The sequence below is a fragment of the Lutra lutra genome, chromosome 2 (genome assembly GCF_902655055.1).
Source record: "Lutra lutra chromosome 2, mLutLut1.2, whole genome shotgun sequence".
Lineage (NCBI taxonomy): Eukaryota > Metazoa > Chordata > Mammalia > Carnivora > Mustelidae > Lutra > Lutra lutra.
Window position 1 is genome coordinate 97830727 of NC_062279.1, and position 288358 is coordinate 98119084.

Below are 288358 nucleotides of genomic sequence, written 5' to 3' on the forward strand. Positions count from 1 at the left end.
AAATGACATTGATTGCAGTATCAGAAATCAGAATGCTTCTGAAACAGCCAAACAAGTTGGATGTGACTCCCAGGGACTCTCAATGCCATAGCAGCTAGGCTAAAACTAAATTTGCATTTGGCATAGTCTAACTTCACATGAGCCACAGTAAATAAATCCGTCAAGATCCCTCAGAAGTACATTTTACAGCTCATGAGCTCAAAATGAGGCAGTGCTACTCACAATCATATGTTCTGGAGAAGTCAATAGAGATTTCACCTTTTCCAAAAATGATCTCAGCTGGAGCTCTATGGTGCAGATCTCCTTGAGACTAAATCCTGGTTGGCAGATGAATAGCCTGCTTGCTCCCTTATCCACGGCAAATTTCACTAATAAGTCACAACCATTTTTGCCACAGAGTAGAGACACTACCTCAAAATTCTTCTCAAGTTAGAATACTGGGCAGTCAGTATTAACCTAACTGAGATGGCTTTTAAGATAAAATAAAGAAATGTCTTTAGTCAATGGGGATTAAAAGTTTTTTTTTTAATTGATTCTATCTATAGGTACCCTACTGTTCACCTCCATGTGGACAAAAGATGATCCTCCAAGTGGGCAAGAATAGAATTCAACTCCTTAATTTCCATAACAGAATGTAAACTTGCTGCCAGACCATCTGGTATCTCTTCAATCATCAACATAGATTTGTGTGTGCCAGGTATTAGCCCCAGAGCTCAGTCTTGCAATGGTTATTATTTAGCTCTAGGCAAAACATGGTTGAGGCAAATGCTTCTCATCACTATGGATCTAAAAGACATGGTACCAATTCATTTCTTTAGATGGGTTCAAGTTACAGCACTAGAAAGCAATGTACTTGGCTTTATTCTCCTTAGCATTGATTTGTTGCAATTCATTTTCTCAACAGCTTTCCAATTTTATCAATATAGGTAATAGCTAAATGATGACCCTTCCCACATTCTCTGCAGGAATTAAATACCTTGTTATTCGGTATTTTTATGCATGATAAATTATTTCTAAAGCTAAAAACTAGAAAATGTTTGTTTCCCTTAAAAGCTAATTCTTTTCCTTTTAGATGACAAGAAAACATGTTATTTCAGCTTGCCTTGGCAGCCACAAATTTCAAACTTTAGGTTTCACCAAAAATCTCCTTCACATTTTTGTGATTTAACTCTCACCTCTCCTGCTGGCTACACACACACACACACACACACACACACACACACACACACACATTTTTTCTTTAAAGATTTTATTTATTTATGAGAAAGAGAGAGAAAGAGCATGAGCCAAAGAGCATGTATGAGGGGAGGGGCAGAGGGAGAAGCAGACTCCTACTGAGTGGGAAGCCCATGCAGGACTTGATTCCAAGATCCTGGATCATGACCTGAACTAAAGGCAGCTGCTTACCCAACTGAGCCACCCAAGTGCCCCTTGTCTATATTGATTATTTTTTTCAGGTATTGTATGAAAAATGTGAGTTTTATTTTAGATATTCATTCCAAACCCATTTTTTAAAAAATATTTTATTTTTTATTATAGAAATTTTATTTTATTAAATATATTATATTTATCAATATATATTACATATAATATATTATATATAATATTTTATATTTAACATAGAAAGATTTTATTTGTTTATTGTAGAAAGAGAGAGAGAGACAGACAGGGAACACAAGCAGGGGGAGTGGAAGAGGGAGCCTGAGCAGGGAGCCTGATGCGGGGCTCTATCCCAGGATATTGGGATCATGACCTGAGCCGAAGGCAGAAGCTTCAGGACTGAGCCACCCAGGAGCCCCCCAAAACCCATTTTTATATTTCTACTCAGGAATGACATCAGAGGGCCCTAGTCACCTAGCATCAGGATTGGTTCAATTTTCTCACCTTTATCATTTCTGTGCTCCTACCTCTCCAGACGTCCAGCTTCATGTAACTTGAAACTCCAGGCAGCTTCTGAAAGATTTTTCTCTCTCTCTCTCTTTCTACTTCTGTCTCTCTTCTAATTTTTTTTTCTTTTTTTCCCAGACTCCTTTAATAAGTGGAAGAACCTACACATATCCTGGTTTCAAGCACAAAGTCTTGCTTTGGTCCTTTTATCTAGCATGGGACAATCTCATTTCCTTTACCTCAGCATGAACTAGGACCCAGTAAACCCAGAACTTCAGACTTGCTCACTACTTGAGATTTATGTTTCGGTATATGCAAATATTTCTCTTCTCTTTGAGTTCAGGGATATCTTTTTAAATTTCTATTTTTACAATTTTCCTATTATTGGTAAGCCTTGGAGTAGGACATGAAAGAACAGGAAAATCATACATTTATAATACTATCTTGAACTTACATGATTTTGATACCTGTTTCTCAGTTTATAAGTCATAAATACACGTATTTTTTAATACACCTACAATTATATTATTCTTTAGGTGACTGTAATTGACCTGCATATGAATATACCATTTTTATTTAAACAACTCACTATTTATCAATATCTATTTCTTTCCACATTTTTGCCAGTATAAAACACTGAAGTGAAGACTTTCTAATATACATCTTTTATACATTTGTTCTATTATTTTTTAAAGACAAACTCTTAAAGGCAGAATTTGTCAATTATAGGGGCATCCTTTTGAGGGCACCTGGGGGTTCAGTCCTCTGAGCATCAGACCCTTGGTTTCAGCTCAGGTCATGATCTCAGGGTCCTAGGATATAGCCTGTATGGGTTCAGCAGGGAGTCTGCTTGATATTCTCTCTCTCCTTTTCCCTCTGCCCCTCCCTTTACTTGCTCTCTCTCTCTATCTCTGTAAAAGGAATAAATAAATCTTAAAAAAAATAAAGATGCATATCTTTGATATTGGAAAATAAAATGTAGAAAAAAGTTTCATAAACATTATTTTATCTTCAAAACTGGGAAATAAAATTTAGAGAAACTCATTTCCATGTAACTAAATCATTATTTGGAATTCAATCTCAGAAAAAAATTAAACTGCTGTTATCACAATCAATTAAGGAATTAATAGCAAGTTTTCGTTCAACACTACCTTATATGTTATGCATAAGAAAATAGTTTTGAAATTTCTGGTTTTCCTAGGATTTCTTTATGTTCTCAAAAGTAATGAGAGCACCAAAGTACCGTTTTTAATGTGGACAGTATCCACCAATATTTATCATATTCAAAATGAAAACTGAGAGGCTTTAAAAGTATTTACATATTAATTCATTTCAAAATAAAATTAACAGTTGCATTGCATGTTAATATAAATAACATTTTCTTAATGTAAAATTTCTATTTTCCAAAACAAAAAATAATTAACATTAAGAGCATCTTTGCTTTACAATTATCTAAAATCTCTAACACCTAAGTTAATAGAAATACATCTGGATTCTTCTCATAACTGCTTCTGCATTGTCTGTTGTGAAATTTTGGTTGAAAAATGTGAAGAAATCCAGCCTTTCATAATATATACTTTAAAAAGGAAAATATGTTTCTAGCTCTTACAAATTAAATGTAGGTAAGCTATTGCTATACTAAATTCAACATGTGATGGTTTCTTGAGAGCTTGTTTGGAGGTTCTAGCAGGGGAGCGCAGCTACTTGTATACCCTTGACCGAAGAACGGTCCTCTCCTCTATCCGGGAAGGTCGTCCTCTTCAACCGAGCGCGCAGCTTCGGGAGGGACGCACAGGGAGCGGTGAGGGAGGAAGGGGACACCCGCCTAGCCAGCCAGATCAGCCGAATCAACCCTGGCCATCAATGGGGTGACAGATGTCGCAGCCAGATCGCCCTCACATCCTCAACATGTGATAGTTTCTTAAATATAAGTTGCAGTTTGAAATCTGAAACCATATGAAATAATTTGTCATACTTTGCATTGTTAAATCTACTGTATTATCTAAACTTTGAACAGATCTTGGAATATCACACATTGGCCATTTGAGGAAAAGTGTATATCTTGCAAATGTTGACATATTGCATACTATGATAACAACAAAAAAATCATATTTGTTACTATCACACCAATCTCATCAGAAATAGCTTTAGTATCAGAAAGCTGTCAAATTCACATTCCTAGATACAAGTGCTCCAAAATTATAATTTTTACTCCAAATTTCAAATTTTGGCAAAATTTTGAGAAACAAAAAATCATTGATGAAAAAAGTACCATCACTTGTTCATCATAGACTGATGGGTTCATTTAAAAAAAAAAAAGTTAAATATCCAAGTTTGAGTAGCTGTAATTAACCAGTTCCTTCAAATAAAAATGTAACCCCCTAAAGGTGGCTAGGTTAGCTTACAGCTCCAACAATTGCATGTGTGCTTTTCCTTGAGAAAACCAATGTACTTTGATAATGCAGAAGTGCTTTTTATGTACTCTCCCTTTCATCATACAGCTTGAAAGATACTCGATCAGCAGAGAAGTACAGAGTGTACCAAGGAACAGTCATAAGACCTTCTTGGGAAAACCAGTTAGAAAGCTGTTATTGTGATCTAGGCAGAACATGATGATAGCTTTGAGCAGGAGAAAGGGACAGCTTTGAGAGACCTTCAGTAGTTAAACTTGTAAAGACTTGGGTGATTGGCTGTGCAGTATGGGAGAAGGCCATGTCAAGGATGATTTTCTCATTTCTGGCTTTGGCAGCTGGGTGGGTGGTGGTGCTGCTGAGATAAAAAATGCAGGAAAGGGAGTGAGTTTGCGGGGGAAGGAGACAAGGAAGATGTGATGAGTTTCTAGGGAAGAAAAAATTTTCCTCAACCCTCTTATGTTTTCTGGCTGGGTCTGAAAATCAAATAAAGGAAATTTTTATTTCCTTCAGATAAAGACCCAAAGAAACAGAACTATGAACTTTTTAAAAAGATTGATTGATTTATTGATTGATTGATTGATTGATTGAAGTAAGAGAGCCCAAGCAGGGAGAGCAGCAGGCAGAGGGAGGAGCAGACTCCCCACTGAGCAGGAGCCCAATGTGGGATTCAATCCCCTGGGATCCTGGGATCATGACCAGAGCCAAAGACAGATGCTTAACCAACTGAGCCACCCAGGAGTCTCAGTGACTACAGCTTGTTAGGCTACATTGGTTTGCAAACACCAGAAACATACCCTGTTTTATTTAGTCTTAAAAAAAATAAATTTATTGGAAAGATATTTGCTAAAATAGTAAAAGGTGAATGTATTATGATGTTTACAAGATATATGTTTCCTCTTAAGTCAAAATTCTGATAATTTAAAATTCTATTCCTAATACATAATGTAGAAGATTGGGTACAATTTTATTAGTTGTTATCTGATCTGCCTCCTTGATGTTAATCTATTCTTGGGGCAGTCTACATTGTTACTTCTTTTCCACAATAACTGTTAGAACACATATTTTTAAAAACAACTGACAAAACAAACCAGCTAATGATTGAGTACGTTGTCATTTCAACTATTCGATGCTTTGTGATTCTGGCATTATGAAACCATCCCACTATTCATAAGTTCGTCATTATCTCCACACTATAAGTAAAGATGTAGAGTTCAATTTAATAAGCATTAATTGACTAAATTCTTTGCCCAAGGTGCAGTGCCAGAAACTGAGGGAATACAGTTCCTGGGAAAATGCATTTCTAACTTCCGTTAGAGAGAGGGGTGTACAAAGCAAGCTCTAATGCTATATTTTGTGACAAACACCATGATATGTAAAAATGTTGATGGGTGGTCAGAGGAAGAAAGAATTATCTCTGACTGGGAAGAGCAGCTGAATTCTTCATATAATTGCTACACTTTGAGGAAGGACTGTACTTTGACAGTAGAAAATGATGAGGTAAACATTGCAAGCACAAGACAAACCTAAGTAGCTACCAGCATCTGCTCATGTGGTCATATTTTGAAAATACACAGCAGCCTGGGGATATTGGAGCATGGGTCTTGCAAAGGCATTAGGAAATGGTGTGAAGAACAAAATCAGTAACAACAAAAAGGGAGGAGCACATTCAAATGAATTCTAAAGTTTTTTCCTCCATTTCTGTCTTTCTTCTCAGAGTCTCAAGTCGAAGTAAATTGCTCTTTCTCCATAGATCTGAAACAGATTCTGGAGAGATAAAATTTGGTTGGTCCATTGACAGGATCTTTCTCAATGGAAAAGAGTGCAGTAGCTAAAAGGGGGAATGGGGCTAACTAACTATCTGGGTTTTCACTTGTTTTAAGTTTCAAAAAACATTGATTATTTAATATGAGCCAGGCACTGAGTTGCGTGCTCAGGGTATGATGGTAAGGAAAATAGAAATGATTCTTGTCCATGCTGAACACACAGTTCATTTGAAGAAATAGACATTAAATAACCATAGCAATATTTAATTATAAATTGTGATAAATACTCTGAAAAAGAACTTAAGAGTATGACTAATGGCAATTTCAGATATTCCTGATTTATATCAGAAGTCAAGTTTGTATAGCATTTGCCTTTCTCTTAAATGTGAATATGAATTTTTATTTTTTTTTAGATTTTATTTCTTTATTTGACAGAAAGAGATCACAAGTAGGCAGAGAAGCAGGCAGAGAGAGGGGGGGCTCCCTGCTTATCAGAAAGCCCGATGCAGGGCTCAATCCCAGGACCCTGGGATCATGACCTGAGCTGAAGGCAGAGGCTGAGCCCCCCAGGCACTCCATGAATATAAATTTTTAGATTAAGTTATTGTGTGTATATATAATTTATCTCTCCTAACAGCAATGTGATGTTCAAGAAAGAGTGAACTTTGAAATATGTATTTTGTTTAAAATTCTGCCTCAGTTAATTATTACCTTATTATATTTATCTGATTCTGCTTTTCTGTAGAGACAATAATTTCCATCTTATAAGCCTATTTGAAAAAAATTATAATTAGTATATAAATTTCAAGACATGAAATTTCTTATATTAATAATAAAAAAATCACCACCACCACCACAACTAAGGACTTGCAATGGATTTTTAAAATAATACAGGTTACCTTCTAGAAAACACACCTAAAATTGCTATCAGCTAAAATATTTATGAGCTAATAATGGATTGTTGACAATGTTAGTGTTTAAGGTTGTTATTCAATCAAATACCCTCTCTGCTGCCCTGTCTCCATCCCCTACAATTGATAACTAGTTGAAAAATAAACAGAATAGTGTACCTCTAAATATCAGCTGTATTTCTAGAAGTGCGGGAATGGAGAACATGACTAGAATCTAGAGCCAATTGATTCCCAGTTATTACCTGCACCTTAGTCCCCTAGTCCAGACACTGGAGTGATTCATCTGAGGGGATGTTTGGATCTGTAAAGTAGGCAAACACTACCTAAACAGTGATAAGCATCATCATTCTATCTTGTCTTTGAAGTCAGATAGGAGGGACCTAGTGAAAAATGTCTCCAGTCATTAGAACTATTTGACCAAAGTGTATTTCTCAAATAGAAATAGACATCAGTGGTAGGCACCTACCTGTGCAAAGGTGATGCTTCTCTTAAAGATGGACAGGATAAGACTGAGATACACATGTTCAGTTCCCTCTTCCAAGTCAGAAGTGTCACCATGCTAAACATCTCCTAGGCAGCTGATGACAGACAAATAGAGTTGCCCAAAAGGTCCATCATGTGCAATAAGAATGAGGGCAATCTAGACGAAGATGATTAAATTATCTGGGCTGAAAGGTGAATAAGAAATAGGACACCAAGGACAGATTTTACCAACTTTACACTCTAACTTAATGCCACCCTTCACTGTGCTATTTTAAAATAAGTATTCTTGGGGCACCTGGTTGGCGCAGTCAGTTGAGTGTGGACTATTGATTTCAGCTCAGGTCATGATCTCAGGTTTGTGGGTTTAGGCCCCAGTGTTGGGCTCCACGCTCAGCATGGAGTCTGCTTGAAACTTTCTTTCCCTCTCCCTCTTCCTCTCCCCAACCAAATACACAGATAAATCTTTTAAACAGATAAATAAAATAAATAAATACAAAAGAAAGATGGTGTTCTTGACACTTTGGCTAATAACCTGTTAATCTCCAGTCTGTGCCAAGGGTTTTTTTTTTTTTTTTTTCTTATTAAGCACATTTGCACTCTGCTTTGCCTATGAGGTTATGTCTAGTTACAGAGCCATTTACTAAGACTGTGATAGATTTATTTAATTAATTTGAAAAATTGTGAAAATAGTGTTCTTAATACAAAAATTTCAGAAATAAATAAATCATAATTTTGACAACTATATAGTTATTAATTTAGTATTTTGACCTCTTGACATCTAAGCATAGAAAGATAGTCCTCAATAAGTACAGAAACTTTATTTCATTTTATCTGAATATCATGTATTTCAGTACATAGTTATATTTACCCTTATTTAATTGGAAATAAACATACTAATGGCAGGTAAATTGAGAAAGAGAAAGAATGTGTGTGTGTGTGTGTGTGTGTGTGTGTGTGTGTAATGAAGATAGACATCGAATAAACACCTTAGTTAAGGGCGGAAAATTGAATGGTTGAATAATAGATATTAGAAAAGTAGAAAAGATTGCCTTTAGGTTTTTTTTGTTTTGTTTTGTTTTGTTTTGTTTTTAGATGAGGCAATTGTGATCCAGAAAAAAACAATAGCACTAGATCCCAGACAACTCAACTCCCAATCCTGGGATTTATCCATGTAACCCCACACATCCCTATTTCTCTGGCTCCTGCCATGTCTCCCAAATCCCTTTCACAGAGCTTGAGATTACCTTGCTGATTTCCTCCATTAAAATATGGCATTGAAGCATCTTGTTGAAATTCAAATATTGAATACAAAAAACGCTTCAAAATGATTTTATAAAATTATATATGTATACTCTTTGAAGAATGAATTTAGGAGGGAATGGATCTCAAGTACATCCCAATGATGACAGAATGATGGAGAGACTTAGATATAGAGATGTTCCAAAGAATTTCAGCTTCTGTTCAGAAATGAAAGGGGTAAGAACTACTGAGCTTTATGTGGTTATAGAGAGGATATGAGGGTATTGAAGACATAATTCATATACTTAACAATTTCATTATAAAATCAGATTTCCTCAGACTTCATACTTAGTGTCTGAATCATAAAATCTTGATCCTATAATTTACCATGTAAGTCTCGCCCTTCCGATTGGCTTAGCAATTGCACCTAGAATAGGAACTTGTTTTCTACGTTTGCAGCTGATATGAATCCCAGCCCGCCAACTCAAGAGTACAAACCATTCTTGCCTTTCTTTATCTAAATCAGATATAGAATTGACTCTTCCTAAGATCTCACAAAATTAGTGAGAAAAACTTTAATCTCAAAAAATTGTAATTATTCTCTTTTCTGTTTTCACACTAAATTCAGGAGTCTAGCAGTGTTAGAAAATAGATGAAATGTCTCTAATCACAAGGCCATTTTGTTCATCTCTCAGCAAATCTCTCATCTCAAGGCTTCTAAATCAACACTTCCTCCCAGTCCCTGAACTGCTGCTTTTTAATCTCAGGAACACTGTCTCTTCACTACCTTTTAGCATTCCTTAAAGTCTCTAACTCTTTCTCACTGTGTCTTTTAAAGGTATATCCCTTTACAGATACTTGGGCTTTTCCTTCAAAGACTTTAGAATCTAGGAATGAAATGAAAAGCCTGTTGTCTTTAACAACTTCTGATTTCCATTTACCGAAGTATCTCTAAGTCAAGGGCATATCTGTTGAACTAGGAAGACATGAAACACCTGTGGAGAGCATATCTAAAATTTTTACTTTCATCATGCACATTGCAAATTCCATCCCTCTGCTACTTCGTGTTTTCAGTGCTACTTAGATATTTAATCTAAGTTTATATGTATAAATATAATGTTTGTAGGAAAGAAGAACACAGTATAATGGGCACTGTGGTCCTCTAGACTACAAAGCATAAAACTGCCCTGTGTGAAATCTATTTTAGGTTTTGCCATTTATAGAGAAGTTAGCGTGCACTTCTGGTGAGGGTTCTTTGAGGTCTCAAGGATCTCTATCTTTCTTTTAACTAGACTAACTAGTACCATGCCACTAGCATTTTCAAACCCATTTTGTATCTAGTGGTAGTGTCTGTGTGTAAGGTTGTTAGCTCTAACTCCGGTGTTTTTGACACATCAAGTTATAAAGCAACACAATTCTTTACTAGAAACCTCTGGTTCATTTTACCTCAGTGACTGTTTTTCCTGTGCAGGCATCAATTTCTTTTTTACCTCCCATCTCCCATGAAACCAGCTGATTTAATTAGATTTTCCTGGTCTGTCCAGTCTTCGTGAGACCTACAACCAGTAATAGGAACTAAACATTAATAGGGTAGGTAGGATATAATCTGCAATAGGGGCTCCCTTCTTTCTGGAACATCTCCTATTCAGCATTTATATTAATGCATAATTAAATAGCTGTCTCTTTAAAGCCTTTACTTATATCAAAGCTATATCTCCAGTACACCTCATTTTCCCTGAGAGAGAGAGAGAGTGAGTCCCTACAGTATTCACTTTTTAATGTAACTATTAAAAATGCAACACAGGAATTGAAAATGTGCCTAAATCGTTTAGTAACCTCTTTTGACATTTTCATTACGTCTCCTATTACTGGAATCAAAATGAGAATAAGATTATTTCAGAAGTCTAAAGGAAGCCCTCCATGGCAGTTCATGCATTGTGACATGCAGTGTAGAATTTCATATTGTTGAATATACAGTGGTTTTTAAAAAGCAGGATACAATACAGGCAACTTTGCATTTTTCTTCCCTGTGGATCTATCTCCTGAATATATATGGGAATAAGCTTCTCACCAGTGTCTATGGGAATTGAGCACCATTTGCTGAGGATGTTGTTGAGAGGATTCAAATATGAAGTGGGAAGCTAGACTTAGTATTATTAAGGCCCTTTTTAATTTTAATATCTTATAATTGACCAATGGCTACATAAGTAGCAGGTAGCATTTTGGAAGTTTTCCTCTTCCACCTGTCCTTATGAAATAGATGAGTAACTCACAGAATGAGTGTAAAGCAAGGAGATCCTAAAATGTTCTGCCTTTCCTACCACCAGCCAAATGATATTTCTCTCCAAGATATTAGGAGAGGCTCACTGTTGTGGCCATGAGGCTCTACCATTGGTGGCCAACACTCAAATAGTGACTGTTTACACAACACTTATTATGTGGCAGACATAGCATTCAGTGTTTTACTTGTATTCTCTAACTTAAATCTCAAAATAATCCTGTGATTTGAATGCTATTAGTATCTCTTCTGACAAAAGCAAAAGCAAAATCCTCACTTACCCTATTTCTGGCTAAGGTCAGTGTAGAACTAGTTCCTGTTGGAGGGGTGCATAGTACCTTCTTAACTTGTGGGCAAGTGCACGGAGTAGGTAGTCTGTGGTTAGCTGGTAAGTCATTCAGTCATTTGTACTTTTATTCATTTGTGTATTCATTCATTCACCGATATTTAATCAATGTCTTCCAAGCGCTAGGCATCGTGCTAATTGATAGAGATAACAAAGAATAAGACAGATGTAGACTGTGCCAGGTGAAGTGTAAAAAGTAAACGAGAAACAGAGATCTCCTCTAAATTAATAACGGGGAGTTGGGCACTAGGAGGGAGTAGCTTTGGAAAGCCTAGTCAGAGACCATATCATAATAATTATTATTACATTTACTTGTTAGGAACTTCTTGGGGTTATTTAGCAAATAATTGATGTCAGAAACACAGCTCTTGATACTGTGGGGAAAATCTAATCCTTTTATGATGTGACTCCTGGGCCCTGCCCAAATCATCTGGCTAAGGCTCTTCCCTTCCCAGATAGCACGGTTGCTTAGGGAGTGGCTGACAGGATACCTTTAGCCCAGTGGGCTACATCTCTTCTCCATATGTCAGTTTTGTAATGAAGCTGTCAGCTAGGGTGATTTATCTTTGTATCATGTGGTCTTTTAAGAATTTCTTTCTTGGATAATTGAATGTCACTCATCCAAGGAAGCTCCTACTTCCTGCATTAGTATGTCAGGGGATACACGGCAATCAAGAGCAGGATGGCCACATATGGCATTGCACTATACATTACAGGAATGGCTCTGCATGGCTGATTCTCTTGCAGGGAGGAGTGGAGCAGCCGACCAGTTGGAGACCCCAGAGGACTGCGGAACTTGATGAAAACTTCTGATACTCTTCCTCACTAACTATAAATGCAAAATTATAAAGCTAAATGTTGAGACATGCCAGAAGAGCTACTTTTACAGTAGTCTTGCTGCTTTGACATGCCTTAGGCTCAATGGACTGCAAAAAAAGTAGGACTTTGAAAGGAAAACAGATCTTGCACTAGTGACACTATACTAATCATTAATCCTATTTTGTTTGACATGCTTTGGTGTCTCCTAATACTCAAAGTACTCTTCTGAAATTAAGTCCATGCGATGCATGTGAATCAGTATTTTATTCAAAAGAAAGCTTCTGGGAGGAGAGTGAGTTAACAGTGATAATCGTTGGATGGTGGGATTATGGTAGCTTTAATGTTCTTCGTCAGTGTCTCTATAGTTTTAACTCTTTAAAAATATGTATGAGATGGGGTGCCTGGGTGGCTCAGTGGGTTAAGCCTCTGCCTTCGTCTCCAGTCATGATCCCAGGGTTCTGGGATCGAGCCCCGCATCAGGCTCTCTGCTCAGTGTGGAGCCTGCTTCCCCCTCTCTGTCTGCCTCTCTCTCTGCCTACTTGTGATCTCTGTCTGTCAAATAAATAAATAAAATCTTAAAAAAAAGGTATGAGCTACTTTTGTAACATAAGCAAAATTAGTTTAAATTTTTGAAGATTTACTCTTTGTCATCCAAAAAAATTGAAAAGAAAGCATGTTATGTAAATTAAATAACTAATGTCATAAGTTTCCCAAAGTTGGGGTAAATATTTAAATATTCTAACTATGGAATATGTCATATTAACTAATATTAATTAGTTACATTTTTCATTTATCTTTAGACTACAAGTTGGAAAAAATACAATGCTATATCAAAAGTAGCATAAACTGATTTTTTAAAAAACCATACAGTTCTAAGTAACGCACTTGTTCCCTGTTTTGGCATTTCCTCTTATAACATACCTCTGCTTGTTCACATTTTCAAGTTCTTCTTTTTGTGGAATAAATTTGGTATGCAAATTCTGGGGTGTCTATTCATTAACATCCTCCTGCTGTTCACATTTTATTAATGAAACAACCCATCACCCCCCTACCAGCAGACACTTAATTCCTTCCCAGAATCCATCTGCCTTTCATGGGCTTCAGAATCCAAATTTCTTGGTAAAATCAACTCTTGAAAAGCTTTAATTCCATGGGTCAATTAAATAATAGAGACTGTTAGCTATTTCCCAGCATTGGAAGCTCTGAAAGTATGTTTTCACTGTGATTATTATTCACATGCTTGCGGGGATGGGTGATTAATTAATTCAGGTGCTCCTTGTCAACTTAGCCATTCAGGTTCTAAATCTATACCAGGCAATTGTGGTTGCTTTCATCTAGCCATTTTACTGTCTTTTCTTCTCTCTTGCCTTCTTTCCTCTTAATGAAAATACAAGCATCTTTATTAGCCCATTTTTAAGTTAGCTGTATCAACATCAGGCAGCTTTTGTTAATCAAGCTCAATCCAAAGAAATTTCAAAAAGGATCATTTATAGATATTACATAGAAAGGATTTCAATATTATTAATTTTGAGAATCTAGAATTCTGAGAAAATATAAACCTGTACTCAGATGAAAATTTTTTAAATCTCATGATATCTGTGTGTGTATATATATAGTGTGTGTATATATATATATATATAGATAGATAGATACACATACACACATATTATATATGTATATATATACATATATTATATATATAAGATGCATATACATAATATATGTATATACATATATGTACATATATAAGTACATCTGTATGTACATGTATACACACATGTACACATAATATGCATAACTGTATATATACATATACATAGCATGTGTGTGTGTGTGTGTGTAAGCATTGTCTACATTTGTAAATGTCAAAGGATAATAAAAAGAACAGTTTAGCTCCTGCTTCTTCACATTTTTCCTACTTTTCATGTGTAACACTTAACCTTTATTCTCTAGCAAAATGAAAAAATGCTCAACTATCAACTCTGGCTTAATCCTAGAATTCTTCCTTTTCTTTCTCCAGTTACTACTTTGGTTATTTCATCCACTCTCATACCTTTAGATACTAATGGTACAGTGATGATCTCAGACTTATAGCTATAGTGTGGCTCTCTTTTCTGAACTCCAAACTCACCAAATACAACCACCAAATTGACATCTCCATTTAGTTGTCAGTAGGTGCCAAACTTACCTTGTCCAAAGCTATCTCCATCCATATTCCCCTTCTACTCTTCTTGTCTTCTCAATTAACAGCAAATCCATACTTCTGGTTATTCATGTAAATATCTTTGATGTCATTCTGGTTTCTCTTTGGTCTTTTTGTATTTTGTTTTTTTAAACCCTGTATCTAATTACCAAGAAATTCCATTGATCAGACTCAAAATATTTCAGAATCTGATTATATATGAACTCCATCATTCTCACCTGATTTAAGGAACAATGATAATCTTTCACTACTATTATTGTAAAAACTTGAGACTGTATTCCCCATTTCCAGCCTTGCTTTCCTACTGTCTATAGTCTATTTTTGCCCTAGCAGCCACAGTGATCCTCTTAAAATAAGACATGCAGAGCATGTCATTTCTGCTCAAATCTCATTCTTAGTTCCCTATCTCCCTCAGAATTAAAGTAAAATGTTTATGTGATCTATGACCCCACTACCTCTCAGACCTTGCCCCCTATGAACCCTCCTTTGACAGCAAGCTACAACAGCCATCCTGAATTCCTGACTGTTTTTTAAACTTTAGGCCCTTGTTTCTTTTCTATGTCTAAAATGCATTTCCAAAAAAAAAAATAAAAATAAAATAAAATAAAATGCATTTCCTCCATATACGTATATGGCTGCCCTCCTCTTCCTTATCTTCTTTGTGTCTTTGTTTAAAGAAGAGAGGCTAAGAGCCATAATGGTGAAGGGCATGGAGTGCAGGCAACCCACCTGCACTTAAGTGATGGCTCTGCTACTTTCCAGCTTTGTGGATCTTGGGCAAGTTATTAACCTTTCCTTTGGCTTCATTTTCTATGGGTTGGGGTTAATAATAGTGCCAATTTTGTAGAATTATCATGGAGATTAAATGAGTTAATATTTGAAAAATACTTAGCCTGTAAGGTAGTGTTATAAAAGTGTTTTTTGTAAACAATAAAAATATCATCTTCTTAATGAGGCATTCCCTGATCCTCTGTAGAAAATTTTAAACCATCTTTAACTCTATCTTTTGCCATCTCTCTTTTTGTTTTTGTTTACTCTTTTCTATCTACTAATATACCTATACTAATATGCCTTCTACACCTACTAATACTTTTATACCTACTAATAATTAACTCATTTACTTTATTCCTTTAATAGACTCCAAACTCCATGAAAATGCTGAATTTCACTGTTAATTATCTAAACTAGTGAATGGAATATAGTAGATGCTCAATAGTTATTTGTTGAAAAATATGAAATCAGTGATGATGTTAACTTTAAATTGACCTAGAAAGTCAGTTGATGCATGAATTCTTCACTTTGGATTTTGAGAGTCCTTTAGGATACATCATGGTGTAATTTGAAATACAGCCAGTTATATTGTTTGGGTTTTTATCCTATCAGAACTGGGTCATTGGTTCTCTCTCCAGAGTAGCATATTGTGTGATGTCACCTTAACTATGAAACCTTGCTAGAGATAAATTGGTAATATAACTTGCAGGCAGAGAAGTCAGATTAATGCTATTTGGCTACATTCTAAATGTCATTGTTTTTATTTCAAAAGGTCAGGTAATAACATTTAAAATATTTGTATTACCATTATTCAGTCTCAATACATTTAGCAAAAAAAAAAAAAAAAACAGAATCTGAACCATCTCTATCAGGCTTTTACCATTTTAGCAATAGAGGCTTTATAGAGATAAAGTATCTTTTGGCACTTAGTAGGTCTTTGTTTAAAATATTTAGTGAGAAAACAACCCTTGAGTAAATCTTGTGACTTATAAAAATCCACTTTTTCCCGTAGAAAGGAGAATCAACATGATTCCTAAGCACTGTGATAAGATAAATAAATAATACAGATACGTGAATAAGATAAATGAATAAATGATAAATTTATTTATCATAAAGGTATTTGAATTCCTTTAGATATTCAAAATGAATGAATAAATACAAGTGTGAATATAAGTATATAAGTTCTACTGTCTTTGTCTCCCTGAAAAAGGATTAAAATTACTAACCAATTAGGGATTAATGATTAATTAATAACATTCATTTTCTTTCCATCAAAAACTCATCGAGTTAGCATGTGTGATTATACACAATGGGGAAATATTTTTTCTTAAATTTAATTTTCAATATTTTATTAATGAAATTAAACATATTAATGAAATGAAACATTTTGAGTAGTTCAAGAAATCAGACTAGGAACTGGCAGCATCTTTTGCAGAGAACTCATTCAATAAATATTTATATCTGATATGTTTCAAAGAACTTCTCATGAAGATTATACTTTACATGTTTATTTTAGAAGAAACATTAACCTGTAAAGGGATTAGGAAGATTTAGATACTTGAATAGTTAGCATAATTGATGAATTATGTAATCAAAACAGAGAGAAGCATTGTAATCATTGTTATTTTACAAATAATGTTTATTGTTAAATTGATGTCATGAGCCTTTTAGTTATGAATTTTTTAAAAAAATCTGGGCATAAATGTATAGTTAAAAGGTTAATACTTCAAGAGAAAAAAAAAGACAGCACTAAGGAAAATGTTGCAAATCATATATCTGATGAAAAACTTTTATTTAGATATATAAAGGACTTTCACAGACAACCGAATGAAAAATTTGGCCATCGATTTAAACACTTGTTGAAAGAGAATACAAAGGGAGAAAATAAGCACATGGAAAAAAGTCTTAGTATCATTAATCATTAGAAAAATGCAAGCTCAAATCCCCAATTAAAAATTGCCTTCCACATATTAGAATGTCTATGATTCAAAGACTGACCATCCCAAGTACTGCAGTGTTTGAATCAACTGGAAGGCTCATAAACTTCCAGGTGGTGTATAAAACATACCACTTGGAAAATAGTTTTGCAACATCTTAGAAAGTTAATATATACCAACCACATGCTTAGTCATTTCACTAAGTATTTAACAAAGATAAGTGAAAGCATATTTTCATAAAAAGAATTTTATGTGAATGCTCAGAGAAGCTTTATTCATATTACCCCAAGCTGGAAACAACCCAAGTGTTCATCTAGATAACCAAGTTATGTATATCTACACATCAAATTCCTGCTCAGAAATAAAAACAATGAACTACTGATACATCAAACAACATAGATAAATTTCAAATAATGTTGCTGAGTAAAAGAAACCCAAAAACAAAACTATATATGGCACAGTTCCATTTTTATGAAATCCTATAAATTGGAAACTTATTGCTAGAGACAGAAAACAAATGACTTGTTGCTTGGGATCTGAGAGAGTAGGGAAAGGATGGAGTGAAGGGAATAAAGGGCCACAAGGATACCTTCGGGTAGGGATGGATATTTGCTGTCTTGATCATGCTGATCGTCTTACAGGTGTATACAAATGTCAGAACTTATTAAATTGTACACTTCAAACACACTTTGTTAGATGCCAGTTATATTGCTGTATAGCTGTTTAAACACACACACACACACACACACACACACACACACATTGAGAAGAAAGAATTAAGTGGATTGTTCCTATGACCATCATAGACAAATCTATGCTTCAATGAGTCTGCATCACCAACTCTGCAATCAAAACTGTACAAGCTCAGCAAGAGACAGAAGACTCAGATCATGCCCTGGAGAAGGGCATCTCTTACAAGATGTGTCCTAAGGTATCAGAAAATCCTATGAGAGATTATTTTTTGGGTTTGGGAACACTAAAAAATTTTTCCATATAAATTAATGGTAAGTGCCCCTTTGCTGTACACCATTTTGGCTTTGAAAGTTTTAATAGAAAGCCTCTATTTTTAGATAGCAGGAGAAACCTGTATTGGTTATCAACTATCTGGGCAGTGGGAAAAGTCATGTTTTCTGTAATACTTTTTCTATACGGGTATATTGTCCACTAAAACAAACAAACAAACAAACAAAGTAGTTACAATATTTATAGACAATTTTTTTTTGGTAATCTTAGGAACAAGGTAAGAAATAGAGATAATTATAATTTTCTTAGCATCCCCTAGTCCTGAAGGTACAATATTAAATTAAAATATGCTAGATATTATAATATGAATTGTAGTTTAAAAAAGCAAAGCAGATATCCTATAAGCTTTAACTCTATATGAGAATCAAATCTAAATATTCTTAGATCTTTTCCCAAGCTTTGATTTTTATTTATAAATCTAAACCAAGACAAACATTTTTTTTTGATAAGTAGGAGAAAGTGAACATTTTCAATACATATACTTATTCTACTATTACATTTTCACCTTAAATTTACAGAGTGCAAACTAGTAAGAGAGTGTAGAATTCCTAGGGGCTGAAATCTCACAGAACTTCAAAACTACCACAGGTTTTACCCGGTCTACCACAGGTTTTGCCAGGTCTTCACAATGAATACTCAGGAAAGATCCTCTCATGTTTCTGGCAGCAGGTAGTGAAGAGTACTCATTGTGGAAATATACCCACAGAGTTCTCTATAACAAATGTCTATTCTCCAGGGGAACAGGCTGTGCCAGATCCTTCTGCTAGATGAACTAAAGACATTCTCCCCATTCCATATCCCTGTAGCTTTTCTGTCTCACCTAAAGTGTGGTGAAGAAGAAAGTCTATACCACTAGAGAAAAACTTGTGGGAATCACAGACCAGAGACACAGGCTCACTACTCCAATTAACAATAATGGATCAATAATTGATCATTATCTGTAACAAATATATCATATTAAGTAAGATGTTAATAGTAAGAGAAAACTGGGAATTGTCTGGAATACTTCACAGTGATACTGTAAATCTAAAATTGTTCTAATATAAAAATCTTATTAAAAGCATGTATGATAGAAATATATAGTTTACACATCACCTCTCTCATTTTTATTGAGACATAATTAGCATATATTATATTTGTCTCAGGTATACAACATAATAATTCACTCCATATCTTTATATATTGTGAAATGATCACCACAGTAATTTTAGTTAACAGTAATTTTAGTTAACATCCATAACGGTACATAGTTACAATTGTGTTCCTGTGATAAGAACTTGAGGGTGTACTTTCTTTGTGATTTTCAAATATATAATACAGTATTATTAACTATAGTCACTACACTGTACCTTACGATCTATTTTATAACTGTAAATTTGTACATTTTGACCACCTTTACCCATTTTTCCCACTTGCACCCTCCACCTCTGGCCACGACCAATCTGTTCACTGTATGAGTTCATTTTGTTCCTTTGTTTACTGTTTTTATTTTTAGATTCTACATGTAAGTAGGAGCATACAGTATTTGTCATTGTCTGACTTATGTTAGTTGGCATAATGCCTTCTAGGTCCATCTATATTGTTTCAAGAGCAAGAGTTCTTTCAATTTATGAATGAATAATATTCCATTGTGTGTGTATATGAGTGAGTGTTTTATATGTATATTTAAATATAAAATATATCACATTTTTATTGGAAAGAATGTATTTTCTTTTTAATTTTTTTTATTTTTTCAGTGTTCCAAGATCCATTGTTTTTGTTCCACACCCGGTGCTTCATGCAATACATGCCCTCCTTAATACCCACCTCCAGGCTTACCCATCCCCCTCTTCTTCCCCTCTGAAACCCTCAGTTTGTTTCTAAAAGTCCACAGTCTTTCATAGTTCTATGTTTCATAGTTCTGATTTCTCCCAATTCACTTTTCCTTTCCTTCTCCTAATGTCCTCCATATTATTCCTTATGTTCTATAAGTAAGTGAAGCCATACAATAATTGACATTCTCTGCCTGACTTATTTCACTTAGCATAATCTCCTCCAGTCCCATCCATGTTGGTACAAAAGTTAGGTATTCATCCTTTCTAGTGGCTGAGTAATATTCCATTGCATATATGGACCATATCTTCTTTGTCCATTCGTCTTTTGAAAGGCACCTTAGCTCTTTCCACAGTTTGGCAATTATGACCACTGTTACTATGAACATTGGGGTACATATGGCCCGTCTTTTCACTACATCAGTATCTTTGGGATGAATACGCAATAGTAAAATTGCAGGGTCATAGGGAAGCTGTATTTTTAATTTCTTAAGGAATCACCACCATCTTTGCCATTCTAATGGGTGTAAGGTGGTATCTCAATGTGGTTTTGATTTGAATTTCCCTTATGGCTAACGATGATGAACATTTTCTCATGTGTCTGCTAGCCATTTGTATGTCTCCATTTGAGAAGTGTCTGTTCATGTCTTCTGCCCATTTTCTGATACTGTTATCTGTTTTTTTGGGTGTTGAGTTTGAGGAGTTCTTTATAGATCTTGGATATAAGGCCTTTGTCTGTAGTGTCATTTGCGAATATCTTCTCCCTTCCTGTGGGTTGTCTCTTTGTTTTGTTGACTGTTCCCTTTGCTGTGCAGAAGCTTTTGATCTTGATGAGGTCCCAAAAGTTTATTTTCACTTTTGATTCCTTTGCCTTTGGAGACATGTCTTGAAAGAAGTTGCCATGGCCAATGTCGAAGAGGTCACTGCCTATGTTCTCCTCTAGAATTTTGATGGATTCCTGTCTCATGTTGAGGTCTTTCATCCATTTTGAGTTTATCTTTCTGCATGGTGTAAAAGAATGGTCAACTTTCATTCTTCCACACATAGCTGTCCAATATTTCCTAGCACCATTTATTGAAGAGGCTGTCATTTTTCCACTGGATATTTTTTCCCGCTTTTTCAAAGATTATTTGGCCATACAGTTGAGGGTCCATATCTGGGCACTCTACTCTGTTCCACTGGTCTGTGTGCCTGTTTTTGTGCCAGTACCATTCTGTCTTGATGATCACAGCTTTGTAATAAAGCTTGAAATCAGACAACCTGATGTCCCCAACTTTATTTTTCTTTTTCCATTCATCAATTGATAGACACTAAAGTTGTTTCCATATCTTGGAATTTTCAGCTCTTGTAAATAATGCAGGGATAAAATGGAGATCCATCTTTTTGAGTTAGTGTTTTCATTTTCTTTTTTGGGGGGCTGGGGGGAGGGTCTGAGGGCAAGAGAGAGAAAATCCTAAGCTCCAAGCCCAGGGGATCCCAAGTTGGGGATCATCTCACAACCCTGAGCCAAAATCAAGAGTCAGACACATAACTAACTGAGCCACCAGGTGCCCCTATTTTCTTTTAATAAATGCCCAGAAGTGAAATTGCTGGATAATATGGTAATTTTATCTTTAACTTTCTGAGGAACCTCCATACTGTTTGTGATTCTATGAAACTATAACACAGAAAATTATTCTACTCTATGCTAGTCAACCAAATGTCTCCTTTTAATGGTAATTTTCTACCCCTTGTCACCACTGATTAAGGAAAATGTTTAATTCCTAATAAAAAATTAGAAATAAATTATTTGTTTCCTTCTGATTGGAATAAACACAGGAATCTTGTGACCTCATTATATGACTCAAGATAATTATTGGCAGTAGAAAACTATAGTGACCAGTTACGATACCTTTGAGAGCCTGATTGAGTTTATTTCAGTAGTGGTAGGTCCCAGTGAAGGATTTTGAAGTATCAGAAATGATCTGTCTTTACCTGAATTAGCTTCTTAAATGTGTTTCTATGTTTCCCACCTAATGTCTCAGGTGCACTCCAGTTTTGGGGCTCATCCCACCAAAATCAAAATCAAAAAGTGTGTCAATGACTTATTCCTCTCTCTATGATTTAGAGTTAAATCATCATCCTAGACCCAATGCCTTTCAGCTTTATCACTGAATTCTTATGGAACCTAAGTCATATTTCTGTCCTTCTTCAAACCTCTAATATTAACTCTGTTCATGTGAGAGGTTTCTATTTTAGTTTATTCTCTCATAACTTTAATTCATAATTTAATAATGATACACTCATAATTAATTTAATTTAATGTTTCATAATTTAATTTAATTGGTAAACTTCTTAGGACAAATAACCCCACTCTAGAAAGGTGTCCTGCTCTCAAAGTTAGATCACCATCTTAGAATCTTTCTTTGCCTGTCTATTATTAGTGTTTTCCCACAGTACAGAAAGCTGATGCAGGCATATAGTATAGACATATCTGTGAATAAGTCTAGATTCTGTTTCCTTTATTTGGGATCATCTCAACTTCAAAATTGTGTTATAAAGTATCCATTTTTTAATTTTTACTATATCCCAGAAATTCTTTTCCACAATTTAATCTAAGAAAATTATATTTATATGCAATACACATATATTTAAAAAGTCATGTTTTATATATCTATAAATCTATAAATAAAATAAAAAATTATTTATATATAAAATGCATGTATTTTAATGTTTTAATTCAGCAGAACCAATAGTATAAACTTATAATAGGATGACATGGCATTTAGTATATGTTGGCACTGTTGGGTATTTTTGGCAGTAAGAAAAGAAAAATTAGAAAAGGCAGCAAGGAAAAGGAGATGGTGCATTAAAATTACAAAATATGTTTTAGGAATAAGTGTTGGATTCACCCTCTGGAAAATTTTGAAAATATTTTTATCTCTTTAGGAATAGATATCTTTCATATACCATCTTCATTTTTCAAAATGTCTTTTCATAGAACTTGTTAAAGATCTTTTGTCAGCTTAAATACTATCACACTATTCAAGAAAAATAAGTCAATTTTTATCTTGATTATTTTTCATGCTTTTAGATTTGCTAAAAATTCAATAGTATTTGGATAATACAACTTTTTTACTAGCTTTTCTCTCCAAATCTCAATATAGACCCAGGATAATACATTTAGTTCAAAGCTGAAAGCAGACTAAACTACTTGAATAGGTAACATTTAAAATAATTCACTAAGATCTTGCCTTATTTAGTTTTCAGTCCTGGGCCAATAAGGCCATATTATAAATAGTATGGCCTATTGAATTTTTTCAGACTCACATCACTTCATCATATATTTGGTGTCTCTGCAGTTCCAGAAGTGGTACATCTATCTTTAAATGTTGATAAGTTGATGATATGATATGTTATTATTTAGGAAATTAATTGAGTCTTCATTTCTTGAGTTATGAATATGAATTTAATGTGTTTTTATCATTTAGCTAGTGATATAGCTACCACATAGCTAAAGAACAATAAATCAACAATATTGACCATTAGTAATATTGACCATTAGTAATATTGCCCAAAAGCAGCCATTGAAATATCTATATCAATACATGTGAAGGGAAGAAAAATGATACAAAACTGCTTATATTGAAAGATCTCAAATATAATAAAAATGTACAGGAAATGGCTATATATTTCCTAGTTGTATAATTTTTTTAAATATTAGAAGTATAGATGGCAATTTTCTTCTTTGTATTTATTTATACTTTATTTTATCTTTCCTTTTTGTAAGAAAGATACACTGTTTTGGTGAGCAGAAATTAGTTGAAAAATAAAACTTCATTAAATAAAAATAAATTAAATACAAAATGTCATTGCAAATACCATTCTGCAAAGGGATATGCAAATCCCAGCCTCTCTGTCTGGTGCCCATCCACCTATTATCCTTTTCTGTATATTTACATACATTATCTCAGGTTAACCATCATAACAAACTTGATTGGTTAAACAGAGATTATTCTCCCAATTTATAACAAGGAGTAAAGAGATCAGTTAAGTAAGAAGACTCACCCAAGTTGTCACAATTAGAAAGTGGTAAAATTGAGAAAATTCCAGTCTTTCAGACTTCTACTCAGTTGCTTGCCATTGTACCATATTACCCTGTTTTGGCTCTTGAAACTTATTTTTTGTTGACTATTTTATTTATTTATTTGTTTGTTTGTTTGTCAGAGAGAGAGAGAGTGAGTGAGATAGAGTGCACAAGCAGAGGGAGAGGCAGTCTCCCTACTGATCAAAGAGCCTGATGGGGAACTCAATCCCAGGACACTGGGATCATGACCTGAACCGATGTTTAACTGACTGAACCACCCAGGTGCCTGACACTTGAACATTATTACATAAGTAGAGCAATGTCTGAGGACAACATTTTTAGAAGAAGTGCTTCTAAATGTATATGTATTCTTCAGACACTGGATGTAATTACTGGTTTCTGAACTAACAAGGCACTTTATCTGGACCTTCCTTTTGTTCTTAGTCTATCTTAGACTACTGAACAATAAGCTCTATATGAATAGATTATCTGTCATTCTTTCTTTTTATTCATCCATCCATTACATATTGAACATCTAATATTGTTTCATGCATTTTTAGATGGAGGGAAGTGCTGAATGAGACAGAAAAGCTCACTGCTTTTGTTTTATGCACAAAAGAAGTTAATTTTAGAGAGCAAAAATTTCTGGAATAAAGAGTATTGTATGAAAAAAAAAGCAGCTTGAGTAAATAAAGTAATTTATTTGAGTAGCAAGGGAAGGTGAGGAAGTGGCATTAAGATTGAGAGCTGAAGGGTGAGCGTGCTACACAAAGAGCCAAGTAAAAAAAAGAATGCTGAGATAGAGCAGAGCTTGGCAACTGAATGAAAAGATAGGAAGCAAATGTTTCTGGAGTACACTGAGAATGGAAGGAGCAGTCCAAGAAATATGTAAGATTGTACCATCAGTGCTGACAATGAGTTTGCAAAATCATTGTACCATTTTATGCAGGGAAATAGCATGAACAGAAACACGCTTTATAATGGTAACTGTGTGAAGACTAGGTCTTAGGATATAAAAGTAGAAACAGGGGGACCAATTAAGAAGTTAGGAAAATCATCTTAAAACAAGGTGATGGTGCGGCACCTGGGTGGCTCAGTTGGTTAAGCATCTACTTTGACTCAGGTATTGACTCAGGGTCCTGGGATCGAGCCCCATATCCAGATCTCCATTCAGCCAGAAGTCTGCTTCTCCCTTTCTCTCTTCTTCTGTGTTCTCCCTCTTTGTCTCTCAAATAAATAAATAAATCTTGAAAAAAGGGGGGTGATGGTGTCTTGAATTAGAGTTATAAAGCAGAGGAAAAGAAAGGAGCACATAAAAATACTTATCAAAGGACTTGCTGATAAAGTCAACAACACAAGAAACAAGTGTTGGAGAGGATGTGGGGAAAGGGGAACCCTCCTGCATTGTTGGCGGGAATGCAAACTGGTGTAGCCACACTGGAAAACATTATGGAGTTTCCTCAAAAAGTTAAAAATAAAACTATACTAGAATCCAGCAATCACACTACTAGGTATTTACACAAAGAATTCAAAAATACTAATTCAAAGGGATACATGTACCCCCAATGTTTATAACATCATTATCTACAATAGCCAAAGTATGGAAAATGCCCAAGTGTCCCTCAACTGATGAATGATGAATTATACATATCATATTGCTCAGTTGCAAAAAAGAATGAAATCTTGCAATTTGCAATGACATGGATGGAGCCAGAGAGTGTAATGCTAAGTGAAGTAAATCAGTCAGAGAAAGACAACTACCATATGATTTCACTCATGTGAAATTTAAGAAACAAAACAAATGAGAAAAGGTAAAAAAGAGAATGAAACAAACCAAGAAACAGACCTGAGCTATGGAGGACAAACTGATGGTTACCAGAGGGGAGTTGTTTGGGTGGATGGGTGAGATGGTGAGGATTAAGGAGGGAGGAGGACACTTGTGATGAGCACTGGGTTATGTATGGAAGTGTTGAATTACTATCTAGTATACCTAAACAAATATGACATTATGTGGTATCTAATCAGAATTAAAATTAAAACTTAAAAAAAAGGACTTGCTGATAACCTGAAATGTTGGGAATAAAGGAAAGGAAGAAATCAAGAAAGACTTTGGGGATTTTATTTGAATAATTGGGTATATGATTTGCTATTCTATGAGATGGAGAAGACTAATGAAGAGATAGTTTGGGAAAGGAATGAGGAATCAAGACTTTATTTCTAGATATATTCTGTTTTAGAAGACTAGTACATCTACTGGTGTGAAGATATAAATTTTGTAGTTGAATAAAAAGTTTGGGGTTTAGAAAAGCATTAAAATATTTATAGAAATTCCTGTCTTGAGGACATGGGTCATATTTAAAGCCAAAGCCTTGGATGGATCAGCCATGGAGTAGGTGGAAAGACAGAAGACAAAAGCCCTGAGTTCAGCTATATTTAGCAATTGAAGAATACTGAAACCTGGCCCATATGCTATGAGAAAAGTCAGAAGAAGGAAGAAGAAGACAACTGTATAAAATATTGTTGAGAATCTGAATGAGATGAAGATAGAAGAGTATGGACAGAAACAACATTGGAGTGATTTAGATAGTGGATGGAAGACTTTTTGATTAAAATTGGCACATTGAGTAAAAGATATCATACATGTATTCCTTGAGGTAATATTATAGAAAAATAATTTTAATGATATAAAACCATAGTAATCATGAGGGAATGAAAAGATCATCAGTGGAGGGGAAATTCAATGAATTTTTGGATGCTTATTAGCTAAAGAAGATGTTTGCTAATTATGCAGAACATAGTCTTCCAAGCTGGATGAAATGAGAAACGAGTAGCAGGAGTTGACCTGTCTGACAAGATCAGTGGAGAGAATTTGTGTATGGACAGCACAGATATAATGAAGGGAAGGACAGAGAGGAAAGGCAACCACCAAATTACTAATTACTAGTAATTACTAATTACCAAATTACAACTAATTACTGACATATAGAAGAACAGAATTCTCTACCTCCCCCTCTGATACACAATTTGTTGATCCAATTTTACTTTTACTTTTTTTCCTGATAGAAACGAAGAATTGTAGGTGTAAAAGGAAAGTGAACTTATACACAAGAACCGTGCTTCTCAAACTTCAAATGAAGGAAAATCACACAGGGGTCTTGTAAAAATGCAGATTCTGATTCACTAGGTCTATAATGTAGCTGGAAATTCTGCATTTCTACTAGGATTCCAGGTTTTGCTGATGCTGTGGTCCAAGCCATACACTTGGAGTACCAAGGCACAAGGTAGTGATTAAAAGAGAAATCTGAACCACATGCTGTTAAAGCCACAATACTAAAGAGAGTGAAAAAAAGAAGGCATTTCAATGTTGAACCATAGCAGAGCTCTGAACAGTGGGTGAGCACTTCAAAATGCTTGATAAACTGTTGAAATTATCAATGAGAATGTCAAAAGTGAGGTGAGTCAATCAAAGCAACAATTGATGACATCATTTGTAGCCATTGGGAGAATGTGGGGAAATGGTGCCCAACAGAGGAAGAGTTCCAGTGTCAATGAAACTCTCATTTCATTAAATAAAGGTGTTTTCTGATATCACTTATTAATGTTCTCAAGTATTTACCTTGAGTAACCAACATTCTAATTACTGTCTTCCAACTGGGTTGTGGAAATAAATGCACTTGTAATATATAGAAAATATGCTAAAATGTCTCTGGCTAGATGAATAGGTCACATTTTTCAATGTTGGCAAAAAAATACAAGGTCAAAACAATAAACCTGGGATCACAAATTAGCAGAAATCTTTGAGCCCCTGACCTATTTCCTACAGGTAATTGTAAATTAGAATGAAATATTGTATTTACATTTGATGCATTTGAAGGTTCCTATTCTTTTTACTGTATTTTCTTATTTAATATGAACAGAAAGAAAAACCAGCTATTCCTCTAATATGCAAATTTTAATAGCGTATTCTCTGTTAGAGTCTTAAGATTTATGATTCCTTGGTAATTATTTTTAAAACTTACTTTTAAATCTAATTTAATATAGGATATCAGATAGGCTGTACCAAAGAAAAAGGCAACACCGTATGAGCAAAGTTATACCATTAGCCAAAGTGAATATGCACTTTGTTGTCTATACTTTTCTTTTCATAGTGGAAATAGATAACTGCTATTTTTTTTCATAAATAAATGGAGACAAGGTTTTTTTTTTCTATTTCCTGTGAAATTCAGAGCAATGGAAACATTAAAGAATGACTTGAGATCTTTACTTTACATTTTATTTATCTAATTTTCATTGAGAAGTTAACACCTATGAACTTGTTTGCTCTTTTTAACCTGTAATTTTTTATTTAATTGTGAATTACATATTGTGGATCTGGATGAAAGTTTAAAAAGATTTTCTCTTTCCTAGAATTAGATTGCTTATATTAGTGTATAAGCAAAATAATGCCCATGCTTGGACAAGACTATTCTGAATTATAGTTTGGTCTAATCACCAGAATTATATAAAATTGTCAAATGGGAATAATGAGGTACCTCGCAAAGATTTTCTCAAACAACTGAACCGAACTAAAATTTCTCTTCATAAATGGGCCCTGATGACCCACATTTAGATATTTCCAGTATCTGTGGTCACTGAAATTTCTTTTTTCTGTTCTTGGATCATATTCACAAAGGTGGGCAAGGCCAAGTGGTTATGAGAAGACTGGCAGCTGGAAACAGAGTGAAGCTCTGTAAGCTTGAATTGAGAAAAAGTTAAGGAAATCTCAGTTGAATTTGTATATTTATCCTCCAAAGCCCTGAAACAGCTCAATTTCAAATATCAAATAAATACCCTTACGTTATATTTCCCATGTGCTTGAAGGTTGAAAATAGTGCTCCATATCAGGAGTCTGATTTCCATGTCACCCTGTCAAATAGTTGTTGCCTTCAGCTATAAAAGTGCTTGCAGTCCTGGGAGCGCCATGCCTAAGTTTAATTGACTTCAAAGGAGATCCATTGAATGAAATGAAATCCTGTGTTGGAAGGAGATTCTCCCAGGGCTAATCAATAAGGTCATTTTGGGGGCTCTACGTTTGAGAAGGAGTTTCTTCTAGTACATTCTATCATATGCACCCAAAAGCTTTTCACTATCTGTGAAGTCTAAGTCCAAATTCATGACTTTCTTTCTTTGTGTGGCTATAATTGAGGTGGATTATTCAAGGATATTGTTGGCTCAAGTTAAGTGAGATCTACCAAAATCTGCTTTAAGTAGGAATTTCTTTTAAATGATTGATTTCCATAATGTTTATATGGTGATAACAGCGATGTGAGTTCTTAATAAGGTTGGGGTAAGTCATTATAAAATGCTGATTCGCTTCTCCCCCATCTTAGGCTATATTTTCTAAAAAAAAAAAAATCTCATATTAATATATTTTCAATTTACATCATGGCAAAATCTGCTATGCTTGATTTCTCATTCTGATGGAGCTTTAAATATTTAAATAGTTGTATATAAATCAATGGTTCAAACTATTTGGATGCAAAAAAGGCATAAATTCTTAGGTATAAAGTTAGATATGAAGTGACGTGGAGAATACAAAGTTTAGCAGTTGGCATAAACTCATTAAGAACTATACAGTGCTAGTGGTGATTACTCTCTAAATACAACATATCCTTATTCAGGAGATATTTATTGATATGTACTATTTCAACAAGAGCCCTTATCATATGGTCATCATATCTATTTATGATATTTGAAGAAAGAAAACCTTCAAGTCATTCTCAAACGTCCTTGCAGTTCCTCAAAGACAAATTATTCCTCTAAGATAGTGAGACTTCTTTAAAGGAATGTTACAATGAAATGTGTTCCTTGCAGTGAGAATGGTACTTTCTACTTCAGATAGAGTGTTTTGTCCTTGAAGCTTGGGTCTTAGTTGTAAAATAATGACAAGCTTGGCAGTGAGGATATGTTTCTGGTACCACTTGAGTTTTCCCCTGCTTTTGTTTCATGCTCGATTTCTTTAAACAAATGAATTACTGCAAGATCGCTATATTAAATATATGAGAGTTGTTGTGGTCCCTGATGAGTTACAATTCTCATGGTTCTTTTTTATTTATTATTTTTATTTTTATTTTAGAGAGAGGTGGAGGGAGAGACAGAGAGAGAACACAAGTTGGGTGGAACAGAGGGACAAGCTGAGCTGATTCCCTCCTGAACAGGCAGCCCAGCGCAGGGGTGGATCCCAGGACCCTGAGATCATGACCTGAACTGAAGTCAGACAATTAACTGACTGAGCCACCCAGATGCCCCCATATCTCATGGGTTTTTAAATATTTGATTGTTGGCTTTGTGGAGAAGTCTTTGTCATTGCCTACATGATTGGATATAAGAAATAGTTTCTTTTAGCAATCGTATCAGATTTGGGTTTGTCTTCTAAAAATAACAACTCAGGGATGCCTGGATGGCTTGGTCAGTTAAGTTTCTGCCTTCAGCTCAGATCATGATCCTGGGGTCCAGGGACTGAGTCCCTTATGAGGTTCATTGCTCAGTGGGGAGCCTGCTTCTCCCTCAGCCTGCTGCTTGCTCTCTCTCTCTGACAAATATTTTTTAAAAAAGAAAAAAATATACAAATAACAATTTAGATGAGCACTAATTAATGATTTATTTAAAATTGTATCAAACTTAAAGAGGAAAGGCCACCTCTGTACCTCCTCATAAAATGTCCATTGTCATCAAGGTGGGATGAGTCTCTTCTTACAAAGGAAGTTGTGATCTTTGTTCCATCCATTTGATTCCCACACAGCTCACTAAATCTCTCATTTTCCCAACCTTGTGAGCTAATACATGCCTGTGTCTATTCAGTCCATCTCTGTCTCCCATAATCAGGTCAATGGCTCTCTTGTGCACAAGGCATAGAGAGGGTGCTTGTTTCCTAGAGTTGCCATAACAAAGTACCACAAACTAGGTAGCTTAAAAACAACAGAAACTTAGTGTGTCATAGTTCTAGGGGCTAGAAGTCTAAAATCAAGGTGTTGGCAGGACTCCCTCTGAAACTCTGGGTAGAATCCTTCCTTGCCTCTTCCTGACTTCTAGTGGTGCCTGACAATCATTGGTGTTCCTTGGCTCACAGCTACATTAGTCCAATCTCTACTTGTCCTTACATGGTCATCTTTACACTATCTTCCCTCTGTAGTGTACCTGTCTAATTTCCCATTTGTTTGTTTGTTTGTTTATTTTATAAGGATACCACCTGTGTTAGATTAGGGTTCACCCTAATTACCTCATCTTAACTTGTTTAAATCTGCAAAGACGATATTTCCATGTAAGGTCACATTTTGACTTATTGGAGAGTAGGACTAAAATATATCTTCTTGTGCAAGATACAGTTCAACCCATAACAGAGAATATCATTTTAGTTATTTGAAAAAATTTTCAGAGATGACGAATATATTCCCAGTCATAAATAGCTGACAGAAGAATTTTCAGTTTGTCGGATTGTTTACTTGTTTTGTTTGGTAGTGACACTGTGGTGCACTATTTACATTCTTTTAACTCCACATTATTTATTTAGTATATGGCCTGGCAAATAATGAGAATTCTAGTCATTGTCTTAAGATACACTGTGGATTATCGAATTTCAAGTACAACATATGTCATGAAATCAACAAAACACCTGCTAGTTTCTCCATCTCTGGGGACATTTAAACAGGACTGCTAATCAAAAACAGTCGGGCTTTGAGATTTCATTCCACATCTTTTTTTGGTATATACCTCAAACACTCCATCTTTAGAGTATGTTTCTTCCTTAGCCATTTCACCTCTGCCTTCTGTGCTCCCTTTTACCCAGTCCCAGAGCTTTGAATTGTGGTGATTCCTTCCTGGAAACAACAAAAAGCATTTTACTGTACAACAGCATTTCTCAAAAAGAGGCTGTGTTGTTTTTCCTTCCATTGGTCCATCACTGCTTCGCTGATATCTGAACATATTTTGCTGTTATCAAATAGTACCCTGTGCACAGAGGAATGTTTTCACGTGCCATAAAAGTCATTTTACCAGAAAGTGTCATTGATTTACTTGTGGCAATATAGGATTCCTTGATTAAGAGTTTGACAAATCCCCATTGAAGCTGCATAATAAATCAATCTTTTACTGGAAAAGCCTGGGGGGCGGGGTAAGTGAAGATGCTATACATTAATACCTGGAGGAGAGTTACTAACCTCTATTCTCTGGTGATCAATCACTTTGGCTGGGTTGCGCTGACAATGTCTGGAGGTCATCTGGTTAATGAGACAGCACTGGGAGAGTCCTTCCCAGGATTACATTTTATCAGTCAATCATTAACACCCATATTGGACACCAAGATCCATTTGCTACTTTTAAGAGAAAATCTTGTGAAATATATCCAGAGCAGATTAATGATTATAAATGGATTGCGTAAAAATGGTTAAGAAAGATATGCCATTGCTCTTAAAGTGTCTCCATTAAGAAAAATTAACACAAATGAGCAATAAATTGTTTTTTTAATCCAAGAATTATTCTTGAATACACGTTTTTATTGTGCCATAGCACAAGAAAATGACAATTAAGAATTTATATCACTTAAAAAAAATGGATCAATGGTGGAGATATCAACATTTTATCGAGATTGTACACATCCTTGCTCAAGTGTTGGTATCTGAAACATGGATGTTTGGAAATTACCATCACAGGAACATGTGCACTAATGAAACATGAAAAATGAACTTAAAAATTATTCATGTTTCAAGAATCATAATTTTGGTTATTAGCTACAGTGATGAATCAAAATGTGTTGTGTTTTTTTTTTTTTTTTCTTTTGAGGAAACAAAGGAAAGGAGAACTTGAGCCCAAGGCTCATTTAGATTTTGTTTTTAACCTCTGATAAACATAGCAAATTACTTGTTTTAATTTCTGTCATATAAACAGCAGACATCTTTCATCTTTATATCCTCAGCAACTAGTAAGTAGACACTCAAAAAGTTTTTTTCTTTTTTAATAGTTTGGTTTTATCACAATTTCAATCTCATACAAAGTTGATTTTCAGTACAGGCCTTTCTGAAGAAGAAAAAAACAATCTTTTCCCAATATCATCCATTTTTGTTTGATACTGAAATATAAGTACATATCCTATATAAATGCACAGTTTATATATATCTGACTTAGGCTAATGAAAAGCATTGAGCTACCATAGACTTCTTTAACTATTAATATGTGAGCTTTTGTCATAGTTGTCTGCTAATTTTAATTTTTTTTCCTTCTCAAAGTACTTAGATGGCATTTCTAATTAAAGAAATTCTTGTTCTGTATCATGTTTATTTGTTTATAAATCTACTCCCCACCCCAACATTATTTAAATTTCCAGAGAGTATTGATACTATCACATTCATTTAAACAAAAAAGTGATTTGGAAAAATAATTCATAATATATGGTAATACTTATTGTGTATCAAAATGGCTTATATAATTTTGGCAAACTTTACTATACTTAAAAATATTTTTAGATATGCTTTTGTTTTAGTAATATTATTTACTTAATTAATGTAATGAATAAAACTTAAACTGCTTAACTCTGAGATCTTAAGAGAAGCCTTGTTGAAGATTTTATGTATTTATTTATTTGTTTGAGAGAGAGAGAGAGAGCAAGAGAGAGCAGGAGCAGGGAGAGGGGGAGGGACAGACAGAGAGGGAGAAGCAGACACCCTCACAGAGCTGGAACCCCTACCTAGGGGCAAAATCCCAGGACCCTGGGATCATGACCTGAGTAGAGGCAGATGCTTAATTGACTGAGCCACCCAGGCACATGGAGAAGGCTTTTAAAAATATTTTCTACTTGTAGATGAAGAGTGAATCCTTTTACATTTATTATGCTTGTTATTTATATGCTTACTTTAAATTTCTGTGGACAGAAGCTTATAATTCTATATGTCATACGATCCCTGTAGAAGGTTCTATTTGTTCAAAGATGGCTGCACCAATATCAACAATCACACAGATTCTTCTGCCATCTGACTTTGGCAGTCCACCATCAACTAGTAGATTTAAATGAACTTTGTCTTGCATCTGGTACGGCCTTCCTAACTCACTTGTTATCAGTAGAATGCGGAGAAAATTATAGTGTATGCTTTCCAAGTCTAGGTCAGGGAAACCCTTGCGGCTCCCGCCTCAATCTATTGGACCCCTAATTTCCCACATATTCCGTCTTGGAATGCTCCATGTCAGAATCCACTTGGCATGCTTTGAGAACCCTCAATGACCTGGAAGGGTATAGGTATTACTTTCAACAGTCTTAGATGAGCCGATCTCCATGTCATCCCAGCTAAGACATCAGACATGTGGGTGAAGAAGACTCCCAATGACACTGGTCCCATTATCTGAGACACTCCCAGGTGTTTTGTGTTTTGGTCTGCAGCTAAGGTCCCAAAAACTGTAGATCAGAGATGGACCAACTAACTGAGACTTTCCTGAACTCTTGACTCACAAAATCCATTTTTGTGTGACACCACTAATTTTGGGTGGTTCATTATACATTATTAGAGAGTTGGAATATTCTCTCAATAAATATAAACTGAAATTCTCAGATATCTACTTCTGTAAAACATTAAATTCAACTTAACAGACTATTTCTATAGACACATTTGAAATTTCTTAATGTATTAAAAACAAAATGTTGGCGACAAACTATTGTTTGTATTAGAAACATATAAAAAAACTTAAAATGGAAAATATAGTGCCATATCATTTATGACCATACTAAATAAAATAAATTGTAATTAGATGAACTAATTCTCCAGTCAGAATATATAACTTTGTTCTTTATGAAAAATTATACTAAATATGCAATCGAAAGTCATTTAAAACCTTAAACCCTCCTATCTAACCAAATGAGTAGCATATTTTTTTTATTGAAAGTAACAGCATTATATTTATTTACATGTTGTCTTTTGATTTTTCTATATTTATTATCTAGTTTATCCACTGAGGTACATAAAGACTGATGTACTTAATGCATTATTGAGGTTTTCTCAAATAAGTGAAAGCTTCTCTGCCAACTGCATTTCAGTGGTGTTTCCTTTAATTTAGAGAAACACTTCAGCAGTGCAGATTATTGGCCAGGCATCTTTCCAAGCATTTCACAATCTTTACAAGGTATGTTTAAAAAGGGAGATACTATAATTTTGTTCTCATTTTTACAGAGGAGGAAACTGAGGCATACGTTGCTTCAGTTCACTCAGCCAGTAAGCGTTGGAGCTGGGATTTAAAAATAAGCCAGCTGGCTCTAGAGACTATGCTTTTACTCCATTGACTCCATTGAAGTAGAAAAACAAAGAATGAGTAGGTTAGAATTTAATGATTATCCCAGCTAAAATGCATTTAGAATGTTTGTACATTCTCTCTTGCAATCATTTTAGCTGTTAGATTATGCCATACCTTAAAAATTCAACCATTTAATAGATTTAAGGTAAAAAAACAAAAACAAAACAAAACGAAAGTAAAAACAAACTGAAGCCAGTGGGCATTTTATTTATATAAAAGAAAACACAGAAATTCCCTTTTGTATTTCTGACTTTATATAAACCTTATTTAATATAGTAGAGAATAGAATTAATGTTACATTACAAGGGACAAAGCAGCTCAGGAGAAAGAGGCATCCATGTCAGTATGTATCCAAATGAGGGGCAGCTGTGCTTTGAAAACCTGTGCATGCAGCACCATGACCTGCTTGATAGGCACCAATTCAATGTCTGAGAGTGTGCGCACCTGAACTTCTTTCTAACTGGTCCCACTCCATGGGCACTTCACCTTGTACACATAGCTTCAATAATTACTGCTTTGTCAACATGTAAAATGTCCATGAAAAGGCTTAAAATAATTGCAATCTGTTAATAGGACTTCTCTACATCTTTTCATTGCCTATGCCAATAGCATTTCTTTATGGTTAATCTTATATCTTTAATGGACAGTATAAAATGCTATATTCAGAAAAATGACCATTTTTACTCTGCATTTTTTAAACCCTGAATTTGCAGCTAATTCCCGCAACTTCAGAAAAAAGGAAATGACTAATGCCATTAAATCAAAGCCCTATCTTTAAAGCTAATTACGTGAAGCCAAGGTATGAATATCATTATTAATATCATCACTCCATCAATCTGGTCGAATATTTTAAAAAATTTATTTGATGATCACAGATTTCTGTCTCTACATTTCTCAGCCCTCCCCCAATTTCTGCAATTTCTTCCAGCATCCTCCCATACCACCAGCTCCTAATTTCCTGAAAATCTCTCTTTGTAGGAAATAACATTCAGTAAGATTTGATTAGGTCATTTCAGTAATGTTTTGATTTCCAGAAGTCAGAATTGACTCCTGAATTTATTAAAGACATCAGACCTCCAAAAGTGGACATGATGTCCAGCAGTGTAGTATTTGCTTCAAGCTTAAGTACGTGTTTCCTCCTTACTCCTCTCCCTCTCCTCTTCCACTAAGAGTGCCAATGGGGCATAAAATAAGTTAGCTTAACTTCTTTCGCCTCTTCCAGATTCTGATGTGCTATTCTTGAAGTGTCACATGCACAAACTTCAATCAATTGTAAGAAACTTAAATATCTTTCTTTCTTCTTAATTTTTCATGTCTTTTTTGTTTTGCTGTTGTTGTTGTTGTTTACCATTGTTATTTTAGCCCAGTCTGCATTGAAACAGAAAAGGCACTTGATAGATAGTCGAGTAAGATGATGACTCTATATCACTGCCAATGCTGGAGAGACTTTTATTTGTTAGCAGAGATGCTGTGGGAGGAGGTTATGTTAAATAAAGTCATCTAAGGCTTGGCCCCCTGGAACACTAAATCTGGAGACACATCCAGAGAATAAGACTAATAGGAGAGCAGAAATAGGGTAGAAGAGGAGTGTTTGGAGAGAATGATGAGCACTGGAGTTGGAGCTCTCACTGTACTTTTTGGTTATTTAAGGTGGGAAATTTTATAAATTAGATACATAGTTGGGAATTGAGTATTATTCTCAATTTCCTATAGCAATAAATACTGTCTTTGAAGGAAAAAGCACTCAGTGCTTAGTGCTAAAAGGAAGAGAGGAATAGGTAATTACATCTTATTGGTAGAACTATAAAATATACCTGTGATGCATATTTCAACAATGATTTACTAATTTAGTTTCAACTTACTCTAGAAAGAATCTGAATAAATTAAAGCTCAAAATGCATATAATTAGAAAGCTAAAAAATAAATATTTGAAGAATAACATAAATAGTATAATAATAAAGGCAAGATAAAAGATAAACACACTAAAATTAATAGACTTAGGACCTCCCACTTGGCAACAAAATTTGGCTCTAAATTCTCAAAATGTCAAGGCAAAGCAAGAAAGAGATTCAATTTACATTCTTAGATTTCTGGATAAATACCTTTGTTCCTGATAATATATGGGCAATTTCTCCTCTGGATTAAAAGCACTTTGAGGACATCTATGACACCATGAATAATGTTCCCAAGATAGACACAATGTCAAAGTTCAAGGCACAACCCAGGAAACAGATGTAGGAAACCGCTATGCGTAACTTCTGTACTGGATTTTTAGATCTGTCTGTGCTCTCTAACAACCCTAAGCCATTTGCTAGAGTTTTCACAATGTGATCATCATTACTTCTTCAAACCTTTACAGAAATTTACAATATTGTCTTAAACCAAAAAGAGTTCTGCAGATTTTGGCTTAAGTGCTGATCTTGTGTTAGGTAACAAATATAAGGGGAGAGATTCAGGCATGACTTCTGCCCAGGCCCTACTTTTGTTTATTTACCTGTTTTCTGTCTCACTTACATTTCCTGACCTGTGTTATCTGACCTACTGTCACTTAAGTATTTGTTGATCCCCATTTCTACTTTAGGCCCCTGTCTCATATATATATATGATCTTTTTTGGTCCCAAGTTCATAACTTACATCTGCACTTTGCTGCATCTGTGCAGAATCCTGGCATTTCCTAACCTCTCTGACATTTGATGATTGCTAAAGTGTGGAAGCAGAAATAAGGAATAAAGGAATAGAAACAGGAAATAAACAAAGGAAGTCTGAGGTAAAGTGGGTACAGGAGGAAAGTAGAAGAGCGCTTTTGTCACTCAATTAGTTCACCCCATCCTAGCTAACCTGGGAGCCTAAAGGAGGAGATTTAGATTGTCATGCTCAATTCATATCAGTTACTTTAGAAGCTGAATTAACCTTGTTCATCTCTGAAAATCTATCACAAATGCATATTAGTTTTTATTAAGCTCATATGATTTCCAGAATTAATTTTACTACTTTTCTTTTTTTTTAAGATTTTATTTACTTATTTGACAGCTAGAGATCACAAGTAGGCAAAGAGGCAGACAGAGAGAGGGGGGGAGAAGCAGGCTCCCTGCTGAGCAGAGAGCCCAATGGAGGGGCAGCTCCATCCCAGGACCTTGGGATCATGACCTGAGCTGAAGGCAGAGGCTTTAACCCATGAGCCACCCAGGTGCCCCCTACTTTTATTTCTTAATAAATTTTGGTTAAATTCTGTAAATTATTCTAACTAAGCAATTACACTTAATGATAAAATTCTATTCATAAGAATTTGCTTAAAGGGAAAAACAGTGACAAAAATAAAACAAATAGACTACCACTATAACACCAAAAATGATGGACTGAGGAGATATGGGATTTTCATAAAGCGGCCAGAAATAACTTTTTCTCAATGTGCTGATCAGACTGTGCATTCCCTCTGGATCTGCATCTTTGATGATTCTCTTTCATTAACTTCCCAAATCAAATGCATCAGGAAATTATCTTAGTTATACCCTCAGGATGCATCCTGACTATGACCTCTTCTTACATATCCTCCTTGATTTCCTGAGTTCAAACCACCATTTTCTCTTGCCTAAAATATGGCAGTAATCTCTGAAATGAGCTCCCTCCTTCTGTATTTGACTCCAGATAGTCTATACTCCACACAACAGTCTGGGAGATTATTTTAAAATACAGTGTTATCAAGCATCTCCTCTATCCTACAGCTCCTGTAACATCTGTCCCCCCCATCCATATCCCTCCGAACTCACTTTCTACAACCCCTTCTGTTGATCACATAACTCCAGCCATGCTGACCTACGTGGTGTTTCTTGAAGACACCAAACATGTCTCAACTCAGGAAAATTTCAGCTGTTCTTCCTTTGGCTAGATTATCACTTTCCCCAGAGAGCCACAGTTTTCCCCCAAATTCCCTAAGATACATGCTTAATGTCACCTTATCAGGGAGGACTTTGTTGCCCCTTCTCATCCCATCACTGTCCTTCCTCCTTACTGTATTTCTTTCTGTTCTGTTTTTTCTATATTTTTTAACTGCAAACATCCAACGTATCAAAGAATATAAAGGTATATATGTAGAGTTTAAAGAGGCAAATAAAATAAATACCATGTACCCACTGCCCAACAGAAGAGATAGAAGCTTATCAACACCTGTGAAGCACTGATGTACCCTTCACAGACTGCATCTGCTCCATACCACATACTCTTCCCTGACATCCCCAATAGACTACCTAGTATTCTGATTTTACTTCTTGCTTTTTATTTTAAATAGATTTAACCCAAATGTATGTATATCTTACCTAAATGATAAAGTATCTACTCTATTTTCTGTGAAAGAAATAATATTTTATGTAACCTGTGTTTTTTGGCTCAATAAAGTGCTTTTATGATTCATCTATCTTGATGCATATGGCTAAAGTAGATTAAATTATATTACTTATTCCATTATATAAATATCATGAATTCTGAAAAGTCTGTGATTTTATCCCACTTGTATGCTAACCAGCTTCTTGTCACTGGTGCATGAATCCTACTAGAAGACACAAAACTCTTGGATCAGAGACAAAGAACTTTATTACACATGCACAATAAGAAACAGGAACATCAGCATATTCCCCAGTACCCTGAGCCTCAATTTCCACAAAATGACAAGAAGAGGGCCAGGTGACACAGACATGGATAGTAGATTGTGTTGCAGGGAAGAAGTCCTAAGATTATGAAACACAAATCTTTTATAATGGATAATTAACTATACAGGGAGATATCATTTTTCTGACAGTAAGCAGGCCTGACTTTTCTTCTGGAGGGAGGCACCATGTCTTTCTTCCATGGCTGTAACCACAGCTGTCCTCTGTTCCAGAATGAAGCATTGTATATTCCAAGGTCTCTGGCTATATCAGCATTCTTGAAAAGAAAGTCCAAAACAAAGAGTAGTCAGTGATTCCCTCACAAAATGTACAGAAACATAAAAAAACTCTCAAAAATCCTCTCCCACGAATAAACATAGCACAGTTATTTATTCTATACTTGCTAGATGTTTGATTGGTTTCCAGATTTTTGTACTATAAACAAGACTGGTACAGACATTTTTATAATGTGTGCTGGTTCATATATGCAAGTTTTCAAAGATATATTCCTTAGAGGGAGTTGCTGGGATATGTCTTTATCAGTAGTGCATAATCATTTTCATTGTATTTCATCCTCAATAATTCTTTACAGTGCCACACTTCTAATTTTAGCAATCCCCTGGGTATAAAATCATATCTTAATTTATTTTTAGTTTTTAATCTCATTTTTGAAAATTTTATTTTATTTTATTTTTCAGTGTTCCAAGATTCATTGTTTATGCACCACACCCAGTGCTTGTGCAATACATGCCCTCCTTAATACCCACCACCAATCTCACCAAACACCCACCCTCCTCCCCTCCAAAATCCTCAGTTTGTTTCTCATAGTCCACAGTCTCCTGTGGTTCGTCTCCCCCTCCGATTTTCCCAATTCACTTCTCCTCTCCATCTCCCAATGTCTTCCGTGTTATTCCTTATGCTCCATAAGTAAATGAAACCAAGTGATAATTGAGTCTCTCTGCTTGACTCTTTTCACTCAGCATAATCTCCCCCTGTCCTATCCACGTTGATACAAAAGTTGGGTATTCATCCTTTCTGATGGAGGCATAATACTCCATTATCTTAATAATAATTAAGTTGACCATCTTTTTTGTTTTTGTTTCTAAGAAAATCCTATCCACTATTTGACCTATGTTTCTATTTAGATATCTTTTTCTTATTCATTAATAAGTATTCTTTATGTGTTGTGGATACTACTCATTAATTTTATGTGTGCAGAGGGCTTCCAGTTTGGGTAGTCTTTTCAATATCATTATGATATATTTTGAAAAACATAGTCTTATGGATTTATTTTAAATATAATTAAAAATTTTATTTTCCTTCATAATGTTTTATAATACACTTCAAAATCCTACTTCTATTGAGGTCATAAAAATTCATATTGATGATTTTATTGTTTTGGTTTCTTTCCTCTTCTACTTAGGATAAATTAAGTTCTGGAATCTGGGAATTTGTGCCTTTTATTCTAGTAAAAATCTGAGTCATTATTACTTTGATTACTGCTTCGCTCTCCTCCTTTCTACTTCTTTATTTAGGTACTCAGCAACTATTAACTAAATACCTATTTTCCAACCTCAAGTAGATGCTAACTCTTCTTTTTCCCTCAGAACTTAAGCTCGTTTTGGTATTTGTCATCTCTATTTGAGTTACATTCGAGTTAATTTATTCAGTTCTACCCATTCACTCATTTTCTCTTCATGTGCATGTAATATGCCTCCTACACTGTCCATCGAGTCCTCAATGAACTTTTTATTTAAGATTTAAATGTTTGATTTGAACCTTTTTATTTGACATTATTTATTTTTATTTATTTAAGCATTTTAACAGTGGATAGTTTTACCTAAATCTTAGTTCAAAACATTTGATTTCATTGTTTTGTGAACTTCATTCTGTAATTTACTGACTTTTTAGGTTTTTTTTCTTTTCTTTCTTTCTTTCTTTCTTTCTTTTTTTTTTTTTTTTTGTTTGTTTCCTCTTTGTCTTGTAATTGTAGTGTGAACTCTTTCCTATTGCACTTTATCTGTAGGAACTATTTGTCATCTGTCTGCCAAGTGCCTTTTCCTTGGATTTCTATGCTTCTACACAACACCTGGGAGAAAAAAAAAATCCTCAAAGTCTGCATGGGGAAGTCAAAGGCTGGTGTAGGCAGAAAGACAGAAACTGATTTTATTAGGACCCATGGATGGAGTGGTTTGGGGTTCCTGGGTGAAGACTGGATATGTCAATTCAAACCAGGAAGACCAGGGTTTTGCTAAGCAGCACAAGGGGCTTATCTAAAGGGCTTATAAGGAGAAAGCTCTGGGAGGTGCGGAAAGTTGTTGATCTTAAGAGCCACTGGGGAAGTCATATAAAGAACTTACATTTGCCTGTGATGATGGGACTGTTATCTAGGGGATGAACTTAAATTAGCAGCTAGTGTCAATTTAGGGTCCACCCAGGTCCCTTGACCAGAGAAAATGGATGCTGAGGCAGCAAACCATGGAGTACCTTAGCTAAACTTTTGGTAATCCTTCCTATGATGCCCAGAATCAGGAATAGCATTCATTTGGATAGCAGGTATGTTAAAGGACATAGGTATTGTTTTCTGAAGCCATTAGAAAGAACATTCAACCAAGGGAATAATGACAAAGTTGATGATGAATAGAGTCACTCTATGTTTGAAATTTGGTTCTTAACCCTTTTCCCCTCTGGATATGGAGAACCATGAGAATAACTCAAGAACCTCAGGAATTGTGAGAATTTGTTGAAATATTTTAGTTAAATCATGCATGATCTGTGTATCTTGAAATAACTTCTGGAAGTCAGCTTGTACCTGCCTTGAGTTATTATTGTAAATGCAGTAAGAGGTGCCCTGTAAAGAACAGATACCATCCCATTCAGCCAATAGGAAATATGATGCCAATTGATTATCCATCACCATCTGTGCTAGTGAGTCATACTGTTGCTGCATCAAATAGAGAGCATGGTACAGCATCTGCATGTGGTTGGTTCTGATGGCTGAAAATTTCTGCGTGGTTTTTAATAATTCATCTTGTTGGCCTAGAGGGTAGCACCTGTGCTTTTGCATGCCAGACCAGTGGTAATAGGAAGTCCCAAGAGGATGAGGATAAGAATGGCTCTTTTGGTAGGTGAGCAGTACATCTTACCACAGAAGTGACAGGAGGATAAAGGATGGCTTTATTAAAGGTAATGATGTTGCAATAATGGGGGTTATCTCTGTGGATGGCTTACATACTGGGCAGGGTCAAGCAGATGTGTTCTTAGCCCCTCGAGTCAGGTCCACAGTGGAATCTGAATGAGGTTTTATTTATCAATTAAGGGACAGTGAGCATACAGGGTGTGTTTGTGTGTTTGTGTTTGTGTTCAAGTGTAATTGGTAGCAGGCTAATAGAAACATAGGGCTGTAGGTCTGGCCCTGTGTGGTGACAGATTACATTGTCTTACCTGAAAAACCTGGGCTGCTATTTTGACGGTCCGTATGAATATGTTTGTCATGTTGGTCTGGCCCACTCAGTTGTAGTATGGGGCAGGACTAGAGCATACAATGGGGAAGGTTTATGGTACCTGTGTACCCAACCTGCACTGTTGGGTACACAGGAGGTGTTGGCAATGGTGGTGGAAATAACAAGTGTAATAGTCTGTTTTGGATATGATGGGTGAAAAGCAAAGGCTATAATCTAGTACACTGAGCAATGAACACAACAGCTAGAGGTCTTTAACCATGGGGGCTAAGCAGGTCAAATTAGGGGTGTTTTGAGGAAGTGTCTTATTGTGGCTAGATGTGGTTTAGAATTCATTGTTTGGCTTGCCATCAAGGTAAAATATGTCTAGTGGTGCCAGGCAGTTAACAGGGGACTTACTCAGAGTTTTATAAGTGTTTTGATAAAAGCAAGTCTTACAAGCAAATAATAATATTTTATAGGGTCATCAGGGCCTATCACTAGGGGCAAACTTCTCTCCTAGAATGTAGGAGACTCTAGGGACAGTTATAATGTCCAAGAAGGTTGGGGTGTATTTTCTCCTTTGTTGCTCTCTTGTGTTGGGGCTCAGTCATGTCCAGTGATGACTTCCCGGGCTGAGGTGATATTGTTTGAGCACTTGGTATGTTTGAGGTTGTAGAGACCAGCCCGGGGGTGGTGGTCTTCCTTGGAGAAAACCTATGAAGGGTAGGACTGGCTGACTGGTGTTAAATTCTGAGTATAAATGCTAGAAGCCTGGCTTAGGATGGAATTACAAATATGGGATCTACTTCTAGTTGAACAGATCTCAGTGAGCTCCATGGGATCATCAGGGGTATACCTTGCAAAGGAAGTCACAATGTCCATGACCAAGTTATTTTTTAAGGACTCCATCCATGATGTATATCAATTTTAGGGACATTGATAGACTAATTATAGGTCATTTATGGATGGCATCTTTATAATCCAGAGATTGTCGTACTAAAACTATAGTAACATCATTAGAGCACAAACCTGCTAGCTAGATGAGTCTGATCTGGTTTTATGGAAAGGAAACCATTCTGTCTGGGATACAATTTAAGGCATGGTATAAAGAGGGAGTGACTAGTTTAAACATCACTTCCATTAGTACCATTTAATACAGAGGGAGGTGAACTCTGGGTCAGAATTCACATCCAAAGGCATCTGGCTGAGACACTTCTTCAAGGTCTGCCAGCATCAGGCACTCAACCATCCTATGGTGAAACTGTGCATCTGGCTGATTTTGTTCCAGCACGTCTCCTGAAACAAGGTTAGTCCTGAGGGGACTAGCAACCCCATCATCCCAGGGTACTTAGTAAGAGTCCTAACTACAACAAAGGAGAGATTACATTTGACAGCCCTGGTAAGCAATCTGGAATACTGACCAAGGATAAAATGAAGATGATTTGGAGCAAGAGGCAATTTACCTTTTCATCTACGGTGGGGTGGGAAACAGGCCCATTCTTGCCTTTGTGTTTGTGATCCCATTCATGCCTTTCTCTCTAAAAGGGCCTGTAGGCTACCAAAATTTGGCCTGCAGGTGGCATGTACCAGACTGCTGTCTAAGGTAGGCATTGCTCCAGAACCTTATGGGCAGCCAGGTAGAGTCATGCTTAGTTGGGAGAGTCCATGAGACTAAATCAGGCATCTCCAGTATTTTCAGTGGGAAGTCTGAGTCCAGAAAGGCAGGCCCCTCTCTCCCATATGGTTTGCTGAGCCAGCCTCAGGCTGGTGAGGTACTTGGTGAAGTACTCCCCAGTGGAAAGAAACCTATTGGCCTGCAATGACATTAATAGATCCTAAGTAGAATGGATACATGTGCACTGTGTTGCTGTAAAAAGTGAAGTAATCTAATATGTGCTTGTTGGAATCTAGTGTCAGGCTTGATTGCGAGGAGGTGAATAGTGAGAGAAATTTTGCAGTTCTCTGCTGACCATACTATGCCAGGTACCTTGACAGAAGTACTGGTCTCTGGATCTTATGCAGGGCAGTGGCCCATTCTCTCTGCTGAAAATGTTATGTGGTTAAGCGTCAGTCTTTCCAGATGGCATTCTCAGAGGGTTTCCATAGCAGAAGTTCATCTATCTCATGCCAAAGGCAGCAGTGGCTTAGCTGGCATGAATTCAGATCTTGTCAGCATAGGGTATGTGCAGTAGCATGGGCAGCCTAGCAAAGACAGACTGGATGCCCTTGAAATTGAAAATAAATTGAGGGTTTGAGGCTTCAGTTATTGGAAATGAGTAAAAGAAATTGCCTAAATCTAGGACAGCAAAGTAGAGGCCCTGAGCCTTTTGGATATCATCTGTCATCTGTAATACTGGGAATGGGAACCTTAATGGTGGGAAACTGTGTGTTTTCATTTTGATAGTCAATTGTTAATCTCTATTCATTGGTGGCTAGTTTTAACACTGGTTATATAAGGCCTGATGACCCTGATGTCAAACATGTCTCTAAAGATGGGCTGAAAGCTCTCTGTACCTTGCTTCAGCAGATACTGTGGTATTATTATTCTTTTTAATAAACAGAACAGTTGAACAGGTTCCCATTTGGCATCTGCCCTGAGAAAATCCAGGAATTTGGATTTATTTTACTAGACACATAACAAGTAAGGGAGAGAACCAGGAGAGTTACCAACACTGGCAACAGTGCTAGAAATATGGCACCAATAGACACATCTAACTTAATTTGTACTTCCTTTACAGTTTTACCTGCTATGTCTTGTAGACCGTAAACTATTTGATGCTTCCTTACAGATTTAGAGGGGTTCTCTGGGATTACCATTACTTGGACTCCTATGTCTAATAGAGTCAGGAATGTTGTCTTTGTTGCAGAGGACCTCTAGAGTTGTAAATGGGTGATTATCCCTGGAAGGTAGGACAAGCTCTGGGGAGCTTCCATGTCCCTAGAGTAATCCTCTGGAGGCTACCTACCTGTGTAAGTCATTAAAACATTTTTTTCTGAAGCTTTTTAAGTTGTGGGGTACCTGGGTGGCTCAGTAGGTTGAGCATCTGACTTTTGATTTTGGCTCAGGTCATGGTCTCAGCGTACTGAGATGGAGTAGGGCTCCCAGATCAGCAGGAGTCCACTGCTCTCCCTCCCTTTCTCCTTCTCTCTCTGTCCCTCTGCCCCCGACCCATGCTTGAGCAAGCTCTCTCTCTCTCTCTCTTTCTTTCTAAAATAAATAAATACATCTTTAAAAGAAGAGTTGTTTAAGTTTTCCTGTACTGAGAGGAGCTTCTGTGAATATTGAATGGAAGCTCTTAATTTTTTCTCTGTAACATGGAAGTGACCTGACATTGTATTTGCTTATGTTTTATACTACTGGACCATATTATAAGCTTTACAAGAGTATATTTGTGTTGATCTGTGTCCATATGTATGTTTCTGAGAACAATTTCTGTCACATGGTAGTTGTTCAGTCAGTATTTGTTTAGTTGATAAACGCATCTTTCCTTCACCAATCTTTTAATTTTCAGCAGCCTTCAACAGAGATTTGACCTGCTAAGATTTTCTTCCACACAATTTTCAGAGTGATCTTCTGAAAATATACATGTATTTATGTCTTAACGTTAATAAAACTTTTCATGCATCTATTACCCACAGGATAACTTCCAAATTCCTGAGCTTATTATAGAATGTCTCTTAAGATTTAGTCCGTACTACCCTTTTAATTGTGAGACTCTCCTTGGCCTTCAATTTATCCACTATCCGATAGAAATAGCTATGCTTCACAATAAGATTTCACCTCACGCCTGTTAGAATGGCTAAAATAAAAAACAGAGGAAACATACACACACACACACACACGCACACGCACACAGGAAACAGCAAGTTTCGGCTTGGATGTGGAGAAAAAGGAACCCTATTTCACTTGGTAGGAATGCAAATTAGTGCAGCCATTGTGGAAAACAATATGGAGGTGCCCCCCAAAATTAAAAATAGACCTACCCTGCAATCCAGAAATCCAGGAATCCCACCACTGGATATTTATATTTATTATATACATTTATATATATAATAGAATGTTATTCAGCCATAAAATAACCAAAATACTATCATTTGCAACAACATGGATAGAGCTCGATAGTATAATGTTGAGCAAAATAAACCCATCAGAGAAAGACAAATACCATATGATCTCACTCATATGTGGTATTTAAGATACAAAACAAATGAACAAAGACAAAAAAAAAAAAAGAGAGAGAGAGAAAGACAAACCAAGAAACAGACTCTTTATAGAGAACAAACTGATGGTTACTAGAGTGGAGGTGAGGGGAGGAGTGGGGGAAATAGGAGAAGGGGATTAAGGAGTGCACTTGTCATGATGAAATAAAATAAGAAGGGTAGTTCTATCACATGATGCTGTTCTCCTGTCCCATTTGTTCTCCACTTTATTTTAGCCCCTCTTCCCTATTTACCAAATTCCTCATTTTTCTTCATTTCCAACTTCATAAGTGAACTTACTATATGTATTTTTTTAGACAGCTTTTTCCTTTTAAGTACTTTTGTTCTTCTTGCTGCTAGTACTTAGCCTTATAAGACTGTTTTTAAGTCTATCATCCTAAATGGTATTTAGCATCTTTATTATCAGAAATATCTTTGTCTTTACATCCCACTAGTATTTATTTAATAGTGGTGTTCTCTTTTCAATTTTTTTTTTTTTTTTTAGTTTATACACCTTTCTCTTCTCATGTCTCATCATTTGCACTTCCTTTCAAAGTACCTGCAGAGTATACACTATGTTTTGGTTAAATAATCAATAGATATGTTGTTCCTGCTTTGACAGCCTACGTTTTGCCTTTTCTCCTCACCTAAAGGACTGTAGAAATTGTCCTTTTTAAGGATAATACATTATTACCTGACTTGCAAATCCACTGGAGAGTCTGCATCTCCTTAATCTCCCCTAGTGCTTGTCACTGAGCACCAACCCCCTGCATTAATCATGTGTTTCTGATATTTTGACATCTCAAGTCTGGCTGACCCTGGAGGGACTTTCCTTGGAGGAGAGTGCCTTTCATATGCAAACTACTCAATCAGGAGCCCTTATTCCCCAATAGCTTCCTTTTTTAGGTTAGTTTTGTAGGTCAGCCTCCTTTTCTGGCGACTAATCATCCCAGGGCCAGATACCAGTCAGCGAGGAGAAGCCTCAAACCCTAGAGCTGAAATTATTAAAACTAGGAAAATCTAAGCCTACCTCTTGGCCTCACCCATTCCTTCCCACAGGAATCACAATAGGGTTGTAACCCTGTTTCCTCCTCACTCCCTCCTTCTCCAGACCAAGCCTGTTGCCCCCTTGTGGCCCTGCCTAGTGTGGCATGGCCCCTTGGGAACAGAGAGCTAAATACAACCTTTTCTTTTCCACTTTTTTTTTCTCCTGCCAATTTTTTAAAAAATTTAATTTAATTTTTTTTCAGTGTTCCAAAATTCATCGTTTATGCATCACACCCAGTGCTGCATGCAATACGTGCCCTCCTTAACACCCACCACCAGGCTCACCCAACCCCCTACCTCCTTCCCCTCCAAAACCCTCAAGTCTGTTTCTCAGAGTCCACAGTCTCTCATGGATTGTCTCCCTCTCCGATTTTCCCCAGCTCACTTCTCTCCATCTCCCAAAGTCCTCCATTAAACACAGCCTTTTCAATGGCAATTGTCTATTGATCTGTTGGCCTCACTTCATCTGAATAATAATAAACTTACATTTTGGCTTCTGTGGCAAAGGTGCCTCCTGATTTTTTCCCTTTTACTGAACTTGAGACTCACAAAATGAAAATGCATGGCCCCTGTTTCAGAGAGGAAAATGTATCATTAAAGGTCTACAATGTAAAGCTTTTTCTCTTAAAATAGTTTACTACTTATCAAACATATTAGGAGTAATAATGATGCATAAGTAACAATGCAAACATAAAAACTACAAGAATATCTTATTTTCATGACTATACACAATAAAAATGCTTTGTTAATGTAATGCCTTAGATTTAATAATTTCTAACTGACTCACAGTTTTTTGCAAATTCATTTATTAGGTCATCAAAAGGTATACTTTCAGTGAGTTCTTTTCTTAACTGATATAACTAGAAAGTTTTTCCTGGCAAAGGTAAGGTTGTTGGGTCCCCAATGTTGGGTCCCCCAATAATGGGTTGTGATTAAAGGAGCGAGACTGATACAAAGTAAAGGTCAAGCAAAGCTTTATTTTGCACCAAGCATGGAGAATCAAACCGACCATTCGGGGCCCCGCCTCTTACAGAGAGGTCGACCTCTTTCTGTTTCACAGACTAGCTTTTAAGGGCAAAGGCCATGTGGTTGGGCCTGGCCACGCACAGGTGGCCAATAAAATTGTAACACACAGAGAAAGCTGCACAGTCATGTTAGGTCATATAAGTGACCAATTGAATTACAATTTACCCTAGTAGACATTTGAACCAGCCTATCACCTTGGTCAGAATTGGTGACCAAAAGGTGCCCAAAGGACGGGGCCCACACTCCTTAGTAACTAGGGAGACAGTATGCACCCCCCCACCCCCACTGACTGGATGTCTCCACCTGGCCTGACCCACCCTTGTATTTGGGCTTTGTTACCTGGGACTGGTTTTCGGGACTTGTTTTTAAGTAAGTTCCTCTGGGGAGTGGGGGGACAGGGTCAATTTAAGTTTTACTGTATAAACAACAAAATGGCAGTTCAACCAGGGTGGGTTGCTGAATAGGCCCTTACAAGGTCTCAATGTTTCAATGTTAAATATCAAGATATTGAAGAACGTTTAACACTTTCTAATTTGGGGAAAGATCTCTTCTGTTACTGGGGCCATTAAATCTATTTTGTGGGCCATTGTAACAGGGATAATTTCTGATAAATTATTTCAAAATACAAATTTCAGTATATCTAGGTTGATAATTCAAACAGAACAATTTTTCTATAAGAAATTTAACTCCATATAAATCTGTTTTGTTTAAGTATGAATTTAATTTTACATGAAATTAATAAAGTGGGTTATGTTTCTTCTATTTCCTGTCACTTGTGGAGGTTATATAAAAAGCCAAAAGTGACTTGAAGATTTGTATACAATTCAAGACACCTAATTATTCATTCTATCACTGCATTTTCCCATTATGAGAAAAAAATTACAATTGGCATCCTTTATAATCATTTGCTCATTTGAAGCTTCATATTCAGTTTTCTTTTCCATTAAAATAAAACATTTCCACTAAAATGTGGTAAATCTTTAAATTTAATTTCTATTTCTAAGCCCGTGGATATTTGCTTTGCAATGTTGCTGTAGTTTTCAGAATCACAGTCTCTAAACAATTTGAGAAATTGTAGTATCACCCTAATATGCCTTACCACAATGACAATGTATGCACTTTCTTTTAAAATAATGTACTGACAAAGTGTGCAGCCTGAGCATCACCACTTCCTGTTCTAGGGCTCAGGCCAGCAAGTTGAAAGTTGTGAAAATACCAAGGGATGGAGTCCCAGATTGACAGACAAGCCAGCCTCCCAGGGCCACTAGAGCCGTCCCTGTCTTCAGTGAGGGCCTCTGCTGCTGTTCCTGTTGTTGCTCTCTCTCTGGGTGCACGTCCCTGAATTGCAGCTTTGGCCTTAAAAGGTTTTTTTGTTTGTTTGTTTGTTTTTTCAGTCTGCCAGACAATTGCTCAGCACCCCTCAGCCATCCATGTTTGCTGGCCCTGAGCTCACCCTTGTGTGCACCAGAGTTAGACGCATCTCCCCTGTTCGTGCACATGCTGTTTTCTTATCAGATTTGTTACAAAACACAAGTTCAAAGATGGGGGGGGAAGAAGAAGAATTTCAAACTCAGGGTATCAGAGCATTAAAATCATCACAGGCTCCTTCTGCAAGTGGGCTTCTTTATTCCCACACAGATCTCTCTGTCTCTGTCTCTCTTTCTATCTCTCTCTCTCTCTCTCTCTCACACACACACACACACACACACACACCAGTCCTGACTGCATGATCTCTATGTCATTTAACTGATTCTTGTTTACTTGCCTCCCATTTTGTGTGAACACTTCTAAGAATGTAGTTGTTTACCCTCAGCTCTTACTCCCCAGCAGAAATCAGTCATCCTAAAAAGAAATTTTAATAATTACTTATAATTTTTAACTTCTAACTTTGGTCTCTCTCTCAATATCTCCACGGCCTCTGTGGCTGATAGTATACTTCAACTCAGATGGCTCACTCCAGAAACTTCCATGGCTCTATATGCTTTTAAAAGTCATTATCTTCCCAGAAAAATTGGCTCCTTTTTCTGTCTCTCTAAATCCTATAAATAATGTTGCTATTCTCTAAGTGATCCAAGCTCCAAACTGAGTGTCAACTCTTACTTTCTCTTTATATACCATCACTTCCTTCTGTGTCATTCCTTACTATGTTTGGCATTCATCGTCTCCCCTCTATATTACAATAGCTTTCCAAGTGATCTCCCTGCTCTGGGAGTCCTTCCTTCAATCCATTCCACATAGGAGCAACCGAACAAGCTGCCTAAGATGTTCTTTTGATGGAGTTACTTTTCTTACTACCACCTCAAACCTACATTTAAAGTCCATAATCCAAAATGAAATATAAGCTTCCCTATCACAGTGCTCACCATGATCTAGGTGGTTAAGCTATCATTTAAACTTCACAACAAAAACTATTATTCTTAGATAGAATAACTTATTATTCTCATTATCTGTAATTCTGCATCACCTCTCCTCAATTACCTACGCTCGCACACACACGACTATGCGGCAATATTTTCTATTTTACATTAACTTTATCTATTGTGCCTGTTGCTCTGGCAACAAAGAAAACTTTGACTATTGACACCAACCACCATCTCCTCCTTTCCTTTTTTTGGTATGTCTTGTCTTTCCGGCTAGATAAGAACTAAAATTAATGACATTTGGTGGAGTTTAGTAGCACTTTTCCTTAGAGATTCTCCTTGTTGCAAATGTTATAGAATGATCAGGTATAATTAAAATAAGAACGTAAAAATATGGTCTATAAGCTCAGTTGAAAGGAGGCTGCTAACGATCTGCAGCTGGGGATCAGGAAGAGACAGATAGCTCTAAAAACTTAGGCACCCATAACAGAAAGCCGGAGTTAAAGGGAAGAAGCCCAGGACTCTGGAGCTCCAGTATGGTAAAAGCCTGACACAAGCCAGAGCAAGAGGGGAGGGGAGGGACAGGGGGTGGGGCTAGATCGCTGCATCACTGTGAAACTACCACGGTAACCCTCCTCACACCAACCCTTCGCACCTGTGCTCTGTCCACACTCTCCTAGAATAATTGTACACCTGGAAAAAGAGGATGATTGGAAAAAAAATATATATATCCAGGCAGCTCCTGGCACAGCTTCTCACAAAACTGCACACAGGAATAGGGTTGTGGTTTTAGTTAAAAAATAAAAGAGGGGGGCGCCTGGGTGGCTCAGTGGGTTAAGCCGCTGCCTTCGGCTCAGGTCATGATCTCGGGGTCCTGGGATCGAGTCCCGCATCGGGCTCTCTGCTCGGCGGGGAGCCTGCTTCCCTCTCTCTCTCTCTCTGCCTGCCTCTCTGTCTACTTGTGATCTCTCTCTGTCAAATAAATAAATAATAAAATCTTAAAAAAAAAAAATAAAAGAGGAAACAAAACAGGACTCCAGGTTAGGTTAAGTTTAAATTTCGGGTAAACAGTGAATGCTTATTTTTAGGGTATGTTCCAAATATTGTGTATGCATATACATCCATATGCATACATAATATAAATATGTATTATGTACATATGTGTATGCAACATGTGTTACAGTGTGTCTATATATATGTATAATATGTATATAATATTTTGTTTCCGCTGTGATTACTCTGAACAGTCAGATAAACAATGCCACAGGTCTGTGTATAACTGTATTTCAAATGTAGCATGAGTTGTATCTATAGTAAAAACAATTTACTATTTATTTGACGTTCAGATTGAACTGGCCTCTGGTGTTTTAGTTGTCCTCATGGCCCGGAAGCAGTGGTGTTTCCCTGCTGGTGGAAGAGAGAGAATGACAACTGGTTGTGATGCAGGGGGTCATCCGCTGCAAGCCACCCAGCAGAGCCACCAGAGAGACAGGCAACAGAGCAGGGAGATCACAGAACTTCAGAAGAAGCTGTAATTACATGTGAGTAACATCTTGTGGTACCTACTCAGATTCCATACATGGTGAGGGCAGAGGGATTACAAAAAACAGCCAAGGGCTTCTGATACCTGCCTCCTTCCCCACCACTGATATTCCTCTTCTGGAAGTCAAAAATGAAACCACAGGGTTAATTTCTCCTTTGAGTAAAGGGATACCTTCTTGTCAAAGAGAAGCACCCAAATTAGAGCAAATAGTGGTGCTTTAATCACAACTTGCAAAAGAAAGGGAGTTAGCCACAATCACTTGCTTTTGGGAGAGCAAAAACCAGTGCAGAGTTGGGAGGGCTTTATTTGAAAAAAATGGAAGGCTTCAGAGCTGCTCTGATGGGAAGCTTTCATATGGGGGAGCTGGAGGCAGACTAACTAGAAGCAGGGCATTTATGTGATTACTTTGGGGAGATTGTATTATTTCCTCTGATTGGTCCTGACTTGGAAACAGTGCCTAAAAATAGAAAGCTTGACGTCATGGACCAAGTCCTTATTGTTCTAAGCCAATTGCTACAGGAATTGTGTGGCCTTCTAGACTGGTGGCAGCTGAGTTTATAGGTCAGAGTTCTTTTGGACAGGGGGTCTGATCATTGTCTCATTGTTGATTTAGTCTCTTCAACGTGTATGTCTTATAAATAAAATTAGACAATTTATTTCAAGTTCTTGGGCAGTGTCCAGCATAGCATAGCACTCCGTAAAGCATTACTATAATCAGTACTGATATTAGTAGCTACTATATTAGGTTTATATTCTCTCTTTTTTAAAAGATTTTATTTATTTATTTGAGAAAAGAAAAAGCATGAGTGGGAGTAGGAGGGTCAGAGGAAGAGGGAGAGGCAGGCTCCCCACTGAACAGGGAGCCCCAGATGGGGTTTGATCCCAGGACCTTGATCCCAGGACCCTGGGTCAAGACCTGAGCTGAAGGCAGATGTTTAACCTGGTGAGCCACCCAGGTGTCCCTGTTAGGTTTATATTCTGAACATACTGAGAAAGAACACTATGAAACCTAGAAATAGCAGGTCTGGAAAATTTTCTTTCCCTCATCTTGATGAGAGAGTATGTCAAATGAGGCTTGTATTGACTCATAGGAAATAGTCTTTTTTATAAGTCAATAATGTTTAAATATTTACAATTTTGATGGATCCACTACCAAATATTAAACATTATTTAGCTGATTATGTATGTGTGTGTGTGTGTGTGTGTGTGTATGTGGATATAAACTTAGATGATAGCCCATACATTTACCTTAGAATCTTTATCACTAATATTCCTCCTTTTATATAGCCAAAGCTCATTATTACATTCAATGAAATTGTCAAAATTTTAAAAGCAAGATATGCATAATTACAGAGGAGGTAATAATTACATGGACTGATTATCACAGAACAATTGTTTTAAAAGGGAATAAATCAATAAATATAAGTAAAGGATATTTATATCACCTTAATGCTCCCAAAACTTAGAACATTTGTAAAGAGCAAAATGTTTGAAATCAATCACTTGACTGCAGTGGTATTTTGCAGAGTATATTTAGAGAGAAGTGTTGCATGAAAGAATTAAGTATTTGGAACTTTGAGAGTGTGCATTCATATGCTTCCTAAGCTCAAGGTTTGCTCACAGAACTCTCCCTTCCATATTTAGCCTCCTTGCTTTCTTTAATATCCTAATATGAAGTGAGCTCAGTGATAGCCTACTTAATGATTTGAATATAATCACTCATTTTTGGTAATGTTGCTTTTAAATCTATTTTTATGCAAATGAGGAATATGGCAAAACCATTCTACAATGAGCCTAATGGCATTGTTCAGGTTGTATGTCTAATTGTTTTATTTTCCACTCTGCCTTTTCATAATAGGTAAATTGGGTGAGGTGTAGAGCTGCACATTTCATTTTAAAAAGTTATGTCTATGTTAGTTGAGAGATGATATGGAACCATTAGCAAGTCATGATTTCTATCACACTGTCCAGGTGAATCAAACATGAAAACTGAGTTTATTGGCTCTGAAGTGAAAGAAGCATTATAGGTTCCTCTTGCCAGACATCATCACATCATCATTCCCTGTATTAATGATGAGAATTGCCAGAAGGGATCAATTCAATCCATCGTCTTTTTTTTTTTTAAGATTTTATTTATTTATTTGACAGAGATCACAAGTAGGCAGAGAGGAAGGCAGAGAGAGAGGAGGAAGCAGGCTCCCTGCTGAGCAGAGAGCCTGATGCGGGCCTAGATCCCAGAATCCTGGGATCATGACCTGAGCCGAAGGCAGAGGCTTTAACCCACTGAGCCACCCAGGCACCCCTCAATCCATCGTCTTAACACACAGGTAACATGTAGTGAACACTCGAACTGTTTTGTCACTCATCTTTGTAAGAAAACGTTTCCTTTCTACCAGCTTTAAACAGGTACATTAATAGTGACTAAACCTGAATTAAAGTGGTGCTGTATTTTAAAACTATAAATGAAAATATCATGAGATAATACATTTCCATGTGTGCAAATACTTCAGAAATTTCTTTTCCATAATTAAGTTTTGTTATTTTAAAAATGAGGGCATATTTTGCATCTGGTAAGGCCACTCTTAGTCTCTGTGTTTCCATATGTAAAGAGAATTATAAACTTTCCCACACCAATTCCTCAAAGACGTTTCTTAAAGACTACTGGCTTAAGAGAATTATTTGGCATGAGTACAAATATTATTGAGCTTTTATTAAAGTGTCTTTTACACTGCAGGATTTTTATGTTATCAGGAAAGAAGCCAACACATATAGACTAATAAATAACTTAATGTCTTACAATGGATATCTGCTGTGGTTGCACATAATCAGAATTATTGTCTGGCCAGCAGATGGGTGCTTAGCCAGTTGGATAAAACCTCTATTTGAACAGCCTTTGGGGAAAAAAAAAATGCCTGAATATCAGAGAACATTTTTTTTTCTTTCGTCATCTATTTCCCATGAAATAACTGAAATAAGTTGGTATGTACTTACAAAGATTCAAATTCACTTAAGGCAAACTAATTAAGGAGTAGTTATAATACCTTTTATCTCTTTCCGTTTACTCTTCCTCAATTTTACAATTACAAAAATAACACTGAATGCAGTGAATATAAAACTAACTGCAGAACTTCTCAGGATAATCTTCTAGGCATTTAGCAGCCTTTAGCCATATGGGTTTTACATGTGCAGATCCAAAATGGCTCTTATCCATATACATTTATGGAGAATTTTTTTTTAAAGGAAAATATATTTGGGTGATATTGAGGACAAGTGTTAGCAACTATGAAACTGAGTTTGTCATAGGCCAGATATCATCTGTGTGTAAACCATTTAGCATAGGCTGGCCTTTTTTGTGATCAGCTTGTATTAGTTCTTGTTTATCAGCAGCAGTTCTAAATACCAACAAAACTGAGTTTTTAATTTTTGGGTTTGTGTCTTAAATTCCAACACGCTATAGAATAGTTTTAGGACAATCATGGTCTCTTGTTAAAATCATTTAGCTGACAGCACAGTGGCCCTGCCAGAGCTGCTGGGATCCTCCTTGAAGCAGCCGGACCTGTGAACCCATTCCCAGGGTCTGAGTGCCCCGTGGCCTTTAGAAGAGGGCCTACATGCTGGAAGTTGCCATGCATGCTCAGAGAGAGGTAAGTACCTGGGAGTTCGCTTTCCACCGATGCAAGTGGGCGAGAAAGCAATGACTGATTGACCCTTGTACAATGAATGTGCAATGAATTCTTACTAATTTAAGTAAAGTGAATAAAAAAGAAACCCTTGACACAGAGATTTAAGTAAATTTGGTCATTTTGACTCTTTTCTTTCTTTCTTGAGAGAATGAGTTGTTACTATTTATGATGCTAATTTCTTAGAAACCATAAAACCTACCAGCTGATGCTCAGAGGTGAGTTTTAAATGGGGAGGAGCGTGAGGTACATAGTGAAATTTTATCACATTAGACAAATCTTTGTTTCTATCATTCTACTGTTGCACAGTAGTTGCTCATGTTCTCTGTGACTGAATGTAATAATCATAGAAAAATCTCTTGGGATAGATGATAATACAAAAACTAACTTGAATAGCTCAATGACAAAGGGGAGGAGAATGACAAAAAGATGGTCTATAAGACCTCAAATAATGGCAATGCAGATAACAAATATAAAAATATTAAAATTACGTATTTTCAGTTTTAAAGGTTTTTTTTTTAAGATTTTATTTATTTATTTGACAGAGATCACAAGTAGGCAGAGAGGCAGGCAGAGAGAGAGAGAGAGGAGGAAGCAGGCTCCCCACGGAGCAGAGATCCCGATTCAGGACTTGATCCCAGGACCCTGGAATCATGACCTGAGCCGAAGGCAGAGGCTTTACCCCACTGAGCCACCCAGGTGCCCCCAATTTTAAAGTTTTAATTTCAATTTCAGGTGACACATATTTGTACTGAAGCTATTTCATCTGCTATTATAATGAGCCCTGACTCTTTTATACTGCATAATTACATTCAGGTTCGTATGAGGATCTAAGAATTTATAATAAAACACAACGAAGCGCAGACATAACTGTAGTACTAAGAACTTGGCAATCCTGTGTATATGGTTATTCATTTGTGCATGAGAAGTAGAATATTTGACAATTCTTTCTAAGAATGTATTTCATTTTAAAAGACAACAACACGTCCGAATAACAGTGCTTAAGGTTTTCAACGATTAAATGGTCTGTCATAATTCTCTACTCTACTCAGTAAGATACAATAATTAATGAATAAGTTAGTTGCTCTAATGCTCCACAGTTTAGTGATATACAACTTACAGTGTTTCAGAATCTTTTAGAGTTATGCCTAGATGAGCAGGCATCTGATATATTGCTTCTTTGGTAAGAGTATAATAGCCAAAGAACAATTACTAGCTTTGTGAGGATGGCATTTTATCAATGGAACTTCCATTAAGTTAGCCTTCCATCTTGTTAATGTCATGCTCTTTTTTCAGGACCTTGACATCATTATAATGTGTCACTATACAGGGAAAAATGTACTTTTTAAGTGCCATAGATATAAATGTGTATTCCTATCTCTGGTAAATTAGCATTCAAAGCTTTCTTGTGACAGTCATTTTAAGGACTACACGGGATTAATATAGATATAAAAAGTGTACCACCTCTACAAGAAAAAAATACAAGTTGCCCAACTGCTTGTTAACATTCACTCTTTACATATGGCATCACCCAAAAGGTCATTTATAAAGGGGTTTTCATGATATAGTCAGCATTCTGCTTCACTTGCCTTAATGGGAAAGCTTAAGTTGAATTAAGTTGAATATTCATAAAAGTGGCATTTAAATATCTCTTCCCTCTATACAGAATCATCTTACTGGTTAGAAATTAAATGCTTGAAAACGATGAAATGCTCGGTCCTGTTAGGTGATTTGACTGCTGTTATATCTTGTGGGGAAAGAGCATATCAGGAAGTGCGAATATAGTAAAATTAACTGTTATCTTGAATACATAGGAAATATTATTGAAAGTGATTATACTTGCATAATGCCCAAAGGAAACATTAAAAATTGAAAAATTCAGGCAAACAGCCAGAATTTTGATTGATTAGACTACAAGTAACTTATCTGATTGATTAATTTTTCTTCCCAGTAACTGCCCAGTTGTTAGATGAACCTGAACAAATCTGTCACCTCTGTAGGTGGCATCTTATTGAATTAGGATAATATCAATGCCTTCTCAATAAATCTGAGTATAAAACTCTTTACTGACTAATCTCATATACTGTAACTTTGATCCTAGGGTGACTACTTCTTGATGTGTTCAAAACAGTTAAAAATATACTTCTACCCATGTGGAGATAAAAATTACAGAAGAAAAATGTATTTGCCACTTAAAAACCAAAACTTGTCACTTGTATTCAACATATTCCTTTTAAGTTTTTTACTAGTGACTTCTTTAGTTGTCAATAAATATATTAGTTCTTCCTATACTCATAGTTGTTCTCAGATTTTCTATTAACTTTTAATGTACCAGATCAAATCCAGGCATTCCAAAGTGATGAAGGAAGGATTTTTTCACACGGAGGAGAGCTATATAGATTTCAGAGTCCCAACTATTGTTCCTAAGCTTCCTCTCCCTTTGAGGGCTCTCTTAGATATTAACTACCGCTGGGTAGGCCTGTTGGAGGAAAGGGGACCAGGAGGTTAATCTCTGGGATGCTGGACACACTAAACCAGTGGAGTAATGATCCTCTGATGTTTTAACTCAAGCAAAACACAGAGCCCTTCTCTTAATTGCATGTTGCACAGCTAAGACCAAATTAGAAGATGCAAGCACAAGTTTAGTACCAATTCATATATTACTGAAAAGAAATACAAAGGTAAAGGGTTTACTTTTCAGATTTAATAATTCTAAGGACTCCAACTAGAATGTCCACTCTTTACCACCTCTTCTACTCTGTTCACTGTATCACCCAGAACCACTATCAAGCATACCTAGATTTTGAATTTCTGAATGCAAAGATTGAATTGAATTGAATTGAACAGCAACAACAACAATAGTATTTCCCACCTATTTCTTCCAAAGGTTGGCTTTACTGGTATTCCTTTAATTAAAAAAAAAAAAAGACTAACATTTGAATACAAAGGAAAATATGTAACATCTTCACAAGAGATAGGCACATATACCTCTAGGGAAGTTTTGTTTTAAAGCTCTTCTAATCCTTTTGAGTGCATTTTCTTCTTTTCTCCTTTCCTATTGTGACTGACTTCTCCAAAGAATAGTTTTTGTTGCTAATTTCTCTGCCTTATACATCGGGACTGTTTGCAACCAGTTGTCTACTACTGCATAACCTGAACGTGACCGTCGAATCACAAAATCAAGTGACTCTTTCTCTTTCCAATACTTTATTGATCGATCTGTGACTACCCACACAGCTGACTGTCTTCTTAAAACTGTGCCATGCCTGGAGTCTAATGAGCACACACGGTTCTTTATGCACAGCCTGCTCTTCTCTTTAATTCTTTTTTTTTTTTTAATTATTTATTTATTTATTTAACAGAGAGAGAGAGAGATCACAAGTATGCAGAGAGGCAGGCAGAGAGAGAGGGGGAAGCAGGCTCCCAGCTGAGCAGAGAGCCCGATGTGGGACTCAATCCCAGGACCCTGAGATTGTGATCTGAGCGGAAGGCAGAGGCTTAACCCACTGAGCCACCCAGGCGCCCCTTCTCTTTCATTCTTCATTGACTCTCCCTGCTCCTCCATTGCCCACGCAGAGTTGCTACAAAAGTTGGGGCCATGCTGCTTCCATCTCTACTCTTCTCTCTTCTTTGGCTGTCCCACAGTTACAGCCTTCCGGCCTTTTGAGTATTTCTGAAATCTGAACCTTGATATCTCTTGACTGATCTCGTCTACAGCTTTTACTGTCCATTTTGCTATCTAACGGGACATCTTAAGAGATTCCTCATACATGGTGTTGTTTCAAAAACATTCACTTTATTCTTCAAAACAATTTTTTTCTAATTTCTTCTTTTATTTGGCTTATGATAATCCTATTTTTCCCAATTGTCTCATCTCCACATGCTTTAATAACATTTTATTTCCTCAACTCTTCACTTTCTATATTTAATCACTTTCCAAAGCAGTTTTGTCTCTGAATAGTATTTTGATACTGTCCTTTTCTACCAATTCCCTTATTCTCTATTCAACTTGCTTTTGTTTTCATATCTGGCCCGCACTTACTCTTTTTTTAGGCTATCAAAAAAATTTTCTTTTTAAAGATTTTATTTATTTATTTGACAGAGAGAGATCACAAGTAGACAGAGAGGCAGGCAGAGAGAGAGAGAGAGGGAAGCAGGCTCCCTGCAGAGCAGAGAGCCCGATGTAGGACTCGATCCCAGGACCCTGAGATCATGACCCGAGCTGAAGGCAGCGGCTTAACCCACTCAGCCACCCAGGCGCCCAAATTTTTTATTCATAGTAAAAAAATAAACTGCAATGAAATTTGAAATTCTCTTCCAATTCAAATATGCCATTCCCTCTTTACCACAATTTTATGTGTGTCATTACAAAGTCATCATTTATCTCCAAAGTAGTTGAAACAACATACTCTCTAGCAATGCATGAAGTTATGATTTCACCACATTCTCCTAAGCCTTGTGTATTCCTTAATATTTGCCAATCTGTTCTCTTATTATTGTTTTATTTTACATTTTATTATTAATGAATAAGATTGAGCATCTATTCATATACTTATAAGTAATTTGTATTTCTTTTTCTGTGAAATGTGTGTAACATACTGCCTTTTATTTTTTTCCTTCTTGTCTCACTGCTTTAAGTCTCTCTTGGCTTCTAGGATGATCACAAATTGTTTCTAGATTAATTTTACTAATTCACATCTCTAGAATAACTCCCAACTAAAATACTTTAAATTATTGTTGATTTTCAACTGTGTAGAATTTAAATCCCTTAGTCTAGTGTGCTAGTCAAGGTTTTTAGGTACAAGTATTACAAACCAGAAATTTAAATGATTTTTGCAGAAATGCATTTTATTAGAAGGATACTGAGAAACTCACAATCTATGGCAGGACTCGAGAACCATAACTACAGGTCATGAATTTCAGAAAAGAAAATACTTAAAATTATGCTACCGAACTGTTTCATCAAAGATACCAGTAATATCTGACATTGCTCTGATATCACCAATACTAAAAAATAGATACAGTCAATGGAGCTATGCTCATGGCCAATATTGGAAAATAAGTGAAGTTGACCCTATTACTACTGTATCTAGGTGGCCCTCTACTTTAGATTAAGAAACTGGGATGTGCACATCCGATTGCCCTACATCCTGTGCTAACCCCTAAGTGCAAGAGAGATGTAGAAAGCAACTATCTGGTATTTTCTGCTTCTATAGTTGAATATGTGATTCACTTCACAAGCAAGTGGATTTCCTAAGCATAGGGAGGGGTTCAAAAGCTGAACACAATGAAGACTATCAGATGTCTACCAAAGTAACTGTTAATTTCCTCTGATTTTTCCTCAAATTTTTTAAAACTTTTTAAAAATTTTTTATTTTTATTAAGTACACTCCATGCCCAGTGTGGAACCCAATGTGGGGCTTGAACTCATGACCTGAAATCAAGACCTGTGCCAAGATCAAGGGTTAGCGCTTAGCCAACTGAGCCACTCACATACCTCTCCCTCAGTTTTAAAAACCTATTTGTTTTATTCTTAACCTAACCTGTGATCAGGTCATCTAAACATATCATTGCTAACATACACTCTGAATTTCTTACATTTCTCCTTTTTGCTTATTCTACTCTTCCCACCTGATGTTTTACCCTTTTAAAAATTTCTACTTCAAACATCTTTTTTTTTTTTTTCTGCTCCCCTACTAATTGCTTTTCTTCTGAACTGTCATACAATTTGGTTTCTCTAAGCAATAAGATACATTGCATTCTGTCTTTTCTGGAAGGTATTCAGTATATGCCATCTTATCCATCCCTATATAAGCACCAGTCTTTATAGAGACAATGTCTTTTCATTTTTCAATGCATTAAACTATTTTGTAGATTTAAATACCAACTTAAAAAATTCACCCAAGTAAATTTCTAATTGCCTGCTATTCATTCATCCATTCAGCAAACCTGTATTGGATACCTATTGTCTATGCCAACATTTTTCTCAGAGTTACAGATACAATGATGAATCACACTGACTCAATGTTTTATAGATTTTAAAAACCAAAAACCAGACTACAACAACAAAGCAAACAAAATACAAGTACACAAAACTTCAATAAAACAATTTTAATGTTTGAAATATGATATGAAATCAAAATCAATTTGTATGTAAAAAGCAATTTAGAGGAACACAACAAGGGAAGTAGTTGAATCAGTTAGAAGGCTTAATCAGCATGTAACTGCATGGGTAAAGATCTTAGCAGTGGAGTTGGAAAGAATTAAAAAGGATTCGAAATAGATGCTGAGAAAGAATTCACAGGACCTGATAGGGATTTGGGGGGAAAAAAAAATCCAAGGACTAAAGCCTTCTATATTTTGCAGGAACTATTTTTTCCAGCAACACTTCCATCATCCTGACCTTCCATAGCATCTATCTGACTCAACTTTCTCCATGTTGCACAATCTTTCGTCTCCCTAGTTATCATATATTACAAGAGATCATGGTACTGGGAACACTACAAATCCATAATTTTCAATTTCACTTGATCCTCTTAACAGTAGAGATCTATTAGGAGAAGGAAACCATGATTTGGGCAGGGAGAGTGAAATATAAAGAATTATTAACTATGACTTGGGAGCAAATATAAAGAATAAGAAGCACTCTAGAGACTCTCCTAAGACTGAAGCAGCACAATCAAGGTAAGAACATATTTGGGAATCCCCACCACAGGCTGGAGATTTGGACCTCACTGGAGAAGGTGTGGATGCAGCATGCTGGATGGTAGAGAATTGTGCTGGATTGCCCCAGGCCTGCATGTGCCCACAGTTACTGTGCATGAAGGAAATATCTTTTATGGTATGGAGACTAAAGGTGGTGCATCTCTCCAGATTACGAGTAGGCCGAGAATGGGACAGTTGTGAGGGATACAGTTGTGCAGGAAATAGCAGCTGGGACAGGCAAGCAGGAGCCAACTTTCCACAGTGCAGATGGGATGAGACTGGCAGACTAATGTGCACAGGGATTCTCCACCCTGATAGCTCTTACACGGCCAGATGGCTCAAGTTTGGTCTGGTTCACTGTCTGCACGAGTGGCCCACTGTGAGTTGGTCCCCAGGCTACTCACTGGAGCTGAGGACTCAAGCTTGACACACTGTACACTCTGGCACAGCCAGAGTCAACATCACTGGAGGTTCCTCTCCCATGCTAACGTAACCATGCAAGAGAACAGATGGAAGAAAAAGAAAGAAAACCATAACTGGAAAGAAAAACTCTTTCTTCTTGCAGTGTCTCTGGAGTGACCCCCACAATCAACTTTTAAAGTTGTACTTGCAGCAAAAAATAAATGCATACGAGTACAAGCTCCATTATCACCATGCAGGCAATGCGGGTGGATTAGGAGCTGAAAAGAAGGACATGGATAACTGCAAGGGTCCACTTCTTTGATTACCTGATTTCCATATACATCGGCTGTATACATTTGAACTTCTGCGTGACAATAAAACAATCCTGTCTTACCACTTGACAAGAGAGAGTTGTCCTTCTTATGGATGAAATTTTCACCATTTCCCCACATACTATACTCCCTAGTCATTGGCACTATCACATTTCATCCCAGAAGCTCTGAAAAATTTCCATTACCTGAAGAGTAGACGTAAAAGTTATTCTCCTACAACTTGTACGTAAAATACAACTAAAGGGGAAGAAGGAAAGAGAAAAAGAACATGGTTACTATATACAATTAAACAGACATACATTACAAGCAAAGAAAAAATGTACAAACTATAGTCTCTCTTTCTGTAATTGATCGTAAGGCTGTAATAGTTCTGGTTTCCTTCTTCTAGCCCCAATTTCCCTTTGGCCCCCAGCCAAAACTTCAGCTAGTGCAGAATGCAGGAATAGCCCCCACCCTCAGAAAATCTGTTGGGTTTCAGATGCAGTTTTCTTTGTCCTATTGTATAACAGCAACCCAATTTCCTCTTGATAATTGAAAACAGTTACTCCAACTGGGGAGTATTTTCCCGTGTGTGTGTCCAATGGTTGAGTGGTAAAGGGTGCTCAGAATGGTCAGGGGCAGTCCATTCTTCCAGTCGAATGGGTGTATTACTTTCAATTTTCCTGGAAGTACTACAAGCAGCCACTACCATTTTGGCTACAGATGCAGGAGATCCCATGGCATCTGAGTATCCGTGTAGAAAAACATCTTGTGTTGAGTCTGTGATAAGTCACCATAGAAGACTCACAGTAAAGACCTTCAGGATTCTAGAGCAAGTCCACTCCATGTGTAGCAGAGACTGTTGTTCGAAAAAAAAAAAAGCTCTTGGTAAGTTATTGGATCTTAGTAGGGACCAGGCAGATGACAATGGGAATCAATAGGGACTCTAGTAAAACTGCCCATCATGGGCTGCCCTGTGTAAAACTCACCAAATTGGAAAGTCGGGTGGATCCAGCAGGAATATGTTTTAAAATGGAATTGATACATCCGAGATCAGCCTTGTAGGCGCAAACAGCGCAGAGATTTTCCAAACCTCAATGACAACCCCCTCTCCCCAGTGCATTAATGCCACCCCCTAACTCACATCTATGGTTTCAAAGTAGAGCAGAGTAGAACAAGTCATTGACGTACAAGGCGTGGAAATGAAGAAACTGAAAAAACATAGGATGGCTGGAATGAAAAGTGCGAGCAAGTAGTTAACAAGACGTGAGGCTGGAAAGAGAAATGTCAATCATGATGGGCCTTGTAAATTATGTTAAAATATTTTAAACTTAATCCTAAGGAACACTATTAGAGAATTTTAGTCAGATTCAATGGTGAACAATACCATGTTTTAGGACTCATTATGGCTTTAGCAGAATCAATGGTAAGAGTGTGGGAAGCAAGAGAGAGAAGAGATACTTTCTGAGAGGTTATTGCACAGATTAAGCACATACTGAGGATAGTCTTCATAACATCTCATCATGTTTTTTTGTTTGTTTGTTTGTTTTAAGATTTATTTATTTTTTTTTGACAGAGAGAGAGAGAGAGAGACAGCGAGAGAGGGAACACAAGCCAGGGGAGTGGGAGAGGGAGAAGCAGGCTTCCCGCCCAGCAGGGAGCCCAATGTGGGGATCTATCCCAGGACTCTGGGATCATGATTTGAGCCAAAGACAAATGCTTAATGACTGAACCACCCAGGTGCCCCTCATCATGCTTTGCTGAAAGCCTTCTACCAAAACATCTATGTATGCATTATAAGTATTATAATACACCAACACTTATAAAAGTAAGCACTTCAGAGAAACAGGTTTCTTAGCTCAAGAACTTATCTTCCACATGTAAATAACTAATAGGTCACAGAACTGGGGTTTAAAACCTTGTATGATTTCAAGGCAGATTTCTTTCAAAAACATCCATGAGGAAAATAGATAGGTACATTAATAAATTAAAATGCAGCATAGATGAGAATTCCTAACAATGGCTGAACAAAATGTGGAATCATCGTAGATAGCAACTTAGTCCACAGACAGAGATTACAGTACCATAAAATCTTGAGAAATAGAATTTTGTTAAAACTAATTTGGACATTTTTCACTACCACATATTGCTATTTATATGGAACCCAGGATTTGGAAGACTCCCAATTATTTAAAAAAAAAATCATTGTTTTGTCTGTGCTCTTCTGCTTAAGTGAAAAATAGTACATATGTATATCTACTTTTGTCCTAAGGATAAGATTTTGCTGCATACTCTTCATTCCTGAATTTGTCGAAGAATATTTGCTCATTATGTGAAAAATTGGCTTTTAAAAATAGGTGAATTTATTACTGTCTTTCGTCTATATTTTTGTCTTGACTTTTGTTATTTAAAAAACAGTGCAAATTCATTTAATAAAAATTACAGACTATACAGAATTATAGTCCGTATATAGTTAAAGAATTTTTAAGTTTGTGTGTATCTGTTCAAACAATTTCTTTGCCAAATATGTGAGAGTCCATCATAATCACTATATTTGTAAATTGTTTAAATCTTGTAAGATTAAGATAATTACAGATTTCACACACTACTAGAGGGAATATATAATATGACAACTACTTTGGAAAATTGGTAGAGGTTATCTAGTTAAGCATATGCATACTCTATAACTCTATGGTAACTCAACTCTTAGCATATATCCTCTGGAAATTCTTATAAGTATTTATCAGGCAACATCAATCTATCTATCTAGTTTATTCTTTAAGCATAGTTTTATTAGAAAATAAAATCAAACTATTGTCTACAAAAATTTAAAGACAAGCTAAAGAGTGGGAGAAAATATTTGAAAATCCTATATATTACAATGACTTCCATCCTGAATATATAAAGAATTCTCAAAGTGATATTAGGAAAATAAAATATCAATTAAAAATATGCAAAAATAATTGATCTGACACTTCACCAAAGAGTATATATGTATAGTAAATAAGATTGTGAGAATATGTTCATTATCATTAGTCATTAGAGAAATACAGATTAAATCTATGGAAAAAAATCACTATACAGGGACACCTGAGTGGCTCAGTCAGTTGGGCATCTGCTTTTGGCTCAGTTCATGATCCCAGGTTCTGGAACCTAGCCCCATGGGGCTCCCTGCTCAGTGGGGAGTCTGGTTCTCCTTCTGACGCTCCCCTCTCCCATGTTCTCTCTCTCTCACTCACTTTCTCAAAGAAATAAATAAAATCTTTTTAAAAAATCATATATACCCATAAGAAGATTGAAGTTAAAGTTATGATGACGCTGACACTACAAAGGGCTGGTGAGGATGTAGAACACCTGGAATTCTCATGTGTTGGTGAAAGGCAAAATTTGAGAAGTTTGGCAGTTTCTTCTGTAGTCAAGCGAATACCTGCTTTATGACTCTGTAAACCTACTCCAGGTATCACCCTAGAGAAATTTCCTAGAGAAATTGACTTTTTTTTTTTTTACATAAAATCTTGTACATCAATGTTTATAGAAGCTCTTTTTTTTAAAATATTTTATTTATTTATTTATTTATTTGAGAGACAGTGAGAGAGAGCATGAGGGCAGAAGTTCAGAAGGAGACGCAGATTCCCCATGGAGCTGGAACCCTGATGCAGGACTCGATTCCATGACTTCAGGACCATGACCTGAGCGAAAGAAAGTTGCTTAACCAACTGAGCCACCCAGGTGCCTCAGTGTGGTAGCACTTTTTATAATCCCTAAAAACTGGCAACAAACCAACTATCTTTTAACAGATAAATGGATAAACAAAATGTAATACATCATCAAATAAAATAGTACTTGGTAACAAAAAGAAACAATGTTTTCCAGGTTTAGGAAGACGGTGTGATTACAAAGGTATAGCATGAAGATTTTGGGAGGTAATGAAATTGTTCTATATCCTGATTTTTGAAGTGGGTATCTGAATGAATACTAGTATTAAAATTCATAAAACTTTATACCACCTGTCAGTTTTACTGTATAATAATATGAAAATTTTAGACATAAAATATTTTCACGGACTAATTCCCTAAACCCTACTCATTTCTTCTCCTACTTGACTTCTCAACAAAAATGCTGTTATTGACAAATCCATTTTCATACCTTCTATTCCCTTGGATTACAATAGCACATTGTTGAGGTTTTCCTCTCATCTCTTCTTGAAATATAGTTGGTAGATTCATGCTCCACTTCTCCAACATGAAATGCCAGAGTTTTTCAGAGTTCAGTATTATGTTTATTTTCCTGTCATATTCTTCCGTGCCTTTGTATAATATCAAAAACAGCAGTGAATTCTTTGTATAGACATATGCTTTCATTTATTCTAGGTAAAGAACAAGAATAAAATGGCTGTTTCATTTGACAGATTTACATTTTTAAGAAACAAAATAGCTGTTTCCCTCCCTCAGTTGCTGGAACCACTGTTCTCTCTGTCTCTCTAAAGTTGACTATTCTAGGTATCTAATATAATGGACTCATACAATATTTGTCTTTTTGTGCCTGGCTTATTTAAATATATCTACTCATTCTAAAGCTTAACCAAAATGTCCATTTTTTTTTTCAGGGAATTTTTCCTGACATATCACTCATAAGATATGAAACATGGACAAATGCTAGCAGGGCTGCCTCTTACTCTCTTCATATGGTTTATCTTGCTTTCCATGACACATTCATGTGATTAATTATTATATTTTCCCCTTTTGTATCATAAATTTCAGAAGAACAAAAGCCACAATGGTATTTGGTTTTTTGTCTTTTTGTTTGTTTGTTTGTTTTTGCAATAATTTCAGAGTCTAGAATAGTATAAGGCACATAATAGTCATTGAGCCAACTTAATCAAATATCCCATTTTTTCCAGTCATGAGACAACTACTGTGTGGAAAGACTGATTTCCCCATTTCTATTTCAATCTGAAGTTAGTTGTGTAAGAGACTCCTATCTTTATCCCTCCTAACTTCCTCATTTGGAGAAAGTCACTGCAACATCTTAACACTGCTCCCTTTTTTCTAATCTCTGACTTGGCAGGTTTTCTTTGTTGTGTTTTGGGGTCTGCTGCATTTAGGGGGTTTTCACTACTGACTCAATAATTGTATGCCTTAGGTCCAAGTCCAACATCTCTGAGTCTGGCATACTGTTTGGTTTGAGCTGGAATGGACTTCTTCATGTGTGGAACTCTCGATGTGATTGGCCCTTCTCTAATTCACTTCTCATTTGTATTTTTTTTTTTTTCTTGTGAAGAGTTCTCCGGGTTTTTGGCATGTATGTGGAGGGTACCACCACTCATTTTAAGTATCAATGTATGTTTGTTCCTGTTTTCATGTTTCTAGGATGAGGAGCTAAAGCATGATCTCTTCTTGCCATCTGGAACCAGGAGTTCAGTCTTATGCATGTGTATTTACGAAGAGTGTGAGTGTATATAGGGGATGGAGTATTACTGTGTCATTCACTTGTTAGAAGTTAAATGCCAAGGAATTGGAGTATGAAAATATCATTCTCAACTTAGTAGTTCTTAAATATTTTTGCTCTTGTACTTACTTGAGTATCTCGTAAGTCACAAGAGCTTCTCGTGATAGTGAAGGACAAAGTAGGAAGGAGTGTCCTTTCCATTCCACAGCCCTTCAGGATTGAAACCTGAGTGTGTTGGGTGCTTTTAAAAAGCCCTAATACCAGGAACATGGATGGCCCTTCCTCCTTCAAAATCTGTTTTCTAATTCAGAGGCATCCTTCTCGTCATTCCAATAATCCAAATGCATAGTGATATCTTATTAATCTTCAGTAAACATGTTACTTTCTTGCTTGGATACTATGTCTCTGAATCAGTGACTCCCCATTGACTAGAAAAATAATTCCTAGAGTCTTGATATGTTGGTATATAACCTCTCCTCTCTTGCCAAAACTTAACATTCATTAGCCACAAAATACTACAATTGATTTGGGCTCTGATTCAGATTTCCTCTTACCACACCCTCTCTGGGGCTGACCATTGCTGCCTACTGATAACTGTTACATGCTCTTAGAACCAATGTCCTAAATTTTCTCAAGATCCCAGTATAAAGTAATGTTTCTGTCTTCTGAATGCCTACCGTGTTCACCATATTTTTGCAATTAATCACTTATTTTTGGTTGTTTCCTCTCCTAATGGTGCCTTCACTCTCATTTTAATCTGTGACTGATATTTAAGTTTTGTACTTATGTCTTGAGTTTCCAAATGAATGGATCTTCAGAATTTTAAGAACAGGAATTGCTTCTGTTTCTTTTTTATCCTCAAATATATCCACTACAGTGCCTTTTCTATTGTGTGTGCTCATAAATATTTTTATTTGATTTGATTTTTACTGAAATTGTTCCAAGCTATGCAACTGTGTTCTGCACAATAATTGCTGCTTTTTCAAAATAAGCCATGTCATCTTTTGAGCACAGTATGAAAAGCAATAACTGAATTGAGGCATTAGACAATTATGGCAGAAAGATAAGACAAGTAATAGCTGGGTGGGGGGCAGGATGAGTGAATATAGAACAAAAGGGAAAAAATAAGACAGAAAGTCAAAATAGACTATTTATTTTATCATCATTTCTTGTCAATCAAAGTAAAGACTGTTCTGGCTTGAAGAAGCCATAAATGATGATAGAAGGGAGTCAAATTTTCTGATGTTAAGGGAAGAAGTAAAAGAAAAGAATATGGAGGCATGGTTTTTGTTATTAAGGTTTGATTCTGAATTTTCATCATTAATGATATCATGGGTTTCTTGGACCAATTTCTAAATTGAAGCTAGTACTGAGGATGTCATCAATCTATCTGTTACTAGCAAATTCAACACAAATGAGAAATAAGACAGACATCCTCTCAAAAGTTAAAGTGAATAATAAAACTCAGAACTTTGTAGAATAAGACTCAAGGAAAAAAACTGAGTTTTCTATTAATATGTTCTCTCTATTTTTTTTGACATATAATCCATTTCTACATCTCTTATGTCTTTGTCCTGTAACTAATAAAAGAAACATTATGCAATTTCATTCAAAAATTATATGTTTCCATTCTCAAGGAAACAAAATGCTATATTTTAAAGTCAGTCCTTCCAATAGCTTACTGCTTTAAAGAAACAAAAACAAAACAAACAACAATGGGACCAATACGAGGAGTAGCCAGCACACAGTATATACAATATAATGTATAGGGTTAAAAACAACATGTTTCAGTATGACAAATTTAAAATACTCCAATCTATTCTTTTACATTTTCAGTCACAATGTTCTTTTTCAGTTACAATAATTTAATCTTTTTAAACATGTTTTTTCCCTTTCCTTTGATTCATTGTAGCTGAATGAATTGAGATTAGTTTCAATTGTAGGATAGAATATTAAATGGATATGTTAGCAGCTGATTAAAAATAGTAGATTTCTTCAATCAAAGTAAAACAGAATAGCTGAAAAATTTAAAGTTGTGATCATTTTGAATTATGAAGATTGTACTATTTTAATGATGAACATCACAAAGAGTCCTCCTATCTGAAGGCAAAGGGAAGCCAAAAGACCTTATGTTTTCTTCCTTTGATGTTTCGCATTACTTCTCTTTTGTGTACTTTACTCAGTTTTCTATGAACAACCCCTTCAACACACACACACACACACTCCCACCACCTAATCCTTACCATTTACTTTCTCAGTTTGAAAACAGTATCTGAAGCAAACCCCTTTCTTTAGGGTCTATGGGTGGCTATGAGGCATGACAAAGAACATGAAGAACATGTGTTAATCCACGTGCACTACTCCCTTCAGCCTCAGAGCCAATGGTATGTTTCTAATTTTCTGAAAAGGAACAGTGTGTCCAGTATGCATTGATTCTTCATAGCCATATTTCTGCAGCAGACCCTTGACCACTGTCCTGGTTCTCTATGAACAGCAGACATCTGGGTAAGATGAACTGTGCCTACATACGGCCTGAAGACAGCCGTGGAAAATAAATGCAGAGAAGGCAGCAGAGAGATGCTAAGGGGCCCATCAACCCCATCAGCGCTGAGAACCATTATTTTGCCCTAGGGTTTCCCAGGATATAATTATAGAGTAAGTATGACCCATAAAGTCTTATTGATCATCACATTGCTTTCTTGTGAGCTCTGATTATCTCTGATGAAAGTGCAGTCAGCAGTCAAACTCCCCAGAGACACTGGGTAGTATTTTTGAATCTAAAACTTCAAGGACACTTAACTGAAATTTTTATTTCCCTAGTTTCTATTTGTTCAGCTATCACTACCTATGTCACATAAATGGAACATGACCAATCTTATTAAGTCACTGGGTTTTTATTTTCTTGACCCTTTTCCTTGTCTCTCTTATCTCCTATGGTTTTTTCTTTTAAAAGTCTACATTATACAGAAATGACAACAACATTCCCTAAACCTTTCCCACCCCTCTAATGCAGAATGATAAAACTGCAGATGAAAATATAAACAATATAGGATTGTGGTCTTTCCATTATTCTGGAAGTGAAATGTTAATTTGAGCATTTCTGAAGACTGGAAACACTCAATATTAATCCAGGTATGAGACACATAGTATCAAACTCAGAAAAAGAAATATTCTTTCTGCTTCAAATAAAATTTAGATATTATTAAACTATAAAATTTCCAATCTCTTGAATGATGACTGGTGAAAAAAATTATTTTGTAGTCAAAAATCATTTGAATTTATTATAGTCTGTATAGAAGTTTATATATTCTTAAAGAAAGAAGGTTTATTTCAGGACCTGATCTTGAGAGCCGTACCTACAAATCAAGTCCCAGACAAAATAATCATCTTCAGCTAATGTTAGACAACCACTGACCTTCTTTTAAACCAACCTTTCTCTAGGTAATACTTGTCAGGCTACTTGAGCTTGCACTTGACTCTCCATCCTCTTCCTATTGATTATATCTGGGATATTCTTTATTCTCCATTCTTTCTTGTTATCTGTATATCGCTGATCATTTTTAAAAATTTGTGTATGGAAACACAAAAAGGGCACTCAAATCGATGGATACTTTTTGGAGTGTCCCATTGGTAAAATTTGGGGATGCAAATGATAACTATACATGGTCCTTTCCTTGAGAAACTCATAGTTTGATGGAAGAGTTGGGGGAAAAAAAAAAGCTTTTTCAGTACATTGTGCTTTATGAATTAATAGAGACATTCACAGGATTCTGTGAAAGCTCAGAAGAAAGGCCTCTAAGGCAGCCTGAAGGAGGTATAACAAAAAGGTTCTTCTGGGGTCTGTTTTGAATAACAATTCAGAATTAAACATGGGAAAGACAAAATAGTGTTTGTTGTGGCCATAGAAAATGACTTAAGCACCAATGATCAGAGAGGCAAGAAAGCACTACAGCTTGTAGGAAACCACAAGTAGCTACAGCAATTCTTAGAGGGCAGTCCCTGGACCTACACCATCAGCATCCTGAGAAATTGTTAGAAATGTAGATTCTTTGGCTGCCTCTCACTCCCATGACTGGGCCCTAACCATCTGTGTTTGAACGAGCCCTTTGGGGACTTTGATATGCACTAAGGTTGAACAACTGAGATAGAAATCAAGCAATATCCAAAATGCGGCTTGATTCTGTTTGTCATCAGGGGCCATCAATGTGACATTATGTGACATCAATGGGTGTCACATAACTAGATTTGAGGTTTCAGAAGACAAATGTGGCAATGCAAAAAAATGTTATCATTTGCAGATTATTTTTAGTGTGACCTTATAATAAAGGTCCGTTCCTTTGAATATGAATTTGCCATTCACCTGGCTCAAATGAATATCCAGTTTGAGCCCCAAGACAGAAAGCTATGGCTTAAATATCACACAATATTCTGGTACTGCTTAGCACGTTATGAGAAAAATTCAAAGAGCAAATGAGCATAAAATAAAACTTTTTCCAAAATATTTATGTGTTAACAATATACTTTAAAGAATTTATCTGCCATTAAAAATATGTAGACTTTACTTGAACTAGTGAGACGGAACATGAGGCACTGTTGTATAAATTTAATATAATATATTGTCACCGAGGTGATTTTGAAGAATATAATTCCTGAAATGATTTTCTACATGGCAGAGTGTTGTTGTTTTGCAACAGTTTATAATATTCAAATGTGGTCAGTATCAATTTCTGGGAGTTCACAGAGAAAAACAGTAACTCATAGTATAAGGCAACAATGGGAGAAAAAAACATTTTGTGCTACATCCAAATTAAAGAAATAATTTTTGTCATTTTCTTTACAAATAAAATGAAGCATATTTAGTATGAAAGCATTATTTATTAAGTCAATTTTAATCCTTTGTTAGTATTCAATGAATATTTCTTAATTTTCCCTTCACAGTTTATTTTTAAGAATATTCTTCCTATTTATCCTAAATATAAATATATCTTTGACTTATATAAATAAGATTTTGGTTTCTATTAATCTGTGTTTCAATGCCAGTAATTACTTAGTCAGCTCTTTCTGTCACCTAAATTTTTGCTGCTGTGTTAGAAATCAGCCACACTGGTAAATACAAATGAGTAAAAACTGGAATCAAGCTAGCTCTGCCAGTTTTTGTATAATTTTATTTGCTTTTCCAAGTCATTTTCAGATACGCGTTTGTTACAAGTAACAAAATGATTCCCACTCGGGCGCCTGTTCTGAACCTATCCTTAGTCTTCAGTCTCACTCGTCGAGGTACCTGGTGTGCCATTCTTAATTCAGCTTCAACCATTTAACAACAAATGATTTATAAATTGACTTCTTAGTACAACTGAATTTTCCTTTTTAGTCTTTGGTTATTTAATATATACAATAAGCCAAATAATATTTATTAGACATTCCTATAATTAAAGTATCAGTGAGTTTTCACAAAAGTTGTAACTATGTAGGCAGTATTTCTCTGAAAAACAATTATTCATATTTATTTTTTCAATTACTCAACTTTCTTCACTATGATTCACAATAAGAAGTTATATTGGGGCGCCTGGGTGGCTCAGTGGGTTAAAGCCTCTGCCTTCGGCTCAGGTCATGATCCCAGGGTCCTGGGATCGAGCCCCACATCGGGCTCTCTGCTCAGTGGGGAGCCTGCTTCCCTTCCTCTATCTCTGCCTGCCTCTCTGCCTACTTATGATCTCTGTCTGTCAAATAAATAAATAAAATCTTTTTAAAAAAAGTTATATTAAATATCTGTTCATAGAATGGAATCATAGCAATAGAAAATTATAGTGCAATATTGTCTTATGTTTTAAACAGCACAATGATAATAAGGTATAGCGGAAGGCTAGTAGAGTGGGTATAAACATGATTTCATTTAATCCTCACAATCATGTTGAGAATGAAATATTGCACTATTTTGTAAAAGAAATTACTGTGACTGATAATCTAGTCAGCTTGCTCCAAGTCAGACTTAAGTCTCAGTTGTCACTTTTCTAGGCCAGTAGCCACTTCATCCTGCCAGGACTGAGTGTGGTATAGTGCAAATGTTGTACCTTTCTACTGTATTTAAAGTCAAATTTAACAAACTTTCAAACAGAAGTTTCCAACACAACAGCATGTTTGTAAGGTTTTTCCACAGAGGTATCAGCGTGGTATTATAGTGATGGAATGCCATTTATTAGAGAGCTCTACATTTACAAGAACAATTCCGGACATGAAAGCCATTACTTAGAGAACTTCTAGTCTCACACTTGCATCTAATTGCTAAAAGATGAATATATATCGTGAGGACATATTCCTTAATTCTCAGGGTATAGAAACTCCTACAGCTGCATCAAATACAATATGCATAGAAGTCAACAAAATCCTATAGAAAAAATAATCCGTGACCTCTCACTTAATCTATAATTTTCTATCACTATTAAACAATTTCCCAACCTCATCTCATCTTCAGGTAATGACAATTTATTATCTCTCTCTCTCTCTTTCTCTAAATATCTATCTATCTATATGCATATATATACACATACATAATACATACATACATATCTCTCTATATACATATATACACACACACATAATCCATGCATACAATACTCTCTGTATACTCTCTGTATACATATATACACATAATAATATATAATACATACATACATACATACATATACATACACATACATAATACATTTCTCTGTAGACTGTTGTGATAGCATGACATTCACTGCATACCTGTAAATAAAATTTATTCACTTAGTCCTAGAGCATTTTTGTTTATTTCTGCTTAGGAAAAAGCAACAAAAGTTTTATAGTCAGAGAACTCTGGGATAAATCCCAAGCTCTTATAATCATACTGATAATATTTTGGGGGCACAACAGGATGGTCCTCAGTTTATTCACTTAGAAAGCCAAGGCATTGATGCCCATGTGCGGTATTGTGAAAGTTGGAAAAATATGCGTGAGCATAGATGCGAAGTGAACAGAGTGCCTATTAAGCGGTAAGTGAACAATCGGTGTCGGTCCTAAGAAAGCAGCTACTGTTAGTTTATTGTCATAAGCAGATCATTATTTGACATCACTTTTGAAGATTAATTTCTTTTTTCTATGGAGCTAATGTGACTTTGTGTTGCCCTTGTCACATACTGTGCACCTGTTCTTCCTCTGGTCATGCCCTGTGAAAGGCTGTGTTCATGTTCCAGTTTTCTAAACAAGCTCATTTACAAAGTGGGCTGCAGCAGGAGGGGCAGAGCGACGGGGAGGAGACAAAGCACAGATTTATACCTGCAGTGCCAGCACCTTAGGGGAATCCGAAGGAGCATTTCTACTGATTCGAGAATGTGCAGCTGGCATGGTGATCTGAGAAGTCAGTGCATGAGATTTGTCAGAGAGGGAAAGAGGCCCAAAATTAGCAGGTCAAGGTTTCTCAGCATAATTTCAAAAAAGGGTAGAGAAGAGAGGAGATGTCTATGCCTACTTGCCTTGTCCAAACAGGGACTTAACTCTTACATGGTACGGCTGGTATAACAGAATAGCAGATAACAACAGCAACAACAACAACAACAACAAATGGTGTTGCTTAACAGAGGGTGCTACATCACAGCAATTAAAGTTGAAGCCAAAAGCCCCCATGGCAGAAGAGCTCTTATCAATTACTGACTCATAAGTCAGGCACAGGGTCAGGCATAGCATCTCCTTCCTCACACTCCTAAAAGTGTGAGGAGGGAGACAAAGAAACAGTGATTTGCAATAAGGTGGACAGTAGCAAAGTTCAAAAATAACACTACAAATGATGGAGCTATGGAGAGTTTCTTTTTGGGGGAAAGGCTCTGATGTGCTAACAATGGACTTGCCATAAACAACCACAACATTCCCTGGACTCTAGTCCTTTTCATCTCAGGGCAGAGCTCCTGGGTGGCTCAGGAGTTTTATGGCCAGTCGCTTCAACTTCACAGGAAGGAAAATTGGTAAATTCCCAGAGGATTCCTATATGATTCCCAAAGGATTCTCTTTCTCAGTAGCCACAGGTATACAAGGGGCCATTCAGGACAGACAATGACTTACTTCTTTGGTTTTAGGTGGGAAAAAAGGGAGCAATATAAGTTTCACAGAATACAAAGACAATAGAAATTGTCCATAGACTATACATTATCTTAGAAAGCATTTGCTATATTTCTGGTTTACATCTTGAACACTCTTTCTAATACCTCATTCTGTTTCCCCCTCAGTAACGAAGTAATTCTATCTGCCAGCTAGCTCAGAACACATTACAAAACCATCAGAATAGGGTTTTCCACTGGGATTATACTGCAGTCCACTTGTCTATATCGTGAGAGAAATTGGTACCTGGACAGTTTCTTACAGTCTCAGGATTATAAGCAAACTTATTCACTCGTACATCTCTTGTTCCTGGGGAACAAAGAAAACACTGTTTTTCTCTGCCCTCCAACCTGCCAATGCCCTTCGGCACACTTGATGTAACTGTGATTCTTTTCTATAGACTGTTGTGACCGCACGACTTTCTCTGTGCACCTGTGTCCTGCTTCCCTGCTCCAGGCAGTTTTCTGGAAAAGCCATAACAGTAGGACACCATTTCTTCACTATTAATAACACTTCCTCATGCATCATCTCATTTGATCTATAAGGTAAATGTGTGATGTGGGCAGGGCAGCTATCTATCTCTCCATTTGGAGCATAAGAACATACAATTTTATGGAGCAAAACTAATTTGCTCAAGATTACACAGCCTGGAAGTGATGGAATTAAAGTTAAAACTTTTCCTTTTCTATCCCAGCTTCTTCTTTTGTGTTTTATTGCCATCCCCAACTGTGCTACTTTCACACAACATACAAAGTAAAAGTAGAATATTTCACTTAGAGTCCTAACTAGTTTCAAAGTTACAGTAAAACCATAGAAAATAAATATGTAAATTTGAGGTGATAATTGTGTAATTTAGTTAGCACAGGCACAAAGAGCTAGGGAAAAGAGAAATTTAAGTGTCGTATTTCAATAAATGTGTGTTGTAGAATTATTAAGATGCCATTATATTTGGGACGCCTGGGTGGCTCAGTTGGTTAAGTGTCTGCCTTCAGCCCAGGTCATGATCCTGGGGTCCTGGTATGGAGTTACCTATTGGGGGGGCGGTCCTTGCTCAGCAGGGAGTCTGTTTCTCCTTCTGCCTGCTGCCCCCCTGCTTGTGCTCTCTCTTTCTCATAAATAAATAAGCTATATATATATATATACATATATATATGTATATATATGGTTATATATAAAATGTACATGAGGTTATATTTTATATATACATATACACATATACATATGATGTTATATTTTACAAAGTCTTATAAAATAAGAAAGAAAATTGAAACAAAGAGAAGCAAAAGAAGGAGGAAATAAAGGAAATGAAATAATAAAGGAAGAGAGAGAAAGAAAGAAAGAAAAAAAAAAGAAAGAAAGAAAGAAAATTAAGAATTGCCAAGTATTTACTATGACATGTACTCTCACATACTGCATCACATCTATAGGTAGGGTTACCTTAGAAAAGGACTGGTTTAAGTCAAGAGGTAAGGGGGCATCCCAGCCAAGTCAATTACTTTTGTCCTGGCATAGGTTGCTGTGAATGTGAAATGTGCAGAGTTCATTAAGGCGCTTCACTGCAACAGGAGATTCAGCAGAGTAATTATTAGGACACAAGGTTGCATTAATTAGTAAAAAGCTATACTTGTGGGTAAGTTCCTCAAAATTTAGAAAAAAAAAAAAGTTTTGCGCCAGAGAGAGATATATTCCTCCTTTCTTCTTCTACCAGCATCTTATTTAAAGAGAGGGCAATATCTCCGTTCTCACACTCTCACCATGTGTTACAGTAAAGTTGACGATATTCCCCATTCTGCTCCAAGGTCTGGATGTGTTACTTGTATATGGCCAGGGAGAATATTCCATGGCCCAGAATTTTTAAAAATTATTTTTATTTTATTTTTTAAAATATTTTATTTCTTTATTTGACAGAGAGCACAAGCAGGGGGAGCAGCAGGCAGAGGGAGAAGCAGGCTTCCCGATGAGCAGAGAGCCTGATGCGGGGCTTGATCCCAGGACTCTGGGTTCATGACCTGAGCCAAAGGTAGCCGCTTAACCAACTGAGCCACCGAGGTGCCCTAAGGTCCAGAATTCTTTTAAGGATGATTTCATGTTGCAAGCTATTTAAATCAAAGTCAATTTTGAGACTTTTCCTTAATGAACTGTTAAAAAGAGTGAGTCCTTCTCACAAGGGCTATTAAATTCATAGAATGTTAGGGATTAATTCTGAATATATTTATCATCTCATGGTGAAATCTTTCCTTAGAAAGAAGCTGGAACAGAAGAAAGCCAAAACCAGACGTGAGAAGACAGTTTCCTGATGACATGTTTTGAGCACGTGGGCCATGCTATATATATTTAAGACATGTACCAGCCTCCTTAGTTCTATGAATTAATGAATCTTCAATTTTCACTTTAAAGAAAAAGCAAAGAAACTGAGTTTCAATGTGTAACCAAAGGTTTTAGAATAATATAAATTCAAACTTTATATTCTAGGTCCGTGAAGAAAGGCAAGTTTTTATGGGTTGGAGAAACTGATGAAAATGTTGTAGTGTGTCTTTTTATCAGAAGCAGATTAAAAAAAAAAGTTTACTATTTTTGAAATGCTTTATACTTGATCTGATGAAGACTTAGATATCTGGAATAAAACTGAAGTAGTAAGTTTGAATTTGAGCAACGTTTGAAGATGAACTGCCTATAAAGCTAAAGAGAGAAAGAGAGCGTGAAGATTTCTATACAAGAAATTTGGAAGAACTGGGGTTACTGGGTGGCTCAGTCGGTTAAGCATCCAGACTGTTGATTTCAGCTCAGGTCATGATCTGAGTGTCATGAGAGTGAACCCTGAATTGGGTTCTGTACTGGGCATAGAGCCTGCTTGGGATTCTTCTCTCTAAAAAATAAAAATTGAAAAAACACATATGAAGAAAGAAATTTGGAAGAATAAGTTTATACTGAAAAATGAGGGAAAATTTTGAAATAAAATGAAATAATTTTGATAAATTATTGCTTTAAATTCATTTAAATTGCTTTAAATCCCTCCAAGTTTTGTAAATGCCCCTTAGAAACTGATATTTCACCCATTACTTGTAAATTTTCACATCTAGGATTTAAAATATTTCATTCATTGCTTAACTCTTTGCATTGTCCAATTTTATGCTGCTTGTAAAACAAAATAGGTCAGATGACTCAATTATCATTGTCTTCTTCTCCCTTTTTATTTTGTAAAAGTGTGTATAGCATTTTCCATGAGATGATATACAAGTTACAGGTAATTTTTGAATCACAACAAAAAACAACCATTGAACTTGATAAACAGACCCTTCCCAGTCTCCTAGCAACATATTGCATTTCCCTCCCTGGTCCTCTTCCTTTTTTGTCCCTATCCTCCACCCACATAACCACTATCGGCAGCTTCACCATACATTCTGGACCTCCGATATGCTTGCTGGGTCATTCCCTACTTCTTGGAGTACATCATTTAGAAGTTGTTTTAGGAAGCATAGTAAATTATCTCAGTTTTTGTTTATCTGAAAATTTCTTATTTAACCCTTGTACTTGAAATATCTTTGGGTGTTTGATTCCTACCTGACAATTAATCTTGTTCTAGAAATTTGAACATATTTTGCTATACCTGTCTAGTTTACTTTGCTTTTAATATAGAGCTCACAGTCAATCTAAATTTCCTTCACTTATTTGTAGGGACTCTTTTTTACCCCGACTGCATTATAAAATCCTATATTCTCTCAATTTTAGTTTTACCCAGCTTTTAATTCTGTTTGCAATTTTATTTGATTTTTTAATAAATTACCTCACTGATTTTTCTCTAAATTAGCTAAGTTAATAAAGCTAATTTTTAATCCTTCTCTGAAAGATGTTCACCTTCTCCTGTCCTATTTCCCACTCTCCAAAATGTTAATAGTCTAATTTTGTTTACCTAAATATATACATGTGTATGTATGTACGCATGTAATTTATTTGCTTTATTCATCAAATTCTTATACTATGGTATGTTTAATCAGCACATATTTTAATTTATCCCATTATTCATTCAATATTAAAATTTTTCTATTTCTATATTTTACATTATTTTAATTCATATATCCATTAGTTGAAGTTTTTCTTAGAGGGCTACTTTCAAGAAAGATAGGCATATTTTCCTGTGCTTTCACCCATTAGTTTCAACTTACTTGAGTACTGGGATTTTTGTCAAGAATTTTCTTTCCTGAAGATGCCAATAGTGTTCAATTACTTTCTGAATTTCTGAAGCAGAGTAGAAGTTTGAGCCTGTGGTTTATGGATAAACTTTTATTTCTGCATGGATGAATATGAATTTTTATTCTTGAAATTGGGATGAAAAAATGTAAGATTGTCAAACACTTAGGAAAAGAAACTATGTAGAGGTTAGATCATGGAGAATCTTGACATATGAAGATATGGGAGTTTATCCTTTAGTGATGGGGTGTTATTATTTTAAGCCTTGTTAGTACCATCAGTAGGATTGTTATTATTATCAGAATACCAGGTTTATGGGGGAAATTCTTTAATTTAGCATCCTATCTGTATCCATTAGCTATTGCCATATAACAAACCACATTAGAGACTAAAACACACACACATTTCTTTAGCTCATGAATCTGCAGTTCAGAAATTTGTGTGTTGTTGTTTTGGTTTGCTCTGATCTGGAATTGACTAACCTCACCTTCACTCATTCTTCTATCTGTGGTCAGCAGGTAGGTCTGCAAAGGCTGGATAATTTATAACGGCCTCAGATGCGACCACAGGGACAACAGGGCCTTCTCTCCAGGTGGATTGTTACTGTTCAGGCTAGCTGGAGCTTGTCCACATAGTGACAGGGTTCCAAGAGAAGCAACAGGGCAAGATCTAATTTACAAGCACTTTTTATCTGTTGGCAACATTTTTACTACTGTTCTTATATCAAAAGAAATCACAAGACTGAGCCCAGAGTCAGAGTGCGAAAAGCACGTTTAGAGAATCTAGTTACAGGGAATCATGAATGAGCTGGGGATGTTACTACATCGATCCACTACATTTGCCTACATGGGCTCTGAAATCCTGGGAGGACACCTGCACACGTCACTGATGAATTCCTCCAGCGAGGGTAGATATTCGCAGCCAGTGTTCATTTAAGCTATTCTGGTGCTCTGCTTCCACCTTTGGCCTCAGGAAGTCCCCCTTTCAAAAAATAAAAAAAATCTATGTTATCTTTTTCTTTTAAATTTATTCATTTTTTGGAGAGAGAGAGAGAAAGAAAGAGAGTGGGGTGAGGGGGAGAAGGGGAGAATTTTCTCTTCTGGCTGAGCACAGAGCCCTAAGCAGGGCTCAATTTCACAACCCTGAGATCAAGACCGGAGCCTAAAGGGAGAGTCAGATGCTCAACCGACTGAGCCACCCAGGCGTTACTGTCTTAAAACGTCATTATATATGTAGAATTGTTAACACTGAGGCACTGAAAGGAGAAGTCTCAATGAGAAATTGTAATAAAAGTAATAATCATTTCAGCCTGATTCCTATATGTCCCACATGCTGCTGAGCTTCCCACAACCCTCCTCCTTCATCAGGAAACTAAATGAGGCATCAGCTTGCACAATTTAAGATGCCAGGTTTTGCAATAGAAGTAAATATTTATGGAACATATTATTTAATTAAATGTTAACACTTAATTGATGATAATGCATATTTAATTATAATCTTAAAGTTTCTATTGTTTGCATTAGTCTGATGTTTCTGTTGTTCAATATTAGGGAATAAAGCATTCCTTCTCTTAAAAAAAAATTATTATTTATTTATTTGAGAGACAGCACACAGGGAGAGGGGCAGAGGGAGAGTCTTAAGCAGATACCGGACTGAGTGCAGAACCGGATGTGGGGCTTGATCTCAGGACCCTGAGATTATGACCTGAGCCGAAATCAAGAGTCTGACACTTAACCAACTGTGCCACCCAGCTGGCCCCAAACATTATTTTTCTTAAATAAATTTAGATGGGGAAGATCTAATTTAACTTTCAGAAAAGATGGTATCATTCCTTAATTACATGTGTTACACCTTACTTATTTTTTAAATACATTTGGTGACCTTAAGAATGGTTTATTTGTATCCCTTTCCCCACACACACCCCTGCCCCACTGGTGAGTGTTCCTCAATCTTGATTTAAAAGTTAGTCTTTTATTAAATTTTAAAAAAAAAAAGGTCGTTTATAACTGACTGATTTCTGTTGAAATGACTTACTTTCAAAAAGATCTGTGCAAAACTGAAATTCGTTCTCCAGGTGTTTTAAATGAAACGAAATTAGCCTAATGAGTAAGAATTAGTATGAGAAGTTTCAGAACATTTGTAGTACTCTGTAGCAACGGGCTCTGCCTGGCACCAGCTCCTCCGGCGGTTGCTCTGGGGCAGAAAACTGTTCTCTCTTTATTATCTTTTGCATGGATTACCTCAGGGGTTTTTAGCATTCCGCCTTTCTCCTTCCTTTTCCCTTGTGTTCCGAATAATTTGCTGTGGATATTTTCAGCACGACACACAGCTGCTGCTGTTGATAATGAGAACCATTCAGCTACTTTCTCCCTGCCATGCACCGTGAATGAACTGTCTAGAGTTGGGTACACGGCGGGAAACCCGACCAGGAGGCTGAGTGGAAGAATGATGACATAGGAAAAAGCCTGGGTAAACGAGGCAGGAGCAAAAAGGTGATTAGCGCAGCGTGTTATCGGTCCCACCTCAGGGAAGATGTTTCTTCGCTCTCTGCTCGCTCTGCTGCCTTGGACCAGGTGGCTGCTGTTTCTGCCTCACCTCCAGCACGGGTCCAGGGGTCCCAGAAGCACACCTTCATTAGTTATCGCTGACTGGCTCAAACGGGCTGGAAGGTTAGATCAGGCCTCCTCCTTCCTATTTTGTGTTTTACATTGGAGACAGAATGGATTATAATGTTTAAATGGAATTTCCCAGGGCCCCTGTGAACACCAAGAGTCTCTTGAATTTGCTCTTGTCAACCAAATTGGAAATTAATTAACTTAATTAGCAACAAGAGTTTAAGAAATGTCTGCATTTAAAGATTATGGGATGACTTTGTTCCATAGTATGTGTCGAACACTTCCTGTGACCAGAGCAACAAAGCACTGTGAGGAGATTTCCAGGCAAATAGAAGACAAATTCCTTCTCTTCAAGGTATGCTGGTCCATGTCAGACAGTCTTCAAGGAACATTTTCTGTGGTACAAGGTACAGGCTGGACATTACGAGGAAAGACTTTTATAACTGCAAAAATAGTGAGATCAAAACACAGCAAAACATCACAACTTCTTGAGGCTACACACATCTACATCTTTGAGTTAGATTATACTTTACAAATAAGTCACTTTCTAGTTCACGACTGAACAGTTTTGATCAGAATAGTGAACATAAGATTCATGAAGATGATAATTGTAATAGAAGTAATTTCTTTCATAAGTTTAACCCTAACAAGTACTTAAAAACTTATTTTTTTTCCTTATTGATCTACTTGCTTCTCATTTTACTCATTTTCTTTAATAATATCCCTAATAATAGATTGTCTAAACCAGGAACCCTACGATTATATTTGATCTCTCCTTTTCCCGTCTATCCTATGTCAGTCAGAAACAATGTTAGCACTCCAGCCACGTCTGTACCTTCAAACTTCCCTGGCAACCGCCTCCTCCCCTCCATTCCCATTGTCTTATTTTCAGCCTCTTCACTGGGTACGTGGACAATCGGTATGGCCTTGCTGGATCTGACCTCTTGTTGTTGCAGTCCATATTCTACTCTGTTGTGATGATGATCTTAAAAGAAAAAAAAAATTCTGATGAATTTCCATTGCTTATAGAAAGAGGCCTATGCTTTAGTCATGGCGAATGAGGGCCTTCAGCAACTTAACATTTATAGTGGCTCTGTACTAGGACAATAGTCAGAGACAGACATTGTTAAATGATTTATTCAAGATTAGAAAAACTACCTTGCCAAAAGACACACTGTAAATAAGAGAAGAGTTGATGTTTGTGTAGTTCCATCTACCAGACTGCAAAGCAAGGCTCTGACCTACCTTCACTGCCTCACCCCTCTTGTCCTCCACTGGTATCACATTGGAATCTTACTGCCTCTCCTGGATGGTGGATGCTTCCTGAAACTCTGTCCCATCACTTCCTATCTCTCAAAATTGAAATCGAATGCATCTTCAGTTCTTCAGTTTCCCCTGAAACTCTCCCCTGACAGAAGACTATTTAATTAGGTGTTTACATTCCCATAGCATTTCATATATCCCTCTCTTGACCAATTTTCAGATTCTATCAGTTATTTGCTTATTTACTCACCTCAACCATTAGACTACATGTCCTTTGAGATCTGAGACCATATGTTGCTCTTTTCTAATACCCATGGTAGCTACCATAATTTATATTTTGTTGTAAGATTTCCATAAATACATGTTGAATTAAAGTGATATTGCAAAGAATTATAGGATGATCACATTGATAATGTTTTATGTAAGAAGCTTAACAAAGACATTTCCTGTGAATTGCATGTAGTGATTTTGTTTTTTTTATTTGCAGAATCTTTAGTACATAGCAAATGCAGATCTAAATATATTTATTATCTATGCAGAAATACATAAATACTCCTACTTATATGTACTCATGGATATGTTAAAATACATTATAAAATATATAATATAGTTGTGCATTAATGCATATCTATTTTTTTAAAGATTTATTTATTTTAGAGAGAGAGAGAGAGAGAGAGAGAGGATGTATACTACCCTCAGAGCACAAGCTCAATGCAGGCCTAGATCCCAGGACCCTGAGATCACAACCTGAGCTGAAAGCAGGAATCAGACGTTCAACCGACAGAGATACCCTGGTACCCCAATGTGTATCTATTTTTATTCCAGATAATTTATCAAGTAGACTATAGTTGACTTAAACAACTGCATTCCTGTTTTGCATCCTTTCCTTAATCTGGGATATTAATTTTAAGAGCCATTCCAAAGAAATTTATAATAATTCACTTTGTCAAAAGAAAGAAAATCCAAGGCTTGGAAAAAAATTAAAAAAAATCCTATGTGTATGATAAAGCTTGACTTACTTATATACCTTTGTTTGACCTGCTTACTGTTGACCAAAATCTACATTATACAAAGTTATATATTTATAAATATTGATATATAGCAAATAATTTCCATTTATTAAAAATTCAAATAAATTTCATCCAGTAGAAGAGATAAATCTAGATCTTACAATTTTATTCCCTATACTACATTAACCTGTTTTACATCTTATTTGTGGAAATTTTTTCCAGCATTTTTTTTTCCCATAGATTTTGTAGGAGTCTCCCTATTTCATTCTGAATTGTGGTATTTGACTTATTAAAGAGTGAAAAGGTGCTCAATATCAGTAATCATGAGGGAGGTGAACATCAAATCCAAAATGAGATATCATCCCATACCTGTTAGAGTGGCTATTAACAAAAAGACAAGAAATAAGTGTTGGCAATGATGTGGAAAAAATGGAACCTTTTGTGCACCCTTAGTGGGAATGTAAATTGGTGCAGCCACTATGGAAAAGAGTATAAAGGTTTCTCAAAACACTTAAAAATACAACTACCATATAATCCAGTGACTCCACTTCTGGGTATTCATGTGAAGAAAACGAAAACACTAACTTGAAAAGATATTTACACCCCTATGTTAATCACAACATTAGCATTATTTATAAGAGCCAAGATATGGAAACAACTTAAGTCAAATGGACAACTTAAGTATCCATTGATGGATGAATGCATAAAGAAAATGTGATAGATAGATAGATATAGATATATTCATGAAGTTGTATATGCACAGACACACACTCAACACACTGAAATATTTTTATTTTAAAGATTTTATTTATTTATTTTAACAGACCAAGATCACAAGTAGGCAGAGAGGCGGTCAGAGAGAGAGGAGGAAGCAGGTTCCCCGCTGAGCAGAGAGCCCGATGTGGGGCTTGATCCCAGGACCCTGAGATCATGACCTGAGCCAAAGGCAGAGACTTAACCCACTGAGCCATCAAGGTGCTCCAATACACTGGAATATTGTTCTGCCATAAAAAGAATGAAATCTTGCCATTTGCAACAACATGGATAGAAATTAAGGGCATTATGCTAAGTGAAATAAGTCAAACAGAGAAAGACAAATACCTTATGATCTCACTTATATATGAAATCTAAAAAAAGAAAAGGAAAACAAAAAGAAATAAGCTAATAAATACAGAGAACAGATCCCTGGTTGTCAGAAGTGTGGGATGGTTCATATTAATTTGTAATTTGTGAATATGTTAAAAGTAATTTGTAATTTGTGAATATGTTACCTTACATGACAAAAGAGAGTTTGTTGCTGCTTTTAAAATTACGGAATTTGAGAAGGGAAGATTATCCTGGATTATCTAGGCAGGCCCAACCATGTGACTCCTAAAATAGAGACCTCTTCCTGGCTGTGGTCAGTTAGATTCGACAACAGAATGTGGCAGAGAAATATCGCAGTCCAAGTCCTCAATGCCTATCGATGGTTCTGAGATAAAGGGTTATAAGCAATCAAAAAGAGAAACCTCTTGGTGTTAAGAGTGGTCCCCAGCTGACAGTCAGCAACAGGAACTCAAATAGGAACCTCGGTCCTGTAACCACAAGAAACTGAATTCCGCCAACAATCTAAATAAGCAGGAAATGAATTCTCCCGTAGAGCCTTCAAAAAGGAGCACAGCCCTGCTTGCAATGCTGGACTTCTGTTCTAACAGAAATATAAGATCTTTAATTTGCATTGCTTTAAACCATGAAATTAATGGTAATTTTTTATAGCAGCAAGAGAAAACTTGTACAATCATTTAAAAACTTTTTGCTATCCAGCCTATACCAGTGTGAGAGTTATATTTTTAACTTTTTGAAAATTATATTTTGACAATTTTATGAGGTCTCCTTGAGTGTTCATGCCTACTTTGAAACTGGCTTAAGCAAGGCGCTGAATTATGAATTAAGAAATACTATTTCTTCTTCTTTATCTGACTTAGAAAGTAATGATCTCTTCAGAAATGATCCTTCTACTAAAGGCCTTTCTTTGTATCTCTTCCAGAAAGGAACTTATTCCTGAGAACTGGCTGGTGAGAAGTGTGGAGTCTCCTTAGAACCTGCCAAATATTTCTTAAACATCACCATTTTGTATATGTTGAGAAAAAGAGAGGGAATCCCCTTGTTAGAGCCTTTAGTCTGATAAGACAATATATCCATTAAATAAAAAAATGAAAAAAATTTTCTAATATGAGAGAAATTAAGTAAATTGCCAAAGATTCATTAATAAAAAAGATTGAAGAATGCTGTTTCTGAGATAGAAGGATGATGACAGCATTGGAGAATGTTAGAAGTTTTGAGACAATTCTAAAAGAGAGTGGGAATGATCTTATCTGATTTCATCCTCCACTCTATGGGGAAACATTTTAGTATTTTACATAAGTACCTGGATATAAGTTACAGAGGATAAGAATTCCTGTGTCTTAAACCATAAGAGACTCTTCATCTCACAAAACAAACTGAGGGTTGCTGGAGGGGAGAGGATAGGGAGAGTGTGGTTGGGTTATGGACATTGGGGAGGGTATGTGCTATGGTGAGTGCTGTGAAGTGTGTAAACCTGGAGATTCACAGACCTGTATGCCTGGGGCTAATAATACATTATATGTTAATAAAAAATAAAAAAATAAAAAAAAAAGAATTCCTTGTGTCTTATTTTAATAGGCTGATAAAAAAATCATGAATATTAGCCAATGTTTTTAAAAAACTTTATTGATTAAAAGTGCATAATTTCAAGCATATTTTGATCTTTAGGATGGAGAATACTTTTAGAATATTTGTATTTGTATTTGTATTTGTATTTTAGAATATTTGTACTGTAGAATATTTGTTGTAAAATTCAACAGAAGTTAGGTAACTATCTCTACCATATTACTCAATTTACTCTCTTTCAAAAAAATGTGCTGAAACTTCAATAAGAAATTTATTTTGCCTAAAAGAGTTGTCAATTAAGTAAGTTATAAATATTTATCCCTTTTTCTTTTATATACTTGGGAAAAAATCCTTTTATCCAATATCTTATTTTCCAAAAATGTCTTTTCTCAAGTGTTTACATTTTCCTAAGGAGAGACAATACACACATGCGTATACACACCTTAATCTACATTACCTAGTGCCAGAAATAATGCAGTTTGCATTAATAAAGAAAATACCAGCTGTTTATACATGTGGGCTACTACATATCATACTTCATAATGAAGAAATGTATAAGAACATGATTATATAAATGCATATCATAGTTTCACAACTAATTAAATTTGTAAATTGTTTGAGCATTACTTTACAAGTTATCTACGATATTCTTTTATTTTAAGCCATTTGGAAAAAGGAATTCATCATTGCTGGAAAAGAAAGAGAAAAAAGAAAAAGAAAATTATTTTACTTTAACAAAGTATGAAAATTTTTACAAAGAGATCCTAACCTCATGACTTGTATTTCTTAGAGATGTACCAGGATCTATTCTGGCCAGTATAAATTAGTTATTGATCTAATACTCACAAAGGCAGTTTTTAGTTCCATTTCTGACAATATCCACATGCAATGCTTATCTTTGCATTCATTTTGCCAAAGTAAAACATGATCCTATTCTAAGGGGAAAATTAAAAAGTATCAAGTGTCTATATACTTCAACTAATTGAAGTTTCCCTTTAGGAAATCCATTAATTGAAAAAAAAAAAAACTTCAAAATTTCTGCCCTTAGTTAACGTATGTTTGTTTAAATGGAAACACTAGCTTGCCTGTGATTTGGTGCTTCATTTTACAACTTTTACAGCTTGTGGTGATGAAGTTTTATAGATCAGTTTAATAAGAGGAAGACCCTGATTTAATATTATTGAAGGTTCAGCCAATTGTATCCTCTCTTCCCCACTTCCTGCCAATCATATTTTCCCTAACACGGAAGAATCTCTCTTTCCTTTGCCTCGGAGTGTACTGATGATTTAAAGGCATTAATGAGAGTTACCAAGAGAGTAAGAGCTGTGTGAGAATGAGAGAGGGAGAGGTTGAGGGAGAGAAAGGGAAAGGGAGAGGAAAGTGTAGGGAGGGAGAGGGAGAGAGGATCCTTAAGAGAGCACAACTATGTTTGACCTTCACAATTTCCCTCTTGGATTTGAAGACAGCAAGAATAACTTTTACTGTTTATTGATTAGTTCTAAAGCAATAATTGTGAATCTGAAATTCACATGAATGTGATTGAAAATTAGCACTAGAAGAAAATTTGTCTACTCTGTAGGACATAGGATAGAAGAAAGAAATTATTTTTAAATTAATAAGAAGACTTAAAAAATAAAATGCTCCCTGGAAATACTTTTTTTCCATACAGAAACCTTTAAATTATATACCCTCAGCAGAGAGACAGGCATTATATAAAATTCAATTGATGCTAGCAAATGACTGAACATCATTTACTTTTTTTTAAATAATATAATCCTAAGAAAGGACAGATTCATGTTCTCTTCTGTTTTATAATTGGTTTGGTCTGAGTTCATTTATAGCATCATTTACTAAACACACGTACATAAAAAAAATAGCTATTAGTTCTCAAGAAAATACTTCAATAGATTGTGTATTGTGCCATTAATGGAAGGTGTATTTCTCCAGACATAGGAAGATGCCTTCATGCAATTCAGTCAGGCACAAATCTATCTAGTCATATGAATGAGGGAACAGGATTGGTGTGTCAGCATTTTGGATATAATTGAAAAGCTTCAGATTGCCATTACCTCTATGCTAAATAACATACTTACATTCCTCCTAGATTACAGACAACCATACACATAATTATTTTATTTTTGGCATGCATTATAGAAGAACTCTTCCTTGAATAATAGAATGAGAGGGAATGTTTTTCTGTGTTTTATCACCCTTTCCTGACCTGCTTGAAAATCATTAATAATGATAATAATAATAATAATTCTCCTGAAAAACATGAATGAGATTGACCATGGGATGATATCTTGAAGGTCTTTGAATGTCCTATGAGGGGGTTTGGATTTCATCACTGCCTTTGAAAGAGATTCATCAAACAGCTCATATATTCTTTCAAGTTCTGATCTCAAAAATCAGTCTGTAATGTAACCTAAAATGATGGGGAGATTTATTCAATTTTTAAGATTTTTTTTTTTTTTTTTGACAGACAGATCACAAGTAGGTAGAGAGGCAGGCAGAGAAAGACAGGAGGAGGAGGCAGTCTCCCTGCTGAGCAGAGAGCCCGATGCGGGAACTCGATCCCAGGACCCTGAGATCATGACCTGAGCCGAAGGCAGAGGCTTTAACCACTGAGCCACCCAGGCGCCCCTATTCAATTTTTATATGAGAGCTGTGGTGTTGAAAATCACAAGAGATCTATAACATTAAGTGAGACTGTCTATTCCTTGTCAGAGATCCATAGATGTTCAGACTGCAGTAATGCAGTGGCATTTCGTCTCAAACTCCAGCCATCAAAAAGAAATATTTCCTTTTGTTGAAAAGCTAAATTATTATGTTTTCCCGTGTAAATACCCATTGCAGAGATAGTTACAGGCATCTCTCAAACCAGCCTATTTTCTCCCTTAGATGTGGTTCACTTAAATAAATGGTATGAGGAATAGGAAATAAAGTGAAATTTTTTGCCAATTATTCTATAGCTTGAAATGCCAATAATTAGTGACTGTGATAGACTATACTAAAACTTTTAAAAAATAAACTTTATGCTAAGTATTCTCTATGTGATGAAACAATGTTTACTTTATAAATGATGTTTATAAGGAAAAGATAAACATGTTTATAATATATTTAGTGAAAAGGTTACAAAAGTGTGCTGATAGCATACCCTACAAAATATTAAAAAAAAAAAAGGAAAGAAAACTCTTGAAGGACTTCTGGTAATATATTAACATTCTGTCTGAATTATTGGGTTTTACTCCTATTTCTATGTTCAATGTTACTTTCCTAATTTTAAGACATCAATCCAACCGATTCCAAAAAAGCTTTTAGTATATTCTCCATAAAAATACATTTCCATGTTTTGAAGACATTCATCAGGGTGTCCTTTACTCCATCAAATCACCCTCTCTATCCCAAAGTCTCTAAAAAACAGATTATATACAGGTATTATATATTTAAGACTTTGTCCCTTTTCCTTCTACCATTTAAGAAATGTGAGATGTTCTCTCATACTAAACTTAAATAGTCCTCTATATCCCTCGTCACCCAGATAAGACCCAGATGCACATAGCACTACCTACTACCTTGATGTGGTGTAAATGTAATATAGGGTTTACTGAGGGAAAACTTACAGGCAGAGAACTATCAGACCACAATATCTATAAGATCTAGGGCCAGAGGAGATTGAGATCAGCTATGGCAGGACTGGGTGCATCACAGAAAAATCTCCAGGTGAGGGCACTTCCTAACAAAACAAAACAAAACAAAACAGACAGACAAGCAGAAAACCAGCAGGCAGAGAACATCACAACTAAGGTGCATAAGAACTTTCTCGGTAGGAGAAAAAAGGTTCTGATGAAAAGGCTGTGCCCGGAGAGTGGAGTTATCTGTTATCAGCCGGTTCTTCAGTGAGATGCCTGAGACCTACGGAAGGGCTTCTTACCATCTTGCTCATTATCAAAAGTGGAGGAATGGGGCCTCTAAGGTTACTGAATTCCTCTCTTGTCATTTGTTTAATGTAGTTTGGTCAAATCCCATTCTACATAGCTGAATAGCTAAGTAATTAGTATAGTTAAGTGATGTAACATCTGATAGTTCAAATAGGAAAAACAGCTCAATGATGATTTAGTAGTAAGACAGAAACTGGGATGGGGTTGAGAGTGGGTAGCATATAAATAGTATTACCTATTATTTTGGCTTAAATGAGCTTATAGTTTCACTGTCATTTGATAGGTGAAATAAACGTATGTGAAAACATTTCAATAATCGCGATGCTCCAAAATCCAACATGAGTTGTAGAAATAATAATTATTATGCCTTTGTTCCTTTAGCAATTTTACAATGCAGTTGTATGACAAAATACATCTTGGACTCTCTAGTCCAATAAAATGATAAAGCTTGACTTTTTATGATTTTAGCAAGGTTCATAGGAAGTCTGTTGAATGTCACTTGAAATTTGTTTTTTTAATTTTTCCTCTTTTTCTTTGTTCAATATCAAATTTAAAACAAAGAAGATATAATTAACATCGAGGAGTATGAGAGATGGATTTTCTTTTTCAAAACGTGATCAGAGTTTTAACAGTTTTATTCAGAAATTAGCTTTCTAATTACTATTTCTATTTTAATTTTTTCATAAGGCAACATATACTCACCTTACAAGCAATGGGTGATGATTAGACTAAGATTTTTTTGATACATTATTGAGTAATTAGTCATTCATGTAGATATTCCCCTTTTACTTTTAGGTTCCAACCCTTGACATGATGTTATAAATGTAGAATAAAAAGGGCTATTTGGAAAAATCCCAAAATGATCATAATAATTCAGCAAGTTAATATTTATCTTGGAATTGTCAATTATCTACATAATCATTAATATCTTAAACCTCTACATTCAGATTAAGAAGGGTATATCCCATGCTCAAGAGTACAATGATTTTTTTTGGAATCTCAACAGGTAAATTTTTGACATTCTACATGAAAAATCAAACGATATTATATGTGCTTCAAACACAGCATACATTCAATAAAAATTGTTTCTTAAAATTTGGGGCTATTAATTTAATATTAAACAAACAAACAGATGGAAATTTTGGCAGACCATTTCCTGAAGCATTTTTAAGTGTTTGAATAATTATATAACTACATTATTTCCTTTAATTTCATGAAACTCGATTATTTTCTTCATTTTATTCCTGTATTTTTCCTTACAGACATTTAACATTTATTGCATATTGATAATCTTCCAAATACTTAAATATTATTTTAATTGATAATGATAAAATCAAGCATGATCTGTTGTTCTTACCCCAAATTGTAGACACAGAAACTAGTTAAGAAGTTTCAGTAACTTCTCCAGAGTCACACAGCTGTAGTTAGGAGCCCATGACCATTCTTTTCTTTTCTTTTTCTTTCTTTCTTTTTTTTTTTTTTTTTTTTTTTTTAGGAGCCCATTCTTAATCCCATTCCATTTATCTTAGGAGAAAATGTGATATTGAGTGAGGGTTGAAATTATATTATTATTGACATTTTCTTTTAATTGACTTGTATGGTTTTAATTAAGTCTAGACTTTTTTCTAAGCCTTTTTTTTTTTTTTAACAGAAGCTTTAGGTTCACTGCAAAACTGAAAGTTACAGAGATATTTCATATACACTTGCATAAACTGCCCAATTATCAACATCTGCCCTCAGAGTGGTACATTATTTACAACTGATGGACCTATGTTCACATATCATTACCATCTAAAAATCATAGTTTCTTTGTTTGATTATTTATTGTTTTGTATAGCAATCTTTTTTATTATTTTTTAGAAGCAACTGACGGGTTTATTTATTTTTTTTATTATTATGAGTATGTTGAATTAACCAGTGTATAGTATCTAGAATTTTGTTTGAGAAAAAAAATACATAATCCTAGCCTTTCAACTACGAGTTGTCCTTTACAGTTATAGAACAACTTTAATAACTCAGTTTCCCTTATAGGCACCTTTCTCATCATTTAGATAAATAATAGAAACTTTATTATCTTTTCAATGTATCATTTCCCCCAGGTGCTAGAAACTTTGAAGCCATAGAGAGAAGCATTTGAAGTTGTTTATGTTCAGACAAAGTCCATCTGATTATTTGCAGTTAGTCACATGGTAAGCGGGATACCAAGGGAAAAAACAAAGCAAAAAAGCAGACTACTGAATTTCATAAAAGAGAAATTTTGAATTTTATCAATTAATAAGCAACAATTTTAAAACTAGAGCTCTTTAGGGCGCTTGGGTGGCTCAGTGGGTTAAGCCGCTGCCTTCGGCTCAGGTCATGATCTCAGGGTCCAAGGATCGAGTCCCGCATCGGGCTCTCTGCTCAGCGGGGAGCCTGCTTCCCTCTCTCTCTCTGCCTGCCTCTCTGCCTGCCTCTCTGCCTGCCTCTCTGTCTACTCGTGATCTCTCTCTGTCAAATAAATTAATAAAATCTTAAAAAAAAAAAAAAACTAGAGCTCTTTATTATTTGGCTGTATGTTAATTAGAGCCCCATTGACTGACCAGTAATAAGAAGAATGAATCTGCGGAAGAGTGAACAAACCTAGATTTACAAAACCCACACTCAATTTTATGAGCATGCTTTGCATGCTCTAGCAAGAGGGGTAAGGGTAGAGATGAAGAAGAGAAATAAAAGATATTGACCAGCATTTATTAAATCTTCACTTGCCCTGTCTAATTTAGTCTTCCAACAACTCTTATTAGTAATCCCCTCAAGAAATGAAAGGTTGGAAGCTAATAGAAGTTAAGTAAATAACTCAAGGTCAGTTACATGAATGTGAGCAGAGAAATTTAAATTGACAGAATAAAAAAGCAGTAATAATAAGGTGAGATAGATAGATTGCAGATTGGCTGGTTGCTTTTGCTTTGATTTGTTCTACTTTCTCTGATACTTTTAAGCTTAGCAATTCTTTATTAGATATCTTAGTGCTCGAGTAAAGAGTAAATATCTGTTGTAAACATTTCTGAAGTAATCAACTCATTTATTTCCACTTCAACCTTCTTGATTCCACACTTTGCAAATTAAAACAGAAATTCTAATAAGTGAGGATTTACAAATATGTTGGTAACTGAGAGGTTAAACTGTTACAAATGTAAATCCATAAAGTGAGACCCATTGTGTTTACATAATTTGCAAATTTAACAAAACGTGAAATAGGAGTCTTGAAAGCTAAGAGTAAGTGGTGATAGGAAAAGATTCAATATATCCAATTTTTAAAAATTTCATGAAGAAGGTAGTAGTTCATAGATTATTCATTAAAAGTAGCACTTAGGGGCTCCTGGGTGGCTCAGTGGGTTAAAGCCTCTGCCTTCTGCTCAGGTCATGATCCCAGGATCTTGGGATCAAGTCCCGCATCCCATCGGGCTCTCTGCTCAGCAGGAAGCCTGCTTCGCTTCCTCTTTCTCTGCCTGCCTATCTGCCTACTTGTAACCTCTGTCTATCAAATAAATGAAATCTTTAAAAAAAAAAAAAAGTAGCACTTAATCCACAGGAGGGTTTTCCGGAGTTTCGTACTTCCGTGAATGAAGACTTATGGTTGGGTAAGAAGACAATGAGTTGGCAATTAAGATTTAGATGATAATTATTAAAAGATGAGTAAGGATGAGTATGATTTTTTTTTTTAATATGTGAATGAATAACAAGCTGATTTTTGCCCATTTGGTTCTCTGGGAATTATTGTTTTGGGAACAGATTTTCAGTTTCAGTATATCGTTTCTGGGAATTAGTCCCAGAATGATATATGACCAGACCTGGCATCTTTAGCTTTCTGTTTTTTCCTTAGATAAATATAAACTTCTTTCTGTAATATAAGGTATATAAACAAACAACAAAGAAAGTCATGTACTGAAACGTGCATGTAGATTTGAGGAGGGCTCAGCTTCTATTTGCGGGCTACACATGGTTTGCTGGCACTGCCGACCAACCACATGGACAGAATCCCGGGTCCCCTGTGGGATAAACTGGAGTGCAGCATAGGTTGTTGATAATCATGCCTGACATGTGCTTCCAGGTATTTGGCAACTCAAAGTATTATGTGCATTTGTCAGCTAGCCAGTCACACTAGGATTCAGTGTGGATGTGGAAGGAAGAAACTAAGATTAGGAAAAGTTTTAAACTTCAAGAAATTACCTGATATTTACATCTTTAGCAAAGTCAGATTTTTCTTTAAATTAATCACCACCCCATCCCTTTTATTGGCTTTGTTTTATTTCGTTTCTAAGGAAACTAAAGCATTGGTACTCTTTATCTGCTGCCAAGATCTGTACTCTGAAGATTAGGTAGCAATTCTGAGTGACAGGTTGTAAGTTTCTGATCCTGTAATTGAGGTTTTTTTTTTTTTTTAAAGATTTTTATTTATTTATTTGACAGAGAGAGAGATCACAAGTAGGCAGAAGGGCAGGCAGAGAGAGAGGGTGAAGCAGGGTTCCTGCTGAGCAGAGAGCCTGATGCAAGGCTGGATTCCAGGACCCTGAGATCATGACCTGAGTCTGAGGCAGAGGCTTAACCCACTGAGCCACCCAGGTGCCCCGAGTTGTTGTTGTTTTTGTTTTTGTTTTTTAAACTGGCAGGAGTTTGCCAGGGCTAAGTAAATGAATGAATGAAGAGATGAATGAATGAATAAAGGAAATAACAAGTGAAGCAAGCAAATAACATATCATGTCAACTAGCACTTTCTGAGGTGCATGCTGGGAAGTTTTATTATTTCACATATACTAATCATAAATGGATTTCTTCTCCTTTTTGTGTTTCAAGGTAAAATCATTTATTTTAATGACATTCTCTGTCATTAACTTTCAAGCAAGCTACAATTTTCTTCTCTATAAACAACTAATGTGAAGTATACTTTTGACTGTATGAAGTATTAATTGCCTTTTCAAAGTATTCTAGCCATGTGATGTAAGTATGCTTAGGTTCTTAGTACTAGACACACCACAAAATTTTTCCGTAAGCAATAAAACTATTTCTTGTAAAACAATATTCTCTTACAGTATTGAAAAGAATATATGAAAAATTCAGGAGTTAATCATCAAAGATGTATGTCTATAAGTTTAAAAAAGAGTAGTTCAAATATTCTTGAAAATCATTGCTCATTCTGCCATTTAAAAAAAAGGGTATCTTATTGAGCACCATAGGCTACATAATAGGGGTTGTTTTTATTAGTCTCAGCTAAAGGCTTTATCAGGTTTGTGCTTTTCTAGATTGCTAAATGTAATGTTTGAGGGGTATTTTTATTGCTTCAAGACGTGTAGTTGGTCAATAATTTTTCATTACCATCTTAGGCTAATAATGTGGACAATATCTCCTAGAGAGTTTTACATTTAGTACTTTTAAAAACTGAAGACTTCTGTGAAAAGCTTTGCTCTCACACAGAAATAAGACAAATTTTGCTGGATGTCCCTCATTTATATATAAAAAAAGTCTTATTTAGAAGTTTAACTTTACAAGATCACTTTGTAGAGTAGAAATTGGTGTCCTATACAATTTGTAGGAGTTTTTAAGATTTACGATTAATTTTTTTCTCAAAAAAATCCTGTTTCTCTGAAAACATCCAGAGAGCAATATAATCAAATGAAAAGGATAAAATTATCCATACAGCTACATTCTGAAATATCCAATCTTTTTCTTTAAGATTTTATTTATTTATTTGAGAGAGAGAAAGGGAGGGAGAGAGAGAGAGAGCTAGCTTGCATTAGTGGGAGCAGGGGAAAAGGGTATAGGGAGAGGGAGAAATGGACTCCCTGCTGAGCAGGGAGCCCAACATGGGGCTTGATCCCGGGACCCTGGGATCATGACCTGAGCTGAAGCATGAGCTGAAGGCAGATGCTTAACCGACTGAACCACCCAGGCACCCATTGCGATATCCAATCTCAACATTATGTTTGCACCATCAGAATTTTTAGGATATCTGTATGAATTTATTTTAAAATTTAATAAAATAATAGTTCATATATAGTCTTTATCTAATTGATCTCATGTAAAACCAGTATATTTCATATAAATAAATGCATTTCTATTATGCCATTTTACATGGCTGTATGAAGTTCCATCTTAAAGATCTAGCTTAATCATTCAAACCCCAATCTTATTTTGTGACAATTATTAATATTTTCCCTCTATATCAAGTATTGTTAGACTAAATATCCTTGCAGCAACATGTTTGTGTACGTCCTTTATCATTTTCTAGGTTTCTTACTAAAAGTAGAGTTGCTGAATATTAATAGTTAATACCCATATGTCCAAGGTACTCTTTAAATATTTTCCATGTATTATTTCCAATTATTATTATTATTATTATTTTATTTTATTTATTTTATTTTATTAGTATTATTTTTATATATAAAATATGAGGTCACTAAGGCATATTGAGTTTTAGTAACTTGGTCAAGTCTATAAATGGCTCCAGACTGTGGTCTGCAGCACATCAAAGAGTGTATATATACTTTTACTCAAATAGTTGATATTATGAAATTGTGCTCCAGTTACAACAGGACAGTTTATCTTAATTACCAATGGATGAATATTAACTTTTTATGAAGTTTTCATTGATTCATTAAGAATTCACAAAATACAATATGCTATTATTCTAATATGGTTCTATTAACTGAATAGGGATGAATTTGACTATTTGATAACCTACCATTTTAAAGTATGTTAGACTTAACTGTCCATCAGCATCTGGGTCACCTGCATGGCTCAGTCAGTTAAGCGACTGACTCTTGATTTTGGCTCTGGTCATGATCTCAGGGTTGTAAGATTGAGCCCCACATCTGCTTCAGTGCTGGGCATGGAGCCTGCTTAAGAGTCTATCTTTCTCAAATAAAAACAAACAAACAAAAACAATCCATCAGCACCCGTTGCATTTCCATTTCAATTAAGAACTGAAGTCAAGGTTTAGATGGATGAGTGCTTTCTTGGTGTTACTGAAAGGCTGTAAAGATGGCCAAAATTAGCAAGACAGGAAACAAAGTGTGCTGGAGAGGATGTGGAGAAAGGGGAACCCTCTTACACTGTTGGTGGGAATGCAAGCTGGTGCAGCCACTTTGGAGAACAGTGTGGAGATTCCTCAAGAAATTAAAAATAGAGCTTCCCTATGACCCTGCCATTGCACTACTGGGTATTTACCCCAAAGATACAGATGTAGTGAAAAGAAGGGCCATCTGTACCCCAATGTTTATTAGAAATGGCCACGGTCGCCAAACTGTGGAAAGAACCAAGTTGCCCTTCAACAGATGAATGGATAAGGAAGATGTGGTCCATATACACTATGGAGTATTATGCCTCCATCAGAAAGGATGAATACCCAACTTTTGTAGCAACATGGACAGGACTGGAAGAGATTATGCTGAGTGAAATAAGTCAAGCAGAGAGAGTCAATTATCATATGGTTTCATTTATTTGTGAAACATAACAAATAACATGGAGGACATAGGGAGATGGAGAGGAGAAGGGAGTTGAGGGAGATTGGAAGGGGAGGTGAACCATGAGAGACTATGGACTCTGAAAAACAATCTGAGGGTTTTGAAGAGGCGGAGGATGGGAGGTTAGGGGAGCCAGGTCGTGGGTATTAAGGAGGGGCATGTATTACATGAAGCACTGGGTGTGGTGAAAAAACAATGAATTCTGTTATGCTAAAAAGAAATAAAAAAAAAAAAAAAGAAAAAGAAACAGGAAAAAAAAGACTATAGCGTAGTTAGGTTCATATGATTCTGCCAGAAATCTTCCTTCTAAACTGCTCTTATAATTTCACATCGACTGAGCCCAAGGATGTGCACACATGCATCACACTGTGTACTTTCACCTGCCTAATATATTCAATTACTTAACTAAAGTGAAATGAATGCCCAAAAGAAGGGTATTATAATGAGCTTCCTCCATTCACCTTGAGTTTCTGGCCTAATTTTTTGGAATTTTTGGAAAGAAAGTGGAAAGAAACACATCAGTCTAACTTCATATGACTTGTAATCAATATTAGAGATTCCTGGGTAGAATAAATACCCAGGTGCCAAGGAAAAACTGGATTGATATTAATATATACACTTGTTGTCTGCTTGGAGAAAGATCTAAAAGCACAAGCTCATTCACTAGCCTGTTGTGATTTGAAATAACTCCAGAATCTATCACTTATAATAGCCAGTAATTTCGTATTCTGGTATCATCAGGTCAGAGTACTTGACACCACTAACATTTTCAAATACTATAGGCAAAAACCCTATTCTAGTAATTTGAGAAGTAGAACAAAGAAAATTCCAAATATTTTATAAGTAGAAAGAAAAGGAAATATTTAAAAACTCAATATTTTGAGTTAAAAACTCATATTAAAAAAATGATATGGGGTTAGTTTTAAGAAAACAAAACAAAACAAAAAATCTTCTCCCTGAAGCAAAATTATACTTCTTAATATATATGTACTTGAAACACTATCCCTGGATTATTTTAAAAGGAGTTCTCTACCTTTTTGTTAGAATTAATTCAATTTTATTCTGAGGATTTTGTATGTGGATAAATCCAGATTCATGTACCATTAAAGGATTGTGATATTTTAGAATGGTAGTTTTAACTTACAGAAACTATGAAACTCATCGTTTCATAAATAATTTGGTAGATTCTTTTAGGTGTAATTAAATTTCAGTTACTGTCATACTTTATTCCTTTTTGAGCCATTAGACTATTTTTTAAGTTTTTTTAATCTCCTGAATGAAATTGAAAAAATGAAAAAGTAGATCATTTTGCATTTTCTTTTCCTGTATAAAAATTAAACAGTGTTGCAATGCATTTTATGAGAGTTCTTTAGAAGAACAAAAAATAACAACAGGAACAAAATGTTCACATTTTATATTTTCAGTCTATTGAGTATTCAAATTATAAAACAAAACAGTTGAAACAGGTGTAAAAATGTTGATTCAATTAGTACAGAAAGCCCTTTGATTTTTATCCATAAATTGTAAAACAAATGTTTTTCTATCTTTCTTTTTTGCTGGTCAATTTCCATGCTACACCATAATTCAAATCATCCCTCACTTTGGTAAGCCAGCTGTACATCAGTTACACAGATCCCCGTTTTAATTGGAATGGGTGCTATGTTTAATCTTTGCCAATATGCATTGGAGGTAGGCAGATCTGAAGGGTGAATCTCAATTGACCTGTGCGGCTAGCTCTGCTTTTGGCCTTCTTGGATCTCTTTTGGGAGCTGATGCACCCAATTTCTGTCTCCCTGAGTGCTGGCTGCTAGTAACTCACAGCTGCCCCTTCCCCTGAATTTTGCCCTCCACTAATGGGAACTGCTTGACACGGAAATAGGAAATTATGTTCCCCTACTACCACCCAGGGAGCCTGTGACCAATGACTTACTCACAAGGGTCAAAAACTGGCTGAGACTTTGTTTCAAAGTGTAACAACTGAGTGATACCATTCCCACTCCAGGATTCCCTGTGAAGTGAACCTGAGACCAGACCTCACCTGCACTGACATCTGCACCTAGGTTTTCCCTGACCTGGGCTACTTTCCTCACTTGCTACAGGTGTCATCAAAATACTTGTCCAATGCTGACTTACACAAGAATCTTTCTCAAATTCTGCTTGTAGTGAATTTGATATAAGACAATCTGGTATACTTACTGGGAAAAAAAAAAAAATCAGTGTCAGTTGACATTGAAATGATATTTTGTAAGTGTATATTGAGAAGGTTCCAGATGATTCTAATTTTGTGCATTCATTTAAAATGAGAATTTTTTAAAAAACTGGATTCAGAGTATTGGTTTATTTCTTAGTCCTAGTCTGTTTGCGTTTAAAATCAAGGTTGTTGCCAATTGAAATTAAAATGAAATTGCTTTCATAATATACTTTCACAAAAATTGTCTTATTTTTACCTTTAAAACAAGGTTTATTCTTTTCCCACCATAAGAGTGAGGGAATTTAATAATACCAAAAAAAAATTGTAAACTTTTTTTTTTTTAAAGATTTTATTTATTTATTTGAGAGAGAGACAGTGAGAGAGAGCATGAGCGAGGAGAAGGTCAGAGAGAGAAGTGGACTCCCCGCAGAGCCGGGAGCCAATGCGGGACTCGATCCCGGGACTCCAGGATCATGACCTGAGCCGAAGGCAGTCGTCCAACCAACTGAGCCACCCAGGCGTCCCAAATTGTAAACTTTTTGTAGAACATGTGTAGTTTAGTAGATAGAATCAACAATGAACATGAAGAAAACCCAAATCTTTCCATAAGCATGCTGGGTTTCGCAGCATTTTTCTCCACTTAAATGATATTGACAGTTGTCCTTATTGAAGAGGAAATAAGTATGTGCTTGGAGCCTCGCAGACAACCATTCATCATTGTCTCATGCAAAAGACAGAACCCCTGTGCCAGCACACAGAATCCAATGGCAGCTACAGTAGCAGAAAATCAATAGACTGTATTAGAAAACTCAGAGGCTAATCAGAGCTCAATCTCCAGGCATGATGTACTCCAAGAGAAGCATTGCTTTAGGACATAACTCAATTCTCTGAACATCGCAGACTGTAGCTTAATTCAAGCATTTAGGGAGAAAATGAGGGTCTTTAAAATATACATTTTGTTCTTTATTGCCTCCCAGAGAAGCTTCAGTGCAGTACTGTAATGAATAATGATAACATGCATTCTTAAAAACTGATGTTAGCTTAGTCATTATGCCCAAATAGAATGAGAGCCCATGCTGTGTGAAGCAATGAGATGTCATTAGTAAGCAGCATTTCTGCTAAAAGGAGGACGCATATTGTTACTTGTTAAACACACTATTAATACCTGTAAAGGTAAGTGACAATTGGTTCTTTACTTTCCTAAGCAGTTGCATATTTTAACTGATGCTAGACTCTAAGTGAAGCTACATACCCAAACCAAAATTTATTGTGTGACAAATTTCAAGTGAGTTGAAACTGACACTGTAAAATAAAAATACATGTAGGTTAAGTTATTCAAAAATACCAGGCTCTCAACAATATCTGAATAATTTGTGCTGGTACAGTCTTTTCCTCCTTGGGAACTCAAATCACTTTGGAATAATACATTGTATGGCAATTTTTCTAAATTTTCTCTAGAATAAGTAGAATATATTGTTAATTTGGGGTATTTTTAATTTTTTACCATCATGGAAATATAGATTTATGCAAGATTGTACCATTGATAAAGTTTCATTATATAATATATAGGTAGTTTTTATATTTTTAAGTCATCAAAAGTCTCCATAAGAATAGATTTGCTTTTTTTGATAAATTTATCATATCTCCACATGATTCTGAATTGTATAGAACAAATTCCTGTTTCAGTATGAAAGGGACATTTATGTTTTTAATAAGCCTCTGATTTTATCTTAGTTAGGCTAACAACTTGAATTAAATATTGTATAAATATATGCATTTATTGTAATAGATGAAATGTCAAAGTCAATTTAAGTCTAATAATCCCAGCAAGAGGAAATAACATGATGAAAAATTAAGTCCTGCTTGGAAACAAAAGCTAATTAAGAGTTTTTTAATGCCCCAGAGAGAGAAGTGTATAGAGAGTAGTCATAGTTGGTTTAAGATTGGCAACTCTGTCTGATGTGACAGCACATTCAGCTTGTCCCATGTAGGCACAATCAGTCATCTGGGATAATAATTATTAGACTTCAGAACACTTCTTGGAAACTGTCCATGTATAAGAATGTTTACAAAAACAGGCCTTCTGGAATTACCATAGTTTTATCAAAAGTAATAAATATTTTTTCGATATTTATTTTTTACTTTACCTCTGAGTTATAGCTATTTTTGACATGCAAAAGAAGAGTTCTACAGATTTAAAGAAATACTTTTACATAATATAAGTCCTTTTGCCTTCCTTTTAGAAACAACTCTTAGCATTTACAATGTCAATTAAAATTCCAAATATACTATTTATGTTGAATAATACTTGTGAATAAGTTATCATAAATAAAATGAATGAAAGAATCTAATTTTAGTTCAAGCTTAAAGTATTTTACCATTTTTTACTAGTTAGCAATTTTGAGATGACTGATTTTTAAAGGCTTTTAAATAAATGTTCATACATTTATTTATATATATAGTATATATACAGACACACACACATATATATATATATATATATATACACACACACACATATATATGACCCTTGTACAATATTCACTTAAAAAGGTTATTTGCTAAGTATATTTTAGGTGAACAAGAAAAGAATAATTTGAAGTTTCAATGGAGAGTCTCTGGATAGACTGAATATATACTGAAAATGGTTGAGTCTGTGTTCTTTTCTGAGAGTTAATGTGATTTATTTATTGATCCATAGAACAGGTCCTGCCACTCTGTAACCTTGAGTAAGTCACCTCAGTGTGTTCATGTAAAATCTTAAGACATTTTATTGACTGTAAACAATTTACCTGACATAAGCCTGACAGAATAAAACACAGTTTTACAAACACATTTATAGGCTACAATATGAAGATATTTTCTCAAACTTTCATCCAACACTATTCTCCCAAATCCCATAAAATCCTTGTCCCACTGGGGTGCCTGGGTGGCTCAGCTGTTTAAGTGTCTGCCTTCAGCTCGACTGAGCTCCACATCGAGCCCCACACTGGGCTCCCCACTCACTGGGGAGCCTGCTTCTTCCTTTGCTGCTTCCCCTAGTTCTGCTCTCTCTCTGTCAAATAAATAAATAAAGTCTTTAAAAGAAAAAAAAAATCCTTGTCCCATAGTTTTTAACAAAGACACAGTCTTATTTTAGTCTCTCAGTTGTTTTAAGTTCTAGAAGTCTTCAAATATAGCCAATATATTTTTGAAAAATCTTTTAGATATAAGTAATGGAAACCAAATTTAAACATAACAAAAAATTGGCTGGTTTGTCTAACTGGGAAATCTATAGTCTATAGGTTGGGCACTACTGGATTCATAAAATTGATGATATCAAAGTCATTTTTCTTTCATGCTCAAATATGCCACTCTTATTGTTGATGAAAAGCCTGATGGCAGAACTAGACTCACATCCTAATTACTTATTAGTGTCAGTGTGAATGGGACATTCCATTGCAATGAGACGGTGTCCCTGGAAAAACTTCAGTCTAATTTTGTCACAAATATTTGTTGAGTAAATGAAACTTCTTTCCTTCCCTGTATCAGTTATGATAGCATAGGGTTACTAAACTCTGATTTTTCCACACCGGCATTGTGGCCCCAAAAGCATGAATGGGGAGTGACAGGGTCAGTTCATTTGAAGACAAGGAAAAATTCCAAGATGAATGGTTTTGCCATCTCTCCTTGTTTCTAGATCTATAATTAGAATAGACTAGCCTAGACTGTGCCTATAACTACACTCAATCATTAGAAGGCCCCAAAGGGTAAGGTACAAAGTGTGACCTATGGAAAGAACAGCATAAAATCCAGGGAATATTTATGGGGTTAATGATGTAGGGTAATGGTGGAAAGAACATAAAGTTAGATCAGGCCACATGTATTGATACTGTCCCACTAAGTAGAGATGCTAGATTAAGTGTTTGAAGATGTTAGAAAAGATTCTAACAATTGTTTTGCTTCATTATCTGAAACATGGATTCTAATGTGCTTATCCTACATAAAGATGAAATTTCAGAATTTTCTTAGTATACTACAGAGGAGGATGCCCAAAGGCTTAGAGAGATTATAAGGTCAGACTGTATTTAACAGGATAAGACTGGCTCAGTCGTGATAGAAGGGTCCATAGGACATACCTTTCATGATAAATATGATGAATAAATTTGTGAGAGGACCCCCAGCATCCCTAAAGAGTTTGATGGTCATTTTTCTATGCAGGTCAGAAATTACAGTGGGGAATGCTGCCATCAAACTGGGGTCCCTAATTGCACAGGGGTCATGGAGTACCAGGAAGGTAGGGGCCAAGTGGTAGCACTTAGTTACAAAGAAAAGGTAATTATGGTTAGAAAAAAAATTCTCCATGAATAACTGATTTTTCTGCATATTGCTAATTTACTTAGCAAAGTCATTTACAACAAAGTTAAGAATATTTCCAGAAGAAAATAGTTCATGGTAGTAAACTTAGAGGCCTCTGTGTCTCCAGAGATATTTCAAGGTAATAAAAATAAAAATCCTTCCTCTCCTCACTAGAGACATTTGTTTACATTTCAGAATAAGAATAATGTCATTCTCTCTCTGGAAGGTAGGACAGTCAGGTCATCAACAGACCTAGTAAGTTCAGAGTGTCCTAATTGTTACGTTTCTCTTCTATGATTTAGGCTGCTGTATGTGCAGGTAATATATTCTCCACATTTGTGTCACCCTGTAAAGATAGAGATTTGAGTAATCAGGGTTAAAATACTGTTTTAAGTCTTTCTTTTACTCTTTGCCTCTGATCCATGGATCTTATAACTTCTTATTTCTTCTCCTAATGTGTGTGTGTGTGTGTAAAATCGGGCTGGCTAACTTGTTAGCTTATAAGTAGAGTAAAAGCTCAGATCCTTCACAGGGTCTGACTTATCATTTGATACACGTAATACATTTTAATGAGGGAAACTATTTTTATAAATATAAAATACAAAAGGGAAAAAACACAATGAAATATTTTTGCTAGTGAAAAGGATTTTTTTATTTTAAAATTATTATTTTTATTAACAAATAATGTATTGTTTGCCCCAGGGCTACAGATGTGTGAATTGCCAGGCTTACACATTTTTAAGGGAATTGTGGGTAACCTTCCTAAATAAGTAAATCAGAATCCCTGAGAAATGGGATATGATGCTTATATTCATCAGAATAAGGTATTGGTTTACAAAATTTGGCAAAACGGTTTGCTATGTGTTGGTTACTCAATTTACATGAATTAATTAATGATAATTTCTTGTGCATACATTGTGTGCTTAAAGACATAGTGTGACAACATGATATTTATCTCCAAGGAATCTTTAGTAGTCGTAAAGAGCTAAAACTATCTCCTAGGAACAACAGCAGCTAATACATCTAAACTGCAAGTTTTGGTGCATGTATGCAGATTTTGGAATTTCAGAAAAATAGTGATTACTGTGGGATGGAGTAGGAGAGAAAAAACTTCATAAAGCAAAGAGATTTACTGATATTTAAAGATTTTAAGATTCAGGTTTTTTTTTTTTAAGATTTTATTTATTTATTTGATAGAGAGAGATCACAAGTAGACGGAGAGGCAGGCAGAGAGAGAGAGAGAGAGGGAAGCAGGCTCCCTGCTGAGCAGAGAGCCCGATGCGGGCCTCGATCCCAGGACCCTGAGATCATGACCTGAGCCGAAGGCAGCGGCTTAACCCACTGAGCCACCCAGGCGCCCGGTTTTTTTTTTTTTTTTAAGATTTTTATTTATTTATTTGACAGACAGTGATCACAAGTAGGCAGAGAGGCAGGCAGAGAGAGAGGAAGGGAAGCAGGCTCCCCGCTGAGCAGAGAGCCCAATGCAGGGTTCGATCCCAGGACCCTGGGATCATGTACTGAGCCGAAGGCAGAGGCCTTAACCCACTGAGCCACCCAGGCGCCCCTAAGATTCAGTTTTAACTGAATTAAATTTTAACTTCTCTGTAGCTAAATATTTTACAATTACTTTTTTAAAGATTTTATTTATTTATTTGTCAGAGAGCAAGAGTGAGCACAGGCAGACAGAATGTCAAGCAGAGGCAGAGGGAGAAGCAGGTTCTCTGCCGAGCAAGGAGCCCGATGTGGGACTCGATCCCAGGACGCTGGGATCATGACCTGAGCCCAAGGCAGCTGCTTAACCAACTGAGCCACCCAGGCGTCCCTACAATTACTTTTATTAGCAAGTTAACATCTCTCTGTTAGCATTATCTCACTTCACAGTTATTTTTTTTTTACTTTTGAGATTTTATTTATTCACTTGAAAGAGAGTGAGAGAGAAGCATGAGGAGAAGGGAGAGACAGAGGGAGAAGCAGGCTCCCTGCCCAGCAGGGAGCCTGACATGGGGCTTGATCCCAGGACCCTAGGATCATGACCTGAGTGGAAAACAGATGCTTAACAAACTGAGTCACCTAGGCACCCCTTCACATAGTTATTTCTAACTTGACCCTACAGAAATATGCTATCGAGTAGCCGGTAGATTTTATGTGCATTTTCAACACCATATATGAGACTTCAAACAAGTTTGGTCTTGAGCAGGGCTGAGTTAGACCCTGGAAGATACAGGTTTTTCGAGATAGAGGTAGTCTTTGCTAAAAAATTTCAATATATTTAATATTAAATCCAAGCACCTTAACAAAATCTGCAGGGCATCTGTTAGATTTGTCCCCTACTTATTTTTCCAATCTCATCTAATGCAATTCTCATATTGCTCATTAAGTTTCAGCCAAACTAGGCTTTGGACTATTCCAAGACAATGTTAAACTTTCTCACTTCAACATATCTGCATTTGCTGTTCTTTTTGGCTAGGAAGCTCTTTCTCCAGCTTCCATAAGGATAGATTTCCTTCATTCATTAGTCTCCAACTGCACTTTCGCTGATACCTCAAACTGTAGACATAATTTCACCAATTTTGGAACATTTTCAGAGATATTATCTTAAATATCGTGTCTTTCATATTTTTTCTTTAATTATTTTCTGCTGCAACTGTGGAAGATAATTTCATCTTATCCATACTGTATTTTCCATTTATGTCTCTGGGAATTTGGGGTAATTTTCCCTGTTCCTTGTTTGATAAGTTATATCTAAACTGTTCTTTATGTTTCCATTGACTTTTAAAAATTTTAATAATTATTTGAATTTCTATTTCTTTCCAAATATCCATGTTTGTGGGGCTGCCTGGGTGGCTCAGTGGGTTAAGCCTCTGCCTTCAGCTCAGGTCATGATCTCAGGGTCCTGGGATCAAGTTCCGCATCGGGCTCTCTGCTAGGTGGGGAGCCTGCTTCCTCCTCTCTCTCTCTCTCTCTCTGCTTGCCTCTCTGCCTACGTGTGATCTCTCTCTGTCAAATAAATACAAATCTTAAAAAAAAATCTATGTTTGTGGTAGTCTGTTCTGTCATTATGATTTTTAGTTTTCTTTTACTTTTTAAATAATTATACACATATTTTATAATTCATTTCTGTGTAGTCTATTAACTAAACTACTTTAGAGGGAATCTCATTTTTTGGTACCTGCTGACTCACTCATGTTTTAAATTGTTTCAAAGCTTTGGTTCCAGTGTTTGGATTGTGAGTTTATTAACAACTTGCATCTTGTTTAAGCCCCACATTGGGAGCACTGGGCACTGTTAGCCATAGAAATATTCTACAGAGAAGCTTTGTATTTACTTCTTCAGATTCAGCATATGACAGAGTGCAAATTTGCTTTCTACTTGAAATCAGAGCTTAGGATCTGTGTCTGAATTTTTCTTAGGAAATCTTTTTTTTTTTTTTTTCCATAAGCAGAGCCACAAACAGGCAAGTTTTCTTGTTACTTCCTTGAGTCAATGGATAGATTTTTCCAGTCTCCTTTCTGCAGAAAGGGCTGATTTAGTAGAGTCCCAACATAAAGTATAAAACCCAAGTTTCTCTTCTAGCTCACCACTTCACATGAGCCCATAACCATGTTGCTTGTCATCTTTTGGACATTAGCACTGCTTTGCCAGCAAGTTCTAGTTCCAGCCCTTAGTTCTCTGGGCAGCCAAATTATTAGCTCATGAGTCTAATATCCTGGCTATAGTTTCCACTATTGCTTACTGGATTTATTAGTGGAAAGGTCCCATATTAGCATATTCACCCAAGTTCTAGAGTCAGGAGCTGCAACCCTCTCAATATTCCCTATTTTCTTTCTTTTCTTTTCTGTTTTTAAATATGTTATTTATTTATTTATTTGAGAGAGAGACTGTGTGTGAGTGGTGGGGAGGGGGAGATGGAGAGGGAGAGAGAGAATCCCAAGCAGATTTCCTGCTGAGCGCAGCAAAGGTCGATCTGAGAACCTTGAGATCGTGACCTGAGCTAACATCAAGTCAGATGCTGAACCAACTGAGCCACCCACATGCCCCACTATTTTTTCTCTTAACAACATATAATTCTTTCTCTAGAACATAGCATTTTCTACAGTTTATAATTACAGTTTTTATTTCTTTCTTATATATCTTGAATAGAGAGAAAAAATAGTATACATATTATACACTGTTGGGAGCTTGGTGTCTAGAGTATAGCTTAAACACAAAGCAAAGGCTTACTAAATATATGATCATAATTACCAGACATACATAACAAAGATTAGCACATAACTCCAAAGTAAGACAAAATTCTACAACAGAAGTTCTCCCTCTGGGATGGCCAGGTAAGCATCTAATAGGCTGATCATCCCACAAATAAAAACTATAAGCTTTGGACAATAATCTCTGGTACAGTTAAAAAAAAACCATTCATACTATAGAGGGAATTTTGATATGGAAGAACAGAACATTTAGATGAGTTTCTGACGTTTAGAGCCCTTAGCCTGAGAGTGGACTATGGTCAACATTGCTTAGAGCATCTAAAACTCCAGTAGAAAATATCTATAACCTTCCAGGTCTGAATAGCCATTGAACAGAGCATACGGCAACCACAGACCCTAAAAATTGGTTGTGGGGTCCTAGAAAAGAAAGATCCAGAGTGGAACCTCATATTCTATATAAATTCTTCACAAATCTCTAGCTGCTCCCCAAAGCATGCATGCCTGTCCATTACAGACTTAAAGGAGCCCTGCTAAGGGACAATTAAGGGTATGAACTGAGTTTTGAGTTGCTGACTAAGAGAAAGAGTTTTACTTTGAGTCCAGCCAAGCTAGTTGTCTGCTAAAATAAGAACATCAAAATTCTTCATGGGAATATAATAGAATGCATAACCTCTTTAACATAACATTCATCATATCTAGCCCAAAATAAAAATTAGTTGATATATGAAGAATGAAAAAAAAAATGATGTATTCTTTAGAGGAGGGAAAAAGGATAATCAATAAGTCTAATCCCAGAATATTAGAAATAACAATAATGATCTAACAGCAGATAATCTAATTAAAATAAATTAGGTTAAAAAAATGTGAATTTGATTAAATGAACAATGAAAACTTCACCAGTGAATTAAAACTACGAAAAGAACTACATAGCAATGAAGGAACTGAAAAATATGATATCTGGGGGTGGCCTGGGTGGCTCAGTCATTAAGCATCTGCCTTTGGCTCAAGTCATGATCCCAGGTCCTGGGATTGAGTCCCACATTGGGCTCCTTGCTCAGCAGGGAGCTGCTTCTCCCCCTGCCTCTACCCCTGTTTGTGTTCTGTCTCTCTCTTTCTCCAATAAATAAATAAAAATCTTTAATATATATATATATATATATATGTATAATATCTGAAAAAATCAATCAAATGGACTTTGAGATGAATAAGAAAAGAGTTCATGGTCTTGAAAATAGATTAATAAAAATTATCTGATTTGAGGACTATATAGAATAAAAAGACGGGGAAAATTAGAAAGCTTAAGATTAAATAATGTAAAGAAACACTAACATATATATGATTGGAAACTAAAAAAGAGAAAGAAGAAATATAATGAAGCAGGAAAAACAGTTTGAAGACATAATGGATGAAATTTTTCACATCTGGGTGAAAGTTACATATTTGAAAAGACAAAAAGACTAAAAATCCCAAACTAGATAAAGACTACCAGGCCTAGGTACATCATAGTGAAACTATTTAACACCAACAATAAATAAAAAATCTTGATGGCATCCAGAGATAAATCATGCATTACATCCAGGGGAAAAATGATTACAATGGTAGTTTCCTTTTCAAGAGAAACCACAGAAGCCAAGAGAGAAATCCATAACAATTTTAAATGCCAAATGGAAAGAAAAAATACTAATCCAGAATTCTAAATCCATTGATAATATCCTTCAAGAATAATGGCTGATGATATTTTTAGATGAAAGTAACTAAAAGAAATAATTATCAGCATATGGCACTACTAAAGTATTAAATGAAGCCATAAAACTTAACACAACAAAAGACGAAACAGGTCTATAACTACTAAATAAATTGATTTTATTTTCAAAAATCAACCCACAAAGAAAAACCCATGCCCAGAAGATTCTGTTGTGAATTATTTTTTAAAAATCAATTTTATATTAAAAAAAACTTTCATAAAATAGAGGAAGAAAGAACAGTTCCTAGTTAGTTTATAAAACCAGCATAACTTTCATGCCAACTCCTGTTAATTATATCATGCAAAAGAAAAATACAGACAATATCACTTATGAACATAGAAGCGAAGATCTCGGGGCGCCTGGGTGGCTCAGTCGGTTAAGCCTCTGCCTTCGGCTCAGGTCATGATCCCAGGGTCCTGGGATTGAGCCCCACATCAGGCTCTCTGCTCAGCGGGAAGCCTGCTTCCTCCTCTCTCTCTCTGCCTGCCTCTCTGCCTACTTATGATCTCTCTCTCTGTCAAGTAAATAAATAAAATCTTTAAAAAAAAAAAAGAAGCGAAGATCTCTATAAAACATTAGCAAATTGGATCCATTACTATATACAAAACATAGTATACTATGACCAAATAGGGTTTATCTGTGGAATGCATGATTGCTTTAATATACAAGCACCAAACAATGCAATTCATCATAACAGAATAAAGAAGAAAAACTCTACAGTCATTTTAATAGAAGCAGAATAAATTTTGACAAAATGCAATTCCTACTCATAAACAAAACACTCAGCAAAACTAAAAAATAGATGGTAACTCTTTAATTCAATAAAGGGCATCAGTGAAAAATCTACCATTAACATCATACTTAATTGAATATATTTCCTTTAAGATTGGAAAGAAAGAAATGCTATTCCATTATTTTCTTTTGTTCTATTTCTTGATGTTGAATAACTTGTACTTTGAATAGGAGCATTATTCATTGTACCAAAAACTTGAAAGAACCCATGTGTCATTCAAAAGGTGAATAGATAAACAAACTAAGGAGTATTCTTACAAACAAATATTATGAGCAATAAAAATTAATGAATTAATGATGCACACAATGACATGAATGATTCTCAAAACCATAATACTGAATGAAAGGGGCCTTACACAAAGAGTAGATACTGTATAATTCTACTTATAAGTTCTTAGAAGATTCAAATCTTAGCTATAATATATAAAATCAAAACAGTGAAGTCCTCAGAAGAGAGTAAATAGAAATTGTGAAGTGATATAAAAGAATTTTCTATAGTGATAAGAATGTTCTACATGAGAAAATTTTGAAGTATATACATTTGTCAAAATTCTGCTAATATGTAAGAGAAATGTGTATATTTCACTGTATGTAAGTTTTATATGCAATGAAAATATCTGTAAAAATATTTAACTAGTCAGTGATATTCAGACTAAACTGTTTAGGGAGAGCATACAGATGTCTACAATTTATTTTAAAGTACATCAAAAGAAAAAAAGATTCTATTTTGTCTGAATAGAGCCAGAAATACATGAACAAACACCTGATAAAATGAGAATAGTGAATGTTACTGAAGTCAGAATCTAGGTGATGGAAATACCGGTATTCACTGTAAAATTTTTTCAACTTTTATATATATTTGAAATTTTTATAATTTAATGTTAGTGGAAATACAACCTACTCAGAACTCCTCTTTCCTTACCCATATATTACAAAAACAAACAAGCAAAAAAACCCACAAGAAAACAGAAACAAAGATGAAATCCATGGCCTATAAACTTCATGAAGTGTCCTTTTTACTGATACCATGTAAGTGGTACTCACGAAAACATAAAGAGTATTTGTTCAGTGAATAAATACATAAATTCACTTCCCCTACCATTAAGTTAATTTCTTTTTTTTTTTTAAAGATTTTATTTATTTATTTGACAGAGAGAAATCACAAGTAGGCAGAGAGGCAGGCAGAGAGAGAGGAGGAAGCAGGCTCCCTGCTGAGCAGAAAGCCCGATGTGGGGCTCGAACCCAGGACCTGGGATCATGACCTGAGCTGAAGGCAGCGGCTCAACCCACTGAGCCACCCAGGCGCCCCCCATTAAGTTAATTTCTTATTAGTCTTTTATACATACTCTATAACAAATTAAAAAGTAATATACATACCAGTCTGTAGGAATCCCTGATGTCACAGATCATTTGATAAATGCCTAAAATGTATAATTAGGTTCAGAAAAAAAAAAACAAAACAAAATAAACAAAACAAAACAAACAAACAAACAAACAAAACAACATTTCTCACAATTAAGTATTGTATGTTTAGACTGCATATCCTGGCATTCATTTGAGGAATTTAGAACCTATACCAAAAAGTTCAGCAGAAATTAGAGTCCATGTAGTTTGGAACTAATTGCCTAAATAAAAGGGAACTGAAGATTAAGGAGGGGTAAAGCAGAAGTATTATGAACTAAGAAAAGCCCTCTTTACACTTAAGGCTGATGGGATAAAAGACAGAGGTGGAGGGGAAAAAAAAAGACAGAGGTGATAGTACATCCACGACCCCAGGCTGCCTGCTTAGAATCTTAGAGAAGGGTTCACTCAGCAGGAGAGGGAGCCATCCAGGCAGCTTCCTATCAGAAGCAGGGACCAAAGAGGAAGATATTTCCCCCCAAAGGAAATGGAACCATGAAGAAGGATCAGCCACCACCATATTGCACTATACTCCACTCAAGCCAAAAGCAGAATGAATACCAAAGATCTTCTCTTCTCTTGTCCTCCCATGTCCTGTGAGTGCTTCCTATAGGCCTGTTTCAAGGTAGCTTCAAAAATGTAATCTTTACCGGTTAGTTTTCTGTGATACAAGAAAGGCAGAAAAGATGGATTTGAGAAGAAACAGGCAAATGATTGGTTCACCTATTGTAACACATTTGAGTATTTCTCAACTGTAATAATAGTTGCTAAAATATATAACACCACCTGATAGACGTCAGAAAAATATAAATTGCTTACTCAAATACCTAGCATATTGTAAGCCTAGGGGAAAATGCTTATTCTTCTATTTCCTCATTTCTACCTTGGCCAAAAAGAGAAGAAGCTACTTCCGTATCTTTCTTTCTTTCTTTCTTTCTTTTTTTTTAAAATATTTTATTTATTTATTTGACACAGAGAGAGAGATCACAAGTAGGCAGAGCAGCAGGTGGAGTCGGGGAGACTCCCCGCTGAGCAGAGAGCCCAATGTGGGGCTTGATCCCAGGACCCTGAGATCATGACCTGAACCGAAGGCAGAGGCTTAACCCACTAAGCCACCCAGTCACCCCTTCCATATCTTTCTTGAAGTATACTTATTTGTTCATCCCTGAGGCAGCAGATGTACTAATCTGAGTCTGAATTTGATATTCTTTGGACTGAATGTTACATGTAAGTGAACTGTTCTGTCTCAAACATCTTCATTTTTTTATTGCTTAAATAAAAAATATGATAAACTGATGGTTACAGAAGGGGGGAGGGAAGGATGGGATAATCGGGTGAAATTATATGAAATTAGAGTCCATGAAGGCATAGACTTAAGGTATTAAGGAAGTATTAAGGAAGGCATGTGTTGGGATGAACCTGAGTGTTATATGCAACTTATGAATTGTTGAACACTGGCTATGCCAGCTTACTGAACATAATAATAATTAAAAAAAAGCATCCTGGAATTCTTCCTCCCCAATTATATACATACCTGAATGGGGTTCAGTCTTGCAATTCTCTCCCTTGTTGCAACGTGGTCCTCTTTAGACCCAGCTTTCCCTGAGGCACACCCGAGTAAAGAAGATTCAAAGGTGAAGGTTGGCTTATGATGGAGGAGATGCCATTTCAGACCCTAATTTAAGCTCTCTCTTGTTTTTCAATACTGCATGTGAAAGAAAGCCTTACATGTGGCATTTTAAGTTACTTGCACAAATTAATAAAATCACTACTTGATTTTCATTTGGCTAGAAATCTTCATGTGTAGATTCCTTAAGCCAGAACCCTGGTGTGGAAGAGAAAAGAATGCTTGGCCCTGAATCCCAAATAGTAAGCTCTAATTAAATGGGAGCTGTTTTTGTTGTTGTTGGAGCAACATATTATAACAGGTTTTGAACAGGGAGAGTAAAATGAAGATAATGCATGTAATTCTTATATTTTTTTCCAAATTTCCAAATTTTATAGATTCATTTAAACCGTGTATGCAAAGGGAATATCTGCAACATTGTCATTAAACAAAATAACTTAGGAGTAATGACACCAGTTCAATGTTTAAGACTAAAATCTTCTGATATTATCTTGGATTAGGAATTTTGTTTGCTCTGTGATACTTCTTGAAGAGAAGGAGTGGAGGTTATTTTGAGAAACAAAATTAATGGCAGAGGATACCATAGAAACTGCACATAGCAACAAGGGAAAATGGTGACTGAACAATGCTGAAAAATAAAGAGATGAAAGCAAAGATCATGCATAAAGGACATTTACACAATTCTATTGTCAAAGCGAGGTTATGAACATGAGAAACTAACATGAAGTGATTAAAAGACAAATTTGATTTAATTCAGAGTAAAAGATAGAGGCACAGGAAAAACTGCTAACTTCCACCCCAATACTAGTGAGTATTTTTGTCCCTCACAAGGTGGGAGGAATTGCTGGTAAAATTGTTTAGAGATCAAAGCCACCCACCAAGTCATATTTTCCTACTAAGAAGCTGATCTACCCTCTTCAATTCTCTCCATGTGACCAGGGCTCCAAGAAGTTGACCTTGCCAAGCATTATTTTACCTTTCTATTTCTTCTCTGCATGCAGCAGAGTGAATCAGTTGAGCCAGAATCTATTACAACTAAGTTCTCCTGTTAGTCTCTAAATATCAAACAATAATTTAGGCAGACCCCCAACTCCCTGAAATTGTTTTGATTTCTTTTGGTACACACATTTCGGATACTCCGATGCTTTCATTTTTGCTGCTTTCTGGCAATGTTTCAGTCATGTGTGCATAAACATTCTTCTGAGTTGGATTTAAGTCAATCTTTTTAATCCTGTAAATCTCTGCATCTGATATGAAGGATTAACTAATAATGTATTTGTGTCACATCAAAATTACTTTTAATTGTGGAAAAGTAATTTGAAATTAATTCTGTACCACAGTTAGTGGATCTACTCAAAGCACACAGAAAAACTCAACATGAAATTAAATATATATTTTAAATATTTTTTTCTAGATATATGTTTTTAAAAAGCCTAAATTCAGAACTCACTTATCTAAGTTGAATGTGTGAGAGACTGTCAAACTGGCTACTCAGAAACCAGTTTCTCTTCTATATGCAGAACTAGACTACATTTCCCAGCTTCTTTTACAGTTAGAGGTACCATGTGCCCATATGGTAGACAAGAGAACATGGGTAAAATGATGTGTGCCACTTATAATTCTGCCCTTAAAGCCCTCCCACGTATGAGCTATATGAGATTATTCCCTTTTAAGATGGCTAGAAGACCACTCCCATGGCAAACTTGGGTGCCTTGTGTTAAAATATTAGAGACATAATGTGGAATAAGCTAGAATTCTTGTGCTCTTACATGATGAAGAGTTACTCATTTATCAGGAGCTACCATTTTAAACTTTGTCATACCAACAGATACATTTTATGTAATTGCCATGATACACTACTGGATTTGGAAGCTTATTTGTCATCACAGCATTACTTTAATGAAGGTAATATAATAAAAGTAAAATAAATTAAAAAGTGTTTTAATAAGTTCCCTGTAATGTTAAAGTCCTTATGTATCTTAAGGGAAAGAGCTCAACTAGTTGTCATTCCAATTGATGTCCTCTTTGGGAGGCCATTCTCCTTGGCGTTTGTGCATATGTAGTATCAGATTCTGTTATGCACTCCTTTTTTCAAGTATATTTACATATTAAACAGCCTTAGAAGATATAGGATCTTTCTCTAGGGCTGAGGACAAATTGGTTTGCTGTCCAGGATCATAAAAATAATGTCTCTATCTGAGGCAAAGAGTTGGCAGTTCCTTTGTAAGATTAGGGATGGCCTAATTCTGGATTTCCCAGGTGGGAAAAAAGCTACTTATGTATAATACCCAAAAAGGCCCACATCCTTCTTTCTGGTGTGGGGCTTGGAGAACAAGGGGAACCGATAAGGGCATGAAGCCCCTGCTGTCTGCTGTACCATAAGATTCTTCATCTCTGACCTGGGAGTCTGCTGGCACCTATGAAACATGACATGCTAACTCATTAGCTTGCAAGTGCAATAAAAATCTCACAGTCTTACCAGTTGGAGATGGCTGGAACACCATCTTGACATCCCTTTCTAGATGTGTGTGTGGTGTGTGTTTAAGTACATTTAGGTGCTGTTTCTGTATTTATCTAGACTAAATCATACTTTTTGCTTTCTTGCTTCTTCCTGTTTACTCCACTAACTGCTTTCTCTTGCTCCTGCCACAAGTACATACAGATTTATTGAGTTTCTTTTCAAGAAGTGTGGTAGAAACAAATATTAGGAACAATAATCACATGTACTTAATCAGATTAGAAACAAACAAACAAAATAATGATGATAGCTTTGATAAGTAAAAATTAGAAGACTTTGTACATGATAGCCATTTTAAATACTTTTCATATTTTAACTCATTAAATATTTATAACATTACTACAGGTAGGTACTACTGTTATCCCCTCGTAAGTTGCCTGTAAACTGTTATTTCTGGGTTTTTATGAAATTGTGTACAATAGTTATGTTACAGTGCAGTGTCTTAATCCATTTAGGCTGCTATAACAAAACACCACAGAGTGGCTTATAAATGACAGAAATTTATTTCTTACAGTTTTGTAGGCTGGAAGTTCGAGATCGAGATACCAGCATGGTTTGTATTCTGGTGAGAGCCCTCTCCCTGGTTCATAGATAGCACCCTCTTTCTGTGTTGTCCCATGGTTGGAAGGGTGAGGAATCTCTGTGGAGCCTCTTTTATAAGAGTACTAACCCCATTCATGAGGGCAGAGCCCCCCAAAGACCCTATCTCCTATCACCATCACCTTTCAGAGTTAGGACTGAATCCATGAATTTTAGGGGCACACATTCAGACCATGTCAACCAGCTTAGTTGCATTGAGCAGCGCCAAACACTACCACAGGCCAGGCATTCAGATGCCATGACTTACCACAGCTGCTAAACAACTTCAGAACTTAGATATCATCCCCAAAAAAAGAAGGGGATAAGAAAAGGCAATTTACATTGATGTGCTTTTAGAATGTAGTCATCTGAAACGACTGGGAAATCATAGAATTAGAAAGAAAATAGGAAGCTCTAAAACTTATTTTTTTTTTTAAGAAATGAGAGCTTGTGATAAAGTGCAGTTATCAAGACTTACAATGGTTATTAACAAAAATAGAATAAGGACTGAAACTGCAATATGGTTCCTAAATACAAGATCTTACAAGAGACAGGATGATCAAGAGTATTGATTTTATAGTCAAAAAGGAAGCCTACTTTCTATGTGGCTCAATATAGGTAAGACAAGAGAGGTAATTGTTTTAATCAATTTGTTAAATCTTCTCCATATTTTATTTGAAAAGACACAGATATTGAGTGCTACAGAATTTTGTTTTACCAGTTAAAATTTCATAGCTTGGCAAATTCCAGAAGACATACAAGTTAGTATTTTTCCCTCTGTATCCAACAGCCTTTTAACTCAAGTCTTAGGATTCCTAGAAAGTGGCAGGCCTGCATACTTCCTCTGAGGTTGTTTTCTATCTCTCAACCACCCACAGTAGGATCAATCATGTAGTGATGATTTCGATCAGAAGGGTCCTGGGGCTTTCTCTTCAATATTGTACCCCATAACTGTGTCTTTCTAAATAAAATATGGAGAAGACAGATTGCTTAAAATAATTGCCTCCCTACCCTTACCTAGAGTGAGCCACTAGAAAGTAAGCTTTCTTCTTTACTGATTATCTATACTTCTGGTCTTCCTGTGTTTTATAGACCTGCTATTCAAAAAGTTTACAATAGTGTCTATTTTTACTATGATTCTCATAATAATGATGACAAGTCAAATTATTGAGAGTTTAAGTTATCACTGATTTTCAGACAAATGATTTCAGCTTGATTTATAAAATTTCTTACTAATTAGATTTCAAATTACAGAGCCTACATGATTCAGATTCCCAAAATGTGGTTCAACCCAAAAGTTTAAATTTTTTTAGGTTCAGATTTCTGATTTCCATTTAATCTAAATGAAACATGATACACATTCCACCGGAACTGTTATAATGAAGATAATGGTACATTGTCTTGAGTTCATACTTTCTAAGGGATGAAGGAGAGGAGGATACTCTCCTTTTCATTGAATTGTTATGTTAAACAATTAAACATTTAGGAATATTCAAGCCCTGAGAAAAGAATACTTTCAAAGATAATCAGAGCATTAATCAGAACACTACCTTTTAAAGGAGAAGAATTACCATGTAAATTGCATTATAAATACTTGAGAATGTTGCATGGTTGATCAGATTCTTACTTTGCTATTGAGAAAGAATGGAGATCCATAGACATAAAAGTTCTGTGGCTGTGAACATGTGTGTAGTATATATCTGTATTTTAACTTACATAGGTCATTGAAATGATTTCTTAGAATACCACCTGTTCTATTTGAGCAGCTGCTGGGGTAAAGGAAAAGATTCAGGAGATGGGGCTTCACCTGTCCCCTTAATGTAGGCTCATCTAGATTATGCAAACAGTCTAAATTTGTTTTTTTTTTTTAAATATGCCCCGAATCCTAGAAATAGATCCACATAAATATAGTCAACTGATCTTTTTCATAGCAGCTAGGTCAGCACAGTGGAGTAAAGACAGCTCTTCAACAAATGGAACTGGAACATTTGGACATTCACATGTAAAAAAACAATAAATCTAGACATAGACCTTATACTCTTCACAAAAATTACCCCCAAATGGAACACAGACCAAATATAAAATGCAAAACTATAAAACTCCTAGAAAATAACAAAATAGAAAAATCTAGATGACTTAAGGATTTTTGGAGCAGTGAAAATATTCTGAATTATGCTATAATGGTAGACACATATCATTATACATTTGTCAAAATACATAGAATGCACAGCATTAAGGGTAAACTCCAATGTAGACTACATACCTGGGTGATAATGGTGTGTTAATGTATTTTCATGAATTATAACAAATACCATACTGGTGAGGGATGTTGATAATGGGAGAGGTTGTATATGTATATGTTTAATTTTTCTGTGGAACCCAGAAGTAATCTAAAATATAAAGTCTGTTAAAAATATATATATATACCTTGGGGGCACCTGGGTGGCTCAGTGGGTAAAGTATCTGCCTTCAGGTCAGGTCATGATCTCAGTGTCCTGGGATTGAGCCCCATATTGGGCTCCCTGCTCAGTGGGGAGGCTGCTTCTCCCTCTCCATCTGGCTGTCATTCCCTATGCTCTCTCTTTCTGTCAAATGAATAAATAAGAAAATCTAAAAAAAAGAGAGAGAAAGAGAGGAAAAGTATATGTCGTACTGAAGGGAAATCTGGGGAAAGTAGTTTTTGTAGTTAAACCTCTGCAACAAGGGTCATGCAAATCTAATTGTATATGCTATGTTCCATCAAAGGTTTGTTCACTTCAAACATAATTCTTAAGGCTACAAAGCCCCTCACACTACAGAGACTATGTCTGTCAATTTGCTAGAATGCCTTTTGATTTAGAGCTTACAAATCAAAGTTAGAGAATGCAACAAATTTCTTGAATAATGTCATAGGATCTTCAGAAATCTAAAGAGCTGCTAAAGAAAAAAATAGCAACAAAATTCTATCACATTCTAGCCCTCACATTAGTGATTTTGTGGGATGAGTCAGACAATGCCTCAAGAAAAAGGGAGGGTATTCAAGGGAAAATGTTACAGTCAATTCCCGTGCAAAAAACCAAATTTGGTTTGGAGGCGGGGGGACATCTGATGGAAGTAACTATCCACAGTAAAATAAACAGAGACAAAAAGATGCAGTTTCTACAAAAATTGAACAGTAGATAAATACCTTGTAGGTAGCCACAGAAGTGATGGAAAGGAGAGGAAAAAAAGGAATAAAGGTAGAACATACAAACACAGCATGCAAAAAAGTTGAAAAAAATTCCAGTCTGGAAGAAGACATATCTTAAAAGATAAAATTTCCAGAAAGTAATAATTTATTATCTCTTGGAAATTAAAGATAACATGCAATTTAAAAAATAAGTGATTAAAAAGTCAAGTATTAAGAGCACAGAATGATGGGGTGCCTGGATGGCTCAGTGGGTTAAGCCTCTACCTTTGGCTCAGGTCAAGATCTCAGGGTCCTGGGATCGAGCCCCGCATTGGGCTCTCTGTGCAGTGGGGTGCCCGCTTCCCCCTCTCTCTCTGCCTGCCTCTCTGCCTATTTGTGATCTCTCTGTCAAATAAATAAAATCTTAAAAAAAAAAGCACAGAATGAACTGACAAAACATTTGATTAAAGGAAAATACTTGCATAGAAGATATATAGCTACCAAAGAAGAAGAAGAGGAGGAGGAGGAGGAGGAAGGAAAGGAAAGGAAAAAGAAATATATAGCTACTGAAAAATCAAAAGTTAAAACAGTGATGTTGTATACAACAGTGATGTGGCCTGTAGGCAATGTAGCCCAGTTTGCAGAGAGAAGAGGATATTTTAGTGCACGAAGTTAGCGGAGTAATGTTTAAAGAGTATGATGGACAATACCGTGAATTCTAAATTGCATACCCAGGATGCTATGCTTCATATATAAAGACATCAGGACTATCTATTCAGGATGCACTAATTCAGGAAATACATTTCTCATTAATATTACAGATATTCACAAGATGAATCAAAAGAAGTAGCTCATCTATGCAGAGAACAGTATTTAGGGGGTTTTTGATACAGTTCTCAACATTTAAAAACCCACATAATCAGTCTAAGCTAGACATGCTCATTCTAGTTTTCCTCCCAGTAAAATTTCAAAAGTAGGAACACTGGAGGGAATGTATGTTAATGGAATCTATGAAAAGTTTCTCTGTACCTAAGAGAGAATCAAGAGAGAAACTTCTTCTTCTTCACTTAGCTGTTTTCTTCTCCTTTTCAGCTCATTGTCTTGGATGTAACGGAGGTATCTGTAATTTCTCCAGCTCTTGCCCTCAGCCCGAAGTTAGAGGTAACACTAGTTTTTGATAACATTACCGAGACTGATGTCCACTGCAATATTCTTGGATCCTGCGCCATCTGTAGGCTTCTAATTATGGAGGGCATATTTGCTAAATTTGTAAGGTAATGTAAGTGGGATTTTTAAAAATTCCACTTCTAAAATCATCTTACCTGGTATCATATGGTGTGAAAGGACTGATAGAGATAAAGACATTCACTATAATATAGGCTTAACTAAATTGTGATGATTATCCTGAGAAATGGATAATATGGTTTATTTTCTGAAAAGACAAGTTAATTAATGTAAAAGATAATAAGTGCTATTAGCTGTCTTTAGTGATTGTGAGGAAAATCCCTGAATATTTTAGTTGCATTAAGTGTGAGGGAAGAGGGGTGGAAGAAAGTATTCATTAATTTATCAATTTTAGCATCTTCTACACCAGAGAATTAGTAGATGTCTTTTTTCCTCCTGAAATTAATAAAATAGGAAAGATAGATATGTTATGGTTTCAGTCAGAACAAAAATTACTTCTGAGAGAATAAAAGCAGTTTCTAACTTCTACAAGGCAACAGATCATATAGCAAAAAAACAAAAACAAACAAAACAAACAGGAAAAAAGGGAAATAAAATAAGGAAGTATCAACAAAATATTTGCTAAAGTGACAGAAATAAGACTGAACAGATCCTCTATAGAAGGCAAATGTCTCTGACCTGCTTGCTCCTTACATGGTCTTGAGCAAAGCATTTAACCTTACTCAGCCTCAGTTTACCATTTGTAAAGTGGAAATAATAGCAAAAGTAGCTACCTTATATTGTGCTGGGGGCTAAATGCGTTAAGGCATATTCCATTGGCAATGGCTCACGACCCATAGTAAGCTTTAGACAAAAGTTAGTTTTATTGTTGTGGTTGTTCTTCACAAAAAGCAAATAATGATTATGATTTGTCTTAGATGACAAGTCTCAATATTATAAAGGTGCCCATTTTCACTAAACTTTAATTTAATACAATTATAATCGAAGTTTTGACACACTTTATTTTTTGTATTTGGTAAGTCTTAGATCTATTTCTGGTTTCTATACATAAGTCTGTGTCAAACTATCTTAGTTATTATAGTAATTCTACCCTGTGAAAGGAAAGAAAGCATTAACTATCAATAGAATAAATGTGTTTTGTTTTTTTTTTTTTTTTCAACAAAAGCAGTTGGTCACTGGTTAGCCATTTGAAAAAATTATTCTCTTACCTGGATTGTAACAATACCTCCTAACTGGTCTCCCTATTTCCACCCCACTGGCCTTTGGCTTATTCTTAACAGAGGCAGATCACATCTCTCTTTCCCAAACTCTCCATTGTCACTCTGTCTCATTCAGAGTATATACCCTATAGAAATCTATGATTCAGTCCCTCTTTCTTCTGTGCATTATCCTGCCCTTGCTACTCAGCGCCTGCTCACTGATTTCCTGGCTGTACTTCAAACACCTTAGGTCCACCATCAGGGCCCTTACACTTACTCTGTCTGCTTGAAAAAGCTTCTTTCAAAATCCAAAGCAGCTATACCCACACCTCTTTCTGGTCCTGCACACTCTTCCTGAGTGTGCTCAAGGAAAAACTTACCTCTATAATTGCTGCTGTCTCAGCAATTCAAATTAATTAAAAAACTAAAATAAATGTAAGAAATTGATTTTAGCTTAGTCTTTGGTAGTTTGTTTATTTATTTATTTATTTTTAAGATCTTATTTATTTATTTGACAGAGAGAAACAGTGAGAGAGGAACACAAGCAGGGAGAGGGGGAGAGGGAGAAGCAGGCTCCCTACTGAGCAGGGAGCCCTATGCAGAGCTTGATCCCTGGATCCTGGGATCATGACCTGAGCCTAAGGCAGATGCTTAAGGATTGAACCACCCAGGCGCCCCATGGTAGAATGTTTATTTGATATAGGAAGTTGGTTTTGACTATTTGAAGGGCATTGATGTGGCAGCCTAGTTAACTCAGGAGAGTATTTTTTCTTATCTTCTGGAGGTTCTCTTTGAAGCACTACTTGTAGTAAACTTGATGTTTGCATATAAAACTGACATCTCAGTTTTTCAGTGGCCTTGATATACAGAGATAAGAAAGTCAACTAAAACAAAAGCATAACTTAATAATGATGATATTTACATTTAGAAATAGATGACGTATTTTTCTCCTGATAGGATATCCTACAATTTAAATATGTATAAACAAATATATTTATGTTTCCATATACAATATATATATATGTAAAATTTCAAAACACAATTTCAAAGCAAAAACTGTACATGTGAGAATATAATTAATGAAGATAATTAATATTTGGGGTTTTATGAGGTATAAGTGATACACAGCATTACATTAGTGTCAGGTGTACAACATAATGATTTGTGTATATTGCAAATGATCCCCACAATAACTCTAGTTACCATCTGCTACCATACAAAGGTACAAAAGATTTTTTCTTGTGCTGAGAACAGTGAGGATTTAATTTCTTAGCAACTTCCAAATTTGCAATAAAATATTATTGACTATAGTCACCATGCTGTACATTATATCCCTATTATTTCCTTATCTTATAACTGGAAGTTTGTACCTCCTGATCCCCTTCACCCATTTTGTCCAGCCTCCATACTAGCTGAGCAAGGGGCCCAATGCTGTGCTTGATTCCAGGACCCTGAGATCATGACCTGAGCTGAAGGCAGACACTTAACCAACTGAGCCACCCAGGCACCACCCTCCCAGAGTTGTTTCTATATTTTGACTATTATAAATAATGCTGCAGTGAACACAAGGATGCATAGTATTTCCATTTTCTTCAGAAAAATATCTGGGTTGGAATTGTTGGTAATTCTATTTTTAATTTTTTGAAGAATCTCCATACTATATTTTAAAAATGTTATTTATTTATTTGTTTGTTTGTTTGTTTGTTTGTTTATTCAAGAAAGAGAAAGCAAGCAGGGGAAGGAGAAGAGGGAGAGGGACAAGCAGACTCTGTGCTGAGTGCAGAGCCCAACATGGGACTCCATCTCACAACCCTGAGGTCTTGACCTGAGCTGAAATCAAGAGTCAGACGCTTAATCAAGGGAGCCAACCAGGTGTCCCCTCTATTCTATTTTCAATAGTGGTTGCACTAATTTCCATTCCCACTAAGTGTATACAAGTGTTCCCTTTTCTCCACACTCTTGTGAACACTTGTTATTTCTGGTTCTTTTGTTAATAGACATTCTGACAGGTGTGAGATGGTATCTGATTGTATTTTGATTTGCATTTCCCTGATGTTCCATGATATTGAGCACCTTTTCATGTGCCTGCTGATCATCTGTATGTTTTCTTTGGAAAAATGTCTACTAAGAGTCTATGCCCATTTGTTCATTGGGTTGTTTGTTTATCATTGTTGTTATTGAGCTGTATGAGTTCTTTTCTTTTTTTTAAATATTTTATTTATTTATTTATTTGACACAGAGAGAGAGAGTAGCAGAGGGAGGAGGGAGAAGAAGACTCTCCACTGAACAGAGAGCTTCATGTGGGACTCAATTCCCGGACCCCAGGGTCATGACCTGAGCCAAAAGCAAGACACTTAAATGACCAGGCCACCCACATGCTCCTGAGTTCTTTATGCATTTTGCATATTCATATCTAAGCAGATTTATGATTTATAAATCCCAGTCAGTAGGTTTCTTTTTTACTTTGTTGGCAGTTTCCTCCACTGTGCAAAAGATTTTAGTTTAATGGAGTCCCATTTGATTATTTTTGCGTTTGTTTCCATTGACTTTGGAGTAAGATCTAAAAAGATGCTTTAATAGCAATCATTTTAAAATTTAAGTAGCAATACAACTATCTGATAATTTTGCTACTACTTACAATTTTGGTGTGATAAAAGACTAGATTCTCCATTAAATTTGCTTTGTGAGTGTTTGACTTTTGCTCATTTCTGACAATGATGTTTTTTTAGTGCTTCAGACCCAGTGTTTATCATATTTTCAAAATACAGAGAATGATGCAAAGAATTACATGGCTAGGTGTATAAGGAAAGACAAAATTGTAAAATTAGTATATTTCTTTTCTCAGCTGCTTTCCGGTAAGTTTACGTGTAGAAGAGAATGTGTATAGTTCACTACTATATATGAAATTCCTTAGGATCCCTTCAGTGCTTTCAGGGGAAATTTTAATGGAAAGAGTAGTTTGAAGCTAAAATGTTAAGACATTCTAAAATACAAAATTATTTATAAAATATGTTGGAAATGGAAGAGGTTTTGTTAACAGATTCACTGTGCTTTTAGCACCATCTTTGCTTTAACTTTTTGTGTAATGAGCCAGCTTCATGACATCTTCACGGAGGCCTGATTGGACAACGGATGCTTCCATCCATGTGCGACTCATATCACAGTGTAGATAAAACACAGTTAACTGTAAACCCAGTTCTCTCCAGACAGCCTTCACAAAGGTTTCGTTTTGCTGGCTTAGTTGAGATCTTTGCATTTTTCTGATGTTTTGACCTCACCAAAACCTGATAACTTGTACATATCCAAAGCAAAAACTCAGAAGCCAAACAGGGATTCTTTTTTGTACATGGTCTTAAGCAGTGCAGTTCAGTAGGAACGTGGGCCAGGTTAAAGCATGATCATTTCCTCTAGGATCTGAAAAGTTGGCTTGCATTAAGTTCGGTGAATTCATCAATTGATTTGTTTTTGTTGTTGTTGTTGTTTTATTGTTTTGTTTTGTTTTTTGAGCACCTACTAGTTGCCCTGATGATGTAGAGGTTAACAAAACTAAGAAGGCCCTGCCCTCTAGTGGAAAGACATACTATAAGCAAGAAATAAGATAAATGCAAATTATGTTAAGTACTAACTTTTTTTTTTTAAGATTTTATTTATTTATTTGACAGAGAGAGAGATCACAAGTAGACAGAGAGGCAGGCAGAGAGAGGGGAAGGGAAGCAGGCTCCCTGCTGAGCAGAGAGCCCGATGCGGGAGTCAATCCCAGGACCCTGAGATCATGACCTGAGCCGAAGGCAGCGGCTTAACCCACTGAGCCACCCAGGCGCCCAAGTACTAACTTTCTGATGAAGGTTCCAGGCTAGAATTTTTCAAGGATACATTCTAGAAAAACAAGGCTTCCTCTCTTGTATATTTTCTTAAAGAGACTTGAGTATTAATAAATGTTCTTTAAATACTTAATCTAGAACACATCATTGGCTATTCAGTGTTCCACACAGCTATCAATTAAAAAAAAAAAGTTAAATAGGTTGACAGTCAAATATAGAATAACTAGATATTTTATTTCTTTCAAAACACAAAGAAGTTTTTGAAGCTGACCCTCGCATGTAAAGTGGTACTAAATAAATTAAATTTAATTTAGTTAATTAAAAATTAACTAAATTAAATCAATGAATTAATTTAGAAAACATTTATTAGATAATGTTTGTTCCCAGCTCTGAAAGAATAATTCAACCAATGCCAATTGGGCTTTAAATTTTACATGATGAAGAGAGTTTTCTTATCCAGAATGAAAACTTGAAGAAGCCCCATATTTTACTGAAACTAGCAGTTGTATTCATATTCATCATCATCATCATTCATCATCCTCATAGCACATTTAAAAGGAACAGTATTTGAACACTTTGAGTTCAAAATGTTTATGATTTGTGATACTTAGTTTTACTTGAGAGATATACTTATATACAATGTAATAAATTATATTAATCCAATTTTCCTCAGGTGTAAATACCAATGAGTGCACATACTCTCTTTTAACAAATTGAAAACTCTCCCTATAACCACACTGTCCAACTTTGAATTTCCACAAAAAAATCATGTGTTTCATTAAAGCTATATAAAAAAATACGTGATGCATAAATAATGGATGTGACCACTAATAGCATTCTCCCATTATTTGGTATAAATTTATATTCCCACTAAATAATTTATAAGGCTTATATTTTTATTTTGAAAAATTGGAAGAATGTTATAGAGCAAGAAATGTCATAGAGTGGGATTCATAATAATAGAAAATTTAAAGAGGTATGTTTCTAACTTGCCACTTATATGAAAATGTGAGTGATTTTCCTTTCAAGGAAATAGTACATTTTAGAGGTATATATTTTTATTTTGCTTCAGATGTTCTTTACCAGTTATAGTCTGTATCCATGTTTTAGAAGAAATGTATAGCTTGATTTGGGCAATAAGTGGCAAGTAGAAGTCTGCCAGATTTAATTATTCATTGTTTGGACCTTCTTGGAGAGCTCAATTGCTTAAACAACCTAATACGAGATATAGACATGAAACAGTAGAATAATTTTTATCCTTTTTTTTCTCATCCAGAAAAGGGGAAAAAGGATACTCTCACTTTCAATCCACTGCTTATATGTCTTAAGGCTTGGAGCTGGGGGAGAGGATTGAGAGACTCCAACAAAAAGAAATTCATTTGAGCTTTGGGGTAGAAGTGGTTACTTTGGAATGAAGAAAAAAATTAGATTCTCCTAGACATTCTTCCTGATGTAACCATGTAGTAAACTTGCAGTTCTCAGGCTAACACCCAAGTCATACTGTTCACTTCTACTTTCTTTAGCCAGGGATTTATTAATTCATCTGCTTCCCTTTCAGCTGCCATCACCTCCAGCTTGCTTTCTTCTTTCCTTTTCCTTCCTTCCCCTTCCTTCCTTCTGTCCATACGTCCATCTGTCCCTTCCTTTTTTCTTTCTTCCTTTTAAAGGTTATATTTTTAAGTAATCTGTGCACTCCACCTGGGGCTTGAATTTACAGCCCTGAGATCAAGAATCACAAGCATTACTGACTAAGTCAGCCAGGTACCCTCATCTGCAGCTCTACTTGTGATTCTTTTGGTCTGGTCTTCTGGGGAAGAAAATAAAATCCTTAATTTGAATCAAGTCTCCTACTACAAAGCCCACAGCTTTTGTTGAGGTCACCATATGCAGTAAACTCTCTCTTACATGGTCTAAACTTACACATGCATGCACTCACAATAAAAACAAACATACAAACAAAAAGCTATATTGTTCAGAAAGGTTCACAATTATTAAATCTTGTTTTTATTACAGAGGAGTTAGCTCTGCAGACAAGGACAAAGAAGGGCATAGAAATGGGAGAAGCTGAATGGAAGTCAGTGGGTTTGCAGACCACTGCCTCAAAGCTTCGTCTGAGAATGTGAGAGAACTGGATTTAAAGATATCCAAAACCACTAGTTGCAAAGTACTTGTAAAATTGTCTCAATGCTTGGTAGAGTTAATAATTTCCATACATTTAAAGATTAAGATTGATTGAGACACATTTTTGCTATGATAGAGCAATAAACAGTATTTATAATAAAATTCAGCAAACTTTAGATGGCTTCTTAAGATAGATTCTTAGTTGTAGACTTATTAGGTCAGAGGGTTTCATTTGTTTATGCCACTTGATGGATATGTGCTACAAAAATATTTTCCAAAAAATTTATCATATATTATGTAAGCAAGCTTTGAACTTACTCAATTTACAGCATTCTCAGCATGGTGATTATTTTAAAGTAGAAGTATTTCCATTAACTTGGTAAACAAAATTAGCTAACAGTCCTCCACCCTTTACACATACACACTCAATATCCTAGAATGGTTCCAGAGAAATGTGTGGAGTTTTATTTCATAGTTTTAAAGCAAAATTTTAAAACATAATAGTAACTTTGCCTTCCTAAATAAAACATTGTCTAAGTTAATGAAAGGATTTGGATAGAGTAGCTATCCATACTTGGTTTCCTTAGTTACTTGTATTAAACAGTAGGTTCTTTAACAGAAAAGCATGCCATTTATGCTGTAGTACCCATTAAATAACCCTTAATAGATTCCTAATTCTCAACTATATAAACAGTGTCCAGAAAACAAAACAAAACAAAACAAAACATTGTAATCCTTTTGCTAAGTTATGTTGATAGTTCTGTGTATGGGTGTGTGTATTTGATTTTTTTTTTTTTTTAACAAGCTAGCCCCGAGCCCTGTTATCATGTTTTTCCCTGGATAAAAATGCTTCCTTGGTCTTAAAATATGAGGTGAACATTTTAAACCCTTTTCACTGCTAGATGTATTAGTCTTTTTGTTGCCTAACATATTGCCAAAAATTTAGCAGCTGAAAACATATATCCATTATCTTGGTTTTCAAGTCAGGGGTTCAGATCCTCTGCTCATGGTCTCACAAGATGGAAATCTAGGTGTCAGCCAGGCTGATATCCTTTCTGGAATTTTGCATCCTTTTCCAGACACACATGGCTATTGACAGAATTCCTGTTAGGTTGACTGAGGTCTCCACATTCTTGCTGGCTGTTAACTAGGAGCTGTTCTTAGCTCCTACAGGCCCACTTACTCTGAGGTCCACCCATTCAACTCAGATGGGGATCTTATATAATCTACCTGGAACAAGAGGGAAATATCTCAACGTTTTGGTCATATTCTATTTGCTAAAAACAAGTGTCAGCTTTTCTCGGACTGACTGAAAAGAGAGCGGATTACAAAAGAGTGTGCATGTTTGATTGAAGGTCATTTCAGCATTGTGCCTGCCACACTAGACAATAATATGACTGTGTTTAACTGCCCTGTGGTCTATCAAGCTAACTGTTGAGTACTCCCCCATGCCCGAGTCATGAGCTGATTCTCTTACCACTCTCCTACAACTGTCTTACCAGAACTAAGGATCTGGTCAGCATATGTACACTGACTTTCTAAATATAATTTTTTTAAATAAACTAGTTTTCTTAATTAAAAATAATTATCCAAACTATACAAAGTATTTTCTAATTTATAAAGCATTTCTATATAATTATTTTAGTTCATCTAAGAATTGAGTAAAGTTTTAGTGGTATCAATTCATAAATAAGGATACTTTTGCTCAGAAGCTAAGCAGTCTATCTGCCTGATTTAGTATAGCTTTGACTGAAGTCTTGTGATTTTGACCTGATGATTTTTGGACTACTCTCAAATTAGAATATGAGACATTGGTCTCCATAATTTCTTTTGTTGGCTCAGGTCATGAGTTTGGTTATTTCTTATTTTGATTCTATTTGTCAAGTGCAAAAGGTAAAATTGGACTTGTGAGAACTGTGAGAGTTTACAGGCATGCATCTGACTTAAACTAAAAAAAAAAGGACTATTTGAGGAAAGGTATAAAATAGAGATTATATGATTGACAAGAAAAAAGTAGCAGGTGAACAAAAACCAAAAGTCAGGATATAAAAGTTAAATAAGTAAGAAAACTACACTAGAAACAAATGTCAGCAAGAAAAGAGGGAGAAGGAAAAAAGTTTTACTTAAATTTGGAAAAAAAAATTGCTGACTTCATTTCAAGATTATATCAACTTGAAATTTGCTGGTTGTGAATTATAAATACTGGAAGCCACATTTTTAAAATTATAAATTATGCGAAGAAATGCTCCCTTCCTTGCCTGAAGGTCTGAGACTATTGTTAGCTCACATTTACCCTTCACCACTACATTTTTAAAAACCTTCATTTAAAAAGGAAAGCATTTAATTACAAAGGCTGAGTTGTATTATTTTATACTGAAATATATCATTTAAACTGAATTATTCTCTTTTTCATATTAAGGAAAACATCTTAGTAATGTAATAATTATTGCAATGGAAAAATGTATAATCTACCTTATTATTTACATGAAACATATAAGACTATTCACAGGAAAAGGGTTGAGAAATTAGAGGTAAGTAGAAATGAATAAAACTAGGGCGCCTGGGTGGCTCAGTGGGTAAAGCTGCTGCCTTCGGCTCAGGTCATGATCTCAGGGTCCTGGGATTGAGTCCCGCATTGGGTTCTCTGCTCGGCAGAGATCCTGCTTCCCTCTCTCTCTCTCTGCCTGCCTCTCCATCTACTTGTGATCTCTCTCTGTCAAATAAATAAATAAAATCTTAAAAAAAAAGAAATGAATAAAACTAATTTAATAAATTATAATTATGAAACACAACTCTGTATTCATTCCTGCACTTATTTATTAAAGTTGTCATTAGAATAAAGAAAACTATACACTTAACTAAAGTGCTCAGCACTGAACAGGATTTCAACATTAAATGCCCCACCATATAATAACATCCTTTTTTGAATTTCACAAAGCAAAGACTTAATTTTGCTCATTAACTAAATGACTGAAATATGAAATTGCTCAAGATGCCAACCCTTATAACTTTAAATCAAAGAAATCATAAGTGAATATCATCTAAGCGTCTATTTAGTTATCTGTGATTCCTTTTTCTACCATGTGCAGCTTATGGATATAGCTGATAGTTTAACAAATGAATTGTGCTATGTTCTATTTTGCTGGAATAGGCAGATATCCATCCCTGTAATAAAGATGGGATGAGTAATGTATTTGTCTTACAGCTGTTAACAATTTCCCAAATATTTTCTCAACATCTGAATAGTCCACCCACTTGAGAAAAGTTTTGCCAACCCATCTCCAAAGATTAGAATGTGGGAAAAGCCAAGATGCCCTTCAACAGACAAATGGATATTATGCCTCCATCAGAAAGGATGAATACCCAATTTTTGTATCAATGTGGACAGGACTGGAAGAGATTATGCTGAGTGAAATAAGTCAAGCAGAGAGACTCAATTATCATATGGTTTCACTTACTTGTGGAGCATAAGGAATAACACAGAGGACATTAGGAGAAGGAAAGGAAAAGTGAATTGGGGGAAATCGGAGGGGGAGATGAAGCATGAGAGATTATGGACTCTGAGAAACAAACTGAGGGTTTTGGAGGGGAGGGGAGGTGAGCCTGGTGGTGGATATTAAGGAGGGCACGTATTGCATGGAGCACTGGGTATATTGCATAAACAATGAATCTTGGAACGCTGAAAAAAACAAAATTAAATAAAAAAGAAATTATCAAAACTAACTCCTAACAGTAAGGTCTAAATGACAAGCTTAGGGGACAGCTGAGCCTCTTACCCTTTAAAAACTTTTCCAAAAGCCCACCCAGTTGACATCTACATTCTTTCTACTGCCAAGAAGTGTATCGCATTATGCTCCTGTCTGAAAGGAAAGTAATCATAGTAAGTATTTTAACAGGGTGCACTGACAATCGCCCCCACCCCTCAACCTAAAAAAATGGTTTCTATTTGCAAGGTAGAAAAAAATGAATATTGGATGAGTGACTAACAATGTCTGCCACTCCTAGGGATGTGCACATATGTTTCTTAGGACTGTATGACTGGAGATAAATGGGCAAAGAAATACAGCAATCTGCTAAGATTGATTACACCACAGGGGTGGGAATGGAGGTTAGAAGAGATTGTTAACTTTTTACACCATTTGTGTACTGTTCCACTTATTACAATAAGAACACATGTTCTTTTTATTTCAAACAAAATGAAGAGAAATAAATGAAAAAAAACTGGTTGAAAATATGTCACCAAAAAATTGAAAAACAATAAGTAATTTACTTTAATTTGCATTGAATCCTACAGTAAAATAATCTATTCAACCTAAAGTTCTATTAAAAATGTTACACAGGTCATAATCACCAGACTAAAAATAGATATAATAAACTGGGAAGGTTTTGGGGGAATGGATAACGAGCAGAAAGGGAGAAATGAGGAATATTAATTCCATTTAATACGCTTGCAAACATTTCAAAAATCACATATGTATGATTTTTATATCATATATATATATATGATCAATTTATATAAATTTACTATACAAATAATGAAGACGAAACTCGGACACTTTCAGGAAAATGAGTACGAAGGAAGAAACCGAGTATGAGCAGCTCTGAAAGGGTAAGCCATATTTGGAGATGGTGAGTAGTTCAGACTGACAGCCTTGCAGGGAACATACAATGAAGATGTGGGAGATTAGCTGCAGGAAAGTAATTGGCAACTCATTACGGAGAAATGTCCGATGACACAGGTACAGGAGTTTCAGTTGATCTTGTAGTTGGCAGAGATTTATGTTAAAATTGAGATAGAAGAGATAGGGCTGGAATAATAAAAGTTCAATCTTAGGGAAAACAACTGGAGAAAAGGAGCAAGAAGCAGAAGCAGATAGTGAGGTGATAATTTAATCATATTATGGTAGAAAAAATGGCCAGATGTTTAGTGTGATGCCACTGTATTTATTGACATGCTGTCCTTGAAAGTGATATTTATATTTTATTTTGTTTTGTTTTTTGAAAGTGATATTTTTAACATAAGTGATGTGGTAAACAAAGTTTCAGAAGACTAAAAAAATCTTGGGTATCCATCTTTTCTGATAGCTGAATAATATTCCACTGTGTATATGGACTACATCTTTTTTATCCATTCATCTGTTGAAGGTCATCTCGGCTCTTTCCATATACACAATGGAATATTATTCAGCCATCAGAAAAGATAAATACCCAACTTCTGCATCAACATGGATGGGACTGGAAGAGATTATGCTAAATGAAATAAGTACAGCAGAGAAAGTTAATTATCATATGGTTTCACTTATTTGTGGAACAAAGAATAGCATGGAGGACATTAGGAGAAGGAAAAATGAAGGAGGGAAAATGGAGGGAGAGGAACATGAGAGACTATGGACTCTGAGATACAAACTGAGGGTTTTAGAAGGGAAGGGGGTGAGGAGATGGGTTAGTCCAGTGATGGGTATTAAGGACGGCATGGATTGTATGGAGCACTGGGTGTTATACGCAAGCAATGGATCATGGAACGCTAAATCAAAAACTAATGATGTATTGTATGTTGACTAAAATAACATGATTAAAAATAAAAAATAAATAAAAACAAAAAATCTTGGCTTCCTATGACAGCTGCAACTATCTCAGTATGGTTGGATGTACAATGTCAGAAGAAAGAAGGCCACACTCAGGTAGAACACACCTACTATGCTACTTGGTAGCAAGGTCACATAGTTGTGCAGAAGACGGTGGATTCCATTCTAGAGGCAAAAAGAAGCCACTGAAATTCTTTAAGAGGAGCTTTTTATTTAACAAAATTTGCTCTCAAAACACGTAAAGATTAGGTTCGAAGTAATACAATAGACCAATGTAGCAACTCTCTTAAGAGTCCCAGAGGAAGATGGTCAGAACCTGGACTAAACAGGTGACTGTAGTACTAGAGAGAAAGAAGATATGATTTGTGTAAAGGAAACACAATCAAGAGACTATCCTTGTTATCTAGCTTGAAAAATTACTGATGTTGATCGTTTCATCTGACAGAGAAAAATAATGTGTATTAATAGTGAGTTTTTACTTAATTTAAAATAGCCACTTTTTTTTCCAGTTTTGTAAACTATATTTAGGTGTCATGAAACAAATGTGTGAAGAAATCTGTATTACAAGCAATGAACATATTGAATAACACATTTCACCATAAACACATTGTACTTAAAAACATCATTTCCATAAAACTGATCAATATGCTATTTCAAGATAAAGCTTTAACTCAAAAGAACTTCTAAACTTTCTGAATAATGCATCATTAAGTGACTCTATTGTACGGACATGTATAGGGAGTGCATATGTTGGTGTTGAATGCTTTATTTGACCTCATGTTAAACTGTTAAGTATAATATCAGTTCTTCAGGCTTTTCAAAACACCATAAGTCATTGTGTTAGCCAGATTCAGTCTAGAATATCCTTTAGTGACACCAACCATGAATTTCAATTGTTTAAAACATGGAAAAAAAATTAACTATATTTCTAAGGCTATAAATTCATCTCAGGTTTTCCTCACAATGAGACCCAGGTAAACGGAACTTCCTCTATCTAGAATATGGATGGTCACCATCGCAGAAGGAAGGCTGTGTACTATACATTGTTTCTTAATGGCCTTTACCTGAAAGTTACATATGTTCTTTGCAGCATATTTCACTTGTAAAAGCAAGAAGTGAGGACTTTTAACATACGTACAGGGATATATAATCCTGCCATGTTCTCAGGAAAAAAAATTGGAGTTAAAGGTCAACCAAACTAATATATACCACCATAACACATTAATTTTCCTTTCAATGAGAAGAGATTTTGATAAGTAAAAGAAGAAAAGAAAGTCCTGGTTGAACAAAGTTTCCATCTATGTACTTAACATTCGCACATTTAGGATAAGTACACTCAGTAGCTGAGATTTGAATGAACATTACATGTAATGTCACCTTGGCTTTATACAAATTTTAATTAAGGTAGAAATATGGAAGAGAATAGAACTTATATCTCATCTCAAAAGTCTTTTAAAACACGCTTTAGTCCTAGTTGCTAAAAAATTTTATTACAATGTCTGAAAACCAGAAAATCTAGTGTACGTACCTGCCCTAATTATGCTCTAACAGACCACCCAAAGTTTTCCTGTGTTCCTTCTGTACAAGTTACTTGGCTTCCAGTTTTTGATGTTAAGTCTGATCTTAATGACTTTGGGCCTCTCAAACAAGCCATTTGTACGTTTTATGTAATGGGCAAGCATATATCACATTTTAATATCTTTATAAGTTGTAAAGAGAAAACTTTCCCCCAAAAGATTAAATTTAAAATAGAATCTGAACAAAGGTCTTTATATATTATTATCTGAAATAGTTATTTTTGAAGTTTTAGTTACTATGCTATCAAGAATCTCTGGAAGTAGAATGATTGGTGAGAAACAAAACTTTACATAATGTGCTGTAGTATACCAATAGGCATCTGCCTAATTTTATTTTATTCAGGCCATACCACAAGTAAAGAAAATCACAAAGAAAATAAAAATAGGCACTATCTTCTCTTTTCAGCTAATGTGCATCTTCTTCCAAAAGACAGATGCATTTGTTAGTGTCAAGACATTTAAAACATTTAAAATTAAGACATCATTATGTAATGATATTAATAATTCCAACCATATACTGAGTATTTTCTGGCTACCAGGCATGATATAATAGGTATTTTACATATGTATGTTATTTAAAATGTGTATGAACACCCCAGGGTTAAATGTCACATTTTAGGTTTCTGTAACTGCTTCTATACATATATAAACACACACAAATATGTATCCATCCTTCAAAATGTGCAATTCAGCGTTTTTTAGTGTTTTGACAAAGTTATGCAACCATCATCACTACTTTTCAACCATTATCATCACACCCCAAAGAAACTTCATACCCATTACATGAATAATATACTCTATTTTGTGCCTATAATATTAATTTATGCATTCATCAATGATGGACATGTGGACTGGTTCCACTTTTCACTTATCTTTAATGATGCTGATATGAACATTTGTGTTTAAATTTTTGTGTCAACATATGTTCCTGATTTTCTTCATATATACCTATGAATGGAATTTCTAGATGGTTTGGTAACACTGAATTTAATTTTTTGAGGAATGGCTAAATTGTTTTCTATGTTGGCAACACTAATTTATATAACCATCAGTAATGTATGAGTTTTATCATGTCTCCACAATCCCCTCAATACTTGTTAATGTCTGTCCTATTGATTATAGCCATCCTAATAGAAATGAATCAGTATCTCATTGTCATTTGAGTTACATTTCAGAAATTAATGTATTTTCATCTGCTTATTGGCCATTTACATATTTTATTTGGATAAAAGTCTATTCAATTTCTTTAGCTATTGAGTTGTCTTTTTATTGTTGCGTTATAAATGTTCTTTACATATTTTGGATACAAGTTCTTTATATTTGTAATTTGCAAAAAAAATTCTTGTCTATTTGTGGGTCATATTTTTTATTGATGGTATTCTTTGAAACCCCAATTTTTCATTTTAATAGAGTTCAATTTATTTATTTTTTTTCTTATGCTTTTGCTGCCATATCTAAGAAACCATTGCCTAATTCAAGGCAAAGAAGATTCACTCCTATGTTTCTTCTAAGAGTATAATAGTTTTAGCTTTTACATTTAAATCTATGAACACTTTGAATTGATTTTTATATATGGTCATGAGTTAGGGGTCCAGTACATTTCCCTTGCATGTGTATGTACAGTTTTCCTGGCACCATTTGTAGAAAATACTACTCTTCCAGGGTGCCTGGCTGGCTCAGGTAGTAGGTAGAGCATGAGACTCTTGATCTCAGGGTCAGGAGTTCAAGCCCCACATTGGGGACAGAGTTCAATAAAAAAAAAAAAAAAAAAAAGACTATTCTTTCCCCATTTAACTGTCATGGCACTGTTCCAAGATCACCTTCCACTTTTACATATGAGCAAATGGAGACTAAGAGAATTAAATATAATGTCAAGAATGTCTTGTGGGATGCCTGGGTGGCTTAGTCAGCTAAGCATCTGTGTTTGGCTAATGTCATGATCTCAGGGTCCTGGGATTGAGTCCCACATGGGGACTCTTTGCTCAGTGAGTCTGCTTCTCCCTCTCCCTCTGTGATCTCTCTTGCTTTCACTCTCTCTCAAATAAATAAAATATTTTAAAAAAATGTCTTCTAATTGATAGAGACATATTTTCAACCCTGAACTCTGGCTCCAAAGCCTTTCCATTAGAAGCTCCTGGGCTCTGGATGCTAGGGCTAGGGGTGGCCACAGTACACTCCGAGTTATTAGATATCTCTGAATCTTTGCTCAGTGAGTCTGCTTCTCCCTCTCCCTCTGTGATCTCTCTTGCTTTCACTCTCTCTCAAATAAATAAAATATTAAAAAAAAATGTCTTCTAATTGATAGAGACATATTTTCAACCCTGAACTCTGGCTCTAAAGTCTTTCCATTAGAAGCTCCTGGGCTCTGGATGCTAGGTCTAGGGGTGGCCACAGTACACTCCGAGTTATTAGATATCTCTGAATCTACCTACCATTTGAGATCTGTATCCTGAGTGTTTTTAAGAGTTCAACTACCATAATATAAGGAATTCATGATTGTTTTTGACATTCAAGGGGTAACTATACATATATGTATATTCATGTATTCATATATGGATACATATATAGTTTATATTTTGTAGCTTAAAGTATACATATGAGACATACATGGACACATGCATAACTTATGTGTGTGAAAAATACTTACATGTAGTGCTATGCTATATATATTTTTATTTTTTTAAACAATATTTAAGGATTTCAGGAAATTGAATTTTATAGAAGGACACATTTGCCACTTACCATATATATTCCTGACAACATTACTATAGTTCACAGTACTGCCAACAGAGGAGAGCATGTTGGGAGACCTTACATAATCATGCGTTTTAATAAAGTATTGTAAATGCTCTCATATTTGAGTGCATAAATAAATGGATATTTACTGGAATTTGAAAGAACAATAACTGACATTTTCATTATAAACATTTTTTTTTTACTTGAGAGATGACTAATTCCTTCAAAATATCCAAAAGTCATTTAATTCAGGAACATATTGGTATATATTTGAGTAATTAATGTAAGGTACATGATTCAGGGAATCCTTAAACTCAAACTTTGAGAAAAAGAACATTACAAATTATCATGCTTTCTGGTAGAAAGTCAAACTCTTGGGATAAAACTCTGAGAAATGTGTTAAAAATAAAAATATCAATATATTTTAGTGAGGTTTGAAAAAATATTTAAATGAAAATTAACACAAAAATGGTTTCTGTATTGTGGTATGAAGTGTAAAGAATAGAAGAAAAAGTTACTGATATATATATATATATATGTGTGTGTGTATATATATATATACATATATGTATATGATTAGTTTTTTCTTGTTATAAATATTTCTTCTCCATTATATGGAGCATGAGAAGAATGGCATTTAGAAAGCAAGCTCCCCGCCCACCCCGCCATGGTCCAATTGATTTTTCCATTCTCTGGTTTTGTGTTTTTTTGTCTTGTTTTGTTTTGTTTTTACATCTGAGTTTAAAGTGGTGCTTTCCCACCCCCACACTGCCCCCCCTTCTCTCTCACTGTTCTCTTTCTCTCCCTCGGTCTTAGATCAACTCTCTATACCCCCTTCGAACCTCACACTCCCAGGTGTAAATGTACAATAATATTCCTAACTCAGCATTGTGAATATCAACATGATTAATATAAAAGAAAATGATTAAAAAACCCTGCATAGCTATACAAATGAAATTTTTATAACATCTATGACTATCTGAAAGTGCCTGGTCCACATGTTTCTGAATTACATTTTTCTCCACCTTGTTTGTCGAGTTCACTGCTATCCAATTGCTTTTAACAGTGACTTGCTCTGAGTATGGATTTGACAAATGAGAGAAGTCTATGGGTAATATTTCTGTTGTTACTGGAGTTCTTAGTATTACTAGATAAAAACATGCAAATGATCAGTTATGCATATACTTTTGAGCCACTTATATTATCTTATATTTTGATGTCAGCATATTGACATTTTAAACTTTACAAAAATGAAAAAATAAATGTAGGAAAAAGTAAGATTTTTGTGGATTATCTTAATGAAGTAGCTCTTCATGAACCCAAGTACCAAACACTATACTCATAATAGATCCATTCAGAATTTGAATGTTTGGTTATATTTGTTAAATCATCTGGCGGAATGCTCCGTTACCACTTTGTTTTCATCATTGATTTCAGGAGCGATAAATCAACTTAACAATACTCATTTTTACCCACTTGGAGATTATCCTAGCTCCTGAATCAGCAAGTGACCCATAAATTTAAGAGTCTCATTAGACATAATCAATAAAACTTCAGAGCCTTTACTAGCTCAAGAGTCTCAATATTCAATGTCTCTGAAAGAATCCAGATTATTAATTTCATTTAAACTATATTTACTGGTAGATTATATGTTTTATCTTAATGTAAAAACAGATTTTATTCCAGGCATTTAAACCATATTAAAGGTATCATTCTTAACTGATTTCACAACTTATTTAGCTATTTATATTATGCAAATGGATATAGGATATGGAAAATGAGAGCTATTAATTTTATAATTTAAAGATATCTTCTAATATGAAATTCCATAAGCCACAAACAAAAATAATAAATGGTGAACAATGACGCTTAACCAACTGAGCTACCCAGGCGCACCTCTAAATGGTGAATAATGAAAGTAATTTCTCCTAACTCTTCTAAATATTAAAATGTGTCAAAACAACTAAAGAAAATCCTGGCTTTGATCATTAACATCAACTAAATACATTAAATGAAATAAAATGCATACACAAAAGCTAAAATAATATATTAATGTAAAAAATGAGAGCCCTAAGAAAACCTCAGAACAATGGCTGATGTAACAGTTTATATGAACTGACAGAAAAAGCCAAAGGCATTGGCTTCATTAAACTTGTACTTTGGAAATATTTAACTCATGTTAGATTCTATAAGATATTATGATAAAATTTCTGAGTAAGAGTATGGAGCCCTTTAAGCTACCAATTAAAAAATAATTACCACAAATGAATAATAATCAGGTGGCTCCAGTGTTAAAACTGTCCCTGTCTAGCAGGGCAGAATGAAAAACTTAACATCTGATAGAGAACTACTTCTGTCCTGGTCTTTCTGCAGTTTCAAATTGTGTCACCTTAGTTTTTTATCATATGCTTATTTTTGTCTGATACTCATTCTTTATCAAATTTAGCAATCACTTTTCTCATACAAGGAAATTTATGCACATTTTTTACATAAAATTTGACATTAAATCCCCTCTGCCTGAGTTTGCAAATGCATCAGACATTAAGAGTTTTCATCAGCTAGGGAATAATAATAAGAAATTAGGAAAACCTTTTTCTGTTATTTGAAATAATCCTTCTGTGTAGAAGTAATTGATGCTATATATTTAGTGCATAGCTCCAGCAAATAGGGTTGCCGTTGAAATTTATATTAGAGTGCTAAAACTGTGGCACTCTGTGAAGACATTATAGCACACAATACTGATACTTTTTCATATTGGTTTAGTCTTTTCAATGTATTTTTCCTCAGAGAATCTTTGAAAGCTAATTATAAAATATGCTATTCTAATGTTTACACACTTTATTTTAATATTTACTGTATAATGTCAGTAGTTTTTCCTGCTGTGTTAGGTGATAGTATTTAAATTATATTAGCACTATAAGATGCATTATAAGTTTTCGTAATTTTATGTTTGGGGCTAATTTAAATAACAACTGAATTCTCACTTTGTTAAAGGTTAATTAGAGCTTAACTCTAAAACTACCTGAAATTCTTGCAATTTTAAATAGTCTAATTTTATTTTTGACCCTTTCACAGTTTTTGATGTGTTCTACTTCTTAATGGGTCAATTTTGATACACTAGTTTTATAAAACATTACAGATTTCCTTGGAATTTTGAAGTTTATTGTAATCATATTTTTATAATCACTTTCAATTTTGGTTCTATTTTCTGTCCCATCACCAATTATACTTTTATTGTGTCTTTTGATTTTAATCAAGGCAGCTGAGAGTTTGTTTCTTTTATTGCACTTCTCAAATAAACAGTATTTTATATATTTTTTTTCATTTTTATCTTTTATTAATTTTCTTTTGATTAAATGCAATGGGGCAACTGTTGAACAAATTGTGTCATAATCATTTAGAACGTGCTGTTTTTAAAGATATTGAGTTAAATTTATAATTGTTGATATGTATATGTATATATGCATGTGTATGTCTATAATTTATTATTATTTCAATAAAGATTTTATATTACTTTATTTTTTTAAGATTTTATTTATTTATTTGACAGACAGAGATCACAAGTAGGCGGAGAGGCAGTCAGAGAGAGAAAAGGGAGCAGGCTCCCTGCTGAGCAGAGAGCCTGATGCAGGGCTCGGTCCCAGGACCCTGGGATAATGACCTGAGCCGAAGGCAGAGGCTTCAACCCACTGAGGCACCCAGGCATCCCTTTATTTATTTATTCATGAGAGACAGAGGGAGAAAGAGGTAGAGGGAGAAGCAGGCTCCCCATTGAGCAAGGAGCATAATCCAGGACTTTGATCCCAGGACTCTGGGTTCATGACCTGACCAAAGGCAGGCACTTAACCTACTGAACCACTCAGGCATCCTCCATAATGTATTATTAAATGACAAAAGTAAGAGAAGAATGCTGAGTAAAAAGAAGGCTGTTGATGAATGACTTTTGAATAACTTTGAAAATCTTGATTACCTTTTGAATATATATATATGAAGATTATTAACTTTGTCCATTTACTTTCATATCTTATAATAGTCCCATAACACTTTTACCACAAAACATATGTGAGAAACTTTTACCAATATGTAAAGTTTTGTTGTTCTTAACAATCTCAATCTCAAATAAAACTAGAAGGGATGAAAAAAAAAAAAAAAGAACAATCTTAAGGACTCTTTGGCTTTTGAAGCAGTAGATAGATAATCCTCAGCTGAATGGGTACCAGATTCTGGGAGATAAGGAAACTCTCACCTCCACCTCTCAGAGCCATGTGGTCCTTCTACAGCCACATCTTTTTGGATGCTCTTTCCCTTGACAGACACGCTCTTAACTTTAATGTGCTCTCATGTCCTAGATCTTACTTTCATAATATGATTTTGAGGGGCTGGTTTATTCATCAAATAGCATGGTTTCTTAGTTTTTTAGATTTGAATCAATTGGTCTGCATGTCATAAATCACTAAACAGCTTATGGATTGTTTCTTCTATGTTCCAGGGTCAACTGCTTGACAGGCCATCTGTGCTGAGGGTATTAATTTCTTGTTCATTCCAAAGAAGCAGTGGGCAAAGATTTCCCCAGAATTGTGCTTCCCAGATAACTGGTATGAATTTGTAGCTCCAATAAATGGCTTATTATAAACACTCTGCAAATAACTAAGTGACAAAATGAAGTTAAAGTAGTGTTTAAGGACTTAAAACCAATTTTGGTCATGAAATTGGAGAGGGTATACATTTGGGAAGAGAATTATGTTAGGAGCCATTGCTTAAATTAACGTTCTAAGTTACCCCAAATTTTCAAGAAGCAAGAGAAAATAGGACTTCTTTTTCAAAACATACAAAGTTCAACAATATTCTTGGTGATTTAGGTCTCCTTTCGGAGAGAAAAAAAAATGTGCTGTCCTTTCCAAGACTTAACCTGTCCTAAGACCAAAGCCTCTCTATTTGAGCTGTGACATGACTTGAGTCATTGGATACATGTTTTGTGGATTGTTTTAATTAGTCTTAAGATTTTAGGTCATTAATGACTTTGGGTAAGATCCTTGGCTTTAGTTTACCTTAAGTTTACAAAAATATTTAATTATTTTTGTTGCAAAAATACCTACTCAACATCCACAATACCCAAAAATTTACCCATCAAAGCAAACAAATTATTCAAGCCATGACTTTATAGCAAAGAAAAAAAATGATGCATGCTCCCTACCCACTCTTTCATATGCTTGTTTTCATAATTTGAAACTCTCAAGTTCTTCTCATCATAATTTGGGGAGAACGAGCAGTATAAATAAAGTTGTTAAGGCTCTGGATATAAGTCTCTAGAATTGCCTCCTGATTCTCCATTAAGTAACCATGTGAGCTTGAGCAACTCTCTGTGGCCTTCATTGCCTCAGTTTTCTCAACCATACAACGCAAATAATAGTACCTAACCCTAGGGTTGCAATACATTTTAAATGAATTCTTTAAAGTAAAATTTATAGACTGTTTTGAAATCAATAAAAAGCTCAGTAAAAATCCAATGCCTTATGATAGCAGAAACCTTTTTAAATCTGATTTGCTTTTCTCTGACCTATGCCTGAAATTTTGAGGTTTCTTTTCCTTTTTAGTTTTATTTTAATTCCAATGTAGTTAACATACAGTGTTATATTAGTTTCAGGTGTACAATAGGGTGATTCAACACTTCCATACATAATTCGGTGCTCATCATAAGTGTTCTCTTAATACCCTTCACCTACCTATTTCACCCATCCCTCTACTCACCTCCTGCCCAGTGATCATCAGTTTGTTCACTAATAGCTAAAAGTCTTTCTCTTTTCTTCTCTCCTTTTTTGTTTTTTTGTTTGTCTTTTTTTTTTCTTTATTCATTTGTTTCCTCTTAAATTCCATGTACGAGGGGGCCTGGGTGGCTCTGTCAGTTGGGTATCTGCCTTCGGCTCAAGTTGTGGTCCCAAGGTCCTGTGATCAAGCCCTGCATCAGGTTCCTGATTTTGCAGGGAGCTTACTTCTTCCTCTCTCCCTCTTCTTGTGTCCTCTCTCTTGCTCTCTTTCTCAGAAAAATAAAATCTTAAAAAAAAATCCACGTGTGAATGAAATTATATGATAATGACAGTAAAGGATAATTTTTATTGGTATACTTGCTATGTATAAGCTTAAAAATGTAAACTGCTCATCATATCACTTGGTCCTATTCTATTATAGTTTCTGGATTTCATGTTCTTTCCCTTTAGCCTATTAAACCATCTAAGATTCAATTGTGTTTATGATGTCAGAAATATGATTTAAATTTAATTTTTCCCAAGTGGATAACAAATTGCTGAGGTTCTTGCTCTAAAAATATTTGAAATACAGAGTCAGATCTCAAGAAGTCATTAAAAACACACACAACCACACACATACCCCTCCCTGCACACACACACACTTGTGGATACATGTGCAAAAGCAGAACTTAATACACCAAACTGGAAGACAATCCATGAACATGAATACATGTTTTTATAATTGTTTCTATTTAAACATGATAACTAAATTGTATAATTTCTCTTAAAGAAGAAAAAGAGTCATATTTTAGAAGGGGAAATACATATTCCAATCAAAAAGATTATCCACTTTCTTCATTAAAAATTAGATTTCTAATTTAAGTATTGTTAATAATAAAATAGGTTTTGAGGCACCTGGGTGGCTCAGTGGGTTAAGCCTCTGCCTTTGGCTCAGGTCATGATCTCAGGGTCCTGGGATTGAGCCCCGCATTGGGATCTCCACTCAGCAGGGAGCCGGCTTTCCCCTCTCTCTCTGGCTGCCTCTTTGCCTACTTGTAATCTTAGTCTGTCAAATAAATAAATAAACATCTTTAAAAAAATAAAATAGGTTTCAATTCTTTTTTTTCCCAAGGAGGAAAATGTCATAACAATAGTCTTTAAAACTTCTGCTTATAAATACACATGTGAGGAAATTAAATCATGAAATATTTGACAGTTATAACCACCAGTAAGTTTTGAGTCCCCCACGTTAAACAATAATAAATGATCTTGACCAAGAGAAGAAACCAGATGAAGGTACCTAGCCACAAGCAGACACCCATAAATCAAAGCTATAAAGTAGGTAGATAAATGAGAGAAAACTGGATAAGGGACAAGAAAGAACACTACAACAGCAGACCTCTGTATTGCTCAAAGATTGCAAACTTAGAAGGCAGTTGTCCTCATGGTTTTTCTAAATGTGAGAATCCCCTGGTATTGCTGTGAAGGTGGTTGACTCACTACCTTCTCTTTATGTATGTAGGCCTTTACTTTGGCTTTTCTTTCTAAAAAGAAAGCCCTCCCCCTTAACAACCCCCAATTCTTCCCATCATCCAAGGCCAATGCCTCTGTTAAAATTTTCATAATAATTAATACTTTCTTATTCTAAATTCCAATAATAGATTACCTATGCCAATTATGGAATATCCTTATCTATCTTCCAGTTTCTTTTATCTATGGTTTATCCCCCTTACAGACATTGCAAAATTAAGAACAGAATATTATTTTCGTATGTTCAAAAGCACAGTGCTTTATATGTAATTGTTATATAAAGAGGGAATAAAAGCAAAAGAGATGAATATGGACTGTCTATCAATAATACTTAACATATATTATCATTACCACAAGAAGTATATAAGATTATGCACAACTATAAAAATTTTTGAGTGTAATTGGGTCCAAAGAGGTTAAATATGTTGATTAAATATATTAGCAAAATAAGAATTTAAACTTAGGCCTATTTGGTGAAACTTCCTTCTCAGTTGAGTAGATATATGGTAGCTAAATAAATTTACACAAAAAGGGCAGATTAATGAATTAATGTCAATTTAGATAGGCTTCCCTAGTAAAATAATGTGGCTTCTACTCCCTTCCTTTTGATGTTCCATTTCTCTTTATTGGAGAGATGAAATACAGTTGAGAAAGCATGCACATAAAATTTTTACATGGCACAGTATTGTTGTTTCTTGCCTCCTCGCCTCTGTGCATGCTATTCATTCTGTCTAGAATGTCATTCTTTCCCTTGTATAGCTGATAAACACCCACTCATTATTCAATATCCACCTCTGAATTCAATTCTTCTGAACTACAATCCCCATTGGCTTTGCGTTCACTAATAATCAAAAGAAAAAATCCCACTTTCCCTTTTGAGTTACTACTGCACCTGTGATTAACCTGGTCTCCAAGGCCCCTAAACTCTAATGGCTTCCCAGGCTCATGCATCCCCACCTGCCATTCTCATTCACAAGACCTAGCCTAGATGGTCTTCTATAGTTCCACAAAGTGCTGAGTCCATTCCCAGCTTAGTGCTCTACTTTGACCTATTCTGTTTACCTGGAATACTCCCCAGGATCCTTGTCTTCCCTTCCCTAATGAGTTCTTCATACTTTGGTTTCCACTGAATGCTACTTTCTCAGAGAACCATTTCAAACTAGCCAGTTGAGTCCCTTCCTGTCATTCACTTCTGCGTGTTTTTTCATCAGAGCACTTTCAAATATCTGTAATTATTTTTGTGTGTATCTATTTGTTTAAAATTCATCTCTTCTATGGATGGTAAGATCCAAAAGAGAAAGATTATATCTATGCTGTTTGTTAAACTATGAACAAGAAATATTTATCATACATTTTTCTTTGGTCACTGTAACAATTTATTATTGGTGTTGCAGCACTCACTGTAAGTTCAAATGGGAAGCTGAATTCAATTGATTATCATAATTTTTGAAATGCATCTAGTACTTACATGGTATTTGATATTCACTCAGAAGTTGGTTATTATCTGGATTAAACAAGTGATTAATCTTCTTCACCACCATCTACCACATTCCAGCAATAGGCCACACCCTTGGAAATAAGGACCAACCTGGAAGATGCCTGAGTTGACTGCACCTCCTCTAACATTGATTTGGACAGTTTACCAAACCCTGAATGGGCTAATATTTCAATCTGGTTATCTCCCAAACTACTCCCAGAGTCCTCCCTTGCCCCACCAGATTGCTATAGAAGCCTAGAGTGCCTCATGGCCAAAGTGTTGAAATTTCTTTTCTAGTATTCACTGGTTTTGTACAGCTATCTTTTTTCTTTCACAATTGTAGTAGTCTTACAGATGTGTGCATTTGGACAGAAGTATTAAAAATGAAACAAAATAAAATAGACACTCGGCCTACTCCTCAATACTACCTGGAAAACTATTTGCATTATTTTCAGTAAATATCAAGTACTAATAAACAAACAGACAAGCAAACAAATAATCAAACAATAAATGATCATTAATAAAGAATTGTATTAGATGGAATAATTGCTCCTGGAAGATAACCATTTCTTAATATCTTAATCTCTGGAGCCTGTGAATATGTCATGTTACATGAGGAAATGGCAATGTTTAAAGACGTAAGGTCAGGGAGATTATTTGGATTATCTTGGTGTATTTATTCTAGTCACCTGAGTTCTTAACAACAGAAACCCTTTTCTGGCTGTGGCCAGAGTGTTGAGACACCAGAAGAATCTGAGAGATGTACCATTCTGGCTTTCAAAATGGAAGGAGGTATTAAAAGATAAACTGAGGCATATTAAAATTTTCAAGAGTTTATTTAAGAATACATTGATTTAAACTGGGCAGTGCCAACTGCAAAGTGGCTAGGCATGCTCCAACAGCAGGAGCTAGGGTACAAGTTTTTAAAGAGAAGACACAGAAACAAAGCAAGAAAATCATTTGATTGCTGGGGCGCCTGGGTGGCTCAGTTGGTTTAGCCACTGCCTTCAGCTCAGGTCATGATCCCAGGGTCCTGGGATCGAGTCCCGCATCGGGCTCCTTGCTCAGGGGGGAGCCTGCTTCTCTCTCTGCCTCTGCCTGCAGCTTTGCTTGCTTGTGCTCTCTTTCTCTCTGACAAATAAATAAATAAAATCTAAAAAAAAAATTTAAAAAAAATTAAAAAAAAGAAAATCATTTGATTGCCTATAATTTAGGTGGTCACTCTATCTTAGAAAGCGTAGTTAACTGTGATTTATTATTTCTAAATTTTCTTTCCTACTTGAATTTAAGTATATTGACTCTGGCTTGGATTTTGGGTTATTTACACAGGCTACCAAAATATTAGAGACACCACGGTCTAATGTCCTCGCTATTAAATTTCTTTAATAGGAGTCATGAGCAAAGTAGTGTGAGTAACCTGTGGAAACTGGAAAATGCAAGGAAATGTATTCTCCTCTAGAGTCTCCAGAAAAGAACACAGCCCTGAAAGCATTTTGATTTTACCTTAGTGAGACACATGTCCAACTTCTGAAATACATAAGTATAAGATAATTTTTTTGTGGTTTTGAGGCATTAAAATATGGTAAGTTTTCATAGCAGCAGCAGAAAATGATTACAAAATACATAATGCATAAGTAGGACAACAGAAGTCAGATAGAGAAAATTTTCAATTGTTCAAAAAAATGGGCTGAAATGAATAGAGGTTAATTAACCATAAATCAATACAAAACCTTAAATTTAACCAAAATTTAACAGGATCAGAGGTATCTAATTTAGCAATGGTTCGTGTACAAAAGATTTTGGATTTCTGACTTTACTGTGATCATCCTGGGAGTAAGAATTGTGAAAACGCTCCCAAAGCAGCTAACGGATTCTAGATTACACCAGTTAAAATCTAGTAAGATTAGAGGTAATCGGGCTTCTCTCTTCCACAGTCTTCACATGACATCACATCTGTTGTACTTTACACCATTGTGATATGTCTTATTTATTTGTTTAGTTATTGGGGAGAGAGGAGTGAGAGAGCATGAGCAGCGGGGAGGACCAGGCTCCCTGCTGACCAGGGATCTTAATGTGGGGCTCGAACCCTGAGATCGTGACCTGAGCCTAAGACAACTGACTGAGCCTCCCGGTCATCCCCATGGCAATATGTCATACTGAAAAACTGCTACACAGGCTGGAGAAAACTTGTGAATTAATATCATACAAAAATATATTTAAGGAAATGAGTTAAAACATGCAAGATTCAAGTGATTATAAATATAATTATCTACAAATATTTATCTGCTTGTCTTTCAAGAAGGTGGAAAATTATATTTAATATATGTAAGAAAAAAAGTAGGAGGAAGGTCAGTGAATGACAGCGAGTGACACTGAAATGGATTCTATACTCTGTTTGTGTAAGGATAGGGTCTATGTCAAAGAGGAGGTGCTAATTTTCTATGCAAAATTTTCCCAGTTTTGTAACTATTTGAAAGTTTACCAATGAATTATTATCAATATATATTTTTTCTTGCCACCAATATATGGAATTTTTTTTTCCTGAGTGAAAATCCACTATTCTTTTTAGTTATTTACTTTTTAGATTTTATTTATTTGAGAGAGAGAGCAGAGCGAGAGAGAGCATGAGCAGAGGTGAGAGACAGAGGGAGAAGGACAAGCAGGCTCCTCACCGAGCAGGGAGCCTGATGGGGGGCTTCATCTCAGATCCCTGGGATCACGATCCAAGCAAAAGGCAGACACTTAACTGGCTGAGGTATCCAGGTGCCCACCCCCACTATTCTCTTTTTAATAATAAGTGCACATAGCTACACAGATTTTTTTTGTTTATAGTCTAACTTGAGACTTCTACCATTCAGTGAAATGCACATACTCATTGAATAAATAAACCAAGAGTTAAAAGTTTACATAAACAATATTCTTTAAGAATAAATTGTGATAAGAAACACCCTATGGTAGGGGCGCCTGGGTGGCTCAGTGGGTTAAAGCTTCTGCCTTCGGCTCAGGTCATGATCCCAGGGTCCTGGGATCAAGCCCCACATGGAGCTCTCTGCTCAGCGGGGAGCCTGCTTCCTCCTTTCTCTCTGTCTGCCTCTCTGCCTACTTGTGATCTCTGTCTGTCAAATAAATAAATAAAATCTTAAAAAAAAAAAAAAGTTCCAGAGTTCCATGTCATCTTAAAAAAAAACAAAAAACAAAAACAAGAACAAAGAAACACCCTATGGTAAATATGAAATGTGTTTAATATCATGACTAAGAAAAACATACTAACAGTTTCTCATCATCCCACTCAGTTACATTTGTGTGCAGTAAAAGAAAAAAAAAGATTGGGATAAAAAATAATAAAGAAGGTAAAATATTTAGCTTATATTATTGACAGGCTAGATTATTTTGATAAATGTTCTTACTAAAAACAAAACAAAATCCTAGTTGATTTAAAAAAAAACACATTTGGTGCGCCTGGGTGGCTCAGTGGGTTAAGCCACTGCCTTCGGCTCAGGTCATGATCTCAGAGTCCTGGGATCGAGCCCCAAATCGGGCTCTCTGCTCAGCAGGGAGCCTGCTTCCTCCTCTCTCTCTGCCTGCCTCTCTGCCTGCTTGTGATTTCTCTGTCAAATAAATAAATAAAATCTTTAAAAAAAAATAAAAAAAAACACATTTAAATATAGTATAGAGTTCCAAGACCAACTTTGGGATGAAAGCCTATAACTAAAGATAAAATTGTGATACAGAAGCACCAAATCAGCTACTCCTTGAAAACATTTGATACCACCATGCCCTGGGCTGTGGTTCTGAGACTTTAATAGTATTAGAGCAGAAGTTAATACTTGGGCTTATTTGAGGTTTAGTTTCAGTTAGTTCTCCTTCCCAACTCTAAAGTATGATTTATCCCAAAGTGTGATGTATTTAATACAAATAGGAAGATTTACATATGAACCTCTGCTTTCCCAGCACCACAACATTAAAGGCAAACAAACCTCATTGGCTCTGTTCAAATAAAGGGAAAAAACAAAAAAGGGAAAAGGAAGAAAACAATCCATGAGAGGTAACAGCCATAATCTAAAACCTGATAGATTTTGTATCCAGTGTTTTTCTGAGCTTGGATGGACTAAGGACTCCATAATTGGGAATTTTGTTTGAGATGGTTCTGAATGATAGAGCTCTTAGGCATTTTCAGAACAGAATGCATCACCTCCCTAGAAGGGGCCATATCAGTTCTAGCTTTGGAACCCGTATTCTCTGTCAAAATTTTTAGTGGCAATACCCACAAAGCAGTCAAAGATAATTAGAAAGAAAAAGAGGCAACTTGAATAAAATCCAATCGAAACAGAAGAAACAGATGGATACCTAGGGTATAACCATTCTTAAAATGTTTAACAAAATAAACATTGGAAATGGCTGTAAGGATTAGAATTTTTTAGAGTGATTTAATTAATTTAAAAACAGACCACGTAAACTTGTAAGGCAGGAAAATAAATAGTTAAAATTAAAAGCACGTTGTACACATTTGGCAACAGGTAAGCCATAACAAAAAGTTATTGAACTGAAAAACGCATCAGAAGAAATTATCTAAAACATACCCTATATAGAGAACAAGAAGGAAAATAGAGATACAAGCATAATAGGTATAGAGAATATAGTTAGAGAGCCAATGTATATTTGAACAGAGTCCCAGGGAGATGAGATGACAGAGGCATATGATGTATGTGAAGATGTAATTGCTTACTATTTTCTAGAACTAACAAAGATATCAATCCTCAGATTCAAAATGCTCAGTTAATCAGCAAGATAAATTAAATGCATCTTCTCCTAGACACAATATTAAAAAAAAAAAAAAAGCAAAGATAATAGGGGATTTTAAAAATGATCCAAAAGACAAAATATAGCAACAGTTGACTTATGGAACTTATAGTTGACACACACATGACTTAGAAGACTTTGAAAATCAACAATAGAAACAATAAAATGTTAAGATATTTGCAATATACTAAGAAATAATAATAATAATAATAGCCAACCTAGCTATTCTTCTAAACTGGTGAAGTATTTTTTTCCCAAAATTAAAGGTGTGGGGTGCCTGAGTGGCTCAGTCATTTAAGCAGCTGCCTCTGGCTCAGGTCATGATCCTGGAGTCCTGGGATCAAGTCTAACATCGGATTCCCTGCTCAGCAGGGTGTCTGTTTCTCCCTCTGTTCCTCCTCCCTGCTCATGCTCTCTCTCTCTCTCTCAAATAAATAAATAAAAGTTAAAAAAAAAAACTTAAAGGTGAAATAAAAATACTTACATACACTCATAAGCTTAGAGAATTTATCAACAGGAGATCTGGATGAAAGGAAACTATAAAGGGTGTACTTTAGTCAGAGGGATTTGCCAGGAGATGAAATTTCTGAGAGGAAAAAGAAGAAAAAGCAAAAAAAAAAAAAAAAAGGTTGATTAATAGAAGGGCAAATGTAAATAAAACATTATGTTAATGGTATAAAACAGATGGAGGTGGAAAAATAAAATGCTGTTTTTTTAAAGATTTTATTCATTTACTTGAGAGAGAGAGAGAGAACATGAGTGGGAAGGAGGAGCAGAGGGAGAGGGAGAAACAGACACTCTGCTGAGCAGGAAGCCCTACTCAGGGCTGGATCCCAGTACCACAGGATCATGAACTGAGCCAAATCTAGGCACTTAACCAACTAAGCCACCCAGGCACCTCTAAAATAATATTATTTAAAATACTTTCCAAGAGTATTATAGAAGTCATGAAGAAAGTAAATGAGGTTAAAGTTTTCTAAATCCACCTGTTACCTTGGAAAAGAGTAAAAGTGGAAAATCAAGATGGCAACAGGCCATAATCCATCCAAAACTTGTAGGGGAAACTTTCCTTAACTTTTTCTGGCTTCTGGTATTTTGTGGACAATCTTTCATGTTCCTTAGTTTAGAGCTGCATCAGTTCAGTCTCTGCAATTCATCATCACTTGTGTTCTTCCTGTGCATCTCCATCTTCATAGGGCCATCTTCTTATAAAAACACAATCATATTAGAGTAGGAATCCACCTCCTCCAGCATATCCTCATCTTAGCTAATTGCATATGCAACAAGCCTATTTCCAAATAAGGCCACATTCTGAGTTTCTGAGGGTTAGCACTTCAATATATCTTTTTGTGAAGGGGGGGCATAATTCATTACAGAATACTCATCATGAGAATATAAACAAGGTATGTAACTTCCAAAGGAGTGAAGAGAATAAATATTTCTTTTCTTTAAAGACTTTATTTATTTGAGAGAGAGTGAGAAAAAAAGAGATAGATAGAGAGAGAGAGAGAGAACACAAGTCCGGTGAAGGACAGAGGGAGAAGGAGGTTCTCCACTGAGCAGGGACCCTGATATGGGGCTTGATCCCAAGACTCAGGAATCAAGACCTGAGCTGAAAGCAGATGCTTAACCAACTGAGCCACCCAGGTGCCCCAAGAGAATAAATATTTCTTAAACAGTATCCCTAGAAACCAAAAAAAGAAGAATGAGAAATAAAAAGCAGGTCAGAAAGATTAAAAGCTCACAACAAAATAGTAGAAATAAACTGAACAGTAATTACATGGAATGCAAAATAATAAATTTTATTAAAGCTACAGTTAAAAGGCAAAGATTGTCAGACTAGAGGAAATAACAAATTCAATTGTATGCAATTATGAGAGATTCACCTATAATATAAAACTATAGAAATGTTGAAAGTACAAGAATGAGGTGTACCATAAAAATAAAAAGGAAAACTTACTAGGTAGTATAGTATAACATTAGCAGACCTTTATTTTACCTTTATTTTAAGGTAAAATATCAATAAATCACTTCAACATGATAAATGCTTAAATTCATCTACAGTTTGTAACATTTTATAAGTTCTATGATCTGTTAGCATAGCACAAAAATATATCAACCAAAATTTTTCAAGTACAAAGTGAAATAAACAAATCAGAAATGGGGGTTTTAAATGCAACATTCTAAATAATAGAATAGGCAGAGAAGTATTAGTAAGTCCATAGGAGATTTGAAAAGTGTTTTGAAAAATACTTGACATAAAGTATTTACAATGCCTGATCAAAGGAAGCTAGTGGAGGAGCAGGGGAGCCTCCTTTCATCTGGTCCCTTGAATTCAGCTAGCTAGCTATCAAATCATCCTGAACACCTGTGACCTCAACTAAAGATCATAGAAAAGAATTGCTGCAATTCTGCAAATAGAAAAGCGACCACTTTTTGCAAAGGAGGAGGTGCAAAGAAGTGGATCTGAGGCAATATATTGGAAGATAAACTGTGGATGGTGATCCTCCATAAGCTGGCTACCAGAACACAAAATCCTAACTTTTAGAAGTCAGTTCTGGTGAGGGATGTCATTGCCTGAAAGGCACTCAAATAGCAAAATGGGAACAGAATCACAAGTGGGACAGTGCGGTCCCAGGATCCCCAAGGTTAGTGAAAGAACAGATGTGCCTGAGTACAGCAGTTCCCAGGCACTGGAGTGGGGAAACTGGTTGCAATCAGCAAACCCAGGAGTGGGCTTTCAGCTTGGTTTTGCCATAAACTGCAAACTGGGGAAAGATAGGGCAACTACTATCCAAGCATGGGCCCAGCAAGTGGCAGAATCACAGAGTGACTCTCCTCCTTCTCCTGAGAAGATCAGCACAGGTGTGCATCATGGGAATCTGCAGGGTTTGGGGACTCAGGTGGCAGGGGATCTGCTGCAGGATTCTATAGGTTGGAGACTTGAAAAGGAGTTGGGTGTCTGAGATAAAAGTGCTTGGTCATAGGCTGGATGAACAGAATTTGTAAGGAGACCAGGGAAACAAAAGTGATTGACAGCTTTTCCCTGAAGGTCCACTGAAGAGTGGAAGGCTCAGTTTTCCAGCTCTGGGGCTGGAGATTAAGGGCACTGCCATTTTTTAATTTTTATCCTCTAAAGGGGTGCAGAAATCTTTCAGGTAACAAAAGCCACATAGAGCAATCCAGAGCAACTTACAGGGAGTGCAGCCCCCTGGCAAGGGGTTTGTAACTCTACCAGGGCAAAGACACCTGAGAATCAGATGAACTGGCTCCTCCCCCAGAAGACTAGCAGGAACATCTGGCTAAGAGTGAGTTTGCCTATCACACAGAACTGCCAAACCCAAGTGCTAGGGAAAAATAGTATATAGACTTCGAGGGTTTTTTCTCATAAATTTTTAGTCTTTCAGTTTTAAATTTCCTTTTTCTTTGTTTTCCTTTCAACTGGATTTTATTTTATGAACTCTCTTTTTAAAATTTTCATGTTTACATTTATATTTTATACCTATCTATCTATATATTTACATTCTTCATTTTTGGCTGCCTTTCACTGTATTCAATTTTATTTTTGTATGTATATAAGTTTTTCTTTCTTAACAATTTTGGGATGCAGTGTCTTCTAACAAAAAGACCAAAATATACTCTGGATCTAATGTATCACCCTGTTCTGTCCACCTGCTTGATTATATTCTCTTTTCCTTTTTGTTCTTTTTTGGTTCCTTATTTCTTCTGATTTGTCTAGTGTATTTATCACTGGGATAGTGCTTGATATTTTTGTATTTGTTCTATCATTCATCTATTCTTCTCTGGACAAAATGACAAGACAGAAAAAATTATCCCAATAAAAAGAATAAGAGGTAATACTAATTGCCAGAGACTTAATAAATATTGATATTAGTAAAATGTCAGAGCTAGAATTCCAAATAATGACTATAAAGATACTAGCTGGACTTGAAAAAAGCATAGAAGACACTAGAGAATTCCTTTCTGGAGAAATAAAAGAACTAAAGTATAATCAATTTGAAATCCAAAAGGTATTGTTGAGATGCAATCAACAAAAACACACAAACTTCTAGGAAAAATGAGGGAAAAAAGAGAATCAGTGACATAAATGATAAAATGATGGAGAATAAAGAAACTGAGGAAAAGAGAGATAAAGGACTACTGGATCACCAGGGAAGGATTGAAGAGATGAATAATACCATAAAATGAAACAATATTAGAATAATTGGGGTCCCAGAAGAAGAGGAAAGAGAGGGGCAGAAAGTATATTTGAGCAAATTTTAACTGAGAACTTCCCTAATCTGGGGAAGGAAAAGGCATTCAAGTTCAGGAGGCACAAAGAATGCCCCTCAAAATCAATGAACATACATCAACACCTTGATGTAATAGTGAAGCTTGCAAATTTCAGAGACAAAGAAAAATTCCTGAAAGTGGCTCAGGACAAGAAGCCCTTAACCTATACAGGTAAAAACATAAGGCTGGCCACAGACCTATCTACAGAGACCTGGTAGGCCAGAAAGGACTGGCATGATATATTCAGGGTGCTAAAGGAGAAAAATGCAGCCAAGAGTACTTTATCCAGCAAAGCTTTCATTTGGAATAGAAGAGGAGATAATGAGCTTCTAGGCCAAACAGAAACTAAAACAGAAAAGAATTTGTGATATTTGTGATCACTAACAGCCCTGCAATAAATATTAAAGCGGGTCCTTTAAGCAAAGAGAAAGCTCAAAAGTAACATAGATCAGAAAGGAATGGACACAATATACAGAAACGGTGACTTTGCAGGTAATACAATTGCACTTAATTCATATCTTTAATAGTTACTCTGAACATAAATGGGCTAAATGAGCCAATCAAAAGACACAGGGTATCAGATTGGATTAAAAACAAAAAACAAGAACCAAAAAAACAAGACCCATTGATATGCTGTCTACAGGAGACTCATTTTAGAACCAAAGGCACCTCCAGTTTGAAAGTGAGGAAATGGAAAACAATTTATCATGCTAGTGAACCTCAAAAGAAAGCTGGGGTAGCAAACCTTATGTCAGACAAATTAGATTCTAAACCAAAGACTATAATAAGAGATGAAAAGGGGCACTATGTAATATTTAAAGTCTATCCAATAAGAAGAAGGTTTATGTAATTGGCTGCTCCCAAGTTAGAAGCATAAATTTTTACAATTGTTAGGTCTTATTTTTTAAGAACATAAGGATCACATATGAAAGTTGTCCATATCATATGGTGTAAAGCAACTCTAAATCTTTTGAAATATTGAAACCATAGAGAATGTACGCTCTGTCCACACTGCAATTTATATTTGGATGCATTTTAATGAATGAATGAATGAATGAGTAAATTTAAGCCATTCAAGTCTGGAAGTAAGGGACATACTTCTAATTAACCTATGGGGAAGAAAAATCATAGTATGCATTTAAAATTATTTTGACTAATAATAAACATAAGTCAGAACTATAGGATGTAGAGAAAACTGACAGACAAATGTCTGTGTTAGAAATGAATAAAATTAAAATTAATTCATCTCAATAAATTAAAGAAAGCAATGATAGATAGGGATAAGAGATTAAGAAATTAGAAGGAAATAATTGGGGCACCTGTGTGGCTCAGTCAGTTAAGCATCTACCTTTAGCTTAGGTCAGTATCCTGGGGTCCTGGGATCAAGCCCCATGTCAGTCTCCCAAGTCTGCTTCTCCCTCTGCCCTCCTACTGCTCTTGCTCCCTCTCAAATAAATAAATAAAATCTTAGAAAAAAAGAAATTAGAAGGAAATAATAAAAATAATAAAATTAATGGAACAGAGAAAAGTAACATAACTGAGAAGAGCAAGAAAGACTAAAGTTGGCACATTATGAAAACAAATAAAATAAAAATATATGATGATAGTGATAAATTAAAAGGGAATGAAGTTATAAATATTCTATGTCAAGAATGAAAAAGGACTATCACTTTAAAAAGAAAATAATATAATTATGAAAACATTGGCCTAAACATTTGACAATTAAGGACAAATTAAGCAATACCTCAAAAAAATATAAATTAACAAAACCAAATCAATAGAAAACCTGAACAACCATTTACACATTTAAAAAATGTATTACTAGTGAAAATATAGCCCAATAGAAAAGATTAGGTCAGCTTAACTGGAGAGCTTAACTGGTGAGACTTAACGAATAAAGAAGACAAAATCCAAAACTAATCCAATTCCTCCAAACTAACTTTTTGAATCTAGAGAAATCCTAATATTCAAACCTTATAAAAACAGTACTAAAATGAAAATTACAAATAATCTGACTCATAAATATGGTCATGAATATTTTAAACACTAATACACTAATACACTGAATTAGCAATACATAAAGAATATTCATGGAGGTTAATTTAACATATTACACACCCCATTTACATATTATATATTATATTAACAAATTAAACGAGAAATATAACACATTCAAAGGGCCTTTTAATAAGCAACTCACTAGATTTACAAAAAAGCCTTTAATGAATTTCAGAATGCATTCATTTCAATATTTATGTAAAATTTTAGTCAAGTAGGAATATAGGGGAATTTCCTCTGGTTGATAATTTATAGCTACATAATTCCTATAGTAAACAATTTATTTGTGCTGAAATGCTTAAATCTTTCCTTTTAGAAGCTGTAAAAGACCAAAAATAAATAAATAAATAAATAACCCAACAACAACAATACTCTACTAACTGCACAAATACTCAAGATTGTTATTGAACAATTTGATGTCTATTTCATAAAACAGGACACCAAAATGACTAACAAACATATGAAATGTCATTCTGGTTCATAAATTATCAGACAGATGTAAATTAAAACCACAATTATGTTTCAAAACAAATCTACTGGTTGGGAAAATGAAAAGTGTGATAATGAGAAGTATTGCCAAGAATGTGGAGCATTGTACATTTTCATATACTCCTGTTAATTGTACAACCATTTTATTTTATTTTTAAAGATTTTATTTATTTATTTGACAGGCAGAGATCACAAGTAGGCAGAGAGGCAAGCAGAGAGAGGAGGAAGCAGGCTCCATGCTGAGCAGAGAACCTGATGCGGGGTTCAATCCCAGGACCCTGGGATCATGACCTGAGCTGAAGGCAAAGGTTTTAACCCACTGAACCACCCAGGCGCCCCTGTACAACTATTTTAGAAAACATCAGGCATCATCTTGTACATTTGCAATATACATAACTAAGCAATTCAAATCCTAGATGTATATTCAATATATATAAATGGTTATGTGTTCATGGATCACTGGTTTGTGTGCAATAATGTACTTAGAAATACCTCCAGATCCACATAATAGAATGGATATATTCATGCTAGGGATTACTACACTGCAATGAAACAAAACAAAACAAACTGGAGCTACACACAACAATAAAGGTGAATTTTACCTACATAATGTTGGATTAATTATAAAAAACATAAAAGAAAACATGCAGTTTGATTCCACGTATACAAATTTAAAGCAGACAAAACTAAGCAACAATGTTAAAGATTCCTACGTGGGTGGCAAATAAAAATAAAAGGAAGGAGTAAACTTCAGTTTCAGAAGAGGCTTTGGAATTAGGAGGGGCTGAGGTGGACTCCTGGGATACTGATGAATGATGATTTTTGACCTGCCTAGTAGTCAAAGAGCTACATATGTATATGCCATTTTGTGAATATATATCATGCAATAAAATGTCAAAAAAACTTTAAAATTTTTATAAAGATAAGGAAAAACACAAATTTTTATATAAGAAACAATTTTATACAGTTCTTACTGTAAATTATGTTTCAGTTGGTTTATAAAAATTATTTCTAAGCAGCCTACACATTTTACACAAATTGGACACTTAAACTAACTACATAAAGGAAAAGAGTTATATTGGGAAGAATGAAGAATGTATGAAAAAAATTGTAAATAAATGAGCTACCACTCATGGGAAAGCAGAATTTTTTTTCTCTTTCTGATCCTGGTAAAGGTTTTGACACACTCACATCCCCCACAATGTGTGTGTGTGTGTACGTGTGTGTGTGCGTGTGTGTGTACGTGAATAAATGTTACAGAAAGAAATTAGGAATGGGGAAAATGGATTATGCTTCAACATAATATATGAAAAATCAGATCAGATGTGTGCTAACTGTCCATCCACTAAGGATACAATTCATGATAAAGAGCTGCAAACCTTCAGCCCCATACATGCACACACACACACACCTCTCTTCTACAGAAGTATCTTGGTAGTTCCATCCATCTCAAGTCTTGCATATTAGAACTCGTCTCTGTCTCATTGTCTTCTTTCTTTCTTAAACATCTTAGCAGTATGGTGAGATGGCAAGGGCAAGGGACATAGCTTAAAATAGTTATTGGCTCAGCTGCTCTATTTTAAAAAGAGGGAGAGAGAAGATTGTAACATAATTGACCTCTACTGAGTCCCTCTAGTGTGCTCAGGACTGATCTAAGGGCCTTTTGTGTATTAGCTCACTTTAATCCTCTCAGCAACTCTCTGACTTATATTATGATGCTTATGATGCTCAGTTTATAGATTATAGATGCAGAAGTAAAAGCACAAACTATTTAGGTATATTGGTCAAAGTTATACAGCTAGCAAATGGTAAAACTCGAAATCAAACACAGGCAGTCCCGCTCCAGACAATACATTCTCTTTTTTTTTTTCTTTTTTTAAGATTTCATTTATTTATTTGACAGACAGAGATCACAGTAGGCAGAGAAGCAGGCAGAGAGAGAGGAGGAAGCAGGCTCCCTGCTGAGCAGAGAGCCTGATGCAGGGCTGGATCCCAGAACCCTGAAGACAGAGGCTTTAACCCACTGAACCACCCAGGCACCCCCAGACAACACATTCTCTTAACTGCATTTCTTCTCAATCATTAAAATAATCAAATTTTTTTTTCTAACTTTGTCATACTTACCAAAATAATGCCATTTGTAATGAATGTTTAAAACAAAATGAATTTAATGGTGAACTTAACCATGGTTATTATGGTTTTTTTTCCCGTTTTTCTCCTTTTCTCTTTTTCCACAGAAATAAAAACATAACGCTCAGTAAAAAAATTGAAAGTTATTTCTGTGATCCTTCTTAAATACTGCTTTACTTGCTTTTTAATGATGGTGATATATTTTGGTTTGGCTTTGGTTAAGCTGACATTATATAGTAATATAATTTAGCCTGTCATCTTCTAATAAGCAGGCTTGTATAACAAAGATTTGACCAGATTTTGCTGGTCAAATATAATTTTTTAATAATCCTATGTTAGTCATTAACACTATAAACTAAATATTTCTAAATATTTCTAGTTCTATCCCCTGGCACTTGGTAAATGACAATCCCTTTGATCTTAAAGTGAGGTGTACCCATATGACTTGCTTTTTTCATTGTGTGTTACACATTGGAAGAGCTTTATGAGTGAGTATAATTCACTACCTTCTCTTTCTCTCTACCACAGTCAACAGTTTTAGTGGGCAAGTGTTCTGTTAGCATGGGTCCACGATTGAGGACAACATGCAGCAGGATGCTATTCAACACTGATGGACAGGGAAAATGGAAAAGAAATAAACTTTTGTTGAGATTTTTGGATTGTTTTTTATCACAACATACCTTAGATTATCCTGTTAGATATTCATTCTATTGGTAAAGCAGATACATACATTCTCAAAAGAAAATATTTGCTTTTACAAAGGTACTTTCTCAGTGACACGCTGCCTCAGAATGAATATATTGTGTTGTTTTAAAAACCCTATATGCTAACAAAATAAGTATTTTAGGATTTATGTAATATGGTTTGTGATATAAAATCATACATATAAACTTAGTATTTGTTTATAAGCAGGGAGCAAATTATTCCTATAAATTGTTATGAGGATTTTGTGACAGTATAGAATTCCCATTTTCTATGACTTCTTTATTTTATATTGTAATGCAATACTGATAGCATATTGACTTGTTATATAGAAATATGCAGTTTAGGGGCACCTGGGTGGCTTAGCAGGTTAAAGCCTCTGCCTTTAGCTCAGGTCATGATCCCAGGATCCTGAGATCCAGCCTCACATTGTGCTCTCTGCTCAGCAGGGAGCCTGCTTCCCTTCTCTTTCTCTCTGCCTGTCTCTCTGCCTACTTGTGATCTCTGTCTGTCAAATAAATAGATAAAATTAAAAAAAAAAAGAAATATGCAGTTTAGAAATGTCCAATATTGTTCTATTTTTTTATTTACTTTTTTCTTCTTTAATAAAGATAGCTTTTCCTGAAATGTCTTTGTTTCATGTCATTTTCTGTCCCATTTAAGAGATTCCTGATAAAAATTTATGCTTAAGGAAGATTTTTATATATTTCCCAGATGCAGTATTATGTTAATTGTTTTCATAATAAGAAAACTTTCTTATCACCTTGCTACTTGTTAAAGAAGAAAAGCTCAGAGAAATCATTGACTCAGAAGATAGTAGTCCATAGATGACAAAATTCAAAGTAGTTCAACTTGTCCATGCCTTTACAAATAAAAACCTGAGCTTTCATTTAGTAAAAAAAATGTATCGGATCATTCTTTAAAACTTTGAGTAACCATTGAATTATAATTGCTTCTTTTTTGTTCTGCCAGAAAACTTGACTCTAATGTAAGCTCACTGAAGTGGAATTCAAATTTGCATATTCAAATTCATTGCAGCAATTCCTGCTTCACTATAAGTGAAAAATGACTATATCTCTATTTTCTACAAGTGGCTCTTACAGTATATGGATAATGTTAATGCCACAAAATTATATAATATGCAACATTGTTCTACTTACAACACATTAAGATCTTCTATACTAATCATTTGTCAGCTAAGATCTCAAATTACTCAGTGGTCACTGTTTCAAAACCTATCATTAAAAAAAAATAGATGTTTTTACATACAAGCAGAAAAGAAATGGTCCTATAGCTCAGCATGATAGCTATCATATAGTCTCTTAGTGTTATCTGTGGAATATTATACAAAGAATGGATGGCAATTTATTTATACACATCTTCAGTTTTCCATCCATATTTTATTTCTAACCATGCTTGTAATTGACATTGTGACTGTGTCTGAATTTGATACTTTCTAATGGCTGTAATGGCATCAAATTCAGTCTTGCAAAAGCACTGAGGTCTATTAAGTACTGAAAGCACTAAGTAAAAGAATGAAATTGGGGATGAAAAAAAGATCTAGAATATCTGCTAAGAGAATTATAGACTATCAGATGACTTCAAAAGTTAAAAAAAGTTCCCAGAAGCATCAACATAGGGAAAGAATAATGAGGTGCTTTAGCACAGATTTATAGTAATAACTGTCATACCCATGGTTGAATATGAATCCGTAAGAAATTTTGCTTCAGTACAGAGAAGAATAACAAATATTAAAACTGTATCTACCAAGCATTTTACATAGATAATTACTTTTCATTGATTCATCAGAGTAATTTTGACTAAATAGAGTAGTTATGTAATTTATCTAAAAAAAGTGATAAATTTTGCTAAATCAATTATCTTCTCAGTTTTAAGTGCAATAACCAAGGGACTGCAATTTGACAACTACTTTGATGAGTTTGCACACAAATCTCTAATATTTGACATTATAATTCAACCAAGTCTTTCTAATCTGAATTTTCATGTAAGAGGTATGTGAGATCGGCAGCAACACTATCCTAGTAAAACATAGGACAAAGAAAAATAGATTTATTTGAACACATATGTTTGTATCTCCTCATTCATGTGTTTATTTCCTTTCTTGCTCTACTATTAGGTCTCTAAACAGCTTAACATCAGTATCTTAGATTATTTCCATATCAATTTTCTGAAAAACACCAAGATTTCAGAAAGAAAAGACATAGAAATAGCATTTATTTCTTTAAGTACTAATTAATTCAATTCGGTACTCAGTGATATAAAGTAGAATACATATTATTCATATGTATTTATAAATATATGCATGAATGTTATAAATATTATAAGACTATTGCTGAAACTCAACAGTGAGGTCCAAAAAAGATAAGAAACACTTATTAATAAGTAGCAATTATGCTGCTGAAACACTGAAATTCACATCCTGTATTTATTGCTTTTCTCTCCTCCTACTAAATTTTGCCAATTAGATACAGAAGGTCATAGGAAGACTCAAAGCACATTTATAGGGGTAATTGTACTGAGAGTAATCCAATTATGTTTAAATGCTTCCGTGATGTTATCATTCTTATGGAAACCTCTGTTATACCAGCTTCATTTAGGAGACAGAGCAGATGCTACTTTCCATTTGTCTATTTCCCTTCACCCTACTAAGTCCGGAATGTGGTCCAGTCAGGATATTAGTCAGGACAGAATGTCTTGATACCAATCTCATTAAGTTAAATTCATTGGCTATATATAGATGTCCAGGATTAATGTATAAGGGATTGGAAAATGATGAGCTATTTCAAATATTTTCTACATCATTAACATGAGTAATCTATATATAACTAAAGGGCTCCAAATATTTTTTCTTTTTTAAAAATATTTTATTTAAAAAAAGATTTTATTTATTTATTTGAAAGAGAAAGAGAGAGTGTGAGAGAGCATGAGAAGGGAAAAGATCAGAGGGAGAAGCAAACTCCCCATGGAGCTGGGAGCCCAATGTGGGGCTCGATCCTGGGACTCTGGAATCATGACCTGAGCTGAAGTCAGTTGCTTAACCAACTGAGCCAACCAGGCACCCCAAATATTCTTTCATGTGGAACAAAATCAAGCATATGGTTAAGACTTATTAAGTTTATGGCAGACAATTATTCTAGTCTAGACCTCCTTTTTGTTTGTTTGTTTTGTTTTTGTTTTTTTTTTCTCAGTGCCATGTGTTCTAAGTTATCAAAAAGAGTCATAAGAACCTAAGTGTTAGTAGCAGTCCAAGATGATGGTGTAGAAAGATCCTGAACTCACTTCCTGACATAGGCATCCAAGACTCCATCTACATATGGAAGAGTTCACTCTGTAGAAGAACTGAAAACTAACTGAACAGCTCTTCTAGAACAAAACATAAAAGGGCCACATCAAGATTGTAGGAGAAGCAGAAATGTGGTCTCACCAAAACCCACCCCCAATATGATGACCCACAATAGGGAGGGATTTCCTAAGTCTGCAGCTTCTCCCTCAAAAGTGAGGGGTGTGGTCCCTTGTTAGATCCCACTACTCTTGGGACCTGGACCAGAGAGACAAACCCCCAAAACATCTGGCTTTGAAACCAATGGACTAATGTCCAAGAGACCAAAGGGCTGTAGGGAACAGAGATAAACCTTTTAAAGGGCTCATGTTCAGACTCATTTGTCTAGGACTTGGTGCAAAGATAGCAGTTTGCCTAGACTATACATGAAGTAGGTTAATTTGCTAATCTGAAAGCACCTGCCAAAGGGTCAGGGAGCAGTTGGAAGTCTCTCCAGGGATGGAGGGACTGGCAGATGCCATTTTTGCTATCTCCCTCTACCTGGCTAGTGCAGGCATTCATGTGCAGACACAGCACCCTTCTGCTGCCTTGCTAAAGCATGAGGGTCACAAGAAGTCACTGCATTTTCTTGTTGTCTTGCTAAAGCTGGGGGAAATGTGCAGCCACAGCATTCTCCCACAGCCATACTAAAGCCAGTGGATGGGTATGCACAATCATAGCATTCTCCTGCTTCCCTGCTAAAGCTGATGAGGTACTCAGGCACCGCACTCTCTCATTGCCTTGTTAGTATTAGTGGACACAAACAGTCAAAGCAATTTCTTGCTGCCTTTTTAAAGCCAAAAAGTATGCCCTGTCCCCAGTATTCTTCCACTACCTACCTAAAACTGGTAGATGCTTGCAGTCTACAGAGGGATGCCTCTTGAACACCTAACCATAGTGGCTGGGGTATTGCACACTTGGAAGCCAGGGCACTATAAAAATCATAAAGATAGTTCTCAGCAGGCTACCACCTCCAGTGCATTGCATAGACAGGAAACGTAGATGGGGAACATGATTACGGGAGAGTGTATCCATCTCTTAGATCACAGGGCAGCTGTGGGCTAAGAAAGCTTCAGGCAAGGTGACTCCTTGCAGCATTCCAAAGGCAGAGTGGTTATGCTGGCGTCCACATTTCAAAGGCCTATGCCCTTCTCCAAAACCTTTCCTGGCCCTCCGGGGCCTCTGTGTTACATTTTGGCAAGCCAGTTATTAGGGCTGATTTCATGCTCCACCTTAACCCCAACAAATAAAAAACTAAATAAAGAAGAAAGTGAATCAGTAATCTAGAAAACAGGGTATTGGAACTCACCCAGAGCAGCAAAAATTTTTAAAAATTAAAAAAAAGGGGGGGATTTTAAAAAGTAAAGAGAGCTTTAAGGGGCTTGTGGGATAACATCAAGCAGAATAATATTTGCATTTTAGGGATCCCAGCAGGAAAAGAGAGAAAAAAAAATAGATAATGTATTTAAAAAATGGTTAAAAATTTCCCTACCCTGGGGCAGGAAACATACATCCAGGTATAGGAAGCATAGAGAGTTCCAAATAAGATGAATCCAAAAAGATCCTCACCAAGACACATTATAATTAAAGCATTAAATTTTAAAGATAAACAGAATTTTTAAAGTAATAAGAGCAAGACAACTTGTGGTGTACAAAGGAACCCTCATAATCTCAGTAAATTTTTCAGCAGAAACTTTGCAGGTCAGGAGAGAGGGGGTATGATATATTCAAAGTCTTGAGAGGAAAAAACTTCCAACCAAAAATACTCTATCCATCAAAATTATCATTCAGGGGGTGCCTGGGTGGCTCAGTGGATTAAGCCTCTGTCTTTAGCTCAGGTCATGATCTCAGGGTCCTGGGATCGAGTCCCACATCAGGCTCTCTGCTCGGCGGGGAGCCTGCTTCCCCTCTCTCTCTGCCTACTTGTGATCTCTCTCTCTCTGTCAAATAAATAAATAAAATTTTTAAAAATCTTAAAAAAAATTATCATTCAGAATTGAAGAAGAGATAGAGATAAGCAAAAGCTTAAAATACAAAAGTTAAAAGGTTAAAATACAAAAGTCATAAAGTTAACTGTAACTACAGTAATTATTTAAGGTATAAAAATAAAAAGTTGTAAAATATGACAACAACAACATAAAATATGGGGTGACAGGGAGTAAAAATAAGCAGTTTTACAATACATTCAAACTTAAGTTGCTATCAACTTAAAGTAGATTGCTTTATGTATGTATAGTCTCTTACATGTGAACCTCATAATAATTAAAAATCAAAAACATTGTAGATAGACAAAAAAGATAATGGTATCTAACATAACAGTAAAGAAAGTCTCAAATTATAAGAGATCGAAAAAAAATAAAAGAACTACAAAAAGAGCCAGAAAAAATTTTTAAAATGGCAAGAAATACATACATATTAATAATTACTTTAAATGTAAATGAACTAAATTCTCCAACAAAAGACATAGAGTGCCTAAATGGATTAAAAGGAAAAGACTTATCTTTATGCTGCTTACAAAAGACTCACTTCAGATGTAAGTGGACAGACTGAAAGTAAAGAGACAGAAAAAGACATTCCGTGCAAATGCGAATGAAAAGAAATGTGGTATAGCTATACTTATACCAGACAAAATAGACTTAAAAAAAAAAGATTATGATAAAAGACAAATAAGAGTATTACATAATGGTAAAAGGGTCAGTCCAACAGAGGATCTAACATTTACAAATATTTATGAACATAACATAGGAGCACCTCAATATACAAGCAAATATTAACAGACAAACATTAATAATATGAAAGCAATGCAGTAATAGTAGAGGATGTTAACACCCCACCTGTATCAATGAATAGATCATCCAGACCAAAAATTTAATAAAGATACATTGGCCTTAAATGACACATTAGACCAAAGGATTTAATAGATATGTACAGAATATTCCACCAAAAAGCAGCAGAATTCACATACTTTTCCAAGTGCACATGGGACATTCTCTAGGATAGATCACAAGTTAGGCCACAAAATGAAATCTCAAATACTTCAAGAAGATTGAAATCCTGTCAAGCATCTTTTCTGATCACAGTGGTATGAAAGAAATTACAAGAAGAAAGCTGGAAACATCACAAATACATGGAGATTAAACAACATACTACTGAACAACCAATGGATCAATGAAAAAATTTTAAAAAACTTATTAAAATAAAAATACAATATAACAAAATCTATTGAATGCAGCAAAAGTAGTTCTAAGAGGATAGTTCATGAAGAGATAGACTTACCTCAAGAAACAAGAAAGATCTCAAATAAAGAATCTAACTTTACATCAAAAGTAACAAAAAAAGAAGAAGAAATGAAGCCCAATGTTATTAGAAGGAAAGAAATTAAGAAGATCAGAGAAGAAATAAATGAACTAGAGATTTAAGAGACAGTAGAAAAAAAAAAATCAATGAAACTAAGAACTTGTTCTTTGAAAAGATTACAATTACACCTTTAGCTAGACTCACCAAGAAAAAGGAAAAGAGCTCAAATAAGTAAACTCAGAAATGAAACAGGTAAAGTTACAACTGATACTACAGAAATACAAAAGATCATTAAAACCACTGTGTAAAATTGTATGCCAACAACTTGGGCAAGCTAGAATAAATGAACAAATTCCTAGAAAATACAATCTTTCAGGAATTAATTATGAATAAATAGAAAGTCTGAGAAGACCAGTTACTATTAAGGAAACTGAATGAGTAATCAAATAACTCCCAACAAAAAGAATTTCTAGGACAATATAGTTTTACTGATGAATTTTACCAAGTAGTCAAAGATTTAATACCTATCCTTCTCAGACTCCTCCAAAACATTAAAGAGGAAGAAATACCTCCACACTCATTATGCAAGATTAGAATTACCCTGAAACCAAGGCCAGAAGAAGACAGTATGACCACAACACAAAATTATATGCCAAGATCGCTGATAAACATATATGCAAAAAATCCTCAACAAAAGATTAACAAACCTGGGATGCCTGGGTGGCTCAGTTGTTTAAGCATCTGATTTTGGCTTAGGTCATGATCCCAAGTTCTGGGATCAAGTCTCTCATCACTCTCCTTGCTCAGCAGGGAGCCTGCTTTTCCCTCTGCCTGCCATTCCCCCACTTATGTTCTCTCTCTCTCTCTCTGACAAAAAAATAAATAAAATCTTTTTTTTTTAAGATTTTATTTATTTATTTGACAGACAGAGAGAGAGGAGGAAGCAGGCTCACTGCTGGGCGGAAAGCCCGATGCGGGGCTTGATCCCAGGACCCTGAGATCATGACCTGAGCTGAAGACAGAGACTTTAATCAACTGAGCCACCCAGGATCCCCCAAAAGACATTATTTTTAAAATTACCACAAAACTTTACACTTGGACTTAACATTAAGCACATGAAAAGGTGCTCAGCGTCATAATCATCAGGGAAATGCAAATCAAAACTGCAATGAGATATTACCTTCTCAGAATAGCTACACAAAAAGACAAGAAATAACAACTGTTGAAATAACAAGTGTTGGTGAGAATATGGAGAAAAGGTTACCCTGGTGTACTATTAATGAGAGTGTGAACTGGTACAGCCACTATGTGGAAAACATTATGGATGTTCTTAAAAACAAAACAAAACAAAAAAAGAACTACCAGATGCCAGGGATTCCACTATTAGGCATTTATCAAATAAAACAGAATGCACTAATTCAGAGACATATGTACCCCTTATGTTCATTATAACATTATTCATATTAACCAAGATATGGAAACAGCCTAAGTGTCCATCAGTGGATGAGTGGATAAGAGAATTTAGTATATGTGTGTGTGTGTGTGTGTGTGTGTGTACACATACACATGCATACTAAATTCTCATGCATACTAAATTCTCATATATATATATATATATATATATATATATACATACATATACACCCACACCCACACACACACACGCATACTAAATTCTCTTATCCATATATGGATAAGAGAATTATATATATATATATTTATGTATATTATATATATTTATATTTATATCCATATATATATGGATAAGAGAATTTTATATATTATAAGGTATATATATATGTATATACACATATATATATACACATATATATACACATATATACACATATATATATATATATACACACCTTATCCATAAAAAGGAGGATCTTGGCCATTTGCAACAACATGGATGAACTTTGAGGTTCTATGTTGAACAAGTGAAATAAGTGATATAAAGACAAATACTATGTGATTTTACTTATACATGAAATCTTTACACAAAACAAAATTCATAAATTCAGAGATTAAATTGATGGTTGCCAGAGGGAAAGGGAGTTTAGGGTTAGGAGAAATGTGTTATGGGGTCAAGAGATTAAAACATCTAGAAAAAAAGTAAGTCAGAGATATAATCTACTACATGAGAACCATAATCAAAAATACTTTATAGCATATTTGAAAGTAGCTGAAAGTGAATCTTAAAAGTCATCATAAGAAAAAGATGTATGGTTTGTATGGTCACAGATGACAACTAGATTTATTATGGCATTTACTTCATAGTGCATACAAATATTGAATTATTGTGTGATACATTTCAACTGATAAAATGTTATATGTCAATTTTACCTCAGTTAAAAAGAAACATGGAGATGCATCACTTCTAACAATTAATATGATCTGCCTTTTTACTTTTTGCCAGTTGAATGAATATAAATGTCATTGTACCTTTGATCTGCATTTCCCTGATCACAACTGATATTAAATAATTCTTTATAAGTTGTTTTGCTCTATGTGTTTCCTTTCATAAGAAATGTCTATTCATGTCTGTTGCCCATGTTTTCCTATTGAGTTGTGATTTTTATTAATAATAGGAGTTATTTATATATACTTGACCCTAATCTCTCCATTGTATGCTCTTTGAACATCTACAGTTTGTAACTTCTCTTTTTACTTTCTTATGGTATATTTCAAAGAATCAATTTTCCCAATGTTAATATACTATAGTCAATATTATCAATATTTTCTTTTATGATCAATGTTCTTTTTTGTATAGTGTTTTGGAATTAGAATTTTTCCTTAATTCAGTATCTTGTGAATGTCTCAATTTTTTTCTGCTCAAAGTTTAAGTTTTGTTGTTGACATTAATGTACCCAAAGTTTATCCTGGTTCATGACATGAGTTAGGCATCCAATTTTATCTGTTTTCCACATGGATTGCCATTTTATTTTCAGCTCCATTTATTGAAGAACCCTTCTTTCCCCTCATTGATCTGCAAAGCTCCTCTGTCATATGTTGAATGTTTCAAATATGTGTGAGTCTACCTCTAGGGTTTCCATTCTGATCCACTGACCCTCTGTTCCAATGCTATAGTCTTAATTGCCCCACTTTTATAAGACTTCTACACTTTTATTCTTCAGAAGCAACATGTAACTCATTTAATCTTTATAATTCCATAGCAATTCTAGTATTTTCTTCAAGTAGTTATTCCTAATTTTATATTTTAGACAGAAGTTTAAATGCCACAGCATCTGTGAAATTTTACTTGATACCTTTGATAAAATTTCCTCTATTCAGAGCATCCCTCTTCTTCATCCCAATATCCATTATGTTGATTAAGCTTTCTATGTATTTCTAAATTACATTTTTACGCATATACACACACAGAGAGACAGAGAGAGACAGAGACAGATGTTTGCTTTATTATTGACTATAAGCTCCATGACAGTTAGGGACCTCTGCTCCCTTATTTCTTCAGGTCTTAACACATAGAGGCACCTAATTAAAACAAAAACAAAAACAAAAACAAAACAAAACAAGAAAAACAAACAAAAACAGTCACTTTCTTCTTTGGGACTATACACAGAATAACTGTTCCTCCTCATTCCCTGCTGTAGATCTGACTCGCTGTGGACTACAAAGCCTGACTAAGCATCATTCAGACCTTTCATGCACCTTTACAACACTTAGAAGATACTGGTAAAGGGTTACCATGAGCTAATATTCCAACGATGGGTTTGGCACATTATCTCATTTAATTCTCAAGGCAATCCTGTGAAGCAAAATTATTGCCTCTAAGGTTCTCATTTTAAGTGACAATACTAAGATTTTGTTAAAGAATTGACCAAAAGTCACACAACTAGTTCAAGGGGGGAAGGGATGAGAACCGGTTGGTGAACCATGTCTGAGCTTTTAACTATATCACCTATGAACTCCGAGGTCTAGAGGCTTGGGATTTGTTTTTTCTTTGCCCATAACTGGGTTATGTTCTTTTTCTTTTCTTTTCCTTTTCTTTTTTGAAATATAACCAACATATAACATTGTGTAAGTTTAAGGTGTACAGTGTATTGGTTTGATAGGCACTTAAATAATTGGTAAATTGATGAATAAATGAATTAACATTTCTGAAAATTTAAAACAAAAAGTAACTTGTATTTTCTAGAAAAATTATCTTAGTCTCGATTTCAAGTTTAAAAACAAATTTCTTTTTTACAATGATAAATATACAATTTAGATATTTTACTGTTTTTTTATTTCTTCTCAGATTCAGTCATAGAGAATTTTTTATGTTTAAACATGACAAAAGGGGCTCCTGGGTGGCTCAGTTGTTAAGCATCTCTGCCTTCAGCTCAGGTCAGGATCCTAGTGTCAAGCCCTGCTACAGGCTCCCTGCTCATCGGGGTGACTGCTTCTCCCTCTCCAGCTACCCTCCTGCTTGTGTTCCCTCTCTCACCCTCTCTCCCTGTCAAAAATAAATAAAACCGTTAAAAAAAAGACAGAAGATAAACATCTACTAAAAATGTAGATGGTTGCAAAAGCATAACTTATTATGATTATGATAATTTTTGTCTGAAGTTTTAGATTTCAAGCGATTTAAACCATTAAAACTTTGCACATATAACTTTCATTTTCTTTTTTTAACTTTCATTTGGAAACAGTATATTGGATTCTATTTAATATAATTTACACAATGTAGATGAGTATAATACACAGATACATAATTTTATTACCCACAAATCCTATGGTGATACAATGTTGAAATATATACCAAACCCCATTTCCTCAAAATCAGAGTTCTTAACATACCTTCTCTTTAACTTTGGATTAATGACTTAATATAGCTCTTAGATAAACTGAATGAATGGTTATCACAACTGTAGATAACCAAAAGATACCATATTCTGGGAGCACCTGTCTGGCTCAGTAGGTACAGTGTGTTACTCTTGATCTTGGGGTCATGAAATTGACCCCCCACATTGGGGATACAGTTTACTTAAAAAATAACAACAATAAAAATATTGCATCCACAACATGTTGGTAACATGACTTCATTATCATGATCTAGTGGCTGACAATTACTATCAGATAGAATGACTTAGAATCAACTACTCTAAAACTGAAATCCGTTTTTGGCACATGTTCTCCAATGTCTAATTGGCTTATATCCAACAACTATATCCAGTGTGCTAACATGTTTAGTTACCTCAGGGTATATTTTACAACTAATTTAGCTTTAACTCTTTGTTTGAAATCTAATTTTCATTTTAGATATCAACCATCCTTACTACTTTATTTATTATAAAGCATATAGGCCTGCTTTTACTTTTTTATTTTAAGATTTGATTGTTTTTTATTGACAGAGAGAGAGCGAGAGAGCGAGGGAGCGAGCAGGAGCAGGGGCAGAGTGAGAGAATCTCCAATCAGACTCCTGCTGAGCATCGAGCCCAACGTGGGGCTCCATCCCAGGACCCCCAAGATTATGACCTGAGCCAAAAACAAGTCAGACACTTTCTTGACTGAGGTTATCAGGCACACCATAGAGCTTCCTTTGATCAACAGAGTGACTGTCAGGTCTCTAGATTTCCACAGACTATGATATTGTACTCTTTGCTCCTTGATAAAAAAAAAAAAAATAGAACCAATAAAACTGATGGCTGCTATTAATAGGGTTACTCCTGGAGGATGTGTTGAATCATGTATCACCTTTGATATGGAAAATAGGTACTATCTTATATAAATACTATATTTTAGGGTCTCTGGATTTGGACTTCAATGCTTTGATATCTTAATTTCTTTGATTAGACTTTCCTGTGCATCATGAGCTCAGCTTGGATTAAAGATGCTGTAGGAACCATTATATAAAATTTGCCTTTGTAATCATTATAGGGATTTTTAAAGGAAATTGCTTACTATATCACACAGTGTTCCTTCAAGAGGCATCAAGGATTTTTTTCTAGTGTCTTAATTTCAAAAAATTCAAACAATTACGATTATGTCGAATCTTAAGATTATGTTTCTCCCTTTGCTTTAGTTTATGAGACTCTTAGAGCTCAACTTTCACCTATAGCTAACAATATAATAAGAGTTTCTGGTTTTTTATCTAGTTACTAAATTTAATTTAACTATATTTCTCTGCAAATCAACACATTTGTTATTTATCATAGATTTCATTCTTATCAACAGCCTTTCCTTTTTTAATCTACTATTTGTCAACAAACTAAAAGTTTATTTGTTTAGAGCAGTTTTACATTCACCACAAAATTGAAGAGAACATTCCAAGCTTTTCCATATACCCCTCTGTCCCCAAACATGTATAGACTCCCCCATTATCAACATCTTTCACCAGAGTGCACATTTCTTAGAACTGATGAATCTCCATTGATACATCATAATCAACATTCTATTGTTTACACTGCAGTTCGGATTTGGTGTTGTATATTCTATGGGCTTGGGCAAATGTATAATGACATGTATCCACCATTATCATACAGAGTGTTTTACTGCCTTAAAATTCATTGTGCTCTTCCTATTCACACCTTCTCCACCCTCCAATACTTGGCAACTACTGATCATTTACTGTCACATTGTTTTGCCTTTTCCAAAATGTTATATAATTATTACAGCCTTCCCTTTTTTTAATGTAGCCAATAAGATGCTAAGATCTAAATACTAACCTAGCATTAGCATTTTAAAAAATTTCCATTATGTTGTTTGTTTATTAATACTATTCTAATCATTTTTCTTTCAGAGTGCTCACTTTCATTTACTTTTTAATTTTAGTATGTATTTTTGTCACCTGCCTTTAAAAAAACTTAGAAATTGAATAAATAAAACATCATACCCATATAATATTAATCTAAGATTGCTCATTCATTCATCATTCATTGAACAAAAATATGGTGAAAACTCAACCTGTGCCAGACACAGTGCTGGGTATTGAACTATAAAAATGAATAGGATCCCAGATTAATATAGTCAGCTCATATTTGACAAAGGAGAAAGGAAATACACTAGGCCAAAGATTATATTTTCAATAATTGGTCCTGGAACAAAGTGGTAGGCACATTAAAAAAAAAAAAAGAAGAAGAAGAAGAATGAATTTAGGACTTAAATTAACTCAAAATGGATCACAGATCTAAATTTAAAAAACAAAACTATAAAACTCCTAGAAGATAATATAAAAGAAACCTAGAAAACCTAGATGACCTTGTGCATGGAGATGATTTTTTAGCTATCCCACCAAAGGCATGATCCATGAAAAATATAGTTGGTAAGCTAGACTTCATTAAAATAAAAACTTCTGTTCTGTAAAAGACACTGTCAAAAGAATAAGACCATCCACAAACTGGGAGAAAATATTTGCAAAAAGAGGTGTCTGATAAAGATCTGTTATCCAAAGAGCTGTTAAATTAAACTCAATAATAAGAAAGCGAATAGCTTGACATACAAAAGGGACAAAACCTCTCCAAAGAAGAGATACACATGGCAAATAAACACATGAAAAGATGCCTTACATCATAAATCATCAGGAAAATGCAAATTAAAATAACAATAAGATACTACTACACAGCTATTAGAATGACCAAAATCCTGACATTTGTCAATGACAATTGACAACAGCCAAATGCTAGTGAGGATGTAGAGCAGCAGTACTCTCATTCATTGCTCATGGGAATGCAAACGCATCTATTTACCCAAGAGAGATGGAAACTTAGATCTACACAAAAACCTGTACATGGATTTTATAGCAGCTTTATTTATAATTGCCAAAACTTGAAAGCAACCAAGATGTCCTTCATTGGGTGAATAGCTTAATCTGTGGTCCATTCAGATAATGGAATGTTTTTCAGCATTAAAAAGAAATGAACCAGCAAGCTATGAAAAGACTTAAAGGCATATTACTGATTGGGGGGGAAAAAAAAAAGAAAAGAAAAAGAAAAACCAGTCTGAAATGCATAGTGTATGATTCTGATTCCCACTATATGACATTCTGGTTAAAAAAGAACTATAGAAGGCCTCTGGGTGGCTCAGTCGATTAAGCATCTACCTTTAGCTCAGGTCATGATCCCATGATCCTGGGATGGAGTCCCTCATCAGGGACTAAGTGGGGAGTGTGCTGCTAAGTGCCTACTAAGTGGGGAGTCTGCTTCTCTTTCTCTACTCTCCCCACCTTGTTCATGCTCTCTCTAGCTCTCTCTCTCTCTCTCTCTCAAATAATTAAATAAAATATTTTTTAAAAAGACAACTACAGAGACAATAAAGTATCAGTGGTTTCCAAAGTCTTGGAGTAGGAGGAAGGAAGACGAACAGGCAGAGCACAGAGGATCATCACGGCAGGACAAATGCTCTGTAGGACACCATAATGGTTGTTGTATGTCATGATGCATTTGTCCAAACCTACAGAATGTACAACACCATTAGTAAATCATGATGTAAACCAGGGACTTTGATAATTATGATGTGTCAATATAGTTAAAAAAATGCAACATTCTGGTGAATGATGTTTATAATGAGGGAGTCTATGCTTGTGTGGGGTTAGGTGTATATTGAAAATGCCTGTATCTTCCCCTCAATTTTGCATGAAACCTGAAAATGCTCTAAAAACATAGCATTACTAAAAATTAAAATAAAGTTAAAAAAAGAAGGGGAAGGGAAAAAGTAAGATATATTCAAAGTCTCTAAGGAGTTCACAGTTCAATAGAGTGGACAGATAAGTGCATATGCATCACCAACACATAGTGAGGTAGATCACACCAGAGTCAAGCACTGAATGCCACTGAAGAGGGGACATGTAATCCACTCTGTGTCTAACAGTTTGGATCAAAAAAATTTTTTCTAAAGATGGCAATATAGTTGAGCCTCATGACTTTCATTTTATTTTTTTTAAGATTTTATTTATTTATTTGACAGACAAAGATCACAAGTAGACAGAGAGGCAGACAGAGAGAGAGGAGAAAGCAGGCTCCCTGCTGAGCAGAGCCCAACGAGGTGCTCAATCCCAGGACCCTGGGATCATGACCTGAGCCGAAGGCAGAGGCTTTAACCCACTGAGCCATCCAGGTGCCCTCATGACTTTCATTTTAATAATTTTGAAAATTTCTGTTATCTCTTTTGGGACATTTCCTTATACTAAAATTAATCATAACTCAACTCCCAATATTTCTAATTGCATTCCATCCCAACTACCACAGGTCATGGTTATATAGAAAAGCCAATTAATCAAATCAGATTTAAGGTCTAATGTATTCATTATGCTATTTTTTTCCTGCAAATTTTTATAACAATAGGAAGCATAAATTGTACAGGGCTGCCTTGCCTGCTCAGTTGGTAGTCCATGTGACTCTTGATCTTGGGGTTGTGAGTTCAAGCCCCAAGTTGGGCTTTACTTATAAAAATAAAATCTTTAAAAAAATAGAAATTGTACCAAGAATATATAAATTATTTTCAATTTTTATTTAATTATCCTGTATAGATGTGAGTGGCATTAATTATGGCCCATTCCATACTGATTTATTTATACTTTGGTACATATATTACTTTATATTATTTTTAGTGAGACATGTGTTCATAAGTCAGTCATTAGCTGCCAGCTAACACATATTCTTAAAACCGAAATCCTTTGAGCAAAATTATGCTTGAGAAGCATTAGGTTACTCTTTTTCAGAGTTGCTATTTAGGATTAAACTAATAAACAAACTTGAGTTTTTAAGCAAGTAGAATCCGAAAAAATGTCAGGCTGAAGAATTTTGATTCAACTTAATAGCCTGAAGAAAATATTTAGGAATAGCTTCTTTTAAGTGCATACAAAGGTCATTTGTTTCATTACTTGAAAATTGTAGTGTTGTTGCATTGTGTAGTTGCAGCCTAGAGGGAAAATTGTGAATAATTTATTGATACATATACAACTCTATTTCAAAAAATTTGTTTTAATCATTCATTTCATTAATATAAAATTGTCCATAAATACAATTATAAAATTATAACCACATTAAATTTTTATTCTATATTCCTATCTATATAATGATAGTAAGAATAGCCATAAGACCTTGTTATGGTATTATATTTGTATAATGCTTAATCTTTCAGTTTGCTTTAATATTTGGTATTTCAGATTTCAGTTTAAATAGGGTAATCCTTACTCAAAGATAAGAAAGATAGGGTAGGTGTAAAATATTACAAATATTAAGTATCCACCATTTAACTATTCTGCTGTAGCTTGCAGTATTTTGACATACTGACATTTCAAATCCATGTAATTTTATAGGAAATTCTCTGCACTTCCAATTAAGTTAAAATATAATTTTATAAATGACAGGAATAAAAGAGAAAAGAAGATACAGAGTTTGTAGTTTGGGTCATAAAACTACTACCTGTTGGTTTTCTGCCCAATTGATTGTATTCATCATAGTAAATTCAGGATCATTTCTGAAGAAATGGTCATAAGAAGAATGAAATCCCTGGTAAGGGGCATATGTTACAGAAAGCACATAATTGAAATCCATAGAAAGACATTTATTCTGCACTTGCTGAGTTTAAATTTTTTTGCACACTGTATACAAATGTAGGAGTAGTCATCTCCCAATCTAGGTGGAGTTTTTGTTGTTGTTGTTGTTGTTTTTGTTTTTGTTTTTCTTTAATGACAGATTGGTTTTTGGTCTGTTTGTTTTTAATACCTGTAGCATTGGCTTTACCTGGGAAGTAGCTAGAAATCAAGTAGCTTGCAAAATCAAGCTCTGGAGTTTCTGTATAATAACTTAAGCCCTCCACAAGATTAAGATGTATGTTAAAGGTAGAGAACCACTGCTTTGTGAGATACTCTTATACACCGTGTTCCTTTCACACAAACCACTTATCTGAATAAGTGAAATTATACATGTTTATTAATATACAGGGCTTCTTCGTTACCTTTTCCCAACTAGGTTGTAAGCTCTACTGGAAGAAAAATCTTCTCTGTGTTTGTTCATTATGTATCCCCAGGGTCCTTCACTGACTGTCATTTAGCTCTCTGCAACATTATTTCTGGCAAATGCCACCATATTTTGGCACTTGATTCTAAAAGGTAGAGATTATACAAATAGCTTGCACAAAGAAGATTATACTAAAATACTATAATTAAATGTGAGGGAGAAATATATTTGACATCCCAGCTTATGTGCCTTAGACATTTCTTATCATTACTTACCATTATAATATATTAAAAATCATTGCTAATAATGCAACATTTATCTCAAAGTCATTTTCATAAATGTTTACTATAATTAGGTTAGTATTTATATTTATATGATACAGCTTCACTAAAACATATACACATATAATTGTTTTATTGATTTAATTTAACACATATAAAATATTTAGGTTTATAAAACAGCTTCAAAATGTTTTCACATTCTTTGCGTCTTTTTTTTTAAATTATTTATTTATTTGACAGACAGAGATCACAAGTAGGCAGAGAGGCAGGCCGAGAGAGAGGGGGGCAGGCTCCCTGCAGAGCAGAGAGCCTGATGCAGAGCTTGATCCCAGGACTCTGGGATCATGACCGGAGCCTAAAGCAGAGGCTTCCCACTGAGCCACCCAGGCACCCCTCTTTGCATCTTTTTTTTTTTTTTTAAGATTTTATTTATTTATCAGAGAGAGAGAGGAAGAGAGAGCGAGCACAGGCATACAGAGTGGCCGGCAGAGGGAGAAGCAGGCTCCCTGCCGAGCAAGGAGCCCGATGTGGGACTCGATCCCAGGACTCTGGGATCTTGACCTGAGCCGAAGGCAGCTGCTTAACCAACTGAGCCACCCAGGCGTCCCCTCTTTGCATCTTTTGATCAACTGGTGGGGACAATATTTTTAAAATATCATTATTGTCACTAAGGAAAAAATACTAATAAGGAAGATACCAACCCCAGATGTCTATTGAGAAGCATTAGGTCACACTTTTTCAGCATTGATTCTTAAGATTAAAAATGTGAAGATAATATGATATTTTAAAGTTTTGTGCCTTGCTGGACTTATGTTCACAATGATAACTCTTGTGTTTCATTCTTTAATGTAGTTTTTAAAGATCCATGTGGCTACCTCTGCAAATACTTTCTCTTTTGGCTCCTGGTCTGCTCATTTTTCTGTCCTTAATGAGAGTATGCATAGAAGGTCTTACGGAATTTTGTGCATACATAAGAATAAGATGAATCATCTTAAATCAGTACTTACAGATTTTCCAAATCATATTCTAAGAGTACTCATAATGCATGTGGGTTATTGTTCATCTTTGCCTTTAAAGCACTTACAGAAAAAAGAATTGCCAACACAAATGTTAAGTGCAATGACCTGTGACAGGCAGCCAAAGTCTGCCTTTGATATTTGCAAGACCAGGACAAGAACAGAAATGAAGTTTCATATTCCGTATGTTTAACACTTAAATATTACATTAAACTGAAAATAACAAAGAGTTAAGTATGCCCTAATGTTTTACTTTGAAAAAGGCATTCCTCAAAATTACTTGGAAGGACAGAATTTAGTGGCTATCCACTAAATGTGGCTATGCAGTATGTCCCTCTGTTCTAGCCTTGCCTCGATCCTATACTATGAGGCCAAGCACCCCAGCCTGGACGTCCAAATCTGTCCAAAGTCTCCACAAATAATCTCCCCTTGGCTGACACTCGAGCCTAGAGGCACCCACAACAGTGGGTAATCTATCCTATACAGGACTCAAGAAGATCCAGAAAACAGACTTGAAGCCAATTTGGGCTTGAATTTCCAGCATATGTGAACCAGGACCATGCTCTGGAGGTGATGCATGGTTTCCGAGTGCCCACATCCCAGAAGCCCTGGCTATTCCCCCATCTCACCCCCAACCTCCCAGGCACATGAAGTTGAAAGGAGACCAGATTGGAGCCTCTTCTAGTGCATGACAAAGCAGGCAGGGCTTCTATTTGTCTCAGTCCAAGAGTGGAACTGTGCAGCACACAGGGAAAACATTTGAAGGCAACACAGTCTACTTGTCTTTGCTTAATTCAGTGAATTTCCTCATGATTTCACTCCTTTTTGGAACAAATAGCTTTCAAATTTTTCCCTGGGGTGCATTCCAAGGTGGCTTGAGACCTGCCCTCTAATCACTTTTCACATCACTTTTGTTAGTGTTTTTTTCCTTATTTTAATAGCATTATTTTAAGAAAAGAGTCGTGTTGCCAGGGTAACCAGAGCAAAGAATGGGCATTGCTGCCTTTGCAGAAAACTTAACTCTTCTCAAATAAATGTACTCTGTAGGATTAGGCCCATTCAGTTTTGTGTGACTAGTTTACAGTTTCTGCCTGTTTCTTTCTTTAATCTTCCTCTCTCTCTCTCTAAATGTTGCTGTCCTATTGATTTTCTCTTGAACTTACTCTTTCTGTATCAACTATTTAATATGGGTACTTTCCCCTTTATCCCATAGATTTTCTCCTGGTTCATTATTGCACACTCAACATTCTGCCAAATGGTAGCACTGGCAGCTCATTGACACTTACTGACTCAGAGAACCCTGTTCTACTGGTAGCTGTTCAAGTTGGCTTTACATTAGAGCATCTGTAGCAGCCTATGCTTAGATTATTTCTCTGCCATTACAACTGCCCCACTGAGCAGGACTGGGCTGTGCAGGGTGGGCAGTGAGAGAAAAGAAAACCAACACAATTTTTTTCTCAAAGCTATTTTCCTTTTCTTAAAAGATTTTATTTATTTATTTGACAATGAATGAGTATAAGCAGGTGGAGTAGCAGGCAGAGAGAGAGGGAGAAGCATACTCCCTGCTGAGCAGGGATCCTGATACAGGGCTCCATCCCGGGACCCTGGGATCATGACCTGAGCTGAAGACAGATGTTTACCTGACTGAGACACCCAGGAGCCCCTTAAACTATTTTCCACTTTCACTTAACATTTTTTCTGTGTCTTCTCCAATAACTAAACTCTATCTCAAAATAATTTAATTGAAAGAAAGAACCAATTTAAGTGCCATAAACAAATCACTAAAGTTGGAGGTGAAATCACATGGGATTTACAAATTTATATCAAATAAACAGGCTAAAGATGAAGTTTTGCATACATTTAGGGGCTTTTCATATTTGAAATTTGTTGCTATTCTTGTTTAGTTTAGAATATTTTAGTTGATGCTTTCAACCACAGTACTCTCTCTTGAATAAAAAACACTCACTCTTAGACATTTTCTTAGGATACTTTCCCTTGGGATTTAAGCTTAACTAGAAAATAAATTCTGATGTTCTAACAGCCTGTGTTCTCTAAAAGTCCTGAGTAATACTACATAAGCACCCCTCTCATGAACCTGTAGTGGCTAAATTGCAAACAGGTGTCTTTTTCAAAGCAAGCTCATACCCTGGTGCTTTCCAAAAAAGATCATGATTTTTTTACACCTCATTTTAAGGGGAAACAATCTCAGATCTTTTGACTAGTAATTTTTCTTTGATGCTGCAACTTTGCTTGTTTTATCACTGAATATAAAGGAAGCAGATGCTGAATTTAGAAACTGAATTGCTTAAGGAGACATTTGCAAATAGATAATGATGTTAGTGCAAAGCAGAAAACACAAAAGTCAAGAAAAATACTGAAAAAGAGGAGAAAACTGAACAGGTATATACAGATATAAACAAACACACACATGGGAAGTAAGGAAAGCAAGCTTACTGATGCAATGAATGTAGTGAAAAACACCACAAGTGGGTTGTAATCATAACTATATTTTATATATTACCACACTGCCTATTAAACTTCTGTTCACTTGGGCTTTTTTCAACTATACTGATAAAACATCTCTCTTTCTCCCTCTCTTCCTCTTTTTTTCTCTCCACACAAATCAGGTCCAGGGGAAATACTCATATACCCAATACACCCTGAAAGGACTTAGGAACCAAAGTGGTCTTCTCTCCTATATTTCTACCTTCCAATTTTAGTATATGTGCTGCCGAAGCGAGCACATATTTCTACCTTCAACCCATATTCTCTGTATCTACACTACATCACAGAATAGTTGTTAAACTCTCTGAAAGATCTCACAAAGTCTTCCTCTTTAGGTTTGAGGAAAAGGGGATCCTGGATCCTGGGGATGGGGAGGGGAGCACAAGCCCAGCCCAGCTATCTCTAGAGAAATTCTCTTTCTTCAAATGCCCTCAGGAAGGGTGAGAGTTTTTGGAATCATATAACCATTTTGTAATATTTCCATGTATTGTTCTAGCACTGAATTTTGACCTGGTTAACTTTTTGTATCTTGGTACTTTATTGAGAGCATCAAATTTAACTTACTATTTTTAGAGGAAAAATCATACCTAAAGATTTATATTTTCATATGCATTTATATTTCTTTACATATTTACCTTATTACTAAAATTGCTACTTATTTAAGTTGACAGGAGAGTATGGTGTGATGGTTTACAGACATCTTCATTTTTTAGGAAGTATATTGAGTCTACTGCCTATGATTTATGTTTCAATCTTACAAGAAGGATTTTTTTTTCACTTTATGTTACTTTCAGTCAATGTTCCAAGATTCATTATTTATACAACACACCCAGTGCTCCATGCAATACGTGCCCTCCTTAATACCCACCACAAGGCTCACCCATCCGCCAACCACCACTTCCAAAACCTTCAGTTTGTTTCTCAGAATCCACAGATTCTCATGCTTACTTTGTCTTCTCCTCTGATTTCCCCCAATTCACTTTTCCTTTCCTTCTCCTAATGTCCTCCATGTTATTCTTTATGCTCCACAAGTAGAAACCATATGATAATTGACTTTCTCTGCTTGACTTAGTTCACTCAGCATAATTTCCTCCAGACCTATCAATGTTGATACAAAAGTTGGGTGTTCATCCTTTCTGATGGAGGCTTAATACTCCATTGTATATTTGGACCACATCTTCTTAATCCATTCACATGTTGAAGGGCATCTTCACTCTTTCCACATTTTGGCAATTGTGGCCACTGCTGCTATGAACATTGAGGTACATATGGCCCTTCTTTCCACTACACCTGTATCTTTGGGGTAAATACCCAGTAGTACAATTGCAGGGTCATAGGGTAGCTCTATTTTTAATTTCTTAAGGAATCTCTGCACTGTTTTCCAAGTGGCTGCACCAACTTGCATTCCTACCAACAGTGTAAGAGGGTTCCCCTTTCCCCACATTCTCTCCAACACTTATTAATTTTGGTGATTCTAACTGGTGTAAGATGGTATCTCAATGTGTTTTTTTTTTTTTTAAGATTTTATTTATTTATTTGACAGACAGAGATCACAAGTAGGTAGAGAGGCAGGCAGAGAGAGAGGAAGGGAAGCAGGCTCCCTGCTGAGCAGAGAGCCCGATGCGGGACTCGATCCCAGGACCCTGAGATCATGACCTGAGCTGAAGGCAGCGGCTTAACCCACTGAGCCACCCAGGCGCCCCCTCAATGTGGTTTTGATTTTAATCTCCGTGATGGTTAATGATGGTGAACATTTTTTCATGTATCTATTAGCTATTTGTATATCTTCTTTGGATAAATGTCTATTCATGTCTTCTGCCCATTTTTTGGATGTGATTATCTATTTTGTGGGTGTTGAATTTGAGGAGTTCTTCATAGATCTTAGATATCAGCCCTTTATCTGTAGTGTTATTTGTGAATATCTTCTTCTATTCCATGCCTCTTTGTTTTGTTGACTGTTTCCTTTGCTGTGCAGAAGCTTTTGATCTTGATGAAGTCCCAAAAGTTCATTTTCATTTTTGTTTCCTTTGCCTTTGGAGACTAGTCTTGAAAGAAGTTGCTGTGGCCGATGTCAAAGAGGTTACTGCCTATGTTCTCCTCTAGGATTTTGATAGGTTCCCAGCTCATGTTGAGGTCCTTTATCCATTTCGAGTTTATCTTTGTGTATGGTACAAAAGAATGGTCAAATTTCATTCTTCTATACATAGCTGTCCAATTTTCCCAGCACCATTTATTGAAGAGACTGTTTTTTTTCCACTGAATATGTTTTCCTGCTCTGTTGAAGATTATTTGACCATTGATTTGCGGAACCATATCTGGGCTCCTTACACTGTTCCACTGGTCTATGTGTCTGTTTTTGTCCCAGTACCATGCTGTCTTGGTGATCACAGCTTTGTAGTAAAACTTGAAATTGGGCAACGTGATGCACCCAGCTTTGTTTTTCTTTTTCAACATTTCCTTAGCAATTCGGGTTCTCTTCTGGTTCCATTTTAGGATTGTTTGTTCCAGCACTTTGAAAAATGCTGGTGGAATTTTGATCAGTATGGCACTGAAAGTGTAGATCACTCTGGACAGTATAGACATTTTAATAATGTTTATTCTTCCGATCCATGAGCATGGAATGCTTTTCCATCTTTTTGTGTCTACTTCAATTTCTTTCATGAGTGTTCTGTATTTCCTCGAGTAAAAAGTGTTCTTTAAATAGCCTTACTTTTATCTTTAGTTTTAACTTGGTTTAAAAAAATATATATATATATTTGATATAGTTAGAAAATCATTACACAGGTATTCACTATATTAAGTTCTCCTTAGTTTACAAGTTTAAGTTGTTTCATAACAAAAATCAATTTAAATTATAATAAGGTATAATAAATTAATGTATCTATGTACAACATTAGAGAAGCAAAAGTGCCTTAAAATTAGATTATTGTAATTTATTCATTTTACTTTAACTATCCAACAGATTATCGTGTGTCTTTCATTTTTATTATTTTTCAATTTTAGCTTTACAGAAAAATAAAATTGTGAGCTGTTGAAAGTGTATATCATGATGATTTGATACATGTATACATTGTGTAAGAATTTCACCAACCTGTTTAATTCATACATCCATCACCTCTCTTTTTATTTATTTATTTATTTATTTATTTATTTATTTAGAACATTTGAGTTCTGCTTGCTTAGCAAATTAAATTTTACAAGACAATGCTATCAACTATAGTCACCATGTTATACATTAGACCCTCAGACCTTATTCATCTTATGGTAAAAGTTTGCACCCTTTTACCAACTTCTTATTGCCCCCTACCCAGCCTCTGGTGACCACTTTTTTACTCTCTGCTTCTATGAGTCTGACCTTTTTTTTTCTTTAAAGATTGTGCATATAAGTTATACCATGCAGCATTTGTATTTCTCTGACTTATTTCATTTAACATAATGTCCTCAAGGTATATTCATATTGTTACAAATAGCAGAAATTTGTTTTTACCCATAGCTAAATATATGTGTATATATTTATATATATACTTATATACACATTTCATTCATCCATCCATCCATTCATTGACACATGTTGTTTCCATATTTTGACTATTGTTAATAATGCTACAATGAACATGGGAATACAGATATCCTTTTGATATGCTATTTTAATTTTCTCTTGATATATACCTTGAAGTGGGATTGCTAGATCATATATTAGTTCTATTTTCAATTTTTTGAGGAACCTCCATGCTATTTTCTATAGAGGCTGCACTAGTTTACACTCCCACCAACCCTGCACAAGGGTCTCCTTCACATCTTCACCAACACATTTCTTTTCTTTTTGGTAATAGCCATTCTAACAAGGTGGTATCTCACTGTGGTTTTGACTTGCATTTCCCTGATGATTAGTGATGCCGAGAACCTTTTCATGTACCTTCTGGCTGTTTGTATGTCTTCTTTGGGGAAAAAAATGTCTATTCAGTTCCTCTACCTATATTTTTATTTTTGTTATTGCTTTTGAGTTGTAAGTGCTTCTTATTTATTTTGGATATTAACCCATATCAGATATATGTTTTGTAAACATTTTCTCTCATTCCACTGGTTGTCTTTTCATTTTGTTGATCCTTTCCTTTGCTATCCAGAAGCTTTTTAGTTTAATGTGGTCTCACTTGTTTATTTTTGCTTTTGATGTCAAACAACAAAAAAAAAAATACAAAAAAAAAAAAAAACAAGACAAAGACAACAACAAAAAAACCCATAAACTATTGCCAAGTCCAATGGCAAAGAGCTTAATTCCCAAGTTTTTTCTAGGAGTTTTATAATTTCAGGTATTAAACGTTCAAATCTTTAATCTATTTTAAGTTGATTTATGCGTATCATACAAGAAAGGGGTCCAATTTCATTCTTTTTAAATGACAAAAAAGCCCTAGAGTGCTTCAGCATGATTTATGCCAATGTTTCTCTGCAAAAATGCATCACTTCTATTGATACCTTTCATTCTAAAAAAATAAAAGTCCACATTGAATTTAATCAATGTTAAATGTTTACTATAATTGCAGTTGAATATTATTATCACTATATTGTCTCTGAAAAGTTTTTAAGAATTACCAAATACTTATATACTTCCTGTGCTATATAAAATTTTGATTGCAGAATTATTATTATTTTGTGTCCCTATTAACTTTTTGTATTTCAACATTAATTATTTTCAGATTATCTGTTTTACCCTTTTTGATCTCTTGTCCTTTATGAGTGAAATGAAACAATATATAAGAAACAAGAAAGACAATTTAAAATTATGATATTCATAAGAACTTATAAACAAATTCATTTTCACCATGTGAAAAATACCTGAAAATCTGTCTTGAGTATGTTCATTCAATCTCCCTTAATAGCTCTAAATATACACTTGATCACTCAAACTGTTCTGTGTTAATGAGGGAAGTATTTATATTATTGAAACTATTCACTGATTTTTCAAAGTAGAAATTCAAACGTGTAGTGTAGGCTTCCATTACTTGATACTACCCACCTTCCAAACCAGTATGTTTTCAACTTTCCTGTGACTTCCACTCAGAAAACACTGATTGGGAAATAAATTCACAAAACCAGACATGCTAAGGCTTAGGTATCATTATGGCATGATCACATGCATGGTTCTAATAACAAATATTAATTATTTAAGTTTATGTCTTACAAATTACAGTTAGTTAAACATAACCTGCGGGCAAACTGTTTTAGCATAGTTGGTTAAGAAATGTGCATTTATTTGATAAAGTTCCTGACTAACTTCTGAAAAGATTCATCATTCCTGTAGAGAAGTTAAAGAGGACTAATATTATATGTACCAAGGACTGTGTAGCACACTGATGAATTTGTAAGCATTTATGTTATTTAAACTTTACAGCAACAGAGCATTTGTGATGTTATTAAATAGGTGTTATAGATGTTAAGGGAAATGTCTTGAGTCGTGAAATTACTTACCCAAAGACATATAGATAATAAGGGTTTATCCGAGTCTAAAATCTATGTTCTTACTACCATTTCACCACTCCGCCTCTGGATCTACCCTGATTTAGCAAAGACTCATGATTGAATAAATCCAAACAAGAGAGTTTCTATGAATGAAATCAAGAATCAAAGCTAGTCCCTGATTTGGGGATGGATTTAACAATAGAGAATAAACTCAAAAATAGTTCCAAATCACACATGTTCTACCCATTTAGATATGTAGGACCAGAATAGAAACACATATCAATAAGAAATGAAAAAGGGGACATCACTGAAATAGCAGCCTATAAACACTGAGACTATGAAAAGAGAGCTTCAAAATTCTCAGCAACCTGTTGGTACACAGCACAATAATATAAACTTTAAAAGAACCGAAATCCTTAAGGGAAGTCTATTTTCTTATTTTGGGGGTATATCGTATTTAAGAATATTTACATAAAAGTGTTTAAAATAGCATAAAAGATGTATGGTGGTGCTAGAAACATAAAGATTCCACAGAAGCTTAAGTTCCTATCTATGATGTAATCATGCTTTTCAGTATCTACAAAATCTTCCTCTGTACCACCACCCCAGAAGAGAGCAAATTTTAGAGGGCTTCATATGAAAAAAACAAAACAAAACAAAAACTGGCAGCCTTCATACCTGTTTTTTCCTCTAGTTGGCACATCAAGAACGTAAAGGCAGAGTTGGAAGTGTAAGGAATTTATTGGTGGGAATGCTGATGAGAAATAAGGGGAGAAGAGTGTAACAGTAGTAGGCTTCCTGAAATCCTTCAGATAATTCTACAGGTCTGATACCTGTTGGGTATGCAAAGTCTCAGCCTGCATTGCAACTCTGAAAAAGTTTCAACACGCCCCTGAGGGAGTTCAAGCACAAAGTCTCCTGGAAGGAGAGTCCTGCACAGGGCAGAGCTGGTTGGGCTTAATATCACCACCATGCTCACCCTTTGGCTGGGGGTTGCCTTGGGAAGAGCATAGCCTCAGGCAAATGCTGTGTTCTATCCACAAGGCAGATGGAGGGTGTTAGTGCAGTGAACTCCTTACAGCTGATCATCCAGTTCTGTGAACGGAGATCCAGGCAGTGCACTTCCACACTATCTTTGACATACATTCAGCAGCCACAGTCTTATTACACTGATTTTTAACCCCTTTCCCTCTATTTGATCCTAAGTTGGTTTTTTGACTCTTTCTGACTATACTCTTTTCTCCTATTTTCTAACATGGATGATTTGAGTCTGAAACTACCAGCCCTGTCTTGCGGCAACATCATTTGTTTCTATCTGTCCAGTATGGATTCTTGTTCAGTATGGAGAATTTAATCTTGACCCTATGTTCCTAATCCAGACACTCTGCTCTGCTTTTCTTCCTACTGGAACCTAACAAGTTCAAGTGTGATTTTGGTTTGGAACTCAGGATTGATGGTAATATAATTTGTCTTCTATTTAATACACTGAATTTAAAACAATGAATAGGTCTTGAGTATCAATTCCAGCCTAAATTAGATTACTTAGGAACTTAACATATGAGTCACCTCAATTTTTGAAGGATTCTTATTGAATAAATATAGTGTATTTATATGAGCATGTGAACATGTGTATCTTGAATTCAGTATTCTTTTCATTCATTTATTCATTCAGTCATTCATTCTTTCTTTCTTTCCTTCCTTCCTTTCTTTTATTGGTTGAAAAGCCACACATTTGAATAGAGATGTATATACATGTCTACAAAAAGGCACATATAAGAAGAAGGGGAAATCAAAACTATAGTAAGATATCACTTCTTGCCCATGAGAACAGCAAAAATAAAAAAGGCAATTGTTATCGTGTTCTTGAGAGTATAGAGAATGGGCAACTGTCAACATTGCCTGTGAGAGTATAAAATGGTGCAGCAACTTTGGAAAATAATCTAGCAGTTCTTCAAAGTAGTATACTTAGTTACTACATGATCCAACAATTCCACTCCTAGGCATATAAATTGAAAACATATGTCCATCCGTAAACTTGTATATAGATAATCATGGCAGTATTATTAACAGTATCAAAGATGTGCAAACAATCCAATGTCCAACAACCAATGAATGGACAAATAAAATGTGGTATATCCTTAAAAGGAAAAGCTTTTACATGCTGTAACCTCAAAAAACTTTGACATCATTAAGCTAAGTGAAAGATACTATCCCCAAAAGTCACACATTGTGTAATTCCATTTACATCAAATGATGGAAAAGCTCTATCTGTAAATAAAGAAAGTAGAATAGTAGTTTCTAGGAACTGGAAGAAGGAAAAGATATGCAGTGACTGCTAATCTCCTAATTGGTACAGAATTTCTTTTGGAATGAAGAAAACATCCCATAATTACATAGCAGTGACGGATGCACAATTTTGTGAATATACAAACAACAACAACAACAGAAGAGTTGTACAATTTAAAAGGTTGAGTTTTATAATATGTGAATTATATCTCACTAAAACACACACACACACACACACACACACACACACACACACACACAAAATCAAAAGTGTTTTCTCCCCCTATAAGAAAGAAAGTGTTAAAGAAAGTTTAAAGAAAAATCCAGTTATTATCTGTATATTTGGTTTTAATGCTGGTTATAGGAGCCAGCTTTCGAGATAACCATGAATTCTCTTCTCCCTAGATACACCATTATATAGTTCAAGGACATATAATTTGGTCTATTTGACCAATAAAATACAGTAGGAGTGATGATATGTGTCTTTCAAAATTGATTATAAAGACACTGTGGCTTCCATCTTTGTCACTTTCAACTTTGCATCAATCTTTCTGGGAAAGCCAGCTATGCCACACACAGCATGAAGAGACAAAATAGTAAGGAACTGAAGCTCCCTCCAACAGCTATGTTAGTTGGCTGAGATGTGGATCTCCAGCATGAGTTGAGCCTTCAGAGAAATACAACCTAGGCTAACAGCTTGATTGTGACTTCATAATGGACCCTGAGCCAGAACTACGTAGAACCTCAAAAACTGTGTAAGAGAGGTAATTTGTTGTTTTAACCTGCTTAATTTTGAGCTAATTTGTTACACAGCAATAGATAACATACCTTGGCAAACTTCTAGACAGAGATGATGGGTGATGGGTATGTGTGTGTGTGTGTGTGTGTGTGTATGTACATACATATATATATATATGAATATATATATTCATATTTAAGTTATTTTGTTTAAATTTTATTCTATAAATTATATATTTTATTGAATATGTAAATATATACTATAAAATACATAAAACATCAAATATATTTTCATATTTAATTAAAATATATACTATATGTTATTATATTTATACATATCCTCATGAAAGAGATTTAAATAAAAGAAGAAGAGAGATTGTAGGAGAAAAATGCACTAAGGAGATAAAACTGAGAGAAATGAAATAAATATTGTGTGAGAGTTATGTGTTCTCTGAACTTAATACAAAGAAAAGGATAGTGAATGTGTTTCTTAACAAAAAGAGTAGAATAATGATGGATAAAATAAGGACTACTCCCCATGAAAACCCTAGAGCATTACATGTATTTTCAGCCAAGCGATTAAGTGCATTAACTAAATACAATAAGGCACAAGCAACCATAAACATCTAAACTGCTTGAGATATATATACTCAAAAGCAAAATCAACATCAGATGAAATTTTAATGTGCTTTTTATGATTCCTACTGCAATAGCTTTATAGAACAGTGTTGAATGGGGGTTGAGGGTGGAGTTGAAGTAAATGAATACTAAGATCATTGATTTGATGGTTTATAACCATCCCTCTGTGCCTTCACAAATGTTGTAAGTCCTTAAAATTCAGATCTAGACAGGAATAGAATTATAAACTAAGGAACATCAGAATTTTAAAGATTTTTAAAAAGATTTATTTATTTAGGGGCGCCTGGGTGGCTCAGCGGGTTAAGCCGCTGCCTTCGGCTCGGGTCATGATCTCAGGGTCCTGGGATCGAGCCCCGCATCGGGCTCTCTGCTCAGCGGAGAGCCTGCTTCCTCCTCTCTCTCTGCCTGCCTCTCTGCCTGCTTGTGATCTCTCTCTGTCAAATAAATAAATTAAAAAAAAAAGATTTATTTATTTATTTGTCAGAGAGAGATGAAGCATACAAGCAGGGGGAGCAGCAGCCAGAGGGAAAAGGAGGCTTCCTGCTGAGCAAGGGACCTGAGGCAGGACTGGATCCCAGGGTCCTAGGATCATGACCTGAGCCAAAGGCAGAGGTTTAACTGACTGAGCCACCCAAGTGTCCCAAAATACCAAAACTTTAATGTATAGAATACAAATATTTTAAAAAATTAGTGCAAAGATTATACTTTGTTCTGGGAAAAAGGACTATTTCAATCAACTTGTGTGTGTGTGTGTGTTTGTTTTTAGATTTTTTAAAAAATTTATTTGACAGAGATCACAAGTAGGCAGAGAGGCAGGCAGAGAGAGAGAGAGAGGAAGGGAAGCAGGCTCCCAGCTGAGCAGAGAGCCTGATATAGGGCTCGATCCCAGGACCCTGGGACCATGACCTGAGCCGAAGGCAGAGGCTTTAACCCACTGAGCCACCCAGGCACCCCAACTTGTGTGTTTTTTAATACTCACATAAAATAAAGCAACTGAAATGTGACTACATAAGCAAATGTGCATTAACTAACATCCAGTTGAAGCATTTTCCTGAAACCTACATGTGGTAAGTTGTTACTCTCCCTTAGAACAATGTATTACTTAAAATATAACTTAGAAGAAATTGTACTAGTTACCAAGCATGCTTAGATATAGTCTTAAGAAAAACATGTACTGGCCACAGGCCTTTGGGGAGAAGACAATATAGGCTCTTGAAGCCCAGCAGCTGGGGATGCCTGGCTCACTCAAGACAGAACGGCCTGCTTCATTTTTCCGTTATCTCCCCTTCCCTGGAGAGCACCTGTGGCTAATTAGATGATTGCTTTGAATGTGCTGCTCAACTATGAGTTTTATACAGCTTGACCAGATATACTTTGCCTTCCTTCTTTTTTATCTACAAAGCATATGATTAATGCGTAGCCTTCTTTGGCTCCTTTGTTAATTACCATCTAATATCTAATAAACATGGGACTAAGGAGTTGTTCCGGGCCACAGTCTTTTCTACTATCGTCCCCTGCTCCACTGTGTTGCAGCTGACTCGTTTGTGTCTCCTTCTCCGGTGCGCCTTCTGGAAGAGGCAGTAAGTGAAGGAGGAAAGAGCAGACAGACGACCCTTAAATCAAAGACACTGCTAGTAGAGCAAATGGGTTTTGTTTGTTTTGTTTGTTTATTCATTTTTGTTTTTGTTCTAGTTTTCTTCCAGTATATATTTTCAAAGGCTATGCTGTCAGCATCATAATAATATCATAATCATAATAACATAATATCAATATCATAACATTATGATTTAGATACTGTTATTATCATTTTACAGGTGTATAAATTGCAACAGAGAAGTGCAGTAACTTGTCCAAGAGCACAGAGATTTATTTAATGCTTCTATCCATTCTTCCTTGTTTTTTCCTTCTAATTTCATTCAGGAGCATCAGGCTGAGTTTCCAATGTATCCTTGCACCTCTGATGTGTACCTTAACTTTTCAAAGATTAGCAGACAAGTCTGTTAGCTCCACTATGCCTTCTATCCGATTCTCTGTGATATTTGCTGTCAGTTACAGGTCACCATTAAGCCTTACAGAGAAAAAGAGAAACAAATATTGTTTTCTACTTTTATGTGGCCTTAGACAAACAAAGACAAAACAATAATAAAGCAAAGAGAAGCAAAATAAGATGCCCATCCCAACGTTCATCAAAATGATTGAAAATTTTGATCAGAATGGCATTAAAACTATAGATTGCTCTAGGCAGTATAGAAAATTCCACCAGTATTTTTCAAAAAGCTGGACCAAATAATCCTAAAATTTGTATGGAATCAGAAGAGACCCCAAATTGTTAAGGAAATGTTGAAAAACAAAAATAAAACTGGCGGTATCGCGTTACCTGATTTCAAGCTTTACTACAAAGCTGTGATCACCAAGATAGCATGGTACTGGCATGAAACAGACACACAGACCAGTGGAACAGAGTAGAGAGCCCAGATATGGACCTCAACTATATGGTCAAATAATTGTTGACAAAGCAGGAAAAAAATATACAGTGGAAAGAAAACAGTCTCTTCAATGAATGGTGCTGGGAAAATTGGACAGTTATATGTAGAAGAATGAAACTCGACCATCCTCTTACACCGTACACAAAGATAAACTCGAAATGGATAGAGGACCTCAATGTGAGACAGGAATCCATCAGAATCCTAAAGGAGAATATAGGCAGTAACCTCTTTGATATCAGCCACAGCAACTTCTTTCAAGATATGTCTCCAAAGGCAAAGGAAACAAAAGCGAAAATGAACTTTTGGGACTTCATCAAAATCAAAAGCTTCTGCACAGCAAAGGAAACAGTCAACAAAACAAAGAGGCAACCCACAGAATGGGAGAAGATATTTGCAAATGACAGTACAGACAAAAGGTTGATATCCAGGATCTATAAAGAACTTTTCAAACTCAACACACACAAAACAGATAATCATATTAAAAAATGGGCAGAAGATATGAACAGAAACTTCTCCAATGAAGACATACAAATGGCTATCAGACACATGAAAAAAAGTTCATCATCGCTAGCTATCAAGGAGATTCAAATTAAAACCACATTGAGATATCATCTTACACCAGTTAGAATGGCCAAAATTAGCAAGACAGGAAACAACATGTGTTGGAGAGGATGTGGAGAAAGGGGAACCCTCTTACACTGTTCGTGGGAATGCAAGTTGGTGCAGCCACTTTGGAGAACAGTGTAGAGATTCCTTAAGAAATTAAAAATAGAGCTTCCCTATGACCCTGCCATTGCACTACTGGGTATTTACCCCAAAGATACAGATGTAGTGAAAAGAAGGGCCATCTGTACCCCAATGTTTATAGCAGCAATGACCACGGTCGCCAAACTGTGGAAAGAACCAAGATGCCCTTCAATGGACGAATGGATAAGGAAGATGTGGTCCATATGCACTATGGAGTATTATGCCTCCATCAGAAAGGATGAATACCCAACTTTTGTAGCAACATGGAAGGGACTGGAAGAGATTATGCTGAGTAAAATAAGTCAAGCAGAGAAAGTCAATTATCATATGGTTTCACTTATTTGCAGAGCATAACAAATAACATGGAGGACATGGGGAGATGGAGAGGAGAAGGGAGTTGAGGGAAATTAGAAGGGGAGGTGAACCATGAGAGACTATGGACTCTGAAAAACAACCTGAGGGTTTTGAAGGGGCGTGGGGGTGGGAGGTTGGGGGAGCCAGGTGGTGGGTATTAAGGAGGGCACGTATTGCATGAAGCACTGGGTGTGGTGCAAAAACAATGAATACTGTTACACTGAAAAGAAATTAAAAAAAAAAAAAAAAGATTGAAAATTTGCCTGAATATTTCTGAGCAAATTTAATTAAGATCAGCCTTTTCATTGAATTTTTTAACACAAATTGGTATAGGAAAAAAATGAATACCCACATTAATTTATCAAGTCTTGCAATAATATATTGTTAGACCCATAAGCAACCTTATTTTATACATGAGGACAATGAGACCCAGAAATTCTGTTATTGCCCAAAGTCAACCATTGGTATTAGGACATATCTTTTTTCTTATTACACATTTTTTCCATTAGCTGTGATTTTTGTAAATGTTTATCTTCAACATTTTTGTTCACAGGTGCTTTCTTTGCACAATACATTAACTTACAATTTCCTAGTCTCACTATTTTTCTTTCTTGCATAAAATGATGAATACTTAGCTGTGAAGTATACATTTGAAAAACATTTCAGATTACATTAGGCTTTAGTAGAGATACAAGGTACTTTTTTGAAGTACTAGGTGCTAAATAGTACTAGGTTTGTTTCACTAGAATATAGTCATATATTACTTGTTCACAAACTAATGAAATTTCTAGATCATTGACACTCAATATCTGATTTTGTCATAAAAAGTGTATATATATATATATATATGTGTGTGTGTGTGTGTATATATATATATATTCCTACTTAGGCATACTTATATACATGCATATATACAATATATATATAATCTTATATACACAAAATATATAAATATATATAATCTTATATATATACACAAAATATATATAGGATTCCTACTTAGGCATATTTATATACATGTATGTGCATACACAAAACCTGTTACATAAGTATCAGGGACTCAAGGATTTCCTCAAAGACAGTCCATGAGCCTGAGCTATGGGTCTCATTTTAGACCACTGTTGAATTCTTCTTTTTATTGCTTGTAATGCCTCTTTTCTTGTACAATAGTATAAAATAAACCTCTGAAAGTTGGTAGAAATCATACCATCTTTGGTCAAGTTTACCAGTCTGATTGATAGCTGGTGAGGGCTGTTGAAAATGAAAGAAGTAAATGACTTACAAGATGTTTTGGAATTTATTAGGTGCTCTATTTACCCATGCCACCCCTATTTCTCATTTTCATAGATGATTAACATTCAGCTGCATTCATCATAATAGAAAGAAAAACTTGAGTTTAGGATATTACCACTTTTTATCATTATATTCTAGATAATAAATTGAACCTTAATTTTGAGAATCTTCATATCACGTAAGATATAAATAAAAGTCTTCAGAAAAAAACTGACAACACTTTTTGAAGATTTTCCTAAAGTAGGGAACAAAGCGAAATGCTCCTGGGTTGAGAATATCGATCCCAGTTCTACCCTAAAGCAAATATTTTACTTTGAAATAGAAATCTTCAAAAATAAGGGTTTGTAATGGACCTGCTGACAGATCCTTGGCTAATGGAGTTGCTATTGGGTACAACTATAATGACATACATATTTCTTTGTGAAGGAATCGAAAGCGGTAATGATAAAGCTTAGTTTTATCATATTGAAATTCTCTTTCTTTCTCTCTCTCTTTTCTCTGTTTTTTTTTTTTTCTTTTTTCTTTTTTTAACCTCCAGGGAGAAAAACAATTAGAGACAGACAATCTAGCTAAATAGACTGGGAAACAGCCTTGCTGTTTCCCTGCTTCATTACCCTTCCTCTTTCTTCTCTCACATTTTCCACAAATGGTTTGATTATGTTTACCTGACATCCTCATACTTCCCCGCTGACTGGCTGTGGGTGCTTTGAAGCCAAGATACACAATGTTTGCTACAAACATTTAGAGTCCTTTGTAAAGAGGCCAGTCTTTGTGAATATGTAGTTGTAACTTCAATATGTCTGTGACTGTAGTTTCCCAGAATTCAAAAGCATTTTCTGAAACTAGCCTTACACAATAGTTGTAAGTGGAAGCCAGATTGCTCTGGGGTGCAAATGCTCCATGTTAGCTAAGCAAACGCGGAGTCAGAGGTTAGGGATTCATGCCATGAATAAGAAGCATGCCCCCTAAAAGGTTGATCAAATGTTGAACTCCTTTATACTTTCAGAAGTCAGGGCTTTTAGAAATATGGCTGCCATGTTTTGATGCCCTTTTACTCCCAAATCCAGCAGGATAATGGCCTCTAACTGTTGCACTGAAATAAAGTGCTTTTTCTAAGACGAAGCTCTTTACAAGCACAGTCTGGGATGAGAGCTATGGAGAAATAATAAGCAGCAGAGCTGATTTTCCTGAGCTCTTTATGGACTGAGCCATAAATCTATAACGATGTGAAGGCTTCAGAGATTTCATAGTTGCCCTCATAAGAAATAGACATCATTCTATTTTCTGACAGTTCAGGTAGTAGAAGTAGGCACATTTTCCCCATTGTCACCTGGCTATGAATCTGAGTAACTAATCTACTGATAATTAGATGTGATGCCTCAAATTAGAAACCAATATTACACGTGTGAATTAATGGCATTTCATTATGTATTACTGTCACCATTAATAAACTGTGACTAGATTAAGCTTTTCAGCTCTGAGGTAACTCAGGAGAGTTCTGTTCAAGTCCAGTTTCAATCAGTATAGTATGAAATGATGAATGTAGGAACCGAAATACACTGAGTATATCTTAGAGGCAAAACCATCTGGAGCTTCCAAGTGTATGTGAGTCAAATTCCACTCATGCTGGAGATAGCAGAGCATTAGAGAATGAAACGTAAATGAGGATTTGGAAACCTCAATGACTCTTAATCTGCCCAACAGATTAAATAAGTCATACTCGTAGATTTTAAGTTAGACTGGTCACAGACTGACCCAGTTCATTGAGTAGAAGGAACTTGGTCTGGACTCATGAAACCTGAATCTCTGAAAACCAAGCTTTGTTTAGCCAGTGATAAAACTGAATCAAGAGTAGAAGCTGAATTTAATAGGGACCCCTGTGATTCTCCTTTCTCATTTGCAACCTCCAGCTTCACTGGCTTGATCCAGATGAACAGGCAGTATTTGTGCAGTGAATAAAAAACCACCTTCCCTACATCTTCACCCCCTTTCTCAAATCATACCAAATTTCCAAACTCAGTCTTGATATTTTAAATGAGAAGAAATGCTGTAGCCCTATCTCTGCATTAGTTGAGCATGGAGCACAATTTTGGTCAGCTCAAATGATTAAGCAACAGAGAGGCACTCCTTCTTTGTCTCTGTCAAGGGTTGGCCTTGGCCTGTCACTTTGGAAAAAAAATTCTCACTTTTTTGTATGTGTGTGTGTTGGGGGGCACATATCCCTAGTTTACCGCTGATAAAGGTACTCCCCATGTTATGTCTAATGATGTATTTTATGGTGACTAATGTAACACAATTAAAAAAATGAGATTGAGAAAGCAATTCACTTTTCAGATTTGGAAGATTACCTCTTCCAAATGGATTTCGCCATTTTCACCAAACACATTTATTTACACACGTGTATGAATCTCTCATTTTTAATATCATATAAATATATACATATTTGAGGTAATATAAAAGAAAATGTAATGCTTTTTACTGTATTCCAAATTTTTGTATTCTATTTTTCTCCAAATTATCCATCTGTCATCCTAACTCACCCTTCCCCCATTCTCCTTAGATATAATAATTGTTTTAAGATTGTGATTTTCTCTTGGAGCACATCATGATTCCAGGTAGTACCCCATCCCCTGGCCATTTAACTGAACTTGATCATGGATGGTGTGTCTTTCTCTTAGCCAGACATGGCTTAGATGGTATAGGTTTCATTCTTTTAGTTTCCTCACACTAACATATATAGTCCTGAATGATGTGAAATCATGGACTTCTCTTCCAAAATCCACTGTAACTTTTGAGAAGCTCAGTGTACTTTTAACTTGCCAATGCAGTTGTCAGCTCTATTCTTTCACTTAGTTAAATTTACAACCAAAGAGCAGGACTCTCTTTCCCTTTTTTTCTACCATTTAAAAAAATGTAATTAGTTTGCTTCAGAGTATTTCTTAATCTACTATAAATCTATGTTTTTTTTGGTATTATAATCCCTAAATCCCATGCAGTGTGTCTCTGCAAGAACCAATGTGCTGATATTACACTCATGGCTTTGAAGTCTCTAATCTTCCATGTGATTCTATGCACTCCAGTAAGAATCACCTTCATCAAGCATCAGTTTCTCTTTCAGAGGCCAATGTATCCTTGTAATTGCATCTCAAATTAAATTTATATTTAAGGGATCCTCTTGTGACTGTTAATTACTGGGTTCAACAAAATAAGAAAGGAGGAGGAGAATGAAATTCGTCTATTCTGTGCTATGTATCTTATATGCATCCTCTCATTTTATTTTTTTTTTAAGATTTTATTTATTTATTTGACAGAGAGAGATCTCAAGCAGGCAGAGAGGCAGGTAGAGAGGGAGGGGGAAAGCAGACTCCCCGCTGAGCAGAGAGCCCGATGTGGGGCTCAATCCCAGGACCCTGAGATCATGACCTGAGCCAAAGGCAGAGGCTTAACCCACTGAGCCACCCAGTCACCCCACATCCTCTCATTATAGATTCAGAGCAAACCTCAGGAGGAAGGAGTTTCATTTCCTTTACATAAATGAGGAAAGTGAGACATACATACCAAGAAATTTTCCTAAATTCCTAAAGCCAATGAAACTTTAGGCCCTTTATAATTCCCTGTTCTATAGAGAGGCAGGGGTATATGGAGGGTAGGAAAAAGGTGGGGAGGACTGTTTGCCACTGCGAAGAAACAAGGATACTATACCTAAGGTAATAGGGATCTGCTTCTTTTATGAATTCACACATGTATAGTCTCTAAATATTTTTATCAATATTTGCACAAGCAGTGTGTGAGTGCCTGAGATATAAAAGAATATTACAGAAGAAAATTGACGGAAATATTGTGAAAATTAACCTATTTTTCAGATTATGTGCTAATTGTTCTTGTACATTTATTGAACAAAATATAACATAAATGATGGAGGAATCATATCAACATTTAATAACATAAATAGACATGACTAACAATCATTGAGATTATAAACTGCACTTTCATGAACAGTCACATCCTGCTGACAATTTAATTTCTGCAAATATATTTGACAAATTGAATTAAAGTGTACATTGAATGGAGTATGAGTGCTTCCTTTTAAGTACTTTGTTATGGCAATACGCAATAACAATATGAAACAATAAACGACTACTATAAATATTGGGAAAGGATTGTTTTGAGGAATAATCTAAAGATAAAGGCAGTAAAACACGATAGATTACTTCTAAGTTCACAGAATTACATGTTTCTTTTATCACTTACCCACCAAAAAAAAAAAAAAAGTTAAACATTACCTGTTATATTCAAAGACATTGAGTATAGCTTGGAGGGCAATAAAAATTCCATTATTATAAATATTTATTTGTTTAGAGTTCCAAATACATATTCTTATTTATGAAAGATATAATGTAATAGTGGAGAAAGACCAGTAAAACATATAAAAAGATAAAATGCTGAGATTTGGAGATTAAAAGAACACCTACAAAATGGGCTTTGATACTATCACTTGGAGGTGCATTTGTACTAAGATAGGTAGGATTGAATAGATTTGTCATGTAGAAAGAGCAAACTCTATAGATTACTGGCCACTGACTCATTTCCTTGTCCCCACACTCAGGTCTTCCTTAGGGCCTCAGGGGTATGCAGTCACTTTGTGTAAGTGGTGGATCTCCTGCCATTGGAGGGCTCCTGAGTCCAGCAGGGCCAGCCAGTGCTGGGGTTTCTAAGGGTTTGCATCAGTCAATTAATACTACTCAAGCAACAGTTTGTTTGGTTTGACAAATACAGTAGCAGTCAAATGGTCTGCTTTTCATCTGTGTTTTATTAGCTAAGAACAATGGTCTACTGTGAATTTCAACTCATGTGTTTCAACAGTATGGCCTTGATGGAGGATACCAGAGGTAAAGAAACAACCCAGTCATCCATTCTCCTATGATGCAAAAAAACAAACAAACAAACAAACAAACAAACAAACAAAAAAACACCACCAAAAACCAAAACCAAAACCAAACAAACGAACAAAAACCTTTTTGTTTTGAGGTAGAAAGCAAAGACAAATATGCAGTTTTTTTACCTGTTAGTATGAAAGAAAATTTAATTGCTGGTATAAGGGAAAATAATGATGACTAACTTTCATGTAAGAAATTTCTTTGAAATTGGAAAAGTGCATAATAGAAAGAAGAGAAATTAAATGAGAATACTGAATCCTAATTCATTGGATTATAGTCTTTTAGTAGAAAAAAAATTATGTTAACAAATACTATTTACCATTTACCATATGCTACCCTGTTCTAAACACTTGACAGATGTCATCTCCATTATCCTCAAGATACCAGAACAAGAGAGGTCATATTATTAGCACTATTTTACAGATAAGTAGCTGAGGCTCAGAAAGGTGAAGTAAGTTTCGTGAGATAACAGTAAATTTCAGTACTGAGGGTTGACAATGACATTATAATAAATGGTTCAATAAAAGCCAACTGCCCATATTCATTTAGATCAATACTAAATGCTAATTATAATAATAGGAGTTAACAAGGAGCAAGTGGGTAGTACTTCCTATGGATCACCTGGCTCGGTTCTGGTAACAACTTTCTGGAACAGAAATTTCCATTTTTATCATTTTACATTTGAAGAAAGTAAGGCCTGGAGGGGTTAGATAACTTTTTCAAAGCCACACAAATGCTAAGTGTTCAAAATGAGTTACTTGGACAAACTACCCATTTTAACTCCAGAACTATTTCTCTTATCTATTATTATATATAATTTTATATTCTCTAAGAAGTCATGTCACACACAGTGGGAACATACACATACTTAGATGTCATTTTGTCATTACTCACTATATCTACACAAAAAACAGGAATGCAAGTGTACAGGAAGAAGAAAAATCTTCATGCACACTATAACAGATTACTCGCCTTTTGCCTGTTCCATAGAAATATTTCAAATTTTATGCTGCAATAAAAAGGACTGGTACAAGTTTTAGACTGTTGACCCATGCTGGTTCAAGATTTTTAGTGTGAAAAATAGACATCAAAAGTGGACTTCTACACGAAATACATTGTCCTATAATTTGTGTCTAGATAAACACACAATCGGGTTTCATACAGTATAAATATACATCATTTAAATAATTCATAATAGCTAAGGGGATTGAAATAAATAAAAAGTAAGGTTGCTAGCCTTTTGAAATAGTTGCTAGAGTCTGTTTTTCTTAAAAGCCAATATTGCTCATACTAACTTCTCCTTTTTCCTATGTAATGTTCAAGGACTTATAAAAGAACATACTTTTTAGCCTTTTATTTATTTATACGAGATAATTCTGGCGTACAGACCACCACTGGCTGTAACAAATGTGACAATGGAGCAAATAAAACTATGCTTCATTTATTAAGTTGCAGACTAGTGCTATTCAGTTTGTAACTGATTTCTGGAAATAACATATTTTTGGTGATTAGTTGCCTGGCTTTCTTCAGAGCTTGAAAAAACTGGAAATGTAGATGGGAGCTACAAAATAGTAATGATATTGTCTGGTTTGTAATGGCCTTGGCCACTCTATTGGACCAGTGCTTAGGAGTCACATTATGGACTATTCCAGTCTACCACAGCTAAGGAATTCTTTGTCTTCCCTAGGAAGCCACAAAATAAACTGGCCCATTTTCTTGGGAGAGTAATTTTAATATTCTTCAAAATATTTTCATACACAGACACAGATATGTCATGAAAAAGAGGGGAAATCCCCAAATGTTCTTAAAAGACTTAAAATTCACATATACAGAAAGTTCCTTATGACTCCATGCCTCAGTCCCCCTTTTGTCATTATCAGAACACTCCATTTGGGCTTCTTAAGAGCAAATGTTTGAAAACCCCCGGAGGATACCTTGGTAAGATATATGTAGGGGAAAGTTATCTCTCCACCAGTAGGGACTAGGATAACAATCTTTGTTTTCTTCCCTGGCAAGCCAGCACTGCACAGTGGTTTTTAGGTCTCAAGTTTTTATGACAAACTAGTCCCCAGCCAAGGGTAATTTTTTGCAATAACCCTTGCTCACTCACAGATTAGAATGGAAGATCATACAACTAACTTACAAAGATGCTTATATGTCTTAAGACTAACACTCTAACACTTGTTAGAGTACCTATTTGAATATTGCTCTCATTTATCAAAAAGAGAGAGATTTGGATCTGGTTTATAGCTATGTTTTATTTTGCCCACCATGTTTTCTTACAAAAAGAGATTTGGGGCTCTTTTTTCTAGTGCTGATAGAGCTCTCACAAACAGGGAAATGTTCCTAAAAGTCACCTGACTTTCTGCAAGAAGTGTGGCAAGCACCAACATCACAAAGTGACACAGTTCAAGAAAGGCTAAGATTCTCTTCATACCCAGGGAAAGCAGTGTTAGGATGAGAAGCAGAGTGGCTATGTGTCAGAGTAAGCCGATTTTCCAGAAAATGGCTAAAGCTAAGTAACATTGTGCTAAGGTTTGAATGTATTGAGCCTAGCTACTACAAATCTAAGAGAATGATGGCTATTAAGAGATGCAAGCATTTTGAATTGGGAGGATATAGACTAGAAAGGGCCAAGTGATCCAGTTTTAAGCTTCATATTTTTTATACTAAGAAGACAATAAAATCTTGAGGATCCAAACAAAAACCCCTTATTATCAGCTTCTCTGGAAACAGAAAGACCTGGCAACAATTTGCCCACATTCTTGAATAGTGACAATCTGTACTACTCAAATATTGAGTGGCACTTCATGAAGATTCTTTGTTCTTTTGTTGGCCACACTCCCCACCACTCCCTATTACTTGCCGATTTCATTCACCTTCTCTCATTTATTTCACTTCTCTGGCCTTTGACTGTCAATACAATTAAAACAAGCACATACTAATTTACCATTTTGAATACTAAGTCATCCATTAAGTACAGCTTTTTAGTCCAAATGACTGAACTGCTTATGAATGGAAATGGCCTATGATATATGCGTCTCACAGTAACATTGATCCATTTTTTGCCAAATGTCAGTATAGATACATTATTTTGTAATTAATGGTAAATTTCCAGGTCAAAATAATTAAAGGATGAAGGAAAGGAGAAATTGCTTACAGAAATTGAAATTGATTATCTGCATTTCTCAAGCACAGAAGCATAAGAATATTTTGATTGGGGAAAGACAATGTCAACAATTTAACTACCTTATGAACACAGATGATTCAATTTTTAATTTATAAGATGTCCAACAACAAGTAAGTTTTAGCCCTTATCTCTACCCATAATGTCCAGAACCTTTAAAAAATTTATTTATTTATTTATTTATTTGTCAGAGAGAGAGAGAACAAGCAGGCAGAATGGCAGGAAGAGGCAGAGAGAGAAACAGGTTCCCCACTGAGCAAGGAGCCCAATGTGGGACTCGATCACAGGACCCTGGGATCACGACCTTAGATGAATGCAGCGGCTTAACTGACTGAACCACCAAGGCATCCCAAATGTTTAGAATCTTGACTTACTTTCAAAATGACAAATATGCATGGTGTTGGTAATTTTACCAAAATTTGTTTTATATTACTTGACCTTATAGAATTTGTGGTCCAAATGCAAATATTTTTTGCTAATAAGTAAAAGTTATTTTACTTATATAAGTTATTTCTCTTATAATTCTCTTATTTTTGAAAAACAAGTTCAGAAATGTTAATCGTCACTATTCATGACCTAATGTTAATTTTAGTGAGTCTAATACATCCTTTGCAGAATGTGATAGAAATGAAAGAAAAACAAAAACAAAAATTCAGTCATCAGATTGAGGCATTTATAATTAAATATACAGCATCTCAGGGGCACCTGCATGGCTGAGTTGGTTAAGCATTTGACTCTTGATTTCAGCTCTGGTCATGATCCCAGGGTTATGAGATGGAGTCATGAGTAAGCTCAGCAGGGAGTTTGTTTCTCTCTCTTTCTTTCTCTCTCTCTCTCTCTCCCTCCTTGCCCCTGCTCATGCAAGCTCTTTCTCTCTCTCACTCTCAAATAAAAAAATAAACAAATCTTTATAAATGAATATATAAATAAACAACATCCTGAAAAGCAGTTTACCCATTTGCTTTAGTTTTAGGTTTTTTTTTTTTTTCTTTGTAAAGATGTTTAAAAGTAGGGCTCAGAATAAAGAAAACTGCACACTTTTGTTGTCATAAATTTTCATATGTTTAATAGCTATTCAAAGATAAGGAAATTAAATAGCTCTGTACATCTAATATTATATTTGTTTTGGGCTGATTGTTTTATGTACACATTGGATGCTAAACCCTACTTTATTTTGGACAAAAAATCAGCCAAAATTATTTCAAAAGAGAGGCACTGTTTTAAAGATAATTAAATCTTATGTTTTGTCAAAATGTTTATATTTAATTCATACTGAATTAATTGCTCTTAGCTTATAAAATGACTTTGTAATATTCTATTATCCAGGTACTAGTTTGGGAGATAGGAAATCTAACCCTTACAGTGATTAATCATGAGATTTTGTGAAACAAACTTTTATTTTTTGGTCTCAGTTTCCCCCAATAGTGACCTAACTCAGAAATTTTGATATAGCTTACTCTAATTTTAATATGTGTTTCTAGGAAGAAAGTAGCCAATTTTTAAACAATTCATTTCACTCCTTATAGCAAATGCTACAATTACTGTAATGGTTATCATCCTCTTACCTCTTCTTCACCACATAATGCTTTGTCAGAAGACCATTGAAGATGGACCTGTTAATATTCAGTCTGCCATCTGAGTCTCTATTCTTGTTTTCTGATTGACTCTGAACAAACCACACTGGATTCCTAATCAAGATTTTATAAAATATATATTATTTTTTATGAGCAGAATGGATAATGCAATAAGAAAAAAGAAACAAACAAGGAATTAGAAATAGAAAGTTTGGATATAGAGAAAGAAAATTGTCACCATTTCCAGATGATCAAATTGGATACTTAGATGCACAAGAAAGACAACCAAAGACAACAAACAACAAGAAAGACACCAAAATAGTTTGGTGTTAAAAGAGAATGTGCTTCGTAGCTACTTACAAGATTAATTTTTTTAAAGATTTTATTTATTTATTTGACAGAGATCACAAGTAGGCAGAGAGGCAGGCAGAGAGAGAGGTGGAAGCAGGCTCCCCACTTGAGCAGAGAGCCCGATGTGGGGCTTGATCCCAGGACCCTGGGATCGCGACCCGAGTTGAAGGCAGAGGCTTTAACCTACTGAGCCACCCAGGTGCCCCAAGATTAATTTCTTTTTAAATTTTATTTATTTATTTGACAGAGAGAAATCACAAGTAGGCTGAGAGGCAGGCAGAGAGGGGGGGGGAACAGGCTCCCTGCTTAGTGGAGAGCCTGATTCAGGGCTCAATCCCAGGACCCTGAGATCATGACCTGATCCAAAGGCAGAGGCTTAACCCACTGAGCCACCCAGATGCCCCACAAGATTAATTTTTAAATGAAAAGTAGCTTTCCCATATTTCAAGACAAAAAGATTATGAAGTATCCATTAAAGCAAAGGACCACAAGCTGATGGTGGCCAGAGTGTAAGGCTTTGGGGATCAGCAAAATGGTTGAAAGGGAATGGGTAATGTGGGCTTCTGGTTATAGAATGAGTAAGTCACCTCAATAAAAGACACAGCATAGGAAATATAGTTGAAGATGTAATAGCATTGCATGATAATAGATATTAGCAATGCTTGTGGTGAACATAGCATGCCATATAGATAAGCTGAATTGCTATGTTTTATACCTGAAACTAAGGTAACATTCTGTAACATCTATATTGAAATAAAAAAGAAACTTTAATAAATAAAAAAGTAAAGAACTCATTGACGAAGGCAATAAGATAAAATATTAAGAAAGAATATTAAGAGGGGCACCTGGGTGGCTCAGTGGATTAAGCCGCTGCCTTCGGCTCAGGTCATGATCTCAGGGTCCTGGGATCGAGTCCCGCATCGGGCTCTCTGCTCAGCAGGGTGCCTGCTTCCCTCTCTCTCTCTCTCTCTCTCTGCCTGCCTCTCCATCTACTTGTGATCTCTCTCTGTCAAATAAATAAATAAAATCTTTGAAAAAAAAAAAAAAGAAAGAATATTAAGAATATAAAACCAAACAATATGAACAAATGATAACACATATTCTATCATTAGCGAGGAAAACCCAATATTACTTCCATGAGGTCTATACTGATAAATATAATCTCAGTAAAATACTAATATTTATTTATTTATTTATTTATTTATTTATTTATTTATTTATTTATTATTTCTTTTCAGTTTTCCAGAATTCATTGTTTATACATCACACCCAGTGCTCCTTGCAATACGTGCCCTCTATAATACCCACCACCAGGCTCACCCAACCCCCACCCCCTTTCCTCCAAAACCCTCAGTTTATTTCTCAGAATCCAGTCTTTCATGGTTTATCTCCCCCTCGAGTTTCCCCCAACTCACTTCTCTCCATCTCCCCATGTCCTCCGTATTATTCCTCATGCTCCACAAATAAGCAAAACCATATGATAATTGACTCTCTCTCTGCTTGACTTATTTCACTCAGCATAATCTCTTCCAGTCCCATCCATGTTGATACAAAAGTTGGGTATTCATCATTTCAGATGGAGGCATAATACTCCAAAGTATATTTGGGCCATATCTTCTTTAACCACTCATCCATTGAAGGCATCTTGGTTCTTTCCACAGTTTGGCAACTGTGGTCATTGCTGTCATGAAAATTGGGATACATATGGCCCTTCTTTTCACTACATATCTCTGGGGTAAATACCCAGTATGCAATTGTAGGGTCATAAGGAAGCTCTATTTTTAATTTCTTAAGGAATCTCCACACTGTTTTCCAAAGTGGCTGCACCAACTTGCATTCCCACCAACAGTGTAAGAGGGTTCTGCTTTCTCTACATCCTCTCCAACACATGTTGGATATTTTTTCCTGCTTTGTCGAAGATTATTTGACCATCGATTTGCAGGTTCATATCTGGACTCTCTACTCTGTTCCACTGTGTCTGTTTTTGTGTCTGTTTTTGTCCCAGTACCATGCTATCTTGGTGATCACAGCTTTGTAATAAAGCTTGGAATCAGGCAACGTGATGCCCCCAGCTTTGTTTTTCTTTTTCAACATTTCCTTAGCAATTTAGGGGTCTCTTCTGGTTCCATACAAATTTTAGGATTGTTTGTTTCAGCACTTTGAAAACGCTGGTGGAATTTTGATCAGAATGGCATTGAAAGTAAATGAAAAGTAGCTTTTAGTATAGCTTTTAGTATAGATTAGCTCTATCCAGTATAGACATTTTAACCATTTTATTCTTCCAATCCATGAGCATGGAATGGTCTTCCATTTTTTTGTGTCTTCTTCGATTTCTTTCATGAGTGTTCTGTAGTTCCTTGAGTGCAGATCCTTTACCTTTTTGGTTAGGTTTATTTCCAGGTATCTTCTGGTTCTTGGTGCTATAGAAAATGGAATAAATTCTTTAATTTTCCCTTTCTGTATTTTCATTGTTAGTGTATAAGAAAGCGACTGATTTCTATACATTGATTTTGTATCCTGCCTCATTGCTGAATTGCTGTATGAGTTCTAGTAGTTTGGGAGTGGAGTCTTTTGGGTTTTCCATATAAAGTATCATGTCATCTGCAAAGAGAGAGAGTTTGACTTCTTCATTGCCAATTTGAATACCTTCTATTTCTCTTTGTTGTATGGTTATTGTTGCTAGGACCTCTAATACTATGTTGAACAAGAATGGCGAGAGTGGGCACCCTTGTCATGTGTCTGATCTCAAAGTGAAGGCTGTCAGCTTTTCCCCATTGAGGATGATATTCACTGTCGGTTTTTCAACCCTACTGGAAATTATTTAGCTAATTCCAAATTTACTCTAAAAATAAAACTAATAAAATAATTTAGGATCTGTACATGGATGGTTTCAGAAATCAACAGAAAAGACAGAAGGTAGGCATGGCTATAAAAATAATTTAGTGGACAAATACTTTTTCCATTTAACTTAAATCTGAATTAACTCTTTAAAATGTTCACTGAAGTACAGCACACATGCATAGAGAAGTACATGGACTATAAATTGTGCCATGCAATGATGCTTTAGAAGTGAACATAGACCTATAATCCAGATGAAGGTATAGAATATTACCATTATCCCAGAAGTCTGCATTTCATCCTCTCCCACTTCTTTGCACCTCTGAAAGCAATTCATTACTTTGGTTTGCCTATGGTTGGGCTTTATAAAAATGAAAACAAATAGCAGATATTGTTTTGTATCTAGCTTCTTTCACCATTAAGTGTGTGAAATTTATCACATTGCGGCTTGTAGCTATAGTTTACTATTCTATTGTTGGTGGACATTTGAGTTATTTGAAGCTTTTTGAAAAAATTGACATGAATATCCTTGGTCTGGATCAGAGGGAGAGAGTGTCCAGATTTACTAAATAATGCAAACATTTTTCTAAAATTGTATGCCAATTTACATTCTAACCATTAGTAAATGTGCTTTTCATTTGCTCCATATTCTTACCAACTCTTGAAATTATCTTTTTTTATGTTTTATTTATTTTTTTGCCTCTATTGTGGTAGGTGCATGATGGTGTTTAATTATATATTTATTCTTTATTTTCCTCATGACTATTGATTAAAATTCTTCACAAGACTATTTGGTCATTTGGATATAATCTCTTATAAAGTATAAGTTCAAACTTTTATTTTATAAAATTTAGATTGTCTTTTTTCTTCTTATTGATATTTAGGAACTCTGTTTATTCTAGATACAAATCTTTGGCTTGCCTTCTCTCCCTCCCTGTTCTTTTCATGAACAAAATTTTCTAAGTTTAATAGAGTTAGTAATCAATATATATTTTTATAGGATCCGTGCTTCTTGCAGCCCGTTTAAAAACTCTTCGCTTACTCCAAAGTCATAAATATGTGTTTTAAATGTTGTATTATAGAAATATTGCTCTATCATTCAAATAGGTCTAATTGCATCTGGAATTGATTTTTTTATTATTTTATTTTATTATTATTATTATTATTATTATTATTTGGTATGGTATGGTGTAGGTAAGTTTATATTTTCCTATACATGTATATAATTAACCCAATTTCAATTTCACTTATTGAAAAGAGTATTTTTCCTTATTGTATTATAGAGGCATCTTTGTCTTGAATCAGGCCAGTTTCTGTACTATTTATTCTATTCAATTAGCTATTTCCCTATTTTTGAGTAAATAGAGCACTATGTAAAGCATATGTATATGGTATACCATGTATACTAATAACTATAACTTACTATAAGTTTTTTTTTTTTTTTTTAATTTTTGGGGGAGAGAAAGTGCAAGTGGGGAGGGGCAGAGGGAGAGGGAAAAAGAGTATTAAGCAGACCTTACGCTGAGGGAAGAGACCCAATCAGGGCTCCAACTCAGGACCCCGAGGTCACTATCTGAGCCAAAACCAAGAGTCAAGCACTTAACCAACCAAGCCACTCGGGACCCCAACCTTACTGTTAAGTATTAATCACAATTATATCCTCCAACAGGGTTCATTTCTTCAAGATTATCTTTGCTATTCTTGATTATCTCATTTCTACATAAGTGGAAATCAAATTACATGCTGAAATTTTTATTGACAAGGTATTAAATCTATAGTCTCCACTGGTTTATCTTTATTTTATCACATTTTTTTTTTTAGTGTAGAAATCTACCACAAGTTTCTTAGTGTATTTTCTTAAATAAATAATATTTTCAAAATTGCATTTCTTAATTGTTTGTAAGTAAAAAATACAACTTATTTTTATATGTCAATGTTTAATCCAGTGACCCCTTTAAAGTCACACATTAACTCTCTTTCTAATATACTTATGGATTCCTATGTACTATATCAAGTTATCTGTGAATAATAACAGTGTTACTTCTTCCTTTTCAATCCCTATTTTTTTTTCTTTTCCCTTCATCACGAAAATTCCTCCAATGAAATGTTGAATAAAGTGGTTTTTAGAAACCTTCTCTATAATTCTTAGTTTTACAGTGAAAATTTTTTTAAAGATTTTATTTATTTATTTGACAGAGATCACAGGTAGGCAGAGAGGCAGGCAGAGAGAGAGGAGGAAGCAGGCTTCCCACTGAGCAGAGAGCCCAACGTGGGGTTCGATCCCAGGACCCTGAGATCACGACCTGAGCCAAAGGCAGAGGCTTTAACCCACTGAGCCACCCAGGCACCCCTACAGTGAAATTTTATACTATATCACTGTTAAATAGTCCATTTACTGTAGGATTTTTGGTAGATACCCCATTGTATTAAGGAAGCTCCCTTCTATTCCTGGTGTGCTAGTTATTTTTAAAATTCCTGAACAGTTAGTGAATTTTGTTGAATATATTTTTGGCAACTATCATTATAGTCATGATTTTCCTCTCATGCCCTGTTAATGTGAAGAATTATAGCGATTCATTTTTAAATGTTAAACCTATTTTGAACTTGTAGAATAAATAAACTTTTCATGACTTTTTTAATATATCTGTATTTAATTTAATTGTTTAATGATTTTCCCCTCTGCTTATGAATTTCCCCTCTATCTCCATACTTGGAACTCCAACTATCTGAATTTTAGATATTTCTTCCATATGCTTTTTAACTCTTATGACCTTTTCTTCACTTTTTATTGTTTTGTTTTGTTTTGTTTTGTTTTTTCTTTCCAGGCTCCAATTTGTTATTTTCTGCTGAACTACATTTTACTTTACTACTTTTCTTTTCTGCTCTGTCTAGTGTGCTACTAAAGCCTATTGAATTATAATTTCACTTATTCTACTTTTCAATTTCAGATTATTCATTTGATTTTTTTGTAAATTTCAGGTTTATTTAAATTCTTCATCTTTTCTATATTTTTGACTATATAAGTTAACATTATTTTAAATCACTGTCTCTTACCCCAGTGGTCTGGTTCCATTTTCTAAGATTTTTCTCTAGGTTGTTGGTTATTTTATTCTGTTACTTGATATAACTGACTCAATAATATTAAGAGGCTTTTAACTTTAGCAAAGGCCCTGGACATTAAGTTTTTCCTTTAATGTAAGATTGAGATGATTATTTGCTGATATCCTTCCTCACTGCCAAACCCAAGCAAAAGTGGAAACATTTAAAGATTTCCATTTCCAACATTTTTCAAAGATTCAGTTTCCTTTTAAAGTGTAAGAATCTTGTCAGTCCAGAGCCTGATAGAGGCTTTTTCAACTAGCTCCAGCAAAGAAACAATGAGTGCTAATTAGGTTACTTTGGGCAGGATTTGTTACTTTCAAAACATTCAACAAAATTTGGATTAATGTTTCTTTCTTTTTCTTTTTTTCTTATTTTATTTTTTTCAGAGTTGCATTAAAGTTTCCTTAAATGTGCTACTGAAATTCACCTTGTAGCTTAAACATTTTGCTGAGAACTCTCTCTACAATGAATCCAGTTGTCTGTCTGTATTAAGAGATTAATGTGCTCTTTGTCTCAGTTCTTCATATTTTTTTAACATACTTAAGGGAACTGATCATCCTTTAATAAAGTCAATCATTTTGTAGCATCATCCAGACAGTTTGGTTTTCATTTCCTCCCCAAATATATTGGGCACCAATATTTATCTGGGAACAAAGAAGTATATTATTTTATAACAAGAGGCAAAACCTCTCATGGAACCAACCACTAATGGAATAACATTTGTTAGTCATGTTCAGAAAATACTATATTTGACCCTCAAACCTGTTTGTAAACAGAAACATTAATAAAATATTTGAAAAGGATGATAAACAATTTAAAAAGATCACCAAAAAGTATGAAAACTTTACCACACTTTCAACCTACACCACCCACATTTTGCAACATTTACATCAACATTCAAGTAGCAGGACTCCTGATTTGTGGTACAAAAATTTCGTCTTTAGAATGAAGCATTTTTTCCTGCTTCTTCTATTGTATCAGAACTTATTTACTCCTGTTATTTAATAGATAGTGCTTAAAAGAAGATTGGGAGGATGTAATTCAGTACTGAGAAGCTGCCATCATCAGTTTACTGACCTCTTTTTTCTCAGTTCATCACTCACTAATTTTCAGTGCTCCCCAAATCCCACTTTTGCTCCCAGTCTGGTGACAAAACTGAAAACATACCTAAATCACTCAACCAAATGAATAGGGTGTCCTACTGTTCATGCATATGGGGCTTAAAAGCTGCTAAAGGAATTGATAAAGGTGCTGTCTACCACACAAAGCTCAGAATGATTTATTTTTCAGCCATGAAGAAAGAGAAAACTCCTAGGATTCTGTGAAGCGGTGTTTGAAAAATGTTGAACCCTGTATTTCAACCACAGCAATCTTAACTGTTAAAACTATGAAGCCATAGCATTTTTTTTTTTTAAGGAGGTCCTACTTTTTTTTTTTTTTTTGAGGTCCTACCTTTTTTTTTTTAAGATTTTATTTATTTATTTGACAGACAGAGATCACAAGTAGGCAGAGAGGCAGGCAGAGAGAGAGGAAGGGAAGCAGGCTCCCTGCTGAGCAGAGAGCCCCATGTGGGGCTCGATCCCAGAACCCTGAGATCATGACCCAAACCGAAGGCAGAGGCTTTAACCCACTGAGCCACCCAGGTGCCCCGAAGCCATAGCCTTTTATACTGATGTGATTGTCTTCTGAAATGCAAACAAATGCACCAGGAGGAAATGGTCATTCTTTTGAGTACTGGGCTTGCAAAATCTAGAAGTGGCAAATATTATACAAATCTTCTCTCTGTTTAGGGATAAAGATGAATAATTTTAGCAAATATTTTCATATCCACAATGATGGCTTACAAACAGAACACTAAACCCTAGTTAATACTTGTTTTTATTGCAATGTACATGAAGAAAAATATATATTATGTTCCATTAAAAGCTCACAGTGGCAGTAATTTTCTTGGATACAGTGAAGGATGTTCCTCTAAGGGGCATCTATGAGATCCCTAAAGTGCATGAGCAATTTGAAAAACAAAACAACAACAACAACAAAAACCCCCAAGTAAATCTGTCATTCTCTCTACTACTTTAAACCAAGTTGAGTATCACAGTCTTGAATCTCCAGATTCCATCTCTTTTACATGTTTGACTTAGAAAATATGCACAATTGCATATGCTACGTCATCTTAGTATCAGCCAACAGATTCAGTGCTAGAGTCTCCTTGGAGGTGATCATACTTATAATATTAAAATTGGCTTTCCAAAAGTGGTGAAAACATACAACTTGAAAAATTGTGAGCCTAATAGAAAGGACTGCACTTTTCACCCTTTTAGAATCATAGCAGTTATTTTTGCTCCTGCTATAAGAGGTCCAATTTTCAGAGTCATGATTGTATCAGTCAAATCCTGTTATACTATCATTCTTTCTATTGTTGTTCTCTACTTCACAGGCAATATGTAGGCAGGTACACAAGATCCTCTACACTTCCATCGCATTTTTTTTTTTTTTTTTACCTCTGACAACACTTGATAAGAGGCAGATAGAGTATAAACAGCACTAATAAAGACAGAAGAAAAGGTATTTATTTGGCTTTTTTCACTTAGTTTTCTGTATGTAAAAATGGCAACTTGGAAAATGAAATTAGATTTAGCTTCCTCTGGCTACTATAACAAATCACCAAAAATTGGGTAGCTAAAAAAACAGAAATTTATTCTCTTACACTTCTGGAGGTGAGAAGTCTAAAATCAAAGTATGGGTAGGGATGTGCACCTTAAATGTGCCGGAGAAATATCCATTCCTTGTCCTTTCTAGCTTCTGGTGTCTCCAGGATTCCCTTGGCTTTTGGGAATCTCCAGAGTGGCACGGACATATGTCTCCTCCTCTTCTCTATGTATCTCTTCCTTTGTGTTTCTTAGTCTTAATTCCCTCTATACTGTAAAGGACACATGTGATCTCATCTAGGGCCCAACTGTACAATGCAGGATATGCTCTTCCTCTCAAGATCTTTAACTTAATTACATAACCAAATACCTTTTTCCAAATAAGATAGAGATCATAGCTTTCAGAGGTAGGATGCAAACATATCTTTTGGGGACCCACCATCTAACCCCTACAATCTGCCTTATCACCCAAAATTCATGTTTCTTGCACATGTCAAATATATTCACATTGGCCCAGGTTCCCCAAATACTCAATTATTTGTAATTTATTTTATTTTTATCCTCTTTTTTTTTTTTTTTTTTTCAATTCTGATAGGCTGAGAATTTACCAAATCAACAAGTTCTAGTTCCTTTTTGCTTAACAGCTCTGAGAGGTTTGGGGTTTTTTTTGGTTGGTTATTGGTTTTTGTTTTTTTCCACCTCATGCCTATCAGTTCTCTGAGTCTCCCACACAGAGTGCATATCTACAACTCAATTCAGTTCTATTCACTTTTATCTGGAGTTAGGGGTTAGGAGTAAGGAGTTAGGAGTTAGGAGTTAGTAAGATTCAATGGCTCAGGTCCACAAGACTGCCTTCACTTTAGACACCATTGCCAAGTATCACGCCCTCAGGTCACCCATACTTCTGCCCAACTTCACTACCAGTTTGGAATCTAACACCCATGTTTGATAATTTGCTAGGAGTCAGGACTCAAGAAAATGTTATTCTTTTTTTTTTTTTTTTTAGTTTTTTTTTATTTATTTGACACACAGTGAGAGAGAGAGATCACAAGTAGGCAGAGAGGCAGGCGGCAGGGTGGGGGGAGCAGGCTCCCTGCTGAGCAGAGAGCCCACTGTGGGGCTCGATCCCAGGACCCTGAGATCATGACCTGAGCCGAAGGCAGACGCTTAACCCACTGAGCCACCCAGGCTCCCCAAGAAAATGTTATTCTTAATATTAAAGTTTATTTTATTAAGAATACAAATGCATAGCCAGATGAAGAGATACATAGGACATGTTCCAGAAGGGCTCCAAGTACAGGAGTCTCTATCCCCGTGATGTTGGGGTATACCACCCTGCCACCACATGAGTGTGTCTGCCAACCCAGAAGTTCCTTGAACCCCATTGTTTAAGGTTTTTATTGAACTTTCTTTCCATAAGCATGATTATGCTATTGCTAATTCAGTCATTAGCCTGACTCTACACCTTCCTTAGAGGTTAGACTGAAAGTTCCAAACTTCTTCTAATGAAGTCTTGGTTTTTCTGGGAAACAACCCACATCTGAAGCTAGCTAGGAACCAGCCAGGAGTCACACTATTAGCACAAGAAACACTGCTATCATCCTTATCACTCAGGAAATTCCAAGGGCTTTAGGAGCTCCGTGCCAGGAACTGGAACAGAAACCAAATGTCTTTCTTATTATACCCACAAATTCTTTCCTCAATTTATCCCATTTTTCTTGCATGTTCTTATAAGCAGCAACAAGAAAGTAGATCACATAAAACCCTTTCCTTGGCAATTTCCTCAGCTAATTATCCCAATTCATTATAGATAAGATCTGCTTTCTACCCAACTCTAGAACACAATTTAGACAAGTTTTCTGGCACTTTATAACAACAATCATCTTTTCTCCAGCTTCAATAACATGTTACTCATTACTTTCTGAGCCCTTTAATGTCCACATTTCTTCCAACATTCTGTTCATAACAACACAGGTATTCTTTAAAACAACAAAAACTTTCTCTACTATGCTCTTCATTTCTGAGAGGTCACCAGAAGTAGTTTCAATGTTCATATTGCTGCTAACATTCTGTTCAAGGACATCTAGGTTTTTTCTATCCTGTGCCTCAAATTTCTTCCATTCCCTATCATTCTTCGATTCCAAACACACTTCCACATATTTATGGATAAATTCCACAAATTTATATTTATAAGGGTGAGCTGGAAACTTTCAGGCAGGAGCTAATGCCAAAGTCTACAGGAGGGACTTCTTCCCAAGGAAACCTCAGAACTGCTCATAACGCCCTTCTATGGATTAGATCCAGCCACATGCAGAGTATCAAGGATCATCTCCTTTACATGAAGTTAACGGATTATAGATGTTAAACACATCTACAAAATAGCTTCAGAGCAACACTTAGATTAGTGTTTCTCCGAATAATGGGGTCCTATAGACTAGCTAAACTGACACATAAAGCTGACCATCACAGTTAAGTAGCATTAGAATTAATTTCAATATTAAAATAACACTAGTAACCCAGCTATAGCATTTTTTCATTATGTCTAAAATGATGAGAAGAATGTTTTAAAAAACAAAGAAGATTTCTACATTTGCCTATTCTATGCTACACAAATCTCTGTGTGTAAGTTCTGGGTATATTTCACTAAGATAAATGCACTTGATGACTCTGAGCACCTAAATGGTAGAATACTGAATAACATGCTAGAAGAAGTATGTCAGGAGCACCCTTGTCTTACTCAGATAGTTTTTCTTATAATAAAGATATTTTTAAATAGATAATTGCAATTGCTTTAGAATGTGAAAAGTCTTAGAAAGGAATTTATTGAAATTATACAAAGACTAAAATAAAATTTAAAGAACCTGATACTGGAAAATGAATTTGGAGAAAGTTTTATCATAAGAGATAGTAGAGCAAACTGACAACAATAACAACAACAACAAAAAGTTAAATGATAATTCTATGAAATGTGGTGAAATATAAAAATAATTTTTATCCTATAGTATTTATCCAGATCTTGATTATGACCTGATGTTGTAGTCTGACTTTTCAAAACAAGCTTGTCTAAAGGCTGCAGATACATAAATGCTTCTGGGATTACAACAATTCCATATGTCTACATGTTACTAACATTTCAAGGATATTATCTTACAAGGAGCTTTGTTTATATTGGAGATCAGCAAGAATCAAATTTTATATTGACTTCTACTTTTAAATTTTGTTCATATAAATATTATTTATATATTAAAATCCAAAAAAGTACTTATCAGTTTGGTTTCAGTAATTATTCCACATGCAACAAATATAAACACAAGAGACAAACCATTACTTTTGTAATTATTTTTTTCATGAATTGTGGTATGCTATTTCTGAAATTCCCATCCAACACATTATAGGTCTTAGATGTTTTTCCATGGTAGTTAATATGTGTCTCATTTATTTTTGTTAACTACTGTATAGTATTCCATAAGCAGATTCAGCCATATTTTATTTGGGTAGTTTCCTTTTCTTTTCTTTTCTTTTTTTTTTTTTTAAGATTTTATTTATCTGTTTGACAGAGAAAGAGAGCACAAGCAAGGGGAGCAACAGAGGGAGAGGGAGACGCAGGCTCATCACTGAACAGGGAGCCCAATGCGGGACTTGATCCCAGGACTCTGGGATCATGACCTTTGCAGAAGGTAGACGTTTAACTGACTGAGCCACTCAGGTGCCCCTGGGTAGTTTCTTCAATATAAAAATTTTGGTTGCTTGCAACTTTTTGCCATTACGTACAATATATTCTTCCTCATGCATATGTGTAAGTGACTTTCTACAACATTTTCAGTTTAATAGATTTTGCCAAATTGACCCTGAAATTGTCCATGTTGACTTACATTTGTAAAACTTTGCCTGAGAGTACATGATTCCCCACATTTTTGCCAAAGCAGGATATTGGGTAGGAGAATTATCCAGCCACCACTCTTAAGTAAATCTTTTAGATTAATGCATTCTCCAGATGTAAGTGCTCTAATTTCTATAATGCATAAGGAAGAGAGAATTAAGTAGATCCTTTTGAAGTCTTCTGGAAAACACCTGAAAGATTACCATCTTTATGTAAATACATCTTAAAGTAGTGCATATTAAAATTCAGTAGTCAATAGTTTATAGTACCTATTTCATATTGAAAGCATTTAATGAGGGGCTTCTGGGTGGTGTAGATAATTAAGTGACTGAATCTTCATTTTGGCTCAGATCATGATCTTAGGTTATGAAATGGAGCCCCACATCTGGCACCACCCTCAGCACAGAGTCTAAGAGTCTCCCCCTTTCCTCTACTTCTCCCTCCCCTGCTCTCCTTCTCTTTTTAAAATAAATAAATATTTTTTAATTTATTTCTGCATTTGGAAAATTAAATCATAGTTCTTTAAATACATGTAAGGTAATGGATTAACTTTCTGTAGAATAAAAGTAAAAAATATAACTTCATCTGCCCTAACTATATTTGTAATATATAATCAGTCACATGCTTTTCAGCTTCTTAGGCCCATCCCTAGAATTTTTTATTTAATATGTCTCAGGAAAATCCCGAGAATTTGTGTTTCTGACAAGTTCTGATGGTAAAGGTGCTGATCTACATTCTGCACTCCTAGGAGTACTGCACTAAGTAACTACAGAGTGTTAATCAAACTGTGGTCCATGAATCACTAGCAGCATCACCTGAGCTAGAAGAAATGCAAATGTTTGGGTCTGGCCCTAGTCTCATCAAATAAGTATCTCTGTGCTTTAGTAAATTCTCTATCTCATTGTTATGTACTGTCAAGTTTGAGGAACACTGATGTGGTTTAGACTTATACAGCTGAGATTTATGTCTACACTGGAGCACATCATGCCTCCCAATCCTGTTATTTAATATGACATGAATTAAATACTGTGATTGGACACCAAAATCACATTCTAACCTGTTCTAACACGTATTAGCTAACTAATTCGAATTGTTGTTATTTTAAAAAATAGGTTTATCTTAATAAATAAATATTAAAAAGGAGGGGTTTCTGGGTGACTCAGGAGTTAAGTATCCAAGACCCATGATTTCAGCTCAGGTCATGATCTCATGGTCCTGGGATCAAGCCCCAGGTCATAGTCCATGCTCAGTGGGAAGACTGCTTAAGATGTTCTCTCTCTTATCCCTCTACCACCCCCACTGTTTGTGCTTGCTCTTGCTCACCCACACTCTTTCTCTCTCTAAAAAGTGAGTAAATAAATCTTTAATAAAATAGTCTATCCAAACAGATCATACTACCAACACTGTAGGAAAACGTTCACCTGTTTAATGCCTTTTAAATTCCATATTTACACTGTCAAATAGGATAGCCACTAGCTACATTTGTTTATTTACATGTAAATTTAAATTAAGTGAAATAAAATTAAATTAACTCAGTTTTTCAGACATAGAGGTCACATTTCAAATCCTCAATACCAACATGTAGTGAGTAGTTACCACATTTTTATCATCACAAAAAGTTCTATTGGATAGCGCTGTTTCATAGGAATACCAAGGCAACATGTTTTCTTTCTTTTTCAAAACAATGTTTAGTTCACTGTATTCAAAACATATTGCCTATACCACTATGGCAACTGTGAGACATTTCTTGTAATTTCCCTTAGACTATCTACTAAATATTTCTAAAGAACAAGGCATACATAAAACTACAATTGTTTTTTTCTTTTAGAACACATACAAATATATAGCACATCCATAGTTTTGTTCTTGAAGGTTATTAAAATGCAACTTGTAATTTACCCACTGCTTTGTCCAAAGGGCTCAGTCCTTAGAGAGATAATTTCAAACTAATTCCAACTTTCTAGCTTTTATCTATCCCTTTCTACTCTCAGTAGTGTTATAATCAATAGAAACATGTCTAACCTATTTGAACTTTCCAGGCTTCTTTTCACTCTGTACTGTAATAATGAACTTTGCTTCTCTGTGCTAGAGTCACTAGAGATGCAAGGGCAAGTCAAATGTTTCTTATGTTAAAAATAACTTTCACTTTGACAAAAAAACCCAGAATCCTAGGACAAAGATAAATCGCTTATAAAATTATACAGAGGACATTGTATAAAGAGAATTAATTCCCTTGTGTTTAGGTGCAGTCCAATAAGTGCAACTATTTATAGAATTCAAGAAGCATCCAGACTCCCCAGTGCAAAAGTTCTTCCCTGGAGGCATATTCATTATTCAGAGATGACCAAGATTTATAGAAAATTGGAATACCACAACAATCCATTATTCATAGAATTAGAATACAAAAATTCCTAAAAATCCAAAGTACTTTGGTAAAACTGGCAAACACAGTTGGTGACAAAGCATAAACTGAGCTTATGGGAAGAGGTGTTATGTTTAGCCTTTAATAATCCTGTACAGTATCATTATTCATGCAATTTGCTGAAGAAATGTAATTATGTTTGATTATGAGACGTTACTTCAGACCCTGCTGAGAGTATTTATGTGCCAAATTTCTCAGTGATATATTGCTTTATTTGGGTCTCAAATAACAATATAATTTTTAAAGGCAGAGATAGTAGTATACATACAATCCATAAAATTTACTATATTGTGGTTGAGAATATCAAAGAGCATTAGATTTGATGTATTTGAGAAGGGGCTATGTAAGGGGTTCAAAAACCCAGTACTTTTCAGTATAATGACCATAACAAAATCATGAAAGCTTACATTCCTTAGAAAATTTGATTAGTTTTATAATTTTGGTTAGTATTTGCAATCATCTCCTTCAATGATCATATCACCAAGTCATACACATTTGGTTAAAATGAAAGGCAAAATCTCTTATCACACCACTACTTGAAATGTGACCCAAATTACATTTTTTTTTAATTTAGAGGAATAAATAAAGCCTTGTATTTGACTTAGATAATACCTTTAGGGGTTCTATTTTCAATAGTAAGAAATAAATCTTATTAGCTAACACAGTATGCAATGGCATGGATCAGATAATGTTTTCAGGAAAGAAACAAATGGAAGGGAAAAAAGCCCTCTTTTAGGATTGGTGATCCATCCTATTATTTTCCCATAGGTTATGCTGCCATAGAATATTTATATTTCCTATTTCATTTATAAACATTCAAATCTGAGTTTACAAAAATAGTCTAAAGACCTCTAACAACTGCAGTGGGTCAGGAGTCCTAGCAATAATAGGTGGGAAGCACACAACTTTCAGAGTGGTTGACATTTCAGATAATGGAGGTCATTCTTTCAAATTATTCTCCCTTGGGATGAGAGAAATTACACTGGAGGATACAGGAGAGTACTTTTACTAGGAAAATTTCCCTGCTGAAAGGACATACGATTTAAAGTTGTGTTTACATGTAGTGCACATAATCTTGATTGTGCAGGGATAGATAGCCTATTAAATTGATTACTACTGATATGGATTTTTTTTCTGACTTGATTAATATTCAATTTTGCAAATACTTACATTGACTAATATAAGTTTATGTATCAGGGACAATATTGGATTTTGTAAGGTCAACAATGAATCAGGTATTAATAACTTGGAGACATAGATGGTACTTGCTGAAATGAAGTTGAACCAAATAGAAAAAATAAATAAGCAAACAATATGTAGAAATATAACATTATCATCTTGAAAATTCTTTTTTTACTGAAATAATGTATATAGTATGATTTAAATTCATCAAGTTTTATATTTTGAGCATATAAAAGTACTGAAATGTTATGAAAATAAAACAATAGTGATAGTAATGGCACATACTGTTACTTACAAATAAAACACTTCTAAGATACTCAAAACATGTGTACTGCTAACACATTAATAATCTCCATGTTCCTTCCTAGTTTCAAATTCCATGAGATAAAATATGTCTCAAGAATAATTCATAACTCATCTAAGATACAGGAGATTTCTTGATGACATCAAGTGGTAAAATCACACTTGATTATTTTGAATAAATGTCTTAAGATGTAGATAAAAAAACAACTTAGGGGCGCCTGGCTGGCTCAGTGGGTTAAGCCTCTGCCTTCGGCTCAGGTCATGATCTCAGGGTCCTGGGATCGAGCCCCGCATCGGGCTCTCTGCTCAGCAGGGAGCCTGCTTCCTCCTCTCTCTCTGCCTGCCTCTCTGTCTACTTGTGATCTCTCTCTCTCTGTCAAATAAATAAAATCTTAAAAAAAAAAACTTATATCACAAAGCTGAACTCAAACAAAAAGCGTTCACTAAATGTTAGCTCCTCTCATTTCATTAGTAGTCAAGTTCCTTTCCTCTCACGCTATATGGATGACTCTACATTCTGCTCTACTTTTAGAAAGCGTTCAGGATTTTTTTCTTATAATCCAAAGACTTTCAGTGGCTTTATACTGTATATCTATCTATACATATTTTTCCAAAATGATAATAAGCATTAATGTATTCAATAAACACTCTGAACTCAAAATGCCACACTATCCTTTTGTTAATATTCTGTTTGCCAAAATTACTGTAATTTCCACTCTCAACTGCTTTGAGAGGGTATTAATTATAGAAACACAATTGTTTGGCTCAATAAATGGAACAATTAGAAATGTCTCCAAATTTCATTGGTTGCCTTGTGAGGTAGGAAATTTCTCTTCCTTAAAAGCTTTGAGTTGGAGTCTGGATAGCAAACCATTAAATGAGAAACATAAATTTGGATCTTCAATAGCTTTCAGAAAAGTGATTCTTAAAAATTAGTCAGGATAAGATTGAATTAGTTAAAAATGTAGTTTCCAACCTCGCCTCCCCTAATTTTAATTCAGAAAGTTTGCAAAGGAACTTGATTTTTTTTTAACTAAGTAACTCGGATTATGCTGATTCAGATGGTCAATAGACCACATCTTGGGATCCCCTCCCTCAAAGATTATTTAGTTCAAATCTCAATTTGCAAATGAGGAAGTGGAATACAGTGGTTAAGTGAATTTGATGTAAGTCACATAGTTAATTACTTGTTCATCTGGGCCTTGAAGTAATATCTCCTGCTTCCGAGTCCATCGCTTCTATTTTTAAATTAAACTCCAAATAACTTGTGTGGAGCATCTCTTTAAAATTTCCTGTTGTGCAGATTGTTTTAAATGGAAAAAATTCTGACAGATTCTCAAATAAGAAACATTTTTCTTATTTTTTTAAACTGTGTAAAAATAAAAACTAAGTTTAAGCTCTCTTTGTGTATATTTTCTGTCTGCCTCCAACACTAAACTCGATTTATAAATAGAATTACATTTACTTAACAGAAACTTCTATAGTCACTATATAAATCAGTCCCTATTCTAATAACTTTAATAGTAATATTTGTGAATATTAATAAAATTATTAAGCCAACTACTTTCCTACTAACAATGTTAAGTTAATGTTGTAAATGGTATCACTTTGCTAAACTAAATTAATGACCATAACATAGACATAATGGTAGCTGTCCTGGTGATCTACAACCAGCAATAAGATCTGAGCTTTGACTGCTGGACTCGGGAAGTAGGTTGGCCCTGTGGGGAAGATGGCAAAGTAAGAGGATTTTAGGCTCACCTTGTCCCATGGATACACCTACATAACAACTACATCAGTGTAAATAACCCAGAAAATTAACTGAACTAGCAGAACAGATTCACCACAATGAAACATAGAGAAGCCATACTGAAGAAGGTAGGAAGGGCAGAAAAGTAGTCCAGAGCCAACAAACCCAAGGAACTATGTACGGGAAGATGGAAAGTGGATGCAGAGAAGGGAAAGGAACAGATCCCAAAGTAGGCACCCCAGGCACAGGAGAACTGTACTGATGAATCCCATAACATTCATCTTTGAAATCCAGAGAGAACTAATGTGGCAAGTTCTTATAATCAGTGGGGTTTAATATCTAGAACTTTAAAAGTCAATGGGCTTCGGTCAAAGAGCATCAGAGAGCTATACAAGACTGAGTCCCTGCTCTTAAAGAGACAGCACAACATATAGTCCCATTGAAATACAACATAGAAGAAGCAGATTGAAAAATACCTGAAGTTTAAGGGAAGGAGACTTATTTACTGATTTCAGAGAAAGTTCTGGTGGGAAAGGAATCTTTGGGAGACTTCTCCAAGAGCAAAGGAGCAGGAAGGTAAAGTTAAAGAAATTCATCGCCAGTAAACCAGCTTTACAAGAAATGAAAAGGGGGATTTTTTGAGTAGAAAGGTAGACCATAAGCAGGACTAAGAAAAGTAGGAAGCACAAAAGCAGTAAAATTAAATATATCTATAAAAATCAGTAAAGTGATTCACAAAATAAAATGGTATAAAATATGACACCTAAACATATACCTAAAACATAGAGGGGGAGAGGAGTAAAAATTAGGTGCTTTTAGACTGGGTTCAAACTTAACCAACAATCAACTTAATATAGACTGCTATATGTATAAGATACTATATTTAACCTAATAGTAACCATAAATCAAAAATCAGTAATAGATATGCAAAAAAGAAAGAGAAAGGAATCCAAGTATATCACTAAAGAAAGTCAGCAAACTGTGAGAGAAGAAAGCAAGAGAATAAAAGGAGAACTACAAAAGCAATCATAAAACAAGTAACAAAATGAAGATAAGTTCATACCTATCAAAAATTACTTCAAATGTAAATAGAATAAATACTCTAATCAAAAGAGCTCTTGGGTGGCTCGGTTGGTTAAGCCTCTGACTCGTGGTTCAGCTCAAGTCATGATATTATGGTGGTGAGACTGAGCCGCACAGTGGGCTTGGAACTCACCTGGAGTCTGCATGAGATTCTCTCCCTCTCCCACACTCTTTCCCTCTGCCCTCCCCTCATTCAAGCACATGTTCTCTCTCTCTTTCTTTTTCTAAAATAAATAAATAAGTAAAATCTTTGAAAAAAACAAACAAACAAAACCACAGGGAGGCAGAATGGATTAAAGAACAACAACAACAACAAAAAATCCATCTACACGCTGTCTACAAGAGATTCATTTAAGACCTAAAGACACATGAAGATTGAGAGTGAAGGGATGAAGAAGCATTTATCATGCACGTGAAAGTGAAAAGAAAGCCAGGAACAAAATAGACTTTAAAACAAAATCTATTGTGTTCTATGGAACAAAATAGACTTAAAAAAAAATATATTTTATTTGTTTATTTGACAGAGAGAGAGATCACAAGTAGGCAGAGAGTCAGGCAGAGGGAAAGGGAGAAGCAGGTTCCCTGCTGATCAGAGAGCCTGATGCAGGGCTCGATCCCAGGACCCAGAGACCATGACCTGAGTAGAAGGTAGAGGCTTAACCACTGAACCACCCAGGCACCCAAAAACAGACTTTAAAACAAAGTTTATTTTGTTCTATGGAATAAAATAGGCCTTAAAACAAAGACTATAACAAGAGACAAAGAAGACAATTATGAAATTTACAAAAGGAGAAATCCAAAAAGAAGATATAATTATTGTAAATATCTATGCACCCAAATTGGAAGCACTCAAATACATAAAGAGACTAACAAAATACATTTTAAAAAAGTCCTTGAGAGTAATACAATAATAGTAGAAAACTTTAATATAACACACAATTTACATCAATGGGTAGATCATCCAAACAGAAAATCAACAAAGAAACAGTGCCTTAGAGTGACACATTGGACCATGAATCCAACAGATATATTCAGAACATTCCATCTTAAAACATCAGAATACATGTTCTTCTCAAGTGCACATGGAATAGTCTCCAGAATAGATCACATGTTAGGCTACAAAACAAGTTTCAACAAATTAAAAAAGAGTGAAGTCATACTATGCATCTTATGTCACCACAACACTACAAAAATAGATGTTAACCACAGGAAAAAAATCCAGAAAAAGCACAAATACATAGAGGTTAAATAACATACTAGTAAACAATGAATGGGTCAACTAAGAAATCAATAAGAAATAAAAAATACATAGAGATGAATGAAAATGAAAACACAGTGGTCCAAAATGTTTTGGATGTAGCAAAAGCTATTCTATAAGGGAAATTTATAGCAAGAAAGGCCATCTGCAAGAAGCATGAAAAATCTCAAACAATCTAAACTTACACCTAAGGGAAATAGAGAAAGAAGAAAAAACAGAAGTCAAAACCTGTAAATGGAAGGAAGCCATAAAGATTAGAGCAAAAATAAGTGAAATAGAAACTAAAACAAAGAAAAAAAAAAAACCATAAAAAATAATAGAACAGGTCAATAAACTAGGAGCTGGTTCTGTGAAAACATCAAAATTGATAAGTATTTAGCCTGACTCATCGAGAGATAGAGAGGACTCAAATAAACAAAATCAGAAATAAAAAAGGAGAAATAACAACTAACACCACAGAAATACAAACAATTATAAGGAATATTATAAAACATTTTATGCCAATAAATTAGACAACCTAGAAAACATAGATAAATTCCTAGAAACATATAACCTCCCAAAATTGAATGAGGAAGAAACAGAAGTATGAACAGACCAATTACCATCTTTGAAATTGAATAATTAATAAAGGAAAAAAAAAAACCTCCCAACAACAATAACCCAGGATCAGGTAGCATCACAGGCAAATTCTACCAAACACCTAAAGACAAGCTGATATTTACTCTTCTCAAAGTATTTCAAAAAATTAAAGAGGAAGGACAGCTTTCAAATTCATTCTATGAGGCCAGGATTACCCTGATAGGAAAACCAGATGAAAACACTACAAAAAGAGAACTACAGGCCAATATTTCCAATGAACATAGATGCAGAAATCGTCAACAAAATATTAGCAAACCTCATCCAACAATATGTTAAGAAAATAATTTACCATGATCAAGTGGGATTTATTCCTGGGATGCAAAGGTATTCAATATTTGCAAATCAGTCAACATAATATTTCACATCAACAAGAGAAAGGATTAAAAAAAATAATCATTTCAATAGGTGCAAGAAAAGTACTGACAAAGTACAACATCTATTCATGATAAAAATCCTCAACAAAATGCCTTTAGAAGAAACACACCTCAGCATAATAAAGGCCACTTATGAAAACCCATAGTTATACAATGGTGTGAAAAACTGAGAGCTTTTCTGCTAATGTCAGAAAAAAAAAAACAAAGATATCCACTGTCACCAATTTTATTCAACATAATACTGGAAGTCCTAGCCACTTCAATCAGACATCAAAAATAAATAAAATGTATTCAGATTAGTAAGGAAGAAGTAAAACTTTCACTATTTCAAATGACATGGTGTCATATACAGAAATCCCTAAAGATTCCAGTAAGAAATACTAGAATCAGTAAATGAATTCAGTAAGGTTGCATGATACAAAGTTGATATAGAGAAATCCATTGCATTTCTACACACTAATTATGAAGTAGCAGAAAGAGAAATTAAGAAAATAGTCTCATTTATAATTTCATCAAAAATAATAAAATACTGGGCGCCTGGGTGGCTCAGTGGGTTAAGCCGCTGCCTTCGGCTCAGGTCATGATCTCAGGGTCCTGGGATCGAGTCCCACATCGGGCTCTCTGCTCAGCAAGAAGCCTGCTTCCCTCTCTCTCTCTGCCTGCCTCTCCGTCTACTTGTGATCTCTCTCTGTCAAATAAATAAATAAAATCTTTAAAAAAATAATAATAATAAAATACGTAGTAATCAACTTACCCAAGGAGGTAAAAGACCTATACTCTGAAAACTGTAAAACACTGATGACAGAAACTGAAGATGGCACAAACAAATAGAAGTTTGGATTTCTCCCTCATGGATTGTGAGAACAAATATTGTTAAAATGTCCATATTACTCAAGGCAATCTACCAGATTTAATGTAATCCCTATCAAAATACTGACAGAACTAAAATGAATAATTCTAAAATTTGTATGGAACCACAAAAGACCCCACAAAACCAGATAATTCTTGAAAAAATAACAAAACTGGAGGTATCATAATCCCAGATTTCAAGATATGCTACAAATTGTAGTAATCAGAAAAGTACAGTACGAGCACAAAAATAGACACATACATTAATGGTACAGAATAGAGAGACCAGAAATAAACCCACAACTCTATGGTCAACTAATCTTTGACAAATAAGCAAGAATATACAAGGGGAAAGTAAAGTTTTTTTTTGTTTGTTTTGTTTTTAATTAGTTTTGGGAAAATTGGACAGCTATATATGCCAAAGAATGTTACTGGACCACTTTCATTCAGCATACAAAAAAATAAACTCAAAATGAACCTAAATATGAAGGGTGTCTAGGTGCTTCATATGGTTAGTCATCTGCCTTCTGCTCAAGTCATGATCTCAGGGTCCTAGGATTGAGGCCTGCATTGGGCTTCCTGCTCAGCAGGGAGTCTGCTTCTCTCTCTCCTTCTCCTTCTGCCTCTCCTCCCACTTTTTCACTCTCACTCTCTTTCTCTGTCTCAAATAAATAAATAAAATCTTAAAAAAAGAATAACCTAAATATGAGATCAAAAACTGTAAGAATTCTTTTTTTTTTTAAGATTTTATTTATTTATTTGACAGAGAGAGATCACAAGTAGACAGAGAGGCAGGCAGAGAGAGAGAGAGAGGGAAGCAGGCTTCTTGCTGAGCAGAGAGCCCGATGTGGGACTCGATCCCAGGACCCTGAGATCATGACCTGAGCCGAAGGCAGCGGCTTAACCCACTGAGCCACCCAGGCGCCCAACTGTAAGAATTCTAAAAGAAAACACAAATGGTAATTTCTCTGACATCAGTCATAGCAACATTTTTCCAGATATACCTACTGAGGTAAGAGAAACAAAGAAAAGTCAAACTATAGGAACTATATCAAAATAAAGCTTCTGCAAAATGAAGGAAACAATAAACAAAATTAAAAGCCAACCTGCTGAATGAGAGCAGATGTTTGGAAGTGACATATCTGATAAAGGGTCAGTATGCAAAATATATAAAGAACTTATACAACTCAACACACAAAAACCAAATAATCTAACTAAAGAATGTGCACAAGACAAACATTTCTCCAAAGAAGATGTACAAGTGGCTAATTAGAAACACATTGAAAAATGCTCAACATTATTCATCATCAGTGAAATGCAAATAAAACCACAATGAGATTATCACCTCACACCTTTCCGAAAAGCTAAAATCAGTAAAACAATAAGCAATACATGTTGGCAAGTCTGTGGAGAAAAAGGAACCCTCATGCCCTGTTTGTAGGAAAGCAAACTGGTGCAGCCACTGTGGAAAACAGTTGGAGGTTCCTCAAAAAATTTAAAATAGAATGATCACTTGGTCCAGGAATTCCACTATTGGGAATTTATCCAAGGAATACCACAAGAGTAATTCAAGAAGATATATACACTCCGATTTTTATTGCAGTATCATTTACAATAGCCAAGTTATGGCAGCAATGCAAATGATCCTTGATAGAGAATGGAAAAAGATATATAGATGGATATATATATATATATATATATATATAATATTCCATATTAATATATAATTATTATATTCCATATAATATAATATAATATATAATGGAATATTTCTCAACCATAAAAAAGAATGAAATCTTGCCATTTACAATAACATGGGTGGATCAATAGAGTATAGATCAATAGAGTATAATGCTAAGTAAATAAGTCAGTTAGAGAAAGACAAATACATATGCTTTTACTCATACATAGAATTTAAGAAACAGAACAAACAAAATAAAAAATAAATTAAATAAATAAGTAAATAATAAATAAATAAAACAAAATTTAAAAAATTAAAAAGAGAAAAACCAAAGAATGGACTCTTAACTATAGAGAACAAGCTGATGGTTACCAGAGGGGAGGTTGGGAGAAAAATAGGAGGAGAGGATTAAGAACTTACTTAATAAGAACTGAGTAATGGATAGAATTGTCAAATCATATATTGTACACCTGAAACTAATATAATATGACATGTTAACTATAATGGAATTAAAATAAGAAAATAATTTTAAAATAACCTTGCTGTATTTGATACCCTTATTTATTCTCAAGTTTTAAAAGAACTTTTTATTCCAAGCCCTTTTAAGCCCTTTTAAGGCCCTTTTGCCTTCTTCCAATTTGATAATCAAAGTTGTACCTATAATAAACATCTAATTAATATCTCTAATGTAGCTGAAAATCAATATTTTCATACTAAGTTTGTGATCTCACTGCAAGCCTTGTCCTCTACTGAAGTTAGCACACTATGTTGCTAGACAAACCATAAATTCAGGAGTCATCCTAGATGCCTTTCCTCCACTGCCCTATGTATCAAATTCCTCACCACCCCTCCTGAATATGTCGTGAAGCAGTCCACTTACTTTAATCCCCACTGCCAGTACTGCAGCCCAAGTTACTGCTGTCTGGACTGATACAGTTTTCTAATGAAGTACCTTACATTCATGGTACTTACCAGCCAAGTATCCAAACTATGACCAGAATAATCATATGAGATGTAAATTTAATCACATAATCCTTCACTTAAAGTGTTTTCTTTTTGGATGAAATTAAGTCCAACAATTCTACTCTCAACCATTTCCTATCTCATCATGTCCTATCTTCTTTCTTGCTCTCTGTGACTAGGCCTCACCGGACTTCTTATGTCTAAAATCACCATACTCCCTTCCCCTTCTTAAAATCATCTTTCCTTCTCTACCCTCTCCCATATATACCATGTTAATTTCTATTTTTCCCCCAAATCCTAGATTCATCTTCACTTGTTTTGTAATGTGCTTCCCTGATTTCTCTAATAAGGTTAGTGATTGATACCTCCTAGCACTGTGTGTATCTCTTCTGGATAACAATGTCCACGGTGGCAATTTTATATTTATGTAATGTAGCCCTCTGATTAATTTTTCATTTTTCCATTAGATGATCAAGTCCATGAACTCTCTTTTATTACTCCACTCTTACATCCCCAGGATTTTTAGTAGTAGATTTAATAACATTTACTATATATAGGTTGCTGAATGCACAGCATTAAATTCTGAATGCTACAGAACAACACAAGAAAGGATTACCTACAGAAATCCTACTCAACATTTCCTAACTTTCCAATATTACCTATAATTGGAGGATGTCCTCTGCCTTTGGGCTTCTAATGGGTTTTCTATGTGAGCAATTCATTCAGGGCTTTTCATATACTTCCTTATCTAGATGTTATTTGTGTACATACTTAAAGGATCTCACTAGGAAAAAAAAAACTTTCTAGAAAGCAAACTTTGTTGGAGATCTTCATTCCTGTATTTCACACATAGTATTTTGAACATAACATACAAATACACACATATGCATATACACAAACAAATATATGTAAGGTCACTTTTATATAAATGAAAAAAGAAACCACTGGATTGTTTTAAATACATCAAGTCTCTTTTATCAATTTTAAATTTCTCTGGAGAATTTTTATTTTTATTTTTTTGAAGACTTTTTATTTATTTATTAGACAGAGAGAGAGATCACAAGTAGGCAGAGAAACAGGCAGAGAGAAATGAGGAAGCAGGCTCCCTGCTGAGTAGAGATCCAGATGCGGGGCTGGATCCCAGGACACTGAGATGGTGACCTGAGCCGAAGGCAGAGGCTTAACCCACTGGAGGCGCCCCTGGAGAATTTTTAATATCACAGTTGAATCAAGTATGTGGCCTTCCCTCTTCTACCTCATTCCCTTCACTCCTATCGATTGCCCATAACAATCCAGGCTCAATCTATTTGAGCATTCATGAAGATAAGTCATTGTGCTTCAGTGACATGAGAGATTAGTGAACATTGTTTATTCATTTCTCAAGTAAGTTCGTTTGTCTAAGTTTTTCAAAAAAGTAACAATCAATAGGTATTTTATCAGCATTTTAAATATAAAATTAAAAAACTTCAAAAATATTACTCCTGATAAGTTAATTGTATATGAAATAGGGTAAGAAGTGGCAACAATGAGAAATAAAACAACAAAATTAAGAAATATATGTTTAAAAAGGGAAATTTATATCCTAATAGTTTACAATATAGTAACAATAGTAAACAATAGTTTACAGGTTAACATTAACATTTTGGCTTTCAAAATTGTGCTATTGAGGGTTTCTATGTCATTCATTTTTATAAGTTCCAATTTGAGTCGGATTCTCATGTCAAAGCAGAACTCAAATCATTTTTATATGCTATTCCTCTACAAGTCTTAAAGAAAGAAAAAAAAGAACTATGCTACATGATTTTATTCTTAAATCCAAACTTGTATATTTTCTTGCTGAACATTTGTAAATCAAGATTGATTTCTTCAGATGACCTTTAGTGACACTATTTTAGCTAGTTTCTTCCTATTATTTTGCTTTTTCCTTTTCAGAGCTGAAACTAATATAATTCCTGTCTCTGTTAAAGAATGCTGAGAACAAATAAAAATATCCCAACTGCCTGCTCCAAGAAACTATTCCTAGAAGACTGTGAACCAACCAACAGTTCCATTATCTAACAGCTTGCTTATCAATACTTGTTTCAGTACGTGCCCTCACCATGATGACCAACCCAAAAATGTTAGGTTATGTATTCTACCCAATAAGAATAAGTTGCCTATTTATCGAGATAGACCTTAAAATCATCTAGCGTAGGCACTAAAGTCCTTTTAATATCTTCTCCTAAAATACTACTAAGACCTCATCACAGTGGAGTTCTACATTACTGAACAAGTCTAATAAAATTAGTCTTGTTTAATCAACAATTTTGTGGTTTTTTGGTGCGCTTTTGAGATGTCAACAGCCAACATTTATTTATATCATTTTCTATATTTCTTCTTTAAATATGTCTCTAGTTTCAAAAGCTGTCCTTGCCTCTTTCTTGTTAACTAAATGAACTTGACTAAGTCACATTTTTAACCTTATGTCTCAACGGGCAACAAGGGACCCTCATAGAGTTCTTCTGAGAGTAAAATAAGGAAATGTGTGAGGAACACTAACACATCTGCAGATATTGACATATTTGATTCTTACAATAACTCTGTAAGTCACTACCTATGTTTTATAGATAAATAAATTGTGGCAGAGAGAGGTTATGCCATATTAGTTTGGTTCCATTCTATCTTGATTGTGGAAGAGGTTTCTCCATGTGCTCCCTTTCCTATTTGAGTTATCCTAGATATGTATAACAAGCATTAAATACTCTGTGAACAGTGCTAGGTTCCAGTGCTTAGAGACCAGTTGAGGCTATACAATCTCATTACTGTCCCCAGTCCTGATTCTACCTCAATTGGGGGAGGAAAAAAATAGCGTAGCAGATATGTCTGGAGAATTACTGTAGTGTGACATGTACATCCTGAAACTGGTTATTTTCTTCCACAAAGATATAGATTAAGGAGGAAAAAGTACTCTCTATTTGCAAGTAAAAAAATAATAATAATAGAGAAAGGAAGAAATACAGAGAGAAAAATGAAATACTTGAGATTTGAATGGAATACCCTGGTAGTGATAATAGTAGAAGAATCAGTAAGGTGAGGAACACCGTTAGCTGCAACAGCAATAGTAGTAGCAATAGCAGTGTAAGGTGGTCCTACCACTCATTCAATTAACAAATGTATATTGATCATTTATGTTGTGTATGATGTTGTGCTTCCTTCTGGGGCTCCATGCTAGGAACTTTATTTCCTCACTGGCCCTTTTTTTCCCTCCATTCTTTTCCTGTTTCTATGATCTAAGTATTACCTATCCAATAGAGGCCTTTCACATGCATTTCTACTGAGTTAAGCAGTACATTTCTGAGTGTTCCTGAGAAGACTCATCACATGGCTCATAAAAGCCACACATTTTCACTCAACCATGGGACACTTTTTGTATATCTGTTTTAGTAAAATTTATGCCTTTTGCTTAAAATGCAAAGTGGATCATATTTTTTCTATGCCACTGAGGAATCTGAATTCATTTGTTACATAAATATTATTTGTGACACTTGTTAAAGAACAGCAATATAGACTTTTTTCAGAAAATTGCTATAGGTGTAAGAACCACTGAAATGGGATTTTGTAGTCAAGGATAGAGATTGCACTCGACTCTAAATACAACAAGGAAAGGGGAATTTATAGTGAAGGAGCACGGTGGGAGACTGATGAAAAATTACTAAAAGGAAACATCAGGGGTAAGAGGGGAATCTGGTTATACAGAACTAATAGGATTGTTGCTGTAGGCAGGCCAAGGTGACTGGGTATCACCTGGGGGATGGTGGCAGGTGAGGAAGTCCATCAGACAGCAAGGGTGATTGGATATTGAAGACAGGGAATTCTGGCTAAACCCATGTAAGAGCCATCTTGTCAAAATTGAATAATGTGGAGACAAACAAGGAAGTTCAAATTCAGGGCCTACTTAAGAACAGACTTCAGAGGAGGCTGAGTACTTTAATCAAGGAGAGAATCTTTGTCTCATTTTAAAAGTAGCAGTCAACTTTAATAAGGAGAGAAGATGTTTAAGCTCTATTTTTTCCTTGTCAAAATCAAAACTATCTTTCAGAATTGAGTAATCCCCACTCATAAACAAGATAAATAAGAGCAAACAAAATTAAGAATTATAATGATTTCTCACAGTCATTCTTACTATGCAACTTCTATACCTGAAATGCATAAGCACCCGTCTTCAGAATTTCTAAAGGTACTGATTGAAGCCTGTGCACATTTACTTTGAGCCTGAACAAAGAGAAGTCATCTATGTGGGACACCTTAGACTATGCCTAAATTTGGAAGATCACCATTCAGAGTAGAGCAGTTCTCACCATTTTTCTAAGTGCAGCAAATTGAAGAAAAAGATGATATGTGGACTCATGACCAATTCAAAGAAAAGAGTATATCAGAGGAGTTTGATAGCACAGGATTTGTGCTACTAAAAGAAGTCTAGGAAAGAACTTATTTATCTTAATATGTGTGAATTATTGAAATAATTTGGAATGGCACAAGTGGAACTATATAAAAGACAAAAATCAAACAGAAGGTCCTTAGTTTAGATACCTCCCACCCTTACTATGTGAAATCTCTTCAATAAATCTTTTCCTGTCCTCTGGTCAGTGTGCTAAATGAAGCATACAAGGTAATTACTAAGTTTGCCATTCCTACGTGAAGTGAGTAATACCAGCTCTGGGCTTTTGTTATTTTATAATTACTCTCATTAAGATTACCAGCTGTACCTAATAAATAGGCTTATGAATGGGGCATTGCTTCTGTGAGTGACTAGCATTTACTCTTCTATTCTTAAGTTTAAGAAATCAGGAAATGGTAGAGTAGTGTTTGACATGCCTTTGTTTGTGAACACAAGGCTATAACAAGGGATGAATTAACTAAGAAGACCTGGAAGTTTTTGTAATAATAGTTTTAAGAGTATTTGCCTGTGCAAATTACCACCTTTATATTTTTAAGTAGAAAATAATTAGAGTCACAGATCCCTGAAGTAGACACTTCCCTGTTCAGTAGCCATTGATGGTGTTTCAGAATTTAATAAGCTAAATTCATTTAGCAGGATTTAGTGGAAAGATTAATCACTTCAGAATTCAAATTCCTACCTTCAAGTCCTAGCTATCTGTAACCTTGGAAAAATAGTGAATATTTCTAAATTTTAAATCCTGCTTTTTTGAAACTATATGTTGGGTACGAAATTTAGCCCTAGACTTAAGTAACCTTGTCTGCAAAATGGAGATGGCAGTGAAAATTCAGTGAAATCCAGCATTTAAAAGTATAACAGAACCTAGAGGAGTGTTTATGAGAAAAAAGTTGGAAACATGGGCTCAGGACTTTATGCCCTGAGACCAAATCCTGCCTTTGATGAATGTGAGCTTATTGTTTTGTCCCTCTAAGTTTCACTTCACACATTTAGAAAATGAGGATGATAATAATAGTACATACCTCATTGGATCAATGAATAATGCCTATAAAGCATTTAACATGATGACTGGTACAAAAGTCAGCACTGAAAAAGTTTCATTCCTATTATCCAAGGAAGGTTCTAGAGTATAGCTCATGCTCAAGAAGCACTTTCAAAAGGGAAATATGGTTACTCAATCTTTTGATTGGCTATAGCCATTCCTAGATATTGTCAAGTGCTTGCTTCCTCAAAAACCACCAACACAATTCATTGAAAAGTCCAAGCTGGGTTTATTGTCTATTGCATGAAGGAAGAACACCATGGCAATAGATTCTTAGTAATAACCATGAGAGAAGGGTGAAGTTAGGACATATATTAAGATACTTTAAGGGCAGTTCAAGAGAGGTCATTTAATAAACAGGACTTGGTTAGGATTGAAAAAGAATCATGGCATAATAATGTAAAGATTGATAGATACAGTGAAGATCTGAATTTTGAAGTAAGGGTTTCAGAGACTTCTGGTAATAATTATAATTTGATGCCTCCTAGTGAAGAGCACATGGGTGTTTCAGGAAGTGCCTGGAATGTACAATAACTTTTTCACAACTTTTACCTTCTTGGGACAATAATAATATTACGTTGATAACACACTGTAATAGTAAAGCCATGATACTGTAGACAGTGTTTTGTATAGATGATTTTAATTCTCAAAAGTTGTATCTAGCTATAAAGCAATCTTAATTTTCTGAATTATACACCCCACATCAGCATCTATCAGGAAAACACTAATTTTTCAAATCGCAATCACACACTCAATTTTCCCTATATTATTACTAAAGGACTTGTCTTCCTAAATTATCCACCAGGAAGTTAAAAAAAATCAAATCAATATAATTTTTAAGGACAAACTGAATCAAAATTGTCATTTTACTATTCACGACATTGAAAACATTATTTCAGTCTTATATATTTCTCTCATCTATGCCTTCATAATTATACCTCCTCTTGCTATAGCTCCCTGCTTACAAATACTCTTTGGTATCATTGTGCATTTTCTTGAATTCCTAAACTTCAAAACTAAATGCCATGTAGACATCCACAGACACAGTATTCTGCTCACCAGTTTATTGAATCGATTTAGTAATGATAATAGAGGTGATTATAAAATAATAAAATCCTAGGACTGGTGTTTCTTTTTTGATGTTGATATATATAGGCCATGTACATTATTAAGTCTAAATAAGAAACTGGTATTTTGGTGTTGAATTCCTATAAATTTCTTGTGATCCATTGACATATTTAAATTCCAGTGAAGTACAGATATTTCACTGGAATTAAAATAATATGGGGACCTAGACATGATCATGTAGACTCATTTCCTTATGCTACTCCCAGGTAGATTCAACTAGAAACCTTAAAGATGATGCAAAAGGCAATCAAGGAAGGTCTCTGAAAGGTGGTCAGAAGAAGATAAATTGGTTCCTAGGACTACAGAAAAAAATGTAGCATTAGAGTATACTGCATCTCCTTTTCGACAGAAGAAGGTGATTCAAACCTGGTGTTTCTAAAACCCAAACCTAGCAATAGAAGGAAGCCTAGGTAGGCCCATTCCTTCCTGGATTGAATGGGATTCCTTCCATCAACCTCAGAGGAGCTTAGAACTATGAAAATGTTGTTAACAAAAATCCTTCTAAAAATAGGTGGCCAGAAATAGTGCTCTTCGTCCTCTGAGGGCCTGAAGTCCCCTCTTGAACTGAGAAATACCAGAGTAACCAGGAAGAACTAGCACTATAAAAGGAACCCACACTATAATAAATAAGTAGCATGGCTGTGAAAGTCTCTTTGTCCCTGTGGGCCTGAGAACTACATTTGGTTCTCCTTTGGGGCCTCCAACCAGGTGTCCCAGCCAGTGTTACTAAGTGGTGAAAGGGACTGAAAGGAGCCATTCTGCCACAGGAAACTCCAAGCCTCAAAACAAAGCTCCTACCACAAAAGCAAAAAGTCTACTTGTTGAAGTGACCAGGTGGGAAGCAGCAATAGCAGGAACTAATGGAACCCCACAGAGACCAGATGACCAAGCTGACCAAAATAACCCCATGGAAGCTCTGAAAACAGGCTGCATTTAGAAACACAGCCCACAAATGTAGTTAGAGCCTAAATGCTGAACATAAACAGGATGACTGTCCACTCAAGTCAAAGATTTAACTAGGACTCAGAGGCTCCCAACATAATAGAAAAAATATCAATACAATTAAAAAAAAGTTAAAAAGAAAAAAAAACTGGAACATTAAGAATCAGGAAAATCACAATTTGAATGAGAAAAGACTATTAACCCTCATTGGTATGTTTCAACCATCAATTATGAATTCCTTTGAAATAACGTGAAAAAACAAACAAAAAAACAAAAAAACAAAACAAAAAACAAAAATGGAATGCCTGGGTGGCTCAGTCTGGTAAGCATTTGCTTTAGCTCAGGTCATGATCCCAGAGTCCTGAGATTGAGTCTTGCATTGGGCTCCTTTCTCAGCAGGGAGCCTTTGGCACCCCCTGCTTGTGCATGCTCTCTCTCTCTCTCTCTCTCTCTGTCTCTCTCAGACTAATAAATAAGTAAAATTATTTAAAAAAGAAAAAGAAAAAAAATCAATAAATATTAGACATTTTAAACAAGCCAAATGAAAATTACAGAATTAAAATATACAATGATACATTAAAATCTGCTGGATGGACTCACTTGTAATGTGGAGATGACAGATGATGATAGAATCAGTGAAATTAAGGACAGAACATAGTATTGACCCAATATAAACAATGGAGAGAAAATATTGAAAAAAAAATTAAGAGTCTCAGAGAACTATGGCACAATAACAAAAATCCAACATGCATAGGTCAGTTCCAGGGGAGGAAAAAGAAAGCAGGGCTGAAATAATTGTAGAAGAAATAATATCAGAAAATGTCCCCATAGAGAAACACTAATTTATATTTTTCATCTGAAACCATAAAGGCCAGAGGAAGTGACATAACATTTTTCATGTGATAGGGTGGGAGAGAATCACCAATTCCATTTTCATTAAAATTATCCTTCAGGAATGTATGGAAATAAAGCCATTCTCAAATAAGGGAAAACTAAAAGAATGTTTTGCTAGCAGACATATCTGTAAAGGTTGTCAAAAAAGAATTTTTTCAAGCAGAAAGGAAATTATAAAAAGAAAGATTCTTGGAGTACTCAGGAGGAAGAAAGGACAATAGAAAAAAATATATATATTGGCACATAACATAGATGACTCCTATCCTCATGAGATTCATAAGAAATATTTGATCATTGAGACCAAAACAATGTTATCTGATACATAATACATCGATATTTAAATCAAATAAAGAACAGGGTCAAAACGGAAGAAAGTTTCCAAACATCACTCAAAATGGTAAAATACTGATACCAATAGATGGCAATAAGCTATTTACATATACCAAAATACTCAGGACAACAACTATTAAAAACTATGCAAAAAGATATGCTCAACAGCACTATTAATAAATCAGAATTCTTATAAGAGGTGCAAGTGGTCTAACAAAAGAAAAGAAAAAATGAACAACATAATGAGGACCAGAGAAAACAAACAGAATATATAGTAGTAAAATAGCAGACTTAAGTTCTAATGTGTCCATAATTAACTTAAATATATGTAGTCCAAATATAGCAATCCACAGTGAGACGCTGGCTGTGGATTTTTTTAAATTATTAAACTATATGCTGCTTAGAAAAAATTCACTTCAAATTCAGTGATAAGTAGTCTGAAAGTAAAAGCATAAAAAAATAAGAGGTATTAGAATAAAAATGCAGGAAGAGGTATATTAATATCTGATATTAGATTTCAGAACAAAAGAAATTACTAAATACAAAAAATGGTGGATAACAATAAAAGAATCAAGCCACCAGGAAGACACAATGATCTTTTTTTTTTTTAAGTTTAAAATGTATTTATTTGATAGAGAGAGAGGGAGCACAAGTAGGCAGAGCAGCAGACAAAGGGAGAGGGAGAAGCAGGCTCCTCACTGAGTGGGAAGCCTGATGTGGGGCTCAATCCCAGAACCCTGGGATCATGACCTGAACCAAAGGCAGACGCTAAATGACTGAGCCACCCAGGCATCCCAACAAAATGATCTTTCATGTGTAAGCCTCATACAAAAGAGCCATAAAATATATGAAACAAAAAATGTAAAAATGAAAGGAAAAAAAAAATCCACAACGAATGTTGCAATTTCCACCACTGTTCTCAACAATGGATAGAATTACTCAGTGGAGAACCAGCAAAACAATAAAAGATCCAAACAACAAAATCAGTCAATAGGAATTAATTCAGATATATAGAACACTTCACTTGACAATAGCAAAATGCATATAAATTCAAGTTCTCATTGAACATTCATCAAGAAAGACCAAAGTGCAATGTCTGATGATAGCAGAGACAAATTAGAGATCAATAACAAAAAGACAACAGGAAAATCTCTAAATGCATGAAACTTCAATAACAACTCTAAATAACCCATGATTCCAAAGGAAAGTCAGAAGACAATTTTTTAAATAAAAATTTCATAAAATTTTAAATAAAAATCAAATGAAATAGTGATGAGAGGGAAATTTATAATCTCAAATTACATTCAAAGTGAGGTAAGATCTCAAATAAACTGTCTATACCTCAGGAAACTATAAAGAGAAGAAAAATAAATCCAAAGCAAACAGAACAAAGAAAAAAAGATATTAGAAATAAATGAAATTAAAATAGGAGAAAACCAGAAAATCAATAAAACAAAAATCTAGGTCTTCAAAACACTCAGTACAATTGATAAACATTCAGAAAAATTGACAAATTTTAAAAAGAGAATAAATAACTCAGCAGTATTGGGAATGAAATAGGATACTACTATAGATCTTACAGTCATTAAGAGGATATTAAAAGAATACTGTAAACAATTTTACACTGATAAATTTGGCAATGTACTTGATATTGACTAATTATTCAAAAACCAAGAAAACAAAATCTACTGAAAATCAATAAAGATGAAATAGACAATAAATAATGTTACAATCATTAAAGAATTTAAATTTATAATTAAACCTCCAGAGAAAATTTCTCTAGGCTCTGATGGTTTCACTGCAGAACTCTATCAAACACTACAAAACAAGATAGGACAGAACAAAACAAAACAAACAAACAAAAAAAAACTAACAAAAGTCTGTGCAGTCCTTTCCAGAAAATAGAAGAGAGAACATATCTCAACCTTATGAGATTAATATTATACTAATACCAAAATCAGGACAATATAGTACTGAGAAAAAAGAAAACTATAGTCCTGTATCTTTCATGAACTTAGAAACTATTTATTTATTTTATTTTATTTTTTATTTTTTTTTAAGATTTTATTTTATTTATTTGACAGAGAGAGATCACAAGTAGACGGAGAGGCAGGCAGAGAGAGAGAGAGAGGGAAGCAGGCTCCCTGCTGAGCAGAGAGCCCGATGCGGGACTCGATCCCAGGACCCTGAGATCATGACCTGAGCCGAAGGCAGCGGCTTAAACCACTGAGCCACCCAGGCGCCCATGAACTTAGAAAATAAAAGCAAATCAAATCTAATAATTTTTTTTCTTAAAGATGTTATTTATTTATTGGACAGAGAGAGAGATCACAAGTAGGCAGAGAGGCAGGCAGAGAGAGAGGAGGAAGCAGGCTCCCCGCTGAGCAGAGAGCTTGATGTGGGGCTCGATCCCAGCACCCTGGGATCATGACCTGAGCCGAAGGCAGAGGCTTAACCCACTGAGCCACCCAGGCGCCCCTCAAATCTAATAATTTAAAAAAGAACTAGACACCATGGCCAAACGATATTTTTTCTAGGTTAAGCCTCTGCTTTCAACTCAGGTCATGATCTCAGCGTTTTGGGATCAAGCCCTGCATTGGGCTTTCTGCTTGGCAGAGAGCCTGCTTCCCCTTCTCTCTCTGCCTGCCTCTCTGCCTACTTGCTCTCTCTCTCTGTCAAATAAATAAATAAATTCTTTCTAAAAAAAAGATATAAGATCAACACACAAAAATCTTTTATATTTCTACATGCTAATAATAAGCATGCAGAAACTGAAATTTAAAATAAAACACAAGTTATAATGACTACCGAAAAAAGGAAATCCTCAGATATACACTTAACAAAACACATACTGTGTCTACATGCTAAAAGTTATAAAGCACAAATTAAATCAAAGATTATCTGAATTAACTGAAAGATATACTGTGTTCATATATAAACAATTATCATAGCAAAAGTATTATTTCTTCCTGAATCAGTCTAGGGGTTTAATGCAATTCCCGTCATGTCACAGCAAGAGTTTTTGCTATATAGAAAAGTTCATTCTAAAAATGATGTGGAAAGTCAAAGCCCTTAGTAGTTAAAATAATTTTGGCCAAGAAGCATAAAGTGAAAAGAATGACTATTTGATATTAAGTTTTACTATATGGCTATAGTAGCTAATTAGTGTGATATTAGAGGAAGAATGAATAGATTTATGGAACTGAATAGAAAACCTGGAATTTAGACCCCACACAGATAATCTCAACTGATTATTGACAATGTAAAAACCATTCGGTTAGGGTGATTCAATTCACTTCAATTCAACCTTTCACAGATGGTGGTGAAGCAATTGGACATTCATGAGTTAAAAAAAAATTAAGCTCAACACAAACTTTACACCTTTATATAGAAATTATTTTAAAATGGACTAAGGATTTAAATGTGAAATGTAAAAACAAAAACTATTAGAAATAAACATTAGAGAAAATATTTGGGATCTAGAGCTAGATAGTTGTTGATCTTAAAGTATAACAACTATGAAGAAAAATTAACAGATTTGAAGTTCATCCAAATTCAAAAACATTTTCTCTGTGACAGATCTTATTAAATCTTATCAAGTGGATGAAGTAACAAACCATAGGCTGGAAGAAAATATTTGCAAACCACATATCTGACAAAGGACAGGTATCTAGAATATAAAAAGAACTTTCAAACCTCAGAAAGAGTGAAAAAAAAGAGAAAAAAAGAAAAAAGGAAGGAAAAAGGAAGGAAGGCAGGAAGGGGAACAAACCCAAAACAAATTGGAAAATGGACAAAAACAGCAACAAACATTTCCCTGGAGAAGATGGCAAATAAATACAAGAACATAGATTCAACATCATTAGCCATTAGGGAAATGCAAATTAAAATCACAAGTAGATATCATTACATACATATTAGACTGTTATGATTTTAAAAAGTAATAGTAACAATACCAAATGGGGGTGAGGATACTGATCATTCATACATTGCTAGTGGGAAAGGAAAATGTTACAGCCCCTACAGAAACAGTTTTGTAGTTTATTATTTAACTAAAGTGCATATACCTTCAGAGCCAGTTATTGCACTCTTGGATATTTATCTCAGCGAAATGAAAATATGTTGACACAAAAACATGTACAACACTGTTCATAGTAGCTTTATTTATTTATTTAAAAACAGAAACAAATAATCTTCAGAGGTCAATGGTTAAACTATGGTCAAAACATTCCATGGAATAATAATGATAAAAAATACCAAAGAATATCATTCATTCAGCAGTAAAAAGAAACAGGTTACTGATACATGAATAGCCAGGGAATAATGCTAAGTGAATAATACTGAGTAAACCAATTCCAAAATTGTATCATGCTTTATGATTCTATGTAACATTTAGAAATTACAAAATTTTATAAATGGAGAACAAATTACTGGTTGGTAAGGGTTAATGGGGATGGGTTAGGTGGGAGGTTGATGTGGTTGTAAAGGGCAGCCTGAGGGATCTCGGTTATGGAACTGTTTTGTATCTGAACTGTGGTAGTAGATACAGAAACCTACCCATGTGTTAAAATTGTCTAGAACTAAGTACACAAGGACACACACACACACACACACACACACACACACACACATTAAATGGGAGATGTACATAAGATCAGTACTTTGTATCAATGTCAATTTCCTGTCCTGAAATCCTACTAGGGTTTTGTAAGTTGTTGTTGAGTGAAACTGAGTAAACTGGATCTCTGTATATTTTTTACAACTGCATGTGACTCTTCAAGGAACTCAATAAAAATTTTAATTTAAGAAATAACTTAGACCTTGAGCATTTTCTCAAGAATGCAATATAATTTTTCAAGATATAGACAAAACTCTGTTTTCAGTGCTTCATCCAGAAACCAGCATTTTTTCTACATATTTTCTCTTTATTTCTCTACCTTCCCCAAACTCACAAACCCCCTATTCTCCTCTCCTAATTAGTTTTAATTCAGCCTGTACTTCCCATATCGCTCTACGGCACATGTCCTAATTACAGGATGTACTGGTGTGCACAGGAATTGCTTGCCTCCCTGAAAAGCTTTTTAAAGATTTTTTATTTATTTATGTATTTGACAGAGAGAGATCACAAGTAGAGAGGCAGGCAGAGAGAGGGAAGCAGGCTCCCCGCTGAGCAGAGAGCCCGATGTGGGACTCGATCCCAGGAACCTGAGATCATGACCTGAGCCGAAGGCAGCGGCTTAACCCACTGAGCCACCCAGGCGACCCATGAAAAGCTTTTTAAATGAGACTTTAGAGTGGGGGGCAAAACCCTAAGATTTGACAGTTAAAACCAGGGGAAATGGATATTACAGAGAAAGACACAAGCATGAACATTGACACCAAATTTTGAAAGTCCATATTCATTAAATGACAAATATTTCTAGCAGATAGAGCATAGGGATATTACTTGTCCACTGTGGGTGTTAAAGTAGATGTGACAAGTTAGAATAGAAGAAGATAGTAAAAAACTGAGAGTATCATTAAGGATATAGACTTGCTTATATAGGCCATTAGACACTGTCCTTAAATTTTCAACTGAGATGAATTTGAAAGATAGTTAGGAGGTAGACTGTGAATAACTTGTTTAAAAGAGAGGTTAATCAATGAAAGGAGTCATAGAAGTTTCTAAACAATTTAGCTTTAGGACTAGAAATCTCATATTGACATTATCTGAGAATAGGAAATGTAAGCAGAGGATTCTGTTTATGGGAGAGGAACATTAAAGAGATATTTAAATTCGTTCAATAAAATAATCTGTATTTTCAATTAAATTTATAAATAAAAATTATCCTTTAATTAAATGCTATTTAGAAATTAGTAATTGAATTTCTAGGAAATTGTAGGCAAAGATTTTTTATTCAATTTAACCCCTTTGAATATCAAGATATTTGTGTTTGTATAATTATATTGCAATGAAAATAATGTTTTGTATATCAAATATTACACTGATACACAGAAACATTTTTTAAACAAAATTGACACTCAAATATGTAAGTGTATTTATTTAAAATTTAATATACAGAAGGTAATTTTCAAAAATTTTCAAAATCATAATAGCAATTAGCTGTTCACCTTATCAGATACATATATTCTTATCTTCTATCTATCAATCTACATATCTCTCTATGGTTAAATTTTCAGTAAACTGACCACCAATCATTTCCACTATTGGCAGTTTCAAAACAGTTTTTCTTTTTGGTATCCTGTGTGTGGTAAGCTCATTCTCTACTGGCCTTTACCTTTATTTCTCTTGTCCCATGGGGAATATTTTCTCCAGTTACTGCTACTTCACTGGAAGAATAATTTTTCCCCTGGTAGGCTATCGTGGCTCTTCCAAACAGAGTAAAACTTTAAGAAGTTTGAGTATAGAGGACAGATCAAGATATAAACTATGGTTAATCAGGTATTTAGATAAGAATTAATACTCATAAAACCATATGTTAAGGGGGCAGTAGGATATGACTAAATATACTAATGTTTTGGATTATACTGTGTTACTCTATAGCAAACTTTCTGTTTTAGTCACCATTGTTTTTTCCTCAATCCATACAGCATTTGCTTTTTGTTACAAAGCACTCCATGTATCTTCATGGAAATTAAGTGCAAATGTTTCATTCTTAATGATTTTTTGTTGTTGTTGACCACTTCCCCTTTATTTCTTTGTCTTTATTCCTATCCTTTCCTGGCCTTTTAGCTCTGACTTTATTTTTCTGTATTGTTATCACCAATTTAATGAACAATTCTTCTTTCACCTTAGTTTACGAGTTTCTGAATTATTTCATAAAGGACATACAAACCCCAAAACATCAGCTACTTAACACGTCAACCCAAAAGACAGGTATTAAACATATTAAAAATAACCAAATAAAAAGAAAGATGATAAAGAAAAGAAGAAAATAAATCACAGGATAAATAAAAAAAAAAAGAGGAAAACTGAAGCAGAAATAAGCAAGGAAAAGAAGGGGAGGAAGGAAAGAGAAAATAAGGGAGGGAGCAGGATGACGAGGCATGTGTGGAAGAGCTTAAGAGACGAATTGATGGAGACACTGAACTAAGAATAATAACCACTAACAATGAACTTGTCGGTCAGCTTATGATATCCATACAGCAAATAGCCTATACTTGAGATATACTAAAGAATTAATAATAAGTCAGAAAAGTGCTAAATGGCATGCCATCTATTTTTTAATCTTTTAAACTCTTTATAGAGAAGACTCTAAAATTTGAGTCACAAGCTTACTGTGAATGACAGATGGTTTCTAGCTAGAGATAAAAAATACAAATGAAAAGTATAAGATAAAATAAATATTCTCTAGATCTAAAATAAACAGATTGTGACACATAACAATCATATTAACATTGCCCCTATGTGTTTTGGAGTTGATCTAGTAAATACAAGGGTCAGCTGTGTCTAAACTAACAGTGAAGTCCACAAAGCAGTCTTCCAAAATCCTCTGACATGAACACCAACTTTTGTTTTTGCCTCTTCTGAATCCTCTCAAACATACAGGCAAGGAAGGCTCTGCTCCAGTATCACAGCACCCAGACTGTTACCAGCGGGGACTACTATCTAAGCCAGTGACCTTCATGCCTTGACAGCAACCTTCCAGTCAATAGGGTTTGTATGACTCATGAACATAACTGCATCAACCACAGCTTATAGCCCTATTATCTTTGGTCACCATCACTCAAGATACAGCCCCAGAAAGAGTGGCTCTTTGAGTTGTCTTTCTTCATACCCTCATTCTGATATAAAATCTAGTTTTCTCTTCCCTTCTAATTCTTTCTACTATACCCTCTAGAACCCCCAGCCTCTGGCTTAAAAAACAAAAATGAAACAAAACTCTTCTCTGTGATTAATATTTGTTTCCTCAGAAGCCCTCAAAAATGGAAGCTAAGCATTTCTCCATATTTCAGTTCCTAAGATTAATGTTTTCCCTTGTGACCACTGCTACATTCAAAGCTTTCCATATTTGCCCTCACAGATGAAGCTTCCTGTTTTGAAGCTTATGCAGCTTTCTACCCATTTTATCATGAGAGCTTACTCTCCACCTGTTTATGATCCCTCCTGCTTTGAAGATTTGTCATCTTTTTCAGGACAGTTCTTTCTACTCCAAATCCTCCTATCATCTTAGATGTCTTCAAAAGGCCTAGAGATTACCCAACAACCACAGAAAAGGTTCTTGTTTTCTCAACTTCTACTTTAGATACCCATTATTATTACCATTCCTTGACCCATCCTGACTGTTCTACCACAAAATCACACTTTTAATTACCCTAGTTTTAATTATCCATATGGTAATTACCCATATGGTAACCATAAACTCTTAACTTCAACGCCCTTACTCATTTTCCCACTACCCATATTTGAAACTCACAAGGAACTCTTACCCTTTGTTTCATTTATCCTTGTCAAAATTCCTTAACTGGCCAGTTAGAACCGTAAGTGAGTCATGAGCCAACTCTATAATAAGTCTCCCCACCACATATACACACATACACAAACTCTATTTCTCTGGAGACATATTTCTATTTCTATTTCTATTTCTCTGGAGAACCCAGAGAAGAGAAATTCTGACTAATTCTCTTAACAGAGCAGCTCACATTCACTAACTGAATAAGGCAGGAATCTAAAGATCAGGTCTTTTCAGGTCTTTTCGTTGTTTGGTATACATCAGCGTTCTAATGCTTCCTCTCCTCAATTCTATTTTCTTTCCTTTCCCTCCATATATCTTGATTTAAAAATCTATTTCACATTCTAAAGTTTATTTTGGCATATGCTTCAAAGGAACTTAACCTACCACAGTGAGTCCTGGAACTGGTCCAAAAAACAGGTAATAAGATCATTCATAACCTGGCTGTTAACACACAGTCACTAATGATAGGTGAAGCATAGTACAAGGCACTGGTCCAGGTTAAAATATTCACTGGTGGGAGTTGGGAGGGTACATGGAAATGTACTAGCTTGAAAGGAAATTAATTAGCAGTTTCATTATATTAGTATTTGAGATGTATGGCGAAAATAGCTACGTGGATAAAGCTATTGTTTAGTAGCACTGATGCTCAGTAGAAACATAATGAATACTTCAGAATAAATTATAAACAATTAAAAGCCAAGTGTGAAACTCAAAGAGCCTCTTCAGTTATATGCAAAGAAACTCTTCAGCTGGTGGGTGGAAGCCAAAGACCAACCTGTCCAACACAGGCAAGGTTGTTACGCCAAGTGAGGACCCGATTTCCGTGGCACATGGGACAAAGACATCTGCGTGGATGGCCCAAAGATTTTGACTCCTTAGACTCCTCCGAAACTTCTGACACTGAACTGATTCATGTAGAGCCATCGCTTGTGACCCTTGCTAGAAGACAGAACAGAGGCCTGACTTTTGTAAAACAATATATGATCTTCCCTTCTAAAACCTATCCCAATCCCCTCTTCTGTCTGCTAATCCTAAACTCAGGTTCATTTGTAGCATCACCCCACTGGGGATATGTTGGAATTGCTAAAGAATGAAAAAGGTTATATTCTAAAATATTCACCTATGCAACATTACTGGAAGAAACTGGAAGTAGTGTATTCTGAGGGTCCCTATTTATGGGGTCTAGAACATAAACTGGATAGGGAGAGTTTATTGATTTATTAATATTTTCATGAGATAAAGGACCTCAAGACACTGCCAGCTCATGACTAGAATGGTTTCTAAACTAATGGAAAAAGAATTTACTCTGAGCAAAGTTGAATTTGCCACATTAGATGCTGGTGAAATGGAGATAAGACATATGGCTGAAATACCTACTGGATGATTATTCCACATAATACTCAGATCATGCATAGAAGTGTGCAGATGAAAGGGTCACTAGTGTCACTAAAATGTGCACTGGTGGGTCTTTTCTTAATGCCAAAGCTGATGATTGGATAGGCTATTAGAGAACTTCACTCTCTCATGGAAAAACATATTTTGAAACCATAGGGTCTGAATGGTTTAATTATCAGAAGTCAGGGATTCACAAACACTACAGGTAACCATGAAGACTGAAGTCACAACCAAAGATGTCCCACCTGCAAAAAACAGCAGATGGTTGATAGGTCATGGTGCCTCTTGGGGAAAAGTGGATGGGCAGCCATAAAGGATACTACTCATGTTATATGAGCAGAGAAAATCAAGAATGCATATGAAGATGAAGTCAAGTGATAAAGTCAGTTTCTGGATTTGAGGCAGTTTGCACACCCAAAACCTAGCAATGGGAAATGTGGCCAGTCTCCTACAAGGAAGAACCCTCATGGCATATGGTGTCATATATAGAAAAGATTTTCCTAAAATCTTGATTATCTGTATACAGGAGCAAGTGGAATATCTAGAAGATTTTAGGACTTTTTTAGATATAGCATTGGTATTGCTATCTAAGGAAGAGAAGAGTCATCATGGCCCCCCTGCTAACATGGGTAAAGTGGGTTATAATTCAAGTGTCAAACAATATCCAGCTTCCAGTGTGTCTCCTACATTCAGTGAACTATCTGGTGGTTATTTCCCCAGTACCTGAATGTTTAATTAGGATTGAAACATTTAGCAATTGGCTCAATTCCCATGTTAGGACCCCATGTATATGTGTGTGAAGAATTATATTAATAGGAAAGAAGACACGAAGTCTCTAAAAATCACACTCTTCTCTCCATGAGAGGAAATTCAAAACAGTAAGGTGGTGCACAGTAAGAAGGGGAATGAATACCACTCTGAAGGATTGAAAGGAAGAAAGGGTGGCACTTGCTTTTACATCTCCATTTAATTAGCTTGTCACTCCCTTACAGGAACTGAATGGCCCCTGACAGATTACTTATAGATGACCACAAGTTCAATCAAGTTGTAATTTCAATTGCAGTGTCATGGCAGATATAAAAGCAGATTAAAATACATAATATACATGATACATAGCCATTAATTTGGAGAATTCACTCCCAACTACCTCTATCAGAAAAACAAAAACATAAATAGCATTATAATCATTCATATTCAGATAGAATAGATAAGAATATATATTATAGTTCATCCCAGGGCTGTTAATTCTCTTGTCCTCTATTATTCCACAGAACATCACATAGATCTATTATTTTAATGAAACAGATAAACAAGAAAATTTGGTAAGACTATACCCTACAAAAAGGTGGAAGTCTTACTCAATAAGATACAGAGCACTATCATACTGGCACAATTTTCAGGATCCAAAGCCTCAGAGAAAAAGTTAGGACATCCCCTCAAAAGTAAACAGAAATTACTGCATCTTCAGCACCTTACCATGAGGTGGGAAATACAATGCCTGATGATCCTCTTCTGTTTCTGCAAACAGTGAATTGTAGGATTCGTCCTGTATCCTGGACACAATTCTCAAAAAATATTTGCAAATATTTTTCCAGCCTATGGCTTTCTTATTATTTATTTATTTATTTATTTGTTTATTTTTACAGATTTTATTAATTTATTTGACAGAGAGAGACACAGTGAGAGAGGGAACACCAGCAGGGAGAGTGGGTGAGGGAGAAGCAGGCTTCCCAACAAGCAGGGAGTCTGCAGGGCCAGATTCAGGGCTTGATGCAGACTCGATGTTGGGGCTCATCCCAGGGAACCCTAGGATGTCCTGGGATTGTGAACCGAGCTGAAGGCCAACACTTAACGACTGAGCCACCCAGGTGCCCCTCTTATTTTTCTTAATGATGTCTTCTGTTAGGCAGATGTTTTTGTTGTCTAATTTATTAAGATTTGCTTTGGGGCTTTTTTGTTGCTGTTATTGGTTTCTATATCGAGATATTTTGGCTATTTCCAGACTGTGGTAATAGTCTCCTATTTTTTTCTATTAGTTTTATTATTTTAACTTTTATATTATAAATCTATGATGGATCAAGTCATTTTGTGTATTATATTGAAGTAGGAAATAAACATGGTTTTCTTTATCATACCAGCTGTTTTAGCACCACTTCTCAAAAAAGCTCTCCATTCTCTATTGATTGTTATGTCCCCAATGAATTTGCCATTCTTTGGAAATATTCATTGTCTTGAAGTCATTTTTGTCTGACATTATTATAGAAACTCTAGTTTTCCTATGCTATTTATTTTTAATTTACCACACCTGAGTTTTACGCATTTTTTTACTCCTTCCTTCCTTCTTTGGGTTTTTCAGTTTCTTATTAATATTCTATTTTAATTTATAATAGGATTTTACTATAACTTCCTTGAAACATTTGTAATGTTTTCTCTGGGGATTACAATATGCAACCTTAATTTATCGGTCTGCTTGAAATTACTAACATACCACCTCATGTACAATGCAAGATGTTTGTAACTTCATATTTCTTTTTACTCCTGCCTTAAGTTCTACCTTAGTCATATGTATTGCATTTGCAATACATTTATTCTAAATACCACAATTCATCAATAGAATATTGCTTTAAACAGTCATCTATTTAAGAATTGAAAGATGTAAAAGGTATGTAGTCATGTTTATCCACATATTTATAATGTCTAACGTTGTTCTTTCCTTCCTGTAGATCATAGTTTCCACATTTGACATTTCCCTAAATGTAAAGATCATTTTTAGTATTTCTTAAAGTACAGAGCCTGTTGAAACTAATTGTCTCAATTTTTCTTTATCTGAATTTTTATTTAGCCTTTGGATCTTGCATGTGTGTGTGTGTGTGTGTGTGTGTGTGTGTATGGATATAATATCAATGTATATATATGTATATATATCAAGATATATATACATATAATCTCAAATTCTTGGTTGATGGAGTTTTCTTTTTTTGTTTTAATGCATTTAGACATTTTAAAGGTATAATTTCCTTATCGTCTCCTTTATTGCTTCTGATGAGATATCAAGTACATGTGTATGGTTCTTCTCACGTTTAATATGCTTTTGATTTTTTTCTATCTACTTCCAAGTTTTTTATTTTTTTTTTCACTTTCTGCCATTTTACCAGGCTGTTCTTGTATGCTTAATATTACATTTGGTGTGTTGTAGGGAATTTAGATTTATTTATCTTCCTGAAGAGTATTGATTTCTCTTCAAACAGATGGTTAATTTAGCCAGATGCAAACTCCAAACTTATATCTCCTTTCAGCTCCTGCTTTTGATTTTGCCATGGTTCCTTGCTATACATTCTTTTCTGGGGCCAGCCAAGCAATTGGGTAGAATTGAAATGGAGATTCTGTGCACTCCCTCTTTGGTAGCTCCTTTTTTTGGGGATGTCCCCTCCCCACCACCACATTCCAGATACTGCAGTGCTACACTTCATCCTCCGCTTTCTCACGTCAGGAGAGCTGTGTGTTTATGTTTGAGTTGTAGCCACTTTTCACCTACTGGAATGAGAGTGATTCTAATGAAAAGTTACAGAAACATCAATTTCACCCAGCACAGACGTTTTTTTTCCAGAGTCAACTCTTCTCTAGTTTTGGTCTGATAATTGTTTTTTTCTCCATGTTTTCAGGTAGTTGCTTTGAAATATATTTGTACACATGATAAAAAATTACTATCTTTAGTTTGATATAAACTAACGTGTCATTTCTAGAAACCAAGTTGTGACATTTAGCTTTAAAACCTCTGTCCTGGGCGCCTGGGTGGCTCGGTTGGGCGACTGCTTTCGGCTCAGGTCATGATCCTGGAGTCCCGGGATCGAGTCCCGCATTGAGCTCCCAGCTCCATGGGGAGTCTGCTTCTCTCTCTGACCTTCTCCTCACTCATACTCTCTCTCACTGTCTCTCTCTCAAATAAATAAATAAAATATTAAAAAAAAACTTTAAAAAATAAATAAATAGATAAATAAAACCTCTGTCCTCTATACCCACCATCTTTTTTGTCACATCTCTTATTTCATTGTCTTTTCATTTATATTATGGAGACTATGTTCTTTGTACCTATGCTTCTTGTTTCTGTAAAATTATTTCTACTTTGTAGGCATCCAAGCAAGTCTTAGTGTTGTAATTTATCCCATCCCCTACTTTAATTCCAGGTTAACTCATAAAAATGGAAAGATTAATTTTGTAAACTGATATAGCTTAACATCATTCCAAGAATTACTTTGATTGACACCAAATTAGGCAAAGGGGACCTCATGATACTCCCTTGGGAAAGATAACATCTCCCATACTTAACAGAAGAGGGAGAGGTAAACCTTGTAGTCATATTAGCAAACATTAAAACTGCTCTTTGAAATTAGTAGTGATAATATATATTTGAAAGATGTCCAAGTATTAAATATCTGAGATATATAGTTGAGTCTACCACATTTCTTCAGGGCAGTACAGCATTGAGAATATTTTTTAGCTGAGACTTCACATTTTCAAGTACGCAAAGTAAAAATGTGGTAATTATGAAGGCTGGTTTTCTTTTTAAAATGAAGGCCAATATTATACTTTCCCTCTTAGGCATACGGATGGTCCATAATCCATATCCATAATGTATGAATTTATTTTCATAGTTCCTGTATTGTTTTTGATTTTTTAACTTAAATCATTCTCAAAACAAGATTCCTCAGACTAGCTGTTGGAAATATGGCATTTGTCCCTAGTTGGTGTCCTTGGGGTAATGCTAGGTTTCCATTCAGACAAAATATTGAAGCATAAGATAAAATACATCACTCTCACACATTTGCCTACAAATATTCATTGGTTTGCCTTTCTAGGTTTAAGAAATATGTTATATTTTCACTGCCTGCTTTTTTATTCATTTAACATAATGTAATATATGAGTAACTGTGGTCCCCTTTATGAAACATTACCAGGAGTACTCCTATCCCAACCCAGGTCTTAATATTAAGTGTAAAACTTCCAAAATCCAGACCTAAACCACTATTTCCATTTACTAATTCCTCATCTGTATTCTGTGATCACGGTGGACTACAAGATGTGCTGGTAGAGGATAAAATGCAGAAAGAAAAGTTACCTGGATGAGTGTCCTCAGAAACCAGTGCTTCACAACTCTAAATTTAGAAGGATATGATAGATGAGAAATGGAATGTGTTGTAGATCTCTTTGGGTTAGCATATTTACTCCTCTGTTTTAAGCGTCAGTTTTTATACTGAGCAATCATTGCTTTCATCTTCTTTTGCTCATACTTCTTTAAAATATCCACACATGCTAGCACCACATAATACATTAGTTTTATCTTGTGCTGTTTTCAAGAATTATAATTGTGGATTGAGAATAACTAAAACTGGGATGATAAGCCTAAAATGTTGGATACACTCATGATAAAATCTAGGCATTTAAAATATCATCTTATACATAGACACAATAGATATATTCAGTTTTAGAATTCAACTATCGACCCGAAAGCAGATTTCCAAATACATGTTATTTTCTCAATAAGATGCATCTTATCTAAGTATCAGTCTCCTATTAAAAGAAGTTAGTCAAAACTAAAAAATTATAAGAAAAATTGGATTTTTCATGCCAAATAAAGATTTTAAAGTGTAGTATGTGAAATCTAGAAAAGGTGTTGAGAAGAAAAAATTTTTTTCCTAAGAATAGAAGATTTCCTAATGTATTCTTTGTATTTCCACTTTTCACATTAGCTATATCTTATAATAATTTATATATGAATGAGAACTTTCTAACAGAGATCACAATATTTTATTTAAAACCACACTTTATCCTTAATTGAAATACATGTGTGACAGGAATCAATGGTATCAGGCAAATTCATGACAATTTAGATAATTTAAAATTTCTCTTTTTAGATAAAGAGGATTAAGAATATACTTATCCTGATAAGCACTGAAAATGTATAGACTTATTGAAGAAATGTATTATATACCTGAAATTAATAAAACACTGTATCTTAATTACATTAAGAATGGAAGGAAGGAAGGAAGGAAGGAAGAAACAATAGGGAGGGAGGAAGAGAAAAAGAGAGAAAGAAAATAAAGCACCCCATTTTGGGGGAGCCTGCGCTGCTTGGTCCTAGAAGCACACACCACACTAAAATTTCTTTTGATGGAAGGATATACAAGTGAAAGAATTTTACAAAAGAGAATTGGACTTGGAAAACCTATAGGAACATGAAAACAAAAAATCCAGTAAAACACTTTTTAAGGAGTGGAAGTTGAGAATTTAGAAATTTACTTTTTTTAAAACTAAATTCCACTTACTCCAGAGAACATCTTCCCAGATGGGTAACTGTTCTCCAATATGAAAACCACAATTTTAGAAACTAAATTTAAAGCCATTGTCTAATGCACACTTATTCCCTGAAAGTGAAAGGGAAGTCATTGAGAAAAGGATGAACTTGTGAGGAGTCAAGATGGTGGAGAAGTAGCAGGCTGAGACTACTTCAGGTAGTGGGAGATCAGCTAAATAGCTTATCTAAAGATTGCAAACACCTACAAATCCAACGGGAGATTGAAGAGAAGAAGAACAGCAATTCTAGAAACAGAAAATCAACCACTTTCTGCAAGGTAGGACTGGCGAAGAAGTGAATCCAAAGCGACGGGAAGATAGACCGTGGGGGGAGGGGCCAGCTCCCGGCGAGCGGCGGAGCAACGGAACACAAAATCGGGAATTTTAAAAGTCTGTTCCGCTGAGGGACATCGCTCCAAGGGTTAACTGGGGTGAAGCCCAGGCGGGGTCAGCGTGGCCTCAGGTCCCACAGGGTCACAGAAGGATTGGGGGTGTCTGAGTGTTGCAGAGCTTACCGGTATTAGAATAGGGAAGCCGGCTACAGAGACAGAGCCGAGGGGTAAGCTCTAAACTCGGGGTTACCTTGAACCGGTCACAGGCTCGGTCAGCTCGGAGCGCGGCCAGAGGCCAGGGTGACGGGAGTCATTGGGCGCTGTTCTCTGAGGGCGCACTGAGGAGTGGGGCCCTGAGCTCTCGGCTCCTCCGGGCGGAGACCGGGAGGGAGGCCACCATCTTCAGTCCCGCCCTCTGGAACTCTACGGAAAGCGCTCAGGGAACAAAAGCTCCCGAAAGCAAACCCAGTAATCCCAAGCAGATTACTCAGCCCGGCCCTGGTAAGGGCGGTGCAACTCCGCCTGGGGCAAAGACGCTTGAGAATCACTACAACAGGCCCCTCCCCCAGAAGATCAACGGGAAACCCAGCCAGGACCAAGTTCACCTACCAAGGAGTGCAGTTTCAATACCAAGGAGAGCGGCGGAATGCCAGAGGAGAAGAAAGCAAAGCATGGAACTCATGGCTTTCTCCCCATGATTCTTTAGACTTGCAGTTAATTTAATTTTTTTTTTCTTTTTCAATTTTTTTTTTCTCTTCTTCTGCTAAATTTTTTTAACTTTTACCATTTTCTTTTTAAGGTTTTTTAAATAGTTTATCTAATATATATATATATATATATATATATATATATATTTTTTTTTTTCCTTTTTATATTTTTTATCGGCTTTCTTTTTTTAATAGTTTTTTTTTCTTTTCTTTTTTTTTTTTTCTTCTGAACCCCTTTTTATCCCCTTTCTCCCCCCTCACAATTTGGGATCTCTTCTGATTTGGCTAAAGCATATTTTCCTGGGGTTGTTGCCACCCTTTTAGTATTTTACTTGCTCCTTCATATACTCTTATCTGGACAAAATGACAAGGCGGAAAAATTCACAACAAAAAAAAGAACAAGAAGCAGTACCAAAGGCTAGGGACCTAATCAATACAGATATTGGTAATATGTCAGATATAGAGTTCAGAATGACAATTCTCAAGGTTCTAGCCGGGCTTGAAAAAGGCATGGAAGATATTAAAGCAACCCTCTCGGGAGATATAAAAGCCCTTTCTGGAGAAATAAAAGAACTAAAATCTAACCAAGTTGATATCAAAAAAGCTATTAATGAGGTGCAATCAAAAATGGAGGCTCTCACTGCTAGGATAAATGAGGCAGAAGAAAGAATTAGCGATATAGAAGACCAAATGACAGAGAATAAAGAAGCTGAGCAAAAGAGGGACAAACAGCTACTGGACCACGAGGGGAGAATTCGAGAGATAAGTGACACCATAAGACGAAACAACATTAGAATAATTGGGATTCCAGAAGAAGAGGAAACAGAGAGGGGAGCAGAAGGTATGATGGAGAGAATTATTGGAGAGAATTTCCCGAATATGGCAAAGGGAACAAGCATCAAAATCCAGGAGGTTCAGAGAACCCCCCTCAAGATCAATAAGAATAGGTCCACACCCCGTCACCTAATAGTAAAATTTACAAGTCTTAGTGACAAAGAAAAGATCCTGAAAGCAGCCCAGGAAAAAAAGTCTGTAACGTACAATGGCAAAAATATTAGATTGGCAGCAGACTTATCCACAGAGACCTGGCAGGCCAGAAAGAGCTGGCATGATATATTCAGAGTATTAAATGAGAAAAACATGCAGCCAAGAATACTATATCCAGCTAGGCTATCATTGAAAATAGAAGGAGAGATTAAAAGCTTCCAGGACAAACAAAAACTGAAAGAATTTGCAAATACCAAACCAGCTCTACAGGAAATATTGAAAGGGGTCCTCTAAGCAAAGAGAGACGCTAAAAGTAGTAGATCAGAAAGAAACAGAGACAATATACAATAACAGTCACCTTACAGGCAATACAATGGCACTAAATTCATATCTCTCAATACTTACCCTGAATGTTAATGGGCTAAATGCCCCAATCAAAAGACATAGGGTATCAGAATGGATAAAAAAACAAAACCCATCTATATGTTGCCTACAAGAAACTCATCTTAAACCCGAAGAAACCTCCAGGTTTAAAGTGAGGGGGTGGAAAAGAATTTACCATGCTAATGGACATCAGAAGAAAGCAGGAGTGGCAATCCTTATATCAGATCAATTAGATTTTAAGCCAAAGACTATAATAAGAGATGAGGAAGGACACTCTATCATACTCAAAGGAACTGTCCAACAAGAAGATCTAACAATTTTAAATATCTATGCCCCTAACGTGGGAGCAGCCAACTATATAAACCAATTAATAACAAAATCAAAGAAACACATCGACAATCATACAATCATAGTAGGGGATTTTAACACTCCCCTCACTGAAATGGACAGATCATCCAAGCAAAAGATCAACAAGGAAATCAAGGCCTTAAATGACACACTGGACCAGATGGACATCACAGATATATTCAGAACATTTCATCCAAAGCAACCGAATACACATTCTTCTCTAGTGCACATGGAACATTCTCCAGGATAGATCACATTCTTGGTCTTAATCAAGTCTCAACCGGTATCAAAAGATTGGGATCATTCCCTGCATTTTTTCAGACCACAATGCTCTAAAGCTAGAACTCAATAACAAGAGGAAATTTGGAAAGAACCCAAATACATGGAGACTAAACAGCATCCTTCTAAAGAATGAATGGGTCAACCAGGAAATTAAAGAAGAATTGAAAAAATTCATGGAAACAAATGATAATGAAAACACAACGGTTCAGAATCTGTGGGACACAACAAAGGCAGTCCTGAGAGGAAAATATATAGCAGTACAAGCCTTTCTCAAGAAACTAGAAATGTCTCAGGTACACAAACTAACCCTACACCTAAAGGAGCTGGAGAAAAAAACAAGAAAGAAACCCTAAACCCAGCAGGAGAAGAGAAATCATAAAGATCAGAGCAGAAATCAATGAAATAGAAACCAAAAAAAACAATAGAACAAATCAACGAAACGAGGAGCTGGTTCTTTGAAAGAATTAATAAGATTGATAAACCCCTGGCCAGACTTATCAAAAAGAAAAGAGAGAGGACCCAAATAAATAAAATCATGAATGAAAGAGGAGAGATCACAACGAACACCAAAGAAATACAGACAATTATAAGAACATACTATGAGCAACTCTACGCCAACAAATTTGACCATCTGGAAGAAATGGATGCATTCCTAGAGACATAGAAACTACCACAACTGAGCCAGGAAGAAATGGAAAGCCTGAAAAGACCCATAACCAGTAAGGAGATTGAAACAGTCATCAAAAATCTCCAAACAAACAAAAGCCCAGGGCCAGATTGCTTCCCAGGGGAATTCTACCAAACATTTAAAGAAGAACTAATTCCTATTCTCCTGAAACTGTTCCAAAAAATAGAAATAGAAGGAAAACTTCCAAACTCATTTTATGAGGCCAGCATCACCTTGATCCCAAAACCAGACAAGGATCCCATCAAAAAAGAGAACTACAGACCAATATCCTTGATGAACACAGATGCAAAAATTCTCGCCAAAATCCTAGCCAATAGGATTCAACAGTACATTAAAAGGATTATTCACCACGACCAAGTGGGATTTATTCCAGGGCTGCAAGGTTGGTTCAACATCCGCAAATCAATCAATGTGATACAACACATTAATAAAAGAAAGAACAAGAACCATATGATACTCTCCATAGATGCTGAAAAAGCATTTGACAAAGTACAGCATCCCTTACTGATCAAAACTCTTCAAAGTGTAGAGATAGAGGGCACATACCTCAATATTATCAAAGCCATCTATGAAAAACCCACCGCAAATATCATTCTCAATGGAGAAAAACTGAAAGCTTTTCCGCTAAGGTCAGGAACACGGCAGGGAAGTCCGTTATCACCACTGCTATTCAATATAGTACTAGAAGTCCTAGCCTCAGCAATCAGACAACAAAAGGAAATTAAAGGCATCCAAATCGGCAAAGAAGAATTCAAACTATCACTCTTTGCAGATGATAGGACACTATATGTGGAAAACCCAAAAGACTCCACTCCAAAACTGCTAGAACTTGTACAGGAATTCAGTAAAGTGTCAGGATATAAAATCAATGCACAGAAATCAGTTGCATTTCTCTACACCAACAACAAGACAGAAGAAAGAGAAATTAAGGAGTCCATCCCATTTACAATTGCACCCCAAACTATAAGATACCTAGGAATAAACCTAATCAAAGAGACTAAGAATCTATACTCAGGAAACTATAAACTACTCATGAAAGAAATTGAGGAAGACACAAAGAAATGGAAAAATGTTCCATGCTCCTGGATTGGAAGGATAAATATTGTGAAAATGTCTATGCTACCTAAAGCAATCTACACATTTAATGCAATTCCTATCAAAGTACCATCCATTTTTTTCAAAGAAATGGAACAAATAATCCTAAAATTTATATGGAACCAGAAAAGACCTCGAATAGCCAGCGGAATATTGAAAAAGAAAGCCAAAGTTGGTGGCATCACAATTCCGGACTTCAAGCTCTATTACAAAGCTGTCATCATCAAGACAGCATGGTACTGGCACAAAAACAGACACATAGATCAATGGAACAGAATAGAGAGCCCAGAAATAGACCCTCAACTCTATGGTCAACTCATCTTTGACAAAGCAGGAAAGAATGTCCAATGGAAAAAAGACAGCCTCTTCAATAAATGGTGTTGGGAAAATTGGACAGCCACATGCAGAAAAATGAAATTGGATCATTTCCTTACACCACACACGAAAATAGACTCAAAATGGATGAAGGATCTCAATGTGAGAAAGGGATCCACCAAAATCCTTGAGGAGAACACAGGCAGCAACCTCTTTGACCTCAGCCACAGCAACATCTTCCTAGGAACATCATCAAAGGCAAGGGAAGCAAGGGCAAAAATGAACTATTGGGATTTTATCAAGATCAAAAGCTTTTGCACAGCAAAGGAAACAGTGAACAAAACCAAAAGACAACTGACAGAATGGGAGAAGATATTTGCAAATGACATATCAGATAAAGGGCTAGTGTCCAAAATCTATAAAGAACTTAGCAAACTCAACACCCAAAGAACAAAGAATCCAATCAAGAAATGGGCAGAGGACATGAACAGACATTTCTGCAAAGAAGACATCCAGATGGCCAACAGACACATGAAAAAGTGCTCCATATCACTCGGCATCAGGGAAATACAAATCAAAACCACAATGAGATATCACCTCACACTAGTCAGAATGGCTAAAATTAACAAGTCAGGAAATGACAGATGCTGGCGAGGATGCAGAGAAAGGGGAACCCTCCTACACTGTTGGTGGGAATGCAAGGTGGTGCAACCACTCTGGAAAACAGCATGGAGGTTCCTCAAAATGTTGAAAATAGAACTACCCTATGACCCAGCAATTGCACTGCTGGGTATTTACCCTAAAGATACAAACGTAGTGATCCGAAGGGGCACGTGCACCCGAATGATTATAGCAGCAATGTCTACAATAGCCAAACTATGGAAAGAACCTAGATGTCCATCAACAGACAAATGGAGAAAGAAGATCTGGTATATATACACAATGGAATACTATGTAGCCATCAAAAGAATTGAAATCTTGCCATTTGCGACGACGTGGATAGAACTAGAGGGTATCATGCTTAGTGAAATAAGTCAATCGGAGAAAGACAACTATCATATGATCTCCCTGATATGAGGGAGAGGAGATGCAATATAGGGGGTTAAGTGGGTAGGAGAAGAATAAATGTAACAAGATGGGATTGGGAGGGAGACAAACCATAAATGGCTCTTAATCTCACAAAACAAACTGAGGGTTGATGGGGGGAGTGGGGTTGGGAGAGGGGGTGTGGGGTTATGGATATTGGGGAGGGTATGTGCTATGGTGAGTGCTGTGAAGTGTTAAACCTGGGAATTCGCAGACCTGTACCCCTGGGGATAAAAATATATGTTTATAAAAAATAAAATTTAAAAAAATGATAAAAAAAAGAAAAAAGAAAGAAAATCTAAGATCAGATATTGTGAACCCATCTAAGGGTTATGTGTTACTGAAATTTGCAAGGTGACTGCCTTTGCTGGCACCCAAACCTGATAAAACTAAAACTTTATTGGAAAAATCTTTTAAGTAAAAGATTAATTTATTAAGTAGAGGTATAGGGTGTATGCAAAGTCTTCAAAGCTTGGAAATAGAAGGTTACAAGGAATTCCTACATAATTTTTTTTGTCTTAAATATATGTATAAATGTAAAAAAAAAAAGATGAACTTGTTTGTTTTGTTTGTTTTTCCCTTTCAAACAAGATCGCGTTTATGTTTCTTTGAATGGTTTGATGTCTTCACTTCAGTAAAATCACTTATTCTTGGTTTATATTTGAAGACAGAAATGAAACAAATTGAAAGTACAAAAATGGAAATGCCTCTTCTTTAAGATGTAGTGATGAATCCAATAAAACTTACTTGAGTTTTTACAATTCACTACTATTGGAACTTAACACATTTTGTTGTTTCCTCTATTCTTGCTCTTTATTCAAAGTTCTTCTCGAGTTTTTCTTTAATGCTACTTATTCTCTCGAGTCGCAGTTCTTCTTGGTTATCTTGTCTCCAGACCATTTTCTGCAATCTGTATATTATTCTGATCAACAATAAATGACTGTTCTTTTCATCTCTAAATCTTTCAGGCCTGCACTTGAGACCAAGTGTTTATTGCCCCTTTCTTGATAAGGAACACCCCAATAGCTTAAAATGAACCTCGGGAGACAATCTCTAAGCACACTTGCTCTCTTCCCAATTCTGGCTTCCAGTATCATTTGATATATTTTTGGTAATTAACACATTTGTGCTGAGGTTTATAACATGCTTTTTGTTTTTAACTACCTTCAAATATATAAATATCTAAAAATGCCTTTAATAATTTTGGAATTTATCTAAGGTTAAAGAATAAATCTCAAGTAAGAATTGTGGCTCTGATGTATTTATAAAATGAACACATACCAATGATTTTAGTAACCCACTAATTAAACGAGGAAACTGATAAGAAGTTACAAATGGTTCAAAGGATGATCCAAAGAAGACATTTTTATAGATCTGGAATACTGAAATGAATTTGCAAATAGATGCAAAACTGACTTCTAATGCAGTTGGAGGGGAACCAGATTGAACCTCCACATTACAGAATTTGTTTGCATACCTATACACACAAATTATTTTGCACTGCTATCAGTTATCTACAAATCATTAAATTGCAAGATAGCATAAAGTCAAAGAAAGGCACAAAATCCCTACAGGATCAGATAAACTGACAGAGTGCATTATAAAGACTGCAATTTTCCTTTGGAAACACTTTTATTTCAGTGTTGTGAATGTGTCTTAAACATTGAGCATATTTACTGCCTTTACACATTGGCTACTTTTTGTTAGCTTTATTAAGGTATAACTGACAAATTGTATATATTTAAGATTTATAAAGATATGCATGTGTATATATAGTGAAATGATCACCACAATCAAGCTAATTAACATATCTATCACCTCAAATAATGATCATTTTCTTCCTTCCACCCTATTTCTCTTTCTTTCCATTCTTTCTTCTTTCTTCCTTTCTTCCTTTCCTTCTCTCTCTCTTTCTTTTTTCTTTGTCAGAGGCTTAAGAGATATCATCTTATTGAATTTTAAGCATACAATACATTATTATTAATTATCTTTACCATGCTAAACACTAGATTTCCAAAATTTGTGTAACTAAACTCAATTTGTGTAACTAAAACATTATAGCTGTTGACAGATATCTCCCCAGTTCCTTTTACCTCCAGACACTAGCAACACCATTCTAATTTCTGCTTCTATGAGTTTGACATTTTATAGATTGCACATATAATTGAGATTGTGAAGTATTTTTCTTTCTGTGTCTGCCTTACTTCACTAAGCATAATGTTCTCCAGGTTAACCTATGTTGCTACAAATGACAGCGTTTTGTATTTATTTATTTATTTAAAGATTGATTTTATTTATTTATTTATTTATTTATTTATTTATTTATTTATTTATTTGTCAGAGAGAGAGAGAGAGCATGCACAAGCAGGCAGAGTGGCAGGCAGAGGCAGAAAGAAAAACAGGCTCCTTGCCGAGCAAGGAGCCTGATGCAGGACTTGATCCCAGGACCCTGAGATCATGACCCGGGCTGAAGGCAGCAGCTTAACTGACTGACCCACCCAGGTGTCTCAGGATTTTCTCTTTTTTTAAAGCTAAATAATATTCCATCTCTCTCTCTCTCTCTCTTTCTCTCTCTCTCAAACACACACACACACGCACACGCACACACACGCTCTCCACATATTTTTTAGTCATTTATCCACTGGCATTTAAATTGTTTCCATATCTTGGCTACTGTGAATAATGCTGCAATGAATAAGGAAGTGGCATTTATTCTTCAAATTATTGATTTTATTTCCTTTGGATAAATACCCAGGAATGAAATTTCTGGATTATATAGTAGTTGTATTTTTTTAGTTTTTTGAGGAACTTCCATATTGTTTCCTATAATGTCTGCATGAATTTACATTCCCACGAACAATGTACAAGGGTTCCCTTTTCTCCACATCTTTGCCAATGCTTGTTTTGCTTGACTTTTCGATAATAGCCATTCCAATAACTGTGAGTGGATATCTCACTGCTGTTTGGATTTGCATTTTCTTTATGATTAGTGACATTTGCGCCTTTTCACATATCTTTTGGCCATTTGTATGTATTCTTTTGAGAAATGTCTATTCAGGTCCTCTGTCCATTTTTTAAATGGACTGTTTGTGGGGTTTTTTGTTTGTTTGTTTGGTTGGTTTTTTTTGCTCTCGAGTTGTATGAGTTCCCTATATATTTTAGATACTAACCCCATAACAGATGATACAGGTTTTCCAAACATTTTCTGCCATTCAGTAGGTTGCCATTTCATTCTGTTGATTGTTTCCTTTGCTCTGCAGAAGACTTTTAGCTTGATGTAATCACACTTGTCTATTTTTGCTTTTTTGCCTGTGCTTTTGGTGTCATATCCAAAAATTATTGCCAAGACTAACGTCAATAATTTTTTCCCTGTTTTCTCCCAGGAGTTTTATGGTTTCAGGTCTTACTTTTAAGTTTTCAATTGATTTTTGGTTGATTTTTGTTTATGGTATGATATAGGGTGTCCTTCTGGGACTCCCATAATGAATGGATTAGTCTGTTCGGTAGTTCTCAAAGTCCCTTAACCTATCTTCATTCATTCTGTTTCTTTTCTTTTCTTTTTTTTTTTTTTTTTTTTCTCCTCTTACTGAATCCCTTTTTTCCCACTTGATCTGGTCTGTACCTTCTACTGTATTTACAATTCAAATTTCATATTCTTCAGCTCTGTGATTTCTATTTGGTATTTTAAAGTACTTTCTCTTGTTGAAAATTCTCTCTTTGTTCATACATAGCTGTCCTGACCCCAGTGAGCATCTTCATTATTGTCATTTTGAATTTTTTGTTGGGTAAATTACATATCTCTATTTCATTAAAGTCACCTACTAGAGATTTTTCTTATTCTTTTATTTGGAACATACTTCCCTATTTCTTCATTTTCCTGGTGTTTGTGCATTAGACAAAATAGTTACCTCTAATTTCTCCCAAATTGGTTTCATACAAGAGAAGACCCTCACCATTCAGCCTAGCCAGACATTTGGATACCACTCAAACCTTTGTGCTTGACCAAACTTCTAACTTCTGAGCAGTCCCCAAGAATTTAGAGTAAGCCAATTACCATTAATGTCCTAAGACAGGCATAATAGAAGTCAATCCCTAAGGCAGCACTCAAAAAGGTTGAGATACTAGATGTATAGTACAAATCCTCCTCTCTTAGGGAGAATATGGGAATTGGGGTTTATCACTTGTTCACTCTGCACTGAGCTGGGTGGGACAGGAGCTGTGTTCAACCCACACTCTTAAGCCATTGCTTTGTTCTCTGTCTCCCCCAGAGGCCTACTGAATGCTAGCCTTTCAGTCTTAGAAGGTGGTATTTTAAATAACAAATGAAAAAGTTGGGAAACTGGATGTTTATTGCTAGAGAGAGTTGAAAGTGAAGAGTCTTGAGAAGCCCCCTTAAGCTTATGTATGCCATATTGTCACTTTATTATCTGTAACTTAGTAAATGCTGACCCTACCAGCTCCCAGAAATAGGATATAAGTCAGACCTTTGAGTAGCAGTTGGAAAAGTTAGACACAAAATATGTCCAATGATCCAAATCCTTTCTTCCTCAGGTTGAAACTGGGAATTAGTGGTTCTCTCCTAATTACATGGTATTGTGCCAGGAATGGGGTTTATGGCAAGAGTGTGCCTCAGCTTCTCATACCAGTCAGTGTGTTCAGCTTCTTACTTACCTGATATATAGGAGTCTCTCAAGTAGTGTCCAGATTTCTCACAAAGAGAACTGATCCTTGCATAGCTGTTAAATCAGTGGTTTGTGAGGAGAAGTGTGTGAAGCCTTCTATTCCACCATGTTCATGTCTACACCTTGACTTAGTTGATGTCCACACCTTCATGTCTATGCTTGACTATTTTAAAATATATCCTCAAATGAGGAATATGCTTTATATTTTTTGCAAAATACATAATGATAAAACTGAATAGTAATGGAAACAGGATTTTTTTTCTTTTTGTACATAAAATAAATCTTGTCATTAGATATTAGGAAAGATCACATACACATATTAGTGAAAAATTATAAGATGAACACATGTTCAGGTCACATTAATGTATGAAAAGTGAAAGTATATGAAAAGTATTATTTTATGCAAATAATCACCAATTGTGTTACATGGTTCTTAGAACTAGAGAAAACCGAGGTACCTGGGTGGCTCAGTGGGTTAAAGCCTCTGCCTTCAGCTCAGGTCATGATCCCAGGGTCCTGAGATCGAGCCCCTCATCAGGCTCTCTGCTCAGCAGGGAACCTGCTTCCTCCTCTCTCTCTGCCTGCCTCTCTGCCTACTTCTGATCTCTGTCTGCCAAATAAATAAATAAAATCTTAAAAAAAGAAAAAAACTAGAGAAAACCTTATCGATCTCGAAGGCATCACTTCTGAGATGTTACTTCTGAGCTTTTGTTCTCATGCATGGGAAAACATCAGTTTCTTAGATGAAGCTTAGACTCACGTGCTCTCCACTTTACTCTATTAATACATTTGATTTACTGTCATGTATAATAAAACAACTGCTGTAAAACATAAGTAAGATAATATCTGAAGGAAATAAATAAGACTTGAGATAAGGTTTTAGTTAGCTTTGCAAAATGGTATTCATCAGATATCTGTACAGTTATAAGCTCAGTTTTTCCTTCCCTTTAGTTGATTTAATTATTCGGGATAAAATGTCAAGATAGTAACTCCTTTATTTGAAAGATTTCTTTTTCTTTTTCTTACCCCCTTATAAAGCATTACTTCATATAATATTATCTCATCTTGTGGGCCAGAATAATGACCAACAACAGTGTACCTTTAGCTTATGAAGAAGTATTTCTTCAGAATAGGAAAAGCACTATCAATTGAGATTGTTACTGACTTTCAGCAATTAGGGAAAAAATTTCATTTTAAAAAGAGTTCTAAGAGTTCCCAGAAAACTGGGCTTGTGCACCCCATGGTTTACAAGCACAGAGCCTAAAAGCCATTTTACTGACTTGAATGACAATAAAATTTACTAGAAGCTGAAAGGGGCTATTCATTCTTCCACAAGATAAAAGAAACTGCTCACCACCCATTAGAGGGATGTGGGCCTGGGACTGAATAAACCTGGAAAGATCTGAGTACCTGGAAAGATAAAACACCTACAAACATAAGTGGGAGCTGGATCAACTGAAGCAGAAAGTCTTGCTTGGTAGTTTGGTTGAAAAAGAAATCCTTTAAAAGCAAGTAAGTGGAGATAAAGAAAAGGATTAGTAATAGCAACCAAAACAAACAAACAAAACATCTTCAATGAAAACATAGTCATTTTCACCACAGGTTTTAGAGAACTACATCATTTTGAATTCTTCAATTATGCTTCCATGCTGCTCTTTGGGGAAGAAAAGTAAAAAAGCAGTATCCTAGGTTTTACTGCTTCAAATGACCCAGCTCATCATGAGGTGATCTACCACCGTGTTAAATATGTGTTACATACTGTCACAAACTGACCCTTCAGAGCACATTTGAAAGAATTTCTAATGCTGAACTTTAAACACACATGTTCACTTGTCTGAATTGATCTGCTTAGTTTAAAGAAAAATGTGCTGTTTATAATGGTTTTAAGTATATTGCGCTAATTAACATAGATACACACAAATATGCATTTAAAAATAATTTCTCACCTGAGAAAAAACAAATATTTACTCGAAAATACCTAAGTAGGATTATACAGCTTATATTTCATTTTCATATTTTTTAAATTACAAAATGTAAGATGCTTACCTTATAAAAATGAGGATTGACTTAACTCCTGTTATGATGTAGGAAATAGATTAAACCAGAAAAGTAGCTCAAAAGCAGTTAAATATTATAAATGGAGACCCAGAACTGCTAGTAGTAAAATGATGCTATACATTTCAAAGATCCTCTAACTTTGTTCTAACTTTTAGTGAAAGTAATATCTATGACAGTATGGTGATCATATTAGAATATAAAAACATTAGGAGGGGCGTCTGGGTGTCTCAGTGGGTTAAGCCTCTGTCTTTAGCTCAGGTCATGATCTCAGGGTCCTGGGATCCAGCCACTTTGGGCTCTCTGCTCAGCAGGGAGCTTGCTTCCCCTCTCTCTCTCTGCCTGCCTCTCTGCCTACTTGTGCTCTCTCTCTCTCTGTCAAATAAATAAGTAAAATCTTAAAAAAAAAAATTAGGACAACTGGGTTTTTTAAATGACAAGAATTCTCTGATTGTCATACATATTTAGTTTGTATGATACATGATAGCTGGAACACTCCCTTGTTGTTTTATTATGTCTTTGTGGCCCATTAGGATTTATAGATTGCTGTCGGAAAGAAATTCCACAGTTCTCAAAGCAGGCTTCTGGTTTGAATGGGAGCATTGATTTAAACACCAGTGAAGTCAAGGTACTGCAGAGAACAGGATCCATTTTAGTAATATGAGAAAGAACTCCACAGATGGATTTGCTTATTAATTCAATCATGTAATTTATCATTTTATAAATTGCTTAAAGATTAGTCATATTATATTGCAAGGCCCCTTTTGTTCATTTTTGTAATATAGTTTCTATTTCCTGCTGAAACTTCCTTTTTCTCCCATTCAATCATTGAAAGCACATTTTTATTTACCTCATGAACAGTGTTAAAATAGTTACTTAAAGTCCTTGTTTGCTAATTCCAACATCTGGGTCATCTGGAATGAGGCCTACATTGATTTTTTTTTCTTTTGAAAAATAGGTCACATTTCTCTGATTCTTTGTTTGTAGAATGAAATACAGTGTTATGTTGCATTGTGTCCTGCTTATTGTGATCTTATACTGTGGAGACTCTATATAAGAACTCTTTCATTTTCGTCTACATAGTGCTGATTTTTGTCGTTGTTATTATGTTAGCAGGCAGTTAACTTGGTTGGATTCAAGCTGCAAAGTCCTTGTGTAGAAGCTCAAATTTCAATTCAATTCTTTATTTCCTGAAGGTTTACTCTTTGCTATCTATCCCACACACGTGGTTCAGAGATCAGCAGGGATATAGGCAGACTTTATACAGAGAATTGGATTGTTCCCTCAATTTCAAGAGATTGTGGATCCCTCAAACTGTTTTCCAATTTTTCAAGCCACAATGGATGGATTTTACAATAATGGTTGCAATTAAACAGGCTTCAATTTGAAAAGATACCTCAGCAGACCCAACATGATATGCTGACAAATTTACATTTTATTTCAGGACCAGGCAACTACATTAAAGGTAAATAATAATAATAATAATAATAATTATTATTATTATTATTATTATAAAGTATCACAGCCAAACTGCCTTGATAGCAAAGTGTTCAAACTCTGGAGAGGTTGGGTAGGAGCTCAAACTATCCTCCCTCTGTAAAAACACAAATTCTCTGTAAGATCAATACCCACCAACATGCATACAAAACTTTTTAGAAGTTAGGGGCCCGAAATGGAGACTCAGTTGGGGTTTTATACCTTGCTGGTCACATGAGCACATTATAGTGCATAGTAGGGCATTCACTATCAGAAGCAATCACATGGGGGCACCTGGGTGGCTCAGTGGGTTAAGCCTCTGCCTTCACTCGGGTCGTGATCCCAGGATCCTGGAATCGAGCCCCTCCTCGGGGGTCTCTGCTCAATAGGGGACCTGCTTCCCCCTCCCCCTCTGCCTGCTTCTCTCCCTACTTGTGATCTCTCTCTCTCTGTCAAATAAATAAATAAAATCTTTTAAAAAAATAAAGAAGCAATCACATGCACACACACAATCTAATCTAATCGGATACAATAATAATTTACTCGTTTACCCCATAACAATGGAATAGAAAATAAAAGTGACCAAAATATCAAATTATAGATCATGTTTCATAATGTTGTATTTTGTCAAAATGAAGGATTTTGCAAATGCACCTTAGAGATTAATTTGTCCATATTATTTGAATATTGATATGATATGTTATAATGCACAATGAAAATACAACAAAATTATATATATATATGTATATATATATATTTTTAAAGATTTTATTTATTTATTTGACAGACAGAGATCACAAGTAAGCAGAGAAGCAGGCAGAGAGAGAGAGGAGGAAGCAGGCTCCCTGCTGAGCAGAGAGCCCGATGTGGGGCTCGATTCCAGGACCCTGGGATCACGACCTGAGCCGAAGGCAGAGGCTTTAACCCACTGAGCCACCCAGGCGCCCCAAAATTATATTTTTAAAAAAGAAATTGACAGCTACTCTTCTAAAATACAGACTTTTATATGTTGATTAATAAAACATCATTTTGTGGAAAGTCAATATAGTGTTATCGACATAGACAGTATAATTTTGCAAATATGCACACCTATGATTAATCACTTTAATCACCCCCTGATCAGAGTCAGTCAAAGACCAATAACACAATTTTTAGTAGTGAAAAATAAAAAAAGAAAAACTAATAAAATGATTATTTGTCTATATTTGCATTCACAGGTCATGTTTTTCCTTTAAAATGGTTAGTTGAAATTTTTATCAATTGAGTATAGTTTTATGATCAATTAATTGCAATAATAATTATCTTTATTAAATTATATTTATATCTGTGTCACAGTGTACATACCACATGTGGTAACAGTGACAGATAAGTAGGGTACAATTGTTATAAAATTCTCACAGAACCCACAAGGATGGTGCTTTCAAAAATCTACACTTACTTAAAGGAAAATAATATAATATAGCAATGGTATTTAAACAAGGATATAAATCACAGCCATATGGTCATACAGCAAAGGGCCCAGAGAGGTCAAGCACAGATTTCTATTGTCCTTCATTTGTAAGGGCTGTGTCAGAAAGTACTTTCTCCTATAAAGAACCACCAATGTGTGGAGAGAGCACTTCAGAACCAGGGAGCCCAGCGTGGGGTGGGCTTTATGTTTTGCTATTATGCACATAATTCTGCTACAAACCAGCATCAATAGCAGAGTCTCTGAGGAGAAAGGGCATCTCAAGGAGACCACATGAAAAAATAAAATATCACTGCTATTAATGTAATGCTAAGAAGCCCTTAGGAACTTCTCCTAAATGAATAACTCACCTATATTGGTCCATTCGTCCAAATTTCAAAGTACCTCCAGAATCTTCCTAATCGTTTCACTTTTCAGAGCCTTCAGATAGTAGTATTTTGTACAGAGCTTACAGTTGTTATCTGAGGGAAGGTCAGTTTGTACAGATCATAGTCATATGCAGTCAGAGCTCCAATTTAATCAAACTAACATGTCCAGTAAGTAACAAATCACAAAAGTTCCTTGGTTCTGATAACCTACAGCACTAATTTTTACAAATGTTATTTTCTAACTCTCTTTATTATTATAGAGCAAGATTTGAACTTTCTACATTGATAAGGAGAATATTTTTAAAAAATTAGTGTCCCAGCCATATCATATTCAATTTAGTCAGCTTTCTTACTTATTCAAGATATACTAAGAAACAAATTATACTGGCTGTATTACTAAGACAGTAATTCTCACCATTTTCTATCTTCTGTGCCCAAAAAACTCTGTTATATATTATAGCCACTTGTTAATGAAGTTGTGATAGGTAGTATCCTGAGAAATTCCTATGTATTGTCCTATTTAATCCTCAAATGCCTTGTAAGTCAACTGTTTTTATTATACTGTTTTGTAGATGAAAAAACTGAAACAATATTGGCAAAAGGTAGCTTTTCTGATAACTTGGGTGTAGTAGGCATCAAAGTAACAACAGAATCCCAAAGACTGGGAATTAACTATTAATAACAACAAAAATAAACCCCCAAACAAACAAACAAAAAATATTAACTTCTTCAGTGAACATTATTCTTTACTAATGAATCATGATAGAAAGAAATGTCCATGTCTCACTAAGGACGTATATAAGCCCACAAGCACCCTGCTGTTATATCTGCCATCCACAGAAAGTGTTCATGGTACTAAATCACAATATCTGTAAACTATTAGCATTATTGGATTTATGTTTTGGGTTAAACCGTTGACATGTACAAAGGTTATAAACATCAATAAGCATGTTACAAGAAGATAACTAGTGGGCGGGCCGCAACACTTATGTGTGGCCACGGGTAATGGAAAGGGTGAGAAATAAAATATAAAACCCCTGGAACATAGGATGAGCTGAATGCTGCATAGTAAAGGACAAAAATAAGCTGGGATAGTGAGAACAAAGAAACCGAATATCCAAGGTAACTCTTGCCATGTAAATGTATTATAAACAGATCATCCTTCTTAGACAAGGTTCAAGGAACATCTGTCATGCCCACTCATGTATTTGAGCAAGGAAAAGAAATTCAGCCTAACCAGGTTTTATAAAGCTCCTACTTAGAATTTGATGGCTACCAAAATTTGAGAAATATGATACAGTGTTCTAGGTCTCCCAGTCTATACAGACAATGGAAGGTGACTATAGCAAGGCAAATAAAATGTAAAGTCATACTAGGAAGTAGATATTGTTCATGTAAGTGTGATATTGAAGTTTAAATGTGATGAAAGAAATAGCTGAAGTTAGGCAACTGCTATTAAAATTCAGCATCCTAATGCATAGTGTATCAATATCATATATTGATTAGAATGGGAATAAGATTTCATTATAATGTTTAAAATCACTTAGAACAAGAATGATACTCACTCCTACAGTGACCTGGAGAGAACTTACACATGTTGTGATTGAACAAGAGGTCATTATTTGGGCAATAATGTTCATGCATCTGTGAAGTAGGGAGATATTTTAGAATGAACACTGTTATATTTGATATTTGAGACCCACATTTGGAGATTTCCACATTTAACTATTTATAGTTAAAATAAAATATAAATATATAAAATAAAATAAAATATAAAAACTATTTATAGTTAAAATAAAATTTAACTATTTTATAAACCCCCAATAATTTTTTTTTAAAGATGATTTAAAGAATTCTAAGTTACAACTGGCAGATTTACTTCTGGGGTCTTCATATTCTGCCTTCCTAAATAATGACATATTTTCATTTCAGACCCTCAGGAAAGGCCTAGAAAACCAAGAACTTCTCTTCAAAAAATGAAAAATCATTTAATATTTTTAAAAAGATTTTTATTTATTTGACAGAGAGACAGAGACAGCAAGAGAGGGAATACAAGCAGGAGGAGTGGGAAAGGGAGAAGCAGGCTTCCCACTGAGCAGAGATCTCTATGCGGGGCTTGATCCCAGGACCCCGGGGATCATGACCTGAGCCAAAGGCAGATGCTTACTGACTAAGCCACCCAGGCACCCCTCATTTAATATTTTTAAAAAGGGAAGTGAATAAAAAGCTAAAAGAATATATTTTCACTTTATATAATTCATATCATCATTTTTTTAATCTATCACCACAAAGAAATAAAGTTAAAAAAAATCAAATTTGGGATTAAAAAAGTATTTTATAACATTTCTTTTTACTGAAAGCAGGGCTTTAATAATTTTAGTTCCTTAATGAGAGGAAAAGTTAACTAGAATTTACCAGCCATAAAAATTAGAAAATAGGCAATTCTGTGCTGTGTTGGAACAAGCTAGACAAATGTCACTGCCCATGTTCATCATGATGGTGAAAGTTTTGAGAACTGGTTATAATCATGCTATGCCCTGTTCTTTCAGTTAAATATTATAGCCTAAATTTATCAATATTCCTCTTTTAAAGTGCAGATTTTCTGGTAACTTAGACAAACTGAGAATATATAATTTTAGTTATCATATGAACATTTATTAAAAAACATTAAAGCAAATGCATTTTAAAACTTATAAAAAAAGGGGCACCTGGGTGGCTCAGTGGGTTAAAGCATCTGCCTTCGGTTCAGGTCATGATCCCAAGGTCCTGGGATCGAGCCCCGTATCGGGCTCTCTGCTCAGCAGGGAACCTGCTTCCCTTCCTCTCTCTCTGCCTGCCTCTCTGCCTACTTGTGATCTCTGTCTGTCAAATAAATAAATAAAATCTTTAAAAAAATAAAAAAAACTTATAAAAATACTTGTACAATTCTTTGTAATGCTTAGAATTAACATTGTGAATTAATGACAATTATTCACTATCACTGAAGTGGGGAATCAATTTCCTATGAGGGTAAATCTAAATACCGTATACTGTGTTTTACTTTATTTTGACTTTGTGGTAATGGAAAATAGCTGAAAATGATTCTCTTTCCCCTTGGTGATTGTTGTGGAGTTGTTTCTTATTCTTCTAGGTATAATCAGTTCCTCTAATATGTAGGTTTATTTTAAAAATCATTAGCTTTTTTTATCAAAAATTTAAGCCATCTAAGTATTTTTACATCTTTAAAAAATAATATACCTTAAAAATGAAATTAAAACACCAAAAGATATATTGCCTCAGTACTCTAATTTTACTCTTGGGAATGAGTCCATGATCAACCAAATACTATGGAAGATGATTTTGTTATAAACAACGCATCCTTGATGCTTTGCTTTCCTTCAGAGTAGATGACACATATGGTTGGGAATAGACCTCTATGATCTGTGTACAGAAAAATCTGTGTGGGGTGCCTGGATGGCTCAGTCATTAAGCATCTGCCTTTGGCTCAGGTCTTGATCCCAGGGTCTTGGGATCAAGCCCCGCATAGGGCTCCCTGCTCTGGCGGGAAGCCTGTTTCTCCTTCTCCCACTTCCCCTGCTTGTGTTCCCTATCTTGCTGTGTCTCTGTCAAATGAATAAATAAAATCTTAAAAAAAAAAAAGAAAAAAAAAAGAAAACTCTGTGCTATTGTTCCATAATTAAGAAAGATCTTCTGTGATGAGATGTTGACAACTCTGAATATAGAATAGGGTAAAAGCTATTTGGTGAATTTTACCTTTAGTATTGCAACAATATACGAAATCCATCTTGAAAAGTATCTAAAATAAATAAATGTTCAGATGTCTATTTTCTCTAAGATCAAAATCCATCTAGTTTGTATAATTCAGACAATTCATTTTCCACATATTCTTTCTTGACTGAGTACACTTCATAATATTTAAATTTTCCTGGTTCATGAGAGACAACATTTTAAGTACTAGTTTTTTTGTCTTGAATTAAGATAATTTTCTCAAGGGATCTTAAGAGGCATTCCTGGCTTTAAAGGGGCTGGGGCTCTTAAAAAATTTATTCTATACTACTGAATGAAATATGTTTACTGATCATTCATATTCAAACACTACAATAGTTTCAGAGAGTATTAGAAAATGAAGACTACAGATTTACCCATAATGAACTTATATAGTGTTTTAAAGGATGTATAATTTCAACATACATAGAAAACAATGCACTAAATATCATTTCATGAAATTATATATAAGCAGTAGTTACAGATGAGACTGAGGAGACTTGAACTGAAGTTCAGAAAGGAAGGGGGGAAAAAAGAGAAATATAGTTATAGTGTTGGACATCAAAACCAAATGAGTGTGTGGATTTCCATGGTAAAAAATGTGAGAGAGAAGCATATCAGAAGGGAAATAAAAGCCCATAGAATCTGTTTAAATTACAGAAAGAAGACATGAGGAGTACATGTAGATGGAAGAAATTATAAAGAATTGATAAGCAGGGACACCTGGGTGGCTCAGTTGGTTAGGCCACTGCCTTCGGCTCAGGTCATGATCCCAGGGTCCTGGGATCGAGTCCCGCATCAGGCTCCATGCTCAGCGGGGAGCCTGCTTCTCTCTCTGCCTCTGCCTGCCGCTCTGCCTGCTTGTGTTCTCTCTCTCTCTGACAAATAAATAAATAAATAAATAAAATCTTAAAAAAAAAAAAAGAATTGATAAGCAGAGCACTTGAACAATATAAAGTCATGGAAGCCAATGAAGAATATTTGAAAGGACATAAAAGTCACAAGTTTTTAATGCTACAGACACTTCTAGATGAATGGAATCTGGGATTGGGTACTATGGCACTTTGAAAGAATTTAGACATCTTCAACTTTTATGAAGGTGATTGAGGGACATACAAAATACCAAGCATTACTTAGGGATGAGGAAGTGGACATGTAAGAGACATTGATGAATATTATTTCTGAATTAAATATTGCCCTCATCTTGATAGGTTGTAATTTAAAATAAGGGCAGAAACACTAACATATTAGTAGGTTTATTGTGAGAATTACATATGAAATTGAGAAAAAAAGAAAAGTATGTGAAGTGGTTGATAAACACCAATGAATCTCTTTGCCAGTGAGGACAGGGCTTCTATCATTTGCAGGGGCATTTTAAGAAGGCCCTTTTGCAAAAACAGTAGGTTTCCTTGTTCAAAAACTCCAGGATCTTTTGTTGTTTTTTGAAAATATTTTGAAGCTATAAGATTTAGTTATCTATGATTGCCTTAAAAGGGTGATGATACTTTTTTGTGTTCTTGTATATATATATATATATATATTTAGTTTTTAAAAATTTTTGAAGAGGGTATTTAAGTAGGCTTATAACTATAAGAGGGAGAAGTTGAAGATCTATGAGAGTAAAGAAATACAAAAAAACACTATGCCTTTAAAAAGGTAAGAGAGCACTGGGATTAAGGAAGAAATTATTCTGTTGAGTTGACCAGCAAATGGCAGACTCCTTTTACTATGGGAAAAAAAGTTTTTGGTTTTTTTTTTCCAATATTGCCTTAGATTCTTTTTCCACATAGCTACTTATGTTTCTGCCATTTCTCATAACACTCTTAAAATAATTCAAATCTTTATCCTTATCACACTTTTTTTCTACCATTGTCAGAAGATACCCTTGTCTCATATCTCACAGAACTAAGTTTCTTTTATGTATTAGTCCACTAATACTGCATAACAAAAGAACCACAACCACAAAATAGTGGCAACAGCAATAAGCACTTATTATCTCATAGGCCTAATAGGTCAGCTATAGTGGCTCTAGGAATTAACTGGAATGGCTTCACTTTAATCTGCTTATGTATAGGTCACTGGGGACTACTCTGTCCCATATATCTGATTTAGGAGTTTAGGTTGAAGGAACAAGCTTTATGTGTTATGGTTTTCTTATTATAGAAATCAAAAGCTAAAGAGGAATCCACAGAAACGTACAATGTTTCTTAAAGTCAATGCTTGGATTTTGCTGTGATTCCCACTGCCATTTCAATTGACCAAAGTAGCTCTCATGGCTAAATCCAAAATCAATGAGCTCAGAAGTATACTGCACCCATAGTGGGAATTGGGTCTGGATGGGTTGCGGGGGGAAGGTCGTGAATATTAGCTGAACAATCATCTCACAAGCAGAGCTTACCTTCTTTTTTTCAAATATCCCGTATGTCCTCTTGCATGCAAAAACACACATATTCCTTTTCTAAGACCACAGATAGATTTAACTGTTACAGTGGCAGCAGACTTTATGAGGAGAATCTTAACATCTGCATCCTGTCCAGCAGGAGGTATTCTTGCTCTGAAGACTTAGGAACCAGAGAGACAAGTCTTTTGTCATCCACACAGTCAACCTTCATGGTGAAACAAGGAAGGATATCCATAATAAACAGTTTCATTCCATAAGGAGAAGGATGAAAGGCAGAGGCAGTTAATAGTCCACAAGAATTCTAAATTCCTCCTGGGCAAATGTTGGCAGATGCCCCTCCCCTGAGGGTAGAGGATGTTCCTGAATTTGACTGCAGATTTGCTCCCTGGAAGCAGCTACCCATTTTCCATGGATCTCTTCCACTGTGGATACCACTGTTTGGGAATTCTTTCTTCATTTCACTCCTTAGCTACTTTTGAACCACTATTGCTTGGTGGCTTAGCAACTTTCTCAGATTATTTCTTGTCTGGAGAAAGTTGGTGCCTCTCAAATATTTTTACATTGAACTAGACCATCCTGTTTGTTTCTAGTTGACAGTGACTTTGTTAATATAATTTTCTTTGGATATCTGATGCAGTTGTTACCAGTGAACTTCAACTGCCAAAAGGTGGAATTATAAGGTTTTGGATTGTTGATTTTTGTTTGTTTAGGCATGCTACTCTTTCTCTTTAGACATAGTTACAGTTCTTTATATTTTTCAGGCTTCTATTGGGCCACAATTTGGTACTACCAGTGGCACTTTGTCCAGCTCAAAGAAAGTACTAACGGGCACTTTAATTTACTTAGGGATATTAACAAATGATGTTACGTTCTTACCTTGTTTTTTTAACTATATTTTTGTCGGGGCGCCTGGGTGGCTCAGTGGGTTAGGCCGCTGCCTTCAGCTCAGGTCATGATCTCAGGGTCCTGGGATCGAGTCCCACATCGGGCTCTCTGCTCGGCGGGGAGCCTGCTTCCCTCTCCCTCTCTCTCTCTCTGCCTGCCTCTCTGCCTACTTGTGATCTCTCTCTGTCAAATAAATAAATAAAATCTTAAAAAAAAAAAACAAGTATATTTTTGTCTATCTCCTGAAGCTATGTTGTAATGGCTAGGCCTTTGATTTTAACTATGCAATATCTGTTTTTTTGTTTGCTTGTTTGTTTGTTTTTGTTGTTGTTGTTTTTCTATATACTCTCCAAATTTGGATTTCAAATGGCCCAGCTCTTTTCTGGACTCATACTACTTGCTTTTGGTAAGTTAGCCCCTGTAGTAACTTACCAAATACAAGAGGTATCATCTAGCTCATCTTACTCAAAACTTTCTTGCCCAATACCACAGGTGCATTAGATTTTTGTTCTATCTTCCAGGTTACTACAGGCAAATATTTTATCAAATAATTTGCCATTACATATCATGGCTCACTACCAGACTTTAGTAAGAGTTCTTTTGTTATCTATTATTCAGTCTCAAAGCCAACAGGAACCATGTGAAGTGTTTCACAATGCAACATCCCTGTTCTAGATATTAATCAATTTATTACTCACCTATTGTATATAACAAAACATCCCCAAATTTAGTGGCATTCAACAATAACTAGTCTCAATGAGAATTCTTATATATTCTCAAAAACTATTCCCACAGGTGTTCAGATTAGTTGGGAGACTCCAATTATTTTGCAGCTCAGGATAGAGACACAGAAGCTAAAAATCAATCCTCAAATCAGTGAGGTATATGAATAGCCTCTACTTATAAAGTCAGGAAATGCTGTGAATATTTGTTGAACAACAATGCAAACATACATGCTGCCTCACTTACTTTCCTGTTCCCAGGTCCTCACCCACTTCCTTCTTTGAGCTATCACAACAGGATGGGTGTCTTGAGTCTTTGCTCTGATAATGTCCTCACTCTGCCCTTATCATTGCCATCATGTCATCTTTGTAATAGTTTCATTACCTTCTCTGTCAGCAGTTTGAGATTTAACACTTATTCTGTGTGTGTGTGTGTGTGTGTGTGTTATGTTAGTCACCAAACAGTAACACCATTAGTTTTCGTTGTAGAGTTCCATGATTCATTGTTTGCATGTAACACCCAGTGCCCCATGCAACCTGTGCCCTCCTTAATAACCATCACCAGGCTCACCTATCCCCCTCCTTTCTAAAACTCTCCATTTGTTTCCTGGAGTCCATAGTCCCTCATGGTTCCTCTCCCACTCCAATTTCTCCCCCTTCATTTTTCCATGCTCCTAATGTCCTCCATGCTATTCCTGATGTTCCACAAATAAGTTAAACCATATGATAATTGACTTTCTCTGTTTGGCTTATTTCACTTAGCATAATCTCCTCTAGTCCCATCCAAGTTGATGCAAAAATTGAGTATTCATCCTTTCTGATGGCTGAATAATATTCCATTGTGTGTATGGACCACATCTTTTTTATCCATTTGTTTGTTGAAAGGCATCTTGGCTCTTTCCACATTTTGGCTATTGTGGGCATTGTTTCTATAAACATTTGGGTGCACGTGTCCCTTTGTATCACTGCATTTGTATCTTTGGGGTAAATCCCAGTAGTGCAATTGCCAGGTCATAGGGTAGCCCTATTTTAAAATTTTAGAGGAACTTCCATACCATTTTCCAGAGTAGCTGCACCAATTTGCATTCCCACTAACAGTGTAAGAGGGTTCCCCTTTCTCCACATCTTTTCCAACATTTGTTGTTTCTTGCCTTGTTGATTTTTTCTATTCGAACTGGTGTAAGATGGTATCTCAATGTGGTTTTGATTTGAATTTCCCTGATGCCTAATGATGATGAACACCTTTCCATTTGTCTGTTAGCCATCTGTATGTCCTCTTTGGAGAAGTGTCTACTCATGTCTTCAGCCCATTTTTTGACTTGATTATTTGTTTTTTGCATTTTGAGTTTGAGAAGTTCTTTATAAATCTTGGATATCAGCCCTTTGTGTGCAGTGTCATTTGCAAATATCTTCTCCCATCCTGTGGGTTGCCTCTTTATTTTGTTGACTAATTCCTTTGCTGTGCAGAAGCTTTTTATCTTGATAAAATCCCAAAAGTTCTTTTTCCTTTTTGTTTCCCTTGCCTTTGGAGACGTGTCTTGAAAGAAGTTGCTCTGGCTGATGTCAAAGAGGTTACTGCCTAGGGGCACCTGGGTGGCTCAGTCATTAAGCGTCTGTCTTCGGCTCAGGTCATGATCCCAGGGTTCTGGGATCAAGCCCCACATGGGGATCCCAACTTCGTGGGAAGCCTGCTTCTCCCTCTATTACTCCCCCTGCTTTTGTTCCCTCTTGCTGTGTCTCTCTCTGTCAAAAAAGTAAATAAAATATTAAAAAAACAAAAGAGGTTACTGCCTATGTTCTCCTCTAGGATTTTGATGGATTCCTCTCTCACATTGACGTCTATCATCCATTTGGAGTTTATCTTTGTGTATGGTATAAGAGAATGGTCGAGTTTCATTCTGTACATAGCAGTCCAATTTTCCCAGTACCATTTATTGAAGAGACTGTCTTTCTTCCACTGGATATTTTTTCCCTGCTTTGTCAAAGATTAGTTGACCATAAAGTTGAGAGTCCATATCTGGGCTCTCTACTCTGTTCCACTGGTCTATGTGTCTGTTTTTGTGACAGTACCATGCTGTCTTGGTGATCATAGCTTTGTTATCACTTATTGTTCAGTAATTTTTATTTTAGTAAAAAAGTTCTCCCTTGACATCATATCTCCTCTCTTTGATTCTGACTTTTGAAACTTAATTTGCCTATCCCATCTCCCTGCCAAAGATACACACACAGAAACATGGATACACATACATATGTATAATACTACGAGTTTGTTTAAGCTAGGGGTCACATTTTACTTCCATTTTTTATGTCTAAAGCCACCAACAGTGTATGTCACATAATAGTCACTTAATGTTAAATGAACTAATGAAAATTGAATAAGACAGTGAGCTGTCTTGTGGTTGAATAAATGGAATATCATGTAGGGGGAAGATTTTTACCCACTTTCATAGCCAAAATGCTTTCATTTCTTTTTAATATCTTTGTCATTTAGCAGGTTCACTCAGGTTGGATTTACTTATTTTAATCAGCTGTAAACCACAGTGCTGGATCACTGAGCCTATTAGGCTTCTTGAAAGATATGACTCAAGGGTTAACAGCTCTGATGAGTAAAGATTGTATATGTGGCATGGGGAGAAATGCTTGAAATATGTGTAACTTGATTGGCTATAGTCTCTGTGAAGGTGGGGTAAGTTGTGTTTCTCATCCTTGTATCCAACACATATGTAACAGTAGAGCCTAAATGAGTGACTAAATGAAGGAATGGATGGATGTTCCTCTCTGATATCCTGCTTCCAGAAAATATGACTTTCAGATGAGTGTCCTCTGTCTATGTAAAATTATTGTGTGTACTTTTAATTTAGGTATAAACCACAGATATTAAATATTAGTTTCCTTTTCAAATCATATTAACTGTAAAATTACAAAATAGGAAATAATTTGTAAAGTTAAATGAAATAAAAAATAGGTTATGATTTTTCTAAAAAAGGGTTTTTAAACAGGTGTTTCTTAACCAGCTCTTACTGCAGTGAAATATAATTTCCTGCAGTATGTACTATATTAAAAATACCACCTGCCATTATTATAATAATAAGTTCAGGCATAATCTTTATTTATTAACATTTTGAAATAAAAATGAGAAACCAAAAAAGAAAAGCAACAACTATAATATCTTTCTTTTGTTTTGTACAGATGGAGGTTGAAAGGAGAACCTTTAGTCCACTTACCAAATTAATCATAACCTCCTTTGCAATGAACATTTTTTATTGGTTTACAATAAAATATAGAAAAGCAATTGAATGTCAGGATACTCCCCACTGAAGTAAACATAATTTTTCTCTATTCAATTTTCATTTACAAAATTGCTGATGCTCTTCAATAGATGTTTGCTTATCAGAAAAAGTCAGAATTGAAAACTGAAAACTGATTGAAAATTCTCAAGTAAAATAAGGCCAAGATATTTTCATAAATCACATTACTTGATCGAAATCATTGCACATGAAAAGCATTAATCTTTATTGTAACTCAAATCACATTCCTAAAGGACTTTGCCTAAATTTCTTTCTACGTTTTTATATACACACACACACACACACACATGCACATACTTAACATAATAGAGAGTTTT

The 288358-nt window shown here is 35.3% G+C and overlaps 1 pseudogene; it reads left to right on the forward strand.

Annotated features, from left to right (window-relative positions):
* The first annotated feature begins 85208 nt into the window (after nucleotides 1–85208).
* LOC125094106 (60S ribosomal protein L36a-like) lies at nucleotides 85209–208282 on the forward strand (annotated as a pseudogene).
* The last annotated feature ends 80076 nt before the right edge of the window (nucleotides 208283–288358 follow it).